The following is a 281,973-nucleotide window of genomic DNA, read 5'->3' as shown; positions in this document are numbered from 1 at the left end:
TATTTTCCACGTAAATCTTCAATTCTATCATAAAATGTTTCTATCCCATATTTCAATTTTCCATGTAAATCTTTAATTTTATCATAAAGTGTTTTTACTTCCCTTTTCAATAAAAACAGAAAGAAGCTTACTAGAAAGAAAAAAAAGTTACCACACTTAACAAATCATAAGTGTTTTCAGGAACAATGAATATAACTTTACATACTAAAAGTTTACCACTGAAGTCTAACATGGTACATGATTAAATCAAAGATTTTTGAGAAATTTCAAAACATGAAGAGTAAGACAAAAAAATTCCATATATAGAAGCCGATCATCAAACATCCAAGTTAGCATCAGAGAAGCATCATACTGAACAACTGCAAGAAGAAATGAGCAGGGCTTGAGAGATGGCTCAGCTGTTAAGAGCACTGACTGCTCTTCCAAAGGTCTTGAGTTCAATTCCCAACAACCACAGGGTGGCTCACAAAGATCCCTAATGAGATCTAATGCCCTCTTCTGGTGTAGCTGTCTGAAGACAGTGTACTTATATATAGTAATAAATAAATCTTTAAAAAAAAGAAGAAGAAGAAGAAGAAGAAGAAGAAGAAGAAGAAGAAGAAGAAGAAGAAGAAGAAGAAGAAGAAGAAGAAGAAGAAGAAGAAGAAGAAGAAATGGGCAGAAACCAGCAAAGCGGGGTATCCTGGCCTTCTGATTCTATGACAAACACCATGAACAAGGCAGCAGAGAAAGTTTGATTGGCTTATGCTTGTGGGTCACAGTTCATCCAGGGAAGTCAGGGCAGGAACTCAAGCAGGAACCATGAAGGAATGCTATTTGTTAACTCCCCCAAAGCCTCAGGTATAACTTTCTTCTACAGCCCAGGATCACCTGCTTAAGGAATACTTCCACCCAGAAGTGACTGGGTCCACTTAAATCAATTAGCAATCAAGACACATATCCACAGCCCACAGTTCCTTAAGCTAGGATTTCCTAGACTCTAAATAATGTCAGGATGACATTAAAGCTAAGATGCAACCCTTTCTAATAGAAGAGGAGGCGCTTGTCTCATGGTAACTGGATAGTCCATGGCTGCTTGGTATCCATGGGAGACCTGCTCTTTTCTGAAGAGAATGGAAGGCATGGATAGGGAAGGGAGGAAGGCAAGTGGTGGGAAGGGACTGAAAGGATAGGAGGTGGGAAAAACTGAGTCAGGATGTAAAATAATTAAGTAATTAATATTTTAAAAGAATTTACAAAAACAAGACTTTTGAAATTTTAAAGAATAGTTATTTCTAATATAAAGCTCTCTCTCCAGCTACAGTTTAATTAACTTGTACAAGTGGATTCAATTAAATTTGACTGGTATTTCTCACCTTGCACAAAAACTAACTCTAAATTTGACCTAAATTTGAAACCTGGAAAAAATAGAAGAAAATATAGGCAATACCCTATAAGAAGTAGATGTAGAAAAGACCTTCTGAATAGGACTTTATTTGCCCAGGAATTAAGGCCAACAATTGACAAATAGACTCATAAAAGCTAAAACTCTTTTACACAGCTAGACAAACAATCAACATGGTGAAGAGGAAGTCCACATGGAAAGAAAGAATCCCAGCTATATACCATCTGACAGAGGATTAATAACCAAAATATACAAGGAAACAAAGAATCAAAAAATGATTCACTAAAAAATTAGTTCTGGGATCTGAACAGAGAATTCTCTAAAAAAATAATAATGATTAATAAATATCTCACAAAATACTAACCATCCCTAGAAATGGGAAAAAATGCAATCAAAACAACTTTTAGATTAGTCAGAATGCCTAAGAACAACAAAACAACCAACAACAAATGCTAAAGAGGACACTGGGATAATGGAACTGTCATTTGCAAACTGGTGCAGCCACTCTGGAAATCAGTGTAGAGAATTCTCAAAAAGCAAAAGTAACTCTAGGATATGACCCAGATATACCACTCTATGTCACATGCCCAAAGACATCATACACCACAGATGAAGCTCTGTTCACACAGCTAGGAAATGCAAACAATCTATATGTCCTATAACAAACTCATGGATAGTGAAAATGTAAAACATACACATAGTGGAATGTTATATATTAACAAAGCAAAAGAAAATCATGAACTTTTAAGGTAAATAGATGGAACTAGAAAACATCATATTGAATGAGGGCACCTAGACCCATGTAGCATGTTCTCTCTCATATGTGAGAATGATGGGAATATATAACCTTAAAGGATGGCAGAAACAAGGAAAGTAAAATGGGATCATGGGGAATCACAGGATTTGAGTGATATAAAGGAGAAACGTGAAAAGGGAGGACTTTTAATTGGGCAAAGAGTAGGGAGGATCAATACAGAAGTCAAGGGAGGAGTGGAAAATAACACTAAGGATGTTTGAAAAGAAAGCCATAAGGAATCATATTGTTTTAATTTATCTAAAACTACATATATGATGCATACGTGTGTATTAGTATATTTTAATAAAGTTATGCTACTTGGGTTAACAATGCTTCTTTCCAAGAACTATTGATTATCTAATAAAAATAACCTGGAACTAGGCATGAGAAATCTACTTTCCGTAGTTGATCAGGGCAGTCCAAGAGATTCCTGAGCACACAGAGTTTTCCTGAAGATAAAAGGTAGTGTCTAAATTTACAAACAAAACAATAAAACCCATAGAACAAATACTAGCCATGTCAGAAACAGAGTCCATAGTGGCATGTGGCTAAAAGCACTGGGAGCAGTTGGGGGGGGGAGGTGTGAACTGGGGTGCTGTTGCTCATTTACTTACTCATCTACTGTTCAAGAACTATTTGACCTCTAAAATAAATCACAAGTATTGCTTTGAGGAAAAAAAATATGTAAATGGCATTAAATGTAAGAAGTTCTGATAATGTATGACTCCATGACAGAAAGTTTGTCTACATGTGCGAGGTCACAGATTTCATTCCCAGAATCAATGAGATAATGACAATAATAAACTGGAACTTGTAAATGTCGAGCTGTATTTTCTTTAGAAATGGAACAACCACTTAATACGCTTCCATGCATTACAGCTGTACCTCTCTCATTTCACATGAGGTTCAAAAATAAATTTTAACGAAGAGCGGATAAAACTTTTATAAATCTGAATATAGTGGGCATTGAATAATTTTGGGTACTGTTTATTCTGATAAGTCTACTGTTTGTTATAATTAAATAATAAAGCATTCTAAAATGTAATCTCTCACAATGTTTTATAATAATCTGTTTTGGTTCTGAGGTCCTTCCTTAGGTCCTCTCCAAGGGCAGAGGAGATCCACAATTTGTGAGGGCTCTGTTGTCTTGGATCTCAAATGACACTGTCACTCAGAAAACCTGTTCACAGGCTTTGTTTGTAAACTGGCATTTGCGCTGTATGGCTACCAGACTAGACAAGGAGCAGTCAAAGAAAGCATCACTTCCTCCACAGACTCAGCCCTAGCCCAAGTCCAAAGCAGTGAAGTGTGGGTTCTCCTCTCCACAGCAAGGCTTCTAACTCTGTGTGCTAAGGAACCTGGGAAAGAAGACCTTGACTATCCTGAAACACGGGTGCCATATGTCTGTGTTTCAGTATGGAAAAACTTGCACTCACATAATGTTGAATAACAATTATCTTCTAAGGAGCTAAATTCAAACCAAGCTTATTTCAAACTGGAATGTATATACTATGGGCGTGTGAGTAATTTCAAAAAAATAACTTCTATAGTTTAAACTTAAAGTACATTCCTGAGAACAGTCACACTGGCTGCTCCTGTCTTTGCCACACTTAAAGGAAAAACGGTGGAATTGAGCCCACCATTCATGTGACCACTTTGCTACGAATGTTGACAAATGGGGAAACCTCTAGCTGCAAACAGCAGCTTGGCTCAAAACATTGGAACTGTGCTGAGAAAGAAAACGACTCTAATAACTGAATAATGATTCTCAAATTGGTTTCAATTCTTTGTCTTTAATACAGTTGAAAGAAGTCCTAATTGAGCTGACAGCTGGTGGGTCATTAAAAATAATTCTGATGATAGATAGCGATGTGATTGCGGCCATATAACTTGGAAGGAGTTCAACTTTTTGAGTGGCTCTGCTAAACCAGCATGCCACTCCTATCTACTTATTTATGGAAATGCATCTTCTCGGATCTTACATCCACAAAAAAAGAGATAGAATAGATTGATGCTGTAATTGTCTCCTGGCTATAAGTAATATTCAGAGGCATATATTTATTGAACAGAAATGGCCCAACTGCCAGAACAATGGATATATGTTTGAAATAAACTTTTATGTTTATATGAATGCAAAAGTATTTATGTGGTTTAGGTTGTGTATTATTTAAGTACACCAAAGCTTTAATTCAGAAGTGTTAGCGGTGTTAGCATCTACATTCTCATGGCCACAAATTTTAATTACTTTTTCATGTACATACATTTTCTATGGCAAAAAGGGGAAGATCTCTAAAGGAGCTTTAGCAAAGAGAATATACAATGCCTGTCATGGATGAACCTGTCGAAATGTTTTAATCTGGACTTTGATAGAAACCTAAAGAGATACTTTTCAAGAGATAATCAAGTGTTAAGACTTGATTTTTGAGTTAAGATATAAAACAATCTGTAAATATATGTATTACAATTATTTAAAGGTAGAATAAGAAATTGTAGAGGTTAACAAGAAGGATGTAAGGGACACCTTCAAATTTAATAACCTTCCGAAGAGTGAAGCTTGAACCTAATTTCACATAATTTTCTTACTGCTTTCTCCAGGAAGATTCTGCTGGCCCTCTTCACATCCTACACAGTCGCTTAGCTACCCTACCGTACATGTGTGCGGCTGTGAGACCTGTGATGTCAACTCAAAAAAAGAATTTCCTTCAAATCAGGTAGATTAGTATGACTAGATATTATTATATTCCTAAGCCAGCTAACTAGAGCTGGTTTACTTTGAGTTTTGTTTTTAACCAATAGAAAGGAATATACATACCTATAGTTAATATTTCAAATGGCAAACTTCAGAGGAGCTGGAATATAGAGACACACTTGTCCATTTCTTTTGAAGACTCTTGATAATCACACACAAAACTTGGGTATCCACATATAAGTGTTCTGCCTCAAACAGTCCTGTGGACGTTATCACTCCAGTGCTCCCAGTGTAGATCTTATTGTCTGTGAGTGAGTTGCTGAAGGAAGGAAGAAAATGGGATTCACACCTTTGGTGAGTCACTCAACAATCCTCTCCACTTTCAGCAATTTCCAGTAAGGTGCTAATTTATATTTGAGTTTCAGCATCTGAACAGTAGTTTCAGGTCAGTGAGGACTCCTCTGACTGCAGCCATGCTACCTAGAGAGTACTGTAATTTAGCTTCATGTGCCCATGCCACTGTGCCAGATCCAGTGTGGTCTCAGCAGCACCCTTGCTAGTGGTGGAACCGGGAGCTTGACTGACTGTTGCCCTAGGCTGCAGGTGTTATAAAAAACAAGCAAATGCTTCTAGAAACAAACAAAAAATGAGGGCTGTTGAGTAAGATGAGAGACTGTTCAAAAAGCATACAGCAGAGAATGAAGCTATTACACCACAGAAGACAGAGAAGATGCCTATGCCAAGAATGGAAGGACCACCTTGAGTCTGTGACTCTATTACTAAATGAATCCACAAATTCATTGCTTTAGCTACTTAAAGGTCTGCCAAATATTGTGTGGAATCCTCTAGAGAAATTAACTGAATTCATTGTGACTTTTTTACTACTAAACATTTTAAACTTTGTGGGATGACAGCACACTGGGTGATGTCTAGTTAAGAAAAGATCAATTATTGCTAGCTTGGACCTCCCAGGCAGCTACTTCCAGGGTTAAATGCACCTGATTGAAAGGATGAAGTGGTATACTGCTCACCTGCTCTCCTGCCCACCTGCTCTCCTGCCCACCTGCTCACCTGCCCACCTGCTCACCTGCCCACCTGATCACCTGCTCACCTGCCCACCTGCCCACCTGATCACCTGCCCACCTGCTCACCTGCCCACCTGCTCACCTGCCCACCTGCCCACCTGCCCACCTGCTCACCTGCCCACCTGCCCACCTGCCCACCTGATCACCTGCCCACCTGATCACCTGCCCACCTGATCACCCGCCCACCTGCTCTCCTGTCCACCTGCTCACCCGCCCACCTGCTCTCCTGCCCACCTGCTCACCTGCCCACCTGCTCTACTGCCCACCTGCTCTCCTACCCACCTGCTCTACTGCCCACCTGCTCACCTGCCCACCTGCTCTCCTGCCCACCTGCTCACCCGCCCACCTGCTCACCTGGTCTCCTGCCCACCTGCCCACCTGCTCACCAGCTCACCTGCCCACCTGCTCACCTGCTCACTTTAGGGATTGCTTGGGTCTCTGAATTCCTGGCTTAGCCAACCTAGTGTCCAGTCATCCCTCTTAAGTGTTAACACATCCTGATCCAGGCTTTGGCTCCCAGCTGCCCATGGTTCAGAGCTGGAATGGCCTCTCTGTCACTGTCATGGGCCTCATAAAGAGCTCCCCTTCTCCACTTGGTTTATATCATTCTTCAAACTCTGCACCATTCCTATATTTACGAATAAAACTAAACTCCCCCATCCAAGAGGGGGAGTTTAGTTTTATTCGTAAATATAGGAATCAATGTTGAATTTGAAGATGTTCCCACTTAGCCAAGAAGTAAACCTTGGCAAAACATGCAGACTGGTGGAGACCTGCAAGCCCGTGTAGCACTCAAGAGCCTGAGTATGTGTGTCTCCTCTTCCCTTATAATGTCACTGATTGTTCAGAGGGACACGGCAGTGCTTGGGGAAGGACCTCTCATTTGCACCATCTTTTTCTGAATCTGTGTGTTGCCTAAAAATATCCTTCTACTAGGAGAGGCTTAAATGGCACTCAAGAGGAAATCACTGTTCCATTACATTATTCTTTTTTTTTTAATTTTTTTTATTCAATATAATTTATTTACATTTCAAATGATTTCCCCTTTTCTAGCCCCCCACTCCCTGAAAGCCCTGTAAGCCCCCTTCTCTTCCCCTGTCCTCCCACCCACCCCTTCCCACTTCCCCGTTCTGGTTTTGTCGAATACTGCTTCACTGAGTCTTTCCAGAACCAGGGGCCACTCCTCCTTTCTTCTTGTACCTCATTTGATGTATGGATTATGTTTTGGGTATTCCAGTTTTCTAGGTTAATATCCACTTATTAGTGAGTGCATACCATGATTCACCTTTTGAGTCTGGGTTACCTCACTTAGTATGATGTTCTCTAGCTCCATCCATTTGCCTAAGAATTTCATGAATTCATTGTTTCTAATGGCTGAATAGTACTCCATTGTGTAGATATACCACAGTTTTTGCATCCACTCTACTGTTGAGGGATACCTGGGTTCTTTCCAGCATCTGGCAATTATGAATAGGGCTGCCATGAACATAGTAGAGCATGTATCCTTATTACATGGTGGGGAATCCTCTGGGTATATGCCCAGGAGTGGTATAGCAGGATCTTCTGGAAGTGAGGTGCCCATTTTTCGGAGGAACCGCCAGACTGATTTCCAGAGTGGTTGTACCAATTTGCAACCCCACCAGCAGTGGAGGAGTGTTCCTCTTTCTCCACACCCTCTCCAACACCTGCTGTCTCCTGAATTTTTAATCTTAGCCATTCTGACTGGTGTAAGATGAAATCTCAGGGTTGTTTTGATTTGCATTTCCCTAATGACTAATGAAGTTGAGCATTTTTTAAGATGCTTCTCCGCCATCCGAAGTTCTTCAGGTGAGAATTCTTTGTTTAATTCTGTACCCCATTTTTTAATAGTGTTGTTCGGTTTTCTGGAGTCTAACTTCTTGAGTTCTTTATATATATTGGATATTAGCCCTCTATCTGATGTAGGATTGGTGAAGATCTTTTCCCACTTTGTTGGTTGCCGATTTGTCCTCTTGATGGTGTCCTTTGCCTTACAGAAACTTTGTAATTTTATGAGGTCCCATTTGTCAATTCTTGCTCTTAGAGCATACGCTATTGGTGTTCTGTTCAGAAACTTTCTCCCTGTACCGATGTCCTCAAGGGTCTTCCCCAGTTTCTTTTCTATTAGCTTCAGAGTGTCTGGCTTTATGTGGAGGTCCTTGATCCATTTGGATTTGAGCTTAGTACAAGGAGACAAGGATGGATCAATTCGCATTCTTCTGCATGCTGACCTCCAGTTGAACCAGCACCATTTGTTGAAAAGGCTATCTTTTTTCCATTGGATGTTTTCAGCCTCTTTGTCGAGGATCAAGTGGCCATAGGTGTGTGGGTTCATTTCTGGATCTTCAATCCTGTTCCATTGATCTGCCTGCCTGTCACTGTACCAATACCATGCAGTTTTTAACATTATTGCCCTGTAGTATTGCTTGAGGTCAGGGATACTGATTCCCCCAGATTTTCTTTTGTTGCTGAGAATAGTTTTAGCTATCCTGGGTTTTTTGTTGTTCCAGATGAATTTGATAATTGCTCTTTTACGCTGATACCAAAGCCACACAAAGATCCAACAAAGAAAGAGAACTTCAGACCAATTTCCCTTATGAACATCGATGCAAAAATACTCAATAAAATTCTTGCCAACCGAATCCAAGAACACATCAAAACGATCACCCACCATGATCAAGTAGGCTTTATCCCAGGAATGCAAGGTTGGTTCAATATACGGAAATCCATCAATGCAATCCACTACATAAACAAACTCAAAGAACAAAACCACATGGTCATTTCATTGGATGCTGAAAAAGCATTTGACAAAATTCAGCATCCTTTCATGCTTAAAGTCTTGGAGAGAACAGGAATTCAAGGCCCATACCTAAACATAGTAAAAGCAATATACAGCAAACCGGTAGCCAGCATCAAACTAAATGGAGAGAAACTTGAAGCAATCCCACTGAAATCAGGGACCAGACAAGGCTGCTCCCTTTCTCCTTATCTTATCAATATTGAACTTGAGTTACTAGCTCGGGCAATTTGACAACATAAAGAGGTCAAAGGGATACAAATTGGAAAGGAAGAAGTCAAACTTTCATTATTTGCAGACGACATGATAGTCTACCTAAGTGACCCAAAACTCCACTAGAGAACTCTTACAGCTGATAAACAACTTCAGCAAAGTGGCAGGTTATAAAATCAACACAAGCAAATCAGTGGCCTTCCTATACTCAAAGGATAAGCAGGCTGAGAAAGAAATTAGGGAAATGACCCCCTTCACAATAGCCACAAACAGTATAAAGTATCTTGGGGTGACTCTTACCAAACATGGGAAAGATCTGTATGACAAGAATTCAAGACTCTGAAGAAGGAAATGGAAGAAGACCTCAAAAAATGGGAAAACCTCCCATGCTCATGGATCGGTAGAATCAATATAGTTAAAATGGCCATTTTGCCAAAAGCAATATACAGATTCAATGCAATACCCATCAAAATCCCAACTCAATTCTTCCATTACATTATTCTTAATCAAAAGTCTCTGAGGGGTAACAGAGGCACATGATGCTGATAAAGTCATAGACAATATACCTTATACCTTTGTACTTGTTCCTCAGTCTTTCCTCTTAATTAAATGTCTACTGGCATTTAATGATATCTTAGGTCTTTTGTTTATTGTCTTCAATATATTTGATAATGGACAGCATTTTCAAAAACTCATGCTATAACATGATCTACAAATCAAACAAAAAAAAGAATAATTTTAGTTCACTCAAGAAAATTGTTACAAGTGAGAGCAGATGTGTCTCTGACTCTTTAGCCTTCTCCTGGGACTCTTTTCCTACTGTGTAGTGCCTGGGTTGCCTTTGTCCATCCTTGGTGTGAGGGCTTTGGCCTTGTATTCTGACATTTGCTTTGTTATGTTTGGTTGTTGTCCCTTTGAGACCTGTTTTTTTTTTTTCTGAAGGGAGTTGAAAGTAGGGGAAGTGGATGGGGGGAGGGAGGAGAAGAGATGGGTGAGGAGAGATGGTGGAGCTGAGTGGTAGAGGGGATGTTTTAAAGGGTTGGGATGTATTGTATGAGTAAGGAATCTATTTTCAATTTTAAAAAACAACAAAAGAAAGGAAACTGTTAGGTATGCACTGACTCCATCCTTACACTAGGATGAAGACCAAGTCTTGCATGACGTAGTCCACCAGAGTTACAGCTCTTATCAGTATCATAGGACCTGTGACAGGCACTTGGTGACACCGTCCAAATACTGTACTAACTGCCCAGCAAGCTATGCTGATACTGTCCAAATCCTAACTGTCCAGGGAACTATGTTGATGCTGACCAAGAATTACTGAATCAAAGGAAAAGACCAAAAAAGGCAATGTTTACTCCAGAAGATGAGTTCTTGAGCATGTGGTTGTTTTCAGCTATTAAATTAGCCTGTTAATTCTGAGAATTGCTGCTGTTGTCAGATGCTATGTACTGAATATACATATAATCCTTACCTGGCAAGAATATGATTCTGATTAACAGTGGAAGGATAATAGGAAAAGCGGCATCCAGATACAAAAGGCAATCAGGGCAGAGCCACTGCCAAATGGCACTGAGCCTCTCACTGGCTCAAATCATCGGATTTGATCTCCACAAATCAGTAGCTATGACACTGTGTATGTCCTTGAGCCTGCATTTCTTGATCTGTGAAATGAAGTAATAGCACCTCACTCATGAAGCAATGGAGGATAATAGGTGTAAAAATGCTTTGTAAATTTTACAGTAGCTAGAAATATAAGATACTATTAATTCTGTTTCTTGTTAGTGTCACCTGTGAGCTATGAAGGCACAGTCACAGTCCTGGAAAGTACAAATTTAAGATGAAACATTTGTCAAAGCCATCCCATTGGAAGAAGCAATATAAACAGTTTAATGAGTAGTCATACATTTCCAGATACAGTGGCAGATGAAATATTACTAAAGATATTAAACCAAGCCTCTATCTTAAAAGGCTGTATTGAAGTGCACATAAGACACATGAGATAATTCCATATGCCCTTCTAGTCAAGCAAGCCCAGGAATGTCTACAAACCAAGTAGCTAGAGCAACAACGCACCTGTGCTGTGCTATATGATTCAGGTGAGGGGTGGGTGATGGTTCTGTGGCAGATCTGTGCCCCACCCCCTGCACTTGTCTCTAAATAATGAGTGCTCTGAAAAAAAAGGGGGGGGGGAGAAGCTATGGTTCATCTCAGTGTAAGAAGAATGTCCCAGAACTGAACTATATCCACAACTACATCTTTAGATGTAAAGGCTCTTTAGGACCCCAAACCAGAGGAGTCATAGTCATAGTCACTCCTTACTCAGTAGCCGTTGCGTCTAATGGAAGAGCTTCTCTAAACAGGTTTGACTGCCCCTCACTGCCTAGCTTCTGTCTTCCCAGACAGACTGAAAAATGGTCTTCCAGCAACAATGAAAGTAAGACTTGGAAAGAAAGAGGGTCACAAATTCAAACACTAAGTTGTGACATTTAGAACCAAAACAGCAACAACGAACTTTCTTCCACCTTCTCAGACAAACTAAGAATTTATCCCCAACCACTGTCAAAGTGCAAGCACAATGCCTGCCTTGATTCTCACTGTTCACTGACAATCTTGTCATTTGTAGGTACATGCTATAGAAGTAATGTCTCAATCCCACTATTTCTAGTACCTCTGTTTAGTATTAGTCTACTGCCACATTATTCTTATGAACTCAACAGCATTCCAACTGACCCCCTGCCTCAGATCGTTCCTTCATTCCAGTGCAGCATCTGCCATGTTCACATGGCTTTCCAACTCAAACTGCAGTGTTGAATACAAGATCTAGTGCAAATTTCCTAACCTTAAATTTTAAATCCTGGAAACAGCATATACTGATGATTTGTAGGGCAGAAAGAATTCCTGTGGATGGCTGGTAGAGGTATATGGATGGAATCTTTTTGGAAAGTGGATATGAGGTATGAATCATGTGCTTATCCTATAATTCCCAAATACACACACACACACACACACACACACACACACACACACACACACACTGCTTGAACAAATTGTGATATAATTGGTCATCGCAATATTCTAAATAAAAATAAATGAACTTCCAGATTCATTGAGAGCATATGGAAATCTGATCTACACTGAAAGAAACAACATGTTAGTTGTTACTACTTTGTCAAAACAACCAGAGGGAGGATTTGCTTTGGCTCAAAAAGCCTTAGAGGTGTTTTGACTCCATGGTGATTGGGGGGGGGGGGGGGGGGAAGGCAGTTCACAACTTGACCAACACAAAGCAGAGAAGTTCGCTCCAGGGAAAACAGCCTCCTTCCCTTTCTAGTCTAACTAAGACTCCAGCCCACTGGATTGTATGTAACATTCTCACTTAGAATAGATCCCTGCTCTCAGTTGATGCTCTCAATTGATGTTCTCTGGAAATGTGTTCTTATTTACACAAACCTCCTGCATTTTTCAATCTGAAAAAATTAACAGCCAAAGTTAACTATCAATGAGATAAAATAACACGCCCTCTCCTACCATAGAAACACTGCTCACCCATGTCCATTGCTGTTCTTTTCACAATATCCAGGAAATGGAATCAACCTACACGTCCATCAACAAATTGGATAATGAAAATATAGTGTATGCACGGTATGGAATTATTTTCAATTAAAAGGAAAATAAAATTACTGTATTCTCTGGAAAACAATGAGTAATTCTTGAAAACATTTTATTAGCTGAGGTGAACCAGGATCAGAAAGACAAATGCCGGCCCCTGGTTCTGGAAAGACTCAGTGCAAGAGTATAGGGGAATTCCAGAACAGCAAAGTGGGAAGGGGTGGATGGAAGAACAGGGGGATGGAAGAGGGCTTATGGGACTTGCGGGGAATCGGGACCCAGAAAAGGGGAAATCATTTGAAATGTAAATAAAAAATGTATCAATTTAAAAAAAAAAAGAAAAAAGAAAGAAAGACAAATGCCATATGTCCTCTCTCAGATGTTGATCAGAGCTTCTAATAACATACACTATTGACAAACATGCAGAGTCCAAAATAGGTGGTGCTAATTAAGGTAGCACTTACTTATGACATTATATAACTCTAAAGGACTCTTGACTGAATTTCATCCCAGCCCAAGGGTACAAGTATGTAATCCTCCAGTGTCTTCTTGGTTCTGACCTATGAACCATTAGCTGAGTAGTGGAAAGCTATGCAAGTATTTTATCCTGCTGATCGCTTGTCTGACACAGAAGAAAAGAAAGAAAGCCTGGGCAGGAGAGCATCCGGTCAGAACAAGACAAAACTGTGAATTTGGACTGTTTTTCTTCCACGTCTTCCCAGTGCCTCCCTCCACCACTGTTTGTATCCCGCCTCCCTCTTTTCCTCCTTTCACTTTCAGGGGTTACTAATGGCATTCGCTGATTTTCTGTGTTTTTCAAGATTCTTCAAAAAATAGAACCAACAGGAGTATGGTATATATGCAGCATACATACACACAAGATATATCTGTATATAAAGAAATGCAATATGAGAAGTTGGGTTGCATTATTATAGATGCTGAGAAGTCCCAAGATAGCCAGCAAGCCAGAGAGCAGTTCCAGTCTGAGTCTGAGACTCAGGATCAGGCTTGCTCCCCAAAACTGAGGTTTCAATTATGGTCCAAAGACATTGAAAGCTGATGTCTCCACTGACGCCATCAGTTGGAAAGAGTTCCTTCCTGCTGGCATGGAGGCAGTCTTTTATCCCAGTGGAGACCAGCCACCTGTACTAGGGCTGTTCACACTAGAGGACAATCTGCTTTATTATTACCCCAATTCAAAGGTAAGCTATTACTAAACATTCTCCCAGAACCCCAAGATTATCATGTAACAAGATATCCTGATACCCATGGTAAAGTTAAACTGACATAAAATTAGCCATCACAGTACTCTTGGGACAAAAGGAAGATTCCAAAACAGTCTGGATGTTCTGTTTACAGACCACAGTACTTGACACACAAACTAACAAGAAGCTAAAGTTTATTGTTAAAGGAGCCATGGGTGAGACACGGTGGTCCATGCAGTTTCCGCACTGGGCAATACTCTCAGATAGATATCTTACATTTTAACCACAGCATCTACTCTTTGAGGCAGCCACTTCAACAAAGGAGAAACTCTGACTTGACTGCTTTGTACCTGAAGCTGAGATGCCTGGAGCTGTTCTGTCCTTTCTGCTTAAATGAAAAGTCAGCAGGTAGAGAGGGGCAGCCCAGGGGAGCCTGTGGGTATCATCTGAGCTCAGAATCAAACAGTACATGAATCCAGGCTCACCTGTGGATTTCTCAGGGTCATGAACCGGTAAATTCTCTTACCGATTGATTTAAGGTGAGTTAATGCCACTTGCAACGGTAACGCTCAAAACTAATGTAAAAGTTGATGTCAGCAACTTGTGGTGAAATGTGGTACTCACAGAGTTCAGATAAGCAGAGATAGAGAAGTCTAGTCCTCAGCTCCCAAAGCCAGTGTGTGGTATACACAGAACCCAAGGCAAACTGCTGGACTGTATGGCTTCTGTGTAAAAGGAATGTTGATCCCATCAAAAGTATAAAATAAATGTGGAGCCACATGAAAGGAGACTGGCTAAGCTGGCCACAGCCCAAGGGAGGCAGAGCCAGGACACTGATCCCAATACTACATTTGGAATCCTGACACCAAATCTGTCCATCTAGATCCAATCTGGAAACAAACCACGCTGAGAGATAAACAGGAAGAGCTTCACATAACAAATTATGAACTATGATAAAAGAATAGCTAATATAAGAAATCTTAATAAAATACAAGAAAACTTCATTGGTGCCCTTGGGTTGAAGGAGAATGCAAGGACAAATTGGGGAATACTGCCCTACTCCAAGACTGCATTTAAGACCCTTTAAGATATGGCCCTAAAAGGTACTGATTTCCTGAACCCAGAGCTGCTGTGCTGTCCTAAAGCAAGGCTTCAGAGCAGGTCAGAAATAAGCAGCTAGCAATGGAGAGGGTATACAGCAGGGCAGAGCCTTTCTGGCTGTAGACAGTGCACAGGATTGGTAGGAAACTTCCAGATCACATGTATGTTAACAGAGAGCTATGAAGGAATGGAGGTAATGAAGATTGGAAGCCTTTGGGGTGACAGTTTCCACCCTACAAGCACAGTAGGTTGGCTGTCCCCAGCACACCTCTGTGAGCTTGCTGAAGGACCAGTTCTGAGCACATAGCACAGCCAGAGCGCCAGAAGATGTCCTCATGCCATCCTACACCCAGAAAACCACAGCTAGACACTGAGTGCTCCCTACAACTGGACACCGTACAGCACCCTCTCCTGTTAATATTTCTCAGAAGTCTGGCTTCAAAGGAGAAATACTAAGGGAATCTACTGTGGAAATCACAGGAAGGGTGGGTAATGGAGCAAGAGGCAAGAAACAGATGCACTGTTGGGGTATGCATGTATGTAGAGGTCAGAGGTAAGTTTAGCTTCCTCAATTGTTTCTGCACATTATTTTTTTGAGGCACAGTTGCGTCCTGAACTTGAAGCCCACTGATTGGCTACATTCCCTGGCAAACAAGCCCCAGGGATCTCCCTGTTTCTCCCTCCCCTATTGTGGGATGACAGGTGAGCAGTGCTCTCTCCAACTCCTCATGAAGGTGAAAGGAACTCAAGCTCAGCTCTTCTTGCTTTCATAGCAAGCACTTTACCAGACAAGCCCCTCTGCTTAATGCTCTTGATGGTAAAATAGGCAGGCACTTTATGGAGCAGGTAGGTACCAAAGAAGTTCAGATGAGTCCCATTTAAGTACCACTGGCTCCTGGAAATTTTAGTTTTAATCTTTATATTTTATTGTTTTTTTTTTTTTTTACAAATTTTCTAAGTGCCTCAATAGTCTTTTCTTTGGTTTTTATGGCCACAAACTTTCTTATTAAAAAGTTTTGTTCACCTCAAATACTTCATGTGTTATTTGAAAAAAGTACCTAAGGGGAAATTCCTGTAAGAAGAATAAACCCAATTTAACAGAAAATGTACAAAATTGTTGATGAAGTGCTTTGTGTGTGTTCAACCCAGAGGAAGCATCAGCGGAGATCTGGAGTGTGAGGAGAGTAGAAGACGCCGCACCTCCTCTGCTGGCTGGTGCTGGATAATGGTTCATTTTGGTGTCGACTGGACTGTATTGAATGTCAACTTCATATAGCAAGAATGCAAGGGGGAGGCGGTACAGCCCAAGCCTCTACTATTAAATGAGCTCACAGGCTACAGAATAAATGTTATATGCAGTGAAGGCTAGGTGGTAGCTAGTTTTATTGTTCTAGCTCAAACTCCTCGTGAGAGTGTATGTTTTTATGGGAAGACTGTATTTAAACCACATTCTAATATGAGATTTACCAGAGAAAACAAATTCTGTGAACTGCTGTCCTAATTTGTAGACTATCTTTTCCTTTCAATAACAATAGCACAATAGTCAGGGTGTTAGACCATCCTCGGCTATAATAATGGATTATATATATTTGTATACTTGATTTAAAATATCTGAAATGGGGGCTGAAAAGACAGCTCAGCAGTAAGGAGCACAGCTGGTCTTCTAAACAACCAGAGTTCTATTCCCAACACCCACATGATGACTCACAAATACTTTTAGCTGCAGCTCCAGGGACTCCAACCGTTCTTTTAGCTTCCTCGGACACCAGGCACACAGGTGGTGCACAGATACATTCAGGCAAACACTCAGACACATAAAAGTTTAAAGTAATAACAAATGTCTTTTTTTAACTATCAGAAATTCATTTTATGTGTGTGTGTGTGTGCAAGGACTTCCTTATGTCAACAATAAGGAACATTCATCTCTACAGTATATCACCTCCTCTATGTCTGGAAGCCAAATTTCTGCTTCAGAAGTCTGTCTATTGTAGGGAAAATCTAGTCTCTAAAAGTTTTTGATTCCCATGGGTCAACTAAGCACCATGTTTAACTCATGGCATAAAATAATGATGATTTGAACACAGTGGTACAATTCCCAAAGCATGCCTATGCCAAGAGAAGCAGGAGAAAGCAAGGAGATGAATGGAAATATCCAATTCATGACTCATGACACAGCACAGGTTGCAAAAATCAAATGTCAATGAATTGCAATTGAGTTTTTAAAGAAATCCATGGAATTCAAAATCTCAGTCATTTTCTAAACTTGGCTCTCGAGCATATATGGCTCCCATTTCTCTAGGGCAAGTTCCTTATAACTGAATTTTTATCCCACCCTTCACTACAGGTAAGATGAAGGGTAAGTCTCTGTCACAGTACAGACAACTTGGAAATTCTCCTTAGAGCACATGTATACATACACAGTATGTATGAGAACCTGATTAGTGTTCAGTCAAAACTTTACGTCAAGCAGCAGACTGCTAAGTAGCAAATATGAACTAAAAAGGAATAGGCAGAGTATACAAAAGAACATGGATGTTTTTAGAATAGAGAATAGTTTTACATGTTGCACCCAATGGACGATTGGACAATGAAATGAAAGAAAGGGAGGTCTAGAGGGTGCTGGGCCTTAAGAGTACCTATGACCAAAGATCCTGTGTTGCCTGGGCAGCTGTTAAATAGGAAAAACAGAAGCAGATTAAGAACAAGAGCTAGCATGAGGAGAAAACAATGAGGAGCAGCTATTCTCCCACACGTGCCTCTCTGAGCACATACATCTTCAGCCTTCTCCTCCATGCCTCCTGTGTCCTGGCAAATTCACTGCTCTGCTACTTCCTGCCTAAGAGCGTCTCCCCCTCCATTAGCCCCGCATTCTTCTGCCCTCCTCAGCCTTCAAGACTTCCAAGATCTCCCTTAATAAAAGCCCCAGTGGTTAACTACCCACCACCATAAAACAAGAAGCGGGGATGGGGTGGGGGAGGGGGAGAAGCTCCTAATATTCTTCCCGGTTCCTAAACACACACCATTATCTCATCCAAAAACCGTAATTCTGGTCAGACCAATAGGGCACCATGAGAGACCAAATCTTTTAAGTTCAGACTCTATTTCAGAGAACTTAAACTCAGGTAAACTAACAGGCATTAGTTTCCAAGTTACCCCACCCCAACAAAAACCCTAGCCAAGCTCCAGTCTCTAGGCTAACCCCCAACAAGACCAGCATCTCAAAGGTGATTTCCCCAATAAACCTGCACCCCCAGGGTACAAACCTGCCCCCTACCTAGTGACCACCAATGCAGGAGAAAGCAAACGTTTATGATGATTCCCAACACCAGCCAATTATGTTAGAGGCCATAGTAGCTCTCCAATTGGATACTTGCCGGACTAGAAATGTACACACCTGCCCCCTGCTTGCTGTTTTCTATAAAGCCTCACCCCAATAGATATCCGGGGCTCTTCTCTCCACCAATAACCATCCTGTATGTTGGTGGTGAGCTGAGGGGCCCTAGTTAGTTCCAATAAAATAAAGACCTCTGTTTTGTGGGGGGGATCACTAGCATTTCCCTGACACTACAGCTGCATAACTAACACAATTCCAGTTCAAGCCTAACTCAGTGAGGATGTGCAGGTTCACCTGTTTGAAGAAATACTAACAAGAAGACACAGTGAGTCTGGCCAGAGCACCAAGATGAAACCCAGCAGCACAACCACATTCTAATCCAAGCTTCTGTTCAACATGTGCTCAAGATGGATCTTGATCAGCTGCAAAACTGTCAGGAATAAGTCAAGCCATTAAACTTTCACTTAAACTTTAACCCATAAGCTTATAAATGATATGGCTTCATCTTAACAAAGGTACAACTGCTCAAACTTTCCATAGCATGGCACCTATAATACATCACTGTCATTTTATTAACCACACATGGAGGCATATGAGTCTTAATGAGGGGCATTGTTGCAGTGATGGGTTCTCAAAAGCTCATTTAAGTTAAATGTGAATGATGCCAGTGTGGAGGGGAACAATATGCCATGCTTTCCCACAGGGATTTCAAAGACAAACATTTCATAATTGCAGCTTTCATATGGATATGGAAATTGTAGGCATGAAACCAGCTCACACATAGCCAAAGAATTCATGTAAGGTTTGGAGGATCACTGAAGAAGAGGTGTGGACTTATGGTCTCAAATGACCAGATCTATGTGGAATGAGACTCACCAGGAAGAGAGCCTGACTATAAGAGAGTTTTAAGTTATAATAAGGACATATAGAGAGCCTGACTATAAGAGAGTTTTAAGTTATAATAAGGAAATAGCAGATAATTAAGATTCTGGTCCAAGCTTCTGTTCAACGTGCACTCAAGTGAGAAAAAGTAAATCTTCACAGTCTCGTGTAGATGCATGTCATAGTTATGAGACCTTTTCCTCCCATCCACATGTGTTCCTTCACCTCTTCCACTGACCCCTCCTGCTCCATAGCCTTAGGAATTTTCACCACAATTCTCCTCTCTCTATATTCCTGGGCCCTCTAGGTCGATACGATACTCTGACTTCATTCACTATCTCTTAAATTTGAACTTTCTGACTCTTTATTTCACGAGATTCAGGCTGGATTGTTATTTACAATTCTTTTCTAAATAAAGCCATGGACTAGCTTGAGGTCCTTCAAACTCAATATGTTTGAGGACAATATCCTCCTTAGAAAATATGCTTTTCCTCTAGTGTTTCCCAAGTCAGTTGCAGAACTAAATGCAGAAGGGTGAAGAGGCTAGAGTTCAGAACCAGACAGAGAATGTGTGGCCTCTGTAAATTACTAATAATTTGCTAATTCTGGTCTGATCAGGCGGTGTGACAAAATAACATGCCTCATGACTTCAGCAACAGATACTAGTTCTATGGGCTGGAAGTGCAGGGCAACAGATACTAGTTCTATGGGCTGGAAGTGCAGGGCTAGGGCACCAACACACTCCAGCTTTGGTGAGGGTCTTCTTTTGGCAGCTACCTTTTACTGGATCCTGACATGTTAAAGAGAAAGGTGTCTGACTGGCCTCTTCTTATAAAGACATTAATCCTATCATAAGAATTCATGACAATATCTAAACCTAATTATCTCCTCAACATTCCACCTGTGAACATCATTGTGCTGGGATTAGAACCAAGCATCAGATGAGGAGGCATAATAGTTCATAACATTCATATTGGCAATGACTTTGGAGAGCCTTATTTCTTTTTGCCTGTTGCGATTTTCAGAAACATTTGAAGATGATACAGTAAATGCCTATCAAAACGTCAGTATTAATCATGTGATCTAGATCTATCTAGGTTATCTTTTGCTTCTTCCTTCTTTTCAATTTCTTCTTCTCTCTAGCAACTAACCATCAAGATTTGTCATTTCAGTTTCTAAAAATACATTTTAACATATGTCTTTCTCCACTGTCACTCCATGGTGATGTTAAGGACCTGTGCATACCGCATGCTCCTCATTCCTAGGCTAGTCCTATTTTCACACCATCCCCTGGGATAACTTCTTCAGTGTCTGCATCAGGCCATATTCTTTGAAACACCTTCAAGGCTTTTCTGTAGCTCCTTATCACAGAAGCCCTGTAAGTTCTCTAGTGTCTGATATTTATGGTCTTTCTGGTTGCCTTTCCTTGTCTTACACTATCACAAATATACAGTTCTTCCTTGCCTCTGCATCTGTTTCCTTTCCTACACTCTTGAGTTGTCTCTTATCTTGTGGGATTTCCTGCTCAAATCAAAACCCAACTCAAATGTGATTTCTAATTTGTTTTCTCCACAAAATCCCAAGTGACACAAATTGCTCCCTTGTGTGTTTTTCCACAGATCATATACAAATATGTAATAGTCCTCATCATTCTATGTATAATTATAATTTATTTATCTGTCTTCCAGTTCTGGCTCAAGCCCATCAGAAGAGATACATATAGTGAAACATACATTGTGCTTTAACGGTCCTTGTCATGGTTCCTGGGGTCTGTATGTGAGATGATTCATAAATGTCTGTTGAGATTAGTGAACAAATAAAGACACTATAGCTTTAATAGTGCCCGCTACCATTAAACATTGGCAGTTATCATTACTCACATGTGGCTCCTACCATGGAATCCTTAGATCAGTGTGTGCAACTTGGAGCACTGCAGAATCCAGAAAAACAGAAAGAGGCTATTGGTAGGGAAGAAAGATCTTAATGAAGTGGGGAGAGTAGAAAATGGGTGATACAAAGGATAAAGGGAGAATCATGGGGAGGAAAGTTTATGTGTGAAGACAGAATAGTGAGGCAGAGGGATCACTAACACTAAAGCCATATAAACTGTGTGCTCATGTGTGTGTCCATACCCGTGCGCGTGGACATTTGTGAACAATCATGTGTGTGTGTGTGTGTGTGTGTGTGTGTGTGTGTGTGTGTGTGTGTGTGTGTTTGAGTAACCCTACATTGGTGGCAATGCTCCTCCAAGTAACCTTAGTATGACAAATAAAAAGACCCATACCCAATATGGTATACCTCCCCTCAAGCTGTTAGTCACAGGTATCTGAGAGACTCCTGAAACAATACGGGCTGTTGCCATTGCTCTTGGTTGCCACCAGAACTTGGTGGTAAGATCCCATCCCTGAAGACAACATACCCATTGGTCACAAGACATGGAGAAATCACGTTGGTACTGACCAAGAAGTTTCCTCCCCACTGGCAAACCTTCCTAGGACTGAAAGGTGCTATGCAGGCTGCTGAGAAGATTAACAACAAAACAAAACAAAACAAAACAAAATATTATCAACAGTCTTAAGCATATGTGAAGCTATGAGCTACAATAACTGTCCTGGCAAGACATGTCTAGGTCCCTGAGCCTACTGCAGCTAGGGGCTGTGTTTGTGGTCTGTGCTGTTGCCAGAAACCATGTGGAAGCCGATGATCCCTGCTCCCACTGACTACAAAGAGCAAGGAAGCTATTGCTGCACTAATATCAACGACTACAGGTGCATAGGTGAGAAAGAAGGATATGAAAGGCTTCTGTGACAGCCCCTACACTCACCCCAACCCTCACTCCCTCACGGAAAAAAAAAAGTAGCATCCTAAACAGGAAGGCAAATGGGGTAAAAATGCTGAATTAGCTCTCCACAGTTGATGGCTTCTGGCTGAACAGGGAGTCACTCTGTTTTATTTAAGGAGCAGGACACTGAGATTTTGACCCTGCTCTAGTAAGCATACAGGTAACATAAACTGGACCTTTTTATTTTAATTTTAATTTTTTTTATTTTGGGGGAGTCACAAGGGTGGGAGCAGATATGGAAGGTTTGGGTAATGAGTGTAATTGGGTTGCATGATGTGAAATTCCTAAAGAATCAATAAAATATTATGCTGAAAAAATACATTGTATGCATGTATGGAACTATAAAATAATAACAATGTTTTAATAAAGCAAAATGTTCTTAAACTATGTCACAGTGCCCCCCCACACACACACACACACAAATGATGATGAAATCCAGATCCACGTAAAAGGAAATCCCTGCAAATAAGCATTAACTCAGGATAGAGTACCTGTAAATTTCACTTCTGTCTTTGTCAGTGGTATTGTGCTATGAAGAGACACCATGACCATGATGAAGAAAGTGTTTTGCTTACTGTTTCAGAGGTTTAGTCTATTATTATCATGCTGGACAGTATGGTGATACATAGGCAGATATGGTGCTGGAAAGGCGGCAGATTGAGTTCTGCATCTGGGTCTACAGGCAACAGAAAGAGAGAGTCACTGACCCTGGCTTGAGCTTTTGAAACTTCAAAGCCCACCCCCCAGCAATGCACCTCCTCAAATAAGGCACACAAACACTAACAATGCCATGCCTACTACAATAAGGCTAGTGTTGTTCCAACGAGGCCACATCTCTTAATCCCTCTCACGTAGAGCCACTCCCTAGTGACCAGACTGACAGAAGTCTCTTCTGCAGGCATCTATAGCTCAGGCATCTATAGCTCAGGCTGATTTACATTAACAGAATGGGACTTAGGGGGCTGTTTGGGAGAGGAATACCAACCTCTTCTATCAAATTAACTTAAATAAACTGGACCTTGGGAATTCCATCCTTTTCAATGGAACAAAACTGAATCTTGCTCAGTAGCTGACCCTTGAAAGATGGTAAGAAGAATGCTGGTTCTAAACTTTTGTTGGCGTTAGTAGCGTGTGAGTACCCAGAACTACACATCTGTTAGGGGGATCTTATGTGTCTGTCCCCAGGAAATTGGAACAAACATCATGAACCTATGCACTTAAAATGTTGTGATGTATTTTTAAAGCGAGCTCCCACAGAAGTCTTTCATTTTATTTGATAATTATAAGCAAATAAGCTTTGTTTGATGGCTCTCAAAATATAAACATATTTCCTGTCGAAATTGTATCACTTTTGACTGTCTAATTGTGTGAGAAACCTGTCAGGTCCTGGTGCCCAATAAAAAAGGGCACAGTGCAGACTTGTTGCTGAAGGGTGTGACAATATGCTCAGTTAAACAGACGCAGTGTGTAATGGTCTGGTGCTGTCTCAGAAGGCATTGACAGTGTTCTGTTCTGGGGTCAGGATAATCCTAACACCTGGAAATCCACATAACAAGATGCTCCAACCTTGAGCTTGTATTTTAAGAATATTTTTTGTCTTGGTCTTTGTCTGTGTATGTGTGTGTGTGTGTGTGTGTGTGTGTGCGCGCACGCGCGCGCGCGCGTATTCAAACTCACTGGAAATGCTGCTTTTTCATTCTGCTACCCTGAGCTTATCAGCTTTCTCTGCTGCCTCCCGGAGTTTCCTGAGTAACTTAACTGTTAAAGAAATTATGCATAAATGCTAAAATTTCAGATAACTTCTCAAAGTGATCCATTGTTGGTTGCAAAGTCATTTTACTTGGAAAAAATTTCAAGTCTGCCATCTCTTACAATATAGAAAATACATATATGTGCTTCAAAATAATGGAATGAGTGTTAGTAAAGTATAGTAGAAAATTTCAGAAAACGTCATTGTCCTTTAAGTTGGGTAACTTCACATAACAATTCTAATTTTGTAGGCTAGTATAGATCACAGGCAGAGATGATAGGTGCTAACTTTTACACACACACACACACACATACAAAACTGACAATAAACATATATCACTTAAGATACAGCGTTTTCTATTGTTCTAAAGAAAGATAATCCTGAACATCAGCTCCCTACAATGACTTGTGACAATACGTTACTGAGCTGCCACCTACTGGATTTTTTGCCTAGCACATCTTATTATCTGCTATAGACTTCTCTCTTCGATGAATGCATTGAGGACCTACCCCCCTCTTTTTGCTAACATCACCCCCATCCATGCCACTCTTTGTCCAGCAATGTGCGCTCCTGTAGACCAGTTAAAAAGTGCTTCAACGAGCTGGGTAGTGATGGCGTACGCCTGTAATCCCAGCACTCTGGGGGGCAGAGGCAGGTGGATTTCTGAGTTCAAGGCCAGCCTGGTCTACAGAGTGAGTTCCAGGACAGCCGGGACTATATAGAGAAACCCTGTATAGAAAAAACCAAATCCAAAAACCAAACAAACAAAAAAAGTGCTTTAACCAGTTATAGTCATACCAAACCTCTCACATGTTTTAAGACTTTAACCAACAGAACCATGAAAACAAGCTGGTTCGAGACAGGAAGAGGAGCAGCAAGGCTTGCACCTTGTGGAGTTCCAGCTATCTCCAGAGGGCTTGCTCATTAGAAAGCTTCAGGTGTACGTCGTGGAAGTAAAGCAGAAGTAATGATGTCTTAACTTCCTTGTCCACCCTGTGATTGACAGTAGCTTCCTACAGCTCCTGCAGACAGTGTCCTAGGATTTGTCACTAAAAAACTTGAAAGAATAACCTATTTCTTTGCAGAGAGTAAATCACCATTGACAGTAGGCCAAACCTACTCCATTTTGGGACCAGCCTCCATCTTAAAAAAAAAAGAAGAAGAAGAAGAAGAAGAAGAAGAAGAAGAAGAAGAAGAAGAAGAAGAAGAAGAAGAAGAAGGGAAGGGATGAGAGGGGAGGGTAGGAGAGGGAAGAAAAGAAAAGAAGGGAAGGGAAGGGATGGGAAGGGAAGGGAAGGGAAAGGAAGGGAAGGGAAGGGAAAAGAAAGGAAAACAAAACAAAAGAAAACAAAAGAAAACAAAAGAGAATGAAAAGAAAAGAAGCCAGGCAATGGTGATGCACACCTTTAATCCCAGCACTTGGGAGGCAGAGACAGGCAAATTTCTGAGTTTGAGTCCAGCCTGGTCTACAGAATGAGTTCCATGATAGCCAGGGCTATACAGAGAAACTCTGTCTCAAAAAAACAAGCAAAAGAAAACAAAAAAAGAAAAAGGAAAAAAGGAAAGAAAGAAAAGAAAAGAAAAAAAGAAAAGAAAAGGAAAGGAAAGAAAAGGAAAGAAAAGAAAAGTCTGAGAACTTGACCCAAGCACCACCCAGGTACCAGGAAGGACTCTAAGGCTTGTCCTTAGCCAGAGTTACTCCCTAGATGCTTTCTAGCAACAGTTAATCAAAGATTAGTTTGTTTCAGAAATACTTTCAGATCTTTTGTGATTGTATATAGTCTTGTATCAGAGTACCTACCTGTTGGCTTGTAGTCATTCTATTAGATGCTTGCCAGACTGGACATTCACACCCACCCCCCTCACTTGGTCCTATTTTCCTATAATTTTTTTTCCTGCTAAGGGTTCGAGGCTGGCCCACCTTCCCTTCCTGTCCTGTTGTGTCAGAGTTGGGTTAGAGGGGAGCCCAAGCCTGAGCTTATAATAAAGAGAGTCTAATGCTATAACATTGGAAATGGCTCCTTGGTGGTCTTTGGGGGTTCACAAATGCGTCTTGGCACAACAACATATCTGTGATCAGAATTAAAAGAATTAAAATATGTTGGATAATTCTTGACCAAGCTACTTTTAGAAAAAAACTAGGCAATAAATTGGTTCATTGAATAGTATTTATTTAGTGAACAATGTTTAATATGTATCATTGGTAAAATTTCAGCTGATCCTCTCTGTCCTATAACTGCACACAAATGAGGCCAATGCTATGTGCTGCAACCACAAGGCATCATAAAATTCAGAGTTGTCTCCTGAAACAAAAATGGGGAAGAGGCTGGCATTTATCAAGTTCCCACCACTTACTAGCTATATTCATGAGTACCATCACATCTTATCTACATTGCCGCCTGGACAGGTAGACAGTCACTTTCACCACTGTCAGTGGTTGAGGCTCAGAGCAGTACTGACAGCTTAGGTTTATTGGCTGCATGCTGTTTGCCTGCTGTTGCCTTTATTACTTTAGGGGGACCTCAGCAACTAAACCTCAAACCACATTAGGAAGTGGATGCCATCATTATTCTCATTTTATTACAGGTGATCCTGAGACATCACATAACCTGCTCAGACTCAATCACTCAGACAATGAGTTCAGCCTGGGTTAGAACCCAGGCAGATTGGTTAACACAAACACTGCAGGAGTTATTGGTGTGTGTGTGTGTGTGTGTGTGTGTGTGTGTGTGTGTGTGTGTGTGTGTGCCATACTAAATATACAACATTCTTGTTTTGCTCCTTAGAAATTGGTAACTGTATGTTGATGTCAGGCATGTTAAAGGAATTACTCATTTAAATTTTGTACACTCATGTAGTATTTCTCCATTTCACGTTGACAAACATGAGGTCTGGAGGATAACAATAATGACAGCGATAACAAGAACTTACCTGTTTGTTCCTTAACTGTGTCCAGATGCTCCCCCATCCAAACTGGTTTACATACAGTGCTCACTACTGAGAACAGGATCCATCCATCCCTGCAGCCAGGTGAGGAGGCTGAAAGGCAGCATTTGGGCCTGAGCTTAGGTTGCAAAACTATCAGGAGGCAGAGCATGGTCTCTAGTTCCAAAGTACCAGAATGTTAACCATTTATCAAACTATGGGACAATGCAAGCCAACTTATTGCTACAAATGCTTCAGCTAGCCTCATATCAAGAGAGTTTCCCACAGAGTAGATTTTCACAGGTCAGAGATGGTAAAAAATAAAATAAAATAAAATTATTCTATTTGTTCCAAAATCCCTGAGCGCCACCTATGTTCCAGATGCTGAAGTTATGGAGATCAAGTCCATTCCCGGTCTATAAAGAACTAGAGAACACATAGATAATTAAAATATAAAGATAACTGTTAGAGTTTGCTACCTAAATCAAAGCCAAATTTATGAAAACACCCTATATTACACACCAGCCCAAATCATTTCACACAAAAGGTAAAGCTAGCAAGAGTAAGACAGAGTACATGAGTACATGAGTACATGGAGTAAGGTGCTTAAAATATCACCATAATGTCTGCAATTTTATTTAAAATTCAGTAATAGGTAAGTGTGAATTAGATCTGAGACGTATTTATGTTTCAGGACAGATTTACAATATGTATATTTCTCTGATCACAGAGTCACCTCTGAGAATCATCCCTGCCTTGTGGGTTACTGAGTCCTGAGTTCTCAAAACCTCCCAGTGCAGCCAATACAAAATTCCATTGCAATATTAATCAGAATTTGTGGTCCCAAGTTACAGAATCCTGTGCAAATGATTTTAAGCCAAAAGAAAATTCTCTAACTTGGCTGACTAGAACTTCCAAAGAACAGACATGAGTTATACAAGAGTAAATTCAGAAATTCAAGTGCTATATTCTAACCTCCCTTTCTCCCTTCCCTTCCCTTCCCTTCCTCTCTCTCTCTCTCTCTCTCTCTCTCTCTCTCTCTCTCTCTCTCTCATTAGCTCTTACAATATATGCATAACTTCTTTCTATAACGTAGGTTTCACATTCACATACATCAGCTTAGCAACTCCACTGAAAATAGAACTCTCCCAGTGTCCCTAAATAAATTCTATAGAACGCTACATTCTAACTGGTCTTTCCTGGATTAGACTTCAAACAAGTCCTACAAAATCAAAGACAGCCTCATACTTCCCTAATCATTTCAGGAGTGTGGGCTGTCAAGGGACAAATACAGAGCAGAGAAAGTTCTAGAACACTGCAGGTGGCTTCCAGATACTTCCTTTCTGTGATCTAAGATGATGACCAAGTTTTCTACAGAAGTTTTGCATACTGTTCCACAAAGTAGGAGCATGTGATCTCTGAGAAATCTCCACTTTACACCTCAGAATTACACAATGGTGGAACATCATCCCATAACAACCTCCGGGGTAGCCATGCTGCATAAGACAACAGATTCCAAACTTACTAGAACTAGCCCTTGTCCCCAAGAAAATCCTTCTGGAAGGTTTTTGCACTAAAAAGAAATTTCTCCTGATGAAGGGGGCTGGAGAGTGTAGGAATAGGGTATTGGGAACGACAACTGGAACTAAGGGGATTAAAGGTGGAATTTGGGGAGTAGAGTAGAAACCCATTGCAATGGATACTCAGAAATCTATGACAGTGACCCTAGAAAAGACCCCTAGTAATGGGAATACATATCCATCTTGTGATACCAGGCAAGGCTTCTAGTGGACAGAGATACTAACCCAGCCACAAAATCTACAATTTGTCCTGACTGCAAGATGTGTTGGGCTTAAAGTTGGCAAAGACTTGTGGGAGAACCCAACCAATGACTGGTCCAGCTTGAGACCAAGTCACGAGAGGGAGCCCATGACAATGCCTGGAGGGCCAGAAACCAGAGACTGGATAGCCCAGAGACCTAGAATAGAACCAAACATGACTGGGGGGAGGGGGGAAGTCAATGAAATGATTCCTAATGACACTCTGCTATAGTTGTAGACCAAAGCCTAGGTAATCCTCATCAGAGAGACTTCATCCAACAACCAATAGAAGCAAATGCAGAGAGCCACAGTCAAACATTAGATGGAGCTTAAAGAATCCTGCAGAAATGAGGGAGGAAGAATTGTAAGAGCCAGAGGGGTCAAAGGCACCACAAGAAAACCCACAGAATTAACTAACCAGGGTTCATAGGGACTCACAGGTACTGAACTGACAATCAGGGAGCCTGTATAGAGGTTCTCTGCATGTATGCTATTGGTGTTTAGCTTGTTGGTTTGGTGGGACTCCTAACAGTGGATGGAGGGCTGACTCAGACTCTTTTGCCTGCTTTTGGGACTGCTTTCCTCCTACTGGGTTGTCTTGTCCAGCCTTAATATAAGAGCATGTGTCTAGTCTTGTTGCAACTTCCGATGGCATGTTTGAGTGATTCCTCAGTGGAGGAAGAGTGGATCTGGGGAAGAGGAGGGAGCGCTGGAGGAGAGAAGTGAGGGGAAAATGTAGTCAGAATATAATTTACAAAAAAAGAATTTTTTAAAAGCTTAGAAATGGCAAATAAGGGCTGGAAAGATGGCTCAGTGGTTAAGAGCACTGACTGTTTTTCCAGAGGTCCTGAGTTCAATTCACAGCAACCATATGGTGGCTCACAGCCATCTGTAATGGGGATCTAATGCCCTCTTCTGGTGTGTCTGAAGACAGCAGACAGCGACGGTGTAGTCACATACATAAAATAAATAGATCTTTTAAAACATTAAAAAAAAAAAAGAAATGGAAAATAACAGTTCAGGCTTATTATGAAAAGAGCTTTAGCTTCCTGACTTCCCTCAGGGATCCTCGGTATCCCCAAGGGTCCGAGTTATATGTTGAGAACATGTCTGTTACTGTCTTCCATCTTTATCACCTTGGAGCAGTATTCTTGTCCTGAACCTGGTCTCCTTCGTCTTGAAAAGAATAACAATACTTCCTTCCTAAGGCTGTTATGAAGATCAAATCTCTGCTCACATGAGCCTGAGAGCCAAGCCTGGCACAGAGAAAACTCCAGTTATTTTGTGACTTGTAATAAATAGCAGTGTTAATTACCCCAAAAAATCCTTCCTTTTTTTTTTTTTTTTGTAAACTATTCTTCCATTTATCTGGGTTTTTGGTTGACCATCAGATTCAACCAGGCTGTCAGTTTCCTTTTTCCCCTCATAAGATGCCCTTCTAGGAACAGAAGGAAATGGCCTAGGGGCAGCTAATTTTCTTCCTCCTCATCAGGAGACTACATATTCAGACTGTGCTGTATAGGACAGGAATCCAAAACTGTCCCTGAGGCTTAAAAAATGTGAACCACCTGGAGTAGGACATGCTAGAGCAGGCATGATCCCAATGGGAGCTGACCACACTGCTCCCAAACAGACAAGAAGCTGAAGGGTCTTCATGATATAATTCTCTGCAGTTCCTCTATTTCCCTGTAGGTTCTGCCTGCAAACAAGTCTCCACCTCTGTTCTGCTGCTCTCAGACTGAACAAGAGTAATAGACAGGGGAAAGGCAGGCCAGATGCTCGGGCCTGTGAGACAATAAGCCAAGAGAATGCTGGCCAGAAGACTTGGGTGAAAAAAGATTATTGTGTAGATACAGGGGTTCCCAATCTATCTCCTGTTCTTGGATCCATTTCTCTGCTAAATTCCACCACCAAACCCTAAACACAACTTAACTTTAAAGGCAGAAAATGGGAGCAACTTCTGGTCTGATGTAATAATTCGGTTGCCATTTTTTCTTTGGTTGAAACAGCATTTCAGGATTTCATGTTCTCAAACAGTTTGTCACAGTCTCTCTCACCCCCTAGTGTCTTACTTGGGCCTTCAGTCATTCATTTATGTTACTTTCTAACCCCAGTGAATTTTGAGGGTTTTTTGACCCTTGATTTTAAGATTTTGTTTCTGGCAAATAAATAACCCCCTTATAAGAATGTAAATGTTAAAACTTGATTACTTAATTCAGTGTGGATGGGTTTTCTCAAAGGTCTTTCATAAAATAAAATAAAACAAGACAAAACAAAATGTTCTTTGAGAATAGGGAAAGCAGAGCAGGTCAGGAGGGAGGACTAGGATGAGAAAGGCTCGACCATCATGGAGAGCACCCTCAGGCAATGCCTGTAACATCAGTAGGCTCACACCTACTCTGTGTTCTTAGTGACCTCACTTCATTCCCAACCCTTTAAGGATAAGGTTTACCGATCATGTTCTGATACTTGTTATGGATTAACATTAATCATTTAACTTCCCTGCCCTTCTTGAGTCTGCTTAAAATCTAGGCAGACACAATGTATTACACCTTTGCACAGCTTTAGGAGTCTGTGGTACAATTCTCTTTACCTACAACAACCAGCTCTGTATTTATTGCAAAACTGAATGCTTTTAGTATCTCAAATCCAGTTCTTACTGTAATGAAATACCTGGAAAGGCTTTTGTCAGCAAAAAAGTGTTTGAATTTTGTCGGTTTGTTTGTTCATTCATTTGTTGATGGACAACTTCAATCATTTTCATCAAAATTATGACTTTTTTTTTACTGTAAATTCCTATGCATCTTTTGTGTTACTCCCCTACCCTGCCACAACATGTACTCAAGAAAGCACAACAGGGGATCTGCAGTTGACACCTTACACAGCTTTGCTTTTCAGACTCCAGCAGGGCCAGCCTCCTTGACCTAATTAGATTTCTCTACCTCCACACAGCTAGTAAATACTATAATTAATTTATAAAGGACTCTGAAACACCAGCTGGCAAATAAATTCCACCAGATTTCTACAAAATGAGAAAGAGCAGTTAAGTTGAAGAGTTATGACGTGTGCATGCAGCAGTCTCCTATCCACTGACTTTCTGAAATGTCAATTATAAATTACACCAAACACACAGTATTTGATCATTTTTTGCAACACATTTATTTTAAATTGTAAGGAAGACTGTGTGACAAAATATGTTCAAAGATGCAACTTTGAAGCCTGTGAAACATGAGTGTCATACAGAGTCATACTGGAAATTCATACTTTCTAAGCACACTAATAAACTAGTGGCTGTTCTCAAGAGAATGTCAAAGAAAAAAGCAGGCAATCAGTTTAAGAAGGATATCATGTGCTGGCAGCAGTTACCCATTTAAGAGCCTTGGTTGTCATGACCTAAAAACGGCTCCTAAGATCCTTGATGAACTGGGTTATAATCTCTCCCTGAGTATAAACAGGGTTTGAGAGTATAATGGGATGTTTTTTTAGCTTATGTAATATAGCAAAAGTAGTGGAATCATTTCTCCTATGATGTCACATTGAATATAAGGCTCTAGTCACAATAATGGCTGTTGTAAGCAGCTGTAAGAGCAGCAGCAGGAGGACTGGGAGAAGCTCTCCCGTGGGCTTCGGAGCAATGAGCTCCATGGTCTCAGAGAGTCACGTGATGCACACTGAGGTCCGTCTCTAGGAGCTGTGAGAAAGCCCTGGCCAAAATCTGCAAAGAAAATGATGATCTCCTTCAATACTCAAAGACTGAGCTCTAAAAACCAGCAACCAGAATAAGTTCAGAAGAATCCAACCTTCAGTTGGGATCACAACCACAAATCTATACCTTAATATTTCACGGCAGGCATTGACAAAATCCAACTAAGCCCCCTTTCAGTTCAGCAACAGCAGCTGGAAGATTATAAACGTGTTGTTTGTGCTGCTAATTTTGTGTTAAATTTCTATTCAGCAAAAAGAAAGAAAAAAAAAAGAAAAAGCCCACAAATATAACAAGCCACCTCTTTCTTTGTCATTTTCCTACATGGGATCTCCTAGCAGTCATCATGGCATTGAATACCTGACATAGCCAACTGGGTCACAGGTACACACAGAAATAGACCAGGGCAACTAGAACCTTGAGGAATACAGTTTACAGCTAAGATATTGCACTGGGGACTGCAGAAGGAAGAGCACAGACTGCTTATAAGTACCTTACCCAAAAATGCTATGCGGATATCCAAAACATTTGGAGGTGACTGGGAAGGATCTCTCTAGCAACAAGTTGATTATAAAAGCAATTATAAGTTATGGGCCCATCTGAGGTAGAGAAATTTATGGATAAATATCTGGGGTAAGGAAAATATGCTACATGGATATTTATTGTCTGGTTAGTGCACATGAAAATTTTCCCTGTTCCCAGGAGGAACCTGTTTGATTGTTTTGTCACAAATACAATTCCTGGTTAATTTCATAGATCTCACCACAAGGAGAAGGTAGTGACACTGTTATTCACAGTAACATATTCTGCAGCCTTTTTTAGTGAATCAGTATAAATGCTTTGCCTCTTTGGTTATCTAATGCCATCTGTTCAGAGCCTATTGAGTCACTACTCAGACCCCACAACATGCACTGTGCAGTCTGTGAGCCATGTTCCAATGCCCCTCAAAACAGTGTCAGTGTGTTTGTGGAAGAGGGCCCAAACATAAGTGTTACCCAGAAAATATGCTATGTCATGTTACATTATGTTATATTATTCTGCACCAAAAAACCCATAAATAATTGTTGGCATATAGTAGCATTTATAGAATGGATAGCATTTACAAAGCAAACCCATCCTCAATCCACAGCTTTTTCTTACACCCCTGGGCCTTATCCATGGCAACTCTGGAATTTGAACATTGCAATGCCAACTAGGGGCCTTACTACCCCCATAGCTACCAGCAGTAAGGACAGGTGCAGGACCCCAGGCAGGTCATGACATACTCTCTTATTAGAGTAAGCAATGCCCATCATTTGAACAAGACTTTCACAACTACCCAGGAGAGAAAGGTGATGCTGTGTCAATTGAAAGCAAGAAAAGACATGGCTGAAAAGGAAAAACTGGTTTTGCACTGCCACTGGAAAAGCCCTGGGATGAGACATGAGAGACCATAACAATTGCTTCCTAACATGCCATCTGGAACTCTGGAAGGCAGAAACAATGGAGGCAGAGGCAAACAAAAGGAACCTCTATACTACCTGTACCTCCCTGGGGAAAGGAGAGAGTCCACATACAACTTCACAAATGTGACTTCTCCAAAGTTCAGCAGTGTATAGTGGGCAGGCCAGAACTCTGAACCCATCCTGGGCTATCACAAATCCACTTTTTAATCAGTTGTCAGACCATTTCAGTGATCCAGACTTGTATGATCCCATTTTAAAAAATACTGTTCTGGTCAGCGGGAACTTTAACAATGCCTCCCTCTAGGGCCTGGCATGGAAATGCAACAGTAGCTTATCCTCACATCAAGACAGCCCCAGAGCTCTTATGGGACATCTGTTGGACCCATACACAACAGCAAGAGAGCATCCTGAGAACCTCAAAGCCTAAGTGTCTCATCACTACCACCAGGGACAATAAAACAGCCCGGGTTTCTATCAAATAGGACATACAAGGGAACAGGCTTATAGTAGCCCAAGACACAAGACTGTGATCTCTACAAAGCACAGCTGGGCCAGGCCAGGCTAAGAGCCTGCTTGCTCAGGTCCAAGCATGGTATTATAGCCTCTGACTGTCTTGTGAAGTAAAGATGTAGGCAGTTGGTGTTAAGAAATAAAGTGTACTACGGAACCACAAGATCTTTTCTAAGCCTATTTCTAGGCCTGAACTGTGCTCTGGCCCAACATTCCATGAGAACTCCTCTTCTTAGACCCCTCGTAGACCACTTTTGCCTGTTGGCTTTAGTAAGGGGGCACTTAAAGCATATATGCTGACATGGGTTCTTTGCAAGTAGAGAGAGCCATAACAGGATAGCTAAAGACTTTTTTTTAAAAAGATATATAAGTTTGAAAACTCACATATGCCCACAATAGCTAATTAACCTCTTAGAGACCAAGATTTTCTTGTCTGTATAATTTATCAATCTACAATACAGTATCATATATAAGAGTAACACATGGATATTCACCCTGAGTGTTTCACCATGACAGGCTAAGTGTACCCAGGAGATGGGATGCTCTTTACCCTAGGAACACCACTCCCCCCCAAAAAATCTGTGGCCTTTAAACTCACCTGTTGAGGTTATTGGCAAACATACTTTTAAGTTGTGCTTATCTATCTCAGACTAACTGCAGACTTAACTCTCCCAGAAGTTTCAACTACAGTTGTTCCTTTATTACAATAACTGCATGCCATTTTACTAGCTCTGGTCACAATCCCCAGTCTCATTGGTAACTACTGTACAAGACTAATTCTGAAATTATTAAACTGAACACAAATAGAATGATAGACTTTTCCATTTTGTGTCTGGACTTCACAGTGTAATGTGGGTGACATTCATGGTGTTCAATGCAGTTTCAATGTCATTCACTATTGCATGTTACATTTTACTAAATGACTATGTGGTTATCTGTTTGCTCTGGCTACTACTGACAAAGTCTGGAAACTTACAACTGGGAGCGACATGAGTAGTGAAGTTATGAACTCTGTTACATGTACCTTCAATAGTAACATTTGTATGGCCTAGGAAACACCCTGAGAAGTTTCAGGATCATAATGTATGCATGCATTTGCTCAGATTTGGTGGGTTCTGACAATAAAAAATGAAAAATGCTACTTGACTTGCTCTAGGTTTACATAAAGTTCACTGGATTAAAAATTCGATAAGATAAACCTATTGTAAGATGAAAATAAATTGAATATACATAACAGATTGAGCATAATAGCTGTGTGACACAGTACACTATAGTGTATAGGTCCTTCACCTCATTGATTGTTCACTATCCAGAATCTCAAGTATACCAGTATCATTAGATTACAAAAAGTTTACAATTCAAACTTTGAAACAGCTGGGTATCATATTCACACTGTGATGAAACTAGAATAGTATAGATCAACCCACGTGATGATGAGGACACATTGCCTACAATCAATAAGGACTCTGGCCACCCTATACCCCTCTGTGTTCACTCTGATGGATGGGTGGCAGTTTTACACATTATAGTTTTAATTTGTACTTCCCTGACCTGAAGCAACAGAGGATGGGACAGGTTCACTGCAGTCAGTCTTTCTCCATTAACCACATGGAAAACTTAGATAAAACACACCCTTATCTGGACAAACTACCTCAGAGAGTCAAAGCCCTTATCTGGACAAACTACCACAGAGAGCCAAAGTTTATTAGTATGGGTTTGTTGATGGTTGCTTCATTTTGTTTTGCTTTTTTTTTTTTTTTTTTTTTTTTTGAGACAGGGTTTCTCTGTATAGCCCTGGCTGTCCTGGAACTCACTCTCTATACCAGGCTGGCCTTGAACTCAGAAATCCACCTGCCTCTGCCTCCCAAGTGCTTGGATTACAGGCGTGTGCCTGTTGTTGTTTTTGTTTTTCTTTTTCAAGACACAGTTTCTCTGTGTAGCCCTGGCTGTCCTGGAACTCACTCTGTAGACCAGGCTGGCCTTGAACTCAGAAATCTGCCTGCCTCTGCGTCCCAAGTGCTGGGATTACAGGCGTGCGCCACCACGCCCAGCTGTTTTGCTAGTTTCTGTTGTAGCTGGCCAGGCAGCTAGCTAGTAAATCTATAGTAACAGCACAATCGATAATAATTGAATTAATTAAGAAACAATTTTTCCAATAATATGAACTGGGGAAATGCACGTCTGTGAGCTACCAGTTTGTAAGGAAATACTTAAAATATTTCACAGCTCTCCTCCCATCCAGAGTGAAAGTATAAGGGAAACTATACTTTCATATAATGACAAGGAAAGGAAGTTTCTGTAGTATTACATGCTGGTATACATACAGGTATACATCCCATACCTTTCTCTTTTCCTTCACTACTTCACCCTGTGTTAGAGCTCTAGTCAAATGCTATAGTTATGACAAGCTGCTAAAAACCCAAGGGAAACCTTGTATTTCTCACAAAGGGACCAAGAAAAGGGAATACTGCAAGACAGACTACATGAGAGGAATCTAAGAAAAAGAGATGGATGGAAAGGTATATCCTCCAAATCTAGTATGGACCCACACAAGTTCTATGCTGAGTATCAACTGAGCAAAGCAGGATGGAAATGATTCCTGTAAAGAACTACAAATAAAAGTACTGCTAAGACGCCAAAACAATCCAAGTGTTTATGTGTAGGGCAGACTCAAGATAGCAGGAACTAGAGAGCTGGCTCAGTGGTTAAGAGCACTGACTCTTTCCAGAGGTCCAGAGTTCGATCCCCAGCACCCACATGCTGATTCACAACCATCTATAACTCTAGTTCCAGGGCATCCACACCTTCTTCTGGCCTCTGAGGGCACCTAGCATGCATGTGGTGCACAGAAATACATGTAGACAAAACACCCATACACATAAAAGCAATTTGTTTAAAGCACAGCAAATACTCAGAAGAGCTAACTGACATAGAACCAGTACTCACACGCAAGACTGAGCCTGTGATGTCAACCCAAGGATTGCTTGCTAAAAGAAAATAAAAATTCCACATTATCCAAGATAAAAATCCAGGGAAAAAATCAGTGATTATACAATACGCTATAACTGGGAAGGTGTGGACAACTATCAAAATAAAACACAACCAATAGCTTTGAAGTGAGATGATCAAGATGGATATAATTATCAAAGGTGTAGGGCATTAAAACCAAAACAATTTAATGATTTTTCTCCTGGATAAGAGCTATATGTTAGACACCCTATGCAAATGCCAGAACCCATGTGCATAAATGTTCACATGAGTGTTGATCAACAATGCCAAAACATGGGGGTCAAGGTTAACTGTAAGAATATTTGCATGGGGGGTTGGAGAGATAGCTCAGCAGTTAAGAGCAGTGACTGCTCTTCCAGAGTATCCAGGTTCAATTCTCAGCAACCACATGGTGGCTCACAACCATTTGTAATGGTATCCAATGCCCTCTTCTGGTGTGTCTGTAGCTACTGTGTACTCATATAAATAAAATACATCTTTTTTTAAAAAAGAATATTTGCATGCACATTGTGACAAAGTGCAGGGTTTGGGGCTTAACTGTCACAAGAAAGAATTGTGAATATGTATAACTGAAATAAAAGTGAGCTACATGCAACTAACTGAAAACTCAGAAATTATGAACTAAAAACAACCCTCTCTAACAGCAAATTATCCCTATTTCTCACTTTAAAAAATAAGCATATAGTATATGAACTAAATATTTTATAAAGCAGGAGAATAAATCCAAAGGGCCACTGTTAAATCTGGGGAAAGGTAGTGAGTTGGGGTCAGAAGACTCCATTAATTGTCTCAGTACTATTTGCTATTTCTAAAACCTTTGGATGGTTCCTCTGTGTACAGGGTTTATCTCTTACACATATCAAATATTTAAAAAGCTAAGTTTTTAAGTAACAGCCCAAGAAGGAAAGTTGTCTCCCTTTATTAATAGGACTTTTCCAAACAAATACTAAGCAGCCTGACTACACAAGCCAGGTGGAGCTAAAAGTGAGACCCTATGTTCTCACAGGAAAAAGCCTAGCATTTTTGACGTGGCCTACTGAAGCCTGACAGTTTCGAAGTGATATGGATTAAACAGTAAAGTCCGGGGTTAACCCTCTGACTCTGTCCCAAAATAAAAATAAAATATCTTCTCCAAAGACTCGAACCGCCCACCTTATAGCTCGCCCCAGTGAACCCTAGGCAACACTCAAGCCCCGGGGGCTTTAGAGCCCTGCCGAGTCACTTCCGCCTCTTTGCCTAGCCCCGCCCCGGAAGCAGAAGTGCCTTTCTCTAGGGTCCTTCGGCCTGCGGAGTGTTCTGCTGCGATGGCCGCCGGGCCGGGCTGTCCTCACAACGCCTGCTCAGGAACGCGGTAAGGCCGCATCGAGGCAGAGCTTCAGGACGGGCTGCTGGTTCTGGGGCGTTGTCTCCGCACCGCTGCTCCAGGCTCGAGGTCCGGCAGTCTGCGTTCTCCCCCACCCCTAGGGAAGGGCGGGTCCGGCGGCGCGCGGACAGCCCCGCGCGAGGCCCCGCGGCTCCGGTGGGGACGTCGCTGCGGGCGGCACTGCTGCTGGCGTCCAAGATGTCGACCAAGAATTTCCGAGTCAGTGACGGGGACTGGATCTGCCCTGACAAGAAGTGAGCGCGGCGGGATGGTGTGGGCTCTGGGGTGGCGGGGAAAACCCTCTGAGGGCGGCGATGTGGCTGTGGCCTTTGTGGGGACGGCGCGGCGGTCGCCGCCGGCCTTGAGCGGTCGCGGGCGGCCCGCACGTGACCCCGCGCGGAGCTAAGCTCTCGGCTCAGTGGCCCTGCTCGGAGCTCTGCCGGGGCCGCTCGCTCGCTCTCCCTTCCTCCCTCCCTCCCTTCCCGTGGCCGCCGTCCGTCCCCAGTGACTTGGCTTTTCTCATCTCGGCGTGAGGCCTGGGCTCGTACGTGGCCGGGAAGCCGGTGTGCTCCGCTTATGGCCACAGAGATCGTACTGAATAGGTGTCCCTGTTTTTAAAGAAAAGTGATGGACCAGCTCGTGTGCTTGGAAAGCCAGAGCCAAAGCTGAAGGAAACCCGGGTTTACTGTTCGATCTACCGCAGAACGTCTAGCTTGAAGTACCTTTGCTAGAAAACACATAGCTCGATTATAGTTTACACCGAAATAACATGGGTAGTGTGTGGAGAGCAAGGAAATGATGTCACTCACAGTCACTTGGTTGCTATCTGACTGATATCAGGCTAAGCAAACCAAGTCCGCGGACTAGAACTGAGATCTTCTTGGACTGTCACTGCAGGGAACTGTGTGACACTTTGGAACCCTTCAGAGATTAAGACACCAGCCTCTACTTTCTACGTGACTCGTAGAAAATGTGCTCTGTGTTCTTACAGAAAATACCCATGTATTTTTGGGTAAATATTTTACTTCCTTCGAAGTACTGTACACCTAAACCCGGCAGAAACAAAATGTCTTTTCTGCTGAATATATAAATCAAGGAGACAGTTTTCAGAATATATTTTCAGTCTTATTTGGAACGTGTGTATCTTTTAACAGAGAAAAGGGACTATAAAGTTGTATGGAGTCATTTAGTTTAGTGTTAACACTTCCTTTCACTTTTTATCTCATTCATTTTTTTAATAGGGTGGTAGCTTTTTCGTTTCTTATTTTAGCATTAAATTCAATTATCTAACATGCTTTAGATAATAAATACTACAGTAGTGTTTAAGTGTATAAAAACTTAAATATTTAATGTCACAAGGTTACACTTTTTTCTGTTGATTGTGGTTTTGTTTCTTATTTACAGTTTTAGACTTGATAAATACTATAATATTCAAATTTCCTTACTGTTTAAATTATGTTTTTAGTTAATATAGCCAGTCCTTTTTTTTATCATAGCACTTTCTATCTCTCAAAGAACATTTCATCAGTTCTGTGGAGTCCTTCTGTACCTGTTCTTTCCCGGTGGATCCATCTCTGGGATTTTGTGATTTTTTTTTTCTTTTTTTCTAGGCAGTTTATCTGTGTAAGGTTGTTCTGGAACTCACAGAGATCTGACTGCCTCTGACTCACAAGTCCTGAGATTAAAGGCTTGTGCCACCAGTGCTTAGCTTGAATTTTATGCTGCTTCTAAAACTCATCACATTTATTACTTGTACTGAGAGTTGATACTCCTTTATTTTTTTTTTTTTAATCTCTCTGGTATCTCGTCTAATTGTTACAGAAGAATCTGATGACACTTTGGAACAAGGGACTTTTATGTAACTAATGATAACATGCTAGTCTGAAGATAGCAAGGTTTGGCTACTGAAATGGTTCCCATAGTAGCTGTAAGCACAAAGTTGACATTTTTACCCAGTTCTTGTTTGTCCCTGCTGATGCTGACATTTATATGATGAGATAAGCTTGTTCTGTGTTCCAGGGTGTAATGAGGACCGTTTAAAATGTAAACATCTTATGTATCTAGAAATTACTACTTTAAGTGCTTCTTGTTTTATTTTCAGGTGTGGAAATGTAAACTTCGCTAGGAGAACCAGCTGTAATAGATGTGGTCGAGGTGAGTGCTAACAGATAGTCTTTAGTACTGTATATGCAGATCATTTCTGTATTTCCCAGGATTTATATCACATTCTTTTTCTGTTTGCAGAGAAGACAACTGAGGCCAAGATGATGAAAGCTGGGGGAACAGAAATAGGAAAGACACTGGCAGAGAAGAGCCGGGGCTTATTTAGTGCCAATGATTGGCAATGCAAAACGTATGTGCTTCAGATTGCTGTCCATTACTACAACATGATGAACTCTTGCTAATTATACGACAAGACCTTATGCCATTTTAATCCAAACATTTATTGGTCTTAGTCTAAGTATAGTGAAAGGGAAACTTTAAGTGGTATCTTTCAGAGGTGTTTCCAGTTGTTGCTGTGGTAGTGATTAAAGAGCTGATAACCAAAGGGCAGGGGACATTGAAGATACTGTGGTCTGCTTCTTGTTCCTGAATAATTGTACAATTTGGGATTTTTGTTTGGTTTTTTTGTTTTTACTTTTTGTCTCTTTTATAATATGAAAGTAACTTGAAATACCTTAAGTTGCTTTAATTAAAAGAGTTTCTTGTTAGTTTTGGTTTGGTTTGTTTTGTTTTTTATTGCTGCCTTTTAGGCTGGAGAGATGATTCAGCACTTAAGAGTACTGAATGCTCTTCCAGAGGACCCAGGTTCAGTTCCCAGCAGCCACATGACAGCTTTAAAAAAAAATACAATATTTTTTTCTTTAACGTTTAGATTTCATTTTGTATTGATTTTCTCAATCTCCACATTTTGTGCTATGTAAATAAATCCTACATATATGAAAGAATACTGGGCCAGAAAAGCATCTTACTTAAAGTTCTGGTCCTGTAGACAGGCCTTGAACATGTACAGGGAAGTTGCCTTTAAAAACTAAGTCACAGGATTTTAGTGAACTGCAAAGGATTTCTTAGAGGGGACTAAGAATTGTGAAATGTGAGGCCATACTCTTTAATGTAGATTCAGAAATGATAGGAGTTGGAACCTTTGATTAAAGCACCACTGTTCCCCCTTGGTGGCAGAATTTCTAGTTATGCCACTTCTCAGTATAATTTATATTGAATAGATTTTTCATTTAATTTTTATTGTTCTTTAATGAACATTGCCTTTACTAATTATTTCATTATAATGTTTTGAATAATAATTTTTCAATGTTTAGGAGCCTTCTAGTTTAATGGGTTTTTTTGGTTTTGTTTTATAATTGTAGTTGCAGTAATGTGAATTGGGCTAGAAGATCAGAGTGTAACATGTGTAATACTCCAAAGTATGCTAAATTAGAAGAAAGAACAGGTAAGAAGAATTACACTACTTTCTCAAGAGAGCCTAGAGAAAAGGGGAATCTGTCTACTTTTGTTTGTATGTGTTCTGTTTGAGCCCTAGATGGCCTCAGACTCAATATATAACCAAGGGTAGCTTTCACCTCTCAGCTTCTGCCTCATCCTGTATGCTGGTATTATAAGCATGTACCACCATACCCTATTTACTAGGGTTTTCTTTCCCCTTACCACTCAAATTTTTTTATGTAATAGTTTCAATTTATGAAGTAGTGTTACGCAGCCTTACACTAGCATTTAGGGTTCTAGGATACTTCCATAAACGCTTTTCTGCCTCCTGCTTGTTGGGTGCATAGTAGTTAGTAATGATATAGCAATAGCATATATCCTAGTGTGACAGAAGGCTGAAGGACATTTTAAAGACATCCTATAAAGCTTAAAAGGTAATTCTTAATCTTAGCCACAATTTAGATATCACAGAAACTTTAAAGCTATAAATTACAAAGCATATAACTAAATTCTTTTTTTGTTGTTTTGTTTGCATTACTTTTTATGTTTTAAGAATTTTATATGTGTATGTGTGTTTTGATCAAATTCGTAAGATAGGCATCCCCTCACCTCCAGTTTCTCTCCTAACCCTCCTCAACCTCATTTTCCCAATCTCTCTCTCTCTCTCTCTCTCTCTCTCTCTGTCTCTCTCTCTCTCTCCCTCTCTCCCTCTCTCCCTCTCTCCCTCTCCATCTCCCTCTCTCCCCCTCCCTCCCTCCCTTCCTCCCCACCAAGTACAGTTAGTGCTAGCTATATATAGTATGTGTGTAGGTATAGGACCATCTGTGTACTGGATCATAGGTAGCTTTCATGGGCATGAAGTTTATGTTGCCTCCTAATAAATAGCCTCCAATTGTCGATGATATTCCAGCTTGAATGGGACTTCATAGACCTTCCCCAGTTTATGCTGGAACCTTGGTGGCTTGATCTTGTTAGGAAGTCTTTGTACACATAGTCACTGTAAGTTCATGGGCTAACTGTGGTCCAGCCAATAACCATTTTACTACCGTGTGCCTCACTAGCTTTTAAAATCTTTCTATTCTCTCTTGATGATCACCAGCCTTAGAGGAAAGGATATGGTATAGATATGCCATTCAGAGCTAAGCATTCCACACATTGCCTGCACATTGCCTGGCTATTGGCTTCTGTATTAATCTCCACCTGCTGGGAAAAGAAGCTTCTCTGGTGATGGTTAAGAGATGCACTGGTCTATGGGTATAAAAATAAGAACACAGGTGCCTGTGTCCACCCCCAGGGCCTGTGACCTACCTGCCATGGAATTTTTTTTGCCATATTAATGGTACCAGACTTGAGTCTGTTTTTTGTAGAAAGCTTTAAATCTAATAAGAATTTGGTTATTTCCATAACATGGTGCTACTGTTGCACCAGTGGGCTTCTCTGGAAAGGCAGGGTTTGCAACTGAGTGAAGACTGTTGATTACCTTTCTTCCCTTGGTCATGTACTTAGAACCTTCTAGCACTATGAAATTAGCCAGTAAGGATAAAGCTTTCAGATCAGTACCAGCTTGATTGTTCCTTGTCCTGTGACTCAAGTATATAGTACTTCTTGTAAGAGCATCATATTGTCAAAGAACTGTGAAAGTGTCAACTCTTAGGCTTGCTTGAGAGTGGGTCCCAAAACCTAGTAATTGTGTGGATGATATTTGGTAATTGTTGACTTAAGTAACATGAACTTGTTTCTGTATGTCATTGGAGAACCTCAGCAGAATAGTTTTCCCATTGCCAATGATTAACCCAACCATTGTCAAAGACAGTGCACATATTCAGCATGTGCACTGCTCAAGAGTAGGTAAAACTGTTTCCCCAGTTACCTGTTCTAAGTGCATACCATTGTCCCTGTTGATTTGAGGGCATTGGAGGCCTTATGGTAGATTGATCTTTTGGATCAAGTCCTTCCAAATTTCCTTTACCCTCAATTGTTTGTTCATTTATTTATAATTCTTGAGTTCCAGAGCCTTACTACCTAACTTCCTAGGTGTTCTTTTTTATCCCTTGGATTCCACCTCTTAACTCCCAGAGGCAGCTTTGCCTTCTGCAAGTGCTGCCCAGTTTGTCTCCTCCTTCCTCTCAGTGCTCTTTGTCTCCCTATATTATTCTGCATTCCATCTTACCACTGGGTATTTGGACTCTTCAAGGACCTTCTTTGGACTATCTTTCCTTTGTTTTCTGTATATTTCCCTCTAAAGCCAAAGTCTGAAGGAACAATATCAGATTTCTTTGAACTACATATACAGCTCCTTATATTATCATGTAACTGTCAGATTCATTACATTATAACTGAATTTGTTGATTCCTTCTAAGACCTAGCTTCTTGAAGAGATCTGTGTCTTGTGATTAGTACTGCCCACATCAGGATGTGCCCCTCTGTTGTATGCTTCCTGGCGCTTTGTTCATCTTAACCCTACCTTCAAAGTCTGTGTTACCTAACAAATATAAGTTTAACCCATGGTAATTAATAGCTCAGATCTAGAAGAATTATAATAGAAAGGAAATTCCTTTTAAAACTTTGTCATAGCAGAAAAACATGTTTTGCATATTTATTTCTTGAATGACCTGTCATGGGAAATTTCTAAGTTGTAAGCATCTGTAGGTACTGCTGTGCTTTATAACTAAAGTAGATCTGATTTGTTTCCTATCAGAGCTTTTAATTTATAGAAAGAAGACTAGTAATTATGTAAATTACCACCATTTATTAGATTTTCATTTTGTGTTAGCTGGGGAAAGTGAGCATAATTTTGTTATTTGAGTTGTTACAGCAATTTATACTCTTTTTAAAGGATATGGAGGTGGTTTTAATGAAAGAGAGAATGTTGAATATATAGAAAGAGAAGAATCTGATGGGGAATATGATGAGGTAAGCTCTCAGTGGATATGTACATTTTAAGTTAGAGAAATGTTAAAAATATGCCTGCAGTTCAGAAAAGCTATATGTGCATGGATGTATGCACATACAGTAGAGGGGATGCATGTGCCCTGTGTGCATCTGTAGAGGATGTAGGGTGATATTCTCATTGAGCCTATAACTCAACCATTGGCTGGACTGACTGACCAGTGGGGGAATCCTCCATCTCTACATGCAAGTGCAGGGATTACAGGCTCATATTTCCACATCTGCTTTTCCACAAGGCTACAAATAGGTTTTGAAAATAAAATATTTTTATGTGTTTTCAGCCTCTAAATATTTTGAATTTTTTTCTCTAGTTTGGACGTAAAAAGAAAAAATACAGGGGGAAGGCAGTTGGTCCTGCATCAATATTAAAGGAAGTAGAAGATAAAGAATCAGAGGGAGAAGAAGAGGATGAGGATGAAGATCTATCTAAATATAAGCTAGATGAGGTAATGTTCCTGTTCTCTGTCCTCCCCTTTACGTTACTGGAACTATTGTGAAGCACAAGATGCTTTTGACACCTGGACCATTGTTGGCCATACATACTCATGGAGGAGCCAGGTACTTGTTCTTCAGAGTGATGAGTGTCCACACATTGTGGTGTTGGGTGCACAGAACCAAGCAGGTGGTTATTGTAATTCAAAGAACAGAAAACAGCCTTCTAAACTAAGGCTGGTGGTTGTGGTGGACCAAGGACTCCTGATAGAACTGAAAACTGCTGACAGTTTGGTGTATGTTGTGAGAATCAGTGGGGTGGCTTTGAGGAGCCTGTCTCAACTGTCTACACAGTCTTTTCTATCAGATGATTTTAGTGGATGAACTTCCAAATTGAAAATAAGCTTGCATTAAACTATTTGGTAACAGACCCATCTGAAAATGTTTAGAATGGTAAATATTTATCCTTTGAGTGGATAGTATTAATATGTAAATGTCTAAAAGGAATTAAAATTTTATTAGGACGAGGATGAAGATGATGCTGATCTCTCAAAATATAATCTTGATGCCAGTGAAGAAGAAGATAGTAATAAAAAGAAAAGCAATAGGCGGAGCCGCTCAAAGTCACGATCGTCTCACTCAAGGTCTTCATCACGCTCATCCTCCCCCTCAAGTTCAAGGTCCAGGTCCAGGTAAACGGGTGCAGGCCAAGGGTAACACCAGTCAAAATGTCAGTATCTAACTTTTTACTACTTAACTTAAATAAGCTTTTTATTTTAAATATTTCAATGAAGTCTCCTTAGCTACACTTTATCTTTGTATCCTGCAAATACTGCCCTGTATTTTTAGAAATTCTAAACCTTAGAAGTTGCTTGTTCTGTGTCACCCTTTTGGCTTTGACTAGAGAACCTTAAGTTCAAAAGCACTGTGTAAGTAATGTTTATCTAAATAGGTAGTATGTGTTTGGGTATTGTCAAGTAAAGTGGAAATTTATTTCAGTATGTTAAAGTTTGTTTTTTAATGATATTTAAGAATAAATATGATGCCAGCTACTTAACTAGTACTATAAAGCTAATTTTGAGGGCCAGGGAAATATACCTCAGTGGTAGAGCTTTGTCTAGCATGTATGGGGCCCTAGGCTCAGTTCCTAGTCTCCCTTGCCCCCCCCCCCCAAAAAAAAAGTTGATTCTGAGATAAGTGTGATAGTCTCTCTCTGGGAACAAATGAAAAATGGTGTCAGAGATGTCGTTTGTGGTTTTTAGAGTGTGAGGGCTATATTTCCCATGGCTCTACAGTCTGCTAGTAATATAATTAATGTAGAACACTGGGTTATTGAATCTTAAATTCTCTACAAATGAAGACTAGACATCAGAATGTGATACAGCAATTAGGGTTTTTTGCCTACTAGACACTGGAAATAGGATTTCAAATGAAAATGAAAAGAGCGCTGAAAAATTTAAATGTAAAATTGTAGTGAACTGTGGTGCTTGTTACTCCCCTTTTGGTAGCTTAATCAGGATTGGAAAGTGGTCACTGATTTTTCTTTTTCTTTTTTTTCTGTTTTTTGTAAACTTAATCTTTATTACAATAAGAAACTTTGTTTTAAGTATTTTTGTTTGGAAAATGCATATCTTGCATAGACACCTTTTTAATGTGAAAAATGTACTCTTAATATATGTCTTTCTTTCAGTGTTCATATCACAAGCTCAAAAATGTGGTCCTAGGGGAAAAAAATGCTTCCATGTTGTTCCAGGTCCCGTTCAAGAAGCTCTTCCAGCTCGCAGTCCAGGTCTCACTCCGGTTCCAGAGAACATTCCAGATCCCGTGGTTCGAAATCAAGGTGAATGAGGTAGCACCTCTGTACAGCAGAGGAGAGTGCTCACAGGCTTCAGACGGCTCCGCTGCTACTCTCATTACTCTGCTTCTATTTGCCAATTCTATTGTAGCACTGGGAATCTAATGCACCTGCCTCAGCTTAATCTCACCACAAAACATTTCCACTGCACAGTGTGCCAAGACATTTCCATGGTTGATTAAGGGGATGGGGTTTGCATATATAACTAAGATGTGTAATATAGGAAGGTGAAGGCAAGTTACTCCACCAGATACCTAGTATATTAAGATTGCTTGAGCTGGGCAGTGGTGGTGCAAACCTATAATCCCAGCACTCTGGGAGGCAGAGGCAGGCGGATTTCTGAGTTCGAGGCCAGCCTGGTCTACAGAGTGAGCTCCAGGACAGCCAGGGGTATACGGAGAAACCCTGTCTCAGGGAAAAACCAAATCCAAAAAAAAAAAAAAAAAGATTGTTTACAGTTAAAGGAGAAGTTATTTCTGAGAGGAAGACCAACCAGTCCATCATACGGTTTCAAAACAGATTTTATATTTCAGGCAAATGTTTATGACAGCTATAACAGCTTTGCCTATTTTTTCTCAGTTTCTAGTGAGTGCTCTGTGTTTACTCCATCTCCCTGACATTAAAGAATACTATAAATTACCTGTGTAACAAACACCCCTCTTAAAACCAAGTTATGTAGAATGTTTCAGTAAGCCATACTGTGAACATTTCAAAGGAAAATGATTGGTAAAGAAGCAATAGAAGTGTTAGGTTTTTAATTTCTTGAAAAACTTTTCTATACTTGCTCATTATGCTGCCTTTATGTTTAGTCACTGTATTGTTGTCTACTGCAGGCACACAGCATTTAAAATCCCACTTGTGGGATTCACACTGACGTTTCCTAACAACTCTTCTGGAGAAAGGCTCACTCCCTTACTTGAGCGCATTCTAACTTTGAGTGCAGCGGCAGCTACCATTGAGACCCCTGAGGAGAGGAGTGATGGCTCACTCACTGACCAGTGCCCAGTAGAGTAAAGGTTTCTTTCTTATGTACATTAACTGTTGATGCCCACTTGAGACTGTAGTCTTGGTGTGGCCCTCTGGAAACTGTAGGACTGAGGTTTACAGAACAGCCTTCATATCCTTCCCAAACATTTAATTGCTTACAACTTTCCAAAGAATTCTCCTTTTGGGCTTTCTCATTTTATTTTAAGCCCAAAGGTGAATTTTTTGGGAAGTTTGAGCTAAATTCCTTCAACTAAAAAAAAATATGTAAATGGAGATAAATTTACTATTTAAATTGCACATTTACTTCCACCTAAAACATGTAAATGTTACTACTTCATACTTCATTGCACAGTTCTCCACACAAGTCACATGTTAAAGTCGCCATTTTCATTGACTACTTTGCGACAACCTAAGTGTTCTTTTTCTGGGCCATGTCCCTCAGTTGTCTATAACACCTTCCTGTCAGAAGTGTAAGTTCATTGACTTCAGCAAGCTTTATATAAAATAGATTTTCCTGACAAATGGAAGGATCTATTTTCTGACTATAAAGTCACCACAGAATTGAAGTTGCCTTTTGATTTCACTGTTTGTATACTTTAAATTGAAACACTATAAGCAGTTATAAAAATATTCTGTTTTAATTCAGTAAACTACTTTTTAATTACCAAGGGTAAATATTTAGAATGTTTTAAAGATGAAATGATTGTGTATAAATAGAACATGTTGATGGTTGACCCAGAAGTCTTCTGCTGAGTAAGCAGTAAGTATTCCCTCATAAAGTCCTCATAGTCACAATCCTGTTTGCTTTTGGGAACTGGACAGTCTTCACTTCTGCCTTTAATGAAACGTCTGCTTTGTCTCTCAATCAATGAAGATCCAGCTCCAGATCCCACAGGGGCTCTTCTTCCCCAAGAAAAAGATCTTACTCGAGTTCTTCATCATCTCCTGAAAGAGACAGGAAGAGGAGTCGCTCTAGACCTTCTTCACCAGCTGTTCGCAAAAAAAGACGAACGAGATCACGGTCACCCGAAAGGTTTGGGTTTCTGTAGAATAAGAATGGGTGTTTTTACGTGTATTTCATAGGTAGACTCTGTAGGCAAGGGTTAGATTTCTTTCTCCTTTGTTCTTTAAATTTTTTATCTTTAAACTTCAAAATTCAGATTACTTTGTTTAGCTTGTTTATTAGAGAAAGTTATAGGATAGACTATTCTCTGATCATTTTATTGTTCGAATTTTATTTTCATGTATATTATAGCCAACTCTCGGTTATTTTTGTGTTTTTAAAAATCAAAACCCAAAAGCTATATGTTGAAATAATTTACATGTGTTTGTTTTTTTAAAACTAAATGTTAGAGATGGTAGGGATCCTAGGGTACCTAGTCAGGATGAACTTGCAAAATCATGGGGATCAATCCTCCTTTAAATATTTGTAAGTGCATTTCCATAGCACATGAGTTTTATGCCCTTGTAGTTAATAGTTTTTTCATCTTGCAGTCCAGATCCATTTTTCTCTTTTAAAAAGGACCTTCTCTGGGTTCCTGTATCTAGAGTGCACTTATGTGTCAGCCTTTTCTGCAACAGACTTGATTACTTGGTTTCACTAATTTTCTCTTGGTTTTCAATGTCTTAATAATGATTTGTGGCTTCATTGTAATCTTGGCAAATTTTCCATATTCTCTCAGCTTGTGAAAGAAAAGAATTATTAGAGTCTGGTGATGGCTGGGTTTAGAGGGTAGGGTCATGTTATTCCTACTCTCAGAATTACATGTCCTTCACATTTGAAGTTCAAGATTGTACTCAGTCTTCCTTCTGTGCATGAATATTACTCTACTTGAGCTAAATTCATTCTGTTGCCATTCTACCACTTCTGCAAATTTTTATCTTAGCCACATATAATCCCCCCTAGTTTGTTGTCATCTAAACTTAATGCACATGTTCTCTATTCTATAAGCCAGGTGATTGGTGAAAACATTAAACAACCCTGAGCCCAGGGCCAACCCCCACGGAACACCACTACTTTGCCCAGGTTGATACTGACTTATATTGGCTGCATGACTCTAGCACTTTAACTAACTGTACAGTCACCTTATATGATCTAGACTTCCAAAACTTCATTGCTTTGAATGTACTTTCTCATGCATTCAGAAGCCATGCTGTGTTCTCTGTGGTACAGCAGACATTGATTTTATCACACCGTACCAAGATTCTGTGCCTTCTTTGTCCATATATGTGATTATGTGCTTTTTTTCAAGGCTTTCCCTTCATTACCTTGAATAATTGAGAGGTGGCTATATTTGAAATGAGTCTATATTCTTAAATTGTAGAGAATTTTGAATTCAAATCACACCAATTCTGGGCTTACATCCAAAAAGTGTGTAAGCTATCTTAGGTTTTAATTGTTCCTGGGAGCATCAAGGTACCTAGTGTTTACTCTGCTCTTCTCTGGTGTTTGCAGTCTTAGAAACAGACAATTGGTTTAGTGCTGTTTACAGATTGTGCTGCTCTCTTATGTCTTACAGGCACCACAGGTCGTCCTCCGGATCAACCCATTCTGGTTCCCGTTCAAGTTCTAAAAAGAAATGATGTATTAAAATTTACATCTTTAAAAAACATTGAGTACAGTGCATGAAGCATATTTTTTAGGAAGTTGATGTCTCATTTGGTCAGAAGTACTACATCTGCTAGTAGAGGTGCATGCCTTTATTGCTTTTCAAAACAATACAACTATGTTTATTTGTGAAACTAAAAGTAAATTGCATTTTAAGCCATATACTGTTCCCCAGATAAATGGCTCTGTTCATTATTTACAACCATTTGCTTCATTTAAACCCATCCTAGCAATAACAGAGTACTTTTGTTTCCTTCTTTAAATCCTTGTCCTTTTCATTTCTAAATGTTCTATTGACAGAGACAGGGTTGCCTGGACTTCAGACACATGGGCAAAGCTAATAAGCTAGTTGGAATAACCAGTTCATGTTCATATGGGAATAGTAGTCAACCTGGTTATGTTATGTACCTGTGCCAGTAATTTCTTACCGAAAGTTAACTACGTTGACAACTGGGAACAAGCTGAGGGTGCCTTAGAATCATCGTCTCTTACCAGCTTTGCACCTCTTAATGCAAGAGGATTGTAGAAATTACAGAAGGGAAAAGTTAATCACATCTCATTTCAAAATGTTTCTCTCAAAGTTTAAGAAATGCGGATCTCCTTGAAATATAGTTACCAAATACTGTACTTGATCGATAAAGGATTTTTTAAAAGGCTAAATCATAGTTAATGAGCAAATTGAAGAAAGCCTTTGAAACCTGTTTCTCAGTGACAGGCTGACAGAGACATGAATTTAAGTGAACATTTGCCTTGTGATGTCTGATTTTAAACATTGTAAATATCTAAGTAACAGAAGAATTCTTATTTCTGCACAGTTTAAGCAAAATCATTTTTCTCCTCACCTGAAAACCATATGGCTTAAAATGCTTTCAGAGTTTTATTTCTCAAATTAAAATCTGGTCACTTGAGATCCATTTTGTTCTCTGGTTTTAAAAGTTAAAAGGTTTCTCTTAACAGTCTCTTCAGCAGCAAAAGCAAGGTAAGTATATAAGGGACAACAGTTGTACTGGGGCTCCTTGTAAGGGAATTATTTTTCCTGTTTCTCCTTTAGTATTTGTCTGCTGCAGTTTAAATAAGTAAAACCTTCTAAGATGTTTAGTAGACAGATCAAAGAAAATGTTTTTATTTTAAAGTGTTTTTTTTCTCAACTGATCTAAAGATGAAAACAAAATATCGTACGTAGAAATATTTTGGTAATATTTTTACAAGCTTTCCTGTGTTTTTTGTCTTATTTTCCTTGCTGCATTTACTGTAGGTTGCACACGAACTCTTACTCTCTTGTAATTGTGCCTCAGACTTCTCGAAAGTCGACTTTCTGAGTTGCCCAGATCTTCTAGATCCGACGTGTTAGCCTTGGTTTGTTTTTGTGCTTTCTGTATTTAAAACTTGAGCTGTACTAGGCAAATGCAAGATTATAAATTTAGCTAATAGGAGTTTACAAACAGTTCAGATGATTATGACTTGATTTGGTTTAATTGAGCTGTACTAGTTCATTTCATAAGGAAATGATACTGTAGACAAATGTAAATAAAATATGTGAGTCAACCATCAAGTGTTGTTTATTAGAAATAAAGTAGAAAATTGTAAGCTCTGACTGAATGTTCTATGCTTATAATAGTTTTTTTTTTTCACTGTTCACTTTATCATGCTAAGTTTCAAACATAACAAATAAGACAACAACTTGGGGTACTGGGATACAACTTTTCATTTGTGTATGCTTGCTACCAGAACATAACATACCTCATTCCCTATGGTCAGTTAGAATATCAGTGTGCTCCTAGAATCACTCAAGATCTGATACTTTCATTCAATGATGACAATGTTTCTTATGTTTCCACTGGAATCTAAAACAAGACAGTACAAGACCATCTAGTCACAGTTGGAAAGATAATTAGGCATTTACTGTCATTCTGTGTCTCCTGTTGCCTGATGCTCAGGGCCACTATTGGAAAGTCTAGTGGGGGATAAGGAGAGCTCTGCTGCCTTCTTTTTTTGACCCAGGTGTTACATGGTTTTTAAAATAAAAAGTGCCATCATGGCTTTCTTAACCTAGAAGTGTATGATTTTAGAAAGTATAAAACGCCTTTTTGTTGTTAGTTTATATGGTGTGGGCATAGTGTACACTTGCCACAGTATGGAAGTGAAGATCAGAGATTAACTTAGTGGAGTCCATTCTCCTCTTTTGTGATGGTTCCAGGCCATCAGTCTTAATATTGTTGAGTGGCCCATACTTTTACCCACTGAACCATCTCATTAGGCAGACTACACAGTAGAGCACAATGCAATTCAAAACTTGTTTGCAAGAACCAGAGGAGCAGAGTCTAATGACAGATTTCAGTATTGTGTATCTCATAAAAAGTCAAATTAACTTGTACAGTTGGTTAACCAATTACTCATTTATTTTAGGATAGTAACATTGTGGAGAAGCTATTATAGAAGTTGCAAAAATGCTTCCTCATTTCCAGTATGTGTTAACATTGTGAATTCATGTGTTAGGACTAAGAAATCAATGTTAGTATACTATTTATGTTCTGGCTTTGTCTTTTGTTGTTTGGGTTTTGTTTCAATTTTTAAATTTTTTTAAATTCAGTTTTCATACATATATGCAAAAATCTTGATCCTGTCAACCCACAAGTCCCTTGCTTGGGACCCTGCTAACATGAGCCCCTTCTACCTTCATGTCCTCTCTAACTCAGAATCCAGTTAGTGCTGCCCACATAAGCATAGGCAACCTACCAATAGCCAAACTGCTGAAGAAAAATGACTCCATATTGATCTCTGTTGCTATGATTAAAACATTCTGAACAACTTAGAGGACAAGACAAAGAGACCTTACTCAATCCTGTGCATTCAAGTCACATTCCATCCATGCAGGCAGGATTGCTTGCTAGTCTATGACCTTACAGCCAAGTAAATCTAGCAGGAGTCATGAAGGATACTGCTTGCTAGCAGTCTAGCCCGTTGATCACATGATCAGATACCTTCTTTTATACTGCCCAGGCCTACTTTACTAGAGTTTCATCTACAGTGGTCTGTACCCTCTCACATCAATCATGGACATGACTGTAGGTAATATAGATGTGGGCAGTTCTTCAGTTCTTCTCTTACCCAGTGACTCTCTATACCGTATCAGGCTGACAAGAAAGACTAACCATTATACTACTTCCCTGGCTACCATGAAATTCCCGATTTTTTGATAAAAAATTCAGGCGAGGCCTGGATCCATGGTGCTTCTGCCTCAGCTTCCCATAGTTGGGACTGACTGGCTTACAAGTTAAGAGGTTTCCTGCATTAGCATGGCAGCACAAGGCACACATGGTGCTGGAGAAGCCAAGAGGTCTACATCTCATCAGTAGACACCAAGAGAGACATTGGGCCTCTTCTGAAACCTCAAAGTTCACCCCTAAGTTATTATCAAACCACAGCTCCAGTAATGCCATTCCCATGAGGTGGTAGAGACCATTTTCATTCGAACCACCATGCTTGTTTTTCACCCTGTGGCCTAGGGCTATGGATTTAGAACAGGGGAGAAGCACTCTTGATCTCTGCTGACTGAGTGGCATCCTGGGAGTGTTGTTAACCTCAGCTTTTAGGGTGATGTAATCCTTTTCTTTAATAATCTTCATAAATGATACTTAATGTGTTTCCATCAGTAAAGGAATTGGAAATGCAAAACCCACCTCTTACTGGAAGTGCCCAAACTTGTGAAATTCTTCCTAAGAAACACTTGTTTCTCCATTTGGTCATACTGACACTTGTCACTTAGAATGGTTCTATATCATCAAGTGCTCTTACAAATTTCCTAATGTGCCTCCCTTTTCCAATGGAAAGAAGATCAAATGGTGTGTGGCAAGGCAAGCCAGGTGTGCAACATGAAGAATTGTACAAATAGTTGTATACCAGCTATTAAAGAGGTAAAAGAATTCACTACTAGGTCTCTGACCAAAGCCTGTAAAATATTCCTTTGTCAGTTTTAATGGCATAAGACAACATCTGTAGAGCTTGTATGTTCTAGTAAAATACATGACTACCATGCTGTTGAAAGGCTGAAATGTGCTGTAATATGGTGCAGTGTTCTATCTTTAAACTAATTTACACTGCAAGCCCCAGAGTTCTGCATGCTCTATTAATATTTTTTTAAAAAGCACAACAGAGAAAAGTATTCTCAGTAAAGCCAAACAATATTGCTAGAGATAACGACCCAAGTTAATGAAAATATGGGCTTGTCCAACTAACTACATGGAAACGGGTTCTGAGAAGAGGGAGAAGAAGCAAAATCTGAAGGAAAAAAATGAGTTTGCTTCTGAAGTGTATTTCAAAGTTGTGAATAATGATAAAGATCAATGGATTGAAAGGCCTTTCATTGATGCACCTATTTATCTTCAGAAAATAAAACAAACTGGAGTTGGAAGGGTGAAATACAGATTTCTTGTCACAATTGATATGATTTAATTAAAAACGGACTTGAGAAATGACCTACTGACCTGATCTAAGTTTTACTAAACACTGCAAAAGAGTCTATGCCAATTCAAGTACCTATTTAGGGATATAGACTGTCTTGTCTGTGATAAGATACCTTCACAATAGCTTTAAAGGATAGGTTAATTTGGCTCACAAGAGCTCAATGTACAGTCAGAGCAGCAGGTAGGTAACAGGATCAGCAGATAGCCATGATGTGTGCTGCTATGCAGTTCCCTTTCTTGTAGTCCAGAATTCCCGGCTCAGTATATTGTCCCACCCATTATTATGTCTTCCCTATCAGATAATGTAATCAGGAAACCCCTACAGGCGTGTCCATAGGTACCCTACACAAATGAGTCTAGGTTCAGAGCTGTTAGCATACGTACTATAAGAATCAATATACACAAACATTCAAGGACCTTTTTAGCTACTCCAGCAGAAATCAAAATAATGGTTAATCCTTGAATAATCAAGTCAGTGGTTAGCTATTAAGTTCAAACAGATCCCCTTGCCTGGTGGTGGTGGCTCACACCTTTAATCCCAGCACTTGGGAGGCAGAGGCAGGCGGATTTCTGAGTTTGAGGCCAGCCTGGTTTACAGAGTTAAGTTCCAGGACAGCCAGGGCTACACAGAGAAACCCTGTCTCAAAAAACAAAACAAACAAACAAAAAAAAACAGATCCTCTTGTTTAATTAGAATCTAGATGACTGACAATTACACGTGCTTGTGTAAAACTATGAGCTATATATATTTCTGTACTTCTGTATATATTAGTACCCACCTTAGAAATACAATCATTCGAACTGAATATGAAGATAATGGGAAAGACTCCAATCTTTTATAATAGAAAGGTTGCAAAGACAGACTTTCCTAAGCCTTGTCTAGTGTCCTTTATATTTATTGTTGGGGTCCGGGAATCACACACAAACCACGCAAACACCAATCTCAGTCAAATAGAGATGGTTTATTTAATACCACACCCCAAAACTGATCAGGGCCACATTGCAGGCTCAGGAGCTGAACCATGACATTTTGTCAAGATCCTATAGGGCTTTTTTAAATATATATATATATATATTTTTATGTTCTATATTCTTTGTTTACATTCCAAATGATTTCCCCTTTCCCAGATCCCCCCTCCCCATATGTCCCATAAACCTTCTCCCCATCCATTCTCCAATCACCTCCCTCCTTTTTCTCTGATCTGCATACATCTGTGCTAAGTTATTCCACCAATCAGGATTTAGGGATAGGGAACTTCCTTAGGAACATGCCTTTCTTGTAGTGATCCTCTCACTGGTTGGGGTATTCACCTTTGGTAGGGAACTTATCTTGTCTAAGATTTCTGTCAACTTGCCAATAGGATGTCAGTTACCCATACAGCTCTTGAGAGACCAGATCTTTCCGGTTCAGACTCCATCTTAGAGAATCTGACCTAAGGTTCAATTCAAGTTAACTAGCAAGTCATACCTAGCACCAGTTTCCAGGTTACTCCACAACAGACCTGTGTCCCTAGGTTACAAACCTGCCCCTGTTACTTCATAACAGCCACCAATCAAAAGAAACAGAAGTTAAGTTTAAGGTTTGGCTCCCAGCACCAGCCAATTGTGTTAAATGCCATAATGCCCACCACCACCACCAATCAGATATGTGCCAGGCTAGATAACCCCTTTTTGCCTCTATAAATGTTTGCCTGAAACAAGGTTTGGGGCTCCACATTCCATTTCTGCTGAGTCAATGTTGTCAGGGAGCTGGAGCTTGTAATGAAGAAACCCTAATGTGATTGTGTCAGAATTGGCTCCTTGGTGGTCTTTTGGAGTTCACAAATGTTTCCTGGCACAACACTATCTCTGCCAAGTAGAAAGTCAGTTCTCAGAGAGGTATTGGGAACCTAAAACTTTACTCAACCCTTACTCAGAATGGAAGTCTTATTCCAAAAAGGTTCTTATATTGGTTCAGGTGTCTCTTATGTTAGGGTCCATCCCAGGAGCAGCTTATGAAAGCAAATACCATAAAAGCGTATACATAGGTGCAGGAAGCACTGCTGGGTGGTTGATTCAAATCCAAGGTGAATATGTGTAACTATACAAAGCAATTCTATTGACTTCTAACAAAATTTTATTAATATTAACTATTAATAAAATTTAGTTTTACAAGTTTCGCTAATTTACAGTTGAGTCTTCTTTCTACTCCAGAATCCAACCACGGATACTACAGTAAACATTTTGTTCTTTTCTGATTTGAGATAGTTTCTTGTTTTTTTCAGGACCTTGGTCTTGTAGAATACTTATCAGGTATTTGTACAATAATCTTCAGTCTTAGTTTGTCATTTCCTTTCTCTCATTAAACTAGGCTTATATGTTTTCAGAAATATTGCTACAAGAATGTGTTTTTTCTCATCTCATGAAGTGTATTGTAAGATCCCAAAAACCAAGAGTGCCCCAGCACACCATGCCTCAGAAGAAACATTCTCGATGCAATAGCATGAGGATTTCTTTATTCCAGAATTCTGGGTTCCACAGCCATACCCCACGCAGGGGTAGGGGACTGAGGACCCAGTGCAACAGAAGTCAGGGGTATTTAAAGGGGAAAAATCACAAGACTAGGGTTGGAGGCCACAATTCACAAGGCAAGGGGTGGAGGACAAAACATGCATTGAATGGGGAAGTACAGAATGAGGAAGTAAGGAAGGCTAGAGATTATCTGGAGCAAACGTCCTTGGGGCATTGTATAGTTAAACATTGGAACTAGAATAGGGTGGCCTATCTTTCTCAACCTGAAAGCAGAAAAACAAGTTACTCTGTGTTGGGCTAGTTTAGAGGTCTAAAAACATTGAGTTGGGGGGTCTCTCAGTATGATATATGCACCTGACATCTCAATCACCATTGCATGAATGATCATGTTAGTTTCCTCTAATATGAAGTAATTTTTCACTATATTTGCAATTAATGGCTTCTGGCAGGCAGTGATAAGCAGGGGCACTTTTCTGATGCTGTTACCTATATATGCGCTCTCTTGTGTATTCCATTACTTATGAATATGGATACATCTATTTACCTTATACACAGGTTACAATTAAGTAACCTGCTGAGTCCTCCTTGGCCATGTGTAAGGGATGGCATGACATGTTTCCTGCCCCTGGAACAGACACAGCAGGGTGTGGGCCTCCACAAGTGTTGATGGTTGGTATAGGCAAAAGGTTTCATAATTTCATGTATACTTTGAAGAATGCCCTGTCTGCCAAGGTTAATGACTCCATACCAATCAGAGATAGCCAAGTGTGGTAGGTGAGGGCACGGCTATGTATCAGCAAAATGGTAGAATGATGTGACTTTCAGGATACCCCTTAAAGCTGTGGGAAAGAACACTGAAAACATGAGTTTGAAAATATATAATTTCAAAACTAGGCAAAATATAAGGATGCAAAATAAAATGTATAAAGAGCTTCACAGATCTAAAGAAACAAAGGCAGCTTGCACTGTCAGCCAGCTTGTCAGAAAGATACAAAGACAAGAAGATACAGATTCAAGCAAATGCCTGAGTTCAAGGTCAGCCTAGGACAGATTGAATTTAGGTCCTAGCAGGGACAAAATAGTAATTCCAGCAATAGCCTCTCCCAGCTATCTTATGACCTGTGCTTTCTCTTCCTAGAATCAAGGAACTGGGGTCTTGAGATGCTGATTCATGGGATAATCAAAAGAGAACCTGGGGCAAATACTCAATTGATATGTAAAATAAAAGACTGACCTTTTTGTTCTGCTAGAGTTGAGCTAACCGGAAAGCTTTTAGAATAGCAAAACAAGCTGTCTAGAGCAAAGCAGAACACAGAGCTGTCTGGAAATCTCCAGAGAAAGTAGAACTTAGAGCATTCTGGAAAGCTGTCTCAAGCAGAACATAGACTGTCAGTTAGTAACCCACAATTTGACTTCAAGTGGTTTGTTTCACAGAAAGAACATCTAAAAACAGCAATGATGGGGCTGGAGAGATGGTTCAGCAGTTAAGAGCACTAACCGCTCTTCTTCAAGAGGTCCTGAATTCAATTCCCAGCAATCACATGGTGGCTTACAACCATCTGTAATGGTATCCAATGTCCTCTTCTGGTATATCTGAAGAGAGCAACAATGTACTCATATAAATAAAATAAATATTTTTTAAAAAGAGAAAGAAACATTACATTTAAAAATAGTAATGTCTTTCTATGCTAATATTACACTGCTTTGAAGAATTCAATAAATGTTAGTTTTTAAATAACAAAGCCCAAATTCTGCTAAAGTGTAACTCAGTAGAAAGAATTCAAAAAGATTTTTAAAATCAAAGAGATTAATTTAAAAAGAAAAAGGGAAACCTGGAACAGAGGGCTGTTATTGGAATGAAGCTACTGCTAAACCTTCATGAACATACTCTGGGAAGCAGGGATAGGGAAGTCACAGCCTTACACATAAAAGGTGTTAGTGATCACAATCAGACTTAGAAAGCCACACGTTTAGCAAGAGTCTCACAACTGGGCCCACAGTAGAGATGCCAAAGAACCCATCCTGACCCATGTCTCACAGCTGAACTGTGCCCAAAGTGAAGAGACCCCTCGGAAAAGAAAAAAGTGCTGAGCAGATAGAAATCATAGAACTGTTGAATATGTCTACAGCATAGATGCTTCTAAGGGAATGCCTACCCACTATGGGCAATTCAAGACACATCAGGAAATTGAAAGAAGCACCCATACCAGAGAGTATGGTCTCATCACTGACTGACCAGCAAATTACAGAAGCACAGAGAATGTCCATCTGTAGTGAACACAGAATAACACAAAATAAAGCAGGCATCAGAGAGTGAAGACGCAGAGATAGCAATAGGCATGTACTTCAGGAATTGTCCAGAGGGACAGTCAAGGGTCCATGGGGAAAAATGCAACCCAGAGTCACTACAATGCATAATTTTCACTAAGTTATAGGATGCCACCTCCAGAGCAAATCATTCCACAAATACAAGATCTCTGGGATTCATCTTCTTCCCTCAGTGGGGCTTCTGAAAATCAAGAGTTTGATGTTGAAATATAGATCTGATACATGTAGAGGCTTCAATATGTTGGTTGGCATCTCTAAGACTAAGACTGTGTGGCACACCAGGTGGCCAGTAAGTGCTTACCAAATTACTGAAGACAAAGGATGAAAAAGAACCAGTGGCAACCGTGAATCTGGTTCTGGGGCTGAGTCCCTAGGGAAGTTTAATGTAAATAAATTCATAGACATTGGTTAAATATTAAAATGTGGTTGAATCTAAAAGCAAGATACAAGTGAGATAAATATTAAAATTATTTTAGGGCAGAATTTAAGATGTGACAATAGGTGAATATAAGCTTTAAATGCTTTTGAAACATGAAAATACATTCCTTTTATTTCAGCCTCCACTGGTTTATTGGTTTATTGGTTAATCAGAGATGCAAGTTCAGGGCTGAACTCATTCCCTCAAGTCCGTGTGGAAATGATCAGCCTAGTGATATAGATTTGTAATCCCAGCAACGGGGGGAAGGGAACAGGATCCCTGAGGATCATTGACTAGTCATTCTATACCAATTTGTGAGCTTCAGGAAATGAGAGACAAGTCTTAAAATACATGAGCGGAAAAGGAGAACATGATCAGGTATTGGGGGTGTGGGGAGGGACAGGACTGAAGCCCTGAGGGCCAGCAGAAAGAATGGAAACGGGCAACCCCGGGAGGTAGGAGGTGTGGGACTCCTCTAGAATGTACTAGAGACCTGGGAGGACTCAAAGGTAGTGAAATGCCTTAGATGAAATGCCCTACAGTGGGGAGAGGGAACTTGTAGAGTCCACCTCCAGTAGAAAGTCCACAGGGCATCGAGTGGAGAGACAGGGTTGCCATCCCACAGTCAAAAACTCTGACCCAGAATTGTTCCTGTCTGAAAGAACTGCAGGGTCAAAAATTGAGAAGAGCCCGAGGGAAAGGAGGTCCAAAGAACAGCCCAAATTGGCATCCAGCTCAAGGGGAGGCCCCAAGGCCTGACACTATTACTGATGCTAAGGTGTGCTTACAAACAGGAGCCTATTATGACTGCCCTCCAAAAGGCCCAACAAGCAGCAACTGAAAGACTCAGATGCAGATATTTACACCCAACCAATGGACAGAAGCTGCTGAGCCCTGTGGTTGAATTAGGGAAAAGCTGGAAGAAGCTGTGGAGGAGGGCAACCCTGTAGGAGACCAACAGTCTCAATTAATCTGGGCCCCTGGGATTGCTCAGACACTGAGTCATCAACCAGGCAGCATACACCAGATGATATGAGACCCCCAATACATATACAGCAGAGTATTGACTGGTCTTGATTCAATGAAAGAAGATGCACCTGAACCCTCAAGAGACTTGAGGCCCAGGGAGTTGGGAAGGGGTGGGGATATCCTCTTGGAGACAGGGTAGGGGGTTCGGGTGGGGCTAGGAGGTATGGGATGTGGAACAGTCAGAAGGCATACCAGAAGGGGGATAAAGACTGGCTTGTAAAAAAAAGATTTAAGAATTAAAAAAAAAAATTTTTTTTTAAAGATATTCTCTTTAATACAGGATAATGAATGTTAGCATTTTAGCCACTAGAGGGGAGTGTCGTTTCAGATGAACTAAGTCAACTCTTGGCAGATAGCAAAAGAACTATCCGGAAAACAGCCTAAGGAACCTAAAAGTTACTTATTTGCAAGGTGAGCTGCTAAAAAGTTCTGGCTGGGGAAAAAAAGCCTCAACAAGGGAGGGGTTTCTGAAACTTTGTTAAGAGATCAACCATCTTTGCTAATACATGGTGGGCATTCTCAGTAAGCATTAGGGCCCAGGGGAAATGACCCAGTAAATTGAAGGCTAGCCACTCGAAGGAATACCTGAGCTGGGATTCCCAACTCCGGAGTAGAAAGAAGTCTGGCTGCTGGACTGGGGTGTGTGAGGCCATACCAGGACCAGAGTACCATGGAAGAGAGCCCACGCTGAAGTCTGACCTCAATGTAAATACAAAAGGACTCATACTCACTCTCACACACACAGCACACACACACACACACACACACACAACAGCTGGGTGGAAAATAAGACGGTAAAGCAAATAAATTAGTTATTAATAAATATAAAATTTCTGATATAACTAAAGGGTGGCATATTTTCTTTGATGTATGAATTTCAAAATGCTCTTAAAATTTAAATATATCATTACACTGAAATGTCACTCAGTGAAAATGTGAATTTGGTATGTACTTTCACTTGTGAGCTTACTTGGTTTTACACTTTTAAACTGACATTATCCTAGAAAAATATTTTACTAATATGAGTTTGGAATTGGTCCAAAGTAAATAAGGCAATAGTTTCAGGAAGATTTAAAACACAAGCTCATTCCTATTCTTTCCCAGCTGTGGGTATCATATATATATGATATATGCATATATATACGCATACACATATATATCCTAAATCATATACTACATAGAGAAATATTATATAAAATAAAATATATTTCCTAAATTATGTATATAATGTATACATTGTATACTATTATATTATATAATATACACACACATATATACATACATATACATATAGGTATATATATATATACATACATACATACAGATATAAAACAATGACACAATAACTGCCAAACATGAGAAGTAATCAGCATTGCGATTCACGCAGATTTCGCCTTTTCTCGGGTGTCTTGTAACCCGAAGGCTGTTGAGCACATTGCAGAGTCCCAGAGCAGGAGAGGCAGACCTATGGGGCGCAGCGCCAGGTGATCCTGGCTGACACCGCCCTCCGCCTGCCCACTCGGGGCACCGCCCCTCGAGCTCCAAGGCGCGGGAGGAGCCTCGCACGGCGTCGGGCGGCGCCTGTCCAGTCCCCGCAGCCTAGCGCGGGAGGCAGCGTGCGATGGAGAACAGAGACCCGGCTCCCGCTGTCCCCCAGTGCGTTCCGCTGCTATCCCGAAGCTGAGCCGGGAGGCTCCGGCCCGGTGCGCCCTACCGTGGCCCCGCCACTATGGCCGGCGTCTGGGCGCCGGACCACTCCGCCGAAGCGCACAGCAACCTGTCAAGTGCTGCGGACGGCTGCGGCTCCGTGTCCGTGGCCTTCCCCATCACCATGATGGTCACTGGCTTCGTGGGCAACGCGCTGGCCATGCTGCTCGTGTCGCGCAGCTACCGGCGCCGCGAGAGCAAGCGCAAGAAGTCTTTCCTACTGTGCATTGGCTGGCTGGCGCTCACAGACTTAGTGGGGCAGCTCCTGACCAGCCCGGTGGTCATCCTCGTGTACCTGTCGCAGCGAAGCTGGGAGCAGCTCGACCCATCGGGGCGTCTGTGCACCTTCTTCGGGCTGGCCATGACAGTGTTCGGGCTGTCCTCGCTCCTGGTGGCCAGCGCCATGGCCGTGGAGCGCGCCCTGGCCATCCGAGCGCCGCACTGGTATGCCAGCCACATGAAGACTCGCGCCACGCGCGCGGTACTGCTGGGCGTGTGGCTGTCTGTGCTCGCCTTCGCGCTGCTGCCAGTGCTGGGCGTGGGCCGCTACAGCGTGCAGTGGCCGGGCACGTGGTGCTTCATCAGTACCGGGCCGGCGGGCAATGAGACAGACGCTGCGCGCGAGCCGGGCAGCGTGGCCTTTGCCTCCGCCTTTGCCTGCCTGGGCTTGCTGGCTCTGGTGGTGACCTTTGCCTGCAACCTGGCGACCATCAAAGCCCTGGTGTCCCGCTGCCGGGCCAAAGCTGCCACCTCGCAGTCGAGCGCCCAGTGGGGTCGGATCACCACGGAGACCGCCATCCAGCTCATGGGGATCATGTGTGTGCTGTCCGTCTGCTGGTCGCCGCTATTGGTAAGTAGTTGGTAGAGTGGGGGCGTTTGTAGCGAGCAGTAAAAGGAGGGAAACTTTCTGCAAGTGACTCGCACCCCGAGTTCCTGCCGCTCCTGGGTCCGGGGTTGCAGCCTCCCGCCAAGCGCCTCAGCTGCTTGCGGAGCTTGCAAGAGCCAGTCGGGTCGGCCCGGACTTGCCAGGCGCTTGAGAAGATGTGAACAGTCTGGATATAGAGGTGGGCAGACATGGCTCAAGACAGTGCAGACTGACATTTGCCCTCTGCGTTATGAGTGGAGATATGATGACAACTCTAGCCCAACCTGTGTTTTACTTTTAATCCCGCTCAGACAGTTGGGCACCTGAGAGCCAGGCAGGTCCGCCCTCCTACGAGGGCCGGGAAGGCACAGATGCCTCAGGCCCTAGGAAGCCAAGAGGTAATGTGTGGAGGACTCTTCAGTAACACCTCCCCCCACACACACACATACACACCATAGCACCATCACCCTTTGGTGAGAAAGATCACTGAGTTCTGGGGGAGGGGAAGGGTGGTGGATCAAAGATCTATGCAATTCCAGAGATAGGAGGTAAGTGTTTCTCAGTCCTTGGCTCTCCATACTATCCATCACAGAACTACCCAGAGGAAGCCGTGCTTCCGTATGCTCCCTATCCCCAACACTCACATGGTGTTTTTGAGGTTTTCTTCTGTAGCACTTGAAGCTAGAAACTTCTGTGAATAAGTGTGGTTTGCCAATTAGTAAAGAATAGGTGCTTACATAGTACTCACACAGCCTGGCGTAATGTGAAGAGCAGCATCCTCATGGTGCAACACAGTTAGAGACCATTACATCGTAGACTCAGTTCTCCTCTTCCTCCCCTTCTCCCTCTTCCCCTTTCCCTCTTCCCCCTCCCCCTTCCCCCTCATACACACACAGACACATACACACCGCACTGAGCAAACTGATCGTCTCAACCATTTACATGTACAGTTTGGTGAGGTCAGGGACATAATATTGATGTGCCACATGAGGTTAAATCTCCCTTGGAACGGTTGTGTTTATCTTTATCCACCCTCCCCGAGTATGACAAGCCTTAGAGATCCCTGTGGGTCTGGGGTCTGGGGTTGTACAGACAGGATGGTGCTGCTGGAACCTAACCGACCACAAGTGACTGCGTGGTCACTGTTCTCCAGGAGCTGGAGCACAGGCTGATGTCATCACCGTGTTTACCAGAACCAGCACCAATTTTAGACATTTACTGCTGTGGTTGAGGAATGGGGTGTAGGTGGCCAAGCAGAGGGAAATGAAGCTCCCAGAGTAAACACTTCACTGAACCAGCATGGGTTTAGAGGCAAACAGTGTCCCGACATAGCACAACTGTCAGAAGTCCCGCCCTAGGATCCAAAGCATAGAGATGCCCGTAAAACACAACAATGGGGGTAACTGTACACTTGGATGATCCCAATTTGTTGCATTTTAGCTAACACTTTATACATTAATCTCTCATAAAACAAAGTGAATTCAACATGAGACTGTGTCAGAGGAGATAATTAGTATCAAAATAGGCATTTTTTGTTTATTTCTGCATGTATGTGTGTATGTGATTGAGACAGAGAGCACACATGGAGGTGTGCACTTGCTCTGTTCACTGCCTTTGCCTGTGGGGCCTAGAGGCTGAGGCTAAGTGTCTTCTTTGATCATGTTTCACCTTACATATGAGGCAAGTTCTATCACTGAAACCCAGCGCTCTCTCATTGCCTTAGTTAAGCGGGCCAGCTTGCTCCAGGGATCTCCTTCTGTGCTTTCCATTCATGCTGATTACAGGGTTGCTGTGGTCACTACACTTACCCAACACTTTATCTAGGTGCAAGTGAGCCAAACTCCAGTCCTCATATTGTGACAGGAGCTTTACCAACAGAGCCTTCTTCATAGTTCAGGAATAGGCACATTAAAAAAAAATGGTTGCAATTTCTTTGGTGTACCATCAAAACGCCTATCAGCACATTGTCAGAAAGAGCGGTGGTACAAACTTGACATTTCCACTAGAAAGACATGAACAGAGCCCTTTTCTTGGTAGGTAAGAAGGTTACAAGAACCCCATGACCTTTGTTTCCACCTGTAAATATCAACATGAGAAATTGTCTTTGCATATTTTCTATGAGTAAAAGATTTCCTACTGTCTTTGGAGGAGTTAACATAGGATACTGATCTAGTATTCATATTCTGCTTGGCTGTAAATTTACCTTGTTTTGAAGTCTCTCTGATCATAATTGTTACTGTTACAAAAAGTTATTCTCTTACACCCATAAGAAAAGAAGGAACACCTGTTCCACCTCATAGAGAAAAGCACAGCTGCCCTGCTGCCCCTTCCCACCACACTTGTTCCCAGGCAGAGCACCAAGGAGCTTTTCTCTCCTACAGGCTTTGCTGATTACAAGATGTGAAGCTGTCAAGATGATGAAGCCTGTAAGAAGGGTCCTGCTGGGTAGCTGGGCATTGTTTAGTCAGCATTAGGTCTTAAATTAACATATCACTGGGATTAGCCAGCTGAGACAGCAACCCACTGACTTACGATTGTGTTGTACCTTTCACATAGTCCAGATACTTGACATAATCATCAGATTCTGAAACACAGGAGCCCTTAGGATGCTGCTCAGACACAGCCAGGAAGACCTTTTGTATTTGCGTAGCTTGGTGGCCCAAATAGTGGATGTAACTGATATACTGCAGCCACTAAGGAACAATAAAGTTAAAGCTTTCACTACTATGAAAAGCGGGGTCTGATGAGCAAGCAGCTGCTCATCTTCAGCCTTGGGACTGGGCACAGCAGCCCTGGAAGTTTGTGCTCAATTCCGAGTTAGCCACGTCCCTCCTCATTGTCCACACATGAGTAGGACACATGGGATACTTCAGTGGAGATGTAGTGTAAGAGGTGTTTGCTTTAATAAGACTCACCATGTAGATAGGCTTGATAGATTATTTTAGGAGACAATATAATTGTACGACATGTTAAAGTATTGTCCAATCCCTCACTAGCTCTGCCTGCAACTCCTGTCTTCCTTGGAAAGGTGCTCAAGGGGAAATTACAATTCAAATATGCACCTTAGGAAGATTTGGCTATAACTTGTTTTATACGATGATGGTATTCATAATTCATTACATTTGTAGTTTGTTTTAATATAATACAGTTTGGTTTTTCTCCTTCCTCCCTCTGTTTTTTCTTTCTTTCTTATTCTGAGCACTAGTGATAGAACAGAGGGCCATAAGCTATGATTTGAACTCTACATAGACTTAGAAAAAAGCAGTCTAAGAGGAGCTGGCGAGACGGCTCAGCAATCAAGAGCACTGGCTGCTCTTGCAGAGGATCTGGGTTTGGTTTCTAGTACCTACAAGACAGCTCTGAACTGCAACTCCAGTACCAGGGGATGCAACATTCTTTTCTGACATCTATGAATACCAGGCATGCACATCCTACACAGACATACATACAGGCAAATGCAAGCACACAAAAGAAAAAAAATTTTCAGAGCAATAGGACTTCCACACTTCTGAGTGGAACAGCTGAAAAACCATGGTACAAGATAGGCTGGCAGTCATGCCTTTAACTTTCAGAGAAAAAGCCCACCTGAAAGAGATTCCATGGCTTGGCTTAACCTCATGACTGACTTCAACGTATCTGGAATCCCAGCCAGTGAGGACAGTGTACACAGTGAATCAGAAGGATACATATGCTATATCACTTCAGATCCCAACTTTACTAGTTAGTCTCCTAATGACAGAATGGAGAACTCTTCCCCCCCCCCCACCTCCTGCCTGGGGTGGCAGACAGCAGAACCATCTGTATGAAGACTGAGAGAACAGATTGTTAGTCTCTAGTGTGTGGATGTATACAAGCTAGAAAATGGTGAGGCTGGCTGCCACTTTAGGTCAGTTTGTTGTTAGGATAGAGTGAGTAGGAAGACTGGGTAGGGAAATGAAGAGTTTGCTGCCTTGATGAAGTCTTATGTGCCGTTGCACGGCTTCACGAGCTGTCCCCCTCATTTAGATGAGTCCTCTAAGGCTGTCAGCAGCACCCACAACACCAACATTCAAGCCTGAGCTTGTATCCTATTAGAGCCAGAGTTACAGCCCAGGATATCTACCTCTGACTTTACTTTCAGTTTGTGTTGTGGTTTGCTTGTTACTTGCGTTGCCTGGAGGCAGGGAATCCTAGCCTTAAGCACACATAGGACGCCATGTGCCCTCAAATGTGCAATCCCTTTCTGCGGGGATAGTGTTCTCAGAGTGCTTTCATTTGAGAGAATCACCGTTCAGTGGATCCATGTTTAAAACCTGGACAAGGGAGGTTGGTCTATGCTGTTACTGACAGGGCTGAGTATATAAGTGGGAGCAGATGCTTTGAATAAAACCACTGGAGGCCATTATAACTAAAGATTAATGAGATAAATCTTAACTAAAAGATGTAGACATTTGAATTTGGGGTTTGTGAGGATTCAAGTAATTCACTTCTTCTTGAGCAGTTGAAGGGAGTCAGATGATCTACAGAATAGCAGAACGGTGAGCCACTGTCCTTTCTCAGTTGAAAAATTGCAAAGGTTAACCACACAGGACAAAAACTCAGAAACACGCACGGCAAACATTTATAACAGCTTGTGGCTGCCTCGTAGTGCTGCAGGGTATTGTGGAACCATCTAGAGCTTAGCTTCCCTTGCAGTCCAAACTGGCCCCCCAGGACAGAAGGAAGCCATCCATACTCTCAGCAGAGTTTTATAACCATGCAGGGTTCCACTTTATGTCTCCATCCTAACTCTGAAGCCCATAGCTGCCTCCTCCATCTCCCACAGTTCCTCAGCATGGAGGTAAGTGGGCAACTTGGACTTTTTTCTAAGCAGCAATGACTCCTGAGGGTTTCCAGAAACTCCCACTTTCCCTCAGAGATTCAGACCTTTATAAATACAGGTGGGAAGGGGAGTTTTCATGAGTTCTCCTCCTAAGTGTATCACAATAATGCAGGTACATGCATTCTCTCTATGCAGGTTCATTCTCTCAAGATGTGGCAGATAGGCAGTGTATAGCTTCTTCAGTGAGGGACACACGGAGAGCTTGAGAACTGTGACCCAAGAGTGCTGCTGCCTTCATTTTGAACCTGTGCTCTCTGTTTTTCCACTTAGCATTCACCCCACCCCCACCCCCAGCACTCCACAGTCCTTCTTGAGTTTCTAAGGCAGCCTCTGAGAGGCTGCCATTAGAAGAGCCTCTCTTCTCTCATCTTAGTTTCATGCTCTGTCCTCAGCTGAGTTCAGGCAAGTGCTTGGCTCCTGTGGGACTATTTTATTTTTATAATTTTCTTTTTACCATAAAACAGGGATTAAAAATGCCAGTCCATTTCACAGGATTGTAATGCAAAGCAAGGTACGTGCATGTGAAAATAGCAGGCATGCAGGGCTTGCAGCTTTCCTTCTGAGCCTGGCAGGCTGGTTGCTTTCCTTCATAAAGAAACACTGCCACAATGCCTCACTGGGGGACCCTTATCTTCTGACTTATAGGACATTATGTTTTGTCTTGTACAAAACTGAAAAGAGGCAAGTCATGTTATACAGCTTCACTGGCAAAACAAGCCAGAACATGTGGTGAAGAGTCCAACATTTCTAAAAGGAGACAAAAGCAAGAAAAGCACCAAATTACATGCACACGTGTTCCTCTCTTGGAAGCTGTAGTTCATCATCTCTTTCCTCTCTACATATGCAGGACTGCCAGCCACTTTCGTTCTCTTATCCCTGGACAACTGTCAGGAGGCAGCTCCTTTTCTGTTAAGCTTGCTGGGTTCCACTTCTCCTTCTTGCAGGGCAGGGGTAGCCAGGACCCTGTTCTCTGGAACCTGGTCCTCACTTGTGAGAGCTGGTGGGCTCCTCATCTACAGCCAGCATTCCCCACTTCAGCAATCTTTCTCTGAATGGAAAGTGAGCTTGGGCCTCTACTGCTCCTGCATCTTGTTACTGTCAAGGCTTCTTTCCATTCACAGAGCTGATGTCAGTGAAGTTTGTGCTGTCTTTGTGTACCTGGATGGCTACAGGATGTAGGCCAGGTTCTTCTGCAGATTCCATATAGAGGGAGCCTGTAGAGTTAGCTGTACAAATAATCACAGACAGCAGGGCCAAACTGAGTCTCTGACTCAAAACCCAGAACTGAATTTGTATAAGTCTTAAATCAAACCACGTGTGGGGAGCTTGAGTTTTACTGTTTCTTGTGCTGACCAGGCACTTACAGCACATGGTATTAACCGTGGAGTGGAGATAGTACATTTTGTGGTGTCCTCAGATATTCCCCAGATGACAGAATTCCCCAGGATTCTCAAGGATGAGTTTCGGCACTTACTCAAAGTCGGCACACTGCTTCAGCGATGTACACTTTGGCAGTTAGTTATCTGAATGACTAAAAAATCTAAGAATTAAAGATGGGGGCAGATGGAAACTTGACCATTTACCACACAATTCTGCAAGAAGAAAGAAAAGTGGTTATTTATTTAGGCAAAAGCCATGTCATAAAATGTGGGTCAAGTCAGAGTTGGAAACCCAATATATTCAGCAGTTATTATTGGGGGAAAAGTGCAGTTTTAAAAATATACTCTCTCATGTAGTGTAGTTGTGGTGCATGCGTGCAATTCTAGCACTTGGTAGACAGAGAGAGGCAGGTCTCTGAGTTTCAGGCCAGCCTGGTCTACAGATCAAGTTCCAGGACAACCAAGGCTACATATAAAAACTTTGTCTTGGAAAATAAATAAATAAATAAATAAATAAATAAATAAATAAATAAGTCGATAATCATCCTCTGTTGTTTCTGCAATATTTCCTAAATGTAGATTTCATATGATTGTCATCTTTCACGTGCCTTTCTAAACACTGAATAAATTTCACAGTTATGGATATATTGTTACTGGGTGAGTCATGAAAACTTGAAGCAGATATCTTGGCTCACACCTGAGATCCAAGCACTTGGGAACAAGCAAGGGGGTTACTGTAAGTTCCAAACCAGCCTGAGCTAAGGGAGAAAAAAAAAATAGGCTTTGTCAAAAAATCATAACAAAAACTCCATCAGAAGAAAATAAGAGAAGAAAAGAAAGGAGAGAAAAAGAAAGAATTAGAAAGATTTGGGGGGGGGGCAGGGGAAGAGGTACCTTTTTCAAGTTGAGAACGAGAGATGTATTACACAAGACAATGCCTTGATGGGAATTCTCAAAATATCAACTGTCTTGGTGTGTGGAACTCCCTGGGAACTCCTGGATGCCTGCTGTTTTACCTGGGCCAGCCTCCTGGCAGATCAAAGAGATCTCACCCCCTAGCCTCACACCCATAGCGATCCACTGTACCCTCTAGGCCAGGGTGCAATAGAGAGGGCTCACAAAAGCACTCATCTGTTTCCTTTGTCACTTCTCGGAAGTCCCCTTATCTTGTTGCTCCTCCCTCAGTCCCAACCAGACTTGTTGGTTCTGACTTCCTGTGGCACTGAACAGATAAGTGTGTCCCTGCTGCAGATCAGTGTGGGTTTCATGGCAAGGACATCTGGTGCATGTCTGAGGGAGAAGTGCTGAAGCCCGTGTGTAAATAGATACAACTGCATGTTCTCTTACCCAGTTGCTCTCTAAGTATTTACTAAACACTTACCATCCTCCCACACTGATGGTTCTGGTAACACCCAGCCATGAGACTGGTTCACACATGCAAGGGTTAGGCAGCTGCACAGTTGGGAGGCATTATCATGTTGTATTCCATGTGAAGACATTGTGGTGTTTGAGTATGAATCCTGCCCAGCCTGTACGTGGCCATTATGGTAAAAGTAGCTTCATTTTCCTTCACAGAGCTTTGGGTAGACAGCTACACCTATTCCAGTAATCCAGCATAACCAGCAGCCCGACAGAGCTTTGAATTAAGTGATCTGAGAACTGACAGAGCTCTTGGGTCCAATGATAAAGAAAATGCACCAGTTAGAGGAACCTCTTACTTCTCAAGGATTTCTGAAAAATATGAGAAAAAAGTTGCTTGGCACAGCATTGGTGATAGGGAGGGTGGCAGCAGGAAAACAAGTGACGGAATGTCAAGGCTTGCTGCAGTCAAGTTGGATGGAAGTGGGCCGAACCTTGGCAAGTAGCTGTGGAGTTAGGAATAAGAATTCCCACGGCTTCCTGAGTAAGTTGTGTTGCCTCCTTGTAAACTAAGGGATTCACATAAAATTCCAGAACTCAGGAAGACCATGCAGTAAAGTAAAACAACTCTTTGATCTCTCTCTGGAATATTCTTGGTGAAAATCAAGCTTTGTCTGAATACCTTTCCTTAAAGAGTGTTTGCTGCTTTTCAAGAATAAAATGAAAGTTCTCGGACCTGAGCATTGTACAAAGTAAGGTTTGTACATAGTCATTTCCTAATGTCTTACGACCACCTTCCCAAGTAGTGGGTATCAATAGTTGTAGATCACAGATAATGAGCTACAGATAAAGGAAGCTGAGAGAGACAAGGGGAAGGAGCTAGAGTCAAGCTGGGAGGACAAGGGCAGGCTTGGCAGGCCCAGGTCATCCTGGGTTGTTCTTTCTCCCAGAAAAATCTCCTTTGCCCTAAACCAGTTGAATCAGAATCTGCCTCTGCCCTTGGATTTGAATACTATTCCTTGGTCTTATAGAACAAAGCTAACTTTCTCTTTTTATATTGTTAGAAGATCTCATTTTAAAAACTGACAGCTTGGTCTCTGCAGCATTTAGACAAATGGTCAGCCAATCAACCTCACTGTGGATATGAAATTGCTGCTGCAGGGTTAGTGAATCCCTCCCTACCTGGCATTTCAATACATGGGACAGACATAGAGGAACTTGGATGCTTTAATTCAGAAAAATCAACTTTCCAAAAAGAAGAAAATGAAGAAAGAAGAGGGGGAGGAGGAAGAGGGAGAAGAAGAAGAAAGAGGAGGAAGAGGAGGAAGACAGCAGGGAGGAGTCTTAAAGTTCTCAGTGTGCCAAGCCCAGGAAAACCAACTGATAATAAAAACAAACAAGCCGATGACTAAAAAAAAAGACAGATCAAAATATTAAGTTTAAGATTTTGTAGTAATTGTATCTAAGAACTAGGAAGTGCACACATTCTTAGAATTTTTACAAAGTGTGGCAAATATACTTCTCAATGACCACCAAAGGCCAAAAATAACTCTGGTTTGCCATGACTCTTCCCTGATAGGGTAAAGCAATGTTTCCCAGTCTCAAAGAAAGAAAAGGATGATGTGCATAATTACAGTTTAAAGTAAGATGCTTCACACTTGGCTCAAATAAGCTAAAGACAGTTTGGTTGCCATTGAATCACAAGTGTTGACCGGACAAAGAAAGCAGAGCATCACAGGCCTCACTGGTGGCAGGGGTGACAGGGGGTGGGGCTGGGGGTTGGGGTGGGATGGGGTAACACACGCACATCAATTTCTAGGAAGTAGAGTCTGGAAGAGTCCCCCCTGCCTCTATTGTACTATGACCCTCGACAATGATCCTCAGGTCTTTCCTGGAGTATAGAGATGGAAGGCTGGGTTAGGTGGGGCTAGGAGATATTTCCACAGAGAGAATCCAAATCAGCTCCATCCCACCTTGAAGAAGACACTGAAAGTGATTAAAGAAGCCCAGTTCAGAACAGCTGGGTAAAGGGTCTCCCCATATTAAGGGGATCTGGTTCTGACTTCAAGTAAAGACTGTATCATTTACTGTATGTTAAGCAAATGGAGCATTTGACAGTAAGGTAGAAAGACCTGACAATGTGGGGTAGAAAGACCAGCAGTCCCAGCAGCTGGGTCCTTCTACTACTAGACTTGAAGAGCTGCCCATCTGAGAAATATTCAAGGGAATGCACATTCCAGTCACCTTTAATACACACCTCTCAGTCACTCTCTGAAACTCCTGCCAGGACAACTGTTTCTGGTCCTAACAGGAGAAATTCTTCAGAGTAGTTTCCCTCTGAGATAGAGAGGTGACCCAGACAAAGCCACGGCTTCTCATTTTCTGTCTCAGCAGATGTGACTTTGGGAGAGTACGCTGCCTCCATTTTCAAAGTACATGGCTTTATTTGCCTCTCAAGGTTGGCACACACACACACACACACACACACACAGCTCCAGCACCTGGCAGTCACAAGACTCTTAGGGAGCCCCTTCCCCACCCTGCTTCTGAGGGCTTTCCTGAGTGCTGAGGTTTCCAGTTTACAGACCTTCCCATTGGTTGCATGTGAGTTACTGTGCCACAGCCTGGTAGACCAATCCCGTGGACCATGTGTTTGTAGAATTGTGACCTGCACAGTGCATCCCGAGAGAAACTTGAGGTTGTAACAAAACTAATATTATTTTTCACAGTCACTTTTCATTAAACAAAGCTAAGAAATGTGAAGAACATATCTATTGTGATACTATGAATAAAGTCTAGCAACATGGAGTGGAGGGGCTGAGGGTTCTTGGATTGAGTTTTCAGGAAAACTACCTCTGCAAGTCCTGTCTCAGCTAGGACCAGGAAGACCATAAAGAGCAAAGTGTAGTGATTCATCTTCATGGTCAACTTGACTGGGTTTAGACTACACCCAGAGGCTTTATCTCAGGTTGGTGGCTCTATCTCATGGTCTGGAATCCTGAACTGAACACAAAGGAGAAGAGGAGGAAGTGACTCAGTCTTGAGCACTTGCTTCCTGATGCCATGTATGCTCCTATCATGATGAACATGTCCTTAAACCCTGAGTCAAACTGAACCTGTCCTATCTTCAATTGCTTTTGTTGGGTGTAGTTTCTTACTGCAGCAAGAGTAACTAACACACAGGCGTTAGCCCTTCACAGGGTCAGAGCTCTGGGCTGAGGGAATACACTCTTTCTTCCTGTATTCAAGAGGTCTAAAGAACCATCATGGCTGGAGCAGCAACCCTTCCAAAAAAGGCATAGGATAGGCAAAGTGCTTGTGAGCAGTTAGTTACCACAAACTCTCCAGCTCCTCTGTCCCAGAAAGCTGACTCTAACCAGACCTATCCACAAATGGCTTTCCGGACTCCCTGAGAGGGAGGTAGCTGCTCTAGTTCTAGCTCACGGGTGCTAAATCTATGGGTTTTGTTTTGTTTTGTTTTTTGGGTTGGGAGGAGGTGTTCCCCTTCTGAAACCTGACTCAGAACAGTCCCTCAGAGACACACAGACTAGCAAAGTTTACTTACAAAGCACTACCCTGTCCTAAGACACTTGTTCCTCCATGTAAGATCCAAACGGAGTGCATCTGTAATTGAGGCCTCCAAAGAGGCTCTTGATTGCATTTGTGATTAAACTAGCTCTCAGGATCATCCACGTTCTTCCAAATGGGAGTGACCCACAAGATCATATTCCATATATCTCAAATAGGGATTGTCTGACTGCAAACACCAGAAGCTTATTGAAAACCACCTTAAGCAAAGATAACAAATGAGGGGCCAGGGCAAATGCCTGGCTCCAGTAAGAGCTAGGCTGTCAGCTCCCGAAGTGGCTGGAGACAGTCTTCTTCCTGTATCTCTGACTCTGGTATCCTGCCAAGTGTCCAAATCCCCAGTTCAGGCTCCGCTTCTCGGGAGCCAACCTCAGACATCACTGCTCAGTTTTGCTTATAGCTTCAAGCTGCTAGGGTTCTATTTACAGTCTGCGACTGGGGCCTTTTAATTTTTTTTCACAGTAACACAATATTTCAGTAGCTACATCATCTTGAAGCACCATTTAAACTCTGTCTCTCTGTCTCTTGTTCTTTTTCTTGTTTTATTCTTTCACAAGGAATAACTAGAGGTGACAAAAAAATAAAAATAAAAAAATCTCACGACCCTGCACCATCTTCAAAGATTTCCAAAGCTATGATGAAGGAGTGCAACTTAGGAATCCTTCAGAAGTGAGTGAAGAGTCTATTCAGAGGCTGCAGGGAGACTCCAAATGCTCAAAACTGATCCTTCATTGCCATATCACTAAAGAAGAAAAGTTCTTGATTTTTTCCACAAAGGGAAACTTGTAGTTTGTGTCCCCCTGATTAAGTTGGTGACTGTTGAGGCCAATGTTCTGGGTGGTAGATTTAAAAGAAAAAATTACTTAGTAATAGTTGCCTCCTCCAAGAAGAGGAGGATTAGCCTGGATCCAGAAGTAAATTTCTTAACATTAGCTTTTGTTCTACAAAAGACATGAGGGAAATTTTGAAGCCTTTCCTCTGGCCTCCACTTCTAATTAAATTATGCTATTGGTCAATGTCAGGAAACAGGAACATCTCTGACTTCAGAGCCTAGTAGTCTCCCTAGATTGGGCTCTAGTGAGCAAGCAGTGGAATCTTGGGACAATGTAAGGTCAGGAGTCAGAAGCTGGGGGCGTGTCTGATGTTGACCACATAGGCTCCCTCATCAGAAAATGTTTTCTGCACACCACTGTTGAACATGCATTCCTGAAGATTTGGGGGGAGATTGTGTCAAGGGTTCAGCGGAAGCACCAGGCACCCTGCCTCTGTTTTTGGAATGGGGAAAAAGAAAATCTCCTAAAGGCTGTTTATGAAAGCAACATAATTCTATCACTGAATCCAAGCTCAGAAATGTTAGCAGGTAGTGTGCTGTCTGTGAGCTGTGCTTGGGTTGGGGAAATATAGTAGCAGATACCAGTGAAGAGATGTTGCTGGGGAAAAAAGGACTCCTGTGTGCTAAGTGCCTTCCTGCCAGGCTTGAGAGAATCACCCTTCATGGTATCTGATTTAACCTTCGTAAAGACAGGTCCAGAGTTTCCATTCCCATGGTTTTTAGCTGCATTCATGAAGTTTCAGATTACAGACCTTTCTGGAACAAACTCCTAGTAATTGGTAGACCAGAGGCTTTTATACACTGTCTCATTTGTCCATTTTTTTTAATTAGCTTGCCTAACAGTTTCAAATAACTTAGTCAAGAATAATGTAAAATAAAAATCACAAAATCTGTGCAGGCTACCAAGCCACCATGTTAAAGGCTTCTGGAATATCCAACAATTTGTTAATTGATTGGTATTCTTAGGAACACACTGGATTCTCGAGAACATATTTTGAAGATCCTAGTAGAGAGCTGTGGAACTTTTAACTACCAGTAGTCCGTTAAAAGGTTCCATTTCTTCATGACACCTTGCAATGTACAGAGACTTCTTGTATGGGTGTGGCATGAGCTTCATCCAGTCTCTGTATGCTTTAGGGTTGGGACAATCACACAGTGACAAAGTCTTACTAGGCCAGTGCGTTTCACCTGGTAGTCTGAAATATTCTTCTCACTAAAATATCATAAAGCTGGTTGCTGGAGACCCTTTGCTTAGTGGTCAGAATTCGAAAGGCTGCTTGATGCATGCCGGCTTCCAGCATGATACAGCACACCTGGCATTTCATCACTTTCTCTAGTGGAGAAGAGAAACTACCTCAGAGGAGACCGGTGTGATCCCAGTGGCTGCAGCTCAGGATCAGAACATGGATTTTCTCCACCCTCTTAGCCACAGTAAGAGGCTTTTGGATTCTTTAATCAAAGAGCCTTGGCTTTGGCCACACTTATAGCCTAACAACAAGCCCCATGCCTCTGTTGCACACTCAGTTCATTCATGAAAAACTCGAAGTTCCAAGAATAACTTACACAACCTCACACAGAGACAAATGTTCTTCCTTTTTCAAAATTCTTGAAACTATTAACTATTTTTGTTTTTTGTTTTTCCTTATGTGGGCGTGACACTTATCTAAACCTGGGGAGGATTGGCATGCCCTTTCCCTCTACTTCTTAGATGCAAGTGTATTTACTTTGACCATGAAGAGAGCGCCCTCCGCTGGCCAGTACTTGCTTTAGAGGCCCCGACCTATGCATGTTCTACACAGTCTGTCTCACTTTGTCCTGCCAACTATACCATGTATAGATGAAGAAACAGTGTTCGATATATTAAGGCACTTTTCCAGTTCAGAGATAAGAAAAGGGAAAACTAGCCTTCAGATCAAATCTGTGTGGCTTTATTGCCTCTGCAATTAACAGACAAGCTACATGGTTTCCCTCTTGTCAATATCACTGTGTTTGTTTGGCTTACTATAAAGTATAAATTGCTTAAGAGTGGAGATCATGCAGTTGATGATGTATCTGTGTGGACAAAACTGACCCTACATAAAAGATTGTGGAGTAAATGAAAAGGGGGATTGTAATGTACTAAAAGGAGGCAAGCTTTGGAATCAAAGATTATCAGCAAATCCCCATTAGAAAGTTTACATGTACTAGATGATTTGTAATATTGGAATCAATCCTGAAACATGGTTGGTAGCAATGCCTTTATCTTTGTTTTCTTAATTGAATAACATGCCTTAAGGCCTACATCCTGTGAATGGTATTTAGTGAATCAAACTACAACTTGTATTCAAAAGCAGTAACTCCACTTGTGTATAATGAGTGACTGTCCAGGTGCCACAGCAAAATTCTTGAACACTTTAACAACAATAGTATACCTTATGCAGTGGTTAATATTGTTTCAATTTTGTTTCATGTAACAAAAACTCTTAGGAAGACAAAAATGCCTTTAGAATAGATAAGATGGGGGGAAACAATGTTGCTTTTGTAATAGGACTTAATTAGAAGCAGCAGTGAACAATAGAAAACAGCTGTTCCACTCCTGGAATCCACAGAATGAACAATGAAAAGGGGTTCTGGAAAGGTGCTCTGGGGATTCAGTAACAACAGAGAAACAGTAAAAAGGTCATATGGAACATGGTGCAGGGAAGACACTCAGGAGATTCAATGAATATTTCTCTCAGTTAAGCGCTGGTTTAACAGAATAAAGCACAACTCCAAGTCTAGATTCAGAGCATCTCCTGAGCTGCTGAACCCAAGGACTTAGCATGAACATTGGGGACCAAGGCTTGCCTGTCTGTTTTGAAGTTCAGTATCTGATTAATCCATGACCTTCTTGTTGGCAGATGATAGCTCCTGTAGGCTTCTCAGTTACCCTTCCCAACCTGAGGAATCTGTGCTGGAGCAATGGCTCATGGTAAAAGAACATTGCTGTGCAAACTTGGGGATCTGAAGTCAGTTCCTCAGAACCTTGTAAAAGGCTGGGTGTGACTGTGTGGGTGCCCACCCCAGTGCCTCCTTCTGTGACTATGCTGTTGCTGAACAAATAAAATAGTTTTAATTCCAGTGAGCCCAAGGACACAGAGAGACTCACCAAGACAGCAAACAAAGATGAAGAATCATTAAGATTGTTCATCTTTTATAAAATATAATGTTTAAATCTTTCTCAAGTTTTTTGAACCTGGTATACAATTATTAAGTGCAGACCATTATTTAGTGATGTTTAAAGATGTTTCAGATTTCCTGAAAAACAAGAGTTTTCATGAGTACCTGAAGTTTACTATTCATTATAGAAATATCAAAGGTCAGTTGGCTTCCACCTGCCACCCATGTAGTTACCAGAAGGAAATGTTACAGTGGGAACATGGCAGGGTACATGACAATGGCTAGAACAGGACTCTTCAGGGCTCATCAGCTATTGTATGTTGTAGTTTCCTCCTCACTGCAATTCATAAGCTGATGACAATGAAGAGATGTTTGTGTAAACAAATAACTAGCATAATAAAACAGCAGCTAGTTCATGAGACTTACCCAAAGTCCATGACTGGGACTCAGTTTATCAAATGCTTTACCTGTGAGTGAAGTAGGTTACAGAGCAGGCATCTTTGAGGCTGGTATCTCTAAAGGACTGTCTTCATTCCTAATGTCCCTAAGGAAAGGCCACTAAAACATGTTTGTCAGCAGCTCTGATGTGTGTGAGAGGTCAATTGAATTCACAGATTGAGAGAAGCACTGGAAACTGAATCTCCTTTTAGTATCAAGGAAACCTCAGCCATGGAGACATTTTCTACCCCCTTAAGATGTGGTTCTGACCTTGAAGGATAATTCAACCCTTGCTTACAGTCAACAGGACTGGAGTTAATATGACCAAAGCTGGTAAATTCCATGAGGGTATGTTTGGTGTCAGGGAAAAGAATGATTTAACATGGTGTCTGAAAGTTCTGATGTCCCTAATGACTGTAAACAGGGGTTGGCAGGAAGATTTGAAAGCCAGTTGGAGTGTGAAGATAGATACTGTGGTGTGAACACCCCTCTAAAATCCACGTTGCCATTGTCACAGCATTCAGGTAGGATTAAAGGGGATGAGGTCTGAAGGGACACCCTCCTGGTGACTTAAAGCTGGTTTATGTCATTAGCAGGCTCCTGATGGAAAAGACCAGGACAACTGGTTTTTTCTCTCTGACTGGAATGGCTTCATTTGCCTTTCTGCCTGCCATCTCCCTAGATTTTAGTGTAATGCTCTTGCACATACTAGGCCAAACCACAGGCCAGTAGCTAGTGTTTATGAATGGCCATCTCAGTTACTTACTCTTCTATTGCTGTGGTGAAACACCATGACCAAGGCAGGTTATAAAAGGAAGCTTGGGGGCTTACTTACAGTTTCAGAGTTAGTCTATGGTCATCATGGTGGGGAATATGGCAGCAAGCAAGCAGACATGGTGCATGGAGCAGTAGCTGAGAGTTTACATCTGGTAAACAAACAGAAGGCAGAGAGAGACTGGACTTTCTGAGGTGGGGTTTTGAAACTTCAAAACCCATCCCGAGTGGTATACCTCCTCTAACAAGGCCACACACAGCTCCAAGTCCTCTCTGAAGAGTTCCACAAATTAGGAAACACTCAAACATATGAGCCTATGGTGTCCATTCACATTCAAACCGCCACAATGACCCAAGCTATATAATCCTATTATAAAAACAGAAAACAGACAGAGGTGGTATGTCACTTCTCAGACTCTGTTGGGTGCATACTAATGTATGCACATTCATAGGCATACATATGTGCTGTAATATATGGGCTTGTATGTGAGTAATGTGTGCTGTGCTTGTGCACAGCGCTCTTAGGTAGTAGAATGATGCTGACATGAAGAACTAGGATTTGACAGCGAGTGTCCGTACTAAGGATGGTATCATCCACATCATGTCTACTGCTTTTTCTTTGGGGCATATTTTGAGGAAAATGCTAATAAAGAGGTAGAAGGTAGAAATTCTCCTAATGACTCAAGATGTTTTACTTTAAGCATATGCTATTTTTCTTGTTCTCCAGCCCCAACTTACCAGCTTCAAGTCACTAATGTGGTTGTGATTGAAATTCTCGGAATTTCTATTTAAAATTGTGAGTGGTAAGAAGAGGTGCTTATGGCCATCTGGACCCTGACTGACTGACACTCAGGAAGGAGGAAAGAAGGGAGGAGGAAAGATGAGATCAGTTCTTAGATAAAAAACTCCAGGCTCTTTACCACAGAATAAAGAACACACACTGCCTGCCCTTGGGTATCATTCATTTATAAATGTAAAGATTTTTTTATCCTCAGAGTATTATGCTAGTGTGTGGGTCCTTGCCATGGTACATGAAAAAGCTTCTAAACAAGTGTATTTTATGCTCTTTTTTTTGAAGGGTGCCAATAGATAACTCAAAAAAAATCTATCATTTCTTTATTCATTTAAATGAACGTTTAGTCATTGGGCACAATGATCCAGCGCTCTCTTTTGTTTTCATTTATTTATTCACTTTACATCCTGATAGCAGACCAGTCCCAGCCCCCCTCCCTCCTCTCAGTCCCAGCTCAGACCCCTACCACTTCCTTTTCCTCTAAGAAGGAGGAGCCCTCCCATCACCTGCCCTGGCACCTTAAGTCACTGCAGGCCTAGGCAAGTCAAGGAGGCTCAGTTAGAGGAATGGGATCATCAGGCAGGCAACAGATTCAGAGACAGACCCAACTCCAGTTGATGGGCCTGCATGAAGACCAAGCTGCACATCTGATACATATGTGGAGGGGGGCCTATATAACTCACTCTTTGGTTGGTGGTTCAGTCTCTGGGAGCCCCCAAGGGTCCAGGTTACTTGACTCTGTTGGTCTTTCTGAGGACTCCCTATCCCCTCCAGGTTCAACAATCCTTCCCACAACTCTTCCACAAGAGTACCTGTTTAGCTGTGGGTCTCTGCATCTGTTTCCATTGGCTGCTTGGTGGTGCTCTCAGAGGACAGTTATGCTAGGATCCCATCTGCAAGCATAACAGAATATCATTAATAGTATCAGAGATAATTAATAGTTCTTGCCCATGGGATGAGTTGGGAATTCCCTCCATCTCTGTTCCATCTTTGTCCCTGCATGTCTTGTAGGCAGGGCACATTTTGGGATGAAGGTCTTGTGGGTGAGTTAGTGTCCTTATCCCTCCACAGGGAGTCCTGCCTGGCTACAGGAGGAGGCTACTTCAGCCTCCATATCCCCCACTGCTAGAAGTCTCAGCTAGAGTCATTACCATAGACTCCCTAGAACCTTCCCCCCAGGTCTCTGGCATGTCCTAGAGACCTGAACATTGGACTTTGGCCCCTCCCCAAAGATGATTTCCATTTTCTCTTTCCTGTCCTCCCTATACCTTATTCCCCCACCCCATTCCCCTCCCCATCCCCTCTCTCACTCAGTTCCCTTCCTCCACCCACCTCCAATGACTATTTTATTTCCCATACTGAATAAGAGCCAAGCATCTTCCCTTGGGCCCTCCTTGTTATTTGGCTTCTTCAGGTTTGTGGATTATAGCATGATTATGCTGTACTTTATGGCTCATATCCACTTATAAGTAGGTACATGCATACGTAAGTCCCTTTGGGTCCAAGTTACTTCACTCAGGATGATATTTTCTAGTTCCATCCATTTGGATCCTCCGTAAGTGTCGTACCCAGTTTTCTGAGGATTCGGTTGTTGGTGTCTAACTTCTTGAGTTCTTTATATGTTTTGGATATTAGCCTTCGGTCAGATGTAGAGTTAGTGAAGACATTTTCCCAACCTGTAAGCTCCTGTTTTGTCCTATTGACAGTGCCCTTTGCCTTACAAAAGCTTTTCAGTTTCATGAGGTCCCATTCATTGATTGCTTATCTTATGGCCTGGGCTATGGGTATTCTGTTCAGAAAGTTGTCTTTTATATCAATGCTTTCAAGTCAATTCCCCACTTTCTCTTTTATTAGATTTAGTGTATCTGGTTTTAGGTTGAGGTCTTTGATCCATTCAGACTTGATTTTTGTGCAGATGATAGATATAGATTTATTTTCATTCTTCTACATGCAGACTGCCAGTTAGACCAACACCATTTATTGAAGGTGCTTTCTCTTTTCCATTGAATGGTTTTGGCTTCTTTGTCAAAAATTGAGTGTCCATAGGTATGTCAGTTTATTTCTGGGACTTTGATTTGATTCCATTGGTCAACCTATCTGTTCCAATACCAATACCATGCAGTCTTTATTATTGTTGCTCTGAAGTACAGTTTGAAGTTAGGGATGGTGATACCACCAGAAATACTTTTATTGTAAAGGATTGTTTTGGTTTTCTTGGGTTTTTTTTTTCCCATATGAGGTTGAGAATTGTTATCTCAAAGTTTGTAAAAAAAAAATGTGTTGGAATTTTGATGGGAATTGTATTGAATCTATAAATTGCTTTTGGTAAGATAGTCATTTTCATTATGCTAATTCTATATATCCATGAGCATGGGATATCTTTCCATCTTCTGATATCTTCTTCAATTTCTTTCTTCAGAAACCTGATTTTCTTGTCATATAGGTCTTTCATTGTTTGATCAGAGTTACAACAAGATATTTTATATTATTTGAAGCTATTTGTGAAGGGTATTGTTTCTCAAACTTATTTCTCAGCCTGTTTATCAGTTTTATAAAAGAGGTCTACTGATTCCTTTGAGTTAACTTTATATCTAGCCACTTTGCTGAAGGTGTTAATCAGCTGTAGGAATTCTCTGGAGGAATTTTTTGGGGTCACTTAATTATGCTATCCTACCATCTGCAAGTAGCAATACTTTGATTTATTTCTTTCCAGTTTGTATTCTTCTCCTTTAGTTGTCTTATTAGTCTAGGCAGGACTTCAAGTATTATATTGAAGAGATAGGGAGAGAGTGGACAGGTTTGTCTTGTCCCTGATTTTAGTGGAATTGCTCTAAGTTTCTCTCCACTTAATTTGATGTTGGCTATTGGCTTAGTGTATATTGTCTTTATTTTGTTTAGATATGCCTCTTGTATCCCCAATTTCTCCAAGACTTTTGTCACCAAGGGGTGTTGAATTTTCTCAAAGGCTCCTTTAGTACCTAATGAGATGATCATGCGACTTTTTTCTTTCAATTTGTTTATATGGTGAATTACATATTTTGTATATTCAAATACCTCTCTATCCCTCGAGCTTTATTTTGTGAGAATTTTATTGAATTTTTTGCATCAGTGTTCATAAGGGAAATTGATCTGAAATTCTCTTTCTTTGTTAAATCTTTGTATAGATTAGGTATCAGCGTGACTGTGGCCTCATAGAATAAATTTGGTAATGTTCCTTCTGTTTCTATTTTGTGGAATAATTTGAGGAGTATTGGTACTAGCACTTCTTGAATGCCTGGTAGTTTTCTCTGCTAAAGCCATTTGGTCCTGAGCTATTGTTTTTGTTGTTGTTGTTGTTGGGAGATTTTAAATGACTGCTTCTATTTCCTTAGGGGTTAAATGACTACTTAGATAGTTTATCTAATCTTGATTTAATTTTGGTAAGTGGTATTTGTTTAGAAAAATTACCCATTTCATTTAGATTTTCCAATTTTGTGGAGTACATGCTTTTGGAGTAAGACCTAGTGATTCTTTGAATATCCTCACTGTCTGTTGTTAGGTCTCCCATTTTATTTCTGATTTTGTTAGTTTGGATACTGTCTCTCTGCATTTTAGTTAGTCTAACTAAGGGTTTGTCTATCTTGTTGATTCTCTTAAAGAACCAGCTCTTGGGTTTGTTGATTCCTTGTATTGTTTCTAATTAATTGATTTTGGCCCTGAGTTTGATTATTTCCTGACTTCTACTCCTCTTTGGTATGTTTACTTCCTTTTATTCTATAGCTTTCAGCTGTACTTCTAAATTGTTAGTATGAGAACTCTGTGATTTTTTTTTTTTAAATGAAATCACTTAGGGCTATGAACTTTCCTCTTAGTACTGCTTTCATTGTGTTCCATAAGTTTGGGTATGTTGGCTCTTGTTTTCATTGAATTCTAAAATGTCTTCAATTTCTTTCTTTATTTCCTCCCTGAACCAGTGGTTATTGAGTAGTGAGTTGTTAGAATCCATTACTTTGTAGGCTTTTTGTTGTTTCTATTGTTATTGAAGTCCAGCTTTAATCCTTGGTGGTCTGACAGAATTCAAGGTGTCATTTCAATTTTCTTGTATCTGTTGAGACTTGCTTTGTGACTAATTATATGGTCAGATTTGGAGAAAGTTCTATGAGGCACTGAGAAGCTTGGATGAAATGATCTGTAGATATCTGTTAGGTTCATTTGATTCATAACCACTGTTAATGTCATTATTTCTCTGTTTAGTTTCTGTCTGGATGACCTGTCCATTGATGTGAATGGGGTGTTGTAGTCTCCCACTATTATGTGTATTCAATGTGTGATTTAAGCTTTAGTACTGTTTCTTTTATGAATGTGGGTGCCCTTGCCTTTAGTGTATAGATGTTCTGAATTGAGATGTCATTTTCAATTCTCTCAAAGAACCAGCTCTGGGTTTGTTGATTCTTTTCTTTGATGTGTCTTTTCATGAAGTGTCCTTTGCATTTTTTTGGATTACTCTTGGTTGAAAGTCTATTTTAGTATATATTAGAATGGCTATTCCAGCTTGCTTCTTGGATCCATTTGCTTGGGAAACCTTTCTTTGTACCTTTACTCTGAGGGAGTGTCTATCTTTGCTGCTGAGGTATGCTTCTAATGTGTAGCAGAATGATGAGTCCCATTTTCACATCCTTTCTTTTAGCCTGTGTCTTTTTATAGGAAAATTGAATCCATTGATGTGGAGATATATTAATGATCAGTATTTGTTAATTTCTGTTATTTCAATGTTGATGGTTCTCTCTCTCTCTCTCTCTCTCTCTCTCTTTCTCTCTCTCTCTCTCTGTGTGTGTGTGTGTTTCTCTTCTTTTGGTTTTGCTGGTGTTCCTTCTATAGGGCTGGATTAATGGAAATATATTGTTTTAAACTTTCTGTTGAAAAATCTGGTGTTAATGCTAATAATTCTGCCATTATATGTTGCTTGGCCTTTATTCTTTTGCATTCTAATATTCTCATTTAGTGTTTTGATTATTATGTAGAGGGAGGATTTTCTTTTTTGGTCCACTGTGTTCTGAAAGCTTCTTGTATGTTTATAGGCATCTCTTTCTTTAGGTTTGGGAAATTTTCTCCTATAATTTTGTTAAATATTTCCTTAGCCTTTGAATTGGGAGTCTTCTTCTTCTATTTCAATTATTCTTAGGTTTGATCTTTTCATAGCATCTCAAATTTTCTGGGAGATTTGATTTAGATACTTTTGGTTTTTTCGAGACAGGGTTTCTCTGTATAGCCCTGGCTGTCCTGGAACTCACTCTGTAGACCAGGCTGGCCTCGAACTCAGAAATCCGCCTGCCTCTGCCTCCCAGAGTGCTGGGATTACAGGCGTGCACCACCACCACCACTTGGGTAAAGATACTTTTTATCTTTAGCAATTTTTTTGACCACTGTATCAATTTCTTCTACACCTGAGAGTCTCTCTTCTGTTTTTTTTTATTCTGTTAGTAATGCTTATATACATATTTAGCAATTTCTTCCCTACATTTTCCATGCCAGGGTTGCCTCCATTTGTGTTTTCTTTACTGCTTCTATTTCCATTTTGGGGTCTTGAACAATTTTATTCATTTCTTTCTCCTGTTTGATTATATTTTCCTGTATTTCTTAATATTTATTTATTTCTTCCTTGAGAGCCTCTACCTGTTTGATTGTATTTTTCCCATAATTCTTTAAGGGGTTTACTCATTTCCTCTTTAAAGATCTCTGTAATCATCATAAGATTAGATTTAAGGCCATTTTCTTGCTATTCAAGGGTGCTAGGATTTCCAGTGCTTGCTGCAGTAGCACAGCTGGGCTCTGGTGGTACCATATTGCCCTGGCTTTTATAGATTGTGTTCTTATGCAGGCCTTTAGTCATTTGGTTGTCCTAATGTTGGCAGGCCTGGTAGTCCCTGATGGGAGCAGGCCCCTGGGGCTATAGAGTTAGTAATTTCTGAAGTTAGCAGGCCTCTGGGATTTCAGATAGGATTGTCCCTCCTGGCAGCCAGCCTCCAGAGATGTAGGCGGAGCTGTGTAAATGGAATGCGGATAGGGCAGGGTAGAATTTGCAGCTGCCTTTTGCCCAGAGGGGCCTGCAGGCAGGAAATTGGAATAGGAATCTTATTTGCTGCTCCCTGATGATTGGAGGCCTCTGCAGGTAGACGCATAGGCTGGCACATAGAGTACAGAGAAGATAGGGAAGACCTCAAGTTTTCAGGGCTAACTAGGGAACCCAGCAGGCAGGGGTTTGGGGCTTGGGGATCTCACCAGGTTGCTCCAGGCAGCAGCAGGCCTCCAGAACTGCAAGCAGAGCTATGGCCCAGGAAATGGAGTGCAGAGGGGGTCAAGGCAGTATTCACAGCTGCTGGGTTTGCCCAGAAGGATCCTTGTGGACAGGAAGATCTGTATTTCATTCTTTAAGCAGGAACTTAACATCTCACATTATAGAGTGTGAAGATTGTCAGGAGAATGTGGAAAATGTCATAATTTTGAGAATTCTTGGAACTACTGATCATTGTTCCTGACTCTCAAAGACTCATATGTCAGGAATCTGAAAACACTGTTGATGAACAAATACTTTTAAAATTAAAATAAATAAGCAAATGGAAAAAAAGGCAAGCAACATCATAAAATGCTCAAAGTGGAAAGGGAAACAGTTTTACTGGCTCCATATCAGACTGTGCTTGGGCTATAACAAACACATAGATCAATTGCTGTTTCACACCCTTAAAAAAAATGAGGCAAAATTACTCAGGTGAAGCAGGAAGATAAGCTTCCCATAACTAGGGATTCCTGCTTGTAAAGGTCCAAATGGGAAAAATAAGTTAGCAGAAATGTAGATGTTGAAGCTGTAGCTCAAAAGTCAAACTAGAGGAAAATTAACTATTACTGTGAGACTTAGAAGGTGGGTTAAAAATATTTTGAATTGTAGATGGAAGGGTTCCAGAGCATAGATAGAAATTGACTGTGGAGGGCAAACAGGGTCACAGATGCTGTGACTTTTGAGAGGGGATTTAAGGCTGAAATCCCCCTGGATGAAATACCCCTGGAGAATGGGCATAGGGGAACAGAGAGGGCAGTGGGGTAGAGTTGAAACCATGAGCCTGGAGACAACTCTCTTTGTCTGGATCATCTCACAGAATGAAGGTGTCTTACAGTGTAGACCCATAGCTGTCAGTTTGACATACTACAAAGTTAGATAAGGATGTCCAATCTGGTAAGAAAAAGATTTTGGAAAATGTCATAATGAAATCTATTACCTTGTATACTGACTTAAAATGTTCATAAAAATAAGGACTAAAGTGCCTGCTGTTCAAACAAGAGGACCCGAGTTGAGATCTCCCACACTTACACCAAAGCTGGGCACAGGTGGCCTGGGCCTGTATGGAACTCTGGGGCTGGAGTTATCCAGGAGGATTCCTAGAACTTGCTGCCTGGCCAGCCTAGTCTGAACAATTAATAAAGTAAAAGAAATCTAATCACTAATATATACTGTGATTCTGTTTTTCTGTTGTGGCTCTAATAGAGGGTAACATTTACCATAAAAAGTTCATTACCTTTTGTGGACCCTAATGAGTATGTTGGTTAAGCCAAATTCTTTGATAAACTACAGTTTTCCTATTAATTGCTAATTTACACATATATTGACTGCACAGAATTTAAATCAAAATGATCACATTATGGTTTTAGGCAGAATCAAGCATTAATAATTTACTAACAAGTTACTAGATTGTTTTATAGAGCTAAGTCATCTAGTGATATTCTAAATTGAACACTTTTACTGTAAGTATAAAAACAATTTGTTTGTTGCAGAGAATTTAGGAAACAAACAAAAAAAACCCCATAGAAAAAATGACAAAAATTGCCTTAATTCTTGCTCACTGCTGATTGCTTCTAATATTTTGTGTCCATACATAGAAATTTATTTTTTAATTTATTCTTAATTAATATAGTTCCAGTATGTCCAATATTTAAAATCATGATTTTAAATGGTAGTGCTAGAATTCATATACATTATGCATTCAATGAAAGCCATTTAGGGTTGGGAGGTGGCTCATGGCTAAAGCACTTGCCTTGTTAGCATGAGGACCAGAGTTCAAATGCACAAAATCCAATGCCAAGCACAATGTTCAACCCCAGCACTACTACAGGGAGATAAGAGGCACGGTAAAGAGAATTTCTGGAAGCTCATAAAAAGGCTGGCCTAGGATACACAGTGTTGATAAACAAAGAAATCCCTGTCTGGAACAAGATGGAAGGCAAGTACCAATGCCCAGGGTTGTCCTCTGTACTGGCTGGTTTTGTGTATCAACTTGACTCAACCTGGAGTTATCACAGAGAAAGGAGCCTCCCTTCAGGAAATGCTTTCATGAGATCCAGCTGTGAGGCATTTTCTCAATTAATGATCAAGGGTGGGAGGGCCCATTGTGGGCTGGTAGTCCTGGGTTCCATAAGAAAGCAAGCTGAGCAAGTCAGGGGAAGCAAGCCAGTAAGCAACACCCCTCCATAGCCTCTGCATCAGCTCCTGTTTCCAAGTTCCTAACCTGCTTGAGTTCCTGTCCTAACTTTCTTTGGCGATAAACAGCAATGTGGAAGTGTAAGTTGAATAAACTTTTTCCTCCCCAACTTGCTTCTTGGTCATGATGTTTTTGTGCAGAATACAAACCGTAAGACCTCCAAGTCCACACCATAACACATATAAATGTGCACAAGTGCCCATGCACACACACACACACACACACATGTTGGTAGTGTCCTGTTTTTCTAATGTTAGACAAATTATATATATATATATATATATATATATATATCCTGTCCATGTATGTATGTATGTATGTTGTATGTATTTACTTTACATCCTGACTGTAGCCCCCTCTCCTCCCAGTTCCCCCTTCACATGGACCCTCCTCCCCACCTCCCCAGCACCCCTCCCCTTCATCTCTGAGAAGAGGGAGGTTCTTTCCTGGGTACCAACCTATCCTGGCACCTCAAGTCACTGCAGGACTAAGTACATCCTCTCCCACTAAGGCCAGACAAGGCAGCCCAGTTAGGGGAACAGTTAGGGAATCCATAGGCAGGCAACAGAGTCAGGGTAAGTCCCCCTGCCAGTTGTTGGGAGACCAGCATGAAGACGAAGCTGTACATCTGCTACACATGTGCAGAGGGCCTAGGTCCATCCCCTGTATGCTCTTTGGTTGCTAGTTCAATCTCTGAGAGGCCCCAAGGGTCCAGGCTAGTTGACTCTGCTTGATCTTCTTGTGAAGTCCCTTTCCCCTCTGGGTTTCTCAGTCTTCCCCCAACAATTCCACAAGACTTTCTGAGCTCAGTATAATGTTTAGCTGTGATGTCTCTTCTGCATCTGTTAGGTCAGCTGTTGGGTAGAGCTTCTCAGGAAGCAGTTTTGCTAGGTTCCTCTCTATGAAACCAGGCTGGCATACAAACATAGCCTGAGGCTCCAAAGTAGTTGAAAGAAGAAGGCTTGCTCAGGCCTGCAGTGTGTCCCTATGGATACCCTGAAGACAGCTCAGCACGCCTACCTACCCGCCTACCTACCCAAATTTCCAGGAATTGCCACTGCATTCAAAGATGTCTGTCTCACCTGTGTATCTAGACCTTCAGTAACAAGCATAGCATCAACAGTGTCTTAATCCTAGTACTTGGGAAGAAGAGGCAGGTGGATCTGTGTGAGTTCAAGGCCAGCATAGTCTACAAAGTGAGTTCTAGGACAACTGGGACTGCTACACAAATTATATCTCAAAAAACTAATAAATAAATATTATATATTTTTATGTTGATGTCACAGTACGCATATTAAACTAATATTTTCAATTATTTTCTTTAAGTACTACTATGGTAGTAAAATTGAGCAGTTTGGGTTTTAGGTAACTTATACTGAAGAAATAAAAAAAGCAAGAACTTGGAAGCAAGCTCCAAAGTTGTGGCCAAAGAGGAGCATAGCTTACAGGCCCACTCTGGATTCCTGATTCGAGCTCCTGCCCTGGTTTCCTTTGAGGATGGGATGGATGTAAGCCAGATAATCCCTTTCCTCCTCAAGCTGGTTTTGGTCTGTATTTTGTCACAGCAACAAAAAAGCAGCTATGGCAGGAGAATACATTTGTCCCTGCAGGTTCTCTGTCTCTGTCTGTTGAGTGTTCTGCTGTAGAAATGTGTGCTACAGAGGGACAGAGCCTGGCTAAAACAGGTGCAGACTGGAGTTGCTGATTACACTTACCCAGCAGTCAAGTTTGCAAGTTTCTTGCCAGATGAAAAATATGGCAGTGTGCCTATGTTAGTCATGCTTCTGAGAAGGTGAATTGGTAGATCTAAAGCTAAGTGCCTATCTCCGATTGCAATCAGAACTGGGTCTGAATTGTGAAAGGACTTTGACTCTGGAGTAGTGTGTCAGCTTATGGCCGTCAGTTTTGCTCTGGAGACCACCTTTCCCAGAGCTTCATGAATCCCCACCACAATCTCCAAACGTTGTATTTCTCCTTTATTTACCCCAAAGATGTGAAGTTTCCCCCATGAGGAATAGCCTTTCACTTCATAGCTTCTTCCTTTGTGTTTGTTTTCTGTTCCAAATAGCTTTATGACATAATTAACCATAGAAAGTCCAAACATATGGCTGTACATTGGGCCTTTGGTCCAGCAGGTAGTTGGCAAAACTGCAGAGAGCAGAGGATGTCCCTAAAGCCATGAGTGGTGGGTGGCAAAGCCAGCTAGAGAGTAAAGGACACTGCCAGGCTGTCTTCAGTGTTTGTGAGCTGTGTACAACCCTGTGTTTACATCAGATAAATAAGGGTAGCCTCAGAAACAGCAGTGTGGGACCCAGAGGTGACCACACAGCTAAGCAGAGAAGAGGGCAGCAGCTTGGAGCAGTGGCTGCCCGTTCCTAATCCTCCAGCGATCCTCTACATCATGTAATTACAGGCTTGAAAGGGACCAAACTGGTTTTCAGCCTTAAAGAGCAACAAGTCCATCAAAGGATGGGAATTTCCAGCGGAGCAGGTTGCTCTGCTGCAGCCCAGCAGAGTCCAGAGCAAAACATCATAGATAAAAATTGGCTTATGAAGAAATTTCTCATAAAGAATTACATTAGGAATGAAGTAAGGATGTATAAACGTCCCATCATGGCGCCTAAGAGCAGCTTGCCAGTTTTAATTTCTGCTACACAAATTCGTTTGTCTCGGTATAGTTATCTGTCATCCTCAATGGTACAATTGCCCAACAACTCAAGGAAAGGCACATCTGAACCATGAAGGTTAGTTCTGAAAATTTCTAAGTATGTGAAGTACAAACTTACTCTCTCTCTCTCTCTCTCTCTCTCTCTCACACACACACACACACACACACACACACGCGCGCGCGCGCGCGCGCGCGCGCACACACACACACACAAATCCAAGTGCCAAATAAGAAAACCACTCTTGCTGGCTTATGCTTTGTTTGTATGTGTGTGTGTGTGTGTGTGTGTGTGTGTGTATGTGTGTGTGTGTGTGTGTGTGTGTGTGTGTGTGTGTATTTCCCTTGAGGCTCATCTGTCTGTGGTCAGGGGACACTGCTTCTACTCTATTCCTGCATAATTTTTAGTACAGAGATTTCTCCTTTCAGCTGATATTCAGGGAAAATGCAAGAAACCAGAGATACTGCCTCTTGACTCTCTTGACCAGATCCCATGTTACATGTAGCTTCTCAGAAGAAACAGTAATTCAAGATTTTATATATATGTACATACATATACCACTATATTTACTTTCTATATATACTTTGTGTGTATGTATGTGTGTGTGTGTGTGTGTATGATTGAAAAGAAAAAAGAAAATACCTTCTGTACCAGTTGAATATGTTTTATATGCCCTCCCCAAAGAGAACTGCATTATCAGAAATTCTACCAGAAGTTGTAGATCCATGCCCAAGGTTTTCTCATAAAGAGAACAGCTTAAAAAAAAATGCAGACTCATACATAAAACTTGGCATCACAGATTAGCTCCTTAACTATAAGGAAATCCACAGACAGATGCCAACTTGCATGCTTACTCAAGATGAGATGGTAATCTGAGGCCCTGCTTCCTCTCCTGCAGGCAGTTGGAAATGGAGTATCATGGGTGCTACCTTCAACTCCATTTATCTGCATGTGTCCCAGCATGTGATTTCTGTGAAGTGCTGGTGTGGCCTCCTGGGTGCCAGATATTGCTTAGAGAGCTTATTACTAATTTTATAATCACTGCATTGCCAATGGGAAATTATAGGAAATTGCCAACCATGAACCAGTGCATGGCACATGAAACCTATCATAGCCCCATAAAAAGTCATGTTAAATTATTAGTCTCGTAAAATTAATTTATCAAGCAGGTCTTTGCAAAATGGCTAATATAACATTTTAATAAGTCATTTTGTAAATATCCATGACCATGAAGAGTTAAAGAAATGCAACACTTCATTTTATAAAAGAAAATTAATATATAACTGCAAGCGATTCTAAGTAGCATGGTCAGAACAATTCCTGAAAAAGTAGTCAGTGGCCAAATACAGTTGGCTTTTAGATGATTACACTTTACAAGATTCTGTGAGAAGTAGGCAGAACTTTTACAACTGTTTAAAGTAGGGGAAAAGAGGATTAGTAGGCTTGTTACAAAAACAAATGAATCGAAAAGAACAGTTTTAAAGCTTTTAATCAAATACACTGAGCTCTTATATTGCTAAGTAAGATGCATTTAGCTATGTCTGTTGTCAACATAGAAATTGTGGTCACTCAGGCAGGAGTTCATGACAATGTTTTACTTTCACTTTCATAGTTCTTGATAATGTTCCTGAGAAAATGAAGACTGTAAGCAGGCTCTATCCCTGAGCATGAACAGAGTTTTTCCTTGTTATTCTCTTTATTGTTTATTGGAGCCGTGTGTGGGGGAGGTACTAATTTTCCACGACTGCTGTAACAAATTATTAGATGCTTGGAACCTCAGACATCACAGAACTGTGTCTCAGAGCTCTGTAGGTTAGTCTGACATGAGTGTTCTGGTACTGCAACCTGTGTGTCCCCGAGTCCACATTATTGCTCTATTTCCTATGTGCTTTGACCAAAGCAAGTGGCATTCTCATCAATAAGCTATTACCCTCAAGCTCTTCTGTGGAATCATGGGCTGAAGTCATTGTTTTGGTGGTGGTGGTGGGGGGGGGGACTCTGAGGCATGCCCTCCCAACAACTCAAAGGGAAGTTCCCTGTACCCGGCACTGTGTTCTTTGTTCAGTAACTGTGGCATCATAGAGGGGTATTGTACCCCTGCCCCTCATGTATGAAGTTCCATTTATACCCTTTCCTATATGCATATATATTTTAGGAAACTTATAGGTTTTCCATACATCCTTAATTTGAGTACCCCACTTCCTGTGCACTGCCTTCCCACCCCTCTTTCGTCAAGCCTTCGCTTCCTGTGTTTCATTCTCCTGTCTCCCCATGACTTGTTTCTAGTTACTGATACTTTCCAGCATTTCATATTAAACCCATAAATGGATGTTGCAAGAAATATTTAAAAAGGCCGACCCACCAACTCTCCTGCCCCACCACCATCGTGCAACACCATGTCCCAGCAGGGTCCCACTCTACCTGACCCCAGCTCCCCAACAGTATTGCCAGCCTGGCCATATCTCCTGCAGGGTCCTGAGAGTTCATCTCGCTTCCACACAATGCCCACACATCCCAGGGTCTGCTAGCTCTGACTCAATTACCCAGTAGAAACATGACTCTTGATGCTTAATTAGTTAGCCAATTACATTTACATATATTATAAAGACAATTACAAGATGCCAATATAGTAATTCCAGAGCCAATAAAAAGTGATAAAGCTTTATCCCAATATTTCTAACTTTATAGAAACTTAGCTATTTGTAGCTAGTATATATTGGACAGGTCCATGTCCGAAGCCATCTCTGTTCACCCTCCTTTTCCTCCTACGACCTCTGTCTGTCTCCCCAACTCCTAGCTCTGCCTCCCCTTTCCTGTCCAATCACAGGCCTTCTGCTGCCCCAATATGATTGGACAGGAAATATCCTGAAACAAATAGAAAAATTTGAAGCTGGTGCTCTCATATATGATAAAAGATACAACATTTTTGCTTTTCAGGACCTGGGTTATCACACTTGGTATAAATTTTTCCAGTTCCAAGTTCTATCATACATTTAGCTGAAAATTTAGTAACTTCATTTCTCTTTACAGCTAAATAAAATTTCATTAAACATTAACATGCACATTGAACATTTTTACTATATGTTCATCAGCTGATGGACATCTCAGCTGCTTTCATGCCCCTGCTGTTATATGAAGAATCTTCACACTTATTTCCACGGTGTCTACACTCATTTCCACTCCTATCAGCAGTGAAGAAAAAGGGTCCTTTTTTTGGAACCCTCAGAAGGTACACCCGTTGCCATTTGTTTTCTTAATCTTGTCCAGAGTAAGATGAAATCTCAAAGTTTTTATTTCCCTGGTTGATAAGGATACAGCATACTTCTTGGCCTTTTTGTAAGCCCTGTTTAACTCTAGAGTTAGTTGTTTTATTGGTGCTTTTTTTTTTTGAGTTCTCTGTATATTTTAGATATTAATCTGCTATAAGATGTATAGCTAGTAGAGATTCCTCTCACCCCTTTGATCCTTCATTGTGCAGATGCCTTTAAGTTAAAACAGATTTATTTTTAATTGAAAACACTGTAATACAGTTCAAACACAAAGATACAACTGATTTAATACTTGCCAGGGGAGATAGTTGGAAAACAATACAAGTCTTGTTTTGTTTTGTTTTGTTTTACAAGAAAAAGTCCTGTTTCTGGGAGAACAGAAGACCTGTTTGTGCAATAAAAACCCTGTAATTCCTAACACTGTAGTCTCATGCCTGAGCTGAGGTGTTTTAAGATAGGGGTGTAAGTCTCATGTAGTATGACAAGACACAGAACAGAGCATGTGTATTACATGTACAGAGCATGTGTATTACATGTTCAGAACCAAGGCTGCACTACAGTAAAAACAGCTTGGGTGGGCCTGCACATCTAGATATCTGGGATTCACTCACTTTCGGTCATTACACATGCAACAACCTTATACTTTTGTTGTAGTTTTTTTTTTTTTTAAACATCCTCTACATTCTCTACATCATACAGGGTCACAACCCTACAGTTTAAGATGCAGCACCTTAAATGGCAGTTGCGTATTTCTACAGTTCCGGAGACTAGGACCTCCAAGGTCCACTTGCTTCTTGATGCAGTTCCCCATGACTGTCTTGTAGATGGCCATCTTTAGGGTGCATCTGCACAGCCAGGACAAAGATCGGCTTTCTCTTACTCTCCTTATAAAGACTCTGATCTCGCAGGGACTTCATCCTCTGATCTCATCTAAACTGAGTGTCTTCGTTAAGGTTTCACTGCTGTGAACAGACACCATGGCCAAGGCAACTCTTATAAGGACAACATTTAATCTGGGCTGGCTTATAGGTTCAGAGGTTCAGTCCATTATCATCTAGGCAGGAGCATGATAGCATCTGGGCAGGCATGGTGCAGGAGAAGCTGAGAGTTCTACATCTTTGTCTGAAGGCCACTAGGAAAAGACTGGCTCCCAGGCAGCTAGGATGAGGGTCTTAAAGGTCCCACCCACAGTGACAAACCTACTCCAACAAGGACACACCTCCTATTGGTGCCAAGCCCTGGGCCAGGCATATACAAACTATCAGATTGAGTTATCCCAGCTCTGGTACCATCACAGTAGGTACTAGGGCTTCAGACATAAGCTGTAGAGAATACAAACTTCACAGCACAGCAAGACCAGCCTTAGTGACTGTTACTGCTCCAACTCAAATGTGCATGGAAGGGTCTGGATTAGGACGAGACTGTGGCCACAAGTTAAAAGCAAAAAATTCTTTAAAAAGATGTTTTTCAAAAAGTGACGGTTTTAATGTTTTATTTAACGCATATTATCCATAATGCTATCCAGTACCTGTGTGCTAGCCTTTGTGTGCTGGCTAATTTTGTCAATTTGACATAGGCTAGAGTCATCTGTGAAGAGGAAATCTCAATTTAGAAAGTGCCTTCATAAGACTGGGCTATCGACAAGCAGGCCATAAAGCATTTTCTTAGTGATTGATGTGGGAGGCCTCAGCCCATTGTTACTGAGTCATCCCTGGGCTGGTGGTCCTGAGTTCTGGAAGAAAGCAGGCAGAGCAAACCATGGAGAGCAAACTAGTAAGCAGCATGGTTATATGCGTGTGGTGGGGAGGAGTATATATGAATGTTGACTTATGTGTGCCACAGCTCAGATGCAGAGGTCAGAATCCTCTGCATCAGGTCTTACCTCCAGGTTCTGTCCCTCTTCATGTTCCTGTCCTGATTTCCTTCAATGATGGACTATGAGTTAGTATAAGCCAAATGATTCTCCCCGACCCAACTTGCTTTTTGGTCATGGTATTTTACTGAAGCATTAGTAACTCTAAGACACTTTGTATGTTCATGACAAGTAGTCATATAGGTCTAGAAGGTGAAGTCAACCCCTGTTCTTTGCTTATGTTCATAAATTGACATCTGGGTCATTCCTGTCTCTCACTGTCAAGGAAACAGCATTGTCAGGGATAGCGACCGCACACTTCTGCTCAGAAAGACCTAACCCATGTACTTAGTATTGCTGAGATGAAGACATAAATTACATTTTTCATGCTTGTACCAGGTTTCATACCCAACTCCCACCTTGTGGGGGTCACCCTTGCCCCACCTCTCAGTAACACTTCTGGTGACCACAGTTCCTCATTTACAATGTCTTGTGGGTTTAAAATGCTTCTCTCTCCACTGTTGCTGTTTTTCTGATGATTTTAAACATCTAATGATTTTAAACATCTTTTCATACGTTTAAGAACTGTTACATTTTTCTTCATATGAAAGAAACAGATATTTACCCATGTATATCTATGCCACATGTATGCTACATAGTGTTGAATTCATATATGTACCCGGTAATATAGTCCTTCAAATATAAACACTTGCCAAATGTTTGTCTTCTAACTGCTAAATATTGGTCTAGACTTTAGACACTGGGACTATACTAGTCAAAGGAATAACACCAAATGCCCACCACCCTGGAATTTATTTTAACATGTAGATGGAGATATGCACACCAACACACAAAGATAAAAACCAAAATAACTTGTATAACAAAGTTTTTTAATATCTACCTTGTGAAAAATTTTATATCTATTTTATATGAATGCATATTTTGCCTACATGTATGTGTGTGCAGTGTGTGTGTGTGTGTGTGTGTGTGTGAGAGAGAGAGAGAGAGAGAGAGAGAGAGAGAGAGAGAGAGAGAGAGAGAGAGACATTCGATCCTCTAGAACTGAAGTTACAGATAGTTGTGAGCTGCCATGTGGGTGCTGTACCAAAGCTCAAATCTTCTGGAAGAGCAGACAGCATTCTTAACCTCTGAGCCATCTCTACAACCACACAGCTTCTAGTTTTAATAAACTTAAATTTGAAATTGGCCTGGCCATTTCACATCATTAAATTATGGTTTTTGGAATTGTAAAAAGGAAGTGGTAATAGTCCCAGCCTTCAAGTGTACTAAATGCCTATGGGTGTCGTCCCACAGTGTCCGTACTAAAGAAACAAAAGCCTCCGATGGGAGTCACAATATTGCGGTTGTGTTTTCCTCCTTTCTTCTACATTTTTATTCAATGATATATTTTAATTATAGTTACTGGAATTTATACTTACTGTGTCCTCAAGTCATTATTGTTGAAGCAGTAGGTCTCATTTGGGTGCCAGCTAACTGGTGAATTTGGCTAATTTTGAGATGTGTTATATCCAGCCTTCTTAAATTTCAAAAGCCAAGAACCGAGAACCCACGTGTTTTACAAAACTGTGTCCTGTCAAATTGCCCAAAATGTGGGGAAATCCATAGAACAGGCTCGACTCAGAGCAGCAATCTGTCTGGATGGACACTCAGTTCAGTCTTCAGCAGTGAGCTTATGAAAATGGTCTGTGCCCGGTGTTCTGCAGAGATACTGTGACCAAGCTTTGCAACAACTCTTTGTGCTTCTTCCTTAGATAATGATGTTGAAAATGATCTTCAATCAGATGTCGGTTGAGCAATGCAAGACACAGATGGGAAAGGAGAAGGAGTGCAATTCCTTCCTAATTGCAGTTCGCCTGGCTTCGCTGAACCAGATCTTGGATCCCTGGGTTTATCTGCTGCTACGAAAGATCCTTCTTCGAAAGTTCTGCCAGGTAGCAAACGCTGTCTCCAGCTGCTCTAGTGACGGACAGAAAGGGCAGGCCATCTCATTGTCTAATGAAGTAGTACAGCCAGGGCCATGAAAGAGAACATAGCCAATGAGCATAGACACAGCTTTGGCAGCCAATGTCCCTAACCCTTATGGACCAAGGCCTCTCTGGTATGCTGCTGTTTATGTGTTAGAATGGAATTTTTGATATAAAGCTAGAGGGTCTGAGAAACATAGATAATCCTTTCTGTGCCAAAATCCTGAAATACAAACAAAGGAAAATCTGTTAATAACAGTCTAGCATTTTGAGCTTCTGCCAGTGTTAGCTGAATGTGGGGTTATTTACATGATGAAACACTGATAAACGACCTTGAGATACTTGGGGGTTAAGGATGGTTGCTGTCCCAGCATGCTGTGTGGGGAGTGGGGAGTGGGGAGTATAAACCCTTGGGCAGGGGATAAGGCCACAGTGATTTGTGTTGTCTGAGGACATTGGTCGTGTTCTCTTTCATCATCGTCTTTGTTACTTTTCTGACACCCTTTTCCACTAATTGGATTTTTAAAAATGTATAATGTATCCACATATTTATTGTTCTGATGCTATTCAAATATTGTTCAATAGATTATTAGCTCATAACATTACAAAACTTAACTTTGGTTGAGTTGTTATAGAAGTTTATTCCTTAATTAAATAAGATACAACTCTACTTGTTGCAAACAAGACAGTTTATGTCTACACTGTTTCGGAATGTTCTTTCCTTTGAATACATTTTACATTCTTAGAAGCCTGGAGGAAAGTCCTAACTGATCTATGAGAGTCATGAACCAGTATTTCAGAATGCTGCCTAAAGGCTGGATTGAGAATTGAGGGTTAGTCCTGTTCCCGGTGTTCTCTGGTCTTTAAATACCAACGCTGACTCTAGAACAAATAGAAATTTAGGAACTAAATAAAGATTTACCAAAGTTTGAATTCCTGGTAAGATAGGAATAATAATGACTTTTCAGCCTTTGCCCTGCCTTTGGACTAGCACACTCACGTAGCTGTGTGGCTAGCACACTCGCTTAGCTGTGTGGCTAGCACACTCGCTTAGCTCTGTGGCTAGCACACTCGCTTAGCTGTGTGGCTAGCACACTCGCTTAGCTCTGTGGCTAGCACACTCGCTTAGCTCTGTGGCTAGCACACTCGCTTAGCTCTGTGGCTGGGCTTGCTTTTCACACAGCTTACAAGGGCACAGTCTTGACGCTTTGGCTTAATGTCTCCTTGTCTCACAGGTAAATTACAAGCAGAAGCTTTGGAATTCAAAGGCTTAAAAGTTACCCCACAAACATTGTGTTCCTTCAGGAGAATCCCAGACACTGTCTTTATTGTTTGGCACCCTCATTTTGCAAGTTCATTAATAATTAAAGTGAAGTTCTGATTTGTACTTTATTGCTTCCTAGTTTCTTCAAAGATGAAGATTTCTGCTTCCAACATAATGTAATTTTCTTGTGATTAGTACCAGTTTGGATGAGGGTTGGTTGTAACTGTTACATTGTATCTGTTAGATTAATTATGCTTACTGGCCTAGGACAATTAAGATAATCAGTCTAAACTATCAGGTCAAACTGAGTCAAAACTTAAAGGGTAATGGATGCATTGTCATCATCCAGGATGACTCTGTAATCCAGATGTGAGAATAAAACAAGAATAAACCTATACTAACCCTGCTATAAAATTCTCCCTTTTATTTGCTTTATAGAGTATAGGACAAAACTCTCCTCCCCCAATACTTAAATGATCTTATAAAAAAGAGGCTTTGCTTTGGGGTGCTCCAGAGTCTTCCTGTGATGAGATAGACACACAGCTGGGTTTGAGTGGTGAAGTGTAATTTTGTTACTTCTTCCCACACCTACTACAGCATCTGGAATATAGGACTTTCCAATAAACATTGTTCAATGGATGAGTGAATATGATTCTGCCAACACTTCTGCTTTTGACATATTTGTTACAGCTCATCCAACCTTTAAAGCAAATGACTTTGTATTTAGTTGAGTAAACAGAGATCTGCCTTTAGAGGCATTTGCTGTGTGGTTTTACAGCACAGTGTCCTTTGTGTCAACAATCTAACGGATATATGAGGGGTGTCACTATGAAAAGAACATCAGTTCTCATCAAGGTTGAAACTTATCCTAGGCCACAAAAATCAGTTCCTGCCCACTGATTCCCTGGTAGTAGTGAATGAATGGCTACTTTTGAACAACCTTGAAAAGGAGGCAGCAAGGGAAGAAATTGTGAGTTTTGTTACCTAGGAATGCATTGGTCTCTCCAGGAAAACTTGATGAGAAGTAGTAGTAGTAGTCCCCAAAGTCTCAGTGTTGGATGGTGGGAGTTCAGTTGTGTGCCTCAGAGGTTCTCTGTATAGGAAGTGTACTTCTTCAGACAGAAGGGGTATCTTATTTCTGAGTTCAATTCACTGGTCTTTACTTTTTCCTAATAATATTTCATATTGGCTATTTAGAATTTTCCTGTGATGAACCCCAAGCACCCTCACTTTCCAGTCCTCCTGGGTCCAACCCCCAAAAAGATGAAGAACAAAAAAAAAATCTCCAATTTGTGTTGCCCATATATTCACTGGAGCATGTTCAAACTCCTGGTAGCCAGCCCCTTAAAGAAAACCGAGTCCTTTCCCATACACACTCCATCAGAAGCCATCAGTTATGGAGAGCTACATTTTAGCATCCTTATCACAATTTTTAAGAATTCTCTTTGATGGCTTTCTATCTATGCTGTTACTTTTTGGGGAGAAAGTAGAGAAGGGAGACTTAGGAGTTGTCACAGAATTCTTCCATGTCTCTCTGATTATTTCTGCAGTCATCAGTATCAAGGCACTCCAAATAAGCTCTCAAGGTCAATTCATTGGTCTTTAAGGTCAATCCACAGAGCCGATTTATCCATGCATGTGCATGCACAGGGAGAATACTTACACAGGATTATAGCCCTTGCTTGAACTTGAAAGTATTAATTAGTGTCCCAGAAAATGTGGAAAGACCAAGTGACTGAAATGTAGGAACACATGTAAAATTAGCTAGTGTCTATGTTTTCAAATAAATTTAGACTTCATGTTATATCATAAACAGATAGACAATATGTTGCCAAATACAAAGATGTAACATTTCAAATAAAATGAACTTATTGACTATCGTAAAAATACTGTTTAGTTGGAGAAGCAAAAAACGTTTTATGTTTACTTTAGAGCCAAGAATGGTGGTACATGCCACTAGTCCAAACTACAGAGGTATAGACCAGAAGATCATCTCAAATTGAGGCTACCCTAGCTTAAGGATTTCCTGCCAGCCAGGCAACACAGAGACTGCATCTCAGAAAATAATCACAACAAAACAGTGAGATTTATCAAAATTTCCTAATGCTGTATATCAAGACATTTTAAATAAATACATTTAATCACAATAGGCCTAAACTATTCTGAAATGAAAGGCATACTTATATCTTCAATAATTCTTCTTTATCTCATATAAGATCTCCTGACAGAGTTACAGAAAAATAATATGAGTTTATCATGAGACTTAAAACTTACAGGCAGGCCACAAGGTGGTGGCACCTTGGCAGCATCCTGATGCTTGAAGTCCATATGGATTTGAAATTTATTGATTATTTAATCAATGGTTTTATTGATTGGAGGCCCCAAATTGGTGACTGGCTTTCAGGTTTCCCCAGCATAAAAAATTATGCAATTATTCAATAGCTCCTTTGGGCTGATATAAAATTAGAAATAGAAAATAGCTCTTATAAATTTATTGTCAAGTGTGTGGCTAGTTAACTTCAAAAGCACGCTGAAATCTGATGTAGTGGGGAGAGTCAAGCCAACTGTGAAGCACTTGTTGCTGTAAATACTGGAATAGCTTAACTAGAATAATTAAAATGTGTTTTATCCACACAGTCAAAGACCGTGACAGATTATCACAGAACACTATTTAATGTTTGTTTTGTCACTTTTTAAAAAAAATTAAAATATGTTAAAATTGAAAAAGCTAAATAGATGTTTAAAAGTTGTACATCTTTCATTAAGACCAGAGATGTGTTTTCTGTGTTGCAATAAAATGCTGACGAGAGTAAAGCTACAGCTGACATTTTCACAGTATTATGTATGAAAGTATTACAAAATTTAAAAGTCAACCCAAGGAAATAGTTGGCAATAGCAAATGAAGGACAAACCAGAGAATTAAGAAAACGTTTTACTTCGTATATCATGCCTTATGATCCTTAAAGATGGTGTCATAGCCTGTGAACATTTTATTTTCACCATTACTGTGGGATCCCATAAGCAGAGAACATTCTCTACAAAGAGAGCTCCACCAGGTACATCAAAACTGCTACCTGTCTGAGTTCCACTGAGACAAAGAATATTATTTTCAGAGCTTCTCACTGGCCAGCTGTTCCAAAAACATTGTGGAAACACTATCCAAAACATAATGTTCCAAACATTAAACAGCACATGTGCTGGCTTCCCACACATACCTTAGAAACTGATTTACCCCACCACCTTCCTCACCCTGACTGCCTGTCCTCTCAGAGAAAGCAGAGAACCGAAATATTTGCTGTTGGCAAGGCTGGCGTTGTTTCTTTCTAGTCAGCTTCAATGGAGCAATTTTATTATGAGGTAAAGGAGGGGAGGAAAGAAAGAAATCTTCTAGACATGTTCCTTTTCATGCTTTTTTGAGTGTTTTGGAGAGAATTCCACATCTAAAGTCCCCTTTTAATTGTGAAGCTTTGGATTCTCATGTGACATGCTTTAGATTTAAAGTAATGTTGAGCTTTCAAAGTAAGCAGGTCTTGGGACAGTGTGTAACCAGTCACCAAAATTGAGCAGTCGATTGAAAATAGTTTCCTTGTCTAGTTTTCTGGTTCTGGAAAACACACACACACACACACAGTATCAATGTTTATTGAGAAGCTACGGGAGATTCATGTAATTCAAGATTCTTCGTGTTTTAGAAGAGACAGCTATGTGTGTATGCATTGCATGAGGTGGAGAATGTGGTGGGGGAAACTTGTCCACTGTATCCTGATAAAATCCCTGGCCCTTTAAGGCGGGACTCATAAGCAGAGGCAGGGAGGAGCTTCATTTAACTGGAGATACTGCTTACCAGGAAGACAAAGAGTGTGGCCCTGGGCTCATTTTCATAAAAGAAATGGTAAATGCATTCCCTCAGATAATCAGAGAGAGAGAGAAAGAGACTTAATCTATTGTCACATTAATTACTGTAGGCTGCTCACAGCTAACAGATAGGAACCCCCCTATCTGGATCTGGGGTGGGGTCCTGGCTGCACCTGCACTTTAAGCCCTACTAAATTGCCAGAGCAGGAAGTCCTACACCTCTCCTCACTGCTTCATCCCCACAAACTTGACCACGTAGGAAAGTGTGTTTTACCGCCTTGTGTAAAGCTTTATGAGTATTTCTTTGCAGTGTATTTTAATATAACTACCATGTGTTTTACAGGCTGATACTTAATATTATGTAGTCAAAGAATGAATGTATAAGATGTACATCAGAATTCTGACGGCATCCAAGGACAGCTTGTCTGTGTATTTAATAAATGTCTGTTATTTATGTTGTCTGTCAATGAAAAATAAAGTAAATGATATGAAATGTCCCTGTTTTTATTTCCTGATCTGAGGAATGTTTTCTTGTTGGGGATATTTTGTTCACAATTGTTTTTAGCATCTTGCTAATCTCCTGCTTGCTGTGCTTGGTCAAATAAAAGCCCAGTGTCCTGCAATAGCCCTGTCTTGTTTGGAACAACTGTACTGTTTTGGTTCTGACTCTGTAACCCCATGCAGGAAGTCACTGATTCTCTCCACAGTGGGAATCCTCTCTGTCTGTATTTTCAGCATGCTGCCTCTCTCCAGATTGCTGTTTTTAATGCAAAATCTCATTCACACATTAAACTCTTTCCTTACCCTTATGGATTCAGGTGTAAACTACCACTAGTGCATGACCTATCAGAGGCCTTTGGCCAACAGTCCCCAGTGTTGGATTGTTGTGGTGGTGATGGCCAGGCTCCACCCCTGCCCTGTTCTGGAAAAGCATACATATTAAAATTAGCACGTTGAGCTTACCTGCCTTCCGCCTAAGAAAAAGCTTCTAGGACAAAGTCTCTTTTCTGTTCCTCTGACATGGGAGTTGGAAGGCTAGGATCATACTCTTAATTATGCACAACCTCAGGGAAAGTCATTATAGGCAGAGTGGGTATGTCTGATGAGAAATCCTCACCACAGTGTGGGGAACCTGCTGGCCATGGAGTGAGATGTCCCTGTGACTGTGTCCTGAGAAGATAGGGCCAGTTGTTCTCAGTGATCTGGTGCTTACTGAGAGCTGCTCAGTGACTAGTGCAGCTGGCCCAGGTGTGGAGGCTGAGTCAGTTCCTCAGCTCTGTTCTTCTCTCTGCAACTCTGTGTGCCTGGTAGGAGACAAAACCTCAAGCTTTGGGAGACCCAGTGGCGTGACTGAGCAGGTAAGGCACCCACTGCTAAGCTTAGTAACCTGGGTTGGGTCAATAGAGAGAGGTACCAAGTCTAGGATGGTGTGCTCAGACCTCTACACGCATCCCTGGCTCATATATACACCCAGACAGACAGTCACACAGGCAGACAGACAGACAGAAAGACAGATAGGCACAGACACACAAACGGGGACATAAAAACACACACACAGGTATACACATACAAACATACACATACACACAGAAATACATAGAGACACACACTTTTACACAAATTAAGCAAATGATATGTACTTATTACTTTGAAAGTACAATCTAATGCACTTACAATCAACATACACATAGATACACAACACACATAGACACATAAACACAGAGATACATACACATACAGACATACACAGAGATGTACCCAAAGAAACACATAAAGACAGGGACACATACACAGACACACACACACACACACAAAGACATTATCACACACACTAAATAATATGTAGTTCACATTTTGTATTTACAATCTAGTGCACTTACAACCACACATAGATATATTCATAGACATACACACAGAGATGCACACATAGACATATACATACACACTAAACAGGTAATATGTAGTTCACACTTCACACTTACCATCCACTGAACTTACAATCACACACAGACACACACACACACAAAATAGATAATATGTAGTTTATACTTTGCATTTACAATGTAGTAGGAGAAAGGGAGAGAATTTGATCAGAGCTACGAAATCACAGAGATATGTGAGGCACTGTGAATCAATGGGCAACATTTTAGTGTGTTTTAGAGAAAGGAAACACTGCTAACCTGGAGCTAGGATATTAGAAGACCTTTCACCTTACCTCTCCAGAACCTCACAGCTTTGTAACTGCTTTTACAGCTGTTCTAACTTTCCACCTACCTCTCTCTAACTCTTGAGCAAAAGTGAGCAGGCCACTCAGCTTGGCACTGCAGATACACTGGGGCGTATATAAACATATATATTATAGGCTTGTTACACAGCATCTTAGCCTTTATTCGTTATTTGCCAGGAATAGGTTCTTAATGAAGACAAGAAAAATTGTCCTCAGACTTTGCCGGTTAGACATGTTGTTTCCCAATAGAAACCTATGAATTCAAAAAGGGGCCACAAAGGCAGGTGGGTCTATGTCCCTGATGTCAGGCCTGGAATATCTGTGTGTGTCTGCAAAAATGCAGCACTACCATGTCTATAATGCCTGGGTCACAGTGGCCTGACCAGCTTCCATAAGCTCATAAGCCTATTCATAGAAGGGGAGGTGCACTCTCCCAGGAGTATTGCCTTTCTACTGACACCTTTCTGGTGTCTCTTTCTGTGTTTTAATTCTCTGTAATTAAGGACACATTTCCTGGCAGGTGCCTTGTAGAGACTGTCTTTAAAGGGTCTTTCATCTGCCTTGTGTGTATGAGATAACCGCAGAACATGCATTTCCTCCTAAGATGATTTGTATCATAGCCAGTGGATATTGAGGAAATGTCTCTGGATGAACTGACCAGGCTGGATTCCTCAGACACAGGGTTGTTTACCAAATGCTTTGAGAGCACATTTGATCCCCTCCTTGTGCTTAGCCCAGAGCACCCTGTGATGTGTCATATAAAGTACAGCCCTCACCCCTACCACCTACCACCACCAAGTTCATCTATGGACTCCCTCAGGAGTTGGTGGACACAGGTTAGGAACTCTTACTGAGTTTCTTCATGAGTCAGGAATTGAGTAAGTCTTCCTGTTTTGTAAAAAAGCTGAAAGCTGAAGCTGTAACTAAGTCTGTGTGTTTACTTCCCAGTAAATGGTCACACTCCTTGACAGCTCCCCTCAGACCTATGGGAACAGATAGGATATGTGACAGGGTAAGGTGACTTCACCACACTACTGTCACTTTAAAAACTGCCATTGCATGGCCACAAGACAGAGTGTGACCCAACCTAGGGAGAAGGAATGGTCATTTCGCACTTGAAACAGGATGGGAACCAAATTCAGAACCTTGTGCTTGTTAGGCAAGCATTGCACTAAATATGCAATCCCTGAAACAAGGTTTTTTTCCTATTTTTTATTTATATGTTTGGTTGGTTGGATTTGGTTTTCAAGATAGGTTTTTCTCTATGTGGCACTGGCTGTCCTGGAACTAGCTTTGTAGACCAGGCTGGCCTTGAACTGAGATCCACCTGCCTCTGCATCTCAGTGCCTGGATTAAAGGTATGCACCACAACACTCAGTCCACCTGAAACAAGTTTTCCAAACAAAAATTGTCCTATGACTCATTGTCTTAACATAAAGGGGATTCTTTTGCTTCACTCTGCGTTGCCCCAGCAAGAGAGATTTAAAATGATATGCAGGATATTCGCAGCTCTAACTCTGAGTACAGTCTACATACAAACAAGCTAATGATTAGAATGTGACACAAATCTATTTATAGTTCTGCATGAGCTAAGACTGTGCACTACTATTTAAAATGCAGATGGCAGCCAGGTGTGGTGGTTCATGCCTTTAATCCCAGCATTCAGGAAGCAGAGGCAAGCAGATATCTGTGGGGCCAGCCTAGTCTACAGAACCAGTTCTAGGACAGCCAGGGCTGTACAGAGAAACCATGTTTTGAAAATGACATAAGGAAAAAGAAACAAAGATAAAAAATGCAGGTGGCAGTGATGATCTAGCTGATCCAATCTTTGCATAAGAATGCAAGACACACACCCTTGCACTTCTGCCTTCAGAAGAAGCTGCAACCTAGTTTATGGTCTGAATTTCTCTGGGGGAAAGTATGGAGTGCTTTGACAAACTGATCTCTGCATTGCTATTGCCTCATAAATGAAGATGGGAATGAAATCTTAGAACCTTCAAAAATGCATGAATTAGAAATTACTCTCTAATATGGAGGTTGGCCTCATTCTTGCATGGCTGCAAGAGTATTTTTACATCACATGGGAATTCTCAAGGGTCAGTGGTTTGGAGAAGACTCACCAAACATCATTTTTGGAGAGGAGTGATTGCCTATTGTCACCTAGTTTTGCTATGAATTGGCCATTGAAAACTTTTTCCTAACATTGTAGTTTTCAGAACTATGGAGATGAAAGTAATTCTTGCTGAAAATAATTGTTGAAGTGTTAACAAATGGCCAAGAGTGATAACTAACTTAGGTGCTGCACATTCCTAACTAGGGTTTGCTCATCAACAGGGTTCCCTGTGCCTTCTGGTATTCCCGATACAATCTGTTTAGGAGATTAATAATTCAAATTATTCTTCCAGTAAAGTCATTTCACAAAAATGCTTTCTAAGTTCTTGCAAGAAGTAAAAGAGGGAGTCCCACACACACTGGACAAGTAGTTAGAAAATCAAGTGCAGCAGTAAGAATAGTTATTTACTGGTTATTTGTTCTTGATAAGTCAACAGATTTTTCTCAGCTCAGATTTCCAGCCAGCCTGAGATTACTAGGTCAAGCAGACTCCTTAAGTCTCACACTATTGAGAATGCTATTCTGGTGGCTGCTATTATTGTGCCAACCCTGTTCACTAGCAGAGCACCATCAGTAAACTAACTTGGCTGTTCCCATCTCGAGCTGTCCAGACAGCTTCCACTTCAGTGTTAGGCACCCACACTGTCACTGGAACACTCAACCACTCTTAAAGGCTGGTCCCTGACACAGATGGGGCACACAATTACAAATGATGCTTCATTTTTTTGGACTTATTTGTAAAATATGACTTTGGTACATGTGTGCACCACCTCCACACTGAAAAGCTAATAATAGTTTCTTAGTCTCTGTCCGTTATGACTCAACTGTGTAGTTTTTCTAAAGTTTTTTTCTTAAAATTTTTTTAGTAAAAGTATATATATATTTAAAAAACACTCAGAGAGAAGGGGGGGATATTGTGTGATAAGTGTGGTCAAGGTTCTTGATGTACCTGAAATTATATTTCGAAAGCCTTTCACTATGTGCAATAAATGTGCCAATAAAATGTTGTTATAAAAAATTCAAATAATGCCAAAGGTTCATCACAAGACCTGACCCCCCTTGTGCCTGCACCTCCACACTGCCAGGAGACTGCTTCCTTCTTGGCCTCTGTCTTGGCATATTTTCATTAACACGTTTCTAACTAATGTGTGTTGCTTGCCTTGTTTCACCATTACTAAATGCCACAGGCTGACCCTGGCTCTCTCTGCCTTTATTCTCTCTTTGTAGATAGAATACAATTTTAATCCAACCTTTCATCTGTTTTTATTGGATACCCTGTTCTCTAGACTACTCCATGTCTTAATTTTTAAATTATTCATCATTCTGATGACATTTGCTTTCAAAATGGCCTTCGAATTAGAAGAATGTGTCAAGGGCCAAACCCTCAGCTGGGTATGGTGAAATATGGATGTCATTGAGCACTTGGGTGGCTAAGGTAGATAGATAGACTCAAGTTGCTGCCAGTATTGACTGTGAGACTCAGTCACAAAACAAAACACAGAAGAACAGAATTTAGGATTTCTGGATATCTTTAAGTGCATGTGGTAGATGTGAGGAAACCTGAGACAAGAGGAACCAACAGGGTAGACTTCATTTCATGATCTCATTATTCATGGGGTCTACAGATCCTGTGCCTGTGCTACAAGGTAGGTGTTGTTATCAAGATTTGCTGAGGAGTACTCTGAGGCTCACTTAAATCTCCAACCGTGTCCATTATACGGAATGTGAGCCAAGCTGGACTTCACACCTGTTCTCAACTTAAATATCACGTAATCCCTGACCAAAGAATTACAGCTGTAGGCATTTTCTGAAGCTCCCGAGTTCACCTCTGAGGGCACCTCAGAGGCTCTGCCTGAGGAAGACTTTGGCTCAACTGAGACTGAGACATTTTGAGAGGCAGACCCATCTTCAGCAGCTATAAGGAGTCAGCTTTTCCAGTACGACTGCTTAGACCAGCAAACAAACTTCTCATCAGAAAATGGTATGTCTACTCTGCGCATGTGCACAGTGCTGCAAACCAGGCTCTTCCTTGCTAGAGAGCAGTGGAAGGCAAACTCGCTTGGAAGTGGCAGGTGGTTGGCAGAAGTGGCAGACACTTCCTGCCCAGGCCTGTGGGTTTTGCAGAAGCTAAAGGCTTGTTACAGTGTGGTTTATTCAAGATCACATCTCCCAGCCCCTTTGTTCTTTGCTTCTCCAATTTTTTTTAGCATGGGAGCAGGCTTGCAGAGAAGCTGAAAAGCAAGGGATTTTCCTCTCTTACGAAGGGACTCAGCAAAAACCTGCAGCTTAAAGGAAACTTGCTCGAGCTTCTCTCTGCAAGATGCACTTTTAGATGTAGACTTTTTAAAGAAAGAACTAATTCTTCACTCGCTTTTTGTTGCTTAACAGTGAGAAATCTTTATTGATAGCCTTTTTTTCTCCAGTTTTCTCCTCAATGCAACACTCTTCAGTCCCCTGGTCAGACTGACTAGAACAGTAAAAAATGTTCTCCCCCTTTTTATTCTCAAGGGAATGAAATTTCAACATATCCATACTCGAATTCTGCTGCTGTTGCTAAATGAATTCTGAAAGCTGTCCACCCAAAGTGCTACTGAGTTGAAAATTGGTGCATATTAGAATCTATTTTGATCTCATTTTAAATGATATCTTGACTATTTCAATATAAATGCAGTCCTCAGGCATCTTGGAACCCAGTCAAGTTTATTCAAAATGGCTTCAACACATTTCTTATATTTATTTAAAATTTTTGTTTTACCTAGTCTAGGGTTAATTAAACCAAATTAAATGAGTTACTTAGGGAAAATGAGTGATGATTCCCCTATGCTGGCCATCTTCTACAAAGTTCACATTGAGTATGGCATCCAGGAGTCTTCATAATAGTTATCAGTAATTATATAATTTTTAAATTATATAATAATTGATGGACTTCATCTCATGAGAACAGGTTTTAATGGGACAATGGTTAAAAAATTGAAGTAGCAAGGAAAGACTGTATCTCATGGTTTCCTTGCAGAAAGGACAGTGCTGTCTCTCTGAATAAAGGCCCACTGCGAGTTAACATTGTTCCCATTTCCCCAGCACAACCTTTGAGGAGAGAAGACTATCCTAGAGGCAAGAGGCAAGCAGGATGCCAACTTGATTGGTGGGGGTCTATGTTTGGAAGGGAAGTGTCTCGGCCAGAGAACCTTCAGGGCTGTAGGAACATGTGTTTGGGGGTCGAGATGTGAGTATTTGAAAGAAACTGTGTAAAAGCTCTTAAAAAGTTTGTATGAAGAAGCAAGATACTTGTATTTACCTTATAGGGCAGCTGTGATGCAATATAAGTCCTTAGAAGGAGTGAGAGGACACTTGTCTGGAGGGAGAATTGCTATATTAGCCCAGTGCATGAAGTAACATCTGCAGTGGTATGAACCTGAGAAATCCATCACACTACACCACATGGCTGTGTGGAGAGAGACTTCCTGACTCCAGGGCTCGTGCCTTTGCCACATGTCATGTTGCAACTGAGAGCATGGGGCATAAAGTTAGCTCTGTTAATGTACTCATCGGCTGATCTTCATCCAGTAAATGCCATCTTTTTCAAATCTTGAGGTTAGCTATAAGTGGATGTAACAATTTTATATAAGGAAACATTATTGTAAGCCTTTCATGAAACAATGCCAGCGTAAGCACTTGGTAGAGTTGTCTCATTTTTGTAAGTTGCTAATATTGAAGAAAAGCTTAGAAGACAAGCAGTCCAGTCTTCAAAGGCTAAGTGTATTCACCAGTGTATAAAATCTCATCCCACTCAGAGTAAGAGAGGAAGGGTGTAGAGCAGCTCTACAGGAAGTAGGAGGAATTATAGGAAAAAGCAAAACAAGCATATCTGACAGCTTTGTTTTATTTATTTTATTTAATAGGTTATTGTTGTGTAACCCAGGCTGACCTGGAACTGGTGACCCTCCCTCCTCAGCCTCCCAAGCATGGGATTACAAGTATATGCTACTGTGCTTGGTTTATAATTAAAGTTTCAATCTGTCATTGTGCTGTAAGGGACCATGTAGCAACTCAATAATGGTCATTTGAGAAGTGCCTGTATCAGCTTCACTCTTGAGCTCAGGCTGGCCGTCCCCATCTGGGACACATCAGTGCAAACTTTCCTCAGGATTAGCCGGTGCCTACTGGCAAGACATGCCTGTCACTTCACTGCCCTCCTCACAAGGGACACTGCATTCATGAATTCTAGTTTATATGGATTGTGAGGATTTTGGAGAGGCAAATCTGTTGGCACACAGGCCAGCATTAAAAAGAATGTCACACGGAATCAGGTGTGTTTTTTCATAAAGTTTTTATTAACATTATTTCATGTATAAAATCAGGAATGGACCTATCAAGTCCCAGGCAAAGCAATACTTAGTATGTACATAAGATCATTTTTGTGTGTTTTATCATGGAGTAATCAGTAAATAGATCTGTCAAAGAAATTTTGGAACATATTGCATCTGAGAAGAACATGAGGTCATTAAATGTGTTTGATTGGGACAAAAACAATCACATTTCTCTTAGCGTTTGGATTCTCAGCCATCCTTTGGTCCCGAAGGTCCTATTTCTGCCATGGTTTTGATGCTGTACAGAGGAGGCATATGTGTGGGGATATTTAATTGTGTACATTTGGATTACCAACTGAATACATGATAATTTGGTTTCTTCAGTCTCCACATATTTTACTGAGCATTGTTAATGTGAGGCTGCATCTGTGGGAACTAAACTTTGCCATCACACTTTCCAGATTTAAGATTATAGCACACATTCCAGATTTAAGATTACATCACACATTCCAGATTTAAGATTACAGCATACATTCCAGACTTCAGATTACTGAATTCTTTAAAACAGCCTCAGTTTTTATGAATTTTATTTAGAGCTTAAATATTTTCATCAAAATATAAATACCCTTATATGTACTTTTTATCACAATTATACTATATATTCTCGTGTGGAATTCCAACAATGGAGAAAAGCACAGAGTAGAGGGAAATTACATGCAGCTACTCAGAATGAGCTGTCACTTTCCCTTGAAAAACTGGTCTTTGAAAGTCTCTCCTTGAGCCTGACTGTATCCAAGAGCCAAAATGGAGTGTCTGTGTATTAAAGGAATGTCACATGGAATCAGGTGTGTTTCAATACTCTGAAAGGTTATAAGTAGCTTCAGAGAGAATTCAATTGATACTTAAAAGAAAGGAAAAAAAGTCAAACAGATGTGGCACAAGATAGAAGGATATTGAAAACATAGTAAGGTACTTGGTTCTGTCTGTGTTCTGCAAATGCTGGGTAACTGGCGAGGAGATTGGAGGGGATGCAAATACTTCTTAAAGGCTTCTTCTAACTCAGAACTCCAGCATCCTAGGAAACAAATCATTTATAGAGTGACTACCAAATGTGAATTGGTGTGAACAAAAAAGATTTATGAGAGTTTAGCAGTTGAACTTGTTGAGATGTAGTGCTTCTCAACAACATTTTCCCCCTGAGATGCATCTGCTCTTTGTGATGCTAAACTCATTGTACCAGGGCCATATAACAAAGGTAGTTTGGCACAGTGGCTATGTTCATTCAGCCAGTTTGTAGTTTCTTACAAAAAGGGAGGCACAGTGATTATTTTCCAGTAGTTAAATGAGAACACCTAGTGATCAACAATAACAGGGGCAGAGTCTCTTCACTACAAAATGCTCAAAAGAATATGGACTTAGTCCATTTTAGCTAATTATTTATTTTGATCATTTTTATTATGTATACTATTCATGTAGTTAATAGAATAAACCCATTGTGAACACCTCTCACCAATTTTTTGCATACTATTACCAAATCTGAGAAGTGTTTTTAAGTTAGAGAAAGAGGGAGAGAAAGAGACAGAGACAGAGAGACAGAGAGACAGTGAGACAGAGAGAAGTAGATTTTAAATATAGAAATGAATGAATCATTTGATTTAGATCTTTGAGGAACTGATACTTTTACATAATCAGAATGGGTTCTTGGGTTTGCTTTTTGTTGTTGTTTTGAAACAGTTTCTCTGTGTAGCCCTAGGTGTATTGGAACTCTCTCTGTAGACCAGGGTGGCCTCAAACACATAGAGATCCACCTGCCTTTGCCTCCCAAGTTTTGGGATTAAAAGCATGGGCCACCATGCCCAGCTTGTCTTTTTTGTCTAAATCTCTAAAGAGAATTAAATTGTTCTCTTTCTGTGCATGTGTGGGTATGCACGTGTCCTGGTGCATCTGTGTGGGGTAGACATCCACATAGAGACCAGAGGTCAGCTTCAGGTGTTATCTTGAGATGTCACCCAGTTTAGTTTGGATACAGGCTCTCTCTTACTTGACTTGGATCTTGCTGATTTGGCTAGGATGGATGCATAGATATCGAGGAGAATCTGCCCTTCTCTACCTCCCCTGTGCTGGCTTGAAAGGTACATTCTACCCAGCTCTTTCATGTGTGCCCAGAGATTGAATTGAGGTCCTCGTGCTAAGAGAAATAAAACGAACCAGTTTTCTGATTAGTCAAGCCTCAAGAGCCATTCTACCTGACTATTCAACACCTCATTACAGCATAGAATCTGGTGTTGATGCTGGTTTTGTGTTGAAATCTGTGCTGACTCTACAAATTCCCTGAAGACAGCATCTCCATGCCGTATGCCTTGCACTCTGTGAGGTCACAACATCATCAAAGGATGCCAAGGGTTACATGTAGAAGGGCTGTATATCAGCACATGCATCTGAAGGAGGTTCTTTTTTTTTCATTTAATTTTATTTTTTTACTTATTCACTTTACATCCTGCTCACTGCCCCTTCTCCTGGTCACCCCCCTCCCACAATCCTTCCTCCATCCCCCCTCCCTTCCTCCTCTGAGCAGGTGGGGATCCCCTGGGTATCCCCCCACGCTGGCACTTCAAGTCTCTGCAATGCTAGTCACTTCCTCTCCCACTGAGGGCAGAAAAGGCAGCCCAGACAGAAGAGCATATTCCACAGACAGGCAATAGCTTTTGGGATAGCCCTCCACTCCAATTGTTCGGGACCCAGATGAAGATCATCCTATACATCTGCTACATAAGTGTGGGGGCCTAGGCCCAGCCTGTGTATGTTCTTTGGTTGGTGATACAGACTCTCAGAGCCACAGGGGTCCAAGTTAATTGACTCTGTTGGTCTTCCTGTAGAGTTCTTATCCCCTTCGGAACCTATAATCCTTCTTCCTATTCTTCCATAGAGTCCCCAAGCTCCATCCACTCTTTGGCAGTTTGTCTGAGTCAGCTGCTGGGTAGAGCCTCTCAGAGGACAACACGATCCTGTCTACAAGCATAACAGAATATCATTAATAGTGTTCGGGATTAGTGCTTGCCCATAAGATGAGTCTCAAATAGGGCAGGTTATTGGTTGGCCATTCCTTCAGTCTCTGTTTCATCCCCTATGCCTGAATTTCTGGTAGACTGGATACATTTTGGGTTGAAAGTTTTGTGGGTGGGTTGGTGTCTCTATTGCTCCACTGGGGCTCCTGCCTGGTTATAGGAGATAGCCTCTTCAAGTTCTATATCTCCAATGTTGTGAGTCACAGCTAAGGTTCTCCCATTGATTCTTGGGCAACTCTATTATTCCGGGTCTCTGTCTCATCACTGAGATGCCCCCTTCCTTCTCATCCCCCTCAGTTGCAGATTTCCACTAATTTTTATGACTATCTAACCATCTCCTGTCCTTCTCCACACCTAATCCTGAATTCTCCATCCCTATCCCCATCCCCACTTCCCCTTTCTCCCAGCCCCCCCCCCATCTGCCTCTTATGACTATTTTATTCCCCCTTCTAAGTGAGATTCAAGCATCCTTGCTTGTGCCTTCCTTTTTGTTTAGTTTCTTTGGGTCTGTGGAGTATAGCATGGCACTTGTATTTTATGACTAATATCTGCTAACAAGTGAGTATATACCATGCATTTCTTTTGATGACTGGGTTACCTCACTTAGGATAATATTCTCAAGTTCCATCCATTTGCCTGAAAATTTCATGATGTCTTGGTTTCTCATAGCTGAATAATATTCCATTGTGTAGATGTGCCACATTTTCTTTATCCATTCTTCAATTGAGGGACATCTAGGTTGTTTTCATCTTCTGGCTATTACGGATAAAGCTACTATGAACATAGTTGAGCAAATGCCTCTGTGAGATATTGGGGCATCATTTAGGTATATGCCCAGGAGTGGTACAGCTGGGTCTTAAGGTAAAACTCTTCCCTGTTTTCTAAAAAACTGCCAAATTGATTTCCAAAGTGATTGTACATGTTTGCACTCCCACCAGCAATGAAGTATTCCCCTTGCTCCACATCCTCACCAGCATCTTCTATCTCTTGAGTTTTTTATCTTAGCGATTCTGATGGATGTAAGATGGAACCTCAGAGTTGTTTTGATTTGAATTTCTCTGATGACTAAGGTCGTTGAACATTTCTTTGAGTGCTGTCTGCCATTAAAGATTCCTCTGTTGAGAATTCTCTATTTAGCTCTGTAGCCTATTTTTTAATTAGGCTATGTGGGTTGTTGGTGTTAACCTTCTTGAGTTCTCTGTAAATTTTGGATATTTGCTCTTTGTCAGGCGTAGGGTTGGTGATCATTTCCCAATCTGCAGGCTGCTGTTTTGTCCTCTTGACAGTGTTCTTTGAAGCCTTATAAAACCGTTTTAGTTTCATTGAGGTCCCATTTATCAATTGTTGATCTTAAAACCTGAGCCATTTGTGTTCTGTTCAGAAAATCGTCCCCTATACCAGTATGTTCAAGGGTATTTCCCACTTTCTTGTCTATAAGATTTAGTGTATCCAGTTTTTTTTGTTGAGGTCTTTCTTCTACTTGGACTTGAGTTTTGAGATAAAGTTGGATCTATTTTCACTCTTCTACATGTAGAAATCTAGTTAGACCAGCACCATTTGTTGAAGATGCTTTCTTTTCCCATTGTATGGTTTTGGCTTCTTTATTTAAAAAAAAAATGAAGTGTCCATGGGTGTGTGGTATTACAGGCCATGGGGGTCTGTCATGGGGTTACCAGGGTTCTTTGTTTCAGGAAGACACAGGTCGGGCGGAAAACATGACAAACTGACATGGCCATAGAGGTGGTTTGAAATTTGAATCTATTTCTCCGGTATCTCCTAAAGTCTAGTCAAGTTAACATCTCAAATTAAACATCACATACATCTGTAAAAGGCTAGCTAGGCTTTCTCGAGCAATACAGGGTGTTTACCGAAAGTCCAGGGTGCATATGGCTAAACTGCTTCTTCTTCTTGGTCTCGATGTCGTGCAGCCCGGGAGCTGAAGAAGGATGGTTCTTGTGCCTAGCCTCCTGGTGAAAATGGTGGCATTGTAGAACTTGAGAAGCTGTCTGGCTCGCGCTGTCTTTTAAGAGTACTTCTGCCTAGTCTGCCGGTTGTAATCTTCTCTGTGCCATGCTTGGGGCCATCGTAGGCCCCGAGCCCAGGGCCATCGTAGGCCCTGGGCGATCAGTCCTAATGATTAGCTCCAGTAGCAGTCTCTAGCCTCTAGCCTGGTAAAGATAACTGGCTGTAGCTTGATGAATTAACTAACTCATTCCTCCTCCCAGTGTCTCACTCTCAGGTAGAGAGAATCTACTGCCTTTCTATAAATCAAAAGTATCTACTGTCTCTCAGTCTGCCTCTCAATTGAGTCTTCCAGAGTATAAGTGTAAACTGTATCTTGAATCACACCTGGATAAGCCAAGAAAGGTGGCTTTTGTCAAGATCTCCCTGCATGAGGCCTGCAACAAAAAGCAGTTCCTCACAAACATTCCTTGCTATTCAGGATAGCCTGTCTACAAGCAAAATCAAGAGTTAACAGGCAGAACTAGATTAACTTGTGGGGGAAGGTGGCTAGGGAGCCTACTCAAATGTAAATTCTTTCTATCTTGCCCATTACTCATCTTTAAGGCAGGGGACCTCCTAAGATTTTTCAGATGTAAATATCCTTAGTCTGGGCTATTGTTTGGAAACCATCTGTCCTGAAAGGCAGTGACTAGAACCTGTGACTGGAATTTCTGGAATGCCTTTTCTACCATAATAACATAAATGGTTGAAGCAAAGCAGAATTTTTTGTTATAAGATGGATTCTAACATATCTATATTTGCTTGGTTAAGCCATGTCTCGGCCATCAGAATTGCCAATTGAGATTCTTAGCTTCTGAATATATGGGGAGGTCCGTTATTCCCAGGAGACATTTCTTTCGCCTCTGTCTGTAAACTATCATGTCTACAGATTTCACTGGGCCACCACGACAGTGTGGGTTATTTCTAGGTCTTCAAATTGATTCCATTGAACAATGTCTTTGTTTCTGTAACACTACTATTATGAAGTTTTTATCACTATTGCTCTGTAGTACAACTTGAGGTCAAAGATAGTGATTCCTCCCAAAGTTCTTTTACTGTTCAAGATTATTTTGGCTATCCTAGGGCTTTTGCTTTTCCATATGAAGTAGAGAAATGCTCTTTCAAGGTTTACAAAAATTGGGTTGGAATCTTGATGGGGATTCCATTGAATCTGTAGATTGCTTTTTAAAAGATGGCCATTTACACTATGCTATCCTACGTATCGAGGAGCATGGGAGACCTTTCCATTTTCTGATAACTTCTTCCATTTCTTTCTTCAAGAACTTGAAGTTCTTGTCATACTGATATTTTACTTTCTTGGTTAGAGTTATACCAAAATATTCTATATTATTCATGGCTATTGTAAAGTGTGTTATTTCCCTAATTTCTTTCTCAGTCTGTCATTTGTATGAAGGAGAGCTACTGATTTATTTGAGTTAATTTTGTATCTAGTCACTTTGCTGAAAGTATCAGCTCTAGGAATTCTTTGACAGAATTTTGTGGAACACTTATGTATACTATCATATCATCTGCAAATAGCAACTTTGACTTCTTCCTTTCTGATTTGTATCCCCTTTGTCAAGGAGGTACTTTTTAAAATAAATAAATATACTCCTTGTTATTGAATTTTCTGGATTTTGTTCATGCTTACTATGTATTTTGATCATAATCGTCTCACTCCCTCTAATTCCTCCTAGATCAACCAATCACCCTTTCACTCCTTCTAGACTTTATATCACATATGTCACACATATGACACACATATGTCACATGTGGGCATGTACATATGTGTGTGCGCGACAGACAGGCAGACAGACAGACAGACACACACGCACACAAACATACACACACACTGTTCAATAGGGGTATGGACTCAAGAACCACTTCCTAGTCTATGCTAGGATGTTCACCAGGTTGATCTTATGAAGGTCTTATACAGGTAACCACAGCTGCTGGAATTCATGAGAACAATGCTTCTGACACTTATAATCCTTGTGCTCTCTCTTCCCCAATGGTTTCTTAGCCTTCAAGGAGTCTGTGTATAGATATCCAGTTTGTAGCTTAACATTTCATAGACACTGATTCTGTGCACTCAGAGTTGTGAGTTTCTGTGTTAACCACCATCCACTGCACAAAGAATCTCCACTGATGATGTCTGTACTAATCTATGGCTAGAGAGGTAGGAATTTGAAGGGCAGTTTGATGTTAGGTCTGTTTAGCAGAATAATAATGATTCATTCCTGGGGTCTGTGAGCTCCTGAGAAATGGGCAGATTTATAGTTTCTGCAGAGGGTCTTAAATCAGATCAGAATGTATTTGTTTACTTCCATGATATTTGTGCACCACTAGGCACATCTTGCCAGGAAAATCATTGGTTTAGCTACAGGGTGTACATCTAGATAAAGTTGCTTCTGATTTTCCCCAGCAGCATTTATAGCATTGTGTATGAAAGCTATGAAGCCTGACTCCTGACTATATAAGCAGTGCAACTGGGTAGGTGTCTGGGCCTGTCTATCTAAGTTAGAGATAATAACATATATTTCCCAAGGTATTCAAAGGAAATGAGTAATATTTGTAGGATTCTCAGTAAGACCCCAATCCCTTATGGTTGACATTCACACTAAATAACACCAATGCATTTGTAGAAATGCCTTCATGATAATTTCAGAAATAATAGTAAATTATGGACTGTGATAATAATAAGATAGCAGTGTGCTAGTCATTTATGGTCACAGAACTCATGATTACTGAGTCATTTAGACATCTGTAATTTTGTTTCATCAGGCGTTTTAGGTAGATAGAAAAATTATTTTAATTTTTACAGTGAAATAAATTAAGAGGAAGACTAATATATCAACCTGATGAATATACTATAAATATATACAAATTATTACTTGTTCATTTAAAAAAAAGGGCTATAAAGGAAAATAACACCAAGAGCGGGTGCAGTGTTTGAGTCAGAGTCTGCTCAAATGCCCCCTCCCCATTTCTAGAGCCAGTGTATCATCCCACTGAAGCCTGGTTTTTTCATTTGGACAGCAGAGAGTGTAGTTCCCTCAAAAGCCTCTGGTATTTCCACTATGTCCCAAACTGGACTGTTTTACTTTATCCAAAGCTAGCAGGAGTTAGGCTTAATCTCCTGTTCCTGGGCTCAGCCTCTCAGGAATCCTGGCAAACTGGATGTCCACAACTCTGGATCAAGTACCTCGGTTTACATGTCCTCCTTAACTGGAGACTTCCTCCTTTGTCATCAAGTCCTAGGTTGGCAATGCTTAGACTACTAGCTTCTTCCTTCTGCCAAAGTCAGAGCCAGTGGCTCTCCCCTCCATGCTCAGTTGTGTCTGTGATGGTTTCCTATTCCCATGTGCATTCCAAGCTGGACCTGCTTCTCATCCACCTCCCTCTAGACCCTTGAATAGCAAACCACATCTTTAAGTTTGGTGGTCTAACCTGGCCTGTCTCCTCTCCTCCCCACAACCCCAGCCTTTATATTCATGAAGGCTTTAAGGTAGAAAACACTTAGCAGCTGTAGAAAAATTCACTGAGTTGAAGAATCAATAAGTACAAGAATATCTGGGGTGCCTAGCAGAAAAAAAACAATGTAGTTCACAAAGTTACTATAGTACTAGGAAGAGCCCTAGCCTGTTTCAACAACGAGTGACTCCCCATGGCGTGGCTGTAGCCTGGAACGTCTGTCACGGGTGGTCCTGCTCACAGCACCACCCGTGACAGAAGTTTAGATTGAATGAGTTCAGCTCGCTGAGCACAGCCGTGCTCGCATCCTCATGTCACCTTTCTGAGGTAAGGTGAGGGGAGAACATTCCTGTCAGGACTCTGTGCCCCTAAAAGCGCATCCTCAGCTGGGAAGCAGATGGATGAGAGGAGCTTACCCAGGCCAGAAGAGGGGGCGGCTGTGGTGAGCCGGAGGCTCGGCTACAATGTCACTGTCTACTGAGCTCTGGACTCAATACACCTGCTCCCCACCCACTCAGTGGTCCAGGTGTGAAGTCGTAGGCTGAGAAATAATTTCCCTTCCTGGAACTTTTATGAAACCACCCTCATGGCAAGGCTGTGACACTTCTGAGGTGTTTCCTGCTCCTGTCCATAGTGGCTCCCACGGGTTCCCAGGTCTTAATCCTTTATTCACGGATTCAGTTCACACTTCATACTGTCTCCTCCTTATTGCTCTGCAAAGCATACGGGCTACAAAGCCCGGAAGCCACCTGAACAAGCCCTCTAGTCCTCAGAGCCACAGGCTTTCCTGCATGCCTTACCCTTGACATGGCTGCTGCCGTAGCCTAACTGAGCAAAATTTCCAAGACCAGTTTACTTCTTCAACACGTTGTGGATTATTCAGAAAAATAGGTATAGCACAGGGGTCTTCCTGCTCTTCTACTACCACATAGTCTTCAATGTCCTCTGCTGACACAGTACATAGCAGAACCCCCTGCCCCGCCCCCAGACCTTGCGGGGAAGTTAACATGAGAAAGACAAAGGCACAATAATGATACCAGGAACAAGTAAATTCAAGATGTGTGTTCCACTCTGGAAGAAAGGACGAGTGGGGTTCTTAAAGAATATTCGGTTGAGGAAGAAAAAATATATCCAGAGCTAAGATCCACATTCAGTGTTAGGAGGGGAAGGGATTTAATTTTAGAGGACCTCTGCAGATATGCTTTTGTTAATAGGGCAAACAAAGCTAATCCACTGTGCGGGGTAAAGTTTTAAATTTTTCCTTCAGTATCTGAGTTCCAACCAGAAACTGAAGAACAAATGAAGCAAGGTCCTTCCCTTGCTTACAGAAGACTCACCTCTTTTCTGAGGACTTTAGGTCTTTTCTATTGGACTCCAGAATGGAGAGGACGGCAGACTTTGAGATCTTGCTTTGAAGTGTGTCCATGGATTTCTGTAGCCAAATGGGGCAGTAGAGATCCTCAGATCAAGGGTGCTGTGCTCAAGCCATCTATAAGACCTGTAGAGAGCTTATGTTCTTTAGAGTTGAATTTTCCTAAGTCATATTGGAGAGAGGTATGTGTGTGTGTGTGTGTGTGCGTGTGCGTGTGCGTGTGCGTGTGCGTGTGTGTGTGTGTGTGTGTGTGTGTGTGTGTGTGTGTGTGCATGCCTGGGTGTCTGTATATGTATCTGTGTGTATGTGCATGTGTGTGTCTGTATCTGTGTGTTTGCCTGTGTATATGTCAGTGTTTGTGTGTCTGTGAGTGTATCTCTGTGTGTATGAGTGGGTAGATAGACGGTGCTAAGTACAGTTTAAGCCAGATGACTTTCATGGTTAAGGTCATCACAAGGCAGTTGGGTCACCTAAGTACCTGTTGGAAGGGAGCCCGGAAAATCAACCAGAGTTCTCTGTCATAGACTGCAATATTCTATTTCCCTTTGAGACAGATTTTTTTTCTTACCTTCACTGTTTGTGGAGGGGAATCACATCATATTTTATTCTGCTACAGGCAAACTCTTCAGGGATAAAGATGCATGTTCTCACCAGCTCCCCATTGACTAGCTGTGGGTGGAGCCTATCAATGGTTTCAGGAATTCAGGTCCATTCACTAGCAACAGAAGGTCCTTTACTACTTTGCAGGTCTAGATCATTCTAATAACAGTTGATAATTATTTAGTGCTGCAAAATGAATTCTGTTCTGTAAGATGCCTGGGTTTTTGATTCTGGGTTGTAAAAAATTTATGTCTGGCTTTTAGATTTCAATCACTGTCACATACATATATCAATCAAGCAGTTTTTTCAAAATTAGCTAATAATTTTTCATTGTTTAAAACGATGATCGTATTAACCAACTGCTCATTGCCAATCATAATATCACAGTCTAGATGGTCCCCTACAAACTATTCTTAAGAACTCACACATTCTACAAAGAAATATAATTCTCTACAAAATTATAAAAGTGAGAGTAGAAAGGAAAGAATGGCTGAAAGGATATTTAAATAAATGCTGTGCAGGTAGCCTAGGGCTGACCTGGGCTATGCCCGGGTCATCAGAGTTGAAAGCTATTCTAGCTGTCATTGTCTTTCACTGATTCATGGTCCAATGCAATTGCCTGAGTGCTGGCCATCAGTCTACTTTCTGGTAGGGAAGAGGAAGTAAAGAAAGGCATACCTCTCTTCCTTAAGACTCTGCAGAAGTCTTATCTCTTCTGCTTACCTATGATTGGCGAGAATTTCATGATGTGACCACAACTAACACAGAGTGAGCAGGGAATACAATGTGTTAGTTGGTAGCTAGCTAGTAATAGACTCTTTTACAAGGAGGGGAGAGCAGCTAGGAACCACAAGCCTTACACATCCTGCTGGGGTTGAACGCCCTTGTGATGTCTGTTCTCTGTGTGAGTTATTTAATGTCAGGGGATCTGTTCATACTTTGACTGAGAGTTATAGTTTTTGTGACTTTCAGACTAAGAAATGCCAGGCAATAATGATTTTGCTGCATTGTTTTGTATTTAAAACTGAGACGTTTCTTTTCTGGCTCAGACTCCAGATATCCACACTGGAGCTGATGTTGTGTTAGCCACTTTTTGGCTGATCCTATTACCCTAGAGAAATGGGGTTACACTGAGTTTAGACTCATCGTAATCCTTCAACTCATAGGATGTACACTGCATAGTGGGCACTTTAAATCATGTACAATTTATAGCAATTTCATTGTTTTTGAGTCAAGAACTTTTTATTGCCTGGACAGCACCTTATACAAGAGCTGGTCGAATTGACCTCTACCATAAGGCTGAAGTATTTGTCTCATGTATAAAGGAGAGTATCTGATGGGACCCACCCATTGTCCCAAGTGGGGACAACTTAATCTGGTTGTTGAATGGCTGTGGGTGATTGCAGACAGCAGCCACCTGCATGAGGACTTGACCCCCCACCCCCACCCCAGCCAGCATACAGAAGTGCAGAGGTATTAAACAAACCTGCTCTGATCTAGAAATGACAAGGGCTGATTTATCATGAGATCCATGGCTCGCACACATTACCATGTTCATGGCAGTCTTTAATCTTCCTTGAGCCTCTCAGCTACTGAATAATGATAAGTGAGGGAGCCTTCGGTTATTTGCTTTTTGTCTGAGCTGAATTTCCTGATCCGTGTGCCATAGGAAATTGCAAGAAGATCCTCAATTGCTCTTCCATGACAAGTTATTAAAAAAAGCAGAGCACATATCGTCTGTCAGACTTCATTAATTTAAACATTCCTAGCTTGTTTGGAATTAGGGAAGCCTTTTTAAAATTTATCTTTTAGGGCAGTGGTTTGTATTTCTTTCTGATCATCTTTGTAATGGATTTAATTGGGGGAGGGAGCTCATGTTCACATATTTATAGTATCAGTCCTGGATTTTTTTCATGACATCTTTTTTTTTTCCTTTACTGCTAACTGGGGGATAGACTAATGGTTATGCATTGTCCACAACTTAGGGTTTACTATGACTGTGACAACACTAGTTGTAAGTCAGTATAATTTTAGGAATAGGAATTTTAAAATCTGTATTTTAAAGTTTGTTGTTTAGAACATAGCATCGCCACTGCATGTCCTTAATGTCTTAGGCCCTTTCTTCCTGTTCTTCCGAGTCCCTGTTCTTACCTCCTACGCACATGTGTGTAGTTTGGTGTACACACACACACACACACACAGTTTGGAGTTGTGGCAGCCATGCTGGATGGATGGATGGATGGATGGATGGATGGATGGATGACATCATCCCCTACCCCTCCCTCCATGTTATCTACTCCTCTAAGCATGAGCAGGTCTTCTACAAACTCTGCTCTGCCACACAGCTGCATCCCCTGTCTCATTTCCATCTGGTTACAACCAAAAAGGGTTTGCATGTGCAAGAGCAGAGAATGGTAAATTTTTTTAACTGAAAAAAATTTTTCATTCAATACATTCTGATCAAAGTTTCTCTTTCTCCAACCACTCAGCTCTATGCCTTTTCTTTTTCTTTCTATTTAGACAAACAAACAGGAAAACAAAACTGATTTTAAATAAACAAGTAACACAAAACATAAGCCATAAAAACAAAATAATTGGAAAATATAAAAGCAAAATACCAGAGGACAAAAACAAACAAAAAGCCCCAAAAATACTATAATACAAATACAAAAAAAACCAAAAAACTATAATACCATTGAGTTCAGCCTATTGAGTTCAGGTGTGGTAGTTCACACCTTGAATCCCAGCACTCAGGAAGCAAAAGCAGGTAGATATCTGTGAGTTCAAGATCACCCTGATCTACAGAGTGAGTTTCAGAACAGCCAGAGCTACACAGAGAAACCCTGCCTTATGAAAACGAAAACCACAAAAAACCAAACCAAAACAAACCAGCAAGAAAAAACAAACAACAAACATAGTCTATTTTGTATTTTTGTGTTGCCCATTTATGGCTGGGCAGGCCAACTCTTGAGTGTGTTTTATATACCCAGTGATACTCCATTGGAGATAATTAATTTTTTCCTTTGCAAGCAGTTATCAGTTGGAGGTAGGTTCTTGGGTAGGCATGGAAGATAGTGTCCACTTCCTCCTCTCAGGACTGGGACCCCATGTGGATTGAACCTGTTCAGGCTCTGTGTACTGCCACAGTCTCTCTATGAGTTCATTTACATATTGGCCCTGTGGTATATGGAAGGTCCTTGGTGTGATTCATAATTTTTGGCTCTTATAGTCTTTCTGCCTCCTCTTCTGATCCATGAGGGGAGAAGTTTGGTGAAGACAACCCATTTAGGACTGAGTGCTCCAAAGTCTCTCTAATTATCCAGTTGTATTAATGGGTCTCTGTATTAATTCCCATCTACTATAGGACTGATGTAAGCTCCCTGTTCTGGCCTAAGTCCTGGGCTTCCTGGTTTGTCAAGAAAAGTAACCAATAAAGTTGACAGCTAGGCCATGAGTCTCCAGGCACTCTCTTGAGTCACTTCTCTTGTTTTTGTAAGAAAAAATCTGTTGGAAAGCAGCTCGTGGGAGTAAGGTTGATTTGGGCTCATGGTTCGAGAGGCCTGGTGCATTATGGTATGGTGGGGAAGACATGTTGGATGTCATAGCAGCATAGTGGCTAGGATTCCTCACAACTGGGTGAGCCCAGAAGCAGACTGAGAAACCTTAAGATGCCTTCCTCTATGCCCTACATATGCCATCTGCATCCTCCCTCCTGTAAGGTTCATCATCAGCCTCCCAGAACCAAGGGTTCTACACCTGAATTCCAGGGGGACATTTTATATCCAAACCATGTTCCTACCTTCCAGACTCAGATCCTCAAGAGAGGAAATCTTGGTCTTATTAGTGTCTTGCTTCCTCATTATGATAAAGTAGCTGACATAAACAGCTTAAGCAATATGGAATTTATTTGGGCTCACAATTCAAGGAAATAATCTACCATGGAAGAAAAATTGTGTCAAAAAAAAGTGTGAGGTGGTATATATACACAATGGAGTACTATTCAGCAATTAAAAACAATGAATTCATGAATTTTTTAGGCAAATGGATGGAACTGGAAAATATCATCCTAAGCGAGGTAACGCAATCACAAAAGAATACACATGGAATGCAATCATTGATACGTGGATATTAATTAGCCCTGAAGCTCTGAATACTGAAGATACAATTAGCATATCAAATGATTCCCATGAAGAAGGAAGAAGAGGGCCCTAATCCTGGAAAGGCTTGATCCAGCATTGTAGGGGAGTACCAGGACAGAGAAAAGGGAGGGAGAAAGATAGGAGAGTGGATGGAGAGAAGAGGACTTATTGGACATATGGGGAGGGGGGAATCTGCGAAAGGGGAAACCTTTTGGATTGTAAACAAAGAATATAGAAAATAAAAATATAGAAAATAAAAAATGTGGCTGGAAAAAAAAAAGAAACCATTTTAAAAAAGTGTGAGGAATGTAAGTTCACACTGCGTGTACAGTCAGAGGCAGAGACAGGTGAACAGTGGTGCTCAGTTTGCTTCATTCTTAACATTCAGCCCTGTCCTCTGTGGCTGTGAGAGGCTCATGGTGTCACTCACAACCAACATGGTTCTCCCTGCCTTGATTTACCTGATTTAGAAACTCCCCCATTGATCAGACAGAGGTTTGTTTCTTTGTTCAAGCTGACAATCAATATGAACCATCAATTAACAGTTTGGTCCTTGATTAACAAGATCACAGGTCACAGGCTGATCTATGACTTCAGTTTGCATATTGGACTGTGATGGACAGAATCCTTGTACAAAACGTGTGCAGAGAGGCCCACGGGTATGTCTTCAGTAGAGGTCATAGCTATGGACATTTCCTTTCAGGGGCCTGGAATTGCAGACAGGGTAACAAATATAATTTCTAACATAACTGAAAAGGAGCTCCTTACTCCTGAGCCCTGAACACACTGTCAGTTCTGGTCCAAGCAATTCAGACACACTAGTCCTTCCACTCTAACCCACAATCACATAGAGTGGTCTAGCTTCTCCATGTTATCATGAAAAAATACTCCCCAAGTAGCAGTTTGGGTAGGAAAAGGATTATTTAGCTCTCACTTGTGGGTCACAGTCAATCACTGAGAGGAGTCAAAGAGGGATCCACAGAGGAAACACTGCTTGCTGGCTTTCTCACACAGGAGGCAGATGCAAGCACTTAGAACAAAGAGCAGAGGCAAGAAAGCGATGTTCTGAAGGAACCTGTGTCCACATGACTGTGCAGGGATGATAAAGGAGGAACTGAAAAGTGTTGTGGTTAAGGAAGGAGATTCTCTAGCAGCGTGTGTGTGTGTGTGTGTGTGTGTGTGTGTGTGTGTGTGTTCATTTATGTGTCTGTATGTGTGTGTGTGTATTTCTCTTTTCTTTCTTTCCTTCTTTTAGAATTAATGCTGAAGAGATGGCTCAGCAATTAAGAGCACTGCTCTTGCAGAGGACACAGCTTCCGTTCTTGGGACCCACATGGCATTTCACACCTATAAATCCAGTTCCAGAAGATATGATGCCTTCTGGCCTTCATGGGCAGACACATGCATATACTTAGGTATACACACTCATATGATGCACAGACATATTTAGGTACACATACACACATGTACACATATGATGCAGACATATATTTAGGTGCACACATACACACATAAACACACACATGATGCACAAGCATATCCTTAAGTACACATATACATATGATGCACAGACACATACTTAGGTGCACACAGACACATGGTACACAAGCATATCCTTAGGTGCACACACACATATGATGCATAGACACATACTTAGGTACACACACACATACACACACAAATAAATATCTAAAAAAATAATCATTTCAACTTGATGGTTTGGATATGGATTTATCTTTTTCTTTATTTTTGCCTGTTGATGTTTTAAAAATTAAGGTAATGTTTGAACATTGATTCATTCAAAAATTATTGTTAAATTTAGATTATTATATTATAGAGGTTTGCTCTAGGTAGTATCTTAAATTTTTGTTATTATTCTTCAATTAAAATATAATTTCCCCTTTCTTCCCCTCTAATCCTTCCTAAGGGGACTCCTTGCTCTCTCTTGAAATCTTGGCCTTTTTCTTTAACTGTTATTATTAAATAAATATGTGTGAATATATGCAGCTGAATATATAAGCATAGCCTACTCAGTCCATTTAGAGTCACTTGTATGACTATAAATTCAGGGCTAACCACTTGGAATATGGATTTTTATTGTTCTTACTTTTTTCTTATAGTATTTCACAAGATAGATTTTAAATGACGTAATGTTCAAATAAAGCGTGCATATTCTCCTGGAAAATAACCACTGAAAGGGGAAATGAAAACCCACAGCGGTACAGAGATGACTGGCTGTGTGGAAGCACAGCATCTAAAGCCTTTCTATCAAACTCTGTGGGAAGCACTGTTAACGCCTTCATAGAGAAGCACTGAATTATCTGAAACCCTGCCTTTGGACAGCGCCCCATGCAGCTCTCACACCTTGCGCTTACAAACAGCCCCCTTTGCTTTCTGTGGTAATGTCAGGGTTTAAAGAAAAACACCACGTTTCTCTCTTCATAATGTGAAGATCACCCTGAGATGAGGGCCATGCTCAGCAGTCAGGTTCCTTGGGGCCTGTAGTGAGATGGTCCAGGTGTGAGCACAGAGGTTGAGAGGTGAGGGCTCTGTTTCTCAGCCTTTTCCTGCTGTCTTCCAGGAGGATCCTCCTACAGGGAAATTGATTTCACCTTAGACATCTTCCTTCTCAGGCTCTTGACACACAACTGCCACCTGTGACCCTCAGTGTGTGTCTTGGGCACACAGGAGAAGAGCGAGCATTGCAATGTTGGCTACTGCTACTGTGCCTTTAAGCACTTAGCCTTTCCTCTGCAGCTCTCCTCAGGATTCTTTCCATATCCCAGGAAGCCCAAAATCTCCTCAATCACTTTTACAAGTCTCTTTCACTAAGCTGTCAAGGCATTGTGAGCCTATGTTAATGTAGGAGAGAGGTGTAGTAAAGATTTATTCTGCTTAGAGTATATGTCAGTATTCTAGGAAAGCACAGAAACCCACTGAAAACAGGTTCAAGTAAAAGTGGTAGAGTTCCAAGACCTGCACGGTGAGAAGAGGCTCTGAGGCCCCAGACATAAAGGACAGATGCTAATCCACCTGCAGCTGCCTCAGGCTTGCAGCAGACAGGGCCAGGGGGGCCTCTTCCTCATTCTCAGAGTGATTTGGATAGTGAGAAGAACAGAAAGGAACCAGGAAGCTCTGTGTAGCAGGAAGGGGACCTGATGAAGTGTGGGCCAGAAGGACTATGACTGAGTCAACAAACCTGCTGAGAGCCTGTCCCTTGGCTGAGGTGTCTCACTGTCCTCCTCACTCTAGAATAATTTACCAACTCAAACTCTTTTTGGGGTGTGGCATGGCACATGTGGACCCTGATGTAGCTCATGATCTAGATCTGAGCAAGTTACTTACTTCATGGTAGCATCATGATTAACAACATTTGCCTATGAGTAGAGCTAATCTCTACTTGCTGATACTGTGTGAAAAGACAAGATCATTCATTCAAATACCCTGGAGTACTTAAGCTGCTCTAGCCTAGAGGTTAGACACTCAGAGGGCATCAACAAACACCCATGAACATCTGGGGCTCATGAGGAGCAGCACTGGCCAAGTCCCTTGTCAGCTTTCATTCTGGTTAGTAGTTTGCATTCTCTCTCCCTCTGGTCCCTCCCCTCCCCTCCCCTCCCCTCCCCTCCCCTCCTGTCCCCTCCCCTCTCCTCTCTCCTGCTTTTCCCTTCCCTCCTCTCCCCTCCCCTCCTCTCCTTTCTCCTTCCCTCCCTACTTTTCCTCTCCTCTCCCCTCTCATCCCCCCTTCCCTTTCCTCCCCTTCCATCCTCTCTCCTTTCTCTTTTTTTCTGAATAGCTTGTGCTCTTGGCTGTTTATAAGTTGATGAAATCTGCTGATCTATTCTTGGGTCTCATGTGGAATAAAAACGAGGAAACTGGACTGCAGACAAAACTTTACCAAAATCCAGCTTTGTTACCATAAAAACAACTTGGCTTCACATCCCCAAGTGTAAATTTAGTTAGATTCGATGATCCCCAAGGCTCCTTCTAGCTTTAAAAAGGGCAGTTTTGTGTATTCACAAGATTAACACCTTGTTGTGAGTGGTTGGACCTGTGCCTAAGAGCTCACCCATCCTCAGATGAGCTGTGAGCTCTTACACTAGGTAAGGACAGACTCCTTCATCCTGTCTTCTTCTGCAACTAGATCTCTTTCCTACTGTTTCCTCTTATCCCAACTGCTTTTCCACCATATTAAACATTCTTCAAAGCAGAAATCAGGCAGTATAGTCTACATATTATTGTCTGGATTATGAAAACCCGCTGGCCACGAGGGGTTTGGATTTCCATTTCTATATCCCAAAATATCCCTTCAATTTCATCTTTGTCATGTATGTTTAGTTATTAATTATTAATTGACCAAATGACTAATTTCTCTTTTTAGTATCATGAAAATAAATTTACTCTATCCCTCATCAGAGCAGTATGTTTGTTCCAGATAATAAGGTTTTGTTCTTTTTATACAGAAAGGAAAGGCCAAGTTTATATACTTTAGAGGTTAATTTACTATACAGATATACTTACCTTAACAACTACAGTACCAGTAGTGGCAACAAATACTGAAAGTTACTAACATTGATTTTATTAAGTGAAATTCAGTAATGGGGATGAGAGGAAGAAATGTATGCATGATATATTAGCTATAAATTGGTAATGTGTCATTATACTTGTGTGTTTTGAGCTATGATCTGTCACAATTTGTAGGTAACCCTAGGCTACTTCTTTTCTGTGCCTCAGTTTCCTCCAGTGTCAAGGGAAGATAGTGATAATTCCGTAAATTAATATAGGTAAGATGTTTAGAACAGTGTTTGTCAGGAAAAGGTACTTTATAATTACGGTTGCTTTTTAAGGAAGGAATCAAAGAGTGTAAGTCATATTCAAAATGGGCTGAAAGAATCCAGTGAACAGAGGCAGGTGAGGGAGGTGAAGCTATGAGAGAAGTATGGTTTTAATAAGAACACAGGTGACTAGGGAGAATGGGAGAGAATCTAGAAGTTTCCTCTCAGAGCTCTTCAGAAGATGAAGTGTTTGTACTGGCTTTGGTGTAGACTGTCCTGGTCCTGACATGCCAGGAGTAGGCAAGCAGATGAAATAAGTCTGTTAAGTGATGAGCACACAGAGAGAGCCCTCTAACTACAGCACCTCATAGACAAAGGCAGTGCAAATAGAGAGGTCAGTCACCCTCCATCAAACCTCCAGCAGATGCAGGGTTAACAGGATACACACAGAGAAGATTCAGTACTGGCTGTGTTAATGTGTTAGCAAGTGACTGGTATATCAACCCAGTTGCCACAAGGAAGCTGACCTTGGGTAGATAGCATTCTCTATTTGACCTAGAATCTTAAAAACTGCCCTTGATATGTCTTCATGAGTTACAGTTTTTTCCTTATTTGCAAATGATATATTGTATATAAGACATCCATAAAACTCTACCCGAAAATGTCTAGAAATATCACTTTCAGATAAATGGTAAGGTACATTTTTAACTGAAAACTTTGGGCTCTTATACTCAGAAAGAAATGGATAGATAGATGATATTTGGTGGTGTGGAAACACTTGGCCATCCTATAAACTTATCGAAAGCCATGGTGGAGATCTGAAGTGTCTGAGAGGCCCATTTGCAGCTTCCCATACCATTTTGGAGGTGCTGCAGGAGGCATTTGAGAAGTTAAACACAAAATGATATTAAAATCAAGAGTCAGTTACCATGGGTGTAGGGTAGGCTTAAGAGGAATGTTTCCATCTACAATTCCTTCCACCCTAAATAAGTTCCAAGCTGGTCATACACTTCCAGTCTCCTGCCTTTGCCTGCCTCTGCCTCCCAAGTTCCAATGAACTTTTAAATACTGTGTCTCTTAGCTAAGGGGAATGGATCACAGGTAAGAGAAGGCTGCTTTTCACAGAACACCCTTCAAAAGTGCTCCATCCACCCAATGGCAGCCTTCTCATTCACAGCTAAACAAAGCTTGCCAAAGAGTATATCTGACCCTGGCTGGTGGCTTGCTTCTTTTCCAGAGTCCTTCCTATTCCTGCACATGCCTTACCTTGTAGGGAGTAGAACAGGGTGGCATGGAGCTCAGAGGCAGGACAAGGATCCACAGGAATGCTGGAGCCACTTGGTGGCAATTTAGGTACCTTAGGTGCCCTAGCACTCTATCTGGTTGCAACAAAACCCAAAAGTCTTTAGAACTTACTGATGTTTGTCTTAGAAATGGCATAGAGGATATGTTTGAGAGAAGAAAAATGTGGATGATAAGCCATCATCAGGAAACCATTTTTGGGTTAAACCATCTATCAATTAAGTATAGAACCATTTCAATAACCAGACTTATTTTTGTGGTAGTTTACAGCAGAATTGGAAAGTGAAAGCTTTTATCCACTCTCTCTCTCTCTCACTCCTGATCACACCCATGCTCTCTGTCCCAAGCAAGGAGGCCCACATGTTTCAACTGACAAGCTCACACCTCACTCTTCCAAGTTCATGGCTTAAGTTAGGTGAATGTTTGGTGCACGAGCTGTGGGCCTGAATGAATGAACAGGAACTGGTACATACTGTCTCAACCCCACACAACAGTGTTCTTCTGCTGTTTTATACCAGATTTTGAAACATTGACTACTGCTAAAGCATAGCCAACAAATGTGGCAAGCTCAAGTGTATATGAAGCAAGGACCTATTAGCCTACTGGCATCAGACAGATCCTCAAGACTGGCTAACACTAGACCCTACCTCAGCCAGATGGGATTTCTTCAGCTACAAAAATAAAAGAGGGTTCTGAGGGTCTGGCAGAAAAATGTGAAACCATGTTTGTTTTCAAGTCACTCCTAACTCAGAGATGTGTTTGAGTGGAAAATGTTACTAATCTCCTGTTTTCTCTGGACTTGTAAGAAAGGTATATCACATCACAGGTATCCAGACACAGTTTCCAGATGAACTCAGTCATTTCCTGAATTCACCATTCAGGCCTACAGCTCATGCAGCAAACATGCACCTAACACAAGCCATGAACTTGTGAGGTGTTAGTGTGAGTTTGTCAGTTGAAACATGTGGGCCTCCTTGCTTGGAACAGAGAGAGTGGGTGTGATCATGAGTGGAGGACCATGGATACAAGCTTTCACTTCCCAATTCTGCTGTAAACTACCACAGAAATAAGTCTGGTTATTAAAATGGTTCTATACTTAATTGATAGATGGTTTAGAACATTCAGCCAGAATGTTTACTTGACAAGCTAAGCGATGTCATGTATTTCCCACAGGTGTGCTGCTCCAGTTGGTAATGATGACTTTATTGAGAATAAGCCAACATTCTGGGCAGCAAAACAATTTCACATTTCATTCTTCTTTTCCTTGAAAGAAAATTAAAGACAAGTATGTTTCAGCATGAGAAGTCTTTTCTTTCTTAGTTTCTCAGCAGCATCCAATGAATTAGGCTGCACTTTGGCACTGCTATTAAGAGTAGGTGCTTGGGACAAATTCAGCAGCATCATTTATGCCATAAACCCTTACTGTCATGACTTGAAGGCCATAGACACAGTAGCAAATACAAGCAGACAGCCCCCTCCTATGTGAACTTTCTCCCTTAGGCAGTACCAAACAAATACTTATAAAGCCCATTGGCGTCCAACAACAAATTCCTGAAGAGAGAAAGAGCAAGCATTAAATAATGAAAAAGTCCTGCACAGTGCATGAAGAAGCAAGTTTTCAGAGATCTATAGGATGAGTAGGAGTTAGCTAGTTAATTGGAGCAGAGATGAACCAATAGGCACAAAGACCCTGAGGGGAAAGAGGGTGACTCAAGGATAGCTAGTGGAGGCTAAGAATACCAGAGCAAAGGGAAGTTTAAAATAAGGATAGGCTTTCAGCTAGAGGCTAAACCAAGCAGTTTGTTGATGTCAAGTTAAGAATTCTGGTCTTTTCCTAAGAGTAATCAGAAGTGATGAAAAATTATAAGCTAGAAGGAGCAGACTCTAGACCTTTGTATTACACGCATTTTGGCTCAGGGCTGAAGGAGTGCTGAGGTCGCCACTGTGTAGATTTAGAAGTTATTTCAGATGTGGACATGGAAGAAGTAGAATGTGAGTCTCAAGTTTTCAGCATAACGGTAGGAGTGTGGCCATCTTGGGAAAATAATCTAAACCATATTTCTTCTTTTCTCATGACCAGTGTGTGTCTATGTATGGGCTTTGGTTTTCTTCCAACATTTTTGAAGGAACATCATCTGATGAAGAGCACCAAAGTCAGTAGCTCTGTCCTCTGACACCTCTGTCTGTTCACAGATCAGGGACCACACCAACTATGCTTCCAGCTCCACCTCCTTGCCCTGCCCAGTCTCCTCAGCCCTGATGTGGAGCGACCAGCTGGAAAGGTGAGATAGAAAGGCTGCCTGCTTGACAGAGGAGCTTCTTAGTCCTCGGCTCAGGTCTCAGTAATGCTACCAAGGCAAAAATATCTCTGAGAATTAAAATGTGCAGTAAGGGCTGGGGAGGTGGCTCAGGCTATTAGTGCTTGCCTCAAGCATGAGGACCTTCATTCCAACAGTAGAACCCATGTCAAAAGACAGGTGTGATGTGCACCTACAATCTCAGTGATGGAGAGATGAGAGGGAGAGAGAGGGGAATCCCTGGAGTTGACTGGCCAGCTAGCCTGGCCTACAAGTTTCAGGGTCAAGTCTCCAATGGAAGACACTGTCTCAATGAAAAAGTGGAATTTACTTGGGGACCAGCACTCAAGATTGTTCATTGACATCCCCCACCCATGATACACACATGCTCACACACATACACACACACACACACCCCTGGAAGTTATCACACTCACCTTAATCTAGAAAAGTAAAAATCTTCAGACATTTCCTTTCACTGGGGGCCAGCTGACACTGGTCCTGGTTTGGTCTTGTGACAAATCAGTTTCTCTACCCTGTCACTGAGTGTCCATAACAATGCATTTAACAACTGTCTTCTGACTGAGTCTTAATCAGACACCAGAACCCAATGTTTTTGCCACATTGCCAGCTCATTCTCAATTCCTCTTTGGATTTGACTGGTATGAACTGTGTCCTTTGGAGAATGAGCACTTTGGGAAACAGAGCACAATGAAGACTGAAATGACTTAAATTTAGAGAAATCATTTCTTCCCCAACACTGTCTTCACTATGTCTGTTAGGGACCCCAGAGCCACTGGTAGACTGAATGAAGTCTGCCAGCTTGATTTTGGTCCATAGCCTATATCCATCCAAAAGAGCGGATGTGAAGGAAAAGGTTTCATTGTTTTTAATGACAGAACACTTGGCTATTAAGTAAGTCAAAAGCCAGTGTGCTTATTTTATTTCATCCTGTGGTTTTCCAGGTGTGAAAATACCTCTTCTCAGTACACAGTGTTACCATGACTGTGGATGTTTAAGAGTTGAATGTCTTTGCCATTTATCACCTCCTGGTTGTGATGATGGGGAATCACTTCAGTTTTTTAGGGAAAGAAATTAAATATGTTTTTCTATGAAGTTAGAAACTAAAACAGCAAAAAATATGCTGGTGAACTCTGGAAAAGTTTAAAAATCACAAGACTGGAGCTTCAGGGGTAGCTCAGTGGTTCAGAACACTGACATCTCTTGTAGTAGACATGGGTTCAGTTCTCAGGACTCATGTTAGGGGACTTACAACTGCCTGTAACTCTCTAGCTTCAGGAATTCTACTCCCTGTTCCCTCTTCTAGACTCTAAGGGCACCATACTTATGGATGTGTACAAGAACACAAATACGCACTCCACATACACATATGCACACACACAAACTAAGCTAAATATTTCTAAATGTTAGGAAACCAACATAATTTTTATACAAGTAGCATTTATACTTCGTGTCCTTTATTTAGAATCTGTGAAATCAAATGTGCTATCCTGCGTTACATAGCATGAAGGGAAGATAGAGAGTAACTTATTTCCATCTTTTTGTTGTTGTTAGTTTCACCCTGAGGCTTTTTTAAAAATCATTTAATTTTTTTAATGTGTTTATGTCTGCACACAAAAAAAGTGTGAGTATATTTGCAAGGCTTCTAAAAAAATAACTATAATTTAGTTATATGTCTGTACATGTGTCTGTGTGAGTATATGTACAGGTGTGTTTGCATGTGCATGCTTGTGTGTGTATGCATGTGTGTGTGCATGTTTGTATGTGTTCCTATTTGTGTGTACATGTATGTGTGTGTGTGTGTGTGTGTCTGTCTGTCTGTCTGTCTGTCTGTGTGTCTATGTGAGTGCAGATGCCTGCAGAGGCCAGTAGAGGGCAAAAGATTCCCCTGGACCAGCTGGTGTTACAGGTGATTATAAGGTGTCCAATAACAGAGCTAGGAACTGACTAAATTCAGATCTTCTGCAATAACAGAAAGTGCTCTTAACTGCTGAGCTGTCTCTCCAGCCTGTCTCTGTACTTTCTAAAAAGCCTGCCTGGTACATCTATTACATGCATTCTAAGGCATTTATTACATATGCTTTGAAAAAATATTGTTCTTTCTTTAATGTAAAATGTATACTTCTAAGACTGTAAATATTTTAGAAAGTTAATATATTGTATACTACACAAGAGTTTGTCAAGGGGCACACAGCAACTCCCTCAGCCAGCGTCTGCAATCACCCTGGGTAACGTGGCAAGTATCTACACTATAATAGTAAGATGGAATGTGAAGGGGTTTCTAGTAGCTCTTTTGTTTAGTTGGTTTGGCTTGTTGTAGTTGTTGCTATTATAGTTAGTTAGTTAGTTAGTTAGTTAGGTAGGTAGGTAGGTAGTTAGTTTGACAGGGTCTTCTGCAGTCCTAGCCGGCCTCAAACTCTATGGAACCAAGGGTTGCTTTGAACCCTGGACTCTCTTCTCTCAGACTCCTGGGTGCTGGAATTACAGGTGTTACACTCAGCTATGAGATTGCTTCTTCTTGTGCTTGCATTTTCTTTCAGTTTAAGGAGATATTCTAGGAGTGTGCAATGTGTGAACTATAATGCTCTTGAAAACCACATGCAGTCAAAATACCTTCTTAAAAGAATTAGAGATTTTAACTTCTGTCAGAGTCTCTGAGTTGCTTCACTCTTAACTAGCACTGGCACATTGCCTTATCTAGCAGAAGGCTTTGTTAGTTTGATGGTAGGCTGTACTCAATGACACTCTTCTGGCTTTTAAAATCACAATTATACGCTTATTGGGACATGTGTGCTAAACTGTATTTGATACACTTATAATCAACTTTATTTATAAAACACACCTAATTTCTATATACATGTTTTGCAAGTATATGGCATTTAGATTTCTTATTTATATGCTAATTTTATTTTTACAAACAAACATACTAACAATCATTCCTACTATACTTAACAGTTCTTTCTCTGTTTTAACAGATGATGAACAGCCTGAAGTGTTGCAGTACCTGCTTCCCTGGGTCTGAGAATTGCTTCCCCCAGGGACAGATAACTGAATCATTTTGGATTGTATCTTCTTTTGGCCTCATATTTTAAGTTTTTCTTGCCATTAAACACACTGAAATAAGCTTTCTTACGATAATCTGAGAGTCTGGCCATTAGCTGGTTCCTGTGAAGGACTGACACTCTGCACTTGTGAAGTGGGGGCAAGATGGCATAGAGCAGCACAGAGAGAGACTCGGTGCAGAAAGTGTCTCCATCTCCAGCCTCCAGAACCTTTATGGACATGGACACCTTCATGTGTTTGGTAGTCTGATTCTACTACATAGATCTGAAAAAGGAGCATAACTTTTTAACAGTGAAGCATCAATGTGTTGAAAGCAACTGTCCATCTAATAAGCCATGAATTAAACAAGACAAAAAACAAACAAACAAACAAAAAAAAAGCCTGCATGAGATGGCAGGAGACATTGTGCAAAGGATATTTGTGCCAAGCAGGTATAGGGCACCACAGAGTTGTGCCCTTTTCAGTGAGACTGGGAAATAAGGTTTCTAACTTAACTTTAATTACTGGCCCCTCAGTAATTCAGGAATCACCATCATTTCTCTGCTTTTAAAGAGAGAAGTTTAGTTAAAGACACATTCCAGGTGTCACTAATAGTTCCAAAACTAGGTGACTAAATGTTCAGTTAGAGTTGTTAAAAGGAAAACCAGCTAATTATCGTTCCAGTTCAATGTTACTTTTTAATTACTAACTACTTAATATTTCTCATAATTTGTGCTCAGGCAGCACAATCAAAAAGGGGGAGGGAATTACTAATGACAATTATTCTACATCTAAGTCTGTGACTTTTTTATGAAATAAAATGATTTTGTCTGTGTTGAAATAGTGGAAAATATTTGAGTTATTTAATAGTTTCCATTTGGTACACACGTGCTTGCGAATCTGACAACCTATTCTTCCTTCTTCCACCTGCTCTTTTGACTCCCCACCCCTGCCCCCAGTTCAGTCATTAGTTCGTCAGATATTCAGTATCTGCTCAGGCACCACTATGTCACCCTGGCTCTTCTCTGGGATCTGTACTCCATCCACCTGTAACTAAATGGTGCCTTTTGTGAATCACTTGTCTACTCCCATTGTCTTATTTTAAATCTGTTTCCTTCTCAGATTTAAGTTCAGTGAATTAAGTTCAGTGACCATTACTAAGCACAGGGTAAAGACCACCATCAGAGGAATGCCCATCTCTCACCTCTGTGGGTATCAAACTGTCATCTGCTATTTCATCATCACAAGAGAGGGCTCTTAACAGTTCTCCTCAAACCTCATCACTAAGATTTGCTGCAATTACATCCCACTTATAGGACCAGGTGATGTAGCAGTCACATGCTCTTTCATGCAAAGTTGGATTTGACTCTTGATACACCATGCATAAGCCCTGTGCCCTTGAGAAAGCTTCTGCACATCCCACTGGGTTTCAAATGAACCCATATATAAGCTGAAAACAGTGTTTCCCATAAGGTTGTTGTCACAATATCTAGGAAGTATATGTAACACACTAGATACCAGTTAGGTATGACAGTGATTAAATCTTTGTTTAGAATTATTTCAAAGTACTCAATATAAGCTTTAAGTTCAAATTTAGACTGACTTCTTTACCACATGGGGTTGAATGTCACGGGCAGACCCACATCTAATCCATGTATTCTTATCTGTAAGACTTCACCATCATTTTACCTCAGCAGAACTTCAGACTTCCCACCTGTTCTCACCTTGTCTTAGGACTCAGACAATTCACACCTCTGTGTGTCCACTCCTGTATCCCCATTCTGACATTATGTGGAGCTCACAATATTACACCATACTGTTCCTTAAGCACTTTCATTGGATATGTCATTTTCCCCTGAATAACAATACTTTTATCTTGTATTTTCTTTACCAATCTCCGAGCACCATGTTATCATGCTTGACACTTAGAAAGTTACTATTCAGTAGTAAATTATCAGCAGGGATGACATTTATATACAGGAGCCCTAGTTTATAATAGGAAGGAATTTGGTGGGAAGCTGCTCCTATATTAACATTAAGCTGAGGAAGTTTCATGTTAGTTTTCTTATTTGAATGCATCAGTATCCAAGCAAACTAGTTTAACACAATAATGCAAACCTCCTTTTGTGAAAGCAATAATATTGCAGTAACTGGAAATGTTTGACAAGGTGATTCTCAGACACCAGACTGGCCCTCTTGTGATTCGTCTGAATTCTGATGAGAGAAAGCATGTGTCTGTGTAAAACACTTATGGTGCTGTTTTTAAAAACAGGTTTTTGTTTTTCAGTACAGTTTTAGGTTTTCAGCAGAACTGAATGGAGTTCAAAGGATACTTGACTTTTAGTTCAGAGAAAGCACTGACTGGATTCACCTGAAATGCTTATTTCCTATAAAGTGCACTTGTGTTGTGATTCAGTGACATGTGAATTAATTTTTGAGGCCATCATCATCGGTATAGACAGTAAACACTCTCATCCTTATGTAATAAGGTTACAGTAAGGCCTGATCCTCCAAATAAAACAAGTTCCATTGAGTTGCTGCCCTAGTGGAATTGATCAGTAGGTTTAAATTAAACGCACCAAACTGTGCAACATTAATGTGCTAAGTGGGTGTGTAGACATGCGTTCTTGCTCTTTTCTCATGTATGTAGTAGAGTCTTTGTAATATATTATGTATTGGATATATGTAAGATACTTGTATAAGATACTACATGCATTGAGTGTATGGCTCTTTTTAATACATTGCACATATGTAAGTTACTATGTGAGACATATTGCATGTTGCATATGTCTAATATGTCCTGTGTGGTACATTGCATGTAATCTGTTCTGTAATGACTTCCTGCAGAGTCCAATCTCTACTTCTGTCCTCTTGCACCATCACAAGCCAGTATGAATAAAAACAAATAATGCAAATACCCACTAGGCTGTGTCTGCAGTCTAGGCCAGGATAACAGGAACATTTTATTTGAAAAGTTTGCCATCCGAACCAGGTAACAGGAAGCACCTTTGCTGGTCTCAGGAGACTGGGCTTTCGTTAGAAACTGTATTTGTTCCAGTCTCCACAGGAAGAGAGAGAATGGTAGATCCATTAATGTGTATAGGTATATGTAGGTACATGTCTTGCAGTTATTTAGAGTAGCTACAAAATGTATAAAAATTCAGAGTTTAATTGGTCTACTCTTTTATTATTTAGAAGAAAAACCAAAAATTAAGAAAAACATGAAATGAAAGTTATAAGAAAACTATAGAATGTATTTAAAGTAACACAGCCTTTCCATACCCTCAATAGTTAGGAATGGATCTGAGGCATATTAAAATAGCTGTCACAATGCGGCTGTCTTAAGGCTCCCTTTACTACGCTATACTCACTATGATAACTTAACTAATCTCCTTGTTATATTAAAACATTTGTGCATAAGTGTTCCAGGAATCCCAGGTTTACTAAATGTTTTGTTGAGTTTTAATATCTAGGTGTACAATGTATATGGAAATGGTTCTTAAGGCTTAGTTTCCATTATCTGATTTTTTTATATATAAAAAATAATTTGTGTGAAACCCATTCTAATAGCCTTTATAGTTGTTTTTTAATATTGGCTATGTCATGAGTTTCCTGTGGGCAGAACCTGTGCTTTACAAACCTTGTGATCCAAGGGACCCAGCGCTGCTGTAGCCAAGCATGCAGAAGTAACCAATAAAGTCACAGTTGTCTGTGATCTCACGGTAACACATGTGAATGGTGCTGAAGACCTCCTGGACTGTCACCCTCTAACTTCCTGTCTACCCAGCCCAGAGTGGTCTACAAAAACTGTGCTTTGGATTTTGAATGAATGAGTTTATTTATCATATAGCAAGAGAAGGTAAGAATACAGGGAAGAGAAAGGGTCTTATGGGACTTCCGGGGAGTGGGGGGCTAGAAAAGGGGAAATCATTTGAAATGTAAATAAAAAATTATATCGAATAAAAAAAAGAATACAGGGTGAATATAGAATATAGCATAGAGAGAGAAACAGCTGACAGCAAAATATCAGACTCAGTGCTTGCAGCATCCAGCAGAGATGACTTGGGGAGCACAACAGAGAAGGCATGCAAAGATGACATCATCATACTGGGGCTTACAAACACCCAGCAGAAGGAGACTGAGAGAGCCCTGCTGAAGCAGGCAGATGGAGTTCCCAAGTTCTCCCAGGCAGAGTGGAGGGTCCCTTCGGGTGAGACCTTCAAGTGAAACAGCAAATGGGAGAAAGATCCTGTGATTAAACTGAATGCTTACAATAGCCGTAAGACACCAACTGGTGAAGCTGGGGAATCAGCTGGAGTTCCTAATTAGCTTTCTTTCTGTGGATGAGCTTCCCGTTCCCACTGTAGACATTTTCATATTATGAGATTAAATAATACTAACCTTGGTTGGAAATGATATTCTTAAAGGCACAGTATTATTAATACTTGAAACCATTGGCTGTTTTTCCCTCTCCCTATTGCAGAGCCATGGACCAGCCTGACTCAGGACAGGGTGTGTTGGAAGACTCTTGACACAAAAAGCTTGAGTCTGTAGTGGAAGGAGAGACTGGCTTATGCAGCCTGCTTCTGAATGAACATATAGCACATGACAACTTATCAATACAAGGTGCATTATATATGCCCTCTTTTACCTTGGGCCATTGGCACAGTCTTTAATTTTGAGCACACTTCTTATAGAAAGCAATCATAAACGTGTTTTAATAAAGGGTAACTATGCTTATAGAAAATGAATAAACGCAAGTCTATGTGTAAGAGAACATTTACCGGGTTTATGTCTTTCCTTGGCACCAGTGAATTTTAGCCACAGAAGGCAAAGGATACAAGGTATAGAGGATAAATGGAGCATCTAAGAGAATGAAAGGGATTTAGACTAAAATGTAGTGGTTTGTCTTCATAAGTAAACACATCAGCTGTTGTCAGTGAGTGTCAGTGTCTAGTTTACCCCTTTGGTGAATGATAGTAATGGTTTTACATGGTTTGTTGATTTAACTTTTACCTTGAATGCCAAATCCATTTCAGTGCCTTAGAGTTACACATGTAGTATGTCAAGAGCAATACTTTGGGAAAAAACCATATTTCCAGTTACATATTAAAGCATGAGAAATAATCACTAAAATAATCCAGCCACGGGGCAAGGGGGAAGAGGGATGTGCTCTGGGGGGGGGGGGGTTGAGGAGAGAGGTATGTGCTCTGGTGGTTGGGGGGAGGGGGTGTGCACAAAGAACCCATGTCATTGACATGTTAGCTTGAAGCCAGGCAAAGGATCCCAACATCAATGAAAGGTAAAAGCCAGGGGGATGATAAAAATTAGAAAATTTAATCAATTGTGGCCTGATAATCTATAAATAGCTCACAATGAATAGCTATAAATAACCCTATAAATAGCTATAAATAGCTCTATAAATAGCTCACTGAGTGTTCTAAGGCAGGTGACAAAGGTGCTGACTGGGCCTTGGGTGGTAAAGGATATGAAACAGATTTTTAGGCAATATTAAATAAATGTCATACTAAGAAAATATGGGGGGGAAGGTGGGTGGCCTTGGGAAAAAGGGATAAAATACCAGTCATCTGTTTTCCAGTGCTTGCTAAATACTCAATTCAGCACAGTCCTCTCAGTTCTGTCTCTACCATCAGGATCAACTCTGAGCCTCCTTCATTCCCCACCTGGCAAAGCTGGGGGACCAGTTTCCTTCATCCCATCACCCTGACAGGGGCTGGCTTCTGATCTCGGGCCCTTGGATCATCTTCTCCATCCGATACCAGAGTCACGTTTTATTCATAATTTCAAACCTGCTTGTTATTTTCCCCCATGAGATTCAGGATAAAATTCAAATCAGGGAATGCAGCCCATGGAGGAGTTTTCTATGTTCTTTTCTCTTGCATTTATTTCCATCTTGTTGTCTAGTGAGGATAACTTGCACCTGCTGTTCCTGCATACGGAGCCCTCCTTCCCCATCCCGATGTGGAAAACCCTAACTCACCTTTTAGCCACAAACCTCTCCTCCAAGGGATTTTTTCCTAACTGAAATCAAACTTAGGGCCTCCTGCTTGCTAAACAAGTACTCAACCTCTGCATACCCTAACTTGGCTTCTTTCCTTAAAAAAATCTCTGTGTTATGCTTTGTTGGTTCATCGGCCTATCATTTTTACAATCCAAGGTGAGGACTGACTTCTTCCCACTGCCAGATGTGTCTGTCACAATGTGTAAGAAAGAGCTTGCACTCAACAAATCCTTACTAATAAAAGAAAGAAAAGAATGTTGTATAGAAATTAAACATAAAAATGTGAACAGAAACAATAATCCCAGCTGTCTTGATGTCCTAACTATCTCTATGTGACGTACAACGGGATCACTCATGGTTTCTGGATAACACTACAACCATACTAAACTACAAAACAGATTGGTGCCCATCAGAAAAAGGATAGATGTTAAAGGGAGCTCATGGGCATACAATGGGATATCTCCAAACCTACCACTTACACAAGTCACTCTCGGGGCTAGTTAGACAAGAGTATTCAGGCTTCTCTTGAGGTTATGAGTCAGTTTTATATGGGGTCTGAAATTTTGTGTTTTTGTCAGATGAATTCTCCCCAGGTGATTCTTCCTATTGGGAAGTCTTGACATCATAATTACAGTGTATTCTTAATCATCATACTTTGGCCAGCACCTTAACACTGGCTGGAAGGTACAACTTTGGGTCTACTGAGTAAGAGCATCTCATAGTGGCACGAGAACCCCCCTCAAGTCCACTCCCTTGTCAAATGTGACCCTGAGAGAAGGAAGCTATATGCGAGAGTAGTCACAGATTCCCTCAGGAGTCAAGATGCTGCATGCTGCCCTACTGTCACCAGTGCCTTCCTTTCTATTTTCTAAGAAGTGGCTTGACTTCAGCATGTCTCTTTTAATTTGTAACAGCCCCTCCCACCTCAATATCAAAGAGACATCTTATTCATCTACCCAGATTTCTCTGGCTGACATCTTGTGATGCCACTGGAGTACACGCTGGCTCTGACCACTTAAAGGCTTAAGCTCTCACCTCTATCACATAGGTCTCGATTTTAGAATATATCCAGATAATAGTTACACATCCTTTTGAGGGTTTTCCAGGGGAGGAGAAGCCATCTTGTCCTCCTTTCTCAGCCTTCAAAAGGCCAGGGCAAGGAGGAACAATGTCCATTTGCAAAATGTCCCTCAGTTTTCAGACTGACTCTTGAAGCTATTAAAAGTAAACATTCTGGTTCAGAGTAGGGCAGAGATACAACACAATGTGGGAGAATGTCTGTCAGTCTCACAAGGAAAAGTGTTTAGATAACTGTGGTTGCTAGGACAGAGGACCGCTGAGTAGCTTACACAGAGGCAACTTAGCCTCACAGTGTTGGAAACCAAAAGTTTGGAAACCAAAAGGTTGGAAACCAAGGCTCTCAAACAGTTGGCTCCTACCATTTGCCATGAGAAAGAATGTGTTTCGTGGCCTGTTCTAGCCTTGGTTAACACTCTGTTAAGTTCTTGGCTTGCAGGTACATCACACTCATCACAGTGTCCCTGCTCAAAGGTCTCCTGGTTATGCAGCCTCAGCAAAACTGGATGAGGCCTTCTGTATCTGATTCGTGTACATGCCTTACAACTTCATCAGGATTCATGGAGGAAGAACGAAGCTCATCACTGAAGAGCCGATTGTTGTCCACAAAACCTGCCATGAAGATTGCTTGTAAGATATAATGGATGTAGGAATGGAATAAAAATTCCAGCATTCTATGACAGCCTGGGCTGCAATTAAGATAGACAATTTAAAAGTAATCATGTATCCAACTCAAAAACACCTGGAACATTACCCCATAAAAATAAATAGTACTCATTTCATAAGTGTGTGGTAGAAAAGGTGTTTGTGCTGTTTATGACATTTTTTAAATGACCATTTAAACTAAGAGTGTTCCATGTTTGGAAAGACAAGTTTTAGAAATTCTTTGAGTTATGTTTTAAACCCAAGTTGATCTCACAGTTTTAAATGTCAGATTTACTCCTGAAGGTTCCAAATCAGAACCATTTACTTGGGTAGGGGCTGAAGTTTGAAGGGAAACTGATGTTATATACTTTGAGGAAGACAACTCAAGATTTGTAAGACCTTTTATACAGGGTTCTGAGTATGTGGCTGTTCCTGGGTGCAGAGGCTAGAGAGATCTATTATTGTCTTTGCTCTAGTTTGCTAGGGTTATAGCCGACAACTCTGTACCTCTTCACAACTGAAGTGCAATCTCAGATTGGAGTCTCTTCTTAAGTTTGATCATCTGCCCCTCTCAGCCCCTCCAGCCTCCAAAATCAAGTCTTCCCGGGGCCTTGGGGCTTCTCAGAGCTTCTGATGGCCACACAGAAGCTCTTCTCTGTCTCTACTATACATACTGCTGAGCTCACATGACTTGTAGTTTGTGGCTGCAAATCCCTCAGTTGTTCTCCATTTCAACACCATGTTTACAGATCCTGCTCCCCACTTCTAGAGGGGAAAATAGCAATTAGAAAGACATGCACTTGGGTTCTAAGTGTGGGTACAAGTGGTTTTGGAAAAATAATGGCACTTTAGGCATATTTGTAAAGTTTTTTCTATATCTACATATCCTTCTCTATTCCCAGTAACCATGGTGTTTGGCCAGTGCCAGCTGGCAATAATCTGATACCATAGTTGAGGATGCAGCTGTCAGTCAGTGGCAGAGACTGTATCTAGCATGTGTAAGACCCTGGGTTCACTTTCCATCACCACACACTGAAAAGTAAAAGATGAGCAAATAAATTCTTCAAAACGACCTTCACCAAATTGTGCAGAGGCTGCACATGCCAGTGCTGTGGAAAACACTCGTTTAGATGCTACAAACAGCAAGACCCAGTCAAGATCCTTCGCGTGGGGGTTTTTGGAAACAATTTCCTCTCTTCCCTTGTGTCTCCTCTCCTTTTCCTTTCCATATCCCTTTCTCTCTTTCTTTTGACAATGTTCTATATTACTTGAAATATTACTTGAAAATAGGAATCAGAGACTCTAGAATCACATGGTATGGAACTTTTAAATCACATTGAACAGATACTTCCTGTCCACTCTCTTTCTCTTGTTACCTTTCTAGATTACTATGGGAAACTTCCATTTCAGGGTCTGTCTCTACCTTAGGGATCCATTTACTCTCTAGAGGACAATAGCTATACATGATCAAATTAAAATTCAAATCCACTTGCCTGGCATCAAATTCTGTCTGTCTGTCTGTCTGTCTCAAGGCAGAGTCTCACTATGTAGCTCAGACACATGAACTCCAGATTCTCTGATCCATTCCCTGGGTATTGAGATCAAAGGGCTGCACTACCATCCTCAAGCTTAAATCCTGTTTTGAATGTAACTTTCAAGATGTCACTAATATTTAGAACTCATTAACTTTTAAGGCTGTTAGGAATTGAATCAGTCATAAGAACACACTGATAATTTCTTATAGACATGATATTTTGAACAGATTTCTACATTTCTAGCTCTTCTTTCTTGTAGGCATATGTAAGGATATTCTTGGCCAGAATATAGATCTCTCTGAATATAGATCACATCATTTAAAAAGATTATTTATAGTTTATTTTCTCCCTTCCTTTCATTCCTTTTTTTTTCAGTCATTGGATAAAGATAGAAAACAGAATTATACTTTCCCACTACATGACTAGCAAGAACTGTCTTCACTCTCTTAGAGTGAGATATTGCCTAGACAATATTGAATTTTCTCGTCTAGACACAAAAAATTCAATAGTAGGGGTGAAGGGATAATTAGATTGACACCAGTGATGCCAGCTTTATGTCTGAACGTCTCTGCCTATCCTGTGTGAGGTGATGTGAAAGCCTTGAGCTGCCATTCATTTTCCTGCAGCAGAGATCTCAAGGCCTCTGCAGATCACTGTGGGCATCAATTGAAGATCAGCTGAGACTCTGTCATCTCTCAGGAGCTCCCCAGACAAATGGTAATAGCACCCTCTCCCCTTATGGCTCTCTGGAGTCCCTGTCAACTTCTCATGGCACTTAGAGAAGATGCAACAAGTTTCCTTAAATCTTTTCTAAAACCTGCCTTGAAAGATCTACACAGTTGAGCTTCCTGACACCATTTTACAAGAAGACTCAGCTCACAGGGCAAGGGAGGCACAAGGACCCCCAGGGCCACTCAGACCTAACCAGAATCCTCACTTCTTGTCAATGTAACACTTCTTATCCTGAATGTGAAGGGGCCTGTGCCTGTTAAGACTAGGTTTCAAGAGGCAGGGACCATAACACACAACAAACAGAACTGAAATCTTCCAGTTTTCAAATGATGTAGGCCCTCAGGTCCTGCATGAGCATGTGCTGGGACTGGGTGGACAGGCTAAAGCCACATAGGAAGAGCTTCAAACCTCACTACTTGTCCTCACATGGCAAGGGAGAGACTCCAGAGTGGTTCAGTAACATAACTACCACTGTACCCTGCCAACTTGAGAGGAAGTCTGTGTCAAGTGGGAAAGAGGAAAAGAAGAAATGCAATGTTCTGAGCAGTGTGAACCCACTAATGTCACCAGAAACAAAAAATAAAAACAATAAGCACAATGACAGCTGCACTTCACACAAGCAGGTTCCATTCTCCTGGCTGCAACTCCAAGCTCACTTACCTTAGGGTTAAGTGACTTGGCAAAGAGCAGCTTATCAGCAACCGGGCTGTTTTAAACAGGGGCATATCTGGGCATATGTTTTAGAAAAGTTGCAAAACCAAGTTGGTTACTTATGACCCAGTTCAGGCCTGGAATGGTGGTAGTGTGGGTTCAGAATTGCCAATACATCTGATCCAGGAAGGGGGAAAATGTCCAAATATAGGGTGATGCTACAGCCTGAACTAAAAGAAGTATAGGTGTATTTTGGCTTATTTTGTGTAAAAGAAATGTACCTAGAGTGCTTGGGTAATTTGGTGACCCTTTCTGTAGCCGCCCGCAGCCACATGTGAACCGGAATACCTGGAAGAGAATTCTGGGGGTAACGGGAAGAGGGCGAAAGAGAAATGAGTCAAGAGGACAGTTGCCCATAGAGACTCACTTTACTATTATTTAGCCAATATATATAGTCTTTGGAAAACCACCCTGCCCCCCAAATGGCCGTGAATTCGTTGGATCTTCTTCTTGGTGGGTTGCCTGCTTCCAGTCACGCAGTTTTCTGCTGGTCTCCAGGTGAAACTGCCCTGAGGAGGCCTTGGTAGTTAAGGTGAAAGTGGCTGTATTGTTCCCAATGGAACAAGGGCCGAGATAACGCCTGGGGAAGGGTGGAGGTTGTAGGCCAGGAATGTCGCAGCTTGAATAGGCCAGAGATAACACCTGGGGAAGAGTGGGGGTTGCCAGCCAGGAGGGTCACAGCTAAATGCTGTGGGGGGAAGGGACACCTTTCAATAAAACAAGGTTGTGGGATCTTAAACCAATTATCTAATCTTGGGGATTGGATATAGCTTATTATGACTCCAAATCTTGCAGTTGTGAAATGCTTATTTCTAAAATTCTATAAAACCTATGTTGACCTTTAGTTGCAAAAATGGGGACTGTGTTGTCATATAAACTGTTGCCCCAGAAGTTCATCCAGAACTGTGAGGGTTTCTTTTCCAATGAACACTTGTTCCTCTATCTGAAGAGACAACTCCAGAATAATGTGGGTGACAAATGAAAAGTTTAGCTAGAGCATGTGATACTTCTCGCCCTTCTAACTTACAAGCTGCTCACCATAAACTCATTAAGCAGAGTTTCCCCACCCTTAAGGGGAAACAGATGCTATGTTGGCAATCACTGCTTTCCAATGAAATCAGGCTTAAAGCACAGAAGAAAACCAAACATACAAGATCACAAGCTGCATCTGTTTCACAGAGAGCTAAAGCATGTGAATTTCATACGTGTGGCTCACCTTCTGGACAAAACACCTGATAAGTCCCAGTGGTTTATGCTAGTTATTAATTTGTTCTCCATGTGAATCAAGACACCACTAATGACCTGATTCTGATGAATGTGGAAGGATTAAATGTTAACCTTTTGTTGCATGCTTAATATTTTTAACCAGGATTTTAATGGAATTTATGGTTTTTCTGAATTTTTATCAGCAGCTTCTTCAACGTATATATTCATTACCTAGACACCTTAAATGGTAAGAGAAAATGTATTGACTCAAATCTGACCCGTTCAGATTAAGAGTGTGCCAGTGTCAGCAAAACTCTTTGGCAAGTCGCAGGACCAATGTCCTTGGCATTTCTTCAGCTCTAACATCCACCATGGCCATTACCATCCATCCAACTACATGATTCTCCTCAGATCAGCCATCAGCCACCCGCACTGGAGTCTCCTGTCTTCCCATCTCTTCAACGCCTCTGGTTTTATAGGACATTTCAAGAGGAGGCACGTAATCCCTTTCGACGACATAGAGGTATGGGATTTGTTTAATACTGGTTAGCTATTCATATAATTTAACACGAGGAAGCAATTTGGGGCAGAAGGGGGGGTGGCGGGTCTACTTTGTACATAGGACATTATGAAACACTTCAAAAGGGAAGACAGCTGAACCCTGGGGACTGAGGCTGTTCTCAGGATTTTGCAAGAATTCAGTCTTCTGTATTTCTCTCTCTCTCTCTCTCTCTCTCTCTCTCTCTCTCTCTCTCTCTCTCTGTGTGTGTGTGTGTGTGTGTGTGTGTGTGTGTGTGTGAACTTTTCTGTTCACCCTTCGTACCACACAATAAACCAACTCCACAGGTAACTAGAATTTTCTCTAGTTTGAGTTAGTTCTCTAATTTGAAGTTACTCTGATAAAATGCCAAGCATGAAACTTTAGTCACAATTGTGCTGTTCTATTAGTCTATGCAGTCCTGTGGCTTCTGTTAAGACCACAGCTGGATCTCATGGTATAGAAGCATTAGCAGAGCCCAGGCTGAGGTCTAGAAAAAAAACATAAAAGACTTGGGGTGCCCTTGACAGCACTTAGAAGACATCTAAAATAACATCTCAGTCTGCTATATTTGAGTGAAGGACCTCTCAAGGACACAGAGAAAACCATTCTGAAAATCAATAAAGTACAGCAAGTCTGGAAAAAAAGACATGTGACCATCATACTCAAGTCCTGGAGACAGGCAGAACCCTAGTCAAAAGAGTTGGGGAGGGGTGTAGGGTTGGGAAAGTCAAGGAGAAAAAACGATAACAGAAGCCCAGGTGTGTACACAGAGCCTTAGAAGATCTTGTTGGCAAGCAAACCTGGCCTACTTGATAGCCAATCTCTGGGCCCACAATGGGCCCTTCTGCCTATTCCCACATAAGATAATTACATGAACTGTCTCAAATAAGTGACCCATAGAGAGGAGAAGCACACTTATGTACTTATCCACTGTAGTTTAATGACAGACTGTATAAGGACAGGAGCATATACTCTGGAATTGAGCTGCCTAGTCTGCCCGCTGCTCCTTCTGTATCTACTCATTTGTAAGATAAGCATACATAGTGTTTGGGTTTTTTTCTTTTTTTCTTTTTTTGTAGGTTAAGATAAGAGTTTCAGACAGGCCCTATCTTAAGAACTTCCTGGGTATAGGTGTTTGTATTGCAAACAAAGGAGGAAGCTGAGCAACTGTCTGGGGAAAGTAATGTGCAGTGCAAGTGGAGACTCAGCTCCACATAGAACACATGCCCAGAGCTCGTGCTCAGAGCACAGGCTGTGCAGTGTGGGTCTTGAAGGGGAAAAACCGAGTAGAAGCATCTACCTGTGAATGAGAGATCTCAGAATCTTCCCTTGGAAAGGTGCATGCCAACACCATCCCAAGATTCCTCATTTATTTACTTCAGTTTGGCTGCTGTCACAATGGAAATAAGAGATAACTGAAGGTCTTTCATAATGTCCCTTCTAAACAACCCATTCCAGCATTCATTATATGCCTAAAAATGTCTGACTTTGCATTACTGAGCCCACCTCCACACTTTAAAATAAGATTTATGTTTTTAAGATTTATTTTTTTATTTTGTGTATGTGAAGGTTTGATCTGCATGTATGTGTGTACATCCTATGTGTGCAGTGTCCATGGAGGTCAGAAGAGGGAATCAAACCGCTAGGAACATGGAGATATAGATGGCTGTGAGCCAGCCCTTGGGTGCTGTGAACTAAACCCAGCTCTGAAAGAGCAGCCAGTGCTCGTTCAGTGTGTGTGTGTGTGTGTGTGTGTGTGTGTGTGTGTGTGTATTGGTAGTTTCAGGTATGTGAATATGTGTATTGTCCCCCCTCAAAGGACATAAAAGACCATCTGATTTAGTAGAGCTGTAAGTGCTGAGCCACCAGACATGGGTGCTGGATGCTGAGTGCTGGGTGCTGGGTGCTGGGAATTGAACCTGGGTCCTGTGGAAAAGCAGAAAGAACTTCTAAAAGAAGAACCATCTTTCCAGCGTCCTCTATCTCCATCTTAATTTAATATTTAGTGCTCAGTAGCTTCTGAGAAATCAACAATGGCTGATCCATGATAGATTTTCAGTTAAAATCTCAAGAATCCTAATAGTCTATGCAATGAATTCCCTTTACAGCAAGGGAAACACATTACACAGGTATCAAGGGATGAGATTTCAAAGAGTACTAAACCCTTTCTTCCAAAAATGTTTCCACAAATAGTCATTCAAATGGTAAAGATAGATTTCTGTAATGATTTTTTTTGCCTTATGAATATTTCTTGGCAATTTGACATGGAGCAGATATTGTAGCAATACACAGCAAGACCTGCTTGCTGTAGCCAGGATAGCATTTGAGAATGCAAAGTTTTGTTATTTTTTTTTAAACCTGTGCCAATTCACATCATATAAAGCTGATTTATGACTCCCCCATGTTCTCATGTCTTTTTAGCCTATGATTTTCTCTCTTTACTTCTCGTGTTCACAGATAAACACCTGAAAAGTGGAGATATAGCCTTCACTGAAGAAAGGAATCTGTAATAAAGATCATAGCCCACTATTCCAGTGGAAAGAGAAAGAAACCCATCATATCTGGCTTCTCACAAGGCTGCAAACAGCCTGGGGACAAGGTATGAGAGGGATACACGGGTGTGTACTCTGAGGAATAGGCATCTTCATTGTTACCAGTCCCTCTAAGTCAGAGGGAGCTATGACTGCTATGTTTTCCAGCTCCGAGTTCTGTGAATTGAACATGGAGTGACACACAGGTAAGAAGTTGAGTCCTGCTTCAGGCTGTCACTCTGGCCACTGAAGCAATTTCAGAAGAATTTCCACTTGTTACAGTTCCTCACTACTTCCTCCAAATGTTACTGATGAAATATTGGTTCAGCATGGGCCATAAACTCCTTTGTAAGCTGATCCCTTACCCTAGCTTTGGTCCTGGTGAACCTTGTGGTCCAGTGTAAAGTGACTTAAAAAGAACATCTGAAATGTTGTTATCAGACTCCTGGGAGAATTCATCGGGTGTTTAAAGTCTAAGATGTCAGCTACACCAAACAATGGACTTAAGCCAGTAATAGAAATCCACTGAAGTAGCTTAAAGCAAAATGAGATTGTTCCAAGAATCTGATGGAATCTGAGAGCAGGAAGTGCAATGTTTAAGAATAAAGGTGAGCCCCCCCTTTCTTTCTCTACCTCCCCTATTCAGTCTTTTTTTTTTTCCTCTGTACTTTCTCTACAGTGGGTATGTCTCCCTTCAGTGAGGTGCTGCTGCTTCTCAAATGCTCAGAACTGCCCCTCTACAATCCTGGAGCGGTTTTAACAGTACAGAAGAAATCAGCATTAGTTTCTCTGGCTCTCAATTCAAATTTTATGGAATAGAATTTTATTATCAAACCACCCAAATGTAGCACAGAGCTTGGGGAGAGAAATCTGTAGGTATGGGAGGTCTGGCTTAGTTATGCCCCATTACACTTTCTACCTTGATAACAGAAAATTGGACAAGATACTAAAAGGCGGTAGCTGACAATGGCTAGTACCATGACTAGAAAGAAGAACTTGCTGCTAGGATGCTAAGCTCCTCTCCATGACTCAGGAAGTATACAAAGGTGTGGGAGGGGAAGTTTTACAGAGGCAGGCCAGAGACTATACCATGGCCACCAAGTGTCAGATCAGTCCTGTCTGGCACCCAGGCTACACAAGTGAGGTAGACAGCAAGAGGGACCCCTACACTGAATTTCTTGCTGACCAGGGCTTTAAAAAGTTTCCCCCGTGTTGACAGCCTAGTCAGAGAGTCAAACAAGGACATCAGGGAGTAGAAACAGTTACAGAAAATGGTAATTAGGGACACTGCCTACAGAAGGGGAATGATCCTGCTCCTGGGAGCTGGCACAGCTGCACCACAGGATACCACAGGCCAAGCATTTCCCGCTACCGGAGGTTGAAATCTAACATCAAATGTCAACAGGTCCAGCTCCCTCTCTGGATCATCCTTAGAAGGAGGGTTACCTGCTTTCCACAGTCTGTGCTTGTCCATTCTCAGTGTGTTGCTGTGCCCAAAACTCAATTCTTATGAGGGCAGTAATCAGATAACATTTGTCCTCCCCCCCCCCAAATCTCATTTAACTTCAATTACTTTCTTGAAGTCATATTTGGAGAAACTTGGGGTCGACTTCCACACCTGCATATCCTGCTATACTCAGCTATACCCTGAACATGAATCCTTGAGGCCTTCTCCTTCCTTGAAACACCTAGCAGCATCTGACGAACCTCCTGTCACAATGTCCCTGCGTGAGCTTCAGGTCTATGAGGTCCTCGGGACTCTAACCACAGTTCCAGTAGTTCTTATTGCTCAGTCTAATGCTTTCTTCCACAGTAAGGATATGGAGAGATAGATAGAATTTACCCCAAAAAACGGAATGAGGAAAATTCCAGTCTTACAGGGAGAGAGTGTTCCCGTAGCAGAAGAGCAGAAAGAAAGGCATAAAAACAACAGCATGCGTGGCTGAGCTTGGAATGCTGCCTGGTTTGGTTTGATGGAGTTTAGGACACATGAGACTTAGAGAGTGGTAAAGGAATGAAGTTGCAAAGATAATTAAGGCAATTGTTAAATTATCAACAAGTTTGTGTAAAGGCAGTCTTTTCTCCTCCCCAGCTTCCTTCCTTTGGATTACTGGAAGGCATGAGGAACTATACCCAGCTCAATTTTAATTTTAAAATATATTACGGCTAGCACCATGAAACAAGGTCTAAAGAGCAGGATTCAAAGCAGAGACATGATCTCCAGAGATGGTTTTATTAATTCTGAATTAGAGCAAGCCTGATTGACAGGGATGATGTGGATGATGGAGCAGAGCAAGGCTGATTGACAGGGATGATGGTGGATGATGGAGCAGAGCAAGGCTGAGTGATAGTAATAATGATAGTGAGATAATAATGTATTACCAAGACCCCACCTTGACTAGGTCTGGGTTCCTGAGAGAGGGGTGTTTAGGAATGGCAAAAAGAACACACTCAAAGTCAAATCGTGGATCCAAGCTGGACACCTGGGTTCTGTTGAGATGGCTTTCTAGGCTGCTCTTCTTAGAAAAATCCTGTTAGAAACAATTTTAAAGTATTTCTTGGGTTCAAAATCATAAAGCCAAAAAAATTTCTAAAAGAACTGTGTTCACTCTTCAGAAAGCCTTCTCTGGAGAGAGCAGAACATCTGCCTTCGAGTTCGAATGTTTATGGTGTTGACCAGTCCGGAGTGAATTAAAAATGGGTGATGTTGGAAAAGGGAAGAAGATTTTTGTTCAGAAGTGTGTCCATTGCCACACTGTGGGAAAGGGAGACAAGCATAAGACTATTCAAAATCAGAAAGCCAGAAAATTTCCAAAAGAGCTGTGTTCACTCTTCAGAAAGACAGGTCAGGCTGCTGGATTCTCTTACACAGATGCCAACAAGAACAAAGGCATCCCCTGGGGAGAAGATACCATGATGGAGTATTTGGAGAATCCCAAAAAGTACATCCCTGGAATAAACATGATCTTTGCTGGAATCAAGAAGAAGAGAGAAAGGGCAGACCTGATAGCTTATCTTAAAAAAGGCTACTAATGAGTAATTCCACTGCCTTATTTATTATAATACAAATGACCCATGACTTTTAATGCATACCATAATTTAATTCATACACCAAATTCAGATCATGAATGGCTAACAATGTTTTTGTTGGACAGTCCTAATTTAAGTAAAACTGACCTGTCATAAAGTGGATACGATCTTTTTTAAAGCAACAATTCCAGTTGTATCCATGCTATCACTGCTCTCCCTTTCTCAAGATAAGACTGGCCTTAATTAGCAATGTTTTACTTTCCATTAATATGGGGGGTGTCACCTCAAATCTATTAAATGGTTTTATACTTAGATTTATATAACTGGATATATGAATATGTTTAAACACTGGGAAAATTCTATCACTGTCTCAGAAACAAGAAGACTCACCTGTGTTTTAGTTTGTGTTCACTGGCCTCTTACAGGCAATGGCTGAACACTGGGAGGCAACTAACTGTCTATTCCTGACAATTCTGTTTTAATTAGAATTCTCTACATCAAGGATGCTGCCTTTTACCACTGAAAGGCATTTACTGTAGTTTATGTATGATATAAAATAAAGAGTATTTAACACTTCTTTATAGTTGATCTACAAGTTAAAATGCTTTTAGGAACAAGCAAGTTAGGCCTTTTAAATTCTCTATTATCTAAGACTAAGTTGAATTCAGAATTGTCCTTAAATGCCCATTCAGAAATTCACATAACTGGAATTTCTGTTTATGCATTGGCACTCTTTGCCAACTTACTAGATAGAAAGATAAAAATAAAGGAGGTAGTTTGTAACTTATCAACAGTAAGAAGATTATTAAAATAATCACAGATCATGAAAAAAAAGAAAAGAAAGCCTTCTCTGGATAGCTGCTAGAAAACATTCTGAAAGAACTGTGTCAGTTAAGTAATTCTTGGGATTTCTGACTAAGAAATCCTATTAGAAAGCATTCTAAAAGAGCTCTCCATTGATTTTCCAACCAAAGTCAGAAATCCTGTTAGAAAAAAATTCTTGAAGAGCTGTTTTCACTATCCAGAGAGCTCCAGAGAGCTCAACTCTCACTAGAGAAAAATTCTAAAGAACTGCAATTCTAAATTGCATCTCATATAGACCAGAAGCCCAGTTTTTAAAATTTACATATCAATTGTTATTTATTCCAAGTTCACTTTTGATTATCCTATAAATCAACATAATATGACCTTAGCCCCTTAATTCTTAGGAGACAGCAAGCACATTTTTATTTATTTTCTTAACATTGTGAAAGAATTCAGAGAACTATCTGCCTTTGTGAATTTAGCTAGGTGGGACATTGTCCAGAGAGGTTAGCATTCTAACCACACCTGGACCTAAATTTGCTCTGTCTCAGGCTGATCTTGAACTCAGAAATCTGCCTGCATTTGTATCTGCCTGCATTTGTATCTGCCTGCATTTGTATCTGCCTGCATTTGTATCTGCCTGCATTTGTATCTGCCTGCATTTGTGCCTTTATGGCATGCTGGCTCACAATGTAAGAGTGTCTGTTCCTTTAGATCTGTGAAGCTTCTTATACAATTCATATTACATCCTTATATTTTTGCATAGCTAAGAGATTATATATTTTCAAACTCACGTTTTTAGAATTCTTTTCCACAGCCGTAAAGGCTGTCCTGAAGGTCCCAGCATTTACCATTTTGCTGAGACATTAGCCACACCTTCACATCTTGGACTCATGCTGTCTCTAATTATCACAGAGTATAATTAACAATAACAGGGAGGACATTTCTCAGAGGAATGTACATTATTATACAAATAAACCATATGCCCATTGCAGTCATCAATGCTCATGGAGGCCCATGTCTCCTGGCCCTGTCTGAAAGGCAGGAACCCTGTCATTCTGTCCCACCAAGTTCATGCTGGACTTGGCAGTGCATGGTGGAGCATAGCAAGGACGATTGACTAGAATGATGTGGATGATGGAGCAGAGCAAGACTGGCTGACAGGAATGATGTATATGATCGAGCAAAGCAAGTCTGGTTGATAGGAATGATGGTGGATGCTGGAGCAGAGCAAGGCTGATTGACAGGGATGATGTGGATAATGGAGCAGAGGAGCTGACTCTCGGAAATAGAGTCATTGGGATCACTACTAATGCCTTTAGAGGGGACAGGAAGAAGAAAATTTTAGAAGTCTATAGTGTCTGGCTTGGGTGACAAGATATTGGTAATGTGACTGAAGAGGAGAGGTTGGACCTCAACTACCATGTGCTTGAGAATTGGGTGGGACCCAGATGACCTGTCCAAAAAGTTATGAATACAAAATCACATTTTCAGGAAAGAAAAAAAGTAAAATTTATAGTTACCAGGAAATTAATAAAGGATGTTATATTCATGTGGATGATGTCTTACTCAGAGCCCATGGACTCTGGGAATAGCAAAACACTGCCTCGCAATTCCCAATTTAAGGCCAAGCAGAATGTCTCTTAAGTGAAAGGGACAGTTTAGATATATCTAATCATAAATTAGTGTTTTAGCTATTTTCAAATTATTTAATGTCAAAATGAGAAAAAGCACACTCTCAAAGATCTGAGATTCAAATACTATAATAAGATAAAACATACAGATCATTCTTAGTGTCTATTCAGTACACCAAGTGCAAGTGTTGTTATGAAGTATATGACTAAAGATTACTTATTAGAAGCCACTGAAAAGAAAAGAGAAAACAATCAAAGAAATGAAGAAAAGGATAAAACAAAACAGAAGCATTACTTGGCATCCACAATAGTGTTGGGGTTTGGTAACTATATATGGGATGAATCCCCAGGTGGGACAGTCTTGTCTCCATATTTGCTCCCATGATTATTTTTTTCCCCTTTCTTAGAAGGACTGGAGCACCCACACTTTGGTCTTCCTTCTTCTTGAGCTTCAGGTGGTCTGTGAATTGTATCTTGGGTATTCCGAGCTTCTGGGATAATATCCACTTCTCAGTAAGTCCGTACCATATGTGTTCTTTTGTGATTAGGTTACCTCACTCAGGATGATACTTTCTAGTCCCATCAATTTGCCTAAGAATTTTATGAATTCATCATTTTAATAGCTGAGTAGTACTTTATTGTGTAAATGTACCACATTTTCTGTATCCATTCCTCTGTTGAAGGACATCTGGGTTCTTTCCAGCTTCTGGCTATAATAAATAAGGCTGCTACAAACATAGTAGAGTATGTGTCCTTGTTATATATTGGAGCATCTTCTGGGTATATGGCCAGGAGTGTATAGCTGGGTCTTCAGGTAATACTTTGACCAGTTTTCTGAGGAGCTGCCAGATTGATTTCCAGAGTGGTTGTACTAGCTTGCAATCCCACCAACAATGGAGGAGTGTTCCTCTTTCTCCACATCCTTGCCAGCATCTGCTGTCACATGAGTTTTTTTTTTTTTTTTTTTTTTTTTTTATCTTAGCCATTCTGACTGGTGTGAGGTGGAATCTCAGTTGTTTTAATTTGCATTTCCCTGATGACTAAGGATGTTGAACATTTCTTTAGGTGTTTCTTGGCCATTTGATAGTCCTCAGTTGAAAATTCTTTGTTTAGCTCCGTACCCCATTTTTATAGGGTTATTTGATTCTCTAGAGTCTAACTTCTTCAGATCTTTGATATATTAAATATTAGTCCTCTATCGGATGTAGGACCAGTAAACATATTTTCCCAATCTATTGGGTGCCATTTTGTCCTATTGACAGTGTCCTTTGCTTTACAGAAGCTTTGTAATTTTATGAGGTCCCATTTGTCAATTCTTGATCTTAGATCATAAGCCATTGGTGTTCAGTTCAGGAAAATTTCCCCTGTGCCCACATGTTCAGAAATGTTTGCTGAAAGGAGCCTGATATAGCTGTTTCCTGAGAGGCCCTGCCAGAGGCTTACAAATGCAAAGGCAGATGTTTGCAGCCAACCATTGGACTGAGCATGGGGTATCCAATGGAAGAGTTAGAGAAAGGACTGAAGGAGCTGAAGGGGTTTGCAACCCCTTAGGAAGAACAACAATATCAACCAACCAGACTGTCCCCCAGAGCTCCCACGGACTAAGCCATGAACGAAGGGGTACACATAGCTCTAGCTGCATATATAGCAGAGGATTGCCTTGTCAGGCATCAATAGGAGGAGAGGTCCTTGGTCCTGTGAAGGCTTGATAGATGTCCCAGTGTAGGGGAATCGAGAGCAGGGAGGCTGGAGTGGGTGGGTGGAAGGAGGAACACCCTCATAGAAGCAGGGGGAGGGAGATGAGATAAGGAGTTTCCAGGAGGGGGGAAAACAGGGACAGGGGATAACATTTGAAATGTAAACCTGGGCATATACCCAGAGGATTCCCCAGAATGTAATAAGGACAATGCTCCACTTTGTTCATTGCAGCCCTATTTATAATAGCCAGAAGCTGGAAAGAACCCAGGTGTCCCTCAACAGAGGAATGGATACAAAAAAATGTGGTATATATATATATACAATGGAGTACTATTCAGCCATTAGAAACAATGAATTCATGAAATTCTTAGACAAATGGATGGAGCTGGAGAACATCATACTAAGTGAGGTAACCCAGTCTCAAAAGATCAATCATGGTATACACTCACTAATAAGTGGATATTAGCCTAGAAACTTGGAATACCCAAGACATAATCCATATATCAAATGATGTCCAAGAAGAACGGAGGAGTGGCCCCTGGTTCTGGAAAGGCTCAGTGCAGCAGTGTAGGGGAATACTAGAACAGGGAAGTGGGAAGGGGTAGATGGGGGAACAGGGGGAGGGAAGAGGGCTTATGGGACTTCCGAGGAGTGGGGAGCTAGAAAAGGGGAAATCATTTGACATGTAAATAAAAATATATCGAATAAAAAATTGAAAAAAAAAAAGAAAATATCAAACAAACAAACAAAAAAACAGTAAGTACACTACCAAAGAAGAGGTGGTTATGTCCCTCCCCACCCCCTCACCCCATCCTCCATGGCTTCCTTGCTAGAAGTAGTTTCTTTCTTGAAGCCATGAGCCACTAATTGCACATTTTCCTTAACCTGCTCAAGTGAGGGCAGGAACAAAGTTCCAGCACCAGAGGAAAGACAGTCATGTGACCGCTGAGCTAGAGAGGTGATCCAAAAAAAGATCATAAGAAGTGAGTTAGGAAAATATCAAATCTCTAAATACTGTCCAGATGTTAGAGGAAGTTTGACTTTTGGGATGATGTTAATATGAATAAATATAAATATTTTAAAACAGCACTGTTATCAGGTATTTCCCCCAAGTAATTATTTCAGAGAGGACTATTACAGTAAATTGTGTAAGCCATCAAAATTTAGCAAACATCACCTACAAATTATATTTTATTTAATTGTGATAAAAACCCATCCCTGCATTTCTTGCCCCATCTAACAATATCTATTCTTAGATATTTGGGGACTGATTCTTGGGCACTAATTTATTTTAACTCTCTTCTGCATTTTGATTTTCTACTTTTTATTGGATATATTCTTTATTTGCATTTCAAATGTTATCCCTTTTCTGTTTCCCCCACTCCCGGATTGCCCCCATCTCATCCTTCCTTCCTCTATTTCTATGAGGGTGTTCCTCCACCCACCCCCCCTCCCACCTCCCCATCCTCTATGTCCCTACACTGGGGCATCTATCAAGCTTTCATAGGACTAACGACCTCTCCTCCCATTGATGCCTGACAAGGCAATCCTCTGCTACATATGCAGTTAGAGCCATGTGTACTCCTTGGTTGATGGCTTAGTCCGTGGGAGCTCTGAGGGCGGGAGACAGTCTGGTTGGTTGCTATTGTTGTTCTTTCTATGAGGTTGCAAACCCCTTCAGCTCCTTTCTCTAACTCCTCCATTGGGGACCCTCACTCAGTCCAATGGCTGACTACGAGCATCTGCCTCAATATTTGAAAGGCTCTGGCAGGGTCTCTCAGAAGACAGCCATATCAGGCTCCTTTCAGCAAGCTTTCCTTGGCATCCATGATAGTGTTGGGGTTTGGTGACTGTATATGGAGTGAATCCCCAGTTGCGACAGTCTCTGGATGGCCTTTCCTTAAGTCTCTGTTTTCCATTTTATCTACATATTTGCTCCTGTGAGTATTTTGTTCCCCTTCTCAGAAGAACCAAATCACCCACACACTGATCTTCCTTCTTCTTGAACTTCATGTGGTCTGTGGATTGTATCTTAGGTATTCAGAGTTTTTTGGGCTAATATCCACTTACTAGGACATCATAAAATTGCAAAGCTTCTGTAAGGCAAAGGACACTGTCAGTAGGACAAAACAGCAACCAACAAATTGGGAAAAGATCTTTACCAATCCTACATCTGATAAAGGGCTAATATTTATTATATACAAAGAACTCAGAAGTTGAGCTCCAGAGAATCAAATAACCCTATTAAAAATGGGGTATAGAGCTAAACAAAGAATTTTCAACTTAGGAATATCAAATGGCCAAGAAGCACCTAAAGAAATGTTCAACATCCTTAGTCATCAGGGAAATGCAAATCAAAACAACACTGAGATTCTACCTCACACCAGTCAGAATGGCTACAATAAAAAACTCATGTGACAGCAGATGCTGGCAAGGATGTGGAGAAAGAGGAACACTCCTCAACTGTTGACGGGATTGCCAGCTGGTACAACCACTCTGGAAATCAGTTTGGTGGCTCCTCACAAATTGGGACTTGAGGACCTAGCCATACCATTCCTGGGCATATATTCAGAAGATACTCCAACATGTAATAAGGACAAATGTTCCACTACGTTCATAGCAACCTTATTTATAATAGCCAGAAGCTGGAAAGAACCCAGATGCCCTTCAACAGAGGAATGGATACAGTAAGTGTGGTGTATTTACACAGTGGAGTATTATTTAGCTATTTAGAATGATGAATTCATGAAATTCTTAGGCAAATGGATGGAACTAGAGAGTGTCACCCTAAGTGAGGTAACCCAGTCACAAAGGAACACACATGGTATGCACTCAGTGATTTTCTATTTTTTAATATCATAAGGTGTTTTTAATAAGACATTTTTAAGGATTGGAGATATAGCTTCATCGGTAGAGGGCTTGCCTAGTATTCACAAGATCTTGGATTTAATCTCAAATGACTTGCAGAGTTACTATGGGCTAACCTGAGCAGCATAATACTGTCTTAAAACTAAGTCTAAAATAGTCTTCTCTACACTTTTTTTTTGTTTCAAAGAAAAGGAGTATAAGTAGTTTTTCAAAATAATCTATCCTACATAGTGTTTGAATTGTAGGATTGTAGTTTGGCTCCAAAATACCAAGCTTCCTCTTACATTTATATGTCTGTATCTTGCAGATGAGCTAACATTTAACTCCATATCCTTCCATGTTTCTCATTGCTGTGACCAAATAGTTGGCATGGACAGTGTCTTAGATGCTATTGCTGTGAAGAGTCACCATGACCACAGCAACTCTTTTTTTTTTTATTCGATATAATTTCAATTCGATTACATTTCAAATGATTTCCCTTTTCTAGCCCCCCCACTCCCCGAAAGTCCCGTAAGCCCCATTCTCTTCCCCTGTCCTCCCACCCATCCCATCCCACTTCCCCGTTCTGGTTTTGCCGAATACTGTTTCACTGAGTCTTTCCAGAACCAGGGGCCACTCCTCCTTTCTTCTTGTACCTCATTTGATGTGTGGATTATGTTTTGGGTATTCCAGTTTTCTAGGTTAATATCCACTTATTAGTGAGTGCATACCATGATTCACCTTTTGAGTCTGGGTTACCTCACTTAGTATGATATTCTCTAGCTCCATCCATTTGCCTATGAATTTCATGAATTCATTGTTTCTAATGGCTGAATAGTACTCCATTGTGTAGATATACCACATTTTTTGCATCCACTCTTCTGTTGAGGGATACCTGGGTTCTTTCCAGCATCTGGCAATTATAAATAGGGCTGCTATGAACATAGTAGAGCGTGTATCCTTATTACATGGTGGGGAGTCTTCTGGGTATATGCCCAGGAGTCCACAGCAACTCTTATAAAGGACAGCATTTACTTGGGGCTGGCTTACAGGTTCACAGCTTTAGTCTATAGTCATCATGGCAGGAATCATAGCAACACTCAGGCTGGCATTGTGCTGGAGAAGCCGAGAGTTTTACATCTGAATTGGCAGGTAGCAGGAAGTAGGGGGTGGGAGGGGGTCTTAGCTTGGGCATCTGAAACCTCAAAGCCCATCCCAAGTGACACACTTCCTCCAACTAGACCACACATTCTAATAGTGCCATTCCTTGTGGGCCTGTGGGGGCTGTTTTCATTCAGATCACCACAGACAGTTTAGAGGAGAAAAAGGCTATTTGGCTCACTACATCAGAGCTGCATGGCGTGAGGGTGTGTGCAGGTGGAGCTGGTTGTGTACGGGCAGTGTACACTGCTGTTCTTCATGGTGGTTGGAATAGAGCCAGGAATTGTTAGACTATGACCTTGAAAGGCTTTGCTCACCACAAGAGGAATCTGTGGGGAGAGTTCAGATTCAAACCATAGCACCCCAATTGATGGGGATGAAATCACAGAATTTACTTTCTAGATTCTAGGATAAGGGAAAACAAAACACTCGCTGGAAGGTTGGCTCAGGGTGTGAAAGCCCTTATTGGGTGTCTCTATAGACATCATGGGCTGAGAACCCCATGAATTTATTTAAGGTGCAGGTTTGTGATTGACTTATTAAGAACCAAGTCTATATTGTCATGGTCTCAAAGATTTCTGTAAAATCTTCAATTCCACATGTCAGAAATAAAGTCAAAGTGTGTTAAAGCAAAATACAGTCTACGAAGTTCAAGTGTTTCAGTTGGTCATAAAAGCAAACAAGGCTGTAGACAAGGGGCCTGTTTTCTGCTGAAATTCTTGTGTTCTCTCTCTCTTTTTTTTTTCCTGGCTATAATCCCTCTCACAGGAAATATCACTGCTCCATGCACTTTTTCCCAAACCTCTTTTACCAAGTAACAAGTGATTCTCTTTAATTTCATTTTTTTCATACTGAAAAAATTTGAGACAATAACATTCATTTTATTGTTACCAAGAATAGGTTGATTCCTTAACGAAATTGCCTAAGCAATAAAAAACCAAACCTGCTAGGATGCCTGCCAATGAATTTGTTCTTTCTCCCTTGTAAAAAAAAAAAAAAAAAAAAAAAAAAAAAAAAAAAAAAAAAGCAGAAAACAAGTGAAGAAACTGACTTAGGAAATTTTGAGAGGTTGGGGATGGGGCAGAATGCTTCCTATAGTCCTGTCTTGTTCTGATGTCTGAGAACACAGCAATCATCCCTTCCTAAGTACCAAGACCAGAGAAGAGTGGAGTAACTTTGAAAGGGACTTTCTTGTAAAAGAAATTGCTCCCTCCTCTGTCTCCTCTCTCTGTCTCCCTCTGTCTCCTCCTCCTCTCTCTCCCCTCCTCTGTCTCCCCTCCTTTGTCTCCCCTCCTCTGCCTCCTTATCCTCTGCCTCCTCCCTCTTTCTCACTCTGCCTCCCCCTCCTCTGTCTCCCCTCCTCTGTCTCCCCTCTTTTTCTCCTGCTCCTCTGTCTCCTCTTCACCTCCTTCTCTCTGTATTCTTTTTCCACTTCTCTCCCATATGTTTTCCTTCAAGTTTCATGCGTGTTTGGGAGTGCTTTGGAGTAAGCATGGTTCCTGGTGACTTACTTACTTGGTTGGAAACGTAATGGCTTAAATAACACTGCCCTAAGTTCATGAATGATGAGGGTCTTAGAATCTCCATCACACACAGCCCCTTCAGTCCAGGTGATTCATGCTGCAGTATAACTACTAACTTAAGTTGCAGACGTTAAAATATTTACTTCTTAGTGGCATGTAAACAAGTGATGTCCTGCAGTTTATTAGGAACATTGTATGCTATGTTAAAATAGAGCTCCAGGTGTCTTTGGTGTAATAAATGAAACCCACAGCAGCTTAGTGCATACCAATTCTAGCCCCAACTTGCAACTGCCCTGCTGATCTGTGTCTGATAATCCTCCCTCCTCTGAAATTTATTGTGTTTATAACAGTCGTTTCTGTTCTACTCTGAGTCTAATATCAATCTCTAACCTTATACTGTCATTAAATGATCCTAACCTTGTTTGGGGCCACAGGAGCCCCAGTCAAGACTGTGAAATGGGAAGATGATATATCTTGGACAAGAAGATTGCCTGTTGTTTTATTGTACTGTATTTCATTCACTTTGGTCCTTTTTATTTTCTCCCCTAATGAAGACTGTTGCTCTTCTACCAGTTATCAGTTACCGAAACCTTATTAGATTTTAACTGATAGGAGACTTGCTATTTCAGGAATTGGTATGAGGCAAGTCCTCTAATGACTCCACTATAGTGTAATTTTTAGAAGTAGGCTAAATATGAGGTAAATATTCCTGGCAGGTGGGGATACCTTTCAAATAATACTATGATAAGTATGGTTTAATTTGCAACAATACCTTAGCAGAAACTAAGGTTCCTCAGTTCTTTTCTATCATGTCATTTGAAACAATGGCTTCCTAAAACCCTGTGGATTGGTTCTTTTGTACCATCCAGCTAAAGAACCTACTTTAAAGAACCACTTGTTGCATCCTTGGGAGTTAACATCTCCTCCTGCTCCTCTGGGAAGAGATCTTCCCAGTGTCTCTTCATTTGCTACAAGAAGTATACAAAACTTAAATGTTTTGAATTCTGGAATTACACTATAAGATTAAATTCTCTGGGTAGAGCGATTTCCCACAATGCTATTACATTGTTTGATTCAGTCTTGAGTCATCATGGGATGAAGCACCGCTGTGCTGGCTCTATGCATGCTACTGAACACTGGAGAACATGGTCTGAAATCACCTAACATTGCTGGTGTTGCCCTTTCCTGGAAGACACACACCTTGGAGACAATTTTTCCTCTTCCTAGTTTGCTTTACATCCTTTTCAGCCTAGTAAAAGCTGAGACCTCCCTGTGGTTTCCTTCTGTAGAGGTTTCTTCAAGTGTCCTAGATGTTATTATTCACCCCATGGTTTCCTTCTCTTTAGTCTCTATGTTCCCCAACACCATTAAAAACACCTGTGCAAGAGAATTCTGAATGACTAAAGATAGGAAGCAGGATATATCTGTACTTATATTTGGAGTTCCAATGTCGTGACTCACTAAAGGTGTCTTCTAATGACCGATTTGTTTGTAAGAAGTCATAATGACGGATTGAAAACAGGACAATAAAAGCAAGGATAAACATTACCAACAAGGATGTGCTCCACACAGAACTTACTTGTGAGTGTTTCGTTAAGAAAAGTTTCATTAAGAATCAATTTGACTAATCCAGACAATCCTCCCACTAAGGCATAGGTCCAGGTTCTATTTCTAACTTAAGCTAAAATACACTAAATAGCTAGATGATATATTTATTGCTATTTCTGTTTATAAGAACTGAGCAGGAGGAGAAAGAGCAGGCAAGAAGGTCAAAGACACATTGAGGCTGCAGTGTATGTGTGTAGTGAAGAGGCTGTGAATGGCTTCTGGTTGAATGTGCTTTTCCTCAATGACAGGTTGATCTGAGATCCCTCAGTCTGCTTCACCTTAAGACTGAAGCATTTTGGTGGCTTCAAGGTAGGCACAATTTTCTCCCTTTATATTTCTCTAAAATATAAACTATATTTTACATTAGTGATGTTTTATGTAAGACAGGTATGTTTGCTCTAATAATCAAAATGCTTCCCAAAGAGACAATGAGAGAAAGTCTAAAGCCTGTAGGGCAGAAGGAGGCCAACCAAAGGAAGTCCTCATTTCAGCAGCTGACACTTTAGCTTAACGGTGGCTCTTAACCTAGGACCCACTCACAGGGTCGCCTAAGACTATCAGAAAGCACAGACAATACATAATGATTCATAACAGTAACAAAAAAAGTTATAAAGCAGCATAAAAATAAGTTTATGGTTGGGAGTTACCACAACATGAGGAACTATACTAAAGAGTCCCAGCATTAGGAAGGTTGAGAACCACTGCCTTATAGCAAAACTTATGTTATGGAAGTTTTATTGCTAGGAGTGTTTTACAAAACACATGTCATCAGTTTCGGGTGGTGAGCAGAATGACCGTATTTGTGTCTGTCTTCACATTAGTGAGCATATGGCCTGTAATCACACAACTGCAAAGAGACCTGCATCTCCTTACACTGTTACCATGAGCAATGTTATAGTTTGTAGTTTTAATGTTGGGATAAAGGGATGCTTTTGCTAATATGGCAACTAAGTGCCAAGAGGCAAGGATTCCCAAGTGCAGAATAGTGTGGATTAAAGGAAGGTTTTCTTTGCCAAAGTGCATTTCCTCAGCATAAGTGGCTATGATCCTGAAGGGAAGCTCGAAACATTGAGAAACGTGTTTGACTCACACTGCAATATCTTGACATTGATATCCATTTTTTTTTTTGTGATACAGGCTGCCAGAAGATAATTTGATGGACCAATTTTGCAGCATTTGTCAGTGTTGGCTAGGGTTAGCTAGCATTACCTTGTTTTGTGGTTAGTTCAGTGTGTGGTCACATGTGTCCCCTTTTCTAGATAATTAAGGGTTGGTTGTACATTTTTAATGCCTTTAGATATATTTAAAGTTGTGTTTTTAAGCCACTGTGACCAGTGTGGGTTACTTACATACATAGTAGATCCTTGAAAGGAGTTAATTTTGCACTGTGAGCTTTGATCAGGATCGAAGTATATCCTGTGGTAATACCCAATATTGTGTGAACTGTGATAACTACCCAATATTGTATAAATTATCAAACATTTCTGAGCCTTACTTTTCTCACCCATAGGAAGGATCCTGTGATACTTGTTTACAATGTTGTGAAATAAAATAAATAAGAATCTCTGTGAGAGTAGCCTGAGTCTAGAACATAAAGTTTCCCATAGAAGGTGCACTGTGAGGGAAATGAGATGCTTACAGGTTTGGTTCTTAGTAGCAAGAGCTGTCTGTTCTTCCATGTGGCTGTTGATTTCAACACTCAGAGCCTGTTTCAAATTTTCAGTCATCTGTCAGAAATGTTGCTTCAGCTATTTCTCGTATCTGGAAATATTGTCCCCTCTGGGGGTGTGGGCAGGATAATGCATCATCACACTAAAGGCCAGACTCAGAAACATTATTACCAAATGTTTTTCTTATTTGTAGATTATAGATTTTATATAGATGCATAAAAACCTTTTAAATGGTAGTTTATTAAAGCAAGCAAGAGACAGGGACAATGGAAACTCACAAGAGTAGGAACTGGGGAAATGGCTGGGAGAACATGAGAAAGGCTGTTTTATTATTATTGTTGTTGTTATTGTTTCAAAATTTATTTATTTGTATGAGAAAGGTTGTTACAGTTGAGAGAAACTGTCTTATTAAACCCAGTTTTGTGTGCAGTGAAAATTTATCAAGTACTGGATTTAAAAACAAACAAACAAAATTGTTAAAGCCACCATGCTTTCTGAACTCGTTATTTCCAAAAGACCTTGAAGGAAAACATCAAAGATCAAGTACCTGTTAAAACCAGGAAGGAGCACCTACACCATGCCTTGTTTGGTAAAGGACTCCTTATTGTGACACATGTACAGAATTTGGGCCTCATGTTCTCAAGGACTTACCCTTCCTCTTTCTAGAACCTGTCTATTTGACCTCAACAAATATTACTGGGTCTGAAGCTACCTTTGCATTGTTGAGTGTCTACTGGGAGAGGGGGAAAAACTCAAAACTATAGTTGTTCTAACAAAAGACCTTTACAAAGCACAGAACTGTACATGGAGACAATGATGAGAGGCTGAAGAGCCTTTTCCTAACAGGGTAGATTAAATCCAAAACAGGGAAGTCAGTGACAGTGAGAAGCAGTAAATAAAGCATTATGAGAACTGAGAGAGAGGCTTAGACTAATGGAAGGCAAGGCTTTGCAGAGGCAAGGGAGACTCACAAGGGACAAAGGGAGGCTCATAGAGGACAATGGGCATCTGCCCATCTATGCTCCATCAAGTCTTGGTTGAACTCTAACTCAAACAAGATGAGATGACAGGAATGGAGGCACAAGGGCTCAGCTCTGCTTCTTGGGAATTTGTGACTCAACCACGAAATTCATATACTTGGAATTAAAAATGCAATAGACTGATACCAAGTATGACACGATACATGAAACATATGTCCAATGATACGTGAATGCATGGCTATTGAGAAAAGAGGTGGGGACAGAAGAATACCCTTGGCTTACGGATTAGACACGAAGCAGAAAGGGCCAAATGCATCAATACTCAGGATGGGTACAATGTCCAAAGAGGCTCTCTGGTGCCTGAGGCTGGCACAGGCAAGGACCAGCAAGGAGAGCAAGATCTCCATGTGGAGTTAGCTTTGTCTCTTCTTTCAGGTACCATCTCTTCCCAGCTACAGCATGACCAGCTGGAGGGAGCAGCTGGCTTCATCTTTGAATATAAATGTTGTGATCTAGGTCCTAAAGTCTGAGTCCCTAAAACAAGTCAATACAGGTAGACGAGATATTTCTTGGACAGCTGTTAAAGAGGAGTGTCCTTCACCCAAGTCAGAAGTCAGCATCCTTGCCTCTTACCCATGTTTCATTTATCAGCCATCTGCTCCCTGGTAGAAAAATGTATACAAATACCTTCCCATCTTCTCTTTCTACTGGAGTTCTTGAAGACCAAATAAAGCTCTGGAAGTGAAAAGTATTATTTATTTCTCAGTTCCCAGTAACTTAGAGGGCAGCTGAGATAAGACGCTTCCTTAGGACTTCTGGGAACTGGGAGGGAATTATCTCCTTACTCACTTTCCAGCTCACCACTGGACTGTAAACAGAGAGACCCAGCTGAGAGTGAGAGTGCCATTTCAATACCAAGTGTGTCACAGGGTGTTTGATTAACCAGGGTGGCCACGACTGAGTGAATGATGTAGTCAGTATTTCACAAGGTTCCCAGCTATTATTCATTTAATTTTAATTACTTTATTTTCCTCCTCTCCCCACCTACATTTTTGATGTTTTCTATAAATTTGCCTAAATTATAAGGACAGTTGCAAAAGCCAGAATGAGGATTAAATGATATTTCTTCAGGAACCAGACTCATTCTTTTTGAGCCTTAGGTATAAGAGTATGTGAGAGAGAGGGGGGAGGGAGAAAGCCAGTATGAAGGAGAGGGAGAGAGAAAGGGAGGGAGGGAGAGAGGGAGGAGAAAAGGAGGGTCAGTATGAAGGAGAAGAGGGGGTGGGGCTTTAAAGAGTGAAGAGGAGGGGTATGAAGAGAGCCAAGAGGGAGGCGTGGAAGCAAAGCAGAATCTGAAGGAAAAGCTAAACTTTAGTTTCTTTGACATTCTTCTTTTCTGAGCTCTCACAGCCACAGCAGAATAATGAATACAAATGACACAGGTCTTGTTGTTTGAAGACAAATGAGAAAATCCCCCCAGAGAGCTGATGTCAAGGAAGAGGCTAGAAATAAGACAGCAGGGGGTGTTAGTCCTTACTGCTGCTGACCTTGGATTGGCCATAAAAAAAAAATGCCATAGATTTTCACTCATTTTCATGGCCATCTAGCCATCTCTCTTGTCTTTCACCACACCTGATCCAGAGTCCCTTCTGCTCCCCATTCCCCTCCCTCTTATTTTCCTCCCTCCATCTGCCTCTTATGACTATTTTATTCCCCCTTCAAAGTCAGATTCAAGCTTCTTCACTTGGGCCTTTCTACTTGTTTAGTATCTTTGGGTTTGTGGATTTTAACATGTTATCTGGACTCTACAGCTAATATCCACTTATAAGTGAGTGCATACCATGCATGTCCTTTTGGGACTGGATTGCCTCATTCAGGATGATATCCTCAAGTTCTGCTCATTCACCTGCAAAATTCATGATGTCTTGGTTTTTAATAGCTGAATAGTATTCCATTGTATAGCTGTACCACATTTTCTTTATTCATTCTTCAGTTGAGGGACATCTAGGTTGGTTCCAGTGTCTAGCTATTAAGAATAAAGCTGCTATGAACATAGTTGAGCAAGTGCCTTTGTGGGATGTTGGAACATCTTTGGAGTATACGCCCAGGAGTAGTATACCTAGGTCTTAAAGTGAATAGAAATCTGCAACTGACAGGGGTGAGGAGGTGGGGACACCTCTGGGATAAGAAAGTTGCCCAAGAATCAATGAGGGTAGGGGGAACCTTAGCTGTGACTCATAGCATTGGAGAGATGAAACCTGAAGAGGCCACCTCCAGTAGGCAGGCAGGAACCCCAGTGGAGCAATAGAGACACTAACCTGCCCACAACACTTTCAAACCAAAATTTATGCTGTCTACCAGAAACACAAGCATGGGGATGAGACCCATCCCATAGGCAAACACTAATCCCTGGCACTATTAATGATACTGTGTTATGTTGTAGACAGGAGCATGTTGTCCTCTGAGAAGCTCCAGCCAGCAGCTGACTCAGTCAGAATCAGACATCCACAACCAAACAGTGGATGAAGGGGACTCTTATGGAAGAATATGAGGAAGGATTGTGGGCCACACTGAAAGGAACTCCACAGGAAGGCCAACAGAGTCAACTTACCTGGACCCCTGGTGCTCTCAGAGCCTGAACCACCAACCAAAGAAAGTACACAGGCTGGACCTAGGCCACCACACATATGTAGCAGATGTACAGCTTGGTCTTTATTTGGTTCCCAAACAACTGGAGTCAGGACTATGCCAAAAGCTGTTGCCTGTATGTGGGCTATGTTCCTTTAGCTGGCCTGCCTGACTGTCTGGCCTCAGTGGGACAGGAAGTGTCTAACCTCATAGAAACTTGAAGTGCCAAGGGCAGGGGGGGAGATACCCAGGAAGGGGGTCCCACCCGCTCAGAGGAGGGGATGGGGTAAAGATTGTGGGAGGGAGGTGACCGGGAGGGAGGCAGTGAGCAGGATATAAAGTGACTAAGTAAAAGAATCAAAATTAAATAAAAAAAATGCCAATGGAATCATATTTCCCACAAGAGTGGAACACACACACACACACACACATACACACACACACACACACACACACACATGTCTATGGAGCTCCTATGATCTAGGAAGTTTCTCAACTTAAAACACTAAGGAGTTTCTTTAAATCAAGTCTTAGAGTCTAGATCTCTAGTTACTAGATTCTTTAGTTAAAGGACAGTATGTCACCAGATATTTTTTCTCATTCATGGAGTACACATGCTCATGTAACTTGAGTATAAAAGGGACCAGTTTGGGAAAAGGAAGGGAGGCAAAGAGAGAAATGTATGACAGGGTAGAAATCACCATCAGAGTATGATCATAGTACCTGGGTGCAAGTATCCTGCTGTCCCCATACCACTGTACAATGAAAAGCACAGTACTTGAACATTCATGAAGTGAAATTACAGATTAAAGAAGCCATGTGAACATACAGAATTTCCTAGTTCACAACTATTTTAAACTGTGTCTGGTAATCGCATAAAGTAAAACATCTACAGAAAAAAATGTTACTTTTTCCTACTTCCCGCCCTTCTGTGCCCCAGAATATAAAATGATTCATGTGTATTTCTCATCACATCATTTTTAAAAAGCACTTTGCTGAATTAATTAAATTTGATGTTCTTAAATTTGGCCAACTTGACTTATAATTGGGAAATTCTGACATAGTACTCTCTTTCCTTCCATTATTATTGTATTACTATTATTATTATTATTACTTTTTCAAGACAAGGTCTCTCTATGCATCTCTGGCTGTCCTGGAACTCACTATGTAGACCAGACTGACATCTAACTCACAAAGATTCATCTGCCTCCATCTCCCAAGTACTGGGATTAAAGGTGTGTGCCATCAAGTCTGGACAGCATTCCTTTATTAAAAGACAGTAACACTTTTTAAAGACTATCTATCTCATGAAAATTGTGGTAGTGCTATGTTTAAATAGTGTCCTTGGCTTAAATGTTACTAAAGTCATTGTAGTGTTATAAATGGTATTTGTAATTGAACCCTTAGCAATCTTTTTTAGTTTAATGCTATAAATCCTCCAAGGCAAAGAAAGAGATTATCACACTATAAACAAGGCTCTAGCCCAGTGCCTGGAACATAACAAGTGTGGGGCACATATGAGTGCACATATCCATATCCATTGTTTATAATGATGACGATGGGTTTTCCGTTATCACCAGAAACCATCTAACAACTGAGGTGGCTTGAATGAGAATGGCCCCCACAGGCATGTATGTTTAAATACTTGGTCCCCAGTCACTGGTTATTTGGGAAGGACTGGGAGGTGTCCTTACTTGGGTCCTACTAACTGTTCCAAATCACTTTATGACATCCTTGGCCACAGCTTGAAGAAAATCAGAAGGTACATTTAACTCCAGGCATTTTCTGTTTCCCCAAGGCAAACTAAACCTTTTAGGAAGAGTGACGGATACTGCCTATGAGAAACCCTGCAAAGCACTGCTGTAAGGGAGCTGGAGAGAATAGGATACCCTCTTTCCCCGTACTAAGCATCTCTTATGATGGACACAATATTCTTCAGGGATCCATCACTTCCTTTAAGCATTTCTTTCTTAAACATATATTTAGCCAAATGCAGATCATTCGGCAATAACTTGAGCTTTGTAGACAACTGTCTTAGTTAGGGTTTTACTGCTGTGAACAGACACCATGACCAAAGCGAGTCTTATATAGGACAATATTAAATATGGGCTGGATTACAGGTTCAGAGGTTCTGTCCAGTATCATCAAGCCAGGAACATGGCAGCATCCAGGCAGACATAGTGCAGGAGGAGCTGAGAGTTCTCCATCTTCATCTGAAGGCTGCTAGCAGAATACTGACTACCAGGAAGCTAGAATGTGGGTCTTAAAGCCCACACCCACAGTGACACATCTACTCCAATAAGGCCACATCTTCTAATAGTGCCACTCCATGGGATGAGCATATACAAACCATCACAACAATATATCTTGCACAGTTATAAACCAGACAGCAAAATTTATACAGATTTGGTATGATGCTTGGGTAGGCAGCACACCATGGATTCTGATTATTTTGTAAGGTATATGGAGGAAAGCCATTAAACTGAGGAAGGACCATAGTTTCCTCATAAATGCATGATGTTTGATAAAACCTAACCCCTTCATACTTGTAATAAAATTGTCTACACATCTCCATCATGGTAGCATCCCATCCCCCTGCACTTCACTGTAGGGACTCCATCCTGTGAACTGTCACCCCTCAAACATGTTTCTGCTTTAGTGAGTTCATGATGCAATGTTCTCTGGGACTTTTGAGACCCTTCTAGACAGTGAGTTGCCCTTCTCATGTTGATTCATACGTGCTGTGATAATTCAAGGTTTTCACCCTACCAGCATATTACATATGGTCCCCATGTGTGGCAGCATAGATTAATTATAGAGGACGTTTGTTTACATGCATATAATGTACTCTGGTCACCCTCACTTATCCCTTGTGCCTTCCCTGTCTTTCAGGTGATCTCTTAGCTTCCCTAAACAGTCTGTTTTGACTTTTATTATGTCCTCCATGAGATCCTACACATGAGAGTTGACATTGGAAAGCCATGTCTCTGCATCTTTCATTGCCCTGGATGACCTATAGCTCCATCTGTTCTATTCTTTCATATTTTGAAACAGCCTTTGGAGTGAGTGACATATTTGTGTGGAATTAAAGCAATAGAAAGTTGTTTATAGTATGAAGCTTGTGTGCCTTCAGACCATGGGCACAGGTCTCTCTAAAGCATCAGCTATTGTACATGATGATACTCACAGAGACATATATCAGCATTTTATGCCTGGCACTTAGGCACTTGGGAATTTCTTAGACTTCTCTCTGTCAGTCTTTCTGCAAACACTTTATTACATGGTGAACCTTAGCTTACATAGCCATCCTCCCGCTGGTGAGGACTTCAGTTCCTCCTGTTACACATGGTGCTTCTGTGAGCAGATGTTCATGCACAGAGTGAGTGGATATGAGAAAGAGCCCTGAGTCTAAACCTCAGATCTGTACTACTCAGTCTTACAGAACTAAGCTATTTAGTCCCTAGATGCTCCGAATTTCCTTGTGGGAAATAAATATCAACTTTACTAGAGTTTTCTGAGAATCAAGTGACTACATACTGAGTACTTTATGACCCGCATCATAAGCACCTGATAATATTTACATTATTTTAGAGAACATATGCCGTTGGGCACAGATGTGAGTGCAGTTATACGTCACTTAATGGTAAAGATACATTTTGTATGTGTGGATGTTGAGAGTGCATCTATCCTACAGCTATGACAGCAATAGACAAGGTAATCATTTGGGAACAGACTTTTCGCTACAGTCTGTTATCATCCTATGTATTATAATGTGGTGCATTGCTACATACTGATTCCTAGAATTAAAATTATTAGGATGAGTTACCACGTGTCTTAATTATGGTTTTACTGCTGAGAACAGACACCATGATCAAAGCAAGTCTTATTAAATGACAACATTTAATTGGGGCTGGCTTACAGGTTCAGAGGTTCAAGGCATTGTCATTAAGGCAGAAGCATAGCAGCATCCAGGCAGGCATGATGCAGGAAACGCTGAGGGTTCTACAACTTTATCCAAAGGTAGCTAGCAACAGACTGGGCATCCTCGGGCATCTAGGAGGAAGATTTCCAAGCCCATCCCCACAGTGACACACTTTCTCCAACAAGGCCACACCTTCTAATAGTGCCACTCCCTGGGCTGAGCTTATATAAACCATCACATTCCACTCCCTGGCCCCCATAGGCTTGTTCAAACATGAGTCTATGGGGGCCATACCTAAACATAGCACAATGCAAAAAACATTTAGTTCAACTTCAAAAGTCCACGTAGTCTATAGCAGTCTCAACAGTGTTAAAAGTCCAAAATTCAAGGTCTCTTCTGAGATTAATCCAATCACTTAACTCTAATCCACAAATCAATACAGGAAACCAACTGGGCAAACTCCAAACTCTGAATCTCCATGTCTGAGGCAAAATAGTCTTCAGATCTTCAACTCCTTTTTCATCTTTGTTGACTGCAACAAAGTTCTTTCTCCTGGGCTGGTTCCACTCCCTGCTAGCAGCTTTCCTTGGCAGGCATCCTGTGGCTCTGGCATATTTAACATCTTGGGGTCCCCAAGTCAACTTCAGCTTCACAGTTTCTTGTTTCAGTGTCTGAGATCCATACATGATCTTCTGTGAATCTCCAAAGAGCTGGTGTCACTTCTCTAGCTCTGCCCTCTCTAGCACTCTAAGTTCAGGTTGATCCATTCTACTGCCACTGCTGTTCTTGGTGGTCATCCCATGGTACTGGCAGCTCCAATATGCTGGGGTCTGGCACTGCAACTAGGCTTCACCAAAGCCTCTCATGGGCTCTCTTCATGGTACCAAACTTCAACTCCTTTGCATGACCCCTTCAGTCCTGGGCAGTCAACTACAACTGAAGATGCACTTTCACCAATGGCCTTTCATGGCCTCTCACAGTGCCAAACCTCAGCTGTTCTTCATGATGCCTTCATGCCTTCAAAACCAGTACCACCTGGGTAACTCTTAGCACATTACCAAGTACACCTGTAGCATGAGGTACAACCTTGGCTATCTCTGGAATATAGCTTCTTTGTGCTCTCAGAAAAAAACACTTCCCAGAAGATTTCACCTAAGTGATGCTGGTCTCTCCTTAATCACCACTAATTTCCTAGCTCCAGCTAACCAGCATCAATTGTCCTAGTAGTCTCCTTCTCCTCTTGAATATAAAGCCAGAGACACATGGCCAAAGCTTCTGAGTTCTGTTGCTGAGTTCTGTTCCAGGAGCTGGAACATTGGCTCCCTTTTTCTATTACATTATCACTATAGCTTCCTTGTTTTCCAGCTCCTTCACTGCCTAAGCTTGGCTGTCCTGGATCTTGCTCCATTGACTGATCTTGAACTCAGAAAACTGCATGCCTGTTTCCTAAATACTGGTATTAAAGGTGTGATCCACCAACCCTCCATTTAAGTTTTTCTTCACCTAGAACTTGCTCTAAGCTGGCCTCAGAGATTTGCTTTTCTTTGCCTCCTGGGATTAAAGGCTTGTACTACCAAGCCTGAACCTAAATTTAGCTGGGTGGAATCTTGCCCCAAGGTCACAACTTCCTTACTTCAGTCTAATATCCTTAAATTCAGCTCCATTTCACCTCTTGGTGTCCCTTTAATACTCAAACTATATATTTTGTATTTTTGCTTTCTCAGCTTGCTATGTTTGTTCAAAATGCTCCTCATCAGGCTTAACCAGAGAACAAAGTCTCTTTTGAGTTTTTTTGAGACTTCCTTTGTTGATGCAATTAATATAAATCTCTTTACCTTAGCCTTAGGCAGTCTCTTCAGACAATGACAAAAAGCAGCCACGTTCTTCACCAAAACATCACAAAAACAGTCTCTTGGCCACATATTAAAGTTCTTCTCCACAGAAAACTCTTGGGCCAGCAGGCCTACACAGTTCAAATGTCCCTCAACACCACCGTCTTCCATATTCCTACTAGGCTGGCCCATTAAGCCCCACTAAAAGCATTCCATGGCTTTCCAATCCAAAGTCCCAAAATCTGCATTCTTCCAAACAAAAACATGGTCAGGCTTATCACAGCTATAGCCCAGTCCCTGGTACCAACTTATGTCTTAGTTATGGTTTTACTGCTGAGAACAGACACCATGATCAAGGCAAGTCTTATAAATGACATTTAATTGGGGCTGGCTTACAGGTTCAGAAGTTCAGTCCATTGTCATCAAAGCAGAAGCATGGCAGCATCCAGGCAGGCATGATGCAGGAGGAGCTGAGGGTTTATCCAAAGGTAGCTAGCAACAGACTGGGCATCCTCAGGCATCCACGAGGAAGATCTCTAAGCCCATCCCCACAGTCACACACTTTCTCCAACAAGGCCACAATTTCTAATAGTGCCACTCCCTGAGCTGAGAACATACAAACCATCACACCATGTTCCTTTAGAAATAGACCCAGAGACACAGGCCCAAATAAAAATGGTTATTTAGGCATTAAATGAGTTTAGTATGGGAAAGTAGATAGGACAGAGAAGGGAACATAAAAAGGGGGTACATCATCAGGTCTGTCAGTCTGTGGGTGTGTTGTGGGTGAGAGGAGTTCAACCCTGCTCAGCAAACTCTGGAAGCCTATAGAGATGGCTTCCAGGATGAACAAGGTGGAGTGTCAGTACATGACACCAGTTCTGTTGGTACTCACCAGCTGGTGAGAGTCTCTAGGAGAAGCCACTGACAGAAGACATACAACAGGATAGTCTTTAGGCTCATTTAAACACAACAGCCTAAAACCATGCAGATGTTTGCCATCACTGTGGGAGGAATGTTCTGTACACCTCGTTTATAAAATCCTATTCCTCTTAGGGGCTGGCCCACTTGACCTCCCTGCCTTCCCTGCCCAGGAGGTATTCATTCAGATTTGTACAGAAGTGTGCTGTGGTAGTCAGAGTGGTGGCAAGCTGGGCTGGAGAGGACACGGTCAGGCCACTAATGCACATCTGCAGTGACAAAATCCACCCTATTCACACTGACTGTCTGCACGTGGCCAGAGGGGCTTCCTGAAGCTCTTCCCACGGGTCAGCTTTGTCTGTCTGCTGTCTTTCATGGCTACCAGTGAAGGGAACCGTTGGATTTGAGCAGTCTGCTTTCACACTCAACACAGAGACCAGCCATCTACGAAACTGCCCTGTGATTTTTATCTCCTGACAGACAGATGTTTATGAGAACCCTCTGTGAGGTCATAAGTGTATCCTGAGGGAGAGATTTTGCTGTAACAAGTTTAGATAATGGGAGGGGCTGGATACCAGCTGACATAATTTAGTTGTGCCCTCCAGTCATGCCCTGGCATACTCCTGGCTCGTCACGAGCTTGGCATCCACTGTATAATGGGTTATTGCCGTGCCTGCACAACTTAATAGCTTGGAGAACTTGACAACAAAGAACTCTCGGCCAGTCACCTGGTCACATAACCTGTTGGTATTCCATCCCAGGCACATACACCAGGCTGCATTCTGAGTGATTGGTAGCTTGTCTTATTATCTTCTTAATATACTGGTGGCATTAAGAGCCACCAGTTAGCTCCACTGCCCATTGGTTCTCACTGCACTGTTAGCCCATCTTCTGGCACGCTGTGTAAGGTGGAGCTGATCATCCTGCGGTTCAGCCGATGACTGCATCTAGGAATCAGAACACAGCAACCTTACGGCACAGAGATAAGGCTGGACACAGAGAGTTTCTGCTACCACATGGCTGAGTTGCTCCGATCTTTGTCCCGTATTTTCTCTGAGCATATCCTCACTTTCTCAGTGTACTATCAGACTTTATCTCTTTGGAACTCTGAGGGATTTGAAACATTTTGCTTTTCTTTTACTTGTATAAAATTGCCTATATTATTACTTGAATGAAAACCTCCGACGTCTCACTGTAAACATTAATTTGGCAGTATTGACCATTCTTTCTGTCTAGTTGGCCATTTTTCTAATGTGTTTTAAAATTTTTCTATTCAGGAAACTACTCATGATTTAAGAGTTGTTTTCCATTTCCATCTTTGTCTTGGTGTTTATGAGTCTTTTTGCTTTTCTGAAAGATTTCTTTCATATAGCTGCAACTTAAATCTGCAATACTTCTCATGAAATGCTCATTAGAATATTTCCACTAATACCATTATAAATTATTTCTGTTTTCTCTACTTCTCTATTTTATTTTCATTATTTACCTAAGTAAATTAAAGTGGAATCAATTTCTTTTTCAGGAAATAGACACTTGCTTCCACCCACCTTCTAATCTTCTCTATCTTTACAACCTCAGGTAACACTCAGTGAGGTGCCTAGTGGACAAAAGGTGCTTTACCATTCTTGCCTTCTCTGAGAACACACACATTGCATAAACTCAGCTTAGCTTTTAAATGAATTTTAGAAATGTTTTTAATTTACAGAGATTCTTCCAGCATACTGCCTTCCACTGGAGTGGTCCAGTTGCTATGGTTGGAAGCCAGAACTGATGTGTCATAATCAGCTGGACCACACTTCATTCGGGAGCCTTCACATCCTCTGACCCATGCTGCTCTCTTGCTCCAGGACCCCAGCAGAATCTTGCATCACATTCTCTCACTGTGTTTTCTCTAGACAGTGACAGTTTCTTTTAACTATTTGATAATTTCATAAGTGCATATAATGTGTTTGGTTACATCTATTCCTCATTGCTTCCTCTCCAAGTTCTCTCCATCCCCCTCCCCCATTTTGTCTCCCAACTTTGTGTGTGTGCGCGCGCGAACATGCTTGCTTTTGTGTTTGTGTGTGCGTGTGTGTGCGTGTGTGTGTGCGTGTGTGTGTGTGTGTGTGTGTGTGCATGTGTATTTTCAAACCCATCAAATCCATTTAGTGTTGCCTGTGTGCACATGGGTACACAACAATCCTCTGAGGTGTGGGCAGCTTTTCAGCGGTCACTTCCTTGCAGAAAACTTATTCTCCACCCCTCAGCAACCATAACTTGGGAAAGGGACTTCATGCAGCCCTCTCCATTCATGCTTTGGTTTCAACTGGCCTGATCTAGTGCAGGTCTTATGCATGCAATGAGTTCATGTATAGGACAGCAGTGCCAGGCCTGGCATACTGTTTCCCTACAGGCACACACTTCCACTGGCTCTTACAATGTTTCTGGCCCTCTTCTGTGATGATCCCTGAGCCTTTGGAGGAGAGGGAGTGGCATAAATGATCCTTTTAGTCCCCATTCTTTTATTCTTTGCATGTTGACCAGTTATGGGTCTCTGTACTCACCACCTACTACAGAAAAGGCTTTGTGGTGAGGGCTGAGAGATGCATTTAAACAATCCCTGCAATTTCTTGAATCCCCCCACCCCTTTATGACACTAGAATTTTAAAGATGGGCGATATGTTTTATCACATTCTTCTCCTTGAATTTGGTCTCATGCTGTCACACACTGAGGTCATCACACTGAGGCTGTGGATCTTTGGGAAGACCCTAGAGGGCCATTTTCTTGTTTCAGTAGAGGAGTATGCGGTCAGCATGATCAGACACAGCAGAGGTGGACAGGTCCTCATCAACTCCCCAGAGGTCTTCATTAATTTCTCTCTCTTTTTGTTTTTTTGGTTTTTGGTTCCCCGCCCCCCCCCCCCCCCGAATCCAAACTGCACTCTGAGAGGAAGCCACTGTGCAAAGTGTAAAGTTAAAGAGTGGAGAGTGATGCTCACCTCCTTGGGTTGAACCACTATGGAAATCAGTCTGGCGGTTCCTTAGAAAACTGGACATGACATTTCTGGAGGACCCTGCTATACCTCTCCTGGGCATATACCCAAAGGATTCCCTGGCATGCAATAAGGACACATGCTGCATTATGTTCATAGCAGCCTTATTTATAATAGCCAGAAGCTGGAAAGAACCCAGATGTCCTTCAATGGAGGAATGGATACAGAAAATGTGGTATATTTACACAATGGAATACTACTCAGCAATTAAAAATAATGAATTCATGAAATTTTTAGGCAAATGGTTGGAACTGGAAAATATCATCCTAAGTGAGGTAAGCTAATCACAAAAGAATACACATGGAATGCAATCTCTGACAAGTGGATATTAATTAGCCCAGAAGCTCTGAATACCCAAGACACAATTAGCATAACAAATGATTCCCATGAAGAAGTAAGGAGAGGGTCCTGATCCTGGAAAGGCTTGATCTAGCATTGTAGGGGAGTACCAAGACAGACAAAAAGGAGGGAGGTGATTGGAGAATGGTTGGAGAGAAGAAGGCTTATGGGATATATGGGGAGGGGGTAACTGGGAAAGGGGAAATCATTTGGAATGTAAACAAAGAATATAGAAAAATGAATAAACAAATAAATAAAAATCTGCTCAATAGATTCTCTTTCTTGCTCATTCATGTATCTGCTTATACAAAGACATGTGGTTGTTTCTTTTGCATTTTGGTTATATGACTATTGCTTTATTTATTTTACTGCCCATATTGAACCCCCTTGATTGGTTTCTGTGACATGCTAACACCAGTCAAATAGAAATAACCACTGGAAACCAGAAATTTCTTTAATGATTTTTTTTTTACATAGAATCAAGTGTTCTCTCATTAACTCTAATTAAAACTCAGATCATTAAAATATGGCTCATTATGTACCTGACATGAGGCTCCTTGGAGCTGGCTAAGTGTGTACAGGAGCTGGTCAGAAATTACTTAAAGGAAAGAGGCAGTTTTTCTAATTCTTTGCAGATTATCAGGCTACAGAACGAAGGCAAAAAGGAGATGTCTTGTAAGACACAGTTAATCTTTCATAACTAAAAAACAGGAACTGCTGACAGACATCTAATACCTGAACTTCTCCACCACTGGGCCATAATTCTTACAGGGATCTAGTTATCCATGACCACAAATGTCCTTGACAGTGGAAATGGTATCTTGTGACTTTAATGAAAGTCAGTTTACTATGCACAGGAAACAGTTGGCATTTTCCTAGGGCACTGATTAATGCAGAAACACTTAGTCACTTAGCTAATGTGAATAATTATAAAAGAAACTATTGACTTTATGAGAAATCAATTATATGTGATCAGGGTCTATATGCAACCCAAGAGCCATACCTTGTAAGACTTCATCTCTGAGCACATGAAGCAGAGGGCTAATTTTCAGATGTGTTCATAAGGGGTAAGCACAGACCCCAGTTTCCAGCTTTCTGTTGCACCAGACATAAGAATGGTGTTAGGAACCAAACCAGCACGAGCTCTCACTCTCATGGACACACACCTTTGAATCAGTTCTCAAAAAACCTGCTTGGTGAGTTAGCTTGTCTTTAAAAAACAAAACAAAAACAAACAAAAAAAAAAACCAAACAAAAAAAAACTTTCTTCTTCTTTTTTTTTTTTTTCCAAAACAGTGTCTTACTGTGCTGACCTGGAACTTTCTCTGTAGACCAGGCTGGCCTCAAACTCAGAGATCCACTGACTGGGACTAAAAGTGTACTACAATATAGTCTTTAATATCAGCACTTAGGAAGCAGACTTTAAGGCCAGCCTAGTCTGCAGAGAATTCCAGGACATCCAGGCTACACAGAGAAACCCTTTCTTGAAAAATCAATTTTTTCTTTATATATATATATATATGTGTGTGTGTGTGTGTGTGTGTGTGTGTGTGTGTGTGTGTGTGTGTTATTTACATTTCAAATGATTTACCCTTTCCTGGTTCCCCCAACTGAAAATCCCATAAGCCATCTCCCCTCCCCCTGTTCCACAATCAACCCTCTTCGGTTTCCCTGTGCTGACATTCCCCTACACTGAACCTTCCTAAGACCAGGGGCCTCTCCTCCCTTTGATGTCCAACAAGGCCATCCTCTGCTGCATATGCATCTGGAGCCATGGGTAACACCAAGTGTACCCATAATAGTTTTGTTCCTGGGAGCTCTGGGAGTACTGGGTGAATCATATTGTTGTTCCTCTATGGTGCTGCAAACCCCTTCAGCTCCTTGGGTCCTTTCTCTAGCTCTCCCATTGGGGACCCTGTGCTCAGTTCAATGGCTGGCTGAGAATGTCCCCCTCTGTATTTGTCATGCACTAGCAGAGCCTCCCAGGTGACAGCTATATCTGGCTCCAGTCAACAAGTACTTGTGGGCATCGATAATAGTGTCTGGATTTTGTAACTGTATATTGGATGGATCACTAGGTGGAGTAGTCTCAGGATGGTCTTTCTTTAAAAAAGAAAAAAAAAAAAGAGTTAGCTGGTCTTATTTCCATTTCAAAGTTACAGGTGCAGAGATTTGAAGAGGTTTGCTTTAGAAATGTTTCTCACTATGGTTACAAATCCCTAACAAAAGAAAGAAGGGGTTCTTTGGTTTTGGTTTTTGGTTTGGGTTTTTGGGGGGGTTTTTTTGTTTAGAATCAGGACTGATTTTTTGCTTAGAATCAGGACTGTGAAGCATCTGGTCACAGTCACATTGTATCCACAGTCAGGAAGCAGAGAGCAATGAATGCCCTGCTTGGTTTACTTTCTCCTTTGTATTCACTCTGGAGCCCCCCCAGCTCAAGGATGGTGCCACCATAATCAAGACAGGTTCTCCCTGTTGTGGTGTGGTAGTCCGTGTCTTCTGAGTCCAGTACTCAGAAGGCAGGGCCATTTGAAGCTCTGTGAGTTTAAGGCCAGCGTGGTCTACAAATCAAGCTCTCCCCGGAGTTGATTTAAATCAAGTCCATATAACTCTCACAAAATAACAAAATAGATGGGTCTTCTCTGCACCTCCAAAGGTGCAACTGATTGCACAGTTGATTCTAATTCCTACAAGTTGACAACCAAGATTAATTCACAAAATAAACAGCTGTTTTCCTCATATCACTCAAGTTACAGAGTGGAACTTTCTGTTGTTTAGTGAGAATCATTCCTAGGTAAATTTAACTCCATGGCTCACCTTTCTCCACTCCAGTGGGGGGGGGGGCTCAAAACTGGCTGCAGGCATGAGAATAGTTGGAGAAGATTTGTAAAACAAAATAATGCTGAGGTCTATGAGAGCTCTGATCTAATGGTCCTGGAGTGCAAGGCAGGCAGGAGCAGCTGTGTAGTTTCTGAGATTTCTCCTGGGAGGGCTGCCTCCTTCTTCTTTAGACCTTCTAAGTAGAATGGCTATTTTGTAACTTCCTTGCAGACTTTAAAGTTGTTTTATACTGTTCTTTAATTCTTAAACCAACCCAAGTAAAAATTAATACTCTTATTTCATAAAAGAAGAAAGGGAGTCTGAAACTCTTAATCCAATATTGCAAAATCAGTATCTGAGACCCAAGAGACTTGAGAAAGGGCCACTTAGTTTCCTCCTGACTTACGATCTATTGCACCTCCCTCTGCACCTCTCCCCCATTTTTGCTTCTTCTCATCTATTTCCCAGTCTGAGCCTTCAAGGACCATTTGGATGCCTTTCGAAATTAAAAACAGATGAATGGCAAGAAGGGAGAACTTGAGAACAGATTCATTAGTAAGGAAATAAAACAGAGAGCCGGAAATAGAAGAACAACCTTGAAAGGTGGTTTTATTTCTTTAAGCCTCAGGTTCCTGGGCATCGCAGAGCATCCCACTGTCTATCATCAGAATAAGACCACACCCATAGAAGAGGTCTGTAAATCGGAGGGTGCTGTGCCCATGCAGGCAGGCCGTTACTCTTTCTCTTGCAATGATCAAGTTTGAGGGTTGTGTTAATCTCAGGATGCAACAAGCTCCCAACAGCTCGGGTGATTTAGAATTGTGGAAAACTCTTCTCATCCGGTTCTGGAAAGCCAGACTGAACTGCAGGTATAGAGAGGGCCACACCTCTCATACAGCTGGAGAAGAGAAGTACCCTACCCTGCCTCTTCAGCTCAGAGCTCCTGGCTTGCAGCAGCCCCACTCCAGCCTTACCACTTTGTTTCCTTCTTCTCCTCAACTCTCATATCCTCCTTTGTCTGCATTTCTCTTTTAAGGTCATGTGCAGTTGGATTTATCCCTAGTTGGGTTATACCATCTCAGACCGCTGTGGCTCAGATCTTTACTCCAGCAAAGATTCTATTTACCTACGCTATAGCATTAGACGTTTCTAGAAACTAGCATGCAGGCGCCTCTTTTGGAGACCAACATATAACTCACTACAAATCTAAGTCACTAACTCCTCCTTGCTCTTAGATTATCGTAAATTTTTACCACAGTGGCTATGATCTCTGGTTCACATATCAGCCTTACCGTGTCCCTCAGCATTGGTCTCTGTAGATTCCAAAATGTTCCCCACACTTTCAAAACCTCGACCTTTATAACCCTCATCTTTCTGGTTTTCACCCGTTCCTTTTCTGTTGCTCTCAGCAGTCCGTGTGGAATCGTTTCTATTCTTTCTAAATCTTTTAATCTTTTGGCCTTTCACCTTGACGGGAGCCTGTGTTGACTTACCTTCACAGTCACTGTTTTTCTGAATAACTCCCTATGCATATGGATAGTGATTTATCTCGCTGCTGGCCACTGCCTATGTGTGTTCCCTAAGCCTCATTTTCAGCATGCCGCACAGAATGACTGAAAGAGGATTTCCCCAGTTCTCCTCCTCACTACCAGGTAGCAGAAGTGCTTTCCTTCAGTACACTGACTTGCCTTAGTCTCTTTATTCAGTCATTTCCTTTAACACCACGACTGCATTAATTACTTTCCCTGTTGTCATAATAAAATGGCAATAACAAAAGCAATGTAAAAGTGGGTTCAGTTTGTCTCGTAACTGGAAGAGACAGTCCTCCACAGTTGGAGAAGCCTGGCAGCTAGAGCAGGGGATGGCTGCTCACACTGCATCTGTAGTTAAAAGGTAGAGACAGATAAATGCTGTCAGCTCACGTCTCCTTTAGAGTCAGCCCAGAGCCTTGCTTCTAGGAATGGGCAGGCACGGATTTAGGCTGGGTGTCAGCACCTCCACTAACCTAATATGGATAATTCTTCATAGGCACACCCAGAGGCTTGTCTCCCTAGAGGGTGATTCTAAATTATGCCATGTAGAGTTTAAATTAAGCACTACATCCACTGTTTGCCATTGTTGGCTTATAGGCTGCTTTTCTTCTTGTTTTCTCACTCTAAATTTATTTTTTGGAGATTAAATTCCACATATAGGGCTTTCTTCAATGCAAATTATTTTCCTGATGAAGATCTTGTAGCTTGCAATCCTACTACCAAGCTGCTAAGTTCACCTTCCTCCCTGACACTCTGTACAAGGTAGCAAGGTCCACAGAGGACCATATTAACCTGAATTGGTATTTACGACCAGCAACACATTTCACTAATATAGTGTACATTGGTAATTTTCAGATATATTTGAGAAAATAAGAAAACAGTAAGCAGGGGCTGGAGAGATGGCTCAGTGGGTAAGAGCACTGACTGCTCTTCCAAAGGTCCCGAGTTCAAATCCCGGCAACCACATGGTGGCTCACAACCATCTGTAATGAGATCTGATGCCCTCTGCTGGTGTGTCTGAAGACAGCTACAGTGTACTTGCATATGATAATAAATAAATCTTTAAAAAAAATAAAAACAATTATTTAAAAAAAACAGTAAGCAGATATTTTATTTCTACATCACTTATTCCTTTATCTTGTCATTTCTTTTCTAAATTTTATCCTCTGTATCAATGTTGACACGTCAAAGAAGAAACTGAGGTAATGCTAATGACGTCAGGTGGTAGACTGGGTGTGTATGGATACTTCCTACTGGGGGAGAGAGGATACTTGAACTCTACAGCCATGGATTCATTGTTTATAAATGGGGATCAATGGCATCTGTAACTCTGAATCCATACACTCAGCAGTCTCTGCTGGTAACAGGAGGATTAGAGGGAAAAGCATCAAGAAAAAAATAGGAACGTAAACATAATTTTGTGAAAAAGGAACAGCAGTCTGTACCTCACAAGAATTCTCATTTTTAGCAGCATTTTATTAAAATATTCTAATATTTTGATTTGAGCAATTGCATAACATACTTTTTGGAGAGAAAAAAAGGAATTTGCCTTTCAGAATCATAGAAGACAACCAGCTACCTTTCATAGCAGACACCCAGAAGGTTTTGAAAAGTGTGACATTATTCAAGGTCATTTAGGAAGCTAAGAATTGAATATCAGTTTCTGGCAGACTTGTAGGCTCAAAATGCCATTTGTTAGTTAACAAAATTAAATTGATAATGATCTCACAGTTACATAAGAAAATTAAATTTATCTGGCTCTTCAAAGCATTTTTTCCATTTTGATTCTTCTTGGTACAGAACATAGAAGATACTATCCAAATATCTGAAGCATTATCACCAAGTTGCCTCCTGTAGTAATTTTGTACTCAGAATCTGAGGTAGTTGGGAACAGTTAAAGAATTTCATTGAAGTAGTAGTTCATACAAGTTTATCTTGAATTATTTTAACATTTTGTACAATCGCATTTTAATTATTCATGAGAAAGTACTATTTAGAGACTAGTTCTTAGTCATGTACAAAGCTTTTCACATATTTGCAAAAAACGTCCAATACAAACATGAATGCAGAAACTTAGGAAGCTGGATTAAGCTGTTGTTGTTGTGGTGGTGGTGGTGGTGGTGGTGGTGATGGTGGTGGTGGGGTGGTCGTCATTATCATTTTTACAGGTTCTCATATAGTCCAGGCTTATTTCAGACTTGCTGTGTAACTGAAGTCGACCTTGCAGTCTTCTTCACCTCTCAAGTGCTGGACTATACACATGTGCCCCTGTGCACAGCTGGATTAAACTATTATACAATATTGGTTTCTCTCTGTGGTCTTGTCACATGCTACACATGCTGGAGACTGGCCTCAGCACTCATGAGAACAGTGTGTATGTACCAGGTCTAGGCAGGCCGTACCACCTTCCCAGCCCACAGCCCTCTCTCAACATTTACTCCATGTCATCCCTCACTCTGAGACCAGGCAGAGCGCTGTAGACTGGGGGAAAGCAGCCATGCATTCCAGAGCTAACCTAGCGAATAGACAAGTGTCTCAGCTACCCACAGATGGAAGCATGTAAGGAACCAGCCACATGGTGGAGAGGTCACCAATTCCTACCATCAGATCACTAACTGCAGCATGGACAGCTGGGCAGACAACAGTCTGAGATGCTGTGGGCTGTTTAAGAGACTTGTTTCTGTGACTTTGGTTTGTTCTAGTATCAAATATGATTTATGCTTTCTGGGAGCAAGTCATCTCACTCACTGATAAAATACACAATGTGCGTTTCAGGATCTGCAGGGGGCATGGCATAATGCAAGCTGCTAGGTAGACACAAAGGTGAACTACCTCGTGGAGACTGCAGCTGACAGAGGGAGAGGAGCAACCACTAGGGATGGTCCTTCTCTCCTGGTTTTCTTTTCAGCCTTTTCGTTCAACACTAATCAGATCTGTTGGGGTGTGCTAAACAAATGTCAGCAGGTGGAAACCAGCCTGTACCAAGCATCCGTCTGTGTCAGGCAGTGTTCTGGGAAACTATGAGCCGGGTTATCATGAGCAGCACAGGTGAGGAATCACAGATGTGATTTGGTCCAGCCACAGCCAATGAGTGATGGAGTCGAGAACAAAGCACAAGTCTGTACTCCCAAGGATTTCCCCCTGAAAACGCTTGCTTGCTACTTCACGTGTGGGCCTTTAATCAATGCCAACCTTGGTGCTGTGTAAAAATACCCAACAAAACCAACTCATAGTGGGAGCAGTGGCAGGGGTAGGCATGTCACTTGCAGGTTCAGCCAGATGTTGACTGGCTGAACATCTGGGCTATGGGCCTGTGATGAGCACATCAGAGCAGCAGGAAGACAAGGCAGCTCACACCTCATGGAAGACGGGAAGCTGCAGAAGGGCCAGGAAAGGGATGGATGGGAATAGGATATTCTCTTCAAAGGCACACATGCAGAAGCCACCTCCTCTAAGTGGCAATAGTGCATTTTGCTATAACCTTAGCAAAGCATCCATCAACCCACTGGTATCAGGACCACTGTGATACAAGTACTTCAGGACCGCAAGCCAGGTTGCAGGCGTCTTATAACACATAACTTTTAGGGGTCTTTTGAGATCCAAACTGCAACCCATACTGAAGGTAACACATACTAAAGGGAACTCTAAATAATTATTCATAAGTGATTTGAAAAATCACCAGGCCTAGGAAGTTCTTGTTAGCACCAATCCTGCTCTGTTTTGATTTTCCATTCTTAGGGAATGAGATTTGGAATCATAGACCATACATGTGTCAGTGCCCTGTTAGTTGCCATTCAAATGCCCCTTCCCAAGACTCACACCACAAACCCTTTCTGCCTCGTTTACAGTATTTTCCATGTTGAATGAAGTATCTGCTGAGGACCTGGACTTTGTGATCTCCTTGTGATCTAACATTGGCATTACCTTGCATCATTCCTTCATTGGGCTATGAGCAAGGTTGTAAGAGTCCTTGCTATTTTTATGGCTGTTGCAGTTAGAGCTAAAGAATGCTGTGCAAGCCTGCAAGTGCCCAAACAATCAGCCTGTGCCAAGCACACAGTTCCACCCATAAGGGCCACTGGTCCAGCGACCATTCCCTCCTTGTGGGTGGTCACAGACCACTGTGGGTGCGCCTGTATTTAAAATGTGGAGAGGCTTCATCTTCCTGTTTTCTCCTTAACATTCATTTGTGTAAGTTAACTAGAGTGTAAGAGGATATCTACAAAACAAAACAAAAAGAAACAGGAAAAATGAAAGCAGTGGAGCAGCATCAGGCCTGAGGTCACTGCTTCTGCTACTTCACATCGGACAGTGTCAGCCACAGCTGACTGTAGGTCCACCACAGATAACTTGCCACAGCTGATTACAGGACTGCCACAGCTGTGTTTGTTCTCACTATTGGTCTCTTGATTATTACTACAGGCCCGCCACAGCGGACTACAGGTATATCATCTCTGAATGTAGACTGTATCTTACTATAGGTCTGTCTTATATGATTGTCACATCTCACCCTAGGTCTATCAGTTTTACCAGTAGGCTTTGGATATTGATTGTCTATTGATACTTAACCAAAGGAGAATTTAGGATATCCATTCCAAAATCAAGTGAAAAAGTAGAGGGATTTTCACTTTTCATTGCCTAATCATTCCTTGAGTGCGGGTGTGGCAGTCCCTGCCTGCTGGGTGCTTCTGGTCTAGAGTTAGGAATAGACAAAGGACTTCTGATTGCATGGAACATGCTGCTTTACTGACAGAATTACAGAATATACTTACAGTGCAAACAATTCAAAGGGGTGTCTCAACACAGCTAGGTGAGGTCAACCAGGGAATCCAACTGAGAGCAGAAGAGTGTGGATCGAAGTCACCATGGTAAGGCAGGTTTCAGGGATGATATTGTGCACAGGAGTCACCTACCCACCCATCCTGATCTGGGTTTTCCTGTCCCTCTTGACTGAGAGGAGCTTCCTGTACCATATCTAGGTCCTTTGTGATTTCTGGAGACCAATGGGGCATTCTTGGCCTCCCAGAAGCACAGTCTGGAGAAGACTGTGTGGTTGCTGGTCACTGCACATCCTGATTCTTCTGACTTTCAAACTGTCAACACCCACAGCTGGACAGCTTTAATTAATGTCAAGATAGAATAGAGAGGCTGGAATACTTCACAGTTTCCCAGTTGTGCTAGCTAAACATCCTTGGAACCTGCCTTTCCCCATACTCATTTTCAGTTCCTCAGACTTCTGAATAGAATCTTAAGTCCAAACACAATAAAAGAAAGAAAATATTTCTCTGATCTCTGCTCTTGTTTACATACCAGTCTAAATTATGAAACAGCATAGCCACCCAGATAGAACATGATAGATTATATAAAACAGCCAACTCACATGTAAAACAGATCTTTTTAAATTCTGCTTTATAAGATCTCAAGAATTTGGAAATTTAAATATACAGAGACATTATTTAGACACTTCATTAGAAAGCATGGACAAAAAAATAATAAACCATCCATCATATTAGAGCTGAGTGCTGAACTGAAAGGAAACAAACTAGACCTACTCCCCAGTCCTAAAAATGCCAGGAGCCATTTGGGTCTGAGAATTAGAGCTTCCTACCAGCCACACGCTGAAACAGAGGGTGCCCACTGCTAGCAATGGACTCCATAACACATAGTTTTGCATCTACAAGTTTATTTCCAACTTGAGCATAAAGTCTCACAGACTAAAAGTATTATTGATTATTTGTTATACATATATTTGGTTTAACTCATTGTGCTTGCCACTGTCTCTCAAAATAGAGCCTGGTTCTTTAGAATCAGACTAATAGTACTCGAGTGTTCTCAGAAAAATGACTTTGGGAGAGTTAGATACGGTGGCAAGAGATACAGAGCTCCATGACACATCACTTTAATATGAAGAAGAATGTGGGTGACCATATGTATAGAGCCCCCCCCCCATTCTTACTTGTAAGAGCTTAGGAGCAGGATGGCACATCTACAGGTGGAGGATATCTAAAAGCTCCAAAGAATTCAGAGCACAGTTGAGTTCAAAAGACAGTTATGAGGAGAACATCCCAGCTGGGAAGTAATACATTTGGTTTCTATCACTTTCTTATAAACCACAAGCTTAGGAACTTAAGGTACCTGGGCTTTAAGATTGCATGGTTTCTGTGAAGAGAGGGGAGGCAGGTTCTCTGTTCAGGTTCTCGCTATGATGAAGCCAAGATTTCAGTCATTTGTGATGTCATCATCTGAGTACCCTGTTTCTCAGGTTCAGTCCCTAGCTCTCTCTTCTTGTATCTCTCTTTTAAAGCATTGCCTACAGGAAGGCTGACCCCTGGGAATCTGCCTTTTGGATTAACTCCTAACCAATTTGGCTAAGAGCTTTGATTGCAGCTAGAAAATCCCTCTGGGAAAATAACGTAGTTTACCACTGTCATGACAGACCATCATGCTCACATATTCTGCCTCCAGGAGAGAGAATTGGACAGGTGACATAGACCAGGCAGCTCTCAGACATACAACTCAGAAGAAGGCAACTCCTTGAGACCCAGAAGTACTGCTCAAGGGTGCCAACAACACAAAAGAAAATAGGCACTCAAGATGGTGAAATTGTCTCCTTATAATGATGCCAATATTTACCATTATATATTGAGAACCCAAGCATCCATGTGATGACGCTGAAACATTTGTATTTAAAAAGCTGTGTTCATCTAGAATTTTAATTTTTAAAAATGTTTGAGAAAACTCAGGCTTTTAGAATGACAGTTAGCATTGCAGATTTGAGTTAAACTTTAGTTTAATTGGGTCATTATTTTAGAATTACAGCCTCAGACCAAACCTTACTGAGAGCGCTGATGAGAATCTGACTCTGACACACCATATATTCATTTACCAGGTTTATAAGAATAAGTTCTTAAGAGGTCTATTAAATCAAATGATTGATGCACTTAAAAAGGAACAAAAATAAATTACATTAATGAAAGTAGTTATGTATTAGGGGACTCGATTAAGTTGGACTGTGACTTAAAAATAATTACTCCAAAGTAATTGTAATACTTTCTAATTTATGAATATGTTAATAGTAGTCACAAACTAATGCATAAACATGAGCAACACTTTATAGCAAATTAACCTTGCAGAGTTTTTTCAAGGCATAAACATTGCCCTTGAGAACATAAAACATTCACATTTAACAAGCGTGGTGTTGCTATTGGGTATGTGTGCTCTATAAAGCCACTTGACTGTTCCAGCTACTTTCCTTGTCTACCGGGAAGCCACTATAATAGCCTTTGAACCCACAGTCAGTGCCCTAAACTCACATAAAAAAAGCTGGACATCATGGTACATGCTTGCAATCCCAGCCCATGGGAACACGGACATGGACAGAACCTTGGGGCTTGCTAAGTGGCAAGCCTAACCTAATTGGCAACCTCCAGACCAGCAAGAGGCCCTGACACACATATGTATACATGTGTACACATGTGCACACATGAGCACACACACATAATCAAACACACATGTGCACACATGCACAGCATAGTAAATGAGACACTTCAGTAAAGTACTCAGGCTACATGCTTTTCCTAAACACATTAGAAGTTTCCTCTGCTGTCTATGCATGGCACCCTCAGCCCTTAGTGCCATTTAGGTTGTTACCTTCCTAGGCACAGCTGCTATTTACAGAAATATGCCAAGGGTAACACAGTGAGACGCAGCAGCCAACCTTCTCTTCCTATGGTCACCAGACAGTAACTGGAGGGAATCAAGAGTACCACATGATACCAGAGACGGCCCTTAAGAAATTGGGAGGCTGGGGGTAGGGGCAGAACAAGGCTCCAAGGATTTTGTGTAACTGTGTTCCTGTGCCAGTATCTCAGGCCAAAAAAACAGTAGAGAAAAGAGAACCAGGGTATTCCCTCTGGACTTAGTGTGCCTGACGTCCCAGCACAGAGGAATGCAGTCTGTCTGGGCAGAAGCTGAGAAGAAAGCCCAGAGGACCACAGTACTCTGCAGCTCACTGGCTTGTGATGGTATGTGGGGAACAGACAGAGCCCAATCCACCTTCACTGGTGCCTCCAGAAGATTGAAAACTGTTTTCAAGGGGGAAAATGCTAAATGGATAGTTCTATATATAAAAAGAAATCTATTAGCATGCCAAGTTTCTTGGGAAAACATGGTGATTCTGGAGGAGAACAAGCATAGATACAAAAAGGGCTGAGTGTGTGTGTGTGTGTGTGTGTGCGCGCGCGTGAGAGAGAGAGAGAGAGAGAGAGAGAGAGAGAGAGAAAGAGAACATGAGAGACAGAGAGACAGACAGAGAGATGGAGAGACAGAGATGAGAGAAATGGAAAGAGGACTACAAGAACAGAGAATCAGAGACTGGCTGGCCTGAGGAACAAGGAGGGAAAGATAACCAAGCAGTCAGTATCCAATTTAATCAGTATTTATTGAGGACCTGCAGGGAGCATGGCAACCTACTGAGTCCTAAGAGGAAGCAAATTCAATTCTGTCCAGCTCTGAAGAGCTGGGAAACACAGCTAGGGAGCTGCCTAGGAGAAAGCTGGTGTGAGAACCCACAGGGCTCCGAGCAGCACGTGGCCTTATCCTGCCTTCCTGGACTGACTGTTGGCCCTATAATAGTAGAAATGTATTTCTTTATGAGAACAATCTGTAATCTCAAAATAAAAGTTAGAAATATTAAAATTTAAGGGAGATAGACAGTAATGCAGTGCATTTCTCCTCTCTCTGGCATGTACTGTGTAGAATTTTAACTTGAAATCTCATAAAATTCAGTCTAGAAACATATTCTCAAGAATATCAGTGTATGATACATACTGGAATGAAATGTCTTTAGATGGCCTGTGGGGAGAGAAGTGCAGACTCTCCGTACTCATAACACAAAAATAAACCAGGAGGTTAGAAGAAATACACCTATTCTGGTAATAGGTTTATAAACTATATTTGTAGGGGGAAGAAAAATCATGGGTGTCATTACTTTTTATTTGTGGGTACACACTCTTACACATCAGCTGTCTAGTCAAACACAGAAAGGCCTGTGGGGGATTCATTCGTTTTTGCAAAGCACAAAAATAAAAAAGAGTTGAGATTTGTGCATGGATCAGAAAGAAATACGAATGCAAAACTATGCTGAGATTGTCCAGACTGTGGAGCAAAGAGAGTCACTTGGGGAAATTGAAAATGGTCGAATGGGAACTGTGGCTCCCAGGACAGAAAGAGAATGCATGCAGCAGTAGTAGCACTTCATGTTGGCATGGTATGGATGTCTGGTGTGCCAGGCGACAGCATGGTACTGCAGGTCCCAGAGCCCTGGCCTTCCTGTGTGAGGAGGCGTGCTGGTTGGGAGGATCATCCCGTGGGCAACACTCAGGCCCACAGTGGCACCTTGTGGGTCAGCACCAATCACTGTGTCTCGGCGGTGAGCAGTTCTGAGAACTCAGCATAGCAGCACAGTGTCCTCACAGCAACCACAGTCAAGTCTGCACAAAGGGGACCAGGGAGCCATTACTAACTTATAAACTGAAGCTGGTTTTGTGTTTGCTTCCTTGTAGATGTGATCAGCAAAGAGTATCACACTGTCTGGAGTGTGGCTATAACACCAGACACAAAAACACTTAGTCACCTCAGTTAGCATATACACATACACATACATATGCAGTGTATATATGTATATAAATATATATTAGATGGAAGTGAAATTTAGTCTACCAGAATGGTTAGGAGCAAAGATTGCGCGGATATGGTCTAGTCCCCAGAATACAGTAAGCAGTCAATAATGATCATAAATTTTACGCAGCTCGAAAATGAGTTTACTAGAAGTGTGACAAAATTCTGACAAAACATATTTTGGCAACAGTTGCAGAAATGGAAATGCTATCTGCCATGTGCACTATCTGTAAAATAATAAGGCATTAATAATTCTCCAAGAAGACGCCACCAGCTTTTGCAGAAAGAACACCATGAGTATACATCACTAACTGTGTCCTACTACAGGTGCCCATGGCCCTTCAGGTTGGGATGCTTCAGGATCGTGGGAAAGAGCAGCTGAGAATCCATCCAGGTTCCTGATAGGCCAATAGTATCATAATGCCACCTTTCTCCCCTTCCTTTCTTCCCTCCTTTCCTTGAATATAACCACACTTGAGGCTAAGGAGAACTTCCAATTCGCCAGTGACTGAAACTGTTGGCAAGTCAGCTGGTGACCTAGATGGATACTCACTGGACACAGACACTTCTCTAAGAGAAGGTGGGAGGGAAGAGAACACACAGTGATATTTGGTAAGCTGAAATAGCACATCAGTTATTAATGCCACCACCTGGTGATTAAATGGAGACGCTGTTTCTAGTCTCCAGGTGCCAAGCCAGTCAAGACATTGGTAATCTGACTGTTCCCCACCTATCTCTCTCCCATCTCTCCCAGGCTCAGGTTAAAATTTGCATTTAAACTCTTACTATGGCCACTAGAGCCCCTCAATCTGACCTAGAGGGCATTCTACCTTCCTACATTACTAGAGAACAGCTATGCCTCAAACATTCTGAATCTCTGTGGTCCATCCTATTTTCTGTCAGTGGGAGTTCCTGCATGAATTTTTACCATTGACTCAATCTATTGGATGAAACCCCAATGTTGCACCCGTGTGTGTGCAACATTGTGTGAAGTAAGGTTCTAGAAGTATTCAGAATTCTCTGTATCGTTCCTAGGTGTACTGACTGCATGGGAACAGAAACATCCAGTCAGTTATTTACTAAGAATGTACATGTACCTCACATTTTGTCAGTCTGGAACCATGACTTAAAAAAACACAGACTGTGAAAACGACGACAGAAGTACTCAAAACCACAGTGATCACTTGGCCACAGAGCTGACTAGTCCTTGCAATTCTTAGAACTGGAGTAAAGGAAGGTTTCTCTTGTGGAGAGAAAAAAAAAACGAGTGAATAACGCCAACTAAGTGGTCAACAAGCCTTGACAAAGGTGCGTGCGGTAACTGCAGAGGGCTGTTTACAGCCTCAGACCAGGTTGCTTGTGGACCCACCTCTGATGAGGAAAGCATATACTACAAGTTAGAGATGGGGCAGATAGTCATTTGGAATACAGTAATGCATTCACAGCTGAGAAGTTAAGCCAGAAATAAGGACATCCATTTTGTCTACTGTCTGAAGGAAATATGGGGATTCAGGGTCAAGTTTGGCTTTCATCCCTTCCATCTTGAGGTCCTGCGGTAACAGCTTCCTGACTGACTGGGCTCCCAGCGCCCTCTAGTGGCTCATGTGTCAACACAAGCCATCCAACCCCTCAGGTTTTCTGGGTTTTCAGGTTTTTCCCTCATTCAGCAAGATATTGGTCTTCTCTGGAACTGCACAGTTCCCTTCTCCCGTGAGACACTGAACATGTCATGTGTGTGGTCTATGCAACAATGGATTGCATTCAAGCATGGTTAATTTATTCTTTGAGGAGGCCTGGTGCCAAATTGGCAGAGTTGATGACAGAAAAGACCTTCTGGAGAAAATGGGCTAAGCAAGAAGATGAAGACTTCATATGGAAATTAACAGGAGATGGGCTTTCTAGGAAGACAGATTAGCATGGGTTATTTGGAGGCTTGAGAATAATTCCTTCTAGAAGCACCAGCAGTTGGAATGGAATCAAAAGGTCTTCGATGGCTTTTTCTGAGGGAGTCTACACAATCCCAATCACTTACCAAGGTGTTGAGATCAGGAAACACCTAGTGAGCTTATTGTATAAGTTCAATGACAAACCTGGAGTCAACAGTGTGGTGAGTCCTTTGGAGATTTACATTAAGACAGTTTCAGGCAGAGAGCTATGAAGAGGTGTGCCCCCTCACTGTCTGATTGCATACCTGTCACCCTAAAGCCCTGCCTGTGCTCAGCCATTCAGCGGGACCTTGGTTTTCTTCTCTTGCTGGTGACTTCTTTCACATTCACAGCTTTCTCTACTGCTTGTGAGGTTCATGCTTTTACTTACTGGGCACCCTATATATCCAAGCACATGACTTTACACCAAGAAAATTAGCACATCCTTCATAAACCATGCTCAAACCAAAGCCTACCCCTCTTTAGTGGTCCTGTTTTTAAGTCAAGATCCTTGAAAATATCCTAAACCTGACTCCTATTTTATCCTATTTCACCCAGCACCTGCCCCAAACTGCAGCATTCTTAAGTCCTTGTCTTCAGTGCCCACAGTTACTGCACTCCTTGCTGGTGATGACACCTGCCTTCAGATTTCTTCTCTCCCTTCTCCCTTCTTTCCTTTGCCCAGCTCTGTCCATTTTGCTCTTGGTATTACACAGAAGTCTAATCTTGGATGCTGTCTCAGCCCCTTCTTATTTATGACACCTCATGTCTCTATAACCTTCAGGCACAAGACTTGAATCTGTAAAGTGGCAGACAACCCTCTGCTGATGACCTGTCCAGCAGTCACCTATAATATATCCTCTAAGTCTCTGACTTCAAGTATTCTCTAGAGATCCCAAGCCATTACCACATCTCCAAAGTCTAGTCAATTCTCCTGCCTTGAAGTCCTGGCCCCTGGGATGCCCACCACCACTCATTCCATAATGAAAGTGCAGTGTCTCCTTCAGTGTTCCATTACGCATGGCTCTCTTGAGGCTACTTCCCTGACCATCTCCTCTGAACTCCTAGGATGTGTCCCTGTGGACAGAAATTCATCTCTGTATCAGTTGTAGGTGGTATGTGCACAACCAAACTGTATCATTTCTTGAGTGTTTCCTACCTGTGTCCTAGTCTCAGGAAGGATCCAATGCAACTCATTAAAGGTAAGACCAACCCTAGCTCTGCCACTTACAGTGGTGCTCAGGAAAGCACTTACTCTGAGTAGCTTAGTTTTATTATTTATAAAACAGTGATAACAGCTCTTGCCTACCTCATAAAGTTATCAGATTAATGTATGTAAAGTACTGTGAGCAGGAGTTGTTTCTAGGAAATGTTATCTCTAAGAATTACTCTAGTTGCCAGCCATGTCCTGTTAGGGTACCATGTCTTAGCCAAGTCAGTTTCCCAGTATCTTATCTAAAACACATGTGGAATAATGTGTATTTAAAGGAATAATTGTTTGATATTTGTTTTGTTGGTTGCTTTGCTTGGTAATCCCCTCCCTGCCCCCAGGCCTTCTGGCTTCCCTTTCCAAGATCCCTTACACTGAAGCTTTCTTTCTGTGGTAACTGTCACTAACTCTTCACATATTAAAACCGCAGTCTGTGAGACAGGCTGAATTGTGAAGATGCACCCAATAACAGCACACATTCCTTCTGCAGGACACAGACATTGAATAAAAGCACACTAATCAACTAGCCATGAGCATGATACACAATTTACAGGCCTTGGGGTGGGGGGGGGAGTTAAGAAATTTTGCTGATATATAGCAAATGATAAGCTCAAAGCCAGAACACTGTCGAAGAAGCTATGAGAGATGTAGGCAGCGTGTGCCATGTGTGCTAAGTCCTGCAACAGGAAGAAAGCAGGTGTACATAGGTCTTGTTCCTTGTTGTCTGCTGCAACTGCAACTACTGTCTGAATACTGCTTGAATGGGACTTCAGCACAGCTCTCAGATGTCCTGCCATAACACCTCCGAGAGCAAGAGACTATTTTGGTTCTCTGCCTGCAGAAGAATACTGGTATTTTACTCATAACTCAGTACAACGGCCCTGGTCAGGGTCCAGTTTCACCTCTTTTGTCACCCCTGTATGTGCTGAGCACAGCAATTGTGAGCTTCTTGATACACACACACACACACACACACACTCACAACAATTGCCTTTCATCTCTTTCCTGACCATGTATGATGTTTCCCAATGTTCATTTGTTGTAGGTATGAGGTGCTTTTACTTTTTATATTCTAGTCTTTTCCAGACTATTTTCAAAATCAGTGCGTTGTTACTCACCAAGATGATTTCATAACTCCCTAGTAGATCATGCCACTCAGCTATAAACACAGTCCTCATTAGCCTAAATAGCTTACAAAGACCTGTGGTTCTTGAAGGTGGCTAGCTAGGGTGGAACCTGTGTTTTGGATTTTGGTTTGGTTTGTTCTTTTGGTGGTTGAAATCTCTGCCTCATTTGAATTCTGTCATGAGGGTAAGGTGAGGTTCTGTGTGGATCTGGGGGACATGGAGAGAGTTAGCTATGTTGTGATTATAAAAAGAGAAATAGGTGTAAGAATATGTTCTACGGGTGTGTGGGGGAAGGGGTGCTTCATTGGGCCCATGCCAAAGCATCCCTTCCCCCTGAAGGACCACACATGACCGTATAGTATAGAATAGAGTTTATTTAGGGCATGGGGAAGGGAGTTAAAAGGGAGAAAGAGAAAGGCAGAGAAAAGGAGAGAGTAGAGAAAAAGAGGCAGGCCATGACCACATGGAGAGAGAGGAGAGGGGAAGAGGGAAGGGAGGTGAGCCCAAGAGGGCAAGAGGCAAGGGAGAGAGGAGAGAGTAAGAGGATAAGAGAGGATAAGAGAGAGGAGTGGGCAAGAAACCCCTTTTATAGTGGGCTAGGACTACCTGGCTGTTGCCAGGTAACTGTAGGTGGAGCTTAGACAGAATCCTAACAAGCTGTGCTTCTTCATCTATAGATGGTATTACATTTCCCTTATACAGTGTTATCAGTATTCTGAACTGAAGTTACTGTCTTGAGCTGTGCCAGATCACACTCACTGAGCAGAGATGAATGAGGGAAACTATTCTAGCTGTGAGATTTTCTTCCATTGGAAATAACTTCCATTAGCAAGTAAATCGATGGCAAGCCGGGGAAGCTACCACTCCCCTACGTAGTAGTAAGAGACCTTTGCGGTTAGATTGGCTTTAAAATTATACAAGGGAAGAGTGAATCTTTATAAAAACTACTCCCCAAGGGATCAAGGCTTTAAACTTGTTTTACATCTTGGTATAGCAATCAAGTGGAATGTTTCGATATCACTTTCATTTTATATTTTACATCTTCAGCTTGAGATTTAAAAAAAAAAAAAACAGAGCAAGAAAACTGAAAATCTCAGCAGCTGCCTGGAGAAGGAGGATGTCGAGAAGGAGAGAAAACCTTGGCTTCTGAGTTAGACCTGGAAGTCCACAAGCAGCAGATGGCAATCAAGCAGCTGAATGGCTGGGAGGGAGGAAGGGGGGAGTTTTAGAGAAAGAGTTGGGAAGCAGTGTATGCAGGGTCACCATCATGGCTGCCTAAACAGGACCTGAGCAAGACAGACATCAACAGATAACAGACATGCTGACTTGGATGGGAGAAAGCTCATAGGGCCTCAACCCTACACAAAGAACCACAGGCAACTAAGGAATGTTGATAGCTGGAGAAATGGTCTCCTGGAAAATTAACGGAACCCCAGAAAAGCTCTGAGATGACGTGCAGAGGCACACTTTCTGGGAAAGAGAAGTGCATTGTTGGGCTGGCCAGTTCTATGTCAACTTGATATGAGCTTGAGATATCAGAAAGAAGCATGCCTCAATTGAGACAATGTTTTCTTTCTTTTTCCTACCAATGTACTTTTATTAATATATAATGTTTTATTCAATAAATTTAGTAGCCCAACTCATATATTTCTTCCCTGTTTAAAATTAAGACGATTTCCAAATTATCCCTTAAAATGACAACCTAACTACAATGTATAAAATAACTATAACAAGACACCCAAATATAAGAGATGAGGGTGATAACTCTCCACAATGTTTTCCTGCTGACTTGGGGCAACACAATTTTTTAAGGGTTGTGGAGGAGTAAGAAAATTAGAAAAATTGGTTAGAATTTAAAAAGTTAGCGTTAGCATTTGTTTTCCAGTCTCTGCATGCTTAGAAGGCTCAGGGTTTGATTGAAGTTCAGTTATCTGTTTGAAAGGCTGTGTCACAGTTTAACCAATCATCGGATTTGCACTTTGGTGGTAAAAAACAGGTGTTATGTTTTGAGGAGCACAAGATGAATAGAAGAAGGCATTGTTACAGACAGTTATTATGTTTTCAAGAACAAAAGGTGAGTAGAAGTAGGTTGGATCTCCCCAGTACCGCATGCCTGGGAACTTGTACTTACTTTTACCATATGATTAAATGCAGGGTGATAACAAAAAGGCAATCCTTAGGGTGTGTTTCTTTTCTTTTCTTTTCTTTTCTTTTCTTTTCTTTTCTTTTCTTTTCTTTTCTTTTCTTTTCTCTTCTTTTCTTTTCTTTTTTTCTGCTCATTCCGAATTGTTCTGTATTGGTTCTAATGCTACTTGGGTTAAATTGGTTCCCAACTTGCATGAGAATATAGCATTTGAGACACCGAGATTCTCTGCCCCAAGTTGGTTCTAATTAGCAAATAAATTTACCAGCAGTCAACAGCTAGGCAGGGAGACAGAGGCAGGACTTTCAGAATCATGGGCAAGAGGACTAAAGAGGACTGCCTTGAGGCACTGGATGCGGCTTGAGACCCGTGAAACATAGTACTAGCCATGTAAGAGAAAATGCTTTCAAAAGGTCTGGCTGTAGGACATTTTCTTATTTAGTGATTCATGGGGGAGGGCCCAGTCTCTCCTGAGTGGTGCCATGCCTGGGCTGGTGGTTCTGGGTTCTAAAAGAAAGGGCTCAGCAAGCCATGTAGAGCAAACCAGTAAGCAGCACCCTCTGTGACCTCTACATCAGCTCCTGCCTCCAGGTTCTTGTCCTTTATAAGTTCTTGTCCTGACTTCCTTCAATGACAGACTGCAACATGGATGTGTAAACTGAACACTAACCCTAACTTTAACCCCAACTTGGTTTTGGTCATGGTGTTTCATCACAGCAATAGAAGCCTTAACTGGGCCAGTTATCTAAAGGGATAATTATTCCTCCTACCTTGGTCAGATGACTGACCTCCCCAATGGCGTTCCTTCCATAAATTACCTTTATGAAACACCATTGCCTCCACTCAGAGGTAGATTTTGTTCTTTTGACCAAGAAGACATAACCTTCCTTTAATGAGCCTCCGGTGCTAAAATAACACTGTGTCAATTAAAATTTTGCAACTTGCAGGAGATATGAAACTTTACAACATTAATGAAAATAAAGCCAAGGAATTACAAGATGCATAGGTGAAGAAACCATCAAAAAGAAATTGCAGAAAACTAGCAGCAAATGACAAGCTGGGTCCCTTGGGACACGGAATGGAATGTGGAAATAAGTACATAATTCCTCCAACTCTCATAAAAATATTGACCAAATTTATGGCCATGCAGCATAATTTAGAAGGGTGCCATATTGTGATTATTTCGCTTGCTCGGTTATTCAGTTCTCCCCTCACTTTCTGACTGGTGATCTATGAATGTAAGGAGCCTAACGTTCAGCATGAGGGCAGGTCTGTCTTACAGATCTGTCTGTCTCTCTCTCTCTGTCCCTGTCTCTGTCTCTCTGTCTTTCTCTGTCCCTGTTCCTGTCTGTCTGTCTCTGTCTGTCTGTCTCTCTCTCTGTCTGTCTCTGTCTCTGTGCCTCTCTCTCCTCCCCCTCCCCCCTTCCCTCTCCCTCTCCTCACCAAGGCCTGCAAGGTCAGCCCTCCCTGCTCTCAGCACTGCAGGAAGGCAGCAGGTGCTTATTCCCATCAGGTGAGTAAGTGGAAAAAGCTGAAAACACAAAGTCTTGACGTCTGCTGTGTGTGACACCTCACTGTGTGTTTGCTCTCTAGTTGATAGTTATCAAAGCTCTGAATTATGCAAAAGCATTCACATGAGAAAAACAAATAATCTAGAGATTTCAAAGTTTCACTAGAACTTCAGTGAACATTAATTGATCCCTCCTGCAATAGTTCAAAGTAATTCTATTGCTGCTTTGTTTTGCGAAGAGCTGTACTGGGTAGCTGAGAGAGATACCACTCTGTTTTACACTGGAGCAGCCACAGTTGCCAGGGTCTGGCCACATAGGTACACTTAGGTACAGAATACCGACCCAGTCCCAGGCATTCAATAAAGATGTTTTCCTACCATCTATCTGGCAATAATGTAAAATGTCACCACTATCTTACATAACATATTCTTTTGCCTCTAATTACCTATGAAAATAGGTAACTAGCCTAGAATAGCTTACCTAAGTTTCCCCAAGTCTCTGGCAAACACATTCCCAATCCCACAGCTCTGTTGTATGGAGACCCCTCATAGCTTTCACCATACTGGGTGTTGTTTAAAGTTCAAGGTTGAATGTCTTTATTGATAGAAGAATTGAGGACACAGTGATAAGTTTTCAGAGTATAACAATATACATCACTTAGAAGTACTGGTTACCTTAGGGACTAGATTTCAAAGTGGTGCATTTATTTTGTTTTTCCCCCTCTATATTCTTCCTGAGGATGCTATATAATGAAATGAACAAAAACCATGCTACATTGAAAGGGAAAGAGCAGTTGTGATATTCAGGAATGGAAGGCCTACTGTGTTTTGCTTCCACTCCCATTTAGCAGAGATGGAAATAATTATAAACTTCCAGGCAAGAGGGAAAGGACTCCTGGTGCTTCTCCTTTTGGCTATCAGACTATGAAGAAATTGAACCCCAGGAATTGGTACTTCCTCCAGAAATCTCATGCTGGGAACCTGGTGTCAGCTGGGAGTCAGGAGTGGGGGAGGGTTGTCTACCAGAAGGAGAGGTCACACAATTCTGATGACTTGTCAGACTACTTTGCAGAAGAGATGTGAGAACAGAGACAAAAACAGGAGGAGCTACATCTTTGCCCTGACTGTTACCCTTCTTACCCTCTGTTTAAACATAGACCTCATGATGGGACCCTAAATATGGACTTGGAGAGGTTACTAGATTTAAGAGGTTAGTTACTAGATTTCTTTTCTGGTTTTCTTCAAAATGAGACCATTGAATAAATCTCTTTTCTCAGCTTTTCACTATTGTCTTTTGAACTGAAATATTAAGAAGGTAAGCCTTTCAGAGCTACCAGGGCATGATCCTTGACCTTACTACTCTGGTAACACTCTGAACTGGTTAGTTGAAACTTCTCATGCCACAGAGTTCAAAGTCAGCTCAAAATAACACACGAGCTCTTCTTGACCATTGGCATGATGAGTTTGTGCAGATGCTTGATGTTTAACACTGTAGCAGATAGGGTCTTCACCGAGGCACTGAGGGTGGGCACTATATGGCAGGTGTTTTATGTACTGTTAAAGTCCAATAAAACAAATATTCTTCCGCTAGCTCAAGTCTGAAAATACGCAACTGAAATAGAAATTTTAGGAATGAATCCACCATTTCTGTGGATTTCAGACTGCAGTGGCTATTCCTCCTTGTCAACTTGACTATATCTGACATAAACTATAGTCCAGAATTGGAGGACTCCACCTGCGATCCAGATCTTGAGGCTGGAAGATACAAGTTTCTGACCTGAGTCTTGGCATGGAGATCTTGAGGCATAGAAGTTTAGGCCCAGGCAAGGTAGTACACACCTTTAATCCCAGGAGACTATGGCAAGGAGATCTTTGAGTTCAAGGTTAGGCTGCGACAAAACCAGTTCCAGATCCAGGCATGGTGGTACACACCTTTTATCGGGGCCACACCTTCCTCTGGAGATCTACATAAGGACATTGGAAGAAGGAAGATTCACTCTTTTTTTTACCTGCTAACATTTACTTGCCAGCACATCTGTTGAAATCTACTTCTTTAGGAGACCAGCTGAAGCATTGACCTACCAAAAAGCTACATGATCTGGCTTTGGAGAAACCTCTCTATCAGGCATGATCTGTGTATTAAAGCTCAGCTAGAGCTTTTCCTGCTTTGCCCATGTTCTTACCCTCTTCCTTCTCTGGACCTTTTCCATCCTGTATTTATAAAGATTGTTCAACTCTGGTGGATGTACTTAATGGACTATTTGATGTGAGGCTGGTGCCACCTGACCCTTATGACATCTGTGTGCCAGAGTAAGAACTGTACTGGATGGTTAATACTACAAGAACTTTCAAGAATACCTGGTCTGACTCAGTAACTTCACAGAGTATGTAAATGCTGAACAATGTGCTCTCAATCTGTAAGCAGATGATGCTGGAGAACATTCTGAAATAAAACAAAAAAGAGTGTCTTTAAAGTTATATTTTTTTATTTAGTGTTTTTGTGTGTGCATTTATGTACTTGCATGTCGTGGAAAGGGAGTAAAGGTCAGATGGCAACTCTCTCTTGAGAGTTCTCTCCTGACAACTTGTGAGATCTGTGTATCAAACTCTGACTATTAGGCCTGCCTCAAAGCCTCAACACACTGGCGATCAACAAGTAATTTTACTATTAAGATGAACCTGTCCTTTTTTTTTTTTTTTTTTTTTTGGTCTTTTGAGAAAAGGTTTCTCTGTGTAGCCCTGGCTGTCCTGGACCTCTGTAGACCAGGCTAGCCTTGAACTCAGAAATCCGCCTGCCTCTGCCTCCCAAGTGCTGGGATTAAAGGCGTGCACCGCCACGCCCAGCCAGCCCGGCCATTAGGTTTTTTAGTGTATCAGGATATCAAGTTGTGAGTGGCAAAGGGTTCAATTGGCCAGATGTTTCCCTTAAAAACTCTGAATCTTTGTGTGGATTTTTATTCAAATCTAGCACTGATTTGTTTTGTAGAGGATGGCTCCTAATGTTCAATTTGCTTCACTTAGAAGACTACGGATGCTGGTTAAATTTTCCTGTGCTGATAGATTATAAATGCGCTCCTGGCATCAGTCCCTGTTCAATATTCTGCTTTCTCCCTCATGGTTGGCTAAGGGGAGGTGAGGACATAGCAATGAGGAAGGAGGAACTCTGGGCCTGATACCAGGTGACTTCAGAAACCAAACACAGGCACAACAATTAAAACAAAGTACCAGTCAGGTCTGATTGTACTTTAGATGCAGGCTCTGGCTGTACAATGGGTTGTAATCTGCTCTACTCCAATCTAATGAACGCATCACAGCTCCTCAGAACTAATGCTCTAATCCAAAATTACTGCACAAGGTTAGGAAGGACAAGAAGGAAAGAGTGCTCTCACAAGCCCAGGACTCTCTTGGCAAACCCCAGCCTGGAGGAAAATGTAGTCCTCAAGGAAATTTGTACATATCTTTCTGTATAATATTCAAATGTACTTGCATAACTTTAAGCAAATCCTGGTTGAAGTTTCATGGATTAGGGTTTATTTTGAAACTGTGAGTTATTTGTGGATTTTAAAATTACTAAGTTGGACTAACTTTTGTTTATTTAAGAAAGGGAAGAAAGAAATAGCCTAAACTTCAAGCTGTTGGTGTTGAAATTCTGAACAGTATAAATCAAGACAAGGGGATAACCCACAGGCTCTGCCAAAGTAATAGCAAATGTGTGGGGCTGAAGGACTCAAAGGTCATCACAAGGCAGAGCGATGAGACAGTTTTCTTATGAAACTCAAATTACTCCTTTTTATGGTAGCTCTTGCCAGGCCAAAGGATAGCTGGGGTGATTAACAACCCCTCCTCCACACTGATGATGCAGCAGGAAGCTATTCTTCCTCCCTCAGAAAATCAGCTTATGGGTAGCCAGAACAGAATATAATGCTGACCCGCCCCCAGAGCTTTTAAGAACTCAGACATGCTGGACAGAGCAGGTGAGTTGGCAGTGTGGCATGCCTTACTCTTAATCCAGAGATCAAACACTTCCCCCATTGCATTGCCATGTTTTAGTCATCAGTTTGTGATGAGGATAACACTTTTCAAGAGTAGGAATATGTGCGTGCACGAGTACACTACTATCATGGATCTGTATATAGATATCTGTGTGTTTGTATCTATGTGCAAACATAATAAATTTATATATGTGCATCCACATGCCACTTAAGAGATCTATACACATAGTAAGAAGTGCACTACTGGGTTTTCCATTGTACAAACATTGTGAGCAATAGACATTTGCACAAACTAACAAGGCTATGACATCTTTAATCATTATAAATATTTTATGGAGTTACTAACACATAAGGTGGGCTACCAATGAGCAATATATTATCATGTAGCAATAACTGGATAGACACAGATATATATATATATATATAAAGTACATTAGAATACCATGCACATGTGACCCTTGAAGAGACCCTAGGTGGCTGGAACATGGCAAACATGGCTCTGGGAGGCTCTGCCCTTTTCCCACATTACCACTATCTTTCTAAAAACTGATTATATTACTAAAGCCAGTCCCCCAAGGTCTATTCCCTTATTTGGTCATTTCCGCCTCCCAAAGCTGACTACCAAGGTCCAGTAATCAAAGTATTGAAGCCAACAATCAAAAGCCCCCTTTGTCTCACTTATTTACCCATGAGCCTTGTCTGTCTCCTCACTACCCAGAGGCAGTGCTTTGTCCTTCCCCTCTCTCTCTTGTTCCCTTCCCTGCTTCCCTTGTCTTCTGATCTCCTGTCTTTGTCTCTTATTCCCTGCTCTTTTTCACTCTCTAGGGCAAATCCATTTCCTTTGTCCTAAGAACTTGGTGTTCGAGGTATTGAGAGTCTTGAGCATACTGGTCCCTACACATTTGTCTGCATGTCTATGCAAGCATGGTCACTAGAGTAGATGCAGAATTTATTTTATTTTATTTTATTTTATTTTATTTTATTTTATTTTATTTTATTTTATTAGATATTTGCTTTATTTACATTTCAAATGGTATCCCCTTTCCTCCAAAAACCCTCTATCCCATATCCCTCCCCCTGCTTACCAACCCCCTACCTCCCACTTTCTGTACCTGGCAATCCCCTGCACTGGAGCATTGAACCTTCACAGGACCAAAGACCTCTCCTCTCATTGATGTTTGAAAAGGTCATCCTCTGCTACATATGTAGCTGGAGCCATGGGTCCCTCCATGTGTACTCTTTGGTTGGTGGTTTAGTTCTTGGGAGCTCTGTGGGTACTGGATGGTACATATTATTGTTCCTTCTATGGAGCTGCAAACCTGTTCAGTTCCTTTCTCTAGCTCCTCCATTGGGGACCCTATGCTCAGTCTATTGGTTGGCTATGAGCCATGGGTATTTTGATCTACCTTCTAAGAAAGATCAAAGTATCCACACTTTGGTCTTCCTTCTTCTTGAGCTTCATGTTGTCTGTGAGTTGTCTGTTGGGTATTCTAAGATTTGGGGCTAATATCCATTTATCAGTGGGTGCATACCATGTGTGTTCTTTTGTGACTGGGTTATCTCACTGAGAATGATACTTTCTAGTTCCATCCATTTGCCTAAGTCATTAATTCATCATTTTTAATAACTGAGTAGTACTCCATTATATAAATGTACCACACTTTCTGTATTCATTCCTCTGTTGAGGGACATCTGTGTTCTTTCCAGCTTCTGGCTATTATAAATAAGGCTGCTATGAACATAGTGGGGCATGTGTCCTTATTACATGTTGGAGCATCTTCAGGGTATATGCCCAGGAGTGGTATAACTGGATCCTCAGGTAGTACTATGTACCATTTTCTGAGGAACCACCAAACTGATTTTCAGAGTGGTTGTACAGGCTTGCAATCTCACTGTCCATAGAGGAGTGTTCCTCTTTCTCCACATCCTCTCAAGCAGTAGATACAGATTTTAATTATACAGTTAACATGGTGTTAGTAAAACTTTACAGAGTGTCTCTTCCCTGACTCTTCTTTCCTCATTTGTTTTTCAGATAGTCCCCCTATATAGTCAAGACCCAAAGGCTTCATAATTATTATGCCTTTTAAAAGAAATACATTTTAAGCTGGGCATGGTGCACACTTTTAATCTCAACACCGAGGAAATAGAGACAGGTGAATCTTTGTGATTTTGAGTCCAGTCATATCTATACAGTAAGTTCCAAGACTGGCAGGGCTACATAGAGGGAACTTGTATCAGAGAGAGAGAAAGAGAGAGACAGAGACAGAGACAGACAGAGAGACAGAGAGAGATTAAAAAGTTGTGGTTTTGATATAAACTACCCCTGAAGTCTCATGTACAAAAGACTTGGTCCCATCAGTGAGTTACTCCTTTGATAGTTTCATAATTTTATGGCTCTTATTAGGCAGCAGACCAAGTTCAAGAAAGCTGGGTGCAATCTAGAGAGATACATCCTATATGCATTGTACTAGCTTCCCCTCCACCTCTCTCCTTCCCTTCCTCCCTCTTAATTCCTCCCATTCCTGCCTACCATGAGTTTAGCCTTCTCCTCCCCCACATGCTCCCACCAATGTAGTTTTTTCTCATCTCATGACTAGTACAATACCCATATAACCCTGTACTGAACCCTTTACAACCAACATAAATCTTTCTTCCTTTACTACTTCTCTTTGGTTTTCATGGCAGGGAAAGTCTTACTAACACAGCTCTTTGTTGTAACCCTCTGTGCTGAGAAACAAAGCCAACAGAGGATAAGGACAGCCTTGGCAAGCCCTCTGTTCCAGACTGTGCAACCAGCTAATTAGGCCTCTGTGATTCAACTAGAACAACAAATAGCATAGAGGTCAAATTATGACCTTTAGATATTGACATGTTCATCCTAAAACAAAGCTGTTCGGCTCTGTCATCCCTGAGATAAATTGGTACACACACTCAGTTGCAGGGGAGCAACTGGACCAGGTCCCCGCCCCCCCAGAGCTACTGCAGGATTGGAGGTCCCTGGAGTAGGAGCTGACAATGGAAATTATTCACCTCTTCAATCTCACCCTTCAGAGAAAGAAATAGGGCAGTAAGGATGCTGACTTATGAATTCTCCCCATCTTCTTTCTTCCTAGAGAAACCACAGGGGATTTCCTCTGTTTATGGAATTCTGAGACCCGGCTAGCTTAAGCTACAATACTAATGCTGATGCTAAATATCTGAGGAACACATCTCCTCATCATGGTCAATTGTGCTTGTAATTTTATGGTTGCTCAGAAATGTTTTAAAGACAAATGCAAGCGGGCTTGCATCATTCTGGAATCAGTAATCCTACAGTAGAATGGTATCAGTGTGAGGTTGAAGAGAGCCACTGGGAAGGACTACTGCCTTTTATTCAACATTGGGGTGGCCTCGGTGGATCTAGAACAGTTTCTATCAAGGGGCACATGAGACTGTCCTTTATTACTCTCAGCATTGTGTGCTTTTGGTGCTAGCTTCCATAAGCACTCCATTTTGATTCTGAGTGTCCATACTTCCACAATTAATTTTGTCTTCTATAGAAATCATATATGAAACCTGTCCTTCGCTCCTTCCTTTCTTCCTTCCTTTCATCTTGTATTGTTATATTGTGTATATAGGAGTTTTGTCTACATGTAGGTCATGTGCACATTGCCCACAGGGGCCAGAAGTTGTGGGATGCCTGCAATGAGAGTAACATGTGTTTGTGAGCCACTATGTGGATGCTTTGAATTAAACTTGGGTCCTGGGCAAGAGCAGATTATGTTCTTAACTATTGAACCATCTCTCAACCCTTGACCAATTTTTTTCAATGACTACCATTCAATATTGAAAACTGCTTTTTTTGGCTGAGTATGGCATGTGATCCTAAACCAACACTGGAAGAGAAAAAGAAAGGGAGAAAAGCACCCAGGTATCCTTCGATGGAGGAATGGATACAAAAAATGTGGTATATTTACACAATGGAGTACTATTCAGTCATTAGAAACAATGAATTCATGAAATTCTTAGACAAATAGATGGAGCTGGAGAACATCATATTAAGTGAGGTAACCCAGTCTCAAAAGATCAATCATGGTATGCACTCACTGATAAATGGATGTTATTAGCCTAGAAACTTTGAATACCCAAGACATAATTGACATATTAAATGATGTCCAAGACAAATGGAGGAGTCGCCCCTGGTTCTGGAAAGACTCAGTGCAGCAGTATAGGGGAATACCAGAACAGGGAAGTGGGAAGGAGTAGATGGGGGAACAGGGGGAGCGAAGAGGGCTTATGAGACTTTCAGGGAGTGGAGAGCCAGAAAAGGGGAAATCATTTGAAATGTAAATAAAGAATATATCAAATTAAAAAAACTATTTGAAATTAAAATATAATCACATCAAAAAGAAAAAAGAAAAAAGAAAGATAGAAAAGCAAATGAAGTCTGAACCAAATCAGGGAGTCAGTAGATACTAACACACTGTTCTAAAATCAATCTCTCCCCTTTTAATAAATTCATCAGAGTTACATTGTAACATTAGAAGATGTTGGGTGGAGGATTTAGAAGCTTCAACACTGCCTTATATAACTCTGGTAAATATAAAAAATACTCTAAAATGAAGAGCTTAAGAAGCAATATGGACATTAGAGACTTTTACTTATGAGTAGATTCAAAGGACAATGGATGAAGTATAGTGAAGCTTGGGAGATGTCTGGGGCTCCTCTTCTATCATCATGGTGTGAACTTGACAACAGTGCTCTTCACAGTAGTCAGAAGAAATGAGATCAACGTCTCAAGCTCAAAGATGTCAGTTCCCTGTCTCTACTGTCCAATTTCTTACATTTCTGTAAAGTACAAACTACAGACACATAAAAGTTCCCTTGCTATTTACCACACTCCTGGCTCTCTACTCTGCTTTACATATTAACTCAATATTTGTATATGAGACAGAATGATCAAGTACCAACTTCTCCAGAGTCAACAGCAACAGGGAAATACGGTTCTTAGCTTTGAAATCAGAAGGAGCTAGACGTAAATACCAGACATGTCCTTTTCTAGACAGCTTCCCCAAAACAAAGTATTTTGTCGCAGTATTCTTATACCTAAAGTTGTGATTATGAAGACCATATTGCTTTTGTTTTGGAGACAAAATACTTCACAAGAATAACTTAAGGTAGGGTTTGTGTTTCTCTCTCTGAATTTGAGGGTTGGTTATATTGTTTCCACAGTCAGGAAGAAGAGAGATATAAATGCTTGTGTTCATCTCAATGTAGGCCCATGGGATGGTGTTGCCCCTTTGAGGTGGGTGTCTCATCTCAATTAATCTAACTTAGGAACTCTCTGGTAGACATTCTCAGGTTGATCTCCTTCATAATTGTAGATCTTGTCAAGCTGATATCCATGGTGGCTGTGAGATTTAATGACTACAGAAGTTAACCAGTTTCTAGAATGAAGTAGTATCTAAATGTACTGCACATACATCCTCTAAACTGCACAGGTTGGCAGTAGTGTAGGTTTCAAGTACACCCACAGATGGAGGGAGTAAAACACTGTTCATTTAAGAAATACAAACATACAGCTAAAAAGGTGCTTTGCTGAAAGATGTGCAGTTATCCAACTGTACAGAACTGGATTGTGGTCACAGCTATGATCCACAGTGGTTCTCCACAGTGTAATTCCATTCTCATCCCTCTGCCAGCAGAATCAGAATTCAATACAAGACACCCTGGGATACTCCCTTTATGTTAATCACACACAGACATATCAGTGCGAATGAACTGGGAAAGCCTGTCGTCAATCTTTAAGATCCCCCATTGAGACAGAACAATTAAACAAGACTAATGAAGACTAATGAAGACTAATGAATATGGCATCAAGTAGTAATACAGGCTGTTTCACCCACATCTCAAATGCAAAGCAATCTGCCACCATCTACCTAACAACAGGGCGGCTGAAAAAAACCTTCTAGGAAAACTGCTCACAGTGGTGAGAGCTTGTGTTAAATATAAGAGCTCTGAGCAGAAAAGCTCCAAAGCCTCATAAAACCAATTAATGATGTAATGATGTTTGGCTCTGTTAATTACCATCATAATGTAATGCAATTAAACCCAGTGGCAGGAGAACAACACTACCAAGATGTGGACAATTAAGTTATCCACGACATATGTAAGCTATATTTGTGCACCACATAAATTTGAGAGGAAGGGTCTATGGCCTCCTTAATTAGATCAAGCCTTTTTCTTGTACTTGTACATAATAGTCCTTTGAAGACCATGTCTTGGTGTCTCTGTTTCCAACTTTAGTAAGAAGGCCTCTAAATATGAGCAAATACTCAAAGGGGTTTAAATAGTCACCATCAGGCTTTTGCTAAGAAAGGCTTTCTAATCTTCACTTCTGCATCTTCATACTGAACACTTCGCGTTGTACATGTGGGTATGAAGCCGGTGTGCAGAAGTGATGAAATGATGCAATACTTTTTTTGTTTACCTTTCAAAGAAAACTTCCTTCTAGTTTCAACTATGAAAAGAATTAATCATGAATTAACGTTCAGTTTTATTATTTATCCTTTATCCATTGTCACAAGTTTAACAGCTCCTGTCTCACCTTCACTGACTTCACTAATCCATCTCTTTCTTCCACTCTTGCTGATTGGGGAAACACATTTTCAGATATTATAAAATTTATGTTGCTAATGCTTTAATGCATTTCCATGTTTGCCAAAAGGTTGGTCAATGTTTCTCTAAATCTAATTGTGGTTTTTTTATGACTGCTACTTTTAAGTTCATTTTTTCCAATTTTTGCTTTTAAGTAGGACATTTTATTTTCTCTACATTTAATTACTGATGTGGTTATTGATATGTGAGATTTTTATGTCTGACACTCTGCTGTTTATTTTCTGTGTATTTTATACCTTAATTATTTCTGTAATCTTCTACTCTTGCCTGCATTTGTGCTATATAGGTATTTTATACAGTACTATTTTAATTCCATTGTTTCTCTATCATGTGAGTGAGAGGTGCTTGCTGGCTGTGGATGCAGTGTGACCAGCTGCCTCACACTTTCCCCAGTAGAACAGACTGTGCCCTCAAGCTATGACCCCAAGTGACTGTGACTGCTCCTCCCTCAGATCAGGTGTTATTCACAGCGACAAGGCACACACAAGTTAGCCTTTGCTTTCAAATAGTATGTTTACATATTTATTTTGTTACTTGATACTTTCATGAATGCATAGAAAGTACCTTGATCAAATCCACCCCACTCCTTCCCCTTCAGTTCCTCCCCTATTCCTCAACACCATTTCCCCCAATTTCATGTGTTTCTTCTAACCCGCTGAGTCCACATAGTGCTCCTGGTATGTGCCTAGGTCATCTATGGAGCATGAATACCTTCAGGGTCACATCCCTGAAGAAAACTGGTTTTCCCTTTCCAGTAGCCACCCTTGAGCTACAGGTGACTGCCTTTTATCAATTCAAATATATCAAGTTAAAATCCATTGGTTTTAAAATTATTTTGCTTTTGTAGCATATGGTTCAACTCATATAAAGTTAATCTCGGCATGTTGCAGTGAGAAAACCAACTTGATCATGTCCTCAAGCACCAGTTTTATAGCATAATTTATCTAATAATCTATCTCATCCCATCTTGAGATACTTCATCTGTCAAGTACTAAATTTGGAAGTAAATTCTTATGAATTACTTCTGGACTTTCTCTTCTGACTTTTGATTATATTCCTACCAGTACATTATCTTGACCCATTACTATTTCATTATATGTACTCTATGTATGTATGAATGTATATATATATATATATATATATATATATATATATATATATATATATATGTACATTTGAGACAGGCAGAGAGAGAGACTGTGAGTCTCATACTATAGCCCTATCTGAAATACACTATACAGGCAAGTCCGGCCTCACACTTCCAATGCTCCTCCTTCTTCTTGCTTCTGTCTACTGAGTGTTAGGTTATGATACTATAAAACCACACCCAGTGTTTCACATAGAATGTCTGTTTGTTGATGCTAAACAAATGATCAGTATAACGAGCTAATATTAGATACAAACTAGTCTGTGGAGCATGACATTATTTGCTGTAAGGGCTGAAGTTTTTGCTCTTATAGCATGAGCCTGGCCATCATGAGTAATGATGATACTCTTTGGCTTGGTGCCTCAGCTACTTTCTAGTCATTCAAGAAGCTCAATAAAATTTCTTTGAATAAGCAAATTAATAACAGACTTTCCTGACACGTGGATGTGGAGAGAAGGAAATCAAGTGACAATATAGGCATAGTTATCACCAATCTAAGAAATATTACAAATTTTAAATAGAAATAATTATTAAATACAATTGTCAGCATGCAGTTCAGTAGGATTCAGCTAATTTGATTTTTTTTTCTATTTCAGCTCTAGTAAAAATTCTGACTGCCATCTTTTGACATTCTGAATCACTGGTTTGTTTACAGCTTTTGGTCCCTAATGATTAAAATATTCCCATAACCTTCCTCGATTGCTAGCTCTATTTGCCAGTCAGTCTGCAGACCCCACAAGAGGGCCTGGAGTCTCTATAGTGATGAGAAATGAGCTCTCACTGCACACAGCAGCTTTATGGGGTGGAGAGAGAGGGGTTTAATCTTTAGATATACCTTCATATCCCCACTGACCATCTGGGGCTATGGTTTTCAATGATAGCTTTCCCAGGAAGCTTGGTTTTACTGAAATAGCAAAATAGAGATCACTCTGACTTCTCTGGAAACAGATCCAGACTTATGTCCATGTTCCTATCTGCATTTCAGTGTCAGGTGGAACCAGATCTTTCATAGGAACTAATGTTTGAACCTGAGGAGGGTATATCGATATGTACTTATTTGTGTGCCCATGTGTGTGCAGGTGTGTGGGGGGTGGTACACACCCACATGTGGGTGAGTATGTTTGTGGAGATCAGAGAACTTCTTTTGATGTTATTCTTAAGTGACATTAGATCTTCTCCTCTCTCTCTCTCTCTCTCTCTCTCTCTCTCTCTCTCTCTCTCTCTCTCTCTCTCTCTCATTTTGTCTTATTTTGTTTTAAGACCAGGTCTCTCATAGGTTGGAACTCATTAATTAGGCTAGGCTGGATAGCCAATGAAGCCTAGTAATCCACCTGTCTCCCCCCATACCTTCCAGGATTTGGATTACAAGTACATATGGCCACCCTTGTTTTGTTTTTTGTTTTTGTTTTGTTTTTTCCCACATGGGTTTAAGAGAATCTATCTTGGTTCCTTGCAAGCATTTCACTATCTCCCATGCCTTTATTTTTATATTATTGAAATTAAGCTATCAAGTGTTGTTTTCAATAATCTCTGAGCCATTAAGGGTGGTAATATAGTCAGTTATTCAAACAAATGAGAATAGGGGCTCACATCAGCTATAAAGTTCACAAACAAATGAAAATTTTCCATAGAAGATTCACATTTTGTTTTTTAGATTTGGCTTTTTCGAGACAGGGTTTCTCTATATATCCCTGGCTGGCCTTGAACTCAGAAATCCACCTGCCTCTGCCTCCCAGAGTGCTGGGATTACAGGTGTGCACCACCACTGCCTGGCTGAAGATTCACATTTACAAAGCTATATAAAGTGGTACCAATGAGTCTTCCATTAACCCAGCCTAAGATGTTACACATGTGATACTGGCAGGCAAGTCTGTGCCTCACATTAACCTAATGACCTAATTTGGAAGAGGCTACTATCTTACTTCAGTAGCACAGAAGATTCCTTAGAAGCTTAATGTGGCTTGTGCTCCCTGTGGTCATGTGTCATTACATGGTTTGTGATAAAGTGCTCTAAGCACTGACTGGCCTCACAGGAGTGGAGCTTCACTTGGAGGACCTGATACAAGTTCAGCAATGCAGTTCAGCAATGAGGAATCACTGGAAACCCTGCTTCCTGTTCAGCTCAAGTCCAGAGAATTGAAACTCATTTCCTCCCTCATTTCCCAAGCAGGGTTTTAGTTTTGATTTTCACAGAGAGGAAACATTATTAATATTTAGTTTCAAGTGATTAATGAATTATTGTGTTTCTAGTGATACTAAATCTCAGCTCTCCATGCTGCTGTCCATGCCAGCATGCCTGAGAAATCACAATTTCTTCCGGTAATGAGATGTCTATTTGGCATTGATTAATTTCTCCCTAGCCTGTGATTTCTTCCAGTAAGCAGTGTGAGTTGCAATTCAAACTTACATATGTATATTTTAAGAAGCAAACGACAGAGTGGGAGACCTCTTGTTCAAATACAGACTTCCTAAAAGTGAAGCACATTGGAACCTGGAAGATTTTACCTGATTATCTTATCAGTGCCTTCTTACTTCAGAGAAACCTGAGAAAGAAAACCCAAGGTTTTATACAAGCTGACCTCTTTAAGCTCCTGCAAAATAACTTACTGTTATTTAGTGGCAACACAGATGGTGTGGGAGGAGAAAAACACCTGTAGCTCAACACCTGCATCCTTTGAGAACTTTCACAACAGCAGCCTGACCTCTCTCTACCTGATCAATTTCTGGTTTGATATTTGTGTTAGTACAAATATCACTTTCTCAACACAGGTGTCCTCTGCCTCCTAGGATTAAGACACTTCAATTTTCTGTTTGGCGTATTGGCAAATAACCAATTGGTTATTTTTTTTTCTTTTTATTCTTTTTTTTTTTTTTTGGTGTTTTGAATTTGGTTTTTTTTTTTGAGACAGGGTTTCTCTGTATAGCCCTAGCTGTCGTGGAACTCACTCTGTAGACCAGGCTGGCCTCAAACTCAGAAATCTGCCTGCCTCTGCCTCCCAGAGTGCTGGGATTACAGGCGTGTACCACCACCGCCCGGCTCAATTGGTTCTTTTTTGTCCTTTCATTTCCCATTGCATTATAAGCAACTGCACAACAGCACCATGGCTAACTTGCCTAAAGTTGTTTCCCAGAACCCAGCATTCCATCAGCAATGACAAACTGCTTGATGGCTGTACAGTGGGTTGCATATACATGCAGTGAGCTTATGATTAAAGTAGCACCATTTTGAGTGAGTTCTTCCAGGTAATATAAGTCCAAGAAGGACATGAACAGGGAGAAAAGGAAAGGGAGGAATCTTTCCCATTTCATGGTGAGACTCAACACTATTCCTGTTATTTCTGGATTCCCTACTTTTTCTGCTTCCTGTAGCCTCTTCTTTGAGAGGGTTGGGAGAAGTAACAAAATCAGATAAAACCTTATTAAAACCCTTGCCATGTGGCCAGCACTGTGAAAAGTGGGGGTTCATTTGACTTGTTTAGTTATGATTGCAGCTCTCTGGGAGAGAGACTATTAATATCTTTATTTGGGGGAGGGGAAGACATTGGAGCTTAGAGCACTGAGTGACAAAGATACCAAAAACCCACAGGTAGGATTTCAAGTGATATTGGTATCAGGGAAATGAACAAGAGGAAGTGAGTGACAGCCAGAGTTGTGGGGGTGCGGGTAAGCACCCACAATGGTAAGAAGGCTAACTAGAGTCAGGAGCATGAAGTAGGCATTCACCAAAGGCAGGAGAGGAGGCATAAGTGTTGGAGATGTGAAGTGCCCAGTGTTTCCAGGTACAGTGAGTGGCCTGCTATTGCTGGAACACTCCAAAGGACTTGGTAACTTCAAGAAGCTGTGGAGTCAGTTGGGAGTCAGATCCTACCAGGGTGGGCAAAGGATGTTCCAAATTGTTTTGTAGGCATTTCTCAAATTTACACATGAGAACAATCATAGAATTTGCCAACAATATACATTTTCAGGCCTCTTCTCTGAACTAAGTGTTGGTCCTGGGTGTCTGCATTTAATGTATTGTAGTAGTTGACAAAGAAGTAAAACCTTTAAGAAAAAAATTGACTTTTAATTTCCCTAATTACTAGATATAACGTTCTCAAGAAAAATACATGCCCATTTCATCTTTAAAGTATAGGAAATGACTTCAACATTGCACGGCTGTACTTTTCGGGGGGCGTGGGGGGAGAGAGAGAAGTACCTGACACGCAGAAGGCAGGAAGTGTGCAGAGATCACCAGTGCTCACATTCCTTAGCCCAAGCATCCTTAGCTGCTGTCCTTACTTCCTTGTTGTCATTACTCCTTATCTTAGAATCACCATGAACAGAGCAGCAGAGACTGTAGGCATAAGAAGTGAGGGGATGAGGGCAGCAGATGGCATCTAGAAAAAGAACAAGTGAGAAAAGCCAGAACACAGGAAGATGAATGTTGTGTGAGGTCATTCATCTCTGAAGTCTAAACATACCACCTTTGTAGCAGTAGAGTGGAATTGTCTGGTGGTTGTCAAGGATGGGGATTGGAGGTGGTCAGATACTAGTGACAGCCACAAACTTTCACATACAAGACCAGTTAGTCCCAGGGATCTGATTACAGTGTGGTGAATACTATTGCATGATTTACCTCTTTTTTGTTAACACAGCAGAGTGTTAACACATAAACACACACACACATAAACACACACACACATAAACACACACACACACACACATACAAGCATGAATCATAATGGATGCACTGATTTATGATGAACAGTATATAAGCAGAGTTCCCACATCAAGTAACTAAGCTCCGAAGAGTTGCCTGGATGCCAAGCATGAAGGGGACACCTGCAGTCTTAGCACTTAGGAAGTAGAGACAGGAGAATCAAGGGTTTAAAGTCAACCTAAGTAACATGGAACCTTGTCTCAAACTGAAAAACATTAGATTCGCATGTGCTCCAAGAAGAGCAGTGGAGGAGGAGTGATAGCAGGAAGGCCTGTACTCAGAAAGGGATAGGAGGCAGAGGAGGGTAGAGACCTGGCTTCAACTCTGACTAGTGACAAGTCTTCCCTTGGTCATCACAATAATGCTAAAGGGAAAATAGTGTCCTCAGTCCTCTGGGAACTGAGCCAGAGTCCTTCCCAGTTAGTTCTGCTGGACTGTGCACCCTCACTTCCCCAACTTTCCATAGCTACATCCTTACTAGGTTGTCCTATGAACCCTTTGTGACTCTTGTTTGAGTTCTGCTGCAGTACAATGAAGTTGAAAATGTCAGAGAGGTCAATGGTTGTATCTTTCCTCTTCATGGAAACAGCACTTGAGAAGCACAGCCATTTACAGAGAGATGTCTCAGGATGCCTGGTATCCATCATCCTAGCCTCTCCATCAAGTGTGCTAACAAACTCTTTTTTAATGCTATGGCCACATTGAGTTTGATTTACCAGCAACCAGGAGACACATTCATCAAAGTGGCTCCTTTCTTTTCCAATCCAACAACAGCTCTTGTATGTAAGCAGAGGAGTTTGTGAGGCCCCCACAGAGGAGAACCACTGTTTTCTTGAATAAGACCAGAGACCCCTGTGACAATCACCGTGCTCTCAGTTCCTTTTGTGAATCAAGAGTTTTTCCTCTCTCTCTCTCTCTCTCTCTCTCTCTCTCTCTCTCTCTCTCTCTCTCTCTCTCTCTCTCTCTCTCTCTCTCCTTAGATTGGATATTTTCTTTATTTAAATTTAAAGAGTTTTTGCCTTTCCAGGTCTCCCCGTCAGAAACCCCCTATCCCATCTCCCACCCCTGCCTTTATGAAGGTGCATCCCCCACACACCCACTCCCTTTCTCCTGCCCTGTCATTCCCCTACACTGGGGCATCTAACACCCTCAGGCCCAAGGGTCTCTCCTCTCACTGATGACCAACACAGCCATCCTCTGCCATGGGTCACTCCATGTGTATTCTTTTGTTGGTGGTGCCTGGGAGCATTGTTGCTCACTCCATGGGGCTGCAAAACCCCTCAGCTCCTTTGGTCCTTCTCCATTTCCTCCGTTGGGGATCCCTGAGCTCAGTCCAGTGGTTGGCTGGGAGCTTCTGCCTCTGATTTGCATTCTTCTGCATGTTAGCTCTCAATCAAGCCAGCACCATTTGTTTAAAAGGCTATCTTTTTTCCACTGGATCCATTTAGCATCTTTGTCAAAGATCAAGTGACCATAGGTGTATGGGTTCATTTCTTGGTCTTCACTTCTATTCCATTGATCTACCTGCCTGTCACTGTACCAATAGCATGCAGTTTTAACACTATTGCTCTAAAGAACAGCTTGAGGTCAGGGATGCTGATTCCCCCAGAAGTTCTTTTACTATTCAGAGTAGTTTTCACTATCCTAGTTTTTTTGTTATTATAAATGAATTTGCAGAAAGAGTAATTGTAATTGTTCTTTCTAACTCTATGGAGAAATGAGTTGGAATTTTGATGGGGATTGCACTGAATCTGTATATTGCTTTTGGCAAGATGGCCATTTTCACTATATTAATCCTGCCAATCCATGAGCATCTTTCCATCTTCTGAGGTCTTCTTCGATTTCTTTCTTCATAGACTTAAAGTTTTTGTCATACAGATCTTTCACTTGTTTGGTAAGAGTCACACCAATATACTTTATATTGTTTGTGACTATTGTGAAGGGTATTGCTTCCCTAAATTTTTTCTCAGCCTGTTTAATCCTTTGAGTAGAGGAAAGCTACTGATACTGATTTGTTTGAGTTAATTTTATATCTGGCCTCTTTGCTGAAGTTGTTTAACAGCTATAGGAGTTCTCTGGTGAAGTTTTTGGGGTCACTTAAGTATACTATCATATCTGCAAATAGTGATATTTTGACTTCTTACTTTCCAATTTGGATCCCTTTTACCTCCTTTTGTTGTCTAATTGCTCTACCTAGAACTTCAAATACTATATTAAATGGATATGGAGAGAGGGCAGTGTTGTCTAGTCCCTGATTTTAGTGAGATTGCTTTAAGTTTCTCTCTATTTAATTTAATGTTGGCTACTGGTTTGCTGTATATTGCTTTTACTATGTTTATCTATGGGCCTTGAATTCCTAATCTTTCCAAGACTTTTAAAATGGAGGGATGTTGAATTTTGTCAAATGATTTTTCAACATCTAATGAAATGATCATGTGGGTTTTTTTTTAAATTTTAGTTTGTTTATGTAGTGTATTACATTGATGGATTTCCGAATAATGAACCATCCTTGCAACCCTGGGATGAAGCCTACTTGATCATGGTGAATGATAGTTTTTCTGTGTTCTTAGATTCTGTCTGCAAGAATTTTATTGAGTACTTTTGAATCGATAATTATAAAGGAATTTGGTCTGAAGTTCTTTGTTGGCTCTTTGTGTGGTTTTGCTATCAGCAAAATTGTGACTTCATGGAACTAATTGGGTAGTGTTCCTTCTTTTTCTACTTTGTGGAATATTTTGTAGAGTATTAATCTTAGATCTTCTTTGAAGGTCTGTTAGAATTCTGAACTAAAAGCTCAATGCTTTTGTTGGTTGGGAGACTTTTAATGATTGCTTCTATTACTTTAGGGGTTATGGGACTGTTCAGATGGTTTATCTGATTCTGATTTAACTTTGGTATTTGGTATCTATCTAGAAAATTGTCTATTTCATCCAGATTTTCCAGTTTTGTTAAATACAGCCTTTTGTTAGTAGATCTTAAGATTTTTTTTTAATTTCTTCAGTCTCTCTTGTTATATCTCCCTTTTCATTTCTGATTTTGTTGATTTGGATACTGTCCTTGTGACCTCTGGTTAGTCTGGCTAATGGTTTATCTATCTTGTTGATTTTCTCAAAAAACCAGCTCCTGGTTTTGTTGTTCTTTGTATAGCTCTTTTTGTTTCTATTTGGTTGATTTTAGCCCTGAGTTTGGTTATTTCCTGTCATCTACTCCTCTTGGGTGTATTTGCTCTTTTTTTGTTCTAGAGCTTTCAAGTGTGCTGTTAAGCTGTTAGTGTATGTTCTCTCCAGTTTTTTTTGTTTTGTTTTGTTTTTTTGTTTGTTTTTTTTAGGAAGCACCCAGAGCTATAAGTTTTCCACTTAGCACTGTTTTCCTTGTGTCCCATAAATTTGGGTATATTGTACCTGCATTTTCATTAAATTCTAAAACGTCTTTCTTTATTTATTTCTTCCTTGAGCAAGTTATCACTGAGTAGAGTGTTTTTCACCTTCCATGTGTATGTGAGCTTTCTGTTGTTTTTGTTGCTATTGAAGACCACCCTTAATCCATGGTGATCTGATAGAATGCATGGGATTATTTCAGTCTTCTTATATCTGTTGAAGTCTGTTTTGTGACCAGTTATATGGTCACTTTTGGAGAAGGTACCATGAGGTGCTGAGAAAAAGGTATATTCTTTTGATTTAGGATGAAATGTTCTATAGATATCTGTTAAACCCATTTGGTCCATAACTTCATAGTTTCACTGTGTCTCTGTTTAGTTTCTGTTTCCATGATCTGTCCATTGCTGAGAGTGGGGTATTGAAGTCTCCCACTATTATTGTGTGAGGTATGATGTGTGCTTTGAACTTTTGTAGTTTCTTTTATGAATGTGGATGCCCTTGCATTTAGAGCACAGATGTTCAGAATTGAGAGTTCTTCTTGGAAGATTTTTGCTTTGATGAGTATGAAGTGTCTTTCCTTATCCTTTGTGATAACTTTAGTTTGAAAGTCGATTTTATTATATTAGAATTGCTACTCCAGTTTGTTTCTTGAGACCATTTCCGTGGAAAATTGTTTTCCAGCTTTTACTCTGAGGTAGTGTTTGTCTTTGACACTGAGGTACATTTCCTCTATGCAACAAAATGCTGGGTACTATTTATGTATCCAGTCTATTAGTCTATGTCTTTTTATTGGGAAATTGAGTCCATTGATGTTAAGAGATATTAAGGAATAGTGATTGTTACTTCCTGTTATTTTCAATGTTATTTTTGTGTTTGTGTGGCTATCTTCTTTTGGGTTTGTTGAAAGAAGATTACTTTCTTGCTTTTTCTAGGGTGTAGTTTCCCTCCTTGTGTTAGCATTTTCCATTTATTATCCTTTGTAGGGCTGGCTTTGTGGAAAGATATTATATAAATATTGTTTTGTCATGGAATATCTTGGTTTCTCCATCTATGGTAATTGAGAGTTTTTCTGGGTGTAGTAGTCTGTGCTGGCATTTGTGTTCTCTTCGGGTCTGTATGAGATCTGCCCAAGATCTTCTAGCGTTCATAGTCTCTGGAAAGAAGTCTGGCATAATTCTGATAGTTCTGCCTCTATATGTTACTTGAACTTTTCCCCTTACATCTTTAAATATTCTTTCTTTGTTTGCATTTGGTGTTTTGACTATTATGTGGCAGGAGGAATTTCTTTTCTGGTCAAATCTACTTAGAATTCTGTAGGCTTCTTGTATATTCATAGGCATCTCTTTCTTTAGGTTAGAGAAGTTTTCTTCTATAATTCTGTTGAAGATATATATTGGCCCTTTAAGTTGGGAAACTTCACTCTTTTCTATACCTATTAACCTTACATTTGGTCTTCTCATTGTGTCCTGGATTTCCTGGATGTTTGGGGTTAGGATCTTTTCGCATTTTGCATTTTGCGTTTTCTTTGAAAGTTGTGTCAATGTTTTCTATGGTATCTTCTGCACCTCAGATTCTCTTTTCTATCTCTTATATTCTGTTGGTGATGCTTTCATCTATGACTCCTGATCTCTTTCCTAGGTTTTCTATCTCCAGGGTTGTCTCTCTTTGTGATTTCTTTATTGTTTCTATTTCCATTATTATATCCTGGATGATTTGTTCAGTTCCTTCACCTGTTTGGCTGTGTTTTCTTGTAATTCTTTAAGGGATTTTTTGAGTTTCCTCTTTAAGAGCTTCTACCTGTTTACCTGTGTTCTCTCATATTTCTTTTAGGGAGTTATTTATGTCCTACTTAAAGTCCTCTATCGTCATCATGAGATGTGATTTTAAATTGGAATCTTGCTTTTCAGGTGTATCGGGGTAACCAGGGTATGCTGTAGCAGGAGAACTGGGTTCTGATGATGCCAAGTAGCCTTGGTTTTTGTTGTTTATGTTCCTGCCATTTCCTTTTGCCATCTGGTTATCTCTGGTGTTAGCTAGTCTTGCTGTTTCTGACTGTGGCTTGTCTTTTCTGCAAGCCTGTGTGTCAGAATTTCTGAGAGACCAGTTCTCTTTGGGAGGAATTTAGGTATGGAGAGCTGTGGTACAGGATCAGCTCCAGGGTACAGATAGAAACAGGAAGGATCCTGTTCCTGGCTGTTCCTTGGTTGCTGTGTCCAGATGGCTCCGGGAGGGTCCCTCTTGTGCCAGAAATTTGAAGAGAAGTGGTGATATTTATCTGCGCTTACAGGTATGTTGGCACTCCTGGGAGACCAATTCTCTCCTGGTGGTATTTGGGTATGAAACCAGTGGCACAGGATCAGCTCCAGGCACAGACAGAAACTGGAAGGTTCCTGTGTCCCGAGGATTCCAGGTGGGTTCTTCTGAGCAGAAGTGGTGGTGTTTCCTGTGCTCACAGGCTTCTCTGAACTCCTAAGAGGCTAGCTCCCTCTAGGCACTGTTTGGGTATGGAGCCCTGTGGCACAGGATCAGCTCTGGGCTGAATCAAGTGTTTTTCATTAGAGTTCACTGAGATGTTTCCAAACCTTCCACTGATTAAATGGAATTCAATCTATCCAAACCACTCCTGTAACATATTTCATGTCTATGTTAAGAAAGGAAAATGGGGGGCTAAAAAGATAGCTCAGGGGCTAAGAGCACTTGCTGCAACATCTAGCAGAGTACTCAGGTTGGTTCCCAGCACCTCTATCTAGTGGCTCATAATCACTAGTTCCAGAGGATCTAAGCTCTTCTGGTCTCTGCAGCACATAAATTCATGTTTTGAGGGGTAGAAAAAAAAGAAGAGATTCTAGTGCACAAAACAAATTTAAACTCATCTATATTTCCTCCTTGTCTGGGGACTGCAGTTCAGAAGCCTGTGACATGGCATGGTATACAATCTGTAGCCACCTTCTATTCCACACCTAGGATCCTGTCATGGTGAGCACTTTCAGTAATGTGAGCTGCATGTTCCTTCTCAGCCTTGAGCCCTTGCTCCTTCACTTTCTCATTATACCCACAACCTGATAGTCTCGGTTTTCTTGAGTTACGGATGTTTCAGGGTTCTCTAATACTGTACTTTCCACAGAATCCCTCTTTGTTGTCCTTTATCTCCTTCCAAATTTAGATCAGTGCTTCCTCCTAGGCCTTCTTCTGTGCTCCTTCCTTTCCTATATCAGTATGTAATATTAATACATGTGTTTATTTTAAATAAGACTATATATACAAGAAAATATCAATTTTTCTAAAACTAGTGTACCTCTATTAAATATGAACCTCAGATGATCTCATCAGAATAAGTGTGTTGATGGTGAATGCCTGTATATATAGCCTTCACTTTACCCCCTCTGTGTCTCCCAGAATATCAACCATAGCTACACCTCATCATGTGTGCAGCAAGCAGAGAGCTCTTGTAGTTTAACATCTGGATATAGAATCCTTTTTCATATTACTTTTCTTTCTCCCATAACAGCATATTCAAGCTTTCTTAGAAAACAGATGTCTGTGATGAGTGTCCCAGCACAGAGAGACAGGTTGATTGCTCAGTGTCTTTATTGTTATATTAAATTATGAATTAGTATCCAGGGACAGATAACTCTGAAGACTGCTCTTAAAAATAATTTAATTTCTAAAATGTTTCCAATTTAATAGTCAGATAGATAGATTATTGGATAGACATTGACTTACGGAACAAAAAGCAAGAAAAGACCACACAATAAAGTTCTGGAACCATGAGGAGAATGGCAGAGCAAATGGTACCTGATTGACAATAGCTTGACTTACAATTTCATAGCTTTATAAGGGCCCGAAGGTAATACGCAATCAGTAGAAAGTGTACTTTGGATTTTAAATTTTGATTTGTTTTTCCACAGCCAAAGGTAGAAATGGCAGCACTTTCTCGGTGCTGGGCTATGGCAGAAAGCCACCTCTCTCCATCAGCCAGTGAGAGCAAACATCCACTCAGCACTCCTGGCCACCCTGTTGCTAGGCTCACAGTCAGCAGATTGGGTGCCCTGGGTAGATTTTTAGTACACCACATTTCAGTTTATGTGTGTTTGTCAGGATGTAACCCCACTGCAAGCTATCACTGCAAGTTGCTTCTTACTCGTGAGAAAGAAAGGTCTGCCTACCAAACAGCAGCACCTGGGCAGCAAACTGAAGAACAACATTAGAGGGAAAAAAAAACTCCTTTAGGCATACACAGTGCACACAGTGTGAAGACTTTGCCAGCAGGCACAAGCAGTCAGAACTACAAAATGCTAGTCCAAGGAGCTTTGGTCACCCACCACAGAGATGTATGTCCATCTCTCGACACAGTTCATTAGTTTTAAATTGCCAAGTTTTACCCCAACAAGATGATTGATTATTCTAGATGTTAATCTCTCAACTGTAGATGAGCTAACTCAGAAACGGAGACCATGGCCAGCATGTTGCCACACATTCTCCTGTCTGGCATCAGACCGATGAAAACACTCATTTCCTGGAGAGCAGCATCAGCTGAAGGGCACTCATCAGCACCCTCCTCCAGAGCTCAGCATTGCTGACCGAGACCAGGTAGGAGAGAAAGCTGTGGTGCCTCAGTGACTTCCCAGACACCAGAGGCCAGTGTCTTTGGTATCTTACTCACTTCTCTGCTGTGACTTTTCTCACTGTTCTGAAATACTCTGCACATGGCAAGGCACGCCTTAGGAACAGAAGCACGACAGCTCTGAAGCTCGTGAAAGCTGCTGTCCTGCTCAGTGTAAGCAGACTCTCTCTGTGAAAGTCACCTTTCAGTCTTTCTCTTCTGCTTATAAGCCTGTGAGATGTCCATGGGTGGAGATGGTGCCCAAAGTTTTGCCTCATTGTTAGCTAAAACTGGTCTATCAGTTTGAAGAGTCAGTTTGGCTATCTAGGAAAATTAGTGAAACTTCTCTGTTTCCACAGGAATTGTCTATCTGGTCACATGCTTTGTTTTTAAGTACAGTACTCCCTATCAGACAAACTAGGGAATGTGGCGTTTCTCCTAGACTATTTGCTCTGTGTCTCATCCTCATCCTCCGTCTAGTGGGTTCATCCTCCCATCTTCACAAATTTCCTCTTCTTTTATCCTTTTATCTTTTATCTCTTGCCTCGCAATCTAACCTAAAGTACCCCACTTTTGCAAATCTGATCAGATGGATGAGTATTTGGTTTTGAATAAATCTACATTTTATGACTTTTTTTGTGTCCTGAGCAACAATGACAATGAGCTGCTTTCATATTTTTCTAATGTACTTTAAAAATTATAACCACCAAATGTTTATATTCAAAGTAACAAGTCACTCTTTGGAAGGCTGGTTGACATTGCTGGGTTTTGATGCTGTCACGTGAGAAGCACCCAGGGAAGTTCAAATTAAAACTCTCTTATCTAGATCTCAATCCAGGACAGTTAAATCAGAAACAGAACAGCTGAGAATAACAATATAATCAAAAGACAAGTTCACCATTGAGAAACTTCATTCTACACAGCAAATGTCAGCATAGATATAAGCGTACAGAAAGCTACTTTTCCAACCAACTTCAAGCTTTTTCTGTTCCACTAGAGATTTATGAACTAAAATTCAATTTCCACCCTCATCAACAGTCCTAATAAAAGACCAGTAGGCTTATATTGTCTGGAAAGATGGCTCAGTAGTGAAGAACACTGACTGTTCATCCAGAGGACCTCAGTTCAGTTCCCCATATCCATATGGTGACTCACACCTATCTGTAACTCCATTCCAGGGGATGTGTCATCCCCTTCTGGCCTCCATTGGTACCACGTACATAGTTGATGTATCAGGTACGTACAAGTGGCACCAAAGCACTCATACATATAAAATAAAAATAAAATAAATAAATATAATTCCTTTTTAATAGGAAATAAATTAGTAGGTTTGGGGTATGTGAGAGTTTGAATATGGGATGCTTTATAGGGGCTTGTGCTTATAGGCTCAGCTCATAATGCTGTCTCAGAGGCTATGGAACTCTTAAGAGATAGGCATTGACTTGAAGTACATGAACAAGGTTGAGCCTATTAACCCAGGCTATTGGGCTTCATGCTAGTCAGTTCTTTGCTTCTACTGCTTTGGCTAGAGACATTCCACCCTGCCTTCTCCACACAGGGTGGAACTAAAAACCCCCAGAAACTGAGCCGAATTAAACCTTGCATTTTTGATTTTCTGTCAAGGCATTTTAGTAACAACACAAATGTAACTAATGTGGACTATGAAATGGGATTTGTAATTAGACACTTTAACTTTTTTTCTGAGGCTCCATTGTGATTATAAATACCAGAGTCTCAGCCCAGATGACGCTGTCGACCTTCAGAGTCTCCAGTGTGATCTGCCTGATGAGTTTATCTTTCTCTCAGTAGACATTCGCTTCCTCCGTTTGATTTGAGGAGGTTTGGGTTTCTACTTCATTGGCACATGAGTCCTTCCCCACAAAGCCTGACATAGATGGCCCCAAATCTTCAGAAATGAGTACATTCCTGCAATTAGCAGGAGGGATATGTGTGAGACCTCCCTCCTCCATTCTACAATTCTCATGGGATGAACTCACATTTTCCAAGCTTCATGAGCTAATGGCTGCCAGGTGCTGGCAACATGTGTTATGGTAAGGTCACTGCGGCATGACAACATGTGCTATGGTAAGGTCACTGCGGCATGACAACATGTGTTATGGTAAGGTCACTGCGGCATGACAACATGTGCTATGGTAAGGTCACTGCGGCATGACAACATGTGTTATGGTAAGGTCACTGCAGCATGACAAACACTCCACTGGGCTGTTCCTGAGAGATACCCTGTTACCCTCAGGATTAAATCACAGTCAATTCCTGTTACATGCTGTAGGCAGGCCCAAGCTCTGGATTTTAATCTTGAGAGATGATGTCAGAGAGAGGCCTTGGTTTTTTGTTTGTTTATTTGTTTCCTTGTTTGTTTTTGTTTTCCCCCATTGTAATGTAAACTGTAAGTTGAATTCTGCTTTCTAATTACAAATGTAAACTGGAGAACATGCTTGAGTGACAACCAAGAATCTGACTCCATCCTGGAAGGAAAGAAGGATAGCTACTCCATTGCTCCAAAGCTCCAAGAAGTCCTGTCCTTGGATGAGGTCTTTACTGGAGCCCATTCCTCTGGGAAACCAGAAATAGGAATGTGTGGGTAGTAGAAGTATTCCTCTTGTGAAACTGGGGCAAAATCTACTTTCCTCTCTTTTAATTTTGGATGAAAATAACTAAGAGACTAATGAATGACTAGGGTAAATTTAAATCATATGTTTTTAATCTCCATTCATTCCCACATCCATATTTTTTCACCTTTTGTATTCAGAGAAGGAATACATTAGCACTACACTAGCCTCTAGCAATGCAAATAAATGGAGGGTGGTGTAGTTATCAGTAAGTTATGCTATAGTTGGGGTTCAGTCACCAACACAGAAGTTTATAATTCAACATGGTTTTGAGAGCATGACTTCTGGGCTGAGTTTTGCCTTAGCTTAATTCATTCAAGTTACTAGGCAGTTCTAGTTTATACTTGTGAAATATGTCTTCCAGGATAAATGTATGAACATACACAATCATCCAGACTGATTATTGCACAATAGGTGAAAGCTAAACTTTGAGAATAGGAAGTAAGAGTGCTATAGAATTGGCATTTGGAGGAACTTCAATAATCAAAGGTGTGGAGAAACAGCTGTGAGTTGAACAGTTTTAAAAATTGTTTTTGCATGAAAGGAATGTAGAAAATCACACAGGCTGACCAAAAAGTTGTTTCCAAAGTGGAACAATTCAGAAGTGAAAAGGAATGCTAAAATAAAGTTAAACACTTTTCAATCTCCAGACATTCTCTTAAAATTGTGCAGTAAAAATGTTCTCAAAAATTAAAAACGGTATTTGCCTATATACATTAAAGTAAAAACACATTCAAATATCTACAGGCTAGAAATATAGGCAGAATTGATATAAATGTTTGAGCTCAGGTTTACATAGGCCCTAAATTCACCTCAAATAATGAGATAAAATTGACTTGAAGAGTCAGCGGTGGACTATTAGGAATTAAAGTGATGTGTCTGGATGTCCACTGACAAGGCAGCCTTGTATTGGCTCTTAATGGAAACTACTCAGTACACATGACCCACTCTGCCTCAGGCCTGCAGAATTCCTCTGTGAAGATCTCACAGGCAAGGCGCCTCCAGTACCCTGGGGTCTTCATTACATCTTAGACATCACCCTCATGACTTCACATAATGGCCTCTGAGAACGATGCTGCAGAAAATCTGACCTTCCACACACTGCCTAGATTCAGTAGTGGTACAAGCCTCTCACCCCAATTCCTTTTGTGCCAGCAAAACCACTATCATTTGAATGACACTGCTTTGTGCTGCCACTTGGAAATGGAGCCTGGACCCCTCGGCCCACAGTTGTACAGGCCTGCATATGCCTTCCGGGCTCAGTCTAGGTAGTTGCTTTTCAGTGGCATTAGGCTCAAAATGAATTCGCACAAGCTGGCATCTTTGTTGTGTGGCGTCTCAGTGCCAAGCAGAGGGGTTCTCTTTAATGATGCTGATCGGACATATAATAATTACTGCTGGTTTTCCCTAAATTTCTAAACGATCCTTTGCTCTTTTCTCCACCAAACTGCACATTTTCATATTTTTCTGTTCCTCTCTATTCTCTCCTATTGCATTCTTTATGGGTGGTAACTGTGCTATAGCCTGAATTCTATCTTGAAATTCCTCCACCAAACAAAATATCCTATTACTCAAAATGTGGGCATAAAAAATAAATTAAAAACAAAAACAGAAACAAAATAACAACAACAACAACAACAACAAAACATGGTCAGAATACAGCCAAGTTTTTTGTCAAATATAACATATACAGCCTCTAGTCAGACTTCTGGTAAAGTCCTTGTTTCCCTCTGAAATCTCATGACCCAAGCCTATCCACTATGTATGGTGTGTGTGTGTGTGTGTGTGTGTGTGTGTGTGTGTGTGTGTGTGTGTGTCTGTTTTGTGTTTTTAAGTGTCCTAGCTTTCCAAACCCCTAGATTGGATAAACAATAGATCAATAGCAAATTGGCCTATTGAGTTGTTCTTACAGTATCTGGCACTTCTCTAGTTTGCAGCTTCAATTCTTTTTTTTTTTTTTTCACTTTCCTCATGCAAACCAAGTTCCAAAGGCCTGTGAACCATATGGTCAGGTTAATCACAGCTATGGCCTCATTTCTCAATGAAGTGTGCATGCATGCTCATGTGTCTCCCCTCCCCCCACCCCCCACCTCCCCACCCCCGTGTGTGTGTGTGTGTGTGTGTGTGTGTGTGTGTGTATGTGTGTGTGTGTTCTGTACTTTTCTCTTTGTTATGACAAGATTCTTGATATCTAAAGAAGGAGGCATTTACTGTGAGCAAGACACAGCTGCAAATACAGCTGACCACACTGTGCCTGCAGAAAGGACACAGAAAAAATGAATGTGGCATTCTGCTTAACCTCTCTTTTTACTCTGTGGGATTCTACTCACATTTAAAGTGGATCTTCCCTCTCCAGCTGAACCTCACAACACCCTCACAGACACTTAGTATGTTTCCAGACCCATATCATCATGATTATAATTTTTAACTATCTCTTCATAGTCAATACATTATAGAACATTTCTCCTAACTCCAGTAAAAACAAAGAATTGCTTCTTAGACAGTTTTTCTATAATTTCTCTCTCAAGGGAATCATTCTTGTTCCTCTCAAATGTCCAAGGAGAGAGATATTTGCTTGGATGAAGCATTTGGGTATGGTCTTGGCTCACTGAAGTCTTCCAGCCCTAGGGACAATTCTTGGTGTGTAATATCTTGATGGCCTGTGGTTGGATCCCACTGTGGAGGAATTTCAGTTTCCTCTGAATTGCCTCTCAGCCCCTAGTGGATTGTGATCCTGCATCTGCCAGACCCAGTCCTATACCTCAACATCACTGGAGGACTTGGCTGCTGTGAGCTCCTCACTACTCTTTGTTCACAGGGACACCATCCTGCAACCTTACTTGTGGCTGGATCCTTGGGAAAGGATCCCACACCCAGCCCTAGAGCCTGCCAACTCATTGCAGAAAGTCCCTGTCTCTGAGTGTATACCCCTAAATACTCCTTTCTTGCTTGGCATTGTCTCTCTGTTTCTCTGTCTCTGTGTCTTTGTGCCTCTCTCTCTCATTCTCTCTCACCCTCCCTCACTCTCTCACTGTCTCTCTCCCAGACCTAATGCAGTACATCCCAGTACTGGGTCAAAATCACATCAGCAATTCTACCCATGTCCCACAGGGTCTCTGTCGTGCCCTGAGATCCCAACACTGCAGTCAGACTTCCCTGCATCTCAGGATTTTCTACCACAGTCATTCTCCTGCTGGCAGAGAGAACTCACTTCTTTTACTTCTAGAGACAAACTCAGAAGCCAAGATTAGATTGTAAAGGTGTATATTTTCTTTGTTTTGTTAATTTACCAAGCTACTCTGGGAGCTAACATTCTCCACACCCCCAAGGTGCTGATCATCCCTCCCCTATCTCACTCACAGAGGATTTTGACTTAACAGTGTTGGATCAGACCCTCTATTTTTCTCCTGGCCTCATGAATCTTGAGAGAGAAGCAGGTTCCATGGTCATAACACTGTTAAAGACAATATCTGATGCCTTCTCCGTCCCTCTCAAGCCTTGTCCTGTAACCTCTCACACATTAAAGCAGTAATGTTTATTTCCTTCAGGGAAAGTACAGAACGTACCCCAGAACAAAGGGTACATTGCATGGGTTTGGTTCTAAATTAGAACTTGTGGTCTAGTTTAATATTACAAAGGTGGTCTTGAAAGCTAGGTTAAAAAAGAAAGCAGCTTTCTAAATACTAAAAACTTTCTTTTAAAGAATAGAAACTAAAGCATGGAGGAATGACCTACTGAATTAGGTGAGAATACAGCTTATGGAGTCAGGCAAGTCCTAGCTTCATCGGGGAAAATACTAATAGACCATCTCAGGAGAAAGAGAGAAAGGCCAAAGAAAGGAACACCTGGCTAAAATCCATGGGAATCCCTTAAGATCCAGGCCTCACTTGTCTGGCATCAGTGGGAGGAGTGGTCCTTGGTCAGGTGAGAGCTCAATAGATGTCCCAACAAAGGGAAATCGTTGGAGGGTGGAGGGAGGAGTAGGTTGGGTAGAGGGGTATATACTTGGAGGCAGGGAGTGGGAGGAGAGGAGGGGTTGGGGGCTTTGGGGACGGGGGAAACCGGAAAAGGATTTACCACTGGAAATGTAAATGAAGATTATGTTCAATAAAAAAAAGGGGGGGGGAGATCCAGGCCTCAGTTCATGGGCTTCAGGGTTAAGGTTAGAGTAGGACTCAGAAGGAGGATGACAGATGGAGACAGAAAAGTATAGTTACCAAAACAAGAAAACAGAGAGAGAATGTGTTGCTAAGTTTGGAAGGCAGTGTTGCCATCACCAGGGATTCCCAAACATACTTCCTAATGAGCACATGACTTTCTAAAATAAAGCTCAGCCATTACTTTGGCCACCAAAATGAGAGAGTACGAGTTAATATTTTCACTTTTGCTTTTGAGTAAACACGCCAAAGATATGCAGGTGCATGACATAAGGTCAGGGGGCATCTCAGAACCCTGTCCTTCAGGCTAGACCTGGAACAGAACCATGTCTGATCTCTGGAAGTGAGTCCACATGTCTAAACTCTTCTACTGGGCTGTCTCTCTATTCCTTCCCTTTCCTCCTTCTCCAGGACCCCTCTCCATCTCTTTCTCCCTCCAACGCTCAAAGCTGTGACAGCAGAGTGCTAGAACAAAACAAAGGTGCAACTACAGACTCATACAGACCTGTATTCAAGTTCTGACTCAGATAAGTAATGCTGTGTGAACTAGGGTAAGTTCCCTAAACCCACATAGCCTGTGTTTACATGCATACACATCACATCATGTGTATGATGAACGGAAATGCTCGTTTTCAAGCTGCATGTAAAATAAGTACATTTGTACTTGAAATCTGAAGACGTCTGTTATTGTCTTCTATGCTACATGAGAGCACATTCCTGCCCAGACAATCTATTTGCAATGTATGGAAACACCCAAGAAGGAAGTCCTATGTCAGAGCCCACTATGATTAAAACTGCTTTAAGCTTGTCTTTCATACTCTAATACAATAAAACCAAAGCAGACCCTAAGGAGAACTTGCTAAAAGTTTCTTATGGCTTCAGGGGTTGCAATAAAGACAAGAAAATCAATCTTGAGCACCATCTTCTAATTTCTTTTTTCATGGTTGCTGTTCTTGGATAGAGAATGCAATTAAAATTAACTCTGGATTAGTTCACTTTCTTCAAAATGAACATTGGTCAGATTGTATCTGAGGGATCTGTAACATCTCTTCTGTAATTATTTTTAAATATATTAGCAGGGATCTGGGTATTGTAGAACAAGGGGAGTGCTTCTAGGAGACAGGAGTTCTGGGTTGTGGCTCCAGTTTTGTGGTTTACCATATGACCCATGGAAAGTCATGTCTTCTGGTTAGACACCATCTTCACAGTAAAATCGATTTGTTGTGACCTCACATGATTGTCTAAGGCTCACAGAATCATGCACAATAAAAGCAAAAATTACAATCAATCTTGTGATTATTACCTGTGCTCCTGGAAAATATGACTGACACAAACTACACACAAATCAGATCTCACTGGGATTTAACACAAATGCCATATTGGGCTTATTGTTGTTAGGATATAGAGGAATACCTGGATTACACTGTAATAAAAAGGATTTTTGTTCCTTTTCTTTTCAAATGACAAAGGAAGTATGAGAACATCTGAGCTCCACTGTGGAAAATAAATACACTAGACAATCACAGATCCAATGACCCATGGTGATTGAAGGCTGGGTCACAGGGAATGTACTTCCCACTCCTCCAATGCATGACAATCTGGCTTGCTGTTTGTCCTAAGTACTCTTGTGGGTTCCCTAGTTCTCAGCATCTTCACTGGTATATTGGGACATTACAAACCTGGAAAACACTTGAGTTCTGCAAACTTTCTCTCAACCCTTGTCAACAGCTGTTGGCTGTGAGCTCTGACACTTTTCATGGGGCATCTGAATTTTAGTTGGTGGCATAAAAAGTTCAATGGCTATAGTCTAAATCTACCCATAACTCCTTAAGTTTTGGAGTGATTGTAACTGTTCAGAAAGAGTACATGGTGTTCAAGGAAAGCTAACATTGTCAAAGTTAGCATATGACTGCACCAAGCCCCATCTTTAGCAGCTGTTATGGTGTGGTGGATTCACAACCCTGTTAAAGTCAGTCCTTCTACCATTCCTGCTTAGAACAAACCGTATTCTTCCCTTTGCCTCTGATCATGAGACTGACAACATTTATATCCAGATTGATCAATGCTAGAGATTGTAAAAAACTCCTGAAGGGAGACAAAAGCTTTCTGCTACACTGGTTGTAAGCTGCTTTGGTTGATTGTGTGTTCCTAATCATTTTGGTGAGGGAAACACAGTGAGAAGGGATCTTCTGACTGGTTGGATGCATTTAGAGATTCCCACTGTGCTCCAACAGGTTCTACTTCAGACGCCAGCATTTCTGACAAATTTTTTTTAAACAAAAATTACCTTGGAGTAAGGGAAGCTCCTGTTACAGTGAGCCAGACCCTCTTGACCTTTAGACCTTTAGTCCTTATTGATGCTTTGCCTTTCCAAAACAATATTTAAATTAGTCTTTACAGATTCACGCAAATTCAACATCATGGGATACTCTATATATTACACATCAAACATTATTAGGATCTGGTAGAATACACCTATCCCTTCAAGTATTTATCATTGCTTCATGGTTATGCAGAAAGCATTTAAAATCTTTTCTGCTGGTTTTGAAAATAATGTCCAGATGCATATTCCTGCTGTCTACAGGTACCTGCTGCACAGAGACACAACAGGGCCTCTTGTTCCTACCTGACTGACTGGTCAGCTTTTGCCCAGGCTGCCCTGTACCCTCTCTTCCCACCCTCCAGTAATGTCTTTGAAATCCATGCTTATAGGTTACATATGTAAGTGAGATCATGTGGTTTTGTCTTTATGTGTCTGGCTTATTTCACTAACAGTGATGATTGCCAGTCCATGTACATCCTCACACACGATAGAACCCATTTGTTTGGCCATTTAGCATCCATGATATACCTGCAACACATTTTTTCTATCTGTTCATTCATCATCTACTTTCCCATTGTTTCAATTTCTTTGCTTTTTAAAAATATTATTTTAGTTAAAACAGAATTGCATCACTTTTCCCACTGCCTTTCCTCCGTCCAGCCCCTCCCAGCTTGAACCCCCCTTCTCAAGTCAATTGTCTCTTTTTCTTTGATTATTACTGTTATACATAAGCTTGTGTGCATATATATACAAAAATATATAAATATAACCAATAAGTCCATTTTTGTTGGTGGTGTATAATGGCTTCAAGGCCAACTACTCTGCATTGAACAATCAATAAGGGATCTCATCCTCGAGATGAGATTGAGGATCATTGTTATCTGTTTTTTCTTTTTTATTGAATATAATTTTCATTTACATTTCAAATACTAAAACCTTTCCCAGTTTACCCCCTCCCCCAAAACCCCCAACCCCTCCTTCCACCCCCTGCCTCCAAGTATATTCCCTTCTACCCAACCCACTCCCATCTCCCTCCCCCTCGGTTTCCCTTTGTTGGGGCATCTATTGAGCCTTCACCAGACCAAGGACCACTCTTCCCACTGATGCCAGACAAGGCATTCCTCTGCTACATTTTTGGCTGGAACTATGTGTACCCCTTGGATGGTGTTTTAGTCCCTGGGAGTCCTGGGGCATTTGGGTGGCCAACATCGTTCTTCTTCCCATGGGGCTGTAAACACCTTCAGCTCCTCCAGACCAGTTAAAGCCCATGCTCAGTCCAATGGTTGGCTGCTAGCATCTGCCTCTGTGTGTGTAAGGCTCTGGCAGGGCCCCTCCAGAGACAACCATGACATGTTCCTTTTGGTATGTACTTCTTGTCATCCATAATAGTGTCAGGGTTTGGTGACTGTTTATAGGATGAATCCCTAGGTAGGGAAGTCTCTGGGTGGCCTTTACTTCAGTCTCTGTTCCACACTTTGTCTCCTTTATTGCTCCTGTGAGTATTTTGTTTCCTTTCCACAATGTCTGACTCACTTTCCATGCCTACCATATCCCTGCCAGTACTATCTTCGGTTTTTCTGAAAATAGCCATTTTTACTAGGTTGTGGTCATATCTCAGTGCAGTTCTCATCTCTGTTTCCCCAGTGACCAGAGATGACAAGCTTTGTTTTCAGCTGTCTACTGGCCACATGAATATTTACTTTTGAAAACTGTGTCTGTTTAGACCTACCACCTATTCTCAATCAGACTACTACTGTCACTGCTGTTGCTGTTACTGACACTGACTTCTTAGTATTATTATAAATGCTGGATACAACCCCTCAGTAGATGCATATGCTGAAAATATCTTCTCTTATGCTTTAGGTTATCTCCCCATCCTGTTGGTTCTTGTGGCTGTGAGGACACATTGTAATATGATGAAAGTTTTTTTTTTTCTAATTTTGTCTTTGTTTCTTGTGTTCTTTGGGTTATGTCTAAAACCTCCTTGCAAACATTCTGACAGGTTTCTTTTTGTGTTCTTTTAGGAAGCAGCATTTTTGAAGTCTAGAGGCATATTTAAGACTTGCCATGGCTCTCAGCCAAATGATGTGCTTGGTTCTGAACAAACTCATAGTTTAATAGTATAAGGTTAATGTTTGGCAGTGAGGACAGGCACTCTGAAGAGTCTTAAAAGAGCAAATGATGATGTGATGAACCCAATGGGGATGATCTATTGTTCTGAGGAGAGGTTATTCACTTAACACGAACAAATTGATTTTTCACATAAAAATTTAGGAGATTCTAAAATAAGGGATTTTTTTCCAGACAAGGATTTCCTGTAATAATAAAGTCAGGTTGAGGCTGAGGTTTAAAGTAAAATCGTGTTAATGCAAACAGAATGTGTTTGAATGCAGATGGGGCAAGAGTAGAAACAGAACAAGTGTAAAAGAAAATCTGAGGCTGAATCTCGACAGTTCTCACATGGCATTTTGAAGAATCTGAAATGGGTAAAAAGGTAAGAATTCAAATTTGTTCCCATGGCAAAGTGCTTTTCAGAGAGATAGATGGAGATAGAGGGGATAAAGGTAGAGATAGGCATGGAGATAGAGATAAACTAAACCTGGAGATAGAATGGACAAAGAGACCGGAGCTAGGTAGACATGGACATAGAGGTAGACATGAAGACAGAGACAGATCATAGAGATAGATAGACATGGAAATGAAGGTCTACATGGAGACAGATATACACATGGGGACAGGTATATATATGAAGATAGACATGGAGAAAGAGACAAACAGAGACAGAGATAGATGTGGAATTAGAAACAGACAAGAAGACAGAGATAGATAACATGCAGACAAAGATAGTTATGGAGATAGGAGAGGGAAGGAAGAGAAGAGGAGAGAGAAAGGAAGAAGGAAAGAAAGGAGGAAAGATAGAAAAGAAAGAGGTGGAATAGTTTGAGGAGTATTGTTATTAGCTCTAATTTGAATGTCTTCTCAAATTCTGCATGAAAACTATCTGGCCCTGGGCCTTTTGGTTGGGAGATTTCTGATGATTCCCTCTATTTTTTTTTTTAGGAATTATAGGATTATTTTAATTGTTTAACTGGTCTTGATTTAACTTTGGTAAATGGAATCTATCAAGAAAATCATCCATTTTATATAGATTTTCCAATTTTGTGGCATATAGATTTTGAAGGAAGACCTAATGATTCTTTGAATTTCTTCAGTGTCTATGGTTATATCCTTGTCTTAGTTTGGGGTTTACTGCTATGAACGGACACTGTGACCAAGGCAAGTCTTATAAAGGACAACATTTAATTGCACTTGGCTTACAGATTCAGAGTTTTTTTTTTATTCGATATATTTTTTATTTACATTTTAAATGATTTCCCCTTTTCTAGCCCCCCACTCCCCAAAAGTCCTGTAAGCCCCCTTCTCTCCCCCTGTCCTCCCACCCACCCCTTCCCACTTCCCCATTCTGATTTTGCCTACAGATTCAGAGTTTTAATCCAATATCATCATGGCAGGAAGCACAGCAGCCTCCAAGCAGGCAAGGCACTGGAAGAGCTGAGAGTTCTATATCTTCATCGAAAGGAATCCAGGATCATACTCAGCTATCAGGAAAGTCTCAAAGCCCACCCCTACAGTGACACACTTCTTCCAGGAAGGCCACACCTCCCAACAGTGCCACTCTCTAGACCAAGCATATTCAAAATCCACAGTCTTCCTTTTCATTTCTGATTTTGTTCCTTTTAAAAATATTATATTTATTTATTCACTTTACATCCTGATCACTGTCCCCCTTCCCAGTCACCACCTCCCAAAATTCCTCTTCTGATCTTTCCTCCTGTTCTCCTCTGAGAGGGTAGAAGCACACTCTGGGTAACCTTCCACCCTGGCACATCAAGTCTATGTGTGGGGACAGGTGCATTCTCTCCCTCTGAGACCAGACAAGGCAGCCCAGGTAGAATAACATATTCCACAGAAAGACAACAGCCCCGGGATAGTCCCCACTCCAGTTGTTTCGGACCCACAAGAAGAACAAGGTGCACATCTGCTATATATGTACCGGTGGCCTAGGTCCATCCCATGTATGCTGTTTGGTAGGTGGTTCAGTCTCTGAGCGCCTCAAGGGTCCAGACTGATTGACTCTGTTGGTCTTCCTATGGAGTTCCTAGCTCTTGTGGGGCCTTCAATCCTTCCCCCAACTCTTCCATAAGAGTCCCCAAGCTCCATCCACTGTTTGGCTATGAGTGTCTGCATCTGTCTGAGTCAGCTGCTGGGTGGAGACTCTCAGAGGACAATTATGCTAGACTACTGTCTGCAAGCATAACAGAGTACCAATAATAGTGTCAGGGGTTGGTGCTTGCCCATGGGATGGTTCTCTAGTTGGAGCTGTTATTGCTTGGATATTCCCTCAGCTCTGCTCCATAACATGTCCCCGCCTGATTTGGTTACTTTCAAAATTTTCTCTCTACCTTTTAGTTAGTTTGGCTAAGGGTTTATCTATCTTGTTCTTCTGAAAAAAAAAAACTCTTGGTTTCATTGATTCTTTGTATTGATCTCTTTGTTTCTAATTCATTTATTTCAGTCCTTATTGAGTTTGATTATTTCCTGTTGTCTATTTCCCTTGGATGTGTTTGTTTCTTTTTTTGTTCTAGAGATTTCAAGTGTGCTGTTACATTGCTTACATGAGATCTCTCCAAGTTTTTATAAAGGCACTTAGTGCTTTGACCTATGCTCTTACCACTGCTTTCATTGTGTCCCATAAATTCGGATATGCTGAGCCCTCATTTTCGTTGAATTCTAGAAAGTTTTTAATTTCTTTCTTTATTCCTTTCTTGTCCAAGTGGTCATTGAGTAGAGAGTTGTTCAGTTTCCATGAGTTTGTAGATTTTCTGTTGTTAAGTCCAGGTTTAATCCACGATGGTCTGATAAGTTATAGAGAGTTATTTCAATTTTCTTATATCTATTGAGACTTGCTTTGTTACCAAGTATGTGGACAATTTTGGAAAAGGTTCCATAAGATACTAAGAAGAAGTATACTTTTTTGTGTGTTTGGATAAAATATTCTGTAGATATCTGTTAGGTCCATTTAATTCATAACATCTGTTACTTTCATTATTTCTCTATTTAGTTGCTCTTTGGATGACCTGTCTATTGGGAAGAGTTGGGTGTCAAAGTCTTCCATTATTAATGTGTGGGGTTCAATGTGTAATTTAAGCTTCAGTTATTAATAGGCATTTTCTCTCCCTCAGTAATGCAGATATAGGCCAGATTAGACCAGATTAAAAGTAGATCAAGTCAGGTTTATTAGGAGGCAGCCCTGGTTCACCAATCAAACAGGTGAAGGTCAGTGAAACTACATATCTGGGCTAAAACAAGGGGTTTTATAGAGTTTAGGCAAGGAATGGTGACATACCAGCTAGGAGCTGGGACTGTGTCCATACATCCTCAAAAACTCAGCCCCTGGGCAGGCACTCTAGGGTGAGTTGCTGGAAATGAAGAGAGGACAAATAATGACACATTAGCCCAGAGTTTTCTCCAAGAAGATAGAGAGTTTTTCTGTTTTGGCAGGGTTCGGGGAAGGAGGGCAGATGGAGTGTGCAGAGGATAAGCAGGAGCTCCAGCCTAACTATTATGTTTATTTTATGAATATGGGTGCCCTTGCATTTCGGGCATAGATATTCAGAATTAAAGCATTATCTTGGTGAATTTTTCCTATGATGAGTATAAAGTAACCTTCCTCATCTTTTTTATTACTTTTTGTTGAAAGTCCATCTTATTGTATATTAGAATGGCTACTCCAGCTTGTTTCTTGGTTTTGTTAGCTTGGAAAAATCTTTTTCCAGCCCTTTACTCTGAAGTAATATCTATGTTTGTTGCTAAGATGTATATCTTGTATGCATCAGAATGATGGATCCTGTTTTTGCATCCATTCTGTTAGCCCCTGTCTTTTTATTGGGGAATTGAGTCCATTGATGTTGAGAGATATTAATGATCAAAAATTGTTAATTCCTATTATTTTGATATTGATGATTGTACTGTGTGTGTGCCTATGTGTGTGCATGTTTACCTTCTTTTGGTTTTGCTAGTATGGAACTTATAGTCATCTTTCTTAAGATTAAGGACATTTTCTCCTATGATTTTGGTGAAAATATTTTCTAAGCCTTAGAGCTGGAAATCTCCTTCTTCTATTCCTACTATTCTTAGGTTTGGTCTTTGTATAGTGTCCCAGATTTCCTGGCTATTTTGTGTCAGGTACTAAGAACATTATACCTGTATGTGGAAAGCTGATCATTTTTTTTCTTTTTTTAAAATTTGATTTATTTTTTTATTATTCGATATAATTTATTTACATTTCAAATGATTTCCCCTTTTCTAGCCCCCCCCACTACCCGAAAGTCCCGCAAGCCCCCTTCTCTTCCCCTGTCCTCCCACCCACCCCTTCCCACTTCCCCGTTCTGGTTTTGCTGAATACTGTTTCACTGAGTCTTTCCAGAACCAGGGGCCACTCCTCCTTTCTTCTTGTACCTCATTTGATGTGTGGATTATGTTTTGGGTATTCCAGTTTTCTAGGTTAATATCCACTTATTAGTGAGTGCATACCATGATTCACCTTTTGAGTCTGGGTTACCTCACTTAGTATGATATTCTCTAGCTCCATCCATTTGCCTAAGAATTTCATGAATTCATTGTTTCTAATGGCTGAATAGTACTCCATTGTGTAGCTGCTGGTGGGGTTGCAAATTGGTACAACCACTCTGGAAATCAGTCTGGCGGTTCCTCCGAAAACTGGGCACCTTACTTCCAGAAGATCCTGCTATACCACTCCTGGGCATATACCCAGAAGACTCCCCACCATGTAATAAGGATACATGTTCTACTATGTTCATAGCAGCCCTATTTGTAATTGCCAGATGCTGGAAAGAACCCACGTATCCCTCAACAGAAGAGTGGATGCAAGAAAGCTGATCATTTTATGCTGCCAATATGATAACATTCAGAGCTACTACATCTGTTTTTTTTTAATTCAATATTATTTCTCTTCTTGAAATGAACTAAATTGTTCATTAATCAGAAGAGGCCAGTTGGCATAAGTTTGTTTTTCCATCTAGCATTTTAAGGACAAGAATCAGGGTTATGGAGAGAACATAGCACTTTGCAATGACTTGTCTCTCTTTTACTTTATTTTCAGAGATGAGAGAAATGAGAAAGCTGGTAAAATCACTCTGGAAATCAGTTTGGTGATTACTCAGAAAATTGTACATAGTACTTACTACCTGAAGACCCAGCTATACCACTCCTGGGCATATACCCAGAATATACTCCAACATGTAATAAGGATACATGTTCATAGCAGCCTTATTTATAATAGCCAGAAGCTGGAAAGATCCCAGATGTCCCTCAACAGAGGAATGGATACAGAAAATGTGGTACATTTACACAATGGAGTACTACTCAGCTATTAAAAACAATGAATTCATGAAATTCTTAGGCAAATGGATGGAACTAGAAAATATCATCCTGAGTGAGGTAACCCAATCACAAAAGAACACACACGGTATGCACCAGCTGATAAGTGGATATTAGCCCAAAAGCTCAGAATACCCAAGATACAACTCACAGACCACATGAAGCTCAAGAAGGAAGACTAACATGTACATATTTTGATCCTTCTTAGAAGGTGGATCAAAATATCCATGGCTCACAGTCAACCAATAAACTGAGCATAGGGTCCCCAATAGAGCAGCTAGAAAAAGGACCCAAGTAGCTGAAAAGGTTTGCATCCCCATTGGAGGAACAATAATATGTACCAACCAGTACCCCTGATCTCCCAAGAACTAAACCACCAACCAGAGAGTATACATGGAGGGAACCATGGCTCCAGCTACATATGTAGCAGAAGATGGCCATTTCTGACATCAATGAGAGGCGAGGCCATTGGTCCTATGAAGGCTCGATGCCCCAGTATAGGGGATTGCCAGGTCAGGAAAGTGGGGGGAATTGGTAAGCAGGGAGAGGGGGGATGGGATAGGGGGTTTTCAGAGGGGTAATGAGGAAAGAGGATACCATTTGAAATGTAAATAAAGAAAATATCTAATAAAATAAAAAAGAAATGAGACATAAGTTTTTTCTAAGATTAATTCTGAACTTCACGTTTTCTGATTTATGCATATATGCTACTAACTGTTCTATTGCTGTGAAAAGACACCATGACCAAAGCAACTCATAAAAATAAATCACTTAATTGGGGGCTTGCTTATAATTTTAGAGGTGAGTATATTATCATCATAGTGAGGAGCATGGTAGCAGGCAGGCAAGGTGCTTGGAGAAGTAACTGAGAACTACATCATGATCCACAGGCAGCAGAAAGAGAGAGCAAGACTGGATTTAGCATGTGCTTTTGAAACCCCAAAGTCCACTCCATTGACACACTTCCTCCAATAAGACTACACCTCCTAATCCTTCTAATCCTTTCAAAAAGTTCCACTCCTTGGTGACCAAGCATAAAAATATATTAACCCATGGTTCCATTCTTATTCAAACCACCATTCAACCTTCCAAGGAAAAATAATCATCATGGTGTTTTGTCTTTTACTTGGGACACATAGTCAAGGTCAAAGCAACAACAAAAGACCCAAGTGTTTATACATAGAAGTCACCAGTGAGGAATCTTTTTGATAAGATATTTAACACAACACTAAATAGAAATCACTCCTAGGAAGTGGCTGTGACCCATTACCACATCTGTGCATCAAATTCCATTAAAACAGGACTTGCAACACTTTCATTCAATGTCAACTTTTCTCAATTCATCCTCCAACAGTCATTCTCTTCATACCCCGTTAGCTTTGAACTCTAATTTAATCCTCACCTTACTTTTCAGAATTGGTCTCAGCACCATCTTCCCAGGTTTAACTTTGCTGACCCTTATACATAGATTTTATTTCATTTTTACTCTGGTGAATTTTTCATGCCCTCTTGGTTACACAAATCTCCTACTTCATAAGGTCCAAATGTTCTTTCTTGTAAGACTATTTTTTCAGCTATAATCCCAGCTCCTTGGGTGACAGACACAGGAGGATCAAAAGCCCAAGTTCTGCCTGGGCTACATACCAAACTAACCTAGGTGAGTTAAGAAGATCCTGTCTCAAATTAAAAGTGTAAAGGGGCTGATAATACAGCACTGTAGTAGAGCACTTGTCTAGCATGCTCAAGACCCTTGGTTATATCTATAAAAAATACATATATGTATGAATGAATACATTTAAAAAATCATTCTTTTGGGTTGGAGTCCAATTTGATTCTTGCTGTGATACTAGCAAATTTCATGAAAGTAAGGAAAATAAAGATTTTTAAGAGCATGTAGATGAGATTAGGCATTTCATATGTCACACATGCATAGACACACACTCAGAAACACTCTGCACATAAATAAACATGAATAACATTTTTTCTTTTTTTAAAAAAATATTTTTATTTTCTATATTCTTTGTTTACATTCCAAATGATTTCCCCTTTCCCACATCCCCCCTCCCCATATGTCCCATAAACCTTCTTCTCTCCATCCATTCTCCAATCACCTCTCTCCTTTTTCTCTGTCCTTATATTCCCCTCCAACCCTAGATCAATCCTTTCCAGGATCAGGACCCTCTCCATACTTCTTCATGGGAATCATTTGTTATGCAATTTGTGCCTTGGGTATTCAGAGCTTCTGGGCTAATTAATATCCACTTATCAGAGATTGCATTCCATGTGTATTCTTCTGTGATTAGGTTACCTCACTTAGGATGATATTTTCCAGATCAAACCATTTGCCTAAAAATTTTGTGGATTCATTGTTTCTAATTGCTGAGTAGTATTCCATTGTGTAAATGTACCACATTTTCTGTATCCATTCCTCCTTTGAGGGACATCTGGGTTCTTTCCAGCTTCTGGCTATTAAAAATAAGGCTGCTATGAACATAATGGAGCATGTGTCTTTATTGCATGCCGGGAAATCCTTTGGGTATATGCCCAAGAGAGGTATAGCAGGGTCCTCCGGAAGTGTCATGTCCAGTTTTCCGAGGAACCACCAGACTGATTTCCAAAGTGGTTGTACCATCTTACAGCCCCACCAGCAGTGGAGGAGTGTTCCTCTTTCTCCACATCCATGCCAACACCTGCTGTCTCCTAAGTTTTTGACCTTAGCCATTCTGACTGGTGTAGTGTGAAATCTCAGGGTTGTTTTGATTTGCATTTCCCTAATGACTAATGATGTTGAACACTTCTTAAGGTGCCTCTTGGCCATCCAAATTTCTTCAGGTGAAAATTCTTTGTTTAGATCTGTACGCCATTTTTTAATAAGGTTATTTGGTTCCCTGGGACCTAACTTCTTGAGTTCGTTGTATATATTGGAAATTAGCCCTCTATCAGATGTAGGGTTGGTGAATATCCTTTCCCAATTTGATGGTTGCCATTTTGTCCTTTTAACAGTGTCCTTTGCCTTACAGAAACTTTGTAATTTTATGAGGTCCCATTTGTCAATTCTTGATCTTAGAGCATAAGCTATTGGTGTTCTGTTCAGAAACTTTTCCCCTGTGCCCATGTCCTCAAGGGTCTTCCCCAGTTTCTTTTCTTTTTTTCTTTTTTTTTTTTTAATATTTTTTATTCGATATATTTTTTATTTACATTTCAAATGATTTCCCCTTTCCTAGCCCCCCCACTCCCAGAAAGTCCTGTAAGCCCCCTTCTCTCCCCCTGTCCTCCCACCCACCCCTTCCCACTTCCCCGTTCTGGTTTTGCCCTATACTGCTTCACTGAGTCTTTCCAGAACAAGGGGCCACTCTTCCTTTCTTCTTGTACCTCATTTGATGTGTGGATTATGTTTTGGGTATTCCAGGTTTCTAGGTTAATATCCACTTATTAGTGAGTATATACCATGATTCACCTTTTGAGTCTGGGTTACCTCACTTAGTATGATGTTCTCTAGCTCCATCCATTTGCCTAAGAATTTCATGAATTCATTGTTTCTAATGGCTGAATAGTACTCCATTGTGTAGATGTACCACATTTTTTGCATCCACTCTTCTGTTGAGGGATACCTGGGTTCTTTCCAGCATCTGGCAATTATAAACAGGGCTGCTATGAACATAGCAGAGCATGTATCCTTATTACATGGTGGGGAATCCTCTGGGTATATGCCCAGGAGTGGTATAGCAGGATCTTCTGGAAGTGAGGTGCCCAGTTTTTGGAGGAACCGCCAGACTGATTTCCAGAGTGGTTGTACCAATTTGCAACCCCACCAGCAGTGGAGGAGTGTTCCTCTTTCTCCACACCCTCTCCAACACCTGCTATTTCCTGAATTTTTAATCTTAGCCATTTTGACTGGTGTAAGGTGAAATCTCAGGGTTGTTTTGATTTGCATTTCCCTAATGACTAATGAAGTTGAGCATTTTTTGAGATGCTTCTCCGCCATCCGAAGTTCTTCAGGTGAGAATTCTTTGTTTAACTCTGTACCCCATTTTTTAATAGGGTTGTTTGGTTTTCTGGAGTCTAACTTCTTGAGTTCTTTATATATATTGGATATTAGTCCTCTATCTGATGTAGGATTTGTGAAGATCTTTTCCCAATTTATTGGTTGCCGATTTGTCCTCTTGATGGTGTCCTTTGCCTTACAGAAACTTTGTAATTTTATAAGGTCCCATTTGTCAATTCTTGCTCTTAGAGCACATGCTATTGGTGTTCTGTTCAGAAACTTTCTCCCTGTACCGATGTCCTCAAGGGTCTTCCCCAGTTTCTTTTCTATTAGTTTCAGTGTGTCTGGTTTTACATGGAGGTCCTTGATCAACTTGGAGTGAAGTTTAGTACATGGAGATAAGAATGAATCAATTCGCATTCTTCTGCATGCTGACCTCCAATTGAACCAGCACCATTTGTTAAAAAGGCTATCTTTTTTCCACTGGATGTTTTCAGCTCCTTTGTCGAAGATCAAGTGACCATAGGTGTGGATTCATTTCTGGATCTTCAATTCTATTCCATTGGTCCACTTGTCTGTCACTGTGCCAATACCATGCAGTTTTTAACACTATTGCTCTGTAGTATTGCTTGAAGTCAGGGATACTGATTCCCCCAGAATTTCTTTTGTTGTTGAGAATAGTTTTAGCTATCCTGGGTTTTTTGTTATTCCAGATGAATTTGAGAATTGCTTTTTCTAACTCTGTGAAGAACTGAGTTGGGATTTTGATGGGGATTTTGTTTAATCTGTAGATCACTTTTGGCAAGATGGCCATTTTAACTATATTGATCCTGCCAATCCACGAGCATGGCAGATTTTTCCATTTTCTGAGGTCTTCTTCGATTTCTTTCTTCAGAGACCTGAAGTTCTTGTCATATAGATCTTTCACTTGTTTGGTCAGAGTCACACCAAGATACTTTATATTGTTTGTGGCTATTGTGAATGGTGCCATTTTCCTAACTTCTTTCTCGGCCTGCTTATCCTTTGAGTATAGGAAGGCAACTGATTTGCTTGAGTTGATTTTATAACCAGCCACTTTGCTGAAGTTGTTTATCAGTTGTAGGAGTTCTCTGGTGGAGGTTTTCGGGTCACTTAAGTAGCCTATCATGTCATCTGCAAATAGTGATAATTTGACTTCTTCCTTTCCAGTTTGTATCCCGTTGACCTCCTTATGTTGTCTAATTGCTCTAGCTAGATCTTCAAGTACTATATTGAAAAGATATGGAGAGAGAGGACAGCCTTGTCTAGTCCCTGATTTTAGTGGGATTGCTTCAAGTTTCTCTCCGTTTAGTTTGATGTTGGCTACCGGTTTGCTGTATAATGCTTTAACGATGTTTAGGTATGAGCCTTGAATTCCTGTTCTTTCCAAGACTTTTAGCATGAAAGGATGCTGAATTATTTCAAATGCTTTTTCTGCATCTAATGAGATGATCATATGTTTTTTTCTTTGAGTTTATGTAGTGGATAGCATTGATGGATTTCCTTATATTGAACCATCCCTGCATCCCAGGGATGAAGCCTACTTGATCATGGTGGATGATCGTTTTGATGTGTTCTTGGATTCGGTTGGCAAGAATTTTATTAAGTATTTTTGCATCAATATTCATAAGGGAAATTGGCCTGAAGTTCTCTTTCTTTGTTGAATCTTTGTGTGGTTTTGGTATCAGCATAATTGTGGCTTCATAGAATGAGTTGGGTAGAGTTCCTTCTGTTTCTATTTTGTGGACTAGTTTGAAGAGTATTGGTGTTAGGTCTTCTATGAAGGTCTGATAGAATTCTGCATTGAAGCTATCTGGTCCCGTGCATTTTTTGGTTGGGAGACTTTCTATGACCCTTTTTATTTCTTCAGGTGTTATGGGACTGTTTGGATGATCTATTTGATCCTGATTTAGTTTTGGTGTTGGATATCTGTCTAGGAAACTGTCCATTTCCTCCAGATTCTCCAGTTATGTTGAATATAGACTTTGTAGTAGGATCTAATGATTTTTTGAATTTCCTCAGTTTCTGTTGTTATATCACCCTTTTCATTTCTAAGTTTTTTAATCTGGATACTATCTCTGTGCCCTTTGGTTAGTCTGGCTAAGGGTTTATCTATCTTGTTGATTTTCTCAAAGAACCAGCTCCTGGTTTTGTTGATTCTTTGTATGGTTCTCTTTGTTTCTACTTGATTGATTTCGGCCCTGAGTTTGATGATTTCCTGCCTTCTACTCCTCCTGGGTGAAATAGCTTCTTTTTGTTCCAGGGCTTTCAGGTGTGTCATTAAGATGTTAGTGTATGCTCTCTCCATTTTCTATTTGGAGGCACTCAGGGCTATGAGTTTTCCTCTTAGCACTGCTTTCATTATGTCCCATAGATTTGGATATGTTGTGTCTTCATTTTCATTAAGTTCTAAAAAGTCTTTAATTTCTTTCTTTATTTCTTCCTTGACCAAGGTATCATTTAGTAGAATATTGTTCCGTTTCCACATGTATGTGCGTTTTCTGTTGTTTTTGTTGCTATTGAAGTCCACTTTTACTTCATAGTGATCTGATAGGAGGCATGGAATTAGTTCGATCTTCTTATATTTGTTGAGGTCTGTCTTGTGACCAATTATATGGTCGATTTTGGAGAAGGTACCATGAGGTGCTAAAAAAAAGGTATATTCTTTTGCTTTAGGATAAAATGTTCTATATATATATGTATATATATATATACATATATATATGTGTGTGTGTGTGTGTTAAATCTAATTGTTCCAAAGCTTCAATTAGTTTCACTGTGTCCCTGTTCAGTTTCTGTTTTCCTGATCAGTCCATTGAGGAAAGTGCAGTGTTGAAGTCACCCACAATTTTTGTGTTATGTGCAATGTGTGCTTTGAGCTTTAGTAAAGTTTCTTTTATGAATGAGGGTGCCCTTGCATTTGGAGCATAGATGTTCAGGATTGAGAGTTCTTCTTGGTGTATTTTTCCTTTGGCGAGCAAGAAGTGTCCCTCAGAGTCTCTTTTGATGACTTTGGGTTGAAAGTCAATTTTACCTGATATTAGAATGGCTACTTCCGCTTGTTTCCTGAGACCATTTGCTTGTAAAATTGTCTTCGAGCCTTTTAGTCTAAGGTAGTGTTTGTCTTTGACCCTGAGGTGTGTTTCCTGTATGCAGCAAAATGTAGGGTCCTGTTTATGTATCCAGTTGGTTAGTCTATTTCTTTTTATTGGGGCATTGAGCCCATTGATGTTAAGAGATATTAAGGAATAGTGATTATTACTTCCTGTCATTTTTGATGTTATTTTAATTTTAAATTTGATTGTTTATCTTCTTTTTGGTTTGATGAAAGAAGGTTACTATCTTGCTTTTCCAGGGTGAAGTTTCCCTTCTTGTATTGGTATTTTCCTCCTATTATCCTTTGTAGGGCTGGGTTTGTGGATAGATATTGGGTAAACTTGGTTTTGTCATGGAATATCTTAGTTTCTCAATCTATGGTGATTGAGAGTTTTGCTGGGTATAGTAGTTTTTGCTGGCATTTGTGTTCTCTTAGAGTCTGCATGAGATCTGCCCAGGATCTTCTAGCTTTCATAGTCTCAGGTGAGAAGTCTGGTGTGATTCTGATAGGTCTTCCTTTATATGTTACTTGGCCTTTTTCTCTTACTGCCTTTAATATTCTTTCTTTGTTTAGTACATTTGGGGTTTTGATTATTATGTGACAGGAGGTATTTCTGTTCTGGTCCAGTCTGTTTGGAGCTCTGTAGGCTTCTTGTATATTCATGGGCATCTCTCTCTTTAGGTTAGAGAAGTTTTCTTCCATAATTTTATTGAAGATATTTGCTGGTCCTTTAAGTTGTAAATCTTCACTCTCATCTATGCCTATAATCCTTAGGTTTGGTCTTCTCATTGTGTCCTGGATTTCCTGGATATTTTGGGTTACAAGCTTTTTGCATTTTGCATTTTCTTTAACTGTTGAGTCCATGGTTTCTATGGTATCTTCAGCATCTGAGATTCTTTCTTCCATCTCTTGTATTCTGTTGTTGATATTTACATCTATGTCTCCTGATTTCTTCCCAAGGTTTTCTATCTCCAAAGTTGTCTCCCTTTGAGCTTTCTTAGTTGTTTCTACTTCTGATTTTAGATCCTGGATGGTTTTGCTTAGCTCCTTCACCTTCTTGTTTGTGTTTCCCTGTAAGTCTTTAAGAGATTTTTGTGGTTCCTCTTTCATGACCTCAGCCTGTTGACCAAAGTTCTCCTGTATTTTTTAAGTGATTTTTGCATTTCCTCCTTATTGACTTTTGTATTCTCCTGAATTTCTTTCAATGATTTTTTGTGTTTCCCTTGTAAGGGCTTCTAACTTTTGAACCATTTCCTCCTGAATTTCTTTAAATATGTCCTTCATGTGTTCCTGTACCAGCATCATGACCAGTGATTTTAAATCCAAATCTTGTTTTTCTGGTGTGTGGGGTATCCAGGACATGCTGTTAAGGAAGAATTGGGTTCAGATGCTGACATATTGCCTTGATTTCTGTTAGTGACGTTCCTGCATTTGCCTTTTGCCATCTAGTTCTCACTGGTGTTAGTTGTTCTTGTTGTCAATGCTGGACTCACCAGTGCAAGCTGCCTCTTCCCAGCTGGCCTCTGGTGCACAGCTGACCTCCTGCACTGCCTGGTGCTGTTGCCCAGGCTGTTCAGATCCCAAAATAGACACTTGAAGGCTCCCGCCCAGGGCCTGCTGGACTCATGAAAGCACACTGACTCCTCTCAGCCGGCCTCCCAGGTGTTCCTCTGACCTCTTGCAGGGCCTGGAGATGTGGTGTTGTATAGCCCAGGCTGTTCTGGATCCCGAAGTGAAGATCTGAAGGCTCCTGCCAGAGGCCTCAGGACTGGAACCTAAGCTCTGTGGGGCCGACCCACCAGAGCATGCTGGCTGTGTCCTCCCAGTCTGCCTCCAGGTACACACCAGGCCTTGTGCACTTCCTGGAGACCGAGTGCTATGGCCCAGGCTGTTCAGATCCCAAAGCAGACACATGAAGGCTCCTGCCCAGGGCCTGCTGGACTCACCAGAGCACACTGACTCCTCCCAGCTGGCCTCCCAGGTGCCCTTCTGGCGTCTTGCAGGGCCTGGAGATATGGTGTTCTAGCCCAGGGTGTCCTGGATCCTGAAGCGGAGAGCTGAAGGCTCCCTCCAGAGGCCTCAGGACTGGAACCTAAGCTCTGTGGGACCGTTCCCAAATAACATTTTTAAAAAGGGGGAATGGCAAAAAGAAATACCAATAACTATACAGAGGCAGTGAGATGGCTCAGTGGGCAAAGACACTTATACTGCACATTAGAGAAGTCCCAGGTAATGATGAAAGGAAAGACCAGACTTCACAGTTTTCTTTGGACGTTGACGTGTTCAAAGTTGGATGTGCAATCCCATACACAATCATAAATAAATAACTAATATGTGTCTTGAGCAGCCAAAGCAGTGGGGGTTTAGGGGAGACTAGTTAAACTATCACAGGCAGTGGTAGCACTGCACTGCTTCTTGGAAACTATCACAACATTGGCAGCAGCATCTCTAACCCACACTTGTTCAGTATTGTTATCTGAGATTCCCAGGGATCTTCTCACTACCATCAGATGTGGGAGGTGGACAGGGTGACTTTAGTTGTTCTGTCTTCAATTTTCTACCCTTGGTCTTTTTGTTTTGTTTTGTTTTGTTTTGTTTTGTTTTGTTTTTAATTTTTTTTATTCGATATAATTTATTTACATTTCAAATGATTTCCCCTTTTCTAGCCCCCCCACTCCCCGAAAGTCCCGCAAACCCCCTTCTCTTCCCCTGTCTTCCCACCCACCCCTTCCCACTTCCCCGTTCTGGTTTGCTGAATACTGTTTCACTGAGTCTTTCCAGAACCAGGGGCCACTCCTCCTTTCTTCTTGTATCTCATTTGATGTGTGGATTATGTTTTGGGTATTCCAGTTTTCTAGGTTAATATCCACTTATTAGTGAGTGCATACCATGATTCACCTTTTGAGTCTGGGTTACCTCACTTAGTATGATATTCTCTAGCTCCATCCATTTGCCTAAGAATTTCATGAATTCATTGTTTCTAATGGCTGAATAGTACTCCATTGTGTAGATATACCACATTTTTTGCATCCACTCTTCTGTTGAGGGATACCTGGGTTCTTTCCAGCATCTGGCAATTACAAATAGGGCTGCTATGAACATAGTAGAACATGTATCCTTATTACATGGTGGGGAGTCTTCTGGGTATATGCCCAGGAGTGGTATAGCAGGATCTTCTGGAAGTAAGGTGCCCAGTTTTCGGAGGAACCGCCAGACTGATTTCCAGAGTGGTTGTACCAATTTGCAACCCCACCAGCAGTGGAGGAGTGTTCCTCTTTCTCCACACCCTCTCCAACACCTGCTGTCTCCTGAATTTTTAATCTTAGCCATTCTGACTGGTGTAAGATGAAATCTTAGGGTTGTTTTGATTTGCATTTCCCTAATGACTAATGAAGTTGAGCATTTTTTAAGATGTTTCTCCGCCATCCGAAGTTCTTCAGTTGAGAATTCTTTGTTTAACTCTGTACCCCATTTTTTAATAGGGTTGTTTGGTTTTCTGGAGTCTAACTTCTTGAGTTCTTTATATATATTGGATATTAGCCCTCTATCTGATGTAGGATTGGTGAAGATCTTTTCCCAATTTGTTGGTTGCCGATTTGTCCTCTTGATGGTGTCCTTTGCCTTACAGAAACTTTGTAATTTTATGAGGTCCCATTTGTCAATTCTTGCTCTTAGAGCATACGCTATTGGTGTTCTGTTCAGAAACTTTCTCCCTGTACCGATGTCCTCAAGGGTCTTCCCCAATTTCTTTTCTATTAGCTTCAGAGTGTCTGGCTTTATGTGGAGGTCCTTGATCCATTTGGATTTGAGCTTAGTACAAGGAGACAAGGATGGATCAATTCGCATTCTTCTGCATGCTGACCTCCAGTTGAACCAGCACCATTTGTTGAAAAGGCTATCTTTTTTCCATTGGATGTTTTCAGCCTCTTTGTCGAGGATCAAGTGGCCATAGGTGTGTGGGTTCATTTCTGGATCTTCAATCCTGTTCCATTGATCCTCCTGCCTGTCACTGTACCAATACCATGCAGTTTTTAACACTATTGCTCTGTAGTATTGCTTGAGGTCAGGGATACTGATTCCCCCAGATTTCCTTTTGTTGCTGAGAATAGTTTTAGCTATCCTGGGTTTTTTGTTGTTCCAGATGAATTTGATAATTGCTCTTTCTAACTCTGTGAAGAATTGAGTTGGGATTTTGATGGGTATTGCATTGAATCTGTATAGTGCTTTAGGCAAAATGGCCATTTTAACTATATTGATTCTACTGATCCATGAGCATGGGAGGTTTTCCCATTTTTTGAGGTCTTCTTCCATTTCCTTCTTCAGAGTCTTGAAGTTCTTGTCATACAGATCTTTCACATGTTTGGTAAGAGTCACCCCAAGATACTTTATACTGTTTGTGGCTATTGTGAAGGGGGTCATTTCCCTAATTTCTTTCTCAGCCTGCTTATCCTTTGAGTATAGGAAGGCCACTGATTTGCTTGAGTTGATTTTATAACCTGCCACTTTGCTGAAGTTGTTTATCAGCTGTAGGAGCTCTCTAGTGGAGTTCTTTGGGTCACTTAGGTAGACTATCATGTCGTCTGCAAATAATGATAGTTTGACTTCTTCCTTTCCAATTTGTATCCCTTTGACCTCCTTATGTTGTCGAATTGCCCGAGCTAGTACCTCAAGTACAATATTGAAAAGATAAGGAGAAAGGGGGCAGCCTTGTCTGGTCCCTGATTTCAGTGGGATTGCTTCAAGTTTCTCTCCGTTTAGTTTGATGCTGGCTACCGGTTTGCTGTATATTGCTTTTACTATGTTTAGGTATGGGCCTTGAATTCCTGTTCTCTCCAAGACTTTAAGCATGAAAGGATGCTGAATTTTGTCAAATGCTTTTTCAGCATCCAATGAAATGACCATGTGGTTTTGTTCTTTGAGTTTGTTTATGTAGTGGATTGTATTGATGGATTTCCGTATATTGAACCAACCCTGCATTCCCGGGATAAAGCCTACTTGATCATGGTGGATGATCGTTTTGATGTGTTCTTGGATTCGGTTGGCAAGAATTTTATTGAGTATTTTTGCATCGATGTTCATAAGGGAAATTGGTCTGAAGTTCTCTTTCTTTGTTGGATCTTTGTGTGGCTTTGGTATCAGCGTAATTGTAGCTTCGTAGAAGGAATTGGGTAGTGTTCCTTCTGTTTCTATTTTGTGGAATAATTTGAAGAGTATTGGTGTTAACTCTTCTTTGAAGGTCTGGTAGAATTCTGCACTGAAGCCATCTGGTCCTGTGCTTTTTTTGGTTGGAAGACTTTCTATGACTCCTTCTATTTCTTTAGGCATTATGGGACTGTTTAGATGGTCTAGTTGGTCCTGATTTAATTTTGGTATTTGGTATCTGTCAAGGAAATTGTCCATTTCCTCCAGATTCTCCAGTTGTGTTGAGTATAGGCTCTTGTAGTAGGATCTGATGATTTTTTGGATTTCCTCAGTTTCCGTTGTTATATCTCCCTTTTCATTTCTAAGTTTGTTAATTTGGATACTTTCTCTGTGCCCTTTGGTCATTCTGGCTAAGGGTTTATCTATCTTGTTGATTTTCTCAAAGAACCAGCTCCTGGTATTGTTGATTTTTTGTATGGTTCTCTTTGTTTCTACTTGATTGATTTCGGCCCTGAGTTTGATGATTTCCTGCCTTTTACTACTCCTGGGCGAAATAGCTTCTTTTTGTTCTAAGGCTTTCAGGTGTGTCATTAAGCTGGTAATGTATGCTCTCTCCATTTTCTTTTTGGAGGCACTCAGGGCTATGAGTTTTCCTCTTAGCACTGCTTTCATTGTGTCCCATAGATTTGGGTATGTTGTGTTTTCATTTTCATTGTGTTCTAAAAAGTCTTTAATTTCTTTCTTTATTTCTTCCTTGACCAAGGTATCATTGAGTAGAGTATTGTTCAGTTTCCACGTGTATGTGGGCTTTCTGTTGTTTCTGTTACTATTGAAGACCACTTTTACTCCATAGTGATCAGATAGGAGGCATGGGATTAGTTCGATCTTCTTATATTTGTTGAGGTCTGTCTTGTGACCAATTATATGGTCGATTTTGGAGAAGGTACCATGAGGTGCTGAGAAAAAGGTATATTCTTTTGTTTTAGGATAGAATGTTCTATATATATCTGTTAAATCTAATTGGTCCAAAGCTTCAATTAGTTTCATTGTGTCCCTGTTTAGTTTCTGTTTTCCTGATCGGTCCATTGAGGAAAGTGCAGTGTTGAAGTCACCCACAATTATTGTGTTAGGTGCAATGTGTGCTTTTAGTTTTAATAAAGTTTCTTTTACGAAAGAGGGTGCCCTTGCATTTGGTGCATAGATGTTCAGGATTGACAGTTCTTCTTTTTGTATTTTTCCTTTGACCAGCAAGAAGTGTCCCTCAGGGTCTCTTTTGATGACTTTGGGTTGAAAGTCAATTTTATCTGATATTAAAATGGCTACTCCAGCTTGTTTCCTGAGACCATTTGCTTGTAAAATTGTCTTCCAGCCTTTTACTCTAAGGTAGTGTTTGTCTTTGACCCTGAGGTGTGTTTCCTGTAAGCAGCAAAATGTAGGGTCCTGTTTACGTATCCATTCAGTTAGTCTGTGTCTTTTTATTGGGGCATTAAGTCCATTGATGTTAAGAGATATTAAGGAATAGTGATTGTTACTTCCTATCATTTTTGACGTTATTTTTTAAATTTGAATGCTTAACTTCTTTTGGGTTTGATGAAAGGTTACTATCTTGCTTTTTCCAGGGTGAAGTTTCCCTCCTTGTATTGGTGTTGTCCTCCTATTATCCTTTTTAGGGCCGGGTTTGTGGATAGATATTGGGTAAACTTGGTTTTGTCATGAAATATCTTAGTTTCTCCATCTATGGTGATTGAGAGTTTTGCTGGATATAGTAGTTTTGGTTGGCATTTGTGTTCTCTTAGAGTCTGCATGAGATCTGCCCAGGACCTTCTAGCCTTCATAGTCTCAGGTGAAAAGTCTGCTGTGATTCTGATAGGTCTTCCTTTATATGTTACTTGGCCTTTTTCTCTTACTGCCTTTAGTATTCTTTCTTTGTTTAGAACATTTGGTGTTTTGATTATTATGTGACGGGAAGTATTTCTGTTCTGGTCCAGTCTGTTTGGAGTTCTGTAGGCTTCTTGTATATTCATGGGCATCTCTCTCTTTAGGTTAGGGAAGTTTTCTTCCATAATTTTATTGAAGATGTTTGCTGGCCCTTTAAGTTGTAAATCTTCACTCTCATCTATGCCTATAATCCTTAGGTTTGGTCTTCTCATTGTGTCCTGGATTTCCTGGATATTTTGGGTTACAAGCTTTTTGCATTTTGCATTTTCTTTAACTGTTGAGTCCATGGTTTCTATGGAATCTTCAGCATCTGAGATTCTTTCTTCTATCTCTTGTATTCTGTTGTTGATATTTGCATCTCTGTCCCCTGATTTCTTCCCAAGGCTTTCTATCTCCAAAGTTGTCTCCCTTTGAGTTTTCTTAGTTGTTTCTACTTCTGATTTTAGATCCTGGATGGTTTTGCTTAGCTCCTTCACTTGCATGTTTGTGTTTTCCTGTAATTCTTTAAGAGATTTTTGTGTTTCCTCTTTCATGACCTCAGCCTGTTGACCAAAGTTCTCCTGTATTTCTTTAAGAGATTTTTGTGTTTCGTCTTTCATGACCTCAGCCTGTTGACCAAAGTTCTCCTGTATTTCTTTAAGTGTTTTTTGCATTTCCTCCTTGTTGGCTTTTGTATTCTCCTGGATTTCTTTCAATGATTTTTGTGTTTCCCTTGCAAGGGCTTCTAACTTTTGATCCATTTTCTCCTGAATTTCTTTATGTATGACCTTCATGTGTTCCTGTACCAGCATCATGACCAGTGATTTTAAATCCAAATCTTGTTTTACTGGTGTGATGGGGTATCCAGGACATGTTGGTAGAGGAGAATTGGGTTCAGATGTTGCCATATTGCCTTGATTTCTGTTAGTGACGTTCCTGCGTTTGCCTTTTGCCATCTAGTTCTCACTGGTGTTAGTTTATCTTGTCAGTGCTGGACTCACCAGTGCAAGCTGCCCCTTCCCAGTTGGCCTCTGGTGCACAGCTTACCTCCTGCACTGCTTGTAGACAGTGTGCTGCTGCCCAGGCTGTTCCGATCCCAAAGCAGGCACCCGAAGGCTCCCGCTGGGGCCCGCTGGATTCACTGGAGCACACTGACTTCTCCCAGCTGGCCGCCCGGAAGCCCAGCTAGCCACTTGCAGGACTTGGAGATGTAATGCTGCCGCCCAGACTGATCTGGATCTGGAAGCGGAGAGAGTAGAGCTAAGGGCTTCTGCCTGAGGCCTTGCCCCAGATTGTGTCTGTGGAGCAGATGGAGCCTGTGTGCACCCCCAGGGAGTGCCGACGGTGTATGCTACTGTGACCTCCCCTGTGTTCCGCTCACTCCGCTGGGCAGCCGATCCGCCAACCGGGCTGTCGCACACAAGGTTAGCCTGGCCGCCCAGTCCCTGAGTCCAGACAAAAGCCTGGGAGGCCAAGGTCCGAGCAAAGTTCCCCTAGGGCTATGATTGTTAATTGGGTCAGCCAGGTGACTAGGATGGCGGGTGTGAGCGCCCGCGCTCCCTGAAAGCGCCGGGAGAGTCTGCTTTGCTAACAATCACCTGGGCGGGTTGACTCACAGATGGCCCACCAAGCCGCCCAGTTCTTGGGGTCAGTCCTGTGCCTTTTGGGGCCTGGACCCCCGCTTTGTTAGCCTTAGGCTATGCCTGTTACAGGTCTGCCCGCCTGAGCTCTCTGTCGTCCTGCAGGCAAAATGGCGGCGGCGCGCTCGCAGGCCTGGGCAAAAAACCTCCTGGCTGGGTTGGCACCCCGATGGCCCCCCGACCCGCCCAGGGCCTGGGTGCAGGCCAACGCCCGTCGGGCTCAGACCACCGCGGTGTTGGCCTCGGATTATGTTTGTGTACCTCAGTCTGTCCGATCCCTGGAGTACGGAACCAAGATGGATGCACCTCTCCTGACTGGTGGGAGGCCGAGTTCTGATGTGGCCTCCGTGCAGGAAAGGCGCCGCACAACTGCAGCTGCTTGCTGCCCGGCTGGTCAGCGAAGCCTTGTTTTGTTTTTATTTATTCCTCAACAAATGGAACTTCTTTCCCCAAGTTTACAGCAGATGATTCTACAGGCTTTGCTTTCAGATATTATGTCCCATTACCCTTTGTTAATAGGAAATATTTTAGCAAAAATGTTGATTTGCATTCAAAGGCCAGGCCTGATCCTTACTGTGTGATTGACAGACATTTCTTTTCTTTTTTCTTTTTTAAATTAGATATTTGCTTTATTTACATTTCAAATGTTATCCCCTTTCCTTGTTAACCCTCCAAAACCTCTTTTCTCATCCCACTCCCTCTACTTACTAACACCCCCCCCCTCCTGACCTGGCATTCCCCTACACTGGAGCATCGAGTCTTCACAGGACCAATGGCCTCTCCTCTCATTGATGTCTGAAAAGGCCGTCCTCTGGTACATAAGTAGCTGGAGTCATGGGTGAGGGACATTTCTTTATCCATAAAAATAGTAATAATACTCTTAGATCTGTTGTAAGATTAAACTGTAGGAAATATGTACATACTACCAGAGTACTTGAAATTCGGTGTGGACAAAATGTATTCAACATGCTTTCCCCTCAGAAAGCAAGGTCACTGTCATGCTATGGACAACCTCTGTATCAGATTTAATTACACCGGACGCTGTGCTTCCCCTCAGGGACATAATGATCACTTCCCCCCAAGGCAGCTGAGCACTCTTGAGATGTGAAAGGATCCAGAACCGAAATGCATCAGAGTTTCCAGCAAACATTCTAGAAGGCTCCACTTAAATAGAAACGTTTGTGCCTCTCTCCTTTATTAAATCACAGAAGCATAGCTTTTATCTTCTCTGTGGCCAGGGAGGAAAGTTTGGCAGTCACATCAGAATGGCTCAAGGGTGTGTTTCCTGAATGTCAAGCTCATCCTCCATGGCTTTAATTGAGTTGAGATCAAAGTTTATTACAAATATCTATTTTCCCCAGTGGTAAGCCAAGGAAGGGTTTGACTACACTAACCCAACCACAGTGTAGCTCCTTTGAAATCAAACTATGAGTGAGATTGCTAAGGGAAGTTACATAAGCAAACCTTATTTCCCCATTTCTGTATTTCATTCAGAAAAACTACCAATAATAAATTAGTCTTAAGAGTACAGCCCACATTTCTGTAACTTTTTATGTCTGACAATCCTATTCAGTAGAATCTGGGGTGCTGTTCATGTGAGAAGCCCCATTTTACTCTTTTGGGTAACAGAATATAAATAGAATTAGGTCAGCACACATTCCTAGGATTAGATAACCATATGTATCTGGGCTAAATAAACATTCCACTTCAAAGAGAGACTCACTCATCATCCATCACCTTTAAATTTTTTTACACAAGATTCCATGATCTGCATTACAGAAATAGTTATTTCTGTCTGGCATTTCTCTGAAGCTTTGATATATTTTTTTAAATCATTCCTTTGTGCATAAAATATAACGTTGCATAAAATGATCATGGAATGGACTTCCTGTACCCTTACCATCTACCCTGAACTACAGTTCCGTGGACATGAGTCCAGCTGGCTTTCTGTTCCGGCTGTAATGCTGTTCCTTCTCCACCCTGACAGATTCCATCCCTATGAAACCATAGGCCAAAATAAACCTTTTCTTCATTGTTGCTTTTGGTCATGGTGTTTTATCACAGGAACAAAGGAGTAACTAATACACCCAACATTTAGCAAATGCTCAGTGAACAGGTATAAATCAGACCATTAGAGTCATGGGGCTCCCACCAGTATACCCCCATTTTGAAAATTTCTAGCTGGTAAAACTTGCAACTGTACTTTGATACACCCTTAAATAAAGCAAGGACAACAGCAAGTCTGATTTAAACAAGCACTAATTATGTAACTTTGTTCTCAAATAACATTAAAAGAAAGTTGGATCTTTATTTGCTTAAAATCAATTCTTGTTTTCATGAATACATAATAGTATTATTACTATTTTTAAGGATAAAGAAATGTCCCTCATCCATGGCTCCAGCTACATATGTAGCAGAGGATGGCCTTTTCAGACATCAGTGAGAGGAGAGGTCATTGGTCTTGCAAAGACCTGATGTCCCAGTGTAGAGAAATGCCAGATCAGGAAAGTAGGAGGGGAAATTACTAAATAGAGGGAGGGGGAATGGGATAGGGGGTTTTGGAGGGGTAACAAGGAAAGGGGGTAGCATTTGAAATGTAAATAAAGCAAATATCTAACTTAAAAAGAAAAAAATAGATATCCTTAAAAATATTGATAATATTGTTTCTATAAAACAAATATTAGTCCCAATTAGCATAATTTTTCTGTAAAAACTACAAAAGAATAAAAATACTGCAATTCACTCTGAAGACAAATGAATCAATGCAAGAAGATTTAGAGATAGCCCAGATGGTGTCTTTATTAAAGATGAGTTTAAAATAACTGTGAGTCACATGTCATCAAACAGAGGAAATGGACTGCATGCCTGAGCAGGTGGGGAGTTTCAGATCAGAGATGTAAAAGACAAAAAAATATTAGTAATGACTTCAGTAGAAATGCTAAAAACATAAATCACAGTAACAGAGATGAAGAAAGCCTTTATCTAGCTTATAAGACTGGTCAGGGCCAAAGGAGAACATTAGGGAAGATTAGAAGAGAAAGATATTGTTTCTGGAAGCTCAGAGAAGCTGAGATAGAACAAAAAGTAAAATAAATCAGGAAAACAAAATTAATATATTTATAACTTATGAGAAGAGAAATAAATTCTGGTATCCTGCTGCACAGCAGGATAAGCACTGATAATTATATACCTCAAGATGATGGAAGGTTTCAGATGATGTTACCACAAGCAATACTTAATGTGATAGATATACTAATTACCCAAAGTCAAATATTAAACCATGTATATAAAGAAATATGACATTGTAGCTTATACATATTATTATATGCTAATGGAGAAGAAATGGAATTTATTAGTCATCCTGGTGGAAACTTCATATGACAGAAGGACATATAGTGACATTTTTATAGTTCTCAAAGAACTATCAGCCCTCTACATAATTAAAACACCATTCAAAAATGATGAAAGCCTTTTACAGAGATAGGAAAACTGGGAAACTTAATTAGTGGTAGATAATAATAACTGTAGGAGATGTTAAAAAATACATAAATTCTTCCAGGTAAGGAAACAGAACACCAAAAAGAGAAACTGGATTCCCAGAAATGTTTAATATAATAGAAAGTATTAAGCTTATTTTCTATTTTAATATATTGCTTACATGAAAGTAAGTATAGCCAATGCATTGTGGGTTCAAAATATGTAAGATTAGGACTTTTGCTAACAGTGGCATACAATACAGACCAGAGATGCTGAGTGTGCTATTTTATTTTTCTGTACTGCATTTAAACTCAGAAGTTAGATTTTAATTAACTTAATCCCATTATAAATCAAATTGTAACTGCCACATTAAACTGAGAGCTAGGAATAATAATAGTAGAAATAAAATATAATCATGAACTATTCAGCTGAGGAACTGAGAATATGGCTCAGTTTGTAGAGTTTTACTAGCATGCACAAAGCACACACCTGGCAGTAACCAACAGCATTCTAATTAGACTTAAGACCTGTTAAACAAAAGGAAACCATGCCTAACACTGGACGCCTAGCTAACTACTCAGTGTTAGTGAAGTCGTGGTTATTGGAAAAGAATATACAACCACTAATTTACTAAACACAGCATAATCCCCAATAACAATCAATAAACATTTGCCCTTATACACATAGACATGTGCAATTGTCACTCTTCATCAAGGAAACTTATCTTTGCAACAGACAGAAAACCATAACCCATCAAAATACAGAATTGTGGAGCCCAGTCCCAATGTATACATCTATAAAACAGACCCACACCTAAGGTTCAGACATTGAGGAAGAAGGAACAGAAAGACTATAAGAGTCTGTGGATCAGGGAGTTTACTGTAAAATTGTGACTCCTAGTAATGTCAGAGACAACATCCTTACCAACATGACTGCCAAAACATAAACTGAACAAGGGGAACAACAATAGATATGCCAAAATAGACAGGAAAAAGATCATAAGTCCTTAACCCTACACAAAGAACTTCAAGCAACTAAGGAATGCTGGGAATGGGAGAAAGTACAGAGAAAAGTATACCAATTGGTTATCTAGTACCAAATGGTCAACCCTGAACACATACTTAAACTAATGCTATACAGAGTGACCAGGTTAAATATATTAAGGAATATATACTACATACATTCATGTAATAACAATTAATAAAACAGAGACCATCAATTTGAAAGAGAGAAAGTCAGAGTATTATGGGAGGGTTTGGGAGAGAGGTAAAAGAGAAATAATATAATTATATTAATCTCAAAAAGAAAAAGAAAAGACATTAACCTTCAAATACAAAGGTGCAGACTGCAAATAAAATATACTAAGAAAAGCAGCATTCACACACTAATAAAAAATTGGAATTATTTTATTATTACCTGGTATATGCAGTTCAGAACAAAGAGTATTACTAGAGAGGACAAGGCCCAACACAGTGATGTAAGTGGCAGTCTTAAACATGCAAGTCCCTCAGAGAAACACACAGAGCAAAGCCAGGGGAAAAAAGGAAGGTCAGACAAATCTGCACTTAGGGTTGGCAACTTCAGCACTCATCTCTAAGTAATTTATAAAACAGGAAGATGGAAAATCAGAAAGGAGAGGAAACACTACACATAAAATCAACGTGACCTGATTGCCATTTATAGAGCTGGCTATCCCGAAGCTACAGTTCACATCCACACAGGATGTTCAGCATCATGTATCATATTTAGAAAATAAATCAAACCACATAGACATAGTTTACTTAAATCTTACAATATATACTTTGATCAAAATAGAATTAAACAGAATTAATAGCACAAATATGTTTGGAACCCCGCCACATTCTTGGAAATTAAAGCACACTATAAATAAGTCTCATGGCAAAGAAGAATTCATAAATGAGACTAGAGGATATTTTAAATGAATAATAACAAAAACTCAGTAATGAATGTTTGTGGTTATGTGGGTAACATAGGACTTGGAGATTCACATATTAAAACGTAGAAGGGTCAACACTTAGTCCATACGCTGCTACTCAAAAAATGAGATGAAGTAGGTATAAATTGAAACCAAAATAGAGGAAGTAAAATAATGAGCTGAAAACAAAACAGAAATAAAATGATACACAAAGCATACACATTCAAAAAGATGAATAAAATTAATATAGAACTATCATGGTTAGGGTCCTGAACATCTATCTCTGTGGTAACTTGAATATGCTTGGCCCATAGAAAGTGGTACTATTTGGAGGTATGGTATTGTTGGAGGAAGTGTATTGCTGTGGCGGTGAGCTTTAAGGTCCTATGCTCAAGTTTCCATACCCAGTATGGAAAGAGAGTCTTCTGCTGGCTACCTTCTGATCAACATGTAGAACTCAGCCAGGAGGCGGTGGTGCATGCCTTTAAGCCCAGCACTTGGGAGGCAGAGGCAGGCAGATTTCTGAGTTCAAGGCCAGCCTTGTCTACAGAGTGAGTTCCAGGATAGCCAGGGCTACACAAAGAAACCCTGTCTCAAAAAAACAAGAAAACAAAAAACAAAAAACAAAACAAAAAAACATGTAGAACTCTTAGCTCCTCCAGCACTATGTCTGCCTGCCTGCTGCCATGTTTCCCACCATGTTGATGTGGATTGAACCTCTGAAACTGTAAGCCAACCCCAATTAAATGTACTTTATAAGAATTCTTGGTCATGGTGTCTCTGCACAACAATTGAAACACTAAGACAGCCTCCCACAAGCTTATGTTTTAAGTACTATGCAGAACTATTTTGAAGACTCTGGAGTCTCTAGGACAGTGGTTCCCAACCTTCTAAATGCTGTGACCCATTAATATAGCTCCTTATGACAAGGTAACCCCAAACCATAATATTATTTTTATTGCTACTTCAAAACTGTAATTTTGCTGTTGTTATGAACCATAATGTAAATATCTGTGTTGTCCAATGGTCTTCAGAGACCCCTGTGAAAGGGTTGATCAATACCCCAAAGGTGTCATGACTCATAGACTGAAAATCACTGCTCTAGGAGGTAGAGTCATGATGGCTGAAGTTAGATCAGTAGATAAGGAGTTTTGAAGGTCATTCCTGCCCCTGGGTCATATCTTCTCCAGCCATATGAAATTCATATGCTTTACCCACTCCAATGTGCTTCAAATCTCAGAAGCCATGAGTTAGAATGAACCTCTGCTTCATTAAGCTGTTTTTATTGGGTATTTTGGTCACAGTGACATAGAAGTAATATAATGTAAAATCTGATTCATACACAAAAATTATAAATCCCACTTCATGCTGGCATTCATGGCCTTGTGTTTCAGTTTAACCTGCCTTGAACTTGCGCTTTGTTCCATGAACCCAAATATCCTTAACCAACCAAAACTGGCCATAAGATACAACCTGCTCCTGAGGGTAGAGTACCACAGGAGTTTATTGAAAATAACAGTTATGTAGAAGCTTAATATTGTTTCACTCAAATAATATGCAATTTCACTGAAACCATACCTATGAATATATTAAGAAATTTGTATTGCACTTTGACTCAATGTTGTAGGTATTATAACCAGAGACTGAATCTGTCAATACCATTGAGGATTCATGTCCATTAGTACTGTATTGTCCATGCTCATCTGTCTTTGGTGGGAACTGAAATATAGGAAGGCATGTTCTTTCATAAATTTCATATGTTATTTTATACAAAACAGCCATTTCTTTATCTTAGAGATATGCAAGTTCAATTACTCAGTTGCTGTGAGGAGATGGTCAGTGAGTAAAAGTGAAGAGTCTGGTGTTGGGAAGACACCAGGAAAGATGCAGTGATGCTAATACAAATCAGAAGTAAAACATCACTACCATCATAAGGTGTCTTAGCCACAAACCTGAACACAGTTAAAATTTCTTCAGTCCCAATGAAATTAACAACACTGGGGTGTTTCATGTATGTAAAAACAACATGAGTGTTAAAAGAGGTTGTTTAGAGAACCGAGGTAACATTAAAAAGTAAGGAGCAAAAAGAATGAAAACTTGTGGAAAAAATGCATTAAGATATCATGTGCCAGGCATTCTAATTCCATCAATAGTCCTATGGACAAACAGTAGCATTTCATACATAATTATAGATAGTAGTGTTATCAGCCTGAGAAACCTAGACATAATATACCCAAGATATGGGTGTTAAGATCCAAGGATTTCTGATACTGCATTGTGCACTTTTACCCATTGTGATGATCTTCCAAATGCCTGCCAAACTACTTAGCTCTGCAAAGTAAGAAGAGTGATGAGTCACATCTACAGGTGTTATAGTGTCATAATCTTGATTAATACAATATCTTGGTTTAACCAAGCCTTCAGACAGTTCTGATGAAAAATTTATGTTAAGGGGTTGGAGAAATGGCTTGGCAGTTAAGAGCACTGGCTGATCTTGAAGAGGATATGGGTCTAGTCTCCAGCAAGTACTTGGCTGTTTACTACTCTAACTCTGGATCTGGCTTCTGAGGATACTGGATGTATGTTGGACAGATATACAAGCAGGCAAAACACCTATATACATACACATGGAATAAAAATAAATAAATAAATAAATTTTGTAAAAGAAAGAAACTCATAATAAAACATCCCAGCACCTAGGAAGCAGAGGCAAGCAAATCTCTGTAATCCACAGAGCTAGTTCTAGTACAGCCAGGGCTACACAAAGAAACCCTGACTTAAGAAAGAAAGAAAGAAAGAAAGAAAGAAAGAAAGAAAGAAAGAAAGAAAGAAAGAAAGAAAGAAAGAAAGAAGGAAGGAAGGAAGGAAGGAAGGAAGGAAGGAAGGAAGGAAGGAAGGAAGGAAGGAAGGAAGGAAGGAAGGAAGGAAGGAAGAATGAACCAAAATAAACTGAAATTACTCTACCATAAACAAATAGAGATACTAAATAAACAAGGAAAATCCTGTCATATAATCAAGCACAAAGAACAAAAATCAAAATTTACCCGTCAAAAACAGGAAATCCTATGTATGCATTAGAATCCTAAAATGGTAAGGATTCCAAACACACAAGCCTGAAGTGAGGCTTCATTATCTAAATAGAAACTTGGAAGGGCTGTGCATCTATGCCTGTGTATGGTCTCCACTGTGTAATAATCTAAAACTCAGAAATTACTGTAACATTTCCTTTAGATTGCTAACCTTTCTAAGGTACTTAAAGTTTATGAGATTTCTATATACTAGGACAAAAGAAAAGCAACAGGAAAGATGACTAAAACAGAGATCAGAGTATTAAAGAAAACCATAAACATAAATAAAAAACAATGCAACATGAGGAAGAATAAGTGGATCTCCCAAAGGAAAACAAATTATACAGACTCATCTCAGATACAGAGCATCCTACAAGAAGTTAAAGAAATGTTTAACTGAGAAGGGGGATAACATTTGAAATGTAAATAAATAAAACCCAAACAAAAGATCAGACATCGATGAGTGGTAATAACTGAACTAGAAATGTAGACAATTACTAGAAGTATAATACAGAGAGGGAAAGTGAATTAGAAGGTAGGAAAACTAAGAAATATAATAGCAGGTTGACAGGCTCCCACCTTTGCCTAGAAGATTTTCAGAAATAAAGTCTTAAGTAGAAGATTTTATGCTTATGTATACTTATAGTATATAACATATATAAGTATTTGTGTATATATGTACACACACATGTGTATATAATTATATATATTATATAATATGGTATATTGTAGAGAAGATATCGTGTATATTGTATGGATGCATCACCTGTCAGTTTAAAACCTCTGGCCTATAGGAAAGGGTAGAATAGAAGGCGGAACATCTGGGAGGCAGAAATAATTCTGCGATAGAGTCAGGCATGGAAGACTCACCTAGGTAGATGCGAGGAGATGGACATATGGTACCTGAGCACAGGTAACCAGCCATGTGTCAGAATGTAAATCAGAATAAATGGTTTCTATTAAGTTATGATTCTAGTCAGAGAAGAACCAGCCTATGTGGCCAAGGAATTTGTAAAGATATTTTGAGTCTGTGTCTTATTCTGGGAGCATGGGGATGGAAAGAAGAACCAGACTTAACTTCTACAATATTTACATATGCTTCTAGTATATGTATATATGTGTGTATACATATATGTATGTATTGGGTATATGTATGTATATATACACATAGAAAGAGAAATTCTTTAAATTTTCTCAAACTTGTGGTATACATAAATTTTCAAGTTGAAAAAATAAACAGAATAAGATGAAATCCAAACTAATAAACACTGAAGGACAATGAGAAAACTAGATATTCCCTACACATGATCAACAATTAAACTCATGGATGACTTCCCAGTGGTCACAGAGGAGGGGAAAAGACAGCAGTGACATATTGTATTGAATTCCAGAATAAGAGGGAGCATCACAACTAATTATTTTTTTTCATGTTAAAGAAACCCAAGCTAAAAATAGCTAACATTTAGTTGTCCAACAAAACCACAACTCCCTATGTTACTAAAGCCCTCTACTGTAGTAAGAATTTGGTTTCTTTAAAAACATAGAAATGTTATATGAATATGTAACCACAGGTGTTTCCACTCATTCCCAGTTCCCAAATAACAACTCTAGGCAGCTTATTGTTTATTTAAAAAATGACTAGACCATCAGCTAGGCTTGTTCCCACTACCTCTTACGTTATTTAACCCATTTATAATATTCTGTGTCTGCCATTTGGCTAGTTACACTAGTTACCTCTCTTAGTTTTATATCTCTGACGTCCTCCAAGTCTGGGTGGTGAAAGTCTAATGCTTTCCCAGAGTTCCTGTCCCTCTCTGCCAGATGTCTCACCTTCTAATCCTGCCTCAGCTTCTTGTTTATCAGCTTTTTTTATTGACAGGCAATGCTTCCACACAGTACACAGAGATCATCCCTACAGGAATACATTTTGTTTTAATCCCAAGTGTGGGATATGGGGCTGCTTCAAATTGTCTACACAAGCAGACTGTGATTTGCCTCATTACTCTGGTAGGGGAGTAATTTTGCCAGATGCAGATAGTATTACGTTTGGGATTCTGGGGATTCTTGAAAAGCATATAAAAATGCTAGAGCCCCAAGGGGGGCCAAAGCTGCTACTGTTCTTCCTCCTCCTGGTAGTTGCTGTTGCTGTTGGTGGTGGTGGTTGTTGGCTGGAGATATCCTGACGATGAAGATCAAAATTGCCTCAAGGAACACAACACTCCTAACCAGCAAGAAGTAGTCTAACGATATTGATACCCTTTCCCTTCTAGCCCCCTTTCTCTCCTACCTATTATTGGGGCGGGGGGGGGGTAAAGGGATAAGGTTGGAGAAGGGTGGTAAAAATAGGAACCCATAAAGTAGCCAAAAATCCAGCAATATTCTTCCATCTTCATGTTCACATATGTTGAAACTGCTGTCTGCAGAGTCTGCCATCACCAAAATCTTGAGGTCCCTTACAGACTTCCAGCATATACATCATACCTTATGTCAGAAATCACCCTCTCATGTGAAGAAAGAGGAATACTCCTTCACTGCTGGTGGGATTGTAAGATGGTACAACCACTATGGAAATCAGTCTGGTGGTTCCTAAGAAAACTGGACATGACACTTCCAGAGGACCCTGCCATACCTCTCCTGGGCATATACCCAGAGGATTCCCCAGCATGTAATAAGGACACATGCTCCACTATGTTCATAGTAGCCTTATTTATAATATCCAGAAGCTTGAAAGAACCCAGATGTCCCTCAATGGAGGAATGGATACAGAAAATGGAGGATATATATACACAATGGAGTACTATTCAGCAATTAAAAACAATGAATTCATGAATTTTTTAGGCAAATGGTTGGAACTGGAAAATATCATCCTAAGCGAGGGTAACACAATCACAAAAGAATACTTTTCTCTAAACACTGTTGCTTTCCCATTTCCCATAAGCACCTAAGTTGTCAAAGAGTTGAGTGACAACTGGAGAACCTTTCTAGAGATGGATTGATATACTGGCAAATGAATGCATGGAATGCAATCATTGATAAGTGGATATTAATTAGCCCTGAAACTCTGAATACTGAAGATACAATTAGCATATCAAATGATTCCCATGAAGAAGGAAGAAGAGGGCCCTAATCCTGGAAAGGCTTGATCCAGTATTGTAGGGGAGTACCAGGACAGAGAAAAGGGAGGAGGAAAGATAGGAGAATGAATGGAGAGAAGAGGACTTATGGGACATATTGGGGGGGGGGGGACTGGGAAAGGGGAAAGCTTTTGGAATGTAAACAAAGAATATAGAAAAAAAAAAAAAGAAATCACCCTCTCCCAGAGCCAAGGCAGAAAAGACACAAAATCTCACAAAGGTTCAAAGTCTACAGTTTCAGATGATAGGTACTCTACCAATTACCTCCTGGTATTGGAGATCAAAACCCAGGGCCTCACTCATGTGAGACAAGTGCTCTACAGCTGACCTACAGCCCTGGCCCTTCTATGACCTTTGATGGGCCATTCCACCATGCTTCAGTCACTTCAACCTAAAAAGACAAATTCCATGTGCCCCAACCTGCAAAATATCTACAGCACATATTAAATTCAAAATTAAAGTCATTGTTAAGAGTTTTTTATACAAGCAAAGGAAAACAACCATCTGTCTGACTTGGCAGGATGATCTTGTCTGCAGAACCTCCTTCCCTCACTTCTCTTATAATTTGCTGTCTGTGAAGATCTTTGTCTATTCCACCATAGTGAGATGTTCATTAACACAGAAAGGATTCTATTGAATAATACTGAAAGACATCTATTGAAAAATATTTCTATTGAGGCTGAGAAATATACTTTTTAGAAGTTGGTCAGTCACAGACTATCTCCATGGGCTTAGCAATTCTTTGCACCAACACTTTTCTCTAAACACTGTTGCTTTCCCATTTCCCATAAGCACCTAAGTTGTCAAAGAGTTGAGTGACAACTGGAGAACCTTTCTAGAGATGGATTGATATACTGGCAAATGAATAGCCATATGTATACATAGATAAGTGGGTGGGTTCATGATGGGAAGTTCCATGGGTAGGTCACAGAATAGTACAGACATTACTGGAAAGATATGGAGATAGGGTACAGAAATAAGGACCATAATCATGCATGTGATGTGTGGCATGTATTTGCTTTTTTAATATTTTTATTTTCTATATTCTTTGTTTACATTCCAAATGATTTTCCCTTTCCCAGATCCCGCCTCCCCATATGTCCCATAAACCTTCTTCTGTCCACCCATTCTCCAATCACCTCCCTCTTTTTCTCTGTACTTATATTCCCCTCCAACCCTAGATCAATCCTTTCCAGGACCAGGACCCTCTCCATACTTCTTCATGGGAATCATTTGTTATGCAATTTGTGCCTTGGGTATTCAGAGATTCTGGGCTAATTAATATCCACTTATCAGAGATTGCATTCCATGTGTATTCTTTTGTGATTGGGTTACCTCACTTAGGATGATATTTTCCAGATCAAACCATTTGCCTAAAAATTTTGTGAATTCATTGTTTCTAATTGCTGAGTAGTATTCCATTGTGTAAATATACCACATTTTCTGTGTTCATTCCTCCTTTGAGGGGCATCTGGGTTCTTTCCAGCTTCTGGCTATTATAAATAAGGCTGCTATGAACATAATGGAGCATGTGTCTTTATTGCATGCCGGGAAATCCTTTGGGTATATGCCCAGGAGAGGTATAGCAAGGTCCTCCGGAAGTGTCATGTCCAGTTTTCTGAGGAACCACAAGACTGATTTCCAAAGTGGTTGTACCATCTTACAGCCCCACCAGCAGAGGAGGAGTGTCCCTTTGTCTCCACATGCTCACCAACACCTGCTGTCTCCTGAATTTTTGACCTTAGCCATTCTGACTGGTGTGAGGTGAAATCTCAGGGTTGTTTTGATTTGCATTTCCCTAATGACTAACGATGTTGAGCACTTCTTAAGGTGCCTCTCAGCCATTTGAATTTCTTCAGGTGAAAATTCTTTGTTTAGGTCTGTACCCCATTTTTAATAGGGTTATTCGGTTCCCTGGGGTCTGTGTCAAGAAAGAAACTAGCTTTTCTATGATAGGCTGGGAGCATCATGACTAGAGTAAGTTCTCTGGACTACCCGCATCCCACTGACTTGTGCCAATGCTTGTCACTCAGTCTGCGCAGAAAATCCAGCCAAAAAAATTCATTTTCCAAGCAACATCTATATTATGTCATGACTATTTTACAGGAAATATAAAATAACAATGATATATATCTATTATTTCATTTCTGATGTTTGTGTTTTGAACATTAAGATTGCCACAGTAACAAAACCTGACTTTGCTATCACCCTTCCGTATCATTTAACAAGATCTTCGACAAAATGACTTGCTAGCTTGGGTATGATCTATAGATAATTGATTCAGGCAATGGAATACTATTGATCACTTTTTGCCAAGAACAATTTGCTATGCTAGTGTTTCCCACAACAATTTATTCTCACTAATTTAGTCTAAGAAATTTTGTGGCTCTTTGATCTTGGCCTCTTCAGTTAAAACAAATTCTCTGTCATTTTCAGGATTCTTTTGAGAAGTTTGATGGGGATTCCATAAACAATTTCAATAATCACTGGGGCTAGCAGGATGGTCATGCCTGGTCTCCAAGTTAACCAAACACTAGCACAGCACAGTCTGCTGAGAAGTAAAGCATCAGTTTTCATTCTTTCAAGCCATCAAGTGTCTCTGTGAACTTCATTCGAGCCACCAACACGTTGATTATTGTTAAAGAGTGCCTGCAGGAGTGTTCCAGTCAGAGTGCAGAGAGTGGTCTGTACTTTGACATGAAACTCAAGACTCTGCTTTCATGAACTGACCTCTTAGCCTGTTGTTAATTTAAACTGACACAGTGTATGGAAAGGGGTCAGAATCACTGAAGTTATTTCCTGATATTCTTTGTGGAAGTATATAAGCAACAAAGATCAGCTAAAGACACAGGAAGGAGTAAAAAGTCACAATGAAGAATCACACTGATTCTTGGGCATTAAAAAAAAATAGTTCCATGATCAGATGAGATCAGGAGAGTTCGGGATGATATGGCTATAGGAGAATTATTATAATTAGGGGGCATTTCAGGGGTGAGGCAAAAAGCTAGTGCAATGGAAATGCCATGGAATCTACAAGAAGTGCCCTAGCAAAGACTCCTAGTAAGGAGACAGGGACTCTGAACTAACCATCTTCTGTTATCAGGCAAGGCCTCAAGTGAAGAAATTAGGACACCAACCCAGCAACAAAAACTTTATCTACAGTTTGTCCTGCTCTGCAGAGTATTGTAGGGCTGGGAAGGGAAGGGAAGGGAAAGGAAGGGAAGGGAAGGGAAGGGAAGGGAAGGGAAGGGAAGGGAAGGGAAGGGAAGGGAAGGGAAGGGAAGGGAAGGGAAGGGAAGGAAAGGAAAAGAAAAGAAAAGAAAAGAAAAAAAGAAAGGAAAAGAAAAGAAAGGAAAAGAAAAGAAAGAAAAGAAAAGAAAAAAAGAAAGGAAAAGAAAAGAAAGAAAAGAAAAGAAAAGAAAAGCACAAACATCATCAAGGAGACCAAAGAGACTTCATCCTGAAACTTCTGGGAGCAGATAGAGTCCCACAGATACATTAGGGTGAGCTTGAGAAGTCCTATAGCGAAGGGGAGAAGGTATCAGAGGAACCAGTGGGTCAGGTACACCATGTGAACAAAACCCATAGAACCAACTGGCTGGAACTCCTGGGGGCTCAAAGAGATCAGAGAGCCCCCAAGAGTCTGACTTAGGTCCTCTGCATATATGTTATGACTTCTTGTGGGAATCCTAACAGTGGGGTGGTGCTGTCCCTGACTCTTTTTTATACCCATGGGACCTGTTTCCTTCGACTGGATTGCCTCATCCAACCTGATGCAATGGCCTTTTCTTGTTTTATTGTAGTTGAGTTGGAGTTCAAAGTTTGGTTTATATCCCCAGGAGGCCAGGATGAGGGGTGGATCTGGGGGAGAGGGGAGGAGGAGGAGAAACTGATAGATGGTGGAGAGAGGAAAGTGTGGTTGAGATGTAGATATATTGGAAAATTTAAAAAATACACGAATTTCTCAAAAGTTCATTTCCTGAATCTCCTAATCCTATGGGGTCTGTGACAACCTGAGGGTGAAGCTGAATCCATAGTATGGTGTGGCGCACCTAGAACTCCATTTTCATTAGCCAACATGGAGGTTGACTTTGGGACAGGAAAAATAGCCCTTACCAATATCAGCCCCAGAGCTATCCCCTAACTCATACAGCCTCTGCTGACTGATATAAAGGCTCCCCCTCAGTCAGATGCTTAGTAAGTCCATCATGGGATCTAGCCAGGGATTAAAAGAACCTTCTATTTCAAAAGTTTGTTTGAATAACCACAGTCCTTTCAGAATTGCATCTACTTCTGGAAAGCACCTATGCTCTACCCTTTCCACCCAAGAAAAATTAGACAAAAAAAAAAAGAAAAAAGAAAAGAGAAAAAGAAAAGAAAAGAAGAGAAGAGAGAGAAGAGAAAAGAAGAGAAGAGAAGAGAGAGAAGAGAAGAGAAGAGAAGAGAAGAGAAGAGAAGAGAAGAGAAGAGAAGAGAAAAGAAAGAAAAGAAAAGGAAAGGAAAGAAAAGAAAAGAAAAGAAAAGAAAAGAAAAGAGAAAAGAAAAGAAAAGAAAAGACAGGCCTCGGGACATGGGCCTCTACAAAGCAGAAAGCTACAGACATCCTTCCCTAAAGAATGACTTTATGGGGAGTAGCTGAGTCTTCTGAAAGGATTATAATATTTCTTTAGTGTATGGCAAAGAGTGAAAAAGCTTCTGCTTCAGTAGGAGAGGCAATTTAGTGTGTGTGGGAGATTGAGAGAGCTTGTGCTGGTGGGAGAGGGCAACTTGTAGGAGTTGACTCTCTCCATTCAAGTGGATTCCAGGAATCAAGGTCAGGTCATCAGGCCTGGAAGCAAGCACATCTACTCACTGAGTCATCTCACTGGCCCCCTCCTAAGTTTTTTACTTGCTTTTGATATTAATTATTTTCTTATCTATTAGTTTTATTGTCACTGTGACCAAAATAAACAGTTTAAAGAGAGAAAAAGTTTCCATTGGAGCACAGGTTCAAGGTCAGTCCATCACAACAAGCAGAGTCTGGTAGTATGGAAAGGGTCATCACATCCAGGAGAAAAGGAAGGAGCATTGGTACTAGGGTGAATTTTTTTTATTTTTTCTCTTTTACTCTGAATTTATAGACCTGGGATGGAACTATGAATATTCAGGGTGAATTTTTCCAGACTCAAGCTAATCACATCTGCAAAAACCTCATAGACATACCCAAAGGGTTATCTTACAGGCTCCTGGAAAACCCTAAATTCATTTAAGTTGACAATGAATTTTAATCCTCACACCTAATATACCCTGTACCTAGAGCTACAAAAGGCCTGAAATCTATAAATGCCAACGTGTGGAAACAGAAAAGGAAAACACGAGCATAGCTCACCCTTTCTAGCTAAACAACTAGAGAGAGGGCTGCCAAAAACTGGGAAACATTTTAGAAGTATAAATGATCTGCTGCAGCCAGAGACAGCCAGGAAACCTAGGAACCCTTTCATACCCACAGTATATAAGCTGTGCACTGTACAAGTATAAGCACTAATTCCTGGGTTCATGGGGAGTCAGGTGGGAGCCTCTGTGTTTGCATAGTCCCCATTACATTAATGCAAGAGAACTATAACCAGCTAAAGGTTTAAATAAGATCTGGGGATTATAATATTTAAAAAGGAAAAGCTGTTTCTATTTTTCAAGAGATCTTAAATGAATGGGGGGGGGGGGGGAAAGACAATCTTTAGATTCCAGTACTAAGATGACAGAGGAGAATTGTCTGACAAATGACTTAGAGCGTAGATAAACCTTGTAGGGAGCAATTATGAGCCTATTGAAAACAAACAGGAGCATAGAAAGTCCCAGTAGAGAGATAAAAGAGCAAAATGGAATATTTAGTCTGGAAAAAAAATAAGTGGAGTCACAGTCACCTACCCATGGGTGAATGTACTGAGAAATAATTATTGGGAATTCTGTCATTGTGTGAAAATTAAGGGGTCATTTAGACAAACAAAAATGGCTATAATGTCAGTAGGTGCTGAGATTTCATGTACCACTGTCCTGTGCTTGGTCTGACACTGGTTAAACATTCTACAGCACATGACCATAACTGAAATGTATTAGGTAGGCAGATGCAGCAGAAGGAGTTGAGGGACACACAGTGTAATGAGGCACTAGATGATGAAATATTATATGAAACACATGGATATGATGAAAAAGATATTTGTGAAGCAACTGCCAAGATTTATGTCAACCCAAACATTCATCAACTGATGAGCAGGTAAAGTGTGATATTTAAACACATTGGAATATTATTATGCCATAAGGCAGAGAGGAATCTTGACTTTGTAACAATAGAGGGAGATCATAATGACAAATGAAATAAGCTAGGAACAGATACACAAGAGTCATGTGATTTCACTCACATGCAAACTCTAAAACAGTTGAGTTCATAGAAGTCAAAAGTGGAACCACTGTTGCCAGAGGAGATACAGGATGGAGATCTTGATTGATGGGTGCCAAGATGTAGTTAGATAGAAGTGGAAAGCTGTGGAATTCTGCTGCACAATGAGTGACTGTAGGTAGCATTCTCAAAAATAGACATTTTAGTGTTTAGCCATAGGAAATACTTTACATTTAAGAACATAGCTATGTTTAATTTAATTTAAACATGACACAATAATGATATATCAAAATTTAAGAGTCGTACCCCACTAAAATGCACACTTTGTTCATGTGTTAGTTAAAAATGTTTTTGACTTGACAAGGAAACTGGTATATTTTAAATACTGAGTTTATGTTTTTTATGTGCATGTGAGAGGACTTGTTAGCTCTTGGGGGGTGGGGGTGCTCATCATTCTGGCTCTGTAATAGAACAGACAGTCCCTGCCTGAATTGTCTACACATCTGTTAGTACTGAAAAAGAACATCAGTTAACTACTTCACTTCACACACAGTCTCAGAGCACCCAAATCATTGCTTCCAGAAATTGCTGTGGACTTTACACATCACAATCCTCTGGTTCTCAGACCTCACACTCTTCCTAAGACTCTTTCTCCTTACCATAGCCTGTGTGCTGTATCTATGTTGTCTCAATTCCTTTGACCATTCAACTCATATATCAGACTTGTTAGTATTCTACTTATATACACTGACCTGACCTTCCTCTGCTCCTTTACACAAGCCAATGCTTCTTTCCAGATGCATTTCAAAACCCACTGGTGTCTGGGAATGGAGCTGAGCACACTGCTGTCAGATGACTTATTTACTTTCTAAGTCCCCAATATCGAGTACACAGGCATTGGTCTTGTCTGGACTTGCACTAAAACAATTGTAAATAAACAGACTGAGAGTGGAGAGAAATTAGGACTCTATTCCTTATTTATCAGAGATATCAGAACAAGAAACAGAAGGAGAAGAGGGCGATCCTCAGAAAAGGGTCCCTGGAGCCAGCCTGTCTGGGTTTGAATTCCAGCTGACCACTTGCCATTTAGATAAGTGGATGAGCATTTCTGAGTCTCTGAAGCTCCTCTGCACACTGGGGGTGATACCAACTGCCGCTCTACATTGTTGATGCAGAATGAAAGAGATGGA

General features: G+C 40.9%; 3 protein-coding genes across 6 annotated transcripts; all 3 read left to right on the top strand.

The window, feature by feature from the left end:
* The first annotated feature begins 38,403 nt into the window (after positions 1–38,403).
* On the top strand, positions 38,404–52,342 carry Zranb2 (zinc finger RANBP2-type containing 2). Of its 2 annotated transcripts, XM_052178860.1 has the most exons (11): positions 38,404–38,737; positions 40,585–40,637; positions 40,728–40,836; positions 41,849–41,931; positions 44,761–44,837; positions 45,185–45,319; positions 45,828–45,997; positions 47,059–47,145; positions 49,022–49,180; positions 50,099–50,173; positions 50,667–52,342. In XM_052178860.1, the coding sequence occupies exons 1-10, from the start codon at positions 38,682–38,684 to the stop codon at positions 50,130–50,132; spliced, it is 963 nt and encodes a 320-aa protein (XP_052034820.1). In that variant the 5' UTR covers positions 38,404–38,681; the 3' UTR covers positions 50,133–50,173; positions 50,667–52,342. The 2 variants fall into 2 exon arrangements, with proteins under 2 accessions (XP_052034820.1, XP_052034819.1); XM_052178859.1 differs by lacking the exon at positions 50,099–50,173 and having other exon boundaries at positions 38,405–38,737.
* Positions 52,343–63,036: 10,694 nt separating this feature from the next.
* Positions 63,037–139,759, top strand: Ptger3 (prostaglandin E receptor 3). 3 transcript variants are annotated; one of them, XM_052178856.1, is made up of 4 exons: positions 63,114–64,061; positions 99,305–99,484; positions 136,207–136,295; positions 139,307–139,404. In XM_052178856.1, exons 1-4 carry the CDS (start codon positions 63,234–63,236, stop codon positions 139,308–139,310), a joined length of 1,101 nt encoding a protein of 366 aa, XP_052034816.1. In that variant the 5' UTR covers positions 63,114–63,233; the 3' UTR covers positions 139,311–139,404. The 3 variants fall into 3 exon arrangements, with proteins under 3 accessions (XP_052034818.1, XP_052034816.1, XP_052034817.1); XM_052178858.1 differs by lacking the exon at positions 136,207–136,295 and having other exon boundaries at positions 63,037–64,061; positions 139,307–139,759; XM_052178857.1 differs by lacking the exons at positions 136,207–136,295; positions 139,307–139,404 and adding an exon at positions 100,753–105,151.
* Positions 139,760–157,070: 17,311 nt separating this feature from the next.
* LOC127682468 (cytochrome c-like) lies at positions 157,071–157,406 on the top strand. The gene has a single exon (XM_052178814.1). It carries the CDS (start codon positions 157,071–157,073, stop codon positions 157,404–157,406), a length of 336 nt encoding a protein of 111 aa, XP_052034774.1.
* The last annotated feature ends 124,567 nt before the right edge of the window (positions 157,407–281,973 follow it).

Source organism: Apodemus sylvaticus, chromosome 4 (assembly GCF_947179515.1).
Source record: "Apodemus sylvaticus chromosome 4, mApoSyl1.1, whole genome shotgun sequence".
Taxonomy (NCBI): domain Eukaryota; kingdom Metazoa; phylum Chordata; class Mammalia; order Rodentia; family Muridae; genus Apodemus; species Apodemus sylvaticus.
Note: the sequence above shows the minus strand (reverse complement) of the source record. Positions and strands in the feature narration are given on the sequence as shown.

Bases quoted from the DNA above. Each gene is read 5' to 3' on its own strand.
- Zranb2 (XM_052178859.1), top strand. From the start codon at position 38,682: ATGTCGACCAAGAATTTCCGAGTCAGTGACGGGGACTGGATCTGCCCT. The intron at 40,638-40,727 runs GTGAGTGCTAAC...TTCTGTTTGCAG, and splicing joins CTGTAATAGATGTGGTCGAG to AGAAGACAACTGAGGCCAAG. The intron at 41,932-44,760 runs GTAAGAAGAATT...CTCTTTTTAAAG, and splicing joins TAAATTAGAAGAAAGAACAG to GATATGGAGGTGGTTTTAAT.
- Ptger3 (XM_052178858.1), top strand. From the start codon at position 63,234: ATGGCCGGCGTCTGGGCGCCGGACCACTCCGCCGAAGCGCACAGCAAC. The intron at 64,062-99,304 runs GTAAGTAGTTGG...CTTCTTCCTTAG, and splicing joins TCTGCTGGTCGCCGCTATTG to ATAATGATGTTGAAAATGAT. The intron at 99,485-139,306 runs GTAGCAAACGCT...CTGTTTTAACAG, and splicing joins TTCTTCGAAAGTTCTGCCAG to ATGATGAACAGCCTGAAGTG.
- LOC127682468 (XM_052178814.1), top strand. From the start codon at position 157,071: ATGGGTGATGTTGGAAAAGGGAAGAAGATTTTTGTTCAGAAGTGTGTC.